This window comes from Amblyomma americanum, chromosome 1 (genome assembly GCF_052857255.1).
Source record: "Amblyomma americanum isolate KBUSLIRL-KWMA chromosome 1, ASM5285725v1, whole genome shotgun sequence".
NCBI classification, from domain to species: Eukaryota; Metazoa; Arthropoda; class Arachnida; order Ixodida; family Ixodidae; genus Amblyomma; species Amblyomma americanum.
Window position 1 is genome coordinate 31,317,836 of NC_135497.1, and position 288,358 is coordinate 31,606,193.

The 288,358-nt window shown below is 48.0% G+C and overlaps 2 protein-coding genes and 1 pseudogene across 3 annotated transcripts; 2 read left to right on the forward strand and 1 right to left on the reverse strand.

Annotated features, from left to right (window-relative positions):
* The first annotated feature begins 30,145 nt into the window (after positions 1-30,145).
* Positions 30,146-180,661, forward strand: LOC144112552 (atrial natriuretic peptide-converting enzyme-like). Of its 2 annotated transcripts, XM_077645362.1 has the most exons (16): positions 30,146-30,216; positions 90,023-90,146; positions 91,866-91,895; positions 149,381-149,493; positions 149,553-149,614; positions 151,048-151,211; positions 152,776-153,237; positions 156,824-156,916; positions 159,593-159,703; positions 159,768-159,915; positions 159,975-160,055; positions 160,218-160,279; positions 175,293-175,449; positions 176,231-176,466; positions 176,743-176,822; positions 177,900-180,661. In XM_077645362.1, exons 1-16 carry the CDS (start codon positions 30,175-30,177, stop codon positions 178,047-178,049), a joined length of 2,115 nt encoding a protein of 704 aa, XP_077501488.1. In that variant the 5' UTR covers positions 30,146-30,174; the 3' UTR covers positions 178,050-180,661. The 2 variants fall into 2 exon arrangements, with proteins under 2 accessions (XP_077501488.1, XP_077501495.1); XM_077645369.1 differs by lacking the exons at positions 175,293-175,449; positions 176,231-176,466; positions 176,743-176,822; positions 177,900-180,661 and adding an exon at positions 170,349-170,786.
* On the reverse strand, positions 109,956-115,201 carry LOC144114327 (uncharacterized). The gene is made up of 2 exons (XM_077647978.1): positions 114,736-115,201; positions 109,956-110,101 (listed from the first exon to the last, which is right to left on the reverse strand). Exons 1-2 carry the CDS (start codon positions 115,088-115,090, stop codon positions 109,956-109,958), a joined length of 501 nt encoding a protein of 166 aa, XP_077504104.1. The 5' UTR covers positions 115,091-115,201.
* Positions 137,969-140,994, forward strand: LOC144114404 (uncharacterized; annotated as a pseudogene).
* Positions 180,662-288,358: the final 107,697 nt, after the last annotated feature.

Here is a 288,358-nt window from a genome sequence, read left to right on the forward strand (position 1 = left end):
CGTGTGTCTCCACGAGAACGACAAGCCATCCGGGACCAAGTCGAGGAAATGCTTCGCGACGACGTCATCCAGCCCTCAAACAGCCCATGGGCGGCACCGGTTGTTCTAGTGAGAAAGAAAGACGGCGCACTTCGATTCTGCGTGGATTACCGCCGCTTGAACAACATAACAAAGAAGGACGTCTACCCCCTCCCCCGCATCGACGACACACTAGACCGCCTCTGCAACGCCAAATATTTCTCATCGATGGACCTCAAGAGCGGCTACTGGCAAATTGAGGTCGACGAAAGAGATCGCGAGAAGACAGCATTCATAACTCCGGATGGGCTGTTTGAGTTCAAGGTGATGCCATTTGGTCTCTGTTCCGCACCAGCGACGTTTCAGCGAGTAATGGATACAGTGCTGGCAGGCCTGAAGTGGCAGATTTGTCTGGTATATTTAGATGACGTCGTTGTCTTCGCCTCGAACTTTGAAGAGCACCTCAAAAGACTTCGAACAGTACTAGACGCAATCAAGTCGTCTGGCCTAACCTTGAAAGCAGAGAAATGCCACTTTGCCTACGAAGAGCTGCTGTTTCTAGGCCACATCGTTAGCAAGGAAGGAGTACGCCCAGACCCGCAGAAAACAGCTGCTATTGAACAGTTTCAACCGCCGGCCGATAAGAAAGCAGTGCGCAGATTTCTCGGACTATGCGCATATTACCGACGATTTGTGAAAAACTTTTCGCGCATCGCCGAGCCCCTGACCCAACTGACGAAGGCAGACGTGCCGTTTAAATGGGAAGCGCCGCAAGCAGAAGCCTTCAAGGAACTTCAGCGTCGTTTACAGTCCCCACCGATCCTTGCGCATTTTGATGAAAACGCCGATACTGAAGTTCATACCGACGCAAGCAGCGTGGGACTAGGCGCCGTTCTCGTTCAAAAAAGTGACGGGCTGGAGAAGGTCATCGCATACGCTAGCCGTTCCCTTTCCAAGGCCGAGGCTAACTATTCGACCACTGAGAAGGAGTGCCTTGCCATCATCTGGGCTACGTCGAAATTCCGCCCCTACCTCTACGGACGGCCGTTCAAGGTGGTCAGCGACCACCACGCGCTCTGCTGGCTTGCCAATTTGAAGGATCCCTCTGGCCGACTCGCTCGATGGAGTCTGCGTCTCCAGGAGTTTGACGTCACCGTCGTTTACAAGTCCGGACGCAAGCACACTGACGCCGATTGCCTCTCACGAGCCCCTGTAGATGCACCGCCGCTGGACGACGATGAGGACGCCTTCCTGGGACCCATCAGCGCAAGCTCTTTTGCTCAGCAGCAACGCTCGGACCCCAACCTAAAAGGCCTCATCGAGTACCTGGAAGGCAAGGTTTCTTCACCCCCCGCTTCATTCAAGCGAGGACTGTCTTCTTTCTGTGTGCAGAATGAGGTCCTTGTGAAGAAGAACTTTACAGCGAACAAAACAGCCTACCTCCTTGTTGTACCTACTTGTCTCCGCGAAGAAGTTCTACAGGCTTCACACGACGAGCCGACAGCTGGACATCTCGGGTTTACTCGCACCCTCCGCCGCATTCAAGACAAGTATTACTGGCCCCGACTGTCTGCCGATGTCGCACACTATGTGAAAACATGCCGAGATTGTCAGCGACGAAAGACTCCTCCCACACGACCAGCAGGATTTCTGAACCCCATTGAACCTCCCTCAAGACCCTTTCAGCAGATTGGCATGGACTTGCTTGGCCCTTTTCCAACGTCAACATCTGGAAATAAGTGGATCATCATAGCGACCGACTACCTGACCCGCTACGCCGAGGCGAAAGCCCTACCGAACGGAACAGCAGCAGAAGTGGCCAAATTTTTCGTGGAGTGCATTCTTCTTCGACACGGCGCCCCCGATGTGCTCATCACGGACAGAGGAACAGCATTTACGGCGGAACTCACGCAAGCCATCCTGCGCTACAGCCAAACCAGCCACCGGAGGACAACTGCATACCATCCGCAGACCAACGGACTGACCGAGCGCCTGAACAAAACCATCGCCGATATGCTCGCTATGTATGTCGATGCCGAACATAAAACCTGGGATGTCATCCTGCCTTACGTCGTCTTCGCCTACAACACCGCAGTGCAGGAGACCACCCAGATGACGCCTTTTAGGCTCGTCCATGGCAGGGAGGCCACGACCACGCTAGACGCCATGCTGCCCAACGTTACAGAAGAAGAGAACGTCGACGTTGCCGCCTACCTTCAACGCGCAGAAGAAGTTCGAAGGCTTGCCCGATTACGGATCAAAGATCAGCAGCGGTCCGACGCCAGACGCTACAACCTAAGAAGACGCAACGCGGAATACAAGCCAGGAGACCAAGTCTGGGTGTGGACGCCCATTCGCCGCCGTGGATTGAGTGAAAAGCTTTTGCGCCGCTATTTCGGCCCGTACAAGGTTCTTCGTTGGCTGGGTGAACTGGATTATGAGGTCATCCCTGACGCAATGACTGCATCCCAGCGACGCCGCGTACGACCAGAAGTCGTCCATGTAGTCCGTCTGAAGCCGTATTATGCCCGCTAAAGGCCGCTGCATTTCCATGCTCTATTTTCGCAAGATCTGTTTTTTTCCCTTACTAGTCGCATTATTTGTTTTAATGCATCGGGTCGATGCTTCTTTGAGAGGGGAGTAATGCCGCCAATATTTGCAGTTTGTTCGTTTTTCAAATCTGCCGCGACACCACCTTATCGCTTTGTTTGCGACGCAAGACGCGACTAGATTTATCTCGATTGATCGCAGCCAGGCAAAGCTGATTCTACGTTGTTCCGGAATGTTCTAGTAACTTTGCGGCCTTTATCTCGAATGTTCGCTATCAGCTTTAAATTGAGCACGGCCGACAGCGGCGGGCATTCTGTTCGACGACCGCCGAGCACGCTTGTCGCTTCGCCGCCACCGAGTGATTCAGTCCATTCTGGGTGCAAGTCAGCCCAATAAACAGTTCTTTTAGAAGACCCCTTTCGTCCGTCTTCATCGCTGCTTCGACTGCCGTCACCACTACGTGACATTATTGAACTCACAATTTCTTCTTGTCATTAGCTTCTTCTTTAGATTACAAGAAATATTTAACAGTGGTCTACTTTTTGTCACGGAGGAATTCTATTCGGCGGTCCTGAATGTGGGCGGAGCTTAAATGCAGAGATTGGGTTGTATCCGACTCTAACTGTTTCGGTAACTATAGCATGTAAATTTCACTGCCATGTTGTAAAATATGTTCATAAATGCCCATACGGGCTGTGTTCTTCAGAATAAGCTTAGAGTGGCTAGTTTACTTTATATTAAAATTAATTCAGCGAGATTTTAAACTTCCCACGTGACAATCCACGGCCGCGTTGCAATGTTAGCTTCCTCGAACGCGACTAGACTGAAAATGCGTTAGAACAAAGCCGCGCAATGACTACACAGGCCACCGATTACAGCCATGGTTCCTCAAAAAGCGCGGACGTTTCATTTTTCTGGAATTGTGACCCTGCAGCAGTAGCACGCCGTATAGCTAGCTCAATTTCTCGCCATCCAACGCGGTCGAGCCTATGCTGCAACATAACGGATTAGCAAACCGAAGTTCCCGTGTTTGCCGCGGAAACATCAGTAGACAGCAAGGCCTCAGTTTCATTAAAAATACTCCTTTATAAGACACTTGTACGATCCAAACTAGAATACGCCGCTTCCATATGGGACACTAACCAAGCTAACTTGTGTCAGTCCATTGAGCTTGTACAGAGCAATGCGGCTCGTTTCATTTTTTTTAAACGACATTTATTTCCCCCAGGGCCTCAATGATGGGTGAAGGTGTGATGAATGGTGTAGTAGAGGTTAAATGAATGGAAAAAGGTTAGCTGATTTATGAAGTCCAGTAGAGAGCGATGGTACGGTCCCTGCGTCCAGGCAATGTATGAAGCAGGGTTGCTTGGTGAAAGACCTGCTACCATCAGGTGCCGGATCCTTGTAGGCTTGAGAGCTGGGCAGTCACACAGTAAGTGATGAATGTCGGCCTCAATGTTCTCGTGTTTACATATCGGACACCGTGGCCGAGGAAACAATTCTCGGTACTGTGGCCTTTTCCGAGTGATGGCTGGTGTGAGGGCAACCCCGACCCGAATCCTCCTAAGCGCAACCTCCTCTGCACGGGTAAGACCGCGGGGGAGGGTTATCGCACACGGAGGGATGAGAGCACGTGTGCGGCGCCGGAGGAGTTTCTTTCTTGATGAAAGGAGGGTAAAATTGTCCAAATGAAGGAGCAGAGGCGGTGATGAGTTTGGATTCGCAAGGCGGGTCGCTAAATCTGCCTGGCTTTGATAGGACAGTAGATCCCGTGTGACCCACTCAATACCTACTGGCTGCGGGATGCGTGCCACGAGCCGGTGGATGTCCTGACACATCGTGGGACAGCGGCTAACACGTCGTAGCAACCGGACAACTTGAAGGGCGTCAGTGCGGATGACAACGCGGGCCGCAGGGAGCATAGGTATGTCGGCCACAGAGCAGAGTGGTTCTTGAACTGCAACGAGCTCAGCACAAAATGACGAAGGGGGTTCCGTAAGCTGAAACCAAGAGGTTTGATTCAGGGCAGGTCTGCACAAACAGTAGATAGCTGTTGTTGCTTTGCAGTCTTGTACGCTTGCGTCTACGTAGACAACAATGGATCCTTCAGACAGGCAAGCATCTTGTTGCTCAAATTTCTGGCGAAGCAACGATGCCGAATGAGCAGATGTTGGCCGGCGATTATCTGTTGACTTGTTGTCGCTGAGCTGTACAAACTTCCATGGGGGAAGAACTGGCGTTGGCGGCTGAAGAATGGAGTGTGACGTTGCATAAGTCCTCAGTGCATGCGTGGAGTGCGATAGACTGACCTTAAGGCTGCGGGCTTCACGGCGCTGCTGCACCAGCTCATCAATGGTATTGAGCTGCGCATTCTCTTGTAAAGCTATGACCGGCGTGATGCGTGGAAGGCACGTAATGGTCCTCATAGCCTCTCGGTTCACGGCTTCAAGGCGATCCCATTGGGCTCTTGTAAGACGTTGAAACTGAGCTTGATAAACAATACGTGGCTGCAGAACCGCCCTCACCAATTTCCGTGCAACGAACGAGCCTGCGTCACCAGTTTTTTGGGCAATTCTCCTAATCCAACCCAAAGTCTAAATAGTTTGCCTTTTTGCCTGAGAAAGCCATGCAGTCGCTGATCCTGATTGGTGAATCATTAAGCCAAGGATTTTTACACTAGGACTTTCCTGTAGTGGGGTGCCTGATAGACAAAGACGGATTGGACTTGCGGCAAGTTTACGGCGTCCCCAGCGGTTGGGGACTGACGTGTATGTTGTTTTATTCACGGATAGCTGAAGTCCATTGGATGATGCGTAATTACAGGTAACATCCAAGGCAGATTGAAGGGCAGCCTCCTGAGTACGGAGATCTTGGTGAGTACTCCACGCCATGATGTCGTCAGCGTACTGAAGAAATTTTATGTCATGGGTGTCATGTGAGCGCCAAGCCAGCGGGATGAAAGCAATATTAAATAACGTCGGCGACAATACTGATCCCTGGTGCACGCTGCAGAGTGGAACAAATGATCCGACCTCTTCGCCGCTGAGGCGTATTGCAAATTTTCTGCCTTCCAATAATGATTGGGCAAAACTGCGCACTTTCAGAGGGAGATGAAGCATGTCAATAGAGTTCAGAATGGCTGCATGACTGATGTTGTCATATGCCTTTTCAACGTCCATTGATAAAACAGTACGCACATTGCGGCTGCGGGTAGATGACAAAACTGCAGATGCTAGGACAGCCAACCCGTCCTCTGTACCAATATATCGACGAAAGCCGATTTGTGCTGGGTGATAAAAACCGTGCTGCTCTAGCCACCATGACAATCGTGTGGCTAGCATTTTCTCCGCCAGCTTGCACAGCGTAGGAGCTAAGGAGATAGTTCGCAAGTTGGCAAGGTCCGTCGGAGGCTTTCCTGGTTTCGGGATAGGAATCACGACAGCGGATTTCCTGCTCTCGGGCACTACGCCATCCAACCATACTTTGTTTATGGTGTCAAGTAGTTGAGGGAGTGCAGCGCTACTCAGGTTCTTGTACACCTCGTACTGAATATTGCCCGGGCCGGGCGCTGTTTTCCGTTTCGCATCATCTATTGCAGCCAGCAACTCAGGCATAGAGAATGGACACGCAATTCCATCTACGTCGACATTAGACGGCATTTGATATACATGCGCGGGGATGCCTGCCATATTTAAACTAGCGGATGAAGAAGGCACAGCATCGTATTTCGGGAAAAAATTTCGCGCTGCTTCTTTGGCGAAATCATCTAGCGACAAGTTAGGCGCGAAGCATGCGGTTGCCGCTGCTCAGTCGTAAGACGACCGCGTTACATTGTACGGAATGTTCGCCAGAGAGAGGCATTCGAGGATTTTGCAGAAAATTGTTCGCACCACGCATGCCACTGCCGCCGAGAGAGGTCACGTTCATATTTGCGTGCCTTAGCTGTAAGATAGTGCAACCGCATGCGTGCCTGCGACGAAGTAGGGTCTCTCGTAGCAGCCAGCTCGGCTTGACGGCGTGCCACCCACAAGTTAAGAAGGCCGAGGTCTGGTGTCGGTCGACCAACATCAGTCCAGGTGATCACAGAACATTTGTAGCGTAAAGGTCGGATATCTGAGATGTGAAGACCGATGATGATAGGGTGATGATCACTTCCCCAGCAGTCTGGCTCCATGTGCCAGGAGGGAGTACACGGACCCGACCACCACGTCAAGTCTGGAGCATAGGAAGCACTGCAAGTTTGACGCACTGGCCGTGTTGCTGTCCCAGGATGGTTGAGCAGCACAAATTGGGCATCCGTGAAGGCGTCCCGCACACGCCTGCCACGGGGGCTTGAAGTGGGGTACCCCCAATCCTGGTGAGGGGCGTTAAAGTCCCCTCCGACTAAAATCGGACACCCGGGATACTGCCGATGGACACTTGTTCACCAGCCAAGATTAATACGGGAGGAAGCACCACCGGCTGGTCTAACGTAAAATTAAACGACCACAACGGTTCCCTTCTTAAGTTTCGCAGCCACTGCCACTACCTCTTGATACGACGTGCACCAGTTTTCGAAAGCGAGGCGTACATGCGGAAAACGTGAGTCCACATACACCGCCGCCTTTCCCGGGGGAGCAGCAGTTTGTACACGACGGTCTATCATCGAAGGAGACATGTAGGCACTGAAGCCTGGAATCGATGGCAAGGCGTTTGTTTCCTGTAGCAGCATGGCCCATATCTGGAGCTTGTGATTTTGTAGTCGGGTCTTGAGCTATCCCACCTTCGTGGAAATGCCTCTGCAGTTCCACTGCAGCACACCAGCACGACTGCCATTTCTAGTTACCAGCCCAAGCGCTGTAGAATCATGGACGTCAGGTTGGACAACTGGTTGACCATAAACCGGAGCAAAGTCGCAGAGTTGTCCAGTGGCATTGCGGTAATCTGGGAAGAGGCGGCAGGAAATGACGCTGGCGGGCGACAGGAAGGCGATGTTGCTGCACCATTGATAGATGCGGCGGATGATTCCGCTGCCCGTCTACGTCGAGCGAGCAGTTCACGGTGTTGCCGGAGCTTGGTGACCTCCGCTAAAAGACGTGCGATTTGTTCGTTGACTGCGGCCATATCGTCCTGCGGTAGTTCAGGCACACTGTGCTGCTTTGCTGGCTGTTTTCGTATGCTTTATTTTCGCAGAGTATCGTTAGAAGTCTGCTGAGCTGAAGGATCATGCGAGGTGTGCTCAGGGAGCTCCGGCCACTCGTCGTCATCCCAATGGAGAGCTGCGAACCGATTGGATGCCGGCAATGAAGTTATACTGTCTTGTATTGGCCAATGCTTAGTCATTCGACGACGAGTCTGTTGTGTTGCCTTTTGTTTTGTCGGACAGCTTGGAGATGTTATCTTGTGGTCGTCGGATTTACAAAGGCCGCATCGATAAGCCACTTTCCCTTCCGATGTACTTTCACCGGCAGCAGTGAAGGGGCAGGATTTGCGCATATGTCCAGTACGGAAGCAGTTATAGCAATATACCGCACTCGGTTTATATGGCCGAGGCCGTAAAATACAGCCATAATAGTACAGATGGGCTGGTAGCGACAGAGGGCCTTGCAAAGTGACTATGCAAGAGCGCGCCTTCTCCATGCTCGTTTCAGTTTATCTAACTACCATCGCACATCAAGCGTAACAAGTATGAAGAACAGTCTTTCACTACCCTGTTTGTCTCTGCGTAGAAATTTCTTTCGTTTATGCCTCTTTTTCAAAGTATACCATCAGTCAACTTTAAGACAGCAGCTGATTCTAGAACCCGCTTATCGCTCATCACGAGTCGACCACAAACACAAGGTTGGATATATTCGTTGTAACACATACACATTTTCTTACTCATCTTTACCACGTATTTTCGGCGACTGGAACCACCTTCCGGCTGGTATCGCATGCATCAATGATTATTCCCTTTTCAGGAAAGCTTTATCCGCTTTTATGTTTGTTGATGACGTGGCCTAAGTGTAGCAACAATTTTTCATTTATAATGCTCAAATGAAGCCATGGCATTTTAAACTTCTTTGCAATCCTGTAACGTCATAAAAATTATATGCTTAAGTAGTCGGCTTTGAATTTTTTTCCTCTTTTTCCATAACTGTCTTTCCTTATGCCTTCGTACTCGTGAAAGAACCCATTTGAGCTTTGTGTTTTGTTATCTACCTTTTTTCATATTTAGTTGTTTGTTGCTAATATTATGTCGGGATTTCAATGGTTTGTTACTGTTTACTCTAATGTTTTTGCAGTTTGGTTACTAATACCGTTTTTTTTTCTAAAACCTGCTATATACAACTTGCTTCGTCTCAAATGTTCACTGCAAATGTTCACCCCACTCCCCTCTGCAATGCTTTGGCGATTGAGGGTATTAAATAAATGAATAAATAAACACCTGGTTTGCTTATTAACTGTGGCTTTGTGCAGCAGGGTTCCTCAGCCGGCGCGTGTTTCAGGTAGTAACATTGTGATTACGCATTTTCGCGTGACAGTTTTTAAATCTCGAGGGATTTATTTTAAGGTAAAGAAAAGGAGCAGCGCTAAATTTATTCTGAAAACAGCTTAACTGGGCATTTCTCGAGATGCCGTGCAACTTTTACACTCAAATTTCGCTCAAATTTAAGGATAATTGTTATGCATTTTAGCTTTGTCATTTAGCAACTGAGCCACATTTTAAGAATTTTTCGACCTGGTCAAGACAACTGTACAACTATGCGCTAGTAGAAGTTTAGTAGAACGCGTTAGGTTTTTAAAAGATTGCCACAGGTTAGCTGAAACATCCAATGTAAATGTGAACTACAATGAATAATTGGCATGAACAGCGAATAAACCTGCTAGCTCAGAAAGCAAGTGCACAAATTAGAGAGGATAATGATACAGCCCACTATAATACCAATGAAACTACGTACGCCACGTTATTCCAACATTCACAAAATTAACGTTGCTGCATTTAGCTAGCTAGTGTGGCACAGCACACAAGCACTGTTTGCCATGGTTTTTCAGAGCTTTTGTGCCTACACCGGGTGTTTAAAATTATTCACTACAGTCTTTTACTTGCAAAGCCATGAGAGAGACGGCGGTGCGGTTTGTCCAGGTGGATTCTTCAGCAAGGCGGACATTACGTACCTGGTAGAGCTCCATATTAAATGAATAATTAGGTAAATCTACTAATAAACTTTTTATTTTCATTTTAGTGGGCAAGATTATTCTGCGAAACTAAAGCCCGGCAACATCGTAGGCAACTATAATGGCGCAACATGGCCTCCGAGGTCATCTGCGGGTAATCGCGGAGGCCATTGTTCAAGAGGGTAACGGACGGACGGACGGACGGACGGACGCCGCATGATCCTTAAAGGCTTTCGCCTTAAAATGTACGGAGCTCATTGGGACCGATGTATTTTTGTCTCGGTAATATGGACGGAGATGAGAACAAAATCTCGACTGCCTCGACGAGGTGTTCCGATTTATGCATTTTTGAGCGTAGGACATCAAATGAATGCAATGAAAAAGTGCGAATGGCTGAGTGATGACCTTTTTCTTTGGTGGTTTCATACTTTACAGTGCAAAGTCGCCCACCTTACGCGCGTCAGTTTTTTTTCATATTGCACGAGTGACAGCGATGAAATCGCTCCAGCTTGTGCTACATAGAAACCTGCGTTCAGCAGTCGTCGGCCGACTGTGTACTGATATATATATATATATATATATATATATATATATATATATATATATATATATATATATATATATATATATATATATATATATATATATATATGACAGCCGTCGCCGTAGCTCAGCTGGTAAGAGCCCTGGACGCGATATTCGGAGGTCGTGGGTTCGGATCCCACCGGCGGCATGGTTGTTTTTTCTACTGGTTTATAAATAATTTTCTTTAAATGCAATTGATTGGCATTAGAAATTTTAAAAAATATAGAAAAAATTCCCCTATGCACCTGGGTTTTCGGTGACTGTTGGTTTCCTTAATATGTTTGTCAAACGAGCCCCTCATTTCATTTGTTTGTCTGCTAATAGCTTAACGGGGGTATCGGTTCTGGCAGTCTTGATGCCATAGGTAGCATAAGAGGGCTCTCGCACAGTTTCCGCCCTCGCCGTTAGATGACGTTCTACGTCACACTTGCGGTATTACAGGACGTGCTACGTCCACCACTATGGGCGAGGGTGGCGCTGGTGAACACTCTCAAGGTTCGCTTACACGCAAAAACATAAATACGCACGAAAGCAGCAGATTGGACAGCCGTCGCCGTAGCTCAGTTGGTAAGAGCACCGGACGCGATATTCGGAGGTCGTGGGTTCGGATCCCACCGGCGGCATGGTTGTTTTTTCTGCTGGTTTATAAATAATTCTCTTTAAAGGCAATTGATTGGCATTAGAAATAAAAAAATAGAAAAATTCCCCTATGCGCCTGGGTTTTCGGTGAGTGTTGGTTTCGGTAATATGTTTGTCAAACGAGCCCATCATTTCATTTGTTTGTCTGCTAATATATATATATATATATATATATATATATATATATATATATATATATATATATATATATATATATATATATATATATATATATATATATATATATATATATATATATATATATATATATATATATATATATATATATATATATGAGCAGTCGTAGTAGTGGTTAGGTCATTTAGCCATGAGACGCCTTCAAGCATATCATAAACCGTGGCGCGTGAAGCTGCACGACATTATTTCGTGAACAATGGCGACCAGGATAATGGCTCTGTTGCTCCGAAAATCATGTCTGAGTTCAACTTCACTGGACACCAGCATGCACAGAAGCGGACCTAAATGATAGCGCTTTTTTTTTCGATATTCGTTATTACGGACGTCTCGCTTTATAGACAGTTTTGCTCGGGAACCATAGTTTCCATATTAACGAGGCACGACTGTATTGAACGTAAAAATGCGCATTCGAAACAGTTAAGTTCGCTTTCCCGCTTTTGAATACTTATAAAATGGTCTCGCTGTACGTAGCAGCGGCGCAGAAATCACTTTAACTGCTTCTACGCCATGAAATACTCAAATGACGTTTGTGTTTTCTACATTAGGAAATTGAGCGACGCCATTTTATAAATGTGCAACACGGTAAAGCCAACTGAGCGGACCTTCAAATGTGCATTTTTGACGCGCGATATTTCAAACCACATTAATAATAATAATTGGTTTTTTTTTGTGGAAAGGAAATGGCGCAGTATCTGTCTCATATATCGTTGGACACCTGAACCGCGCCGTAAGGGAAGGGATGAAGGAGGGAGTGAAAGAAGAAAGAGAAATATGTACCGTAGTGGAGGGCTCCGGCATAATTTGGACCACCTGGGGATCTTTAACGTGCACTGACATCGCACAGCACACGGGCGCTTTAGCGTTTTTCCTCCATAAAAACGCAGCCGCAAACCACATTGCCGATAAGAAAATTTAGAAACTGGGCTCACCTTCGCAGTATAATCTCCCCCCCCCCCCACCAAAATCAAGATTAGAAAGTTGATTAGTTTTATTTAGTTAATTTATCGTTTAATTTAAGTATATTTGCGAATATTTAACCTGCCCTAGTCGTTTTGTGCGATCTCTCTGTTACAAACTAAGCGGTCCCAGCCTGTTTGAAAAAAAAAAATTCCTTAACGCGCAGAAAAAGCGAAAAAAAGGTTACAGGCACAAACTTTTGTAGCTGCTGTCTACGATGGCATGCTCAAAATGCCGAATTCATTCGTTTATATATCCGTAGGCGTGCGCAGGGTTCTCCACCAGGGGGAGCCAAGTTTCACAGCAGCTGCCCCCCCCCCCCCCCCCCCCCCCCTTCCCCTGCCCCTTCCCACGGAGACCCGAACCGTCAAAACAAGAGCACAGACCTTTGGACGACTTTGTGCATTGCAGTCACGTATAAGCGCAACGAACGTAGACAGAGAAAGAGTTGGACAACACGAGCGCTTACTTCCAACTTAGGTTTATTGACATACAAGCACATAAAATACACCTTGCTGCAGACGTCAACTGACAGCATTGCCCACATCAAGCGGCCGTTTCCTTGCTAGTCGGCGTAACCGATGGTGCGCTAACGCAGGATGAGCCCGCTTACCTAATCAAATCTGCCTCTATTATTTCTCTAAAGTCGATGCTTGGACACTATGCGCCGAAGAAAGGTTTACATGGCTTTTCTTTACAGCACAGTAAGGACAGCGTTCAGAAGGATTACCAACTCTGTAATTGCCTACCTTCCTCCTGCGCTCCAGCAATATTTCATTCAGACATCAGCCAGTTTGACCAATGTATTTAGAGCCGCATGATAGGGGAATTTCATGCACCATATACCAGACGCACGTGCTGCAAAGGGATCACGTTGCTTAATGCGGCATGGCTCTTTAGGCTTTTGGAAAGGGTTAGTCATTTTGACTAGTTATTCCAGCTTCTCGGGCGCCGAGAGCACTACTCCGACGTCACCGCGTTTCGCAATCTTCTTTAGGCGATGCGAAGGTGGTGGTTACAACTTTGGTGCCACAAAATGTAAGGGATTAGCTGGGGTCGGAGCGAGTCCAGGGTGGCCTCCAGTCGGAGGCGACCCCTCTTGAGCTCGTGTGATGAGTTCCAGCGATGCGAGGTGTTGTGCAAGTAAGGAATACTACCGTTCTGTTTCCATTTGCTTCGCTCTGGTTCTTATCCTTCTTCTTTGCCGTTTTCAAGATATCTTCGGATACGGATACAATGAGGCTGATCAGATAGCCAGCTGACTGGAGACGCGTCACTTGCTTTTGGAAACTATGGCTATGACACACGTGCTATGTGTGGTAAATCTATAGGAACCATTGAACACCTCATACACTGGTCGTACACTCTCCTCCCTTCGCATCAACATACCCGGAAACCAGTCAACTCTTATAGCCGTCCCTCGACACATCCATACACCTCTTGTTGTGAAAGCCCTTCCTCAAAACGTCCATCCTCAATATCATATTCCTCGCCGCGTAGCTCGCCCTAATGCCCTACTTAAGTATTACGGGCAAGCCCACGATGCAATTTTGGTAGACGCCGCATGTACAGCGCCTAAAGCGGTAGCAGTTGGCTACAATCAAACCCTACCCCACCGCTAACACACCGTCTTCCCTCGGGCTCTACGCCTGAGGAGGCAGAGGAGGCCGCCATCGCCCTAACCCTTGTGCATTCGTACGCTCAGTACATCTCTAGCGACTCCAAATCGCATAGAGTTTCTAAGTATTACCTAGACGGAAAGCTGGCGCCACCGTCTATGCGAGTTTCTGAAACGGCCATGAAAGAGCACTTCATTCACCGTGGGAATGCCGGGAAGACAGCGAGGCGCATTTGGCTTGGCCCTAAAACATGACGACGACTTCTTTAGGTTACAAGAAAGATTTAACAGTGGTCTACTTTTTGTCACGGAGGAATTCTGTTCGGCTGTCCTGAATGTGGGCGGAGCTTAAATACGGAGATTGGGTTGTATCCGACTCTAACTATTTCGCTAACTAAAGCATATAAATTTCCCTGCCATGTTGTAAAATATGTTCATAAATGCCCATATGAGCTGTTTTCTTCAGAATAAGCTTAGCGTGGCTAGTTTACTTTATATAAAATTAATTCAGCGGGATTTTAAACTTCCCACGTGACAATCCACAGCCGCGATGCAGTGTTAGCTTCCTCGAACGTGACTAGACTGAAAATGCGTTAGAACAAAGCCTCGCAATGACTACACAGGCCACCGATTACAGCCATGGTTCCTCAAAAAGCGCGGACGCTTCATTTTTTTGGAATTGTGACGCTGCAGCAGCAGCACGCCGTATAGCTAGCTCAATTTCTCGCCATCCAACGCGGTCGAGCCTATGCTGCAACATAACGGATTAGCAAACCGAAGTTCCCGTGTTTGCCGCGGAAACATTAGTAGAAATTACAGCAAGGCCTCAGTTTCTTTAAAATACTCCTTTATAAGACACTTGTACGATCCAAACTAGAATACGCCGCTTCCATATGGGACACTAACCAAGCTAACTTGTGTCAGTCCATTGAGCTTGTACAGAACAATGCGGCTCGTTTCATTTTTTTTAAACGACATTTATTTCCCCAGGGCATCAATGATGCGTGAAGGTGTGATGAATGATGTAGTAGAGATTAAATGAATGGAAAAAGGTTAGCTGATTTGATGAAGTCCAGTAGAGAACGATGGTATGGTCCCTGCGTCCAGGCAATGTATGAAGTAGGGTTGCTTGGTGAAAGACCTGCTACCATCAGGTGCCGGCTCCTTGTAGGCTTGAGAGCTGGGCAGTGCCACAGTAAGTGATGAATGTCGGCCTCAATGTCCTCGTGTTTACATATCGGACACCCTGGCCGAGGAAACAATTCTCGGTACTGAGGCCACTTCCGAGTGATGGCTGGTGTGAGGGCAACCCCGACCCGGATCCTCCTAAGCGTAACCTCTTCTGCACGGGTAAGACCGCGGGGGAGGGTTACCGCACACGGAGGGATGAGAGCACGTGTGCGGCGCCGGAGGAGTTCCTTTCTTGATGAAAGGAGGGTAAAATTGTCCATATGAAGAAGCCGAGACCCGACCGCGGCGGCTGCGTTTTTATGGAGGAAAAACGCTAAGGCGCCCGTGTGCTGTGCGATGTCAGTGCACGTTAAAGATTTCCAGGTGGTCGAAATTATTCCGGAGCCCTCCACTACGGCACCTCTTCTTCCTTTCTTCTTTCACTCCCTCCTTTATCCCTTCCCTTACGGCGCGGTTCAGGTGTCCAACGATATATGAGACAGATACTGCGCCATTTCCTTTCCCCCAAAACCAATTAAGAAGCCGAGGCGGTGATGAATTTGTATTCGCAAGGCGGGTCGCTAAATCTGCCTGGCTTTGATAGGACAGCAGATCCCGTGGGGCCCACTCAATACGTACTGGCTGCGGGATGCGTGCCGCGAGCCGGTGGATGTCCTGAAACATCGTGGGACCGCGGCTAACACGTCGTAGCAACCGGACAGCTTGAAGGGCGTCAGTGCGGATGACAACGCGGGCCGCAAGGAGCATAGGTATGTCGGCCACAGAGCAGAGTGGTTCTTGAACTGCAACGAGCTCAGCCCAAAATGATGAAGGGGGTTCCTTAAGCTGAAACTAAGAGGTTTGATTCAGGGCAGGTCTGCACGGACTGTAGATAGCTGTTGTTGTTTTGTAGTCTCTTATGCTTGCGTCTACGTAGACAACAATGGATCCTTCAGGCAGGCAATCATCTTGTTCCTCAAATTTCTGGCGAAGCAACGATGCCGAATGGGCAGATGTCGGCCGGCGATTATCTGTTGCCTTGTTGTCGCTGAGCTGTACAAACTTCCATGGGGGAAGAACTGGCGTTGGTGGCTGAAGAATGGAGTGTGACGTTGCATAAGTCCTCAGTGCATGCGTGGAGTGCGATAGACTGGCCTTAAGGCTGCGCGCTTCACGGCGCTGCTGCACCAGCTCATCAATGGTATTGAGCTGCGCATTCTCTTGTAAAGCTATGACCGGCGTGATGCGTGGAAGGCACGTAATGGTCCTCATAGCCTCTCGGTTCACGGCTTCAAGGCGATCCCATTGGGCTCTTGTAAGATGTTGAAACTGGGCTTGATAAACAATAAGTGGCTGCAGAACTGCCCTCACCAATTGCCGTGCAACGAACGAGCCTGTGCCACCAGTTTTTGGGGCAATTCTCTTAATCAAACCAAAAGTCTAAATAGCTTGCCTTTTTACCAGAGAAAGCCATGCAGTCGCTGATCCTGATTGGTGAATCATTAAGCCAAGGATTTTTACAGTAGGACTTTACTGTAGTGGGGTGCCTGATAGACAAAGACGGATTGGACTTGCGGCAAGTTTACGGCGTCCCCAGCGGTTGGGGACTGACGTGTATGTTGTTTTATTCACGGATAGCTGAAGTCCATTGGATGATGCGTAATTACAGGTAACATCCAAGGCAGATTGAAGGGCAGCCTCCTGAGTACGGAGATCTTGGTGAGTACTCCACGCCATGATGTCGTCAGCGTACTGAAGAAATTTTATGTCATGGATGTCATGTGAGCGCCAAGCCAGCGGGATGAAAGCAATATTAAATAACGTCGGCGACAATACTGATCCCTGGTGCACGCTGCAGAGTGGAACAAATGATCCGACCTCTTCGCCGCTGAGGCGTATTGCAAATTTTCTGCCTTCCAATAATGATTGGGCAAAACTGCGCACTTTCAGAGGGAGATGAAGCATGTCAATAGAGTTCAGAATGGCTGCATGACTGATGTTGTCATATGCCTTTTCAACGTCCATTGATAAAACAGTACGCACATTGCGGCTGCGGGTAGATGACAAAACTGCAGATGCTAGGACAGCCAACCCGTCCTCTGTACCAATATATCGACGAAAGCCGATTTGTGCTGGGTGATAAAAACCGTGCTGCTCTAGCCACCATGACAATCGTGTGGCTAGCATTTTCTCCGCCAGCTTGCACAGCGTAGGAGCTAAGGAGATAGTTCGCAAGTTGGCAAGGTCCGTCGGAGGCTTTCCTGGTTTCGGGATAGGAATCACGACAGCGGATTTCCTGCTCTCGGGCACTACGCCATCCAACCATACTTTGTTTATGGTGTCAAGTAGTTGAGGGAGTGCAGCGCTACTCAGGTTCTTGTACACCTCGTACTGAATATTGCCCGGGCCGGGCGCTGTTTTCCGTTTCGCATCATCTATTGCAGCCAGCAACTCAGGCATAGAGAATGGACACGCAATTCCATCTACGTCGACATTAGACGGCATTTGATATACATGCGCGGGGATGCCTGCCATGTTTAAACTAGCGGATGAAGAAGGCACAGCATCGTATTTCGGGAAAACATTTCGCGCTGCTTCTTTGGCGAAATCATCTAGCGACAAGTTAGCCGCGAAACATGCGGTTGCCGCTGCTCAGTCGAAAGACGACCGCGTTACATTGTACGGAATGTTCGCCAGAGAGAGGCATTCGAGAATTTTGCAGAAAATTGTTCGCGCCACGCATGCCACTGCCGCCGAGAGAGGTCACGTTCATATTTGCGTGCCTTAGCTGTAAGATAGTGCAACCGCATGCGTGCCTGCGACGAAGTAGGGTCTCTCGTAGCAGCCAGCTCGGCTTGACGGCGTGCCGCCCACAAGTTAAGAAGGCCGAGGTCTGGTGTCGGTCGACCAACATCAGTCCAGGTGATCACAGAACATTTGTAGCGTAAAGGTCGGATATCTGAGATGTGAAGACCGATGATGATAGGGTGATGATCACTTCCCCAGCAGTCTGGCTCCATGTGCCAGGAGGGAGTACACGGACCCGACCACCACGTCAAGTCTGGAGCATAGGAATCACTGCGAGTTTGACGCACTGGCCATGTTGCTGTCCCAGGATGGTTGAGCAGCACAAATTGGGCATCCGTGAAGGCGTCCCGCACACGCCTGCCACGGGGGCTTGAAGTGGGGTACCCCCAATCCTGGTGAGGGGCGTTAAAGTCACCTCCGACTAAAATCGGACACCCGGGATACTGCCGATGGACACTTGTTCACCAGCCAAGATTAATACGGGAGGAAGCATCACCGGCTGGTCTACCGTAAAATTAAACGACCACAACGGTTCCCTTCTTAAGTTTCGCAGCCACTGCCACTACCTCTTGATACGACGTGCACCAGTTTTCGAGAGCGAGGCGTACATGCGGAAAACGTGAGTCCACATACACCGCCGCCTTTCCCGGGGGAGCAGCAGTTTGAACACGACGGTCTATCATTGAAGGAGACATGTAGGCACTGAAGCCTGGAATCGATGGCAAGGCGTTTGTTCCTGTAGCAGCGTGGCCCATACCTGGAGCTTGTGAATTTGTAGTCGGGTCTTGAGCTCTCCCACCTTCGTGGAAATTCCTCTGCTGTTACACTGCAGCACACCAGCAAGACTGGAACTTGCCATTTCTAGTTACTAGCCCAAGCGCTGTAGAATCACGGACGCCAGGTTGGACAACTGGTTGACCACAAACCGGAGCAAAGAAGTCGCAGAGTTGTCCAGTGGCATTGCGGTAATCTGGGAAGAGGCGGCAGGAAATGACACTGGTGGGCGGCAGGAAGGCGATGTTGCTGCGCCATTGATAGATGCGGCGGATGATTCCGCTGCCCGTCTACGTCGAGCGAGCAGTTCACGGTGTTGCCGGAGCTTGGTGACCTCCGCTAAAAGACGTGCGATTTGTTCGTTGACTGCGGCCATATCGTCCTGCAGTAGTTCAGGCACACTGTGCTGCTTTGCTGGCTGTTTTCGTACGCTTTATTTTCGCAGAGTATCGTTAGAAGACTGCTGAGCTGAAGGATCATGCGAGGTGTGCTCACGGAGCTCCGGCCACTCGTCGTCATCCCACTGGAGAGCTGCGAACCGATTGGATGTCGGCAATGAAGTTATACTGTCTTGTATTGGCCAATGCTTAGTCATTCGACGACGAGTCTGTTGTGTTGCCTTTTGTTTTGTCGGACAGCTTGGAGATGTTATCTTGTGGTCGTCGGATTTACAAAGGCCGCATCGATAAGCCACTTTCCCTTCCGATGTACTTTCACCGGCAGCAGTGAAGGTGCAGGATTTGCGCATATGTCCAGTACGGAAGCAGTTATAGCAATATACCGCACTCGGTTTATATGGCCGAGGCCGTAAAATACAGCCATAATAGTACAGATGGGCTGGTAGCGACAGAGGGCCTTGCAAGGTGACTATGCAAGAGCGCCCCTTCTCCATGCTCGTTTCATTTTATCTAACTACCATCGCACATCAAGCGTAACAAGTATGAAGAACAGTCTTTCACTACCCTGTTTGTCTCTGCGTAGAAATTTTTTTGTTTATGCCTCTTTTTCAAAGTATACCATCATTCAACTTTAAGACAGCAGCTCATTCTAGAACCCGCTTATCGCTCGTCACGAGTCTACCACAAACACAAGGTTGGATATATTCGTTGTAAAACATACACATTTTCTTACTCATCTTTACCACGTACATGCGGCGACTGGAACCACCTTCCGGCTGGTATCGCATGCATCAATGATTATTCCCTTTTCAGGAAAGCTTTATCCGCTTTTATGTTTGTTGATGACGTGGCCTAAGTGTAGCAACAATTTTTCATTTATAATGCTCAAATGAAGCCATGGCATTTTAAACTTCTTTGCAATCCTGTAACGTCATAAAAATTATATGCTTAAGTAGTCGGCTTTGAATTTTTTTCCTCTTTTTCCATAACTGTCTTTCCTTATGCCTTCGTACTCGTGAAAGAACCCATTTGAGCTTTGTGTTTTGTTATCTACCTTTTTTCATATTTAGTTGTTTGTTGCTAATATTATGTCGGGATTTCAATGGTTTGTTACTGTTTACTCTAATGTTTTTGCAGTTTGGTTACTAATACCGTTTTTTTTTCTAAAACCTGCTATATACAACTTGCTTCGTCTCAAATGTTCACTGCAAATGTTCACCCCACTCCCCTCTGCAATGCTTTGGCGATTGAGGGTATTTTAAATAAATGAATAAATAAACACCTGGTTTGCTTATTAACTGTGGCTTTGTGCAGCAGGGTTCCTCAGCCGGCGCGTGTTTCAGGTAGTAACATTGTGATTACGCATTTTCGCGTGACAGTTTTTAAATCTCGAGGGATTTATTTTAAGGTAAAGAAAAGGAGCAGCGCTAAATTTATTCTGAAAACAGCTTAACTGGGCATTTCTCGAGATGCCGTGCAACTTTTACACTCAAATTTCGCTCAAATTTAAGGATAATTGTTATGCATTTTAGCTTTGTCATTTAGCAACTGAGCCACATTTTAAGAATTTTTCGACCTGGTCAAGACAACTGTACAACTATGCGCTAGTAGAAGTTTAGTAGAACGCGTTAGGTTTTTAAAAGATTGCCACAGGTTAGCTGAAACATCCAATGTAAATGTGAACTACAATGAATAATTGGCATGAACAGCGAATAAACCTGCTAGCTCAGAAAGCAAGTGCACAAATTAGAGAGGATAATGATACAGCCCACTATAATACCAATGGAACTACGTACGCCACGTTATTCCAACATTCACAAAATTAACGTTGCTGCATTTAGCTAGCTAGTGTGGCACAGCACACAAGCACTGTTTGCCATGGTTTTTCAGAGCTTTTGTACCTACACCGGGTGTTTAAAATTATTCACTACAGTCTTTTACTTGCAAAGCCATGAGAGAGACGGCGGTGCGGTTTGTCCAGGTGGATTCTTCAGCAAGGCGGACATTACGTACCTGGTAGAGCTCCATATTAAATGAATAATTAGGTAAATCTACTAATAAACTTTTTATTTTCATTTTAGTGGGCAAGATTATTCTGTGAAATTAAAGCCCGGCAACATCGTAGGCAACTACAATGGCGCAACATGGCCTCCGATATTATCTGCGTGTAATCGCGGAGGCCATTGTTCAAGAGGTTAACGGACGGATGGACGGACGCCGCATGATCCTTAAAGACTTTCGCCTTAAAATGTACGGAGCTCATTGGGACCGATGTATTTTTGTCTCGCTAATATGGACGGAGATGAGAACAAAATCTCGACTGCCTCGACGAGGTGTTTTGATTGATGCATTTTGAGCGTAGGACATAAAATAAATGCAATAAAAAAGTGCGAATGGCTGAGTGATGACCCTTTTCTTTGGTGGTTTCATACTTTACAGTGCAAAGTTGCCCACTTGACGCGGCTCATTTTTTATCCATATTGCAGGCGATGAAATCTCTCCAGCTTGTGCCACGTAGAAAGCTGCATTCAGCAGTCGTCGGCCGACTGCGTACTGATATATATATATATATATATATATATATATATATATATTAGCAGACAAACAAATGAAATGTATATATATATATAGTATGAAATATATAGTAGTGGTTTGTGAGATGTGAGTAGACGTAGTAGTAGTGGTTAGGTCATTTAGCCATGAGACGCCTTGAAGCATATCATAAACCATGGCGCATGAAGCTGCACGACATTATTTCATGAACAATGGCGTATGGTCTAAGGAAACAGCTGGCGCAGCCTGCACATTGCTGACGCATTGCACAGACCTAAGCGAGTCTGCAATTCGAGACAAGAGGTGCTCAGTAAACACAAATTGAGGGAGTTTGTAAAGCGGCCGATGTTTATCTAGAAACAAAGCTGGGTTAGTCAAAAAAATTGGAGGAGCCACTCCAGGCATAGGCTCAAGTCCCCGTAAGAAGGTGCGCATAGTGAGAAGCTGGAGGCGATAGTTCAAGTCCCGTATGCAAGCTTCCAGAAAGAGGACAAAATTTGCCACTGATTTTGGTAACCCCGGCAAAGCCGTAGCGCGCCTGTCCAAAAGAACCAGAGGTTGAATTTTGTATCTAGGACAGCCGGAGAACAGAACGCAACCGTACTCCGAAATTGGTCTTACGTAAATCTTATAGAGAAATAGGAGTGTCTCTGCACATACCGAAAATCTTATTGCTGATTTGCGTCAGGCGACCGAGAGCTCGCTCACCTTTGAGGGCTATACTTCTGATATTAGGTCGCCAGTCTAGGTGAGGGTCGTATATTACACTTAAGTACTTTAAGGACTCAACTTGCGGGAATTTAGGCGCCACATTACAGTAGACAGACACGAAGAGGGGACGCTGGAGGAAAAACGAGAACGGAAGATTTGTTCACGTTGAGAATTAAATGTAACTTGCCCAGCCATACTTCCAGGGCATTGAGGTAGGCCTGCAATAGCTGGTAAAGTGAATGAATGTCACTAGAAGAAGCAAAAAAGGCGACGTCGTCCACATACACATGCACTTTTATGTTACCCTCAATTGGTATGTGCCGCATAAGAATGTTAAAAAGTAAAGGAGACAGAACCGATCCCTGAGGCACACCTCTAGTCTGTGAAAAGGCTTCGGAAGTAAAGGAACCATCAGAAGAGAAGAAACGTCTATTTATTTAGGAATTCGTGCACCCATAAAAGAATGTAAAAAGGTGGCCGAATTTCGTCAAGCTTGTTCAATAGTATTGAATGCTCTACGCTGTCATATGATTTAGCGATATCCAAAGTGACTAAAGCCGCAACCTCTTTCTTGTCCATTGCAACCCTAATTCTGCTTTCCAAATCTAAATGTGCAGTCCAAATGGAGCACCCCCGACGAAACCCTATCGGAGAAGCACTGAAGGCTTGTATTGCAAGAACGTGATCTGAACAATTCGTTCAGTAAGTTTAACTAAATTGGACAAGAGGGAAATCGGCCGAATGTTATCAAATATAAAACCCTTCTTTGGATCTTTGAGGAGTAAGATCATCTTCGCAATTTTCCATTCAGGAGGACGCCAAGATGTCTCCAGGGGCACAATAACAATATTCAATACCTCAGAGGTTAATTCTTCCACTAGACACTTCAACGTACCGATAGAGACCTTATCGCATCCAGGAGCTGCAGGTTTGAGGCCAGTAACTATGGAAAATAATTAAGGGGGTGTAACCGCAATGAAGTCTGCGCGCGGAGGGGTAGGACGAATCGAACCGCCAACCGCACTTGAAAGAGCAGAGCAAGGCCTTGTGCTATCTGGTCATGTTGTTTTTTCGCGTCCTGGGGTGGTAACACCACTGACTGTGTAACATGAGAGGACGGCGTATTATGGTTGCGTTCCATGAATCGGTACAAACCTTTGCGGTTATTTGGACTTGATAGATAACTTTTCAAATTCGCATTGTACTCCTCCTTCGCCTTGCCAAATGGTCCTTTTAAATGAAGCCGCGAAAAAATTGTAATTTATCCAATTCCGCGGGCAGTTGTTATGAGACAGGCTTTTCCGGGCAGCATTTCTAAGTCGATATGCTCTCTCGCACTCATCATTCCACCACAGGGAGGGCTGTTTGATTTTGACCGTAGATTGCACCGTGAATACGGAACTCTCAGAGGCCCCTAACATGGAATAGAGAACTTTCGGAGCGCGATCCAAGTTATCAGATGATGCAATGGAGGAAAAAGATGATTGCACAAGTTTTTTGAAAAGTGTGTGGTGTACGAACGTTTGTGGAGAAGCTACTATGGTGAAAGTTATCGGAAAGTGATCCCTGGAAGTACCACAATCCACTGTAGACCACGAAGAAACCTGCACTCCGTTCACTGTCAATGTTCAGTCAATGACAGACCGAGAATCTGAACGCATGTAAGTAACTCCTGGACTGTTACAAAAACGTACGTTCCTTACCAACATCCATGACCAAAGAAGCTGCCCACATGCATCAGTACGAAAACCGCAAATTACGTGATGAGAATTGAAACCACCAGCAATCAGTACTCTATTGTTAGACCACAGAAGAACATTTAAATGATCTGTGCTGTGGCCACCTGAAGGAAAGTAAACATTTGCAACGGTAAGGAGCACACTGTGGAATTGCGATTTCAACAGCCAACAGTTCGCAGTCAGGTCTTTGAATTTGGTGTGATACATGCGCCCGATGAAAAAAATTGAGAATAAATTAATGTTAACAAGCCACCACCCCGGCCGCAATTGCGGTCGGCTCGGAATACCCGGAACTTTTTTAGAGAGAATGACCTATTAGAAATGAGTCAAGTTTCCTGAATTAAAATTATGTCTGGGTCGAATCGTGAGACAAGGTTCGGTAAATCGCAAAAAGACGATGCGACTGAACGGCAATTCCACTGTAGTACTTTTAACCCCGCCATTGTTACTGTAAAAGCAGAGAGGCTGTGACAGCCTCCTTTAACACATCAGTTTTATGTGGATTACTGGGGGACCCTTTCTTGCTTTTGTTGCTTGGGAGGGCAGACTTCGACGGAGAGGAAGAAGCTCGACGTTTCTGGGAAGGATTCGCCATCTCGACGTCCGTAGTGCAAACGGTAGAGAGGCTGGTATCCCCGGCACCATGTACTTGTAGGCACAGACGAGGAAGCTGCAGGAATAGGAGCCAGGGGAGAGACACCAGAGAGGCTATGATATGGACTAGTTCATGGAACGAGAAGACCAACGGTTGAATGAGCAACCTGACTAGAAATGACCTGGGATAGAAATTCACTTAAGGTAGTCAACATACGGTCCACAACACCTGCAAGCGCCTTCTCGCAGATGACACCACAGACTTTGTCAGCAACACCTCTGCCTCAAACCCATATGGCCTAGCAAGACCCGCATAAGAATGCCTCTTCCAGTCTAATTGCGCATAAGCATCAGCTCTAGAGCACCTTCTCTGCTGAATGATGTACAGAACATTCTGCTCATCTGAACGTTTGGGACAGCCAGCATCATCAGCCAGATGAACTCCGCCGCGACTGCAAATGGGACCCTCACATGTGCAGAGGTCTGCGGAATGGTTCTCCCCGCATTGTCGGCAACGCGTCGCAGATTTGCAAGCTTTGATGCTATGACCGAAGCGCCAGCAATTCCTGCATTGCAACGGACGAGTATGTAGCGGGTCGACTCGGTACACTATGGGCCAAACCTTTAGCTGAGACCGGCATGAAGATCCTGCAAATGTTGCAATCACACACTCTGTCGGCACACGTGAGCCATTAGCATCTCTGGTGCAGCGGTAAACTGTTAACACGCCAACACCGGCGTCCTGAAAGTCGTCAAGTAGTTCCTGAGGAGAAGCCGATGGGTCCACGCCGCGGATGATTCCGTTTGAACATGCAAGTTGCTCTGGAATAAAAAGCTTTACTGGAAATGACGCGAAGGATGTGCAGCGCAGCAACTCTGACACGCACTGCACATCCGAGAATCGGCACAGAATGCCCCTACGGCCGAAAGGGCGCACTTCAGATATTTCTAGGTGGTGGCTGGTAACAGCCTTCAGCTGCTCCTGGATAATTTTAGATTTTTTCAATTTTAGTGTCCCGTCTCCAAAGGGTACAAGCGCCACTGGGATGTCACTGACGCCATTTCGGCTGAAATAATCCAAGGGAAAACTTTGGGCCGGCAGGCTGGCGAACCAGAGAGCCGGACTCCCACCCGGCGAAACTAAAGACATTGCACTAGGCCTTAGGGGACATTGCCCCTAGCTATCGGTACAGCAATAAAAAAACACCTGGCCAAAACCCCAACACGTGGAACGGCCTCACCAAAGAGTAGACCTGAAGAGCCTTCACGCCCACACACACTTGAACGCCCTAGCTTCGGGTAGGTTCCTGCTGCTCCAACGTCCTGCTGACGGGGTCTCGTTCTGTCGCGCGCCTTTCGCTCCAGCCTTTGTAGGTCGTTGTCGTCTGCTTCGAGCCTCTGGCTGTGATTCCTCAAGGCCCTCGTCTGCGCGAGCAAAGTTAGGTTTCTGCTGTCGGCCTGGCCAAACGACTGCGTACATCTCTCAGGCTCTGTGATTTCAGTTCAGCACTTATCGCACGCTTCCCTCACTGGAAAGGTATGAGCGTGCTTTTAGGCAGCCTTGGTAACATAAGTTCGATTTCTGAGAACGTCAGCTAACAAGATGCTTTTGAGGCAGCTTGCAGGACCTCACTGCTAAATTTCAACTGCCTGTGCTGGCCAGCGCTCATGCTGTGCACCTCGGTTCACTTTTAATGTATTGTTATTCGCGGGGTCCTTGTATAGACGCACCGGAGACGGATGGAAGCATGCAGTGAGATAACCGTCAAAATGAAAAGACCTTGCCTCATATTGATGCATTCACGCACGATGCTAGTTTTCAAAAAATTGACAACAAATTTTTAGGGTACGGAAAATCATGCACAAGTACACCAAGCAACGTTCTGCTGCGAGATTTAGATTCTATCAATCTAACATCTCTCCACATGTCGGTATGCATAACGATACTTGTGTGCATCATGTTGCCTTTTTTTAAAGTATGTTTAAACATTTTATTAACGTTAGCACCCCCTTAAGTACACCTTATGTGGAAGGAAATTTGGGTTGAAAATGGCCTTCGTGTCGACGAGACAAGCTGCGGTGGAAGAGTGGCAGCCTTCGTATTATGGTGTTAGGTGTCAGCGCTTTGGTCGGCATGCTTGTACAACTGAGGTCACCGTGGAAAGTCCGCTATTATGGGAACGGGGTACCATTTCAGCAGAAGAGAGCGACTACTAAGGGGTGATGGTAAGCGCTATGCAAAACATAATAAAAATTTTGAATAATAGATGGCGCTCAGCGCCGGATCGTATTAAAGCCCCTTGATATACAAGTAGCGCCATTCTGTGAACTTTGCCGCCGCACCGCAAACCCTCCTCGCCCGCGCCTCCACTCGGCGCATTTCCGACCGATGATTGGCCCTTCCGCCGTCGCCTTGGAAACGCGCGCGAAAGCGTCGCTTTGCTTCTGTTGTTGTTTTTCTTCGGCGCCATGTGCAGGCCGCCTTCCTCTGTCGTGGGTCGAGCTTCATTCATTCGAACCGTGCTTTTAGCGCCGCGTTATGGCGGGTTGCTGCGCATTTCAGTACACAAGCCGGCGTGAAAATGGCTTCATGCTTTTCACGATTCCTCGAGGAAAGAACGGCATCAGTCGAAGAAAAAAGTGGATTCAGAACATCGGACGTAAGGACTTCACTCCGACGAACCACACCGTCCTATGCGAGGTACTCTGCTTTTTGAATAGGAAGCATGACTAAAATAGTGCTTCTAATAAAGATGCATCAGTATCCTTAATGCGTTTAAGATATTAATTTATCTTGCAGAAGCAAGTGGGAAATGCATTCACGCCGATCTGTTTACAGTGGATGTTATTTATTTACAGTCGCACCGCCACACCTCCCTACTCGCAGTGGGTACAGAGTGACGATCGCGGCGTCGGGGATGTACGAGCCGCGCTTAGTGCTCGAGGGTGCGGTCACGGCTCGCGCGCTCGTACCATCCGTAGTGGCTCGGGAAAGTGCTCGGAACATCGGACATTCTGCACAGTGTACACAAAGTGCTCCCGCCGGAGAATTTTGAGAATTCGCATCATCCCGCAATGGGGCAAGCGACGCTAGCCGACGCAGTGAACGATCCTCGCGCGCGGCACGGTCAAACGTATCGGCGTCGTACCACGCGACATTCGGTTGGGCGTACGGCGTAGTCTTCAAACAGGCGTTCTCCGCCATTAGTTCCTCGGTGCTTACAAAAATCCACGACGTAGGAAACCGAAAAAAAAAACGTTGAAGAGATCTAGAGAAACTTGACTAAGCAAGTGCTGCGATGAAAAAGCCTGCCAATCCAGGGAGGGAACAAAGCGCTAACTCGGGAGGCCCGTGCGACTTGGGCGAGAATGGGCGCGTTAAGTTAGCGTACTCCAAGCTCCAAGAGGGCGCGCTCGAGCGCATCACCTAAGAGCGGAGTCGGAGCGCAACTTAACGTCCATTTGATTCCCGTGCACATATGAGAGCGCTGCCTGACGCCTCTAGCATTTCCGTTTCCGGCGCGTTGTTAGGCGCGCATTTTGACTATGGCAGCAGACAAGCGCAGGTTGCTGCAGTTCTTGATGGACGACGATGAGCTGGAGGAACGTGATTCCCGGAGTCGCAGACAGCAGCAGCGGTTCACCTTCGTTCTGCAAGCTGCCCGTGTTGCCATGCAAGGTACCATTCCAATGTCTTGCTACCATGAGGGAATGTTGCCCGTACCTTTTGTATGCAGACGGCGGAGTCGCAGAGAGGAGGATTCGTGGTATTGAGGGCTACGTACTAAATGTGGTACCTCGGTACACTGATACCCAGTTCACGGAGCACTACCGGATCACCCGAAGCACCTTCGAGGTAAAATACAGACTTTTATTACTTCATTGGGGTAAATACGAGTGTGGCACGTTGAAAAAGATGAAATGGGCTGCGCGACTCTGGTTGTGCAAGCACGAAAACATGCATGGCATCGCACTTTTGATCGTTTATAGGGCAGTAGTTCACACTTACAGTCAGCCAGTATTTTCAAATCTAGTTATTTATTTTGTTGCTTCTGAAATTCACTCAATCGATGCTCTAAGCTCCCACCTTTCGACTGGAGAGCAGGAATTCCTGCTCTCCGCTAATCAACTTTTATATACTCTGCCTGATATGCAGGTGCTGCTGAGGATCACACAAGAGCGGCTTACCATGGAGAGGACACCTCGCGTACCTCTGCAAAGAAAAGTTCTGATGGCACTGTGGTTGCTGGGCGACCAGGAATCATTTCATGGAGTTGCTGATCGATTTGGTGTCAGTAAGGGGTTGTTGTTCTATCTAACTAATGGCATTATAGAGGTATGGGCATGTGCTGCAAAAGACGTCATTCGTTGAGCTGCAAACCTGCAAGAAGTTGCTCAGGAGTTTTACAGAAAATGGCACTTTCCTGCGGTTGTTGGGGCTGTGGACGGCTGACACATTGCAATCAAAGCCCCTGAAAAGGAGCAAGATGCGTACTACAACAGGAACGAATTATATTCAGTCATATTACAGGGTTGCTGCGGCAGCAACATGATATTCACTCACATACATGCATGATGCCAAAGTTTTTGCCAGCGCCCATCCAAAGCGCGTTTACCACGAAGCTTGCGGCTTGATGCCCGTTCTTTCGGCGCGGAAGCTATGCTGGCGTTTGTGGCATCGGGTTTGTCGAGAACAATGTGCCGACGAACTACGACTGCAACTTGAGTCTCGCGCGTTTTGGGCAAGGCGCCTGGCAGCGCTTCTACGTGATTTGCCGCTCCGCGCGTCCGCTTCACCGTAGGTAACAGAGCGATTTGTCTAACGGGCAAGGCGTCGGGCCGAACGGGCGATGGCGTTCCGTGGGCTCCCTGGCAGTGCTGCAACACGCTGTCGCGTTCCACTCTTGAAGGCGAAGCTTAAGCGTCCTCCAATTTTTACTTTTGTAATGTGCTAAACATTCTGCTGACATCTTAGTTTATATTTTTGTCGAACGTTAAAAATTGAATAACCTACTTCTGGCCTTGGTTTCGGCAGTCTCTTCCCGTGAAGATGTGAATCCATAACCGGTAGGAACTTTTAGCTCCAGACCTGAAACTTAACCGAGTAGGAATCATTTCTCGGAACCGGAGCAGACTGGCACGCGGATTTTGGTCCGGCATCCCACATTCATAGAGGAAGGGTACTGTGACAGAGTCGTCAGAGGATAAATGCTTAGAGTAGTGAATTGGCTCATATAAACCGCAGAATGTTGAGATGGAAGTTACTGAATTTCACAGCTATAGACATTTCGAAATATGCTCAACTCCTTCCCCGAAAAGAAAGGCAGAGAGGTTTGTAGCTTCGGCGACTCATTCCAGCACGGCGCAGTAATAATTGTTCGGCCTTTAAATTTGAGCCTGCTTTCGGTGGGTCAGCCTACACAGTATTGCTTGAGATGAGTGATTAGCGTGGACAACGCTTGTGAGAGACAGGTGAAATATCGCAGGGCATCAAGAAAGGAGTCTGCGCACAGGCACGCCGGTCGTGTAATAACGCGACAAATACACCGGAAATCGTGCGGGTTTGGAGCGAGCCGATCCGGCTAGCGGGAGGAACACGTCTGGTCAGCGGAGCGAGCGAGGACACGAGGAGAAGAGCAGGGGGGGGGGGGGGGGAGGAGGCGGCCGGCCTACTTCTCCCCCGCCCGAGGTCAGGACAGTCGTGCGCCGACCGTCTCCGGGAGCGATGCCGGCGCCAGCCCACTCGCCGTTCGCGCGCGTCACAAAGGTAAGCAGTCGAACCCGCGACCTCCGTGGGACTCTTGGGGGGGGGGGGGGGGGGCTCTTGTGAATTGGCGTTGCTCGTGCGGCACCTGTTGTGACAACGCTGGTCATGCGCGCGGAATTGGCGCATCCCGGTAGGCGTCCTTGGTCGTCCCGCGCATCGACGATGGAACGCGAGGTGCGGAGGATGCGCGTTCCTTGGCTCGCCGCTCACTGGGTTGCGTCCATGCATCGGAGGCTGGCCACTGACGCGGTCTCAGGGAAGCTGAGATGGCTGAGTACATGACCAAATCTAATTATGCTTCGTCCAGAGAGTAAAGCTTCAAAAAATTAAACCGAATGCAAATTCTTTTCGTGCGACTACGACCATTTTGTATGGTAGGAAACGCGACGGATCGCTAATGCTGTTCGGTAAAAAAAATGAACGTGAAAACGACATTTCAAACACAAAGACGGAGTAGTAAACGAAATACGCTGCCGGCTGTCAAACAAATATTATTGCTCGAGTTGTTCTGCGACGCATCGGCTGAATGATTTCATACGACTCTGTAACGAAAAGTGTACGCCCAATTTGTTCTTCTGCAGTATGAGTCTTCATTAAGTGGATTACCAATCAATGCATAAAAGTCCTTGTTCTGTAAGATTTTTGTTGCCGTATAGCGAAAAGCGCCCAAAACGACAGGGTCATGAAGCAGCTTGGAGGCAGCGCTGACAGGCCCTGAGAAAACCTACTTGAGTATTTTCCTCTTCGTTGCGTTACAGTAACGGCACGACCGCAATTCTTTGTGCGCTGTACTGGCACTACACACTGGTTTTCGTCGCAGTGTAGTGCGATCCGAAACTATCTACTAAGTCGGTTTTTTGTAACGCGCATGTGACCGTGTTAACGCCAGGCTAGTAGAAGATAACGTGGAAAAAGTACTCAAGATATCCTGGGCGCTCTTTCAGATATTTATGGGGCAGAGCAAATGCAGAGTTAGCATTAAAACCGAAAAGCCGATTTGTAGAGGTGTGCAAGCAGTACTTATTTCAAAACCGAAACCAATACGAATCGAATATTTATAAGAACATCCACTATTTGCGCGAATATTCGTATCATACGAATAATCGTTAAATAGAGCTGAGCGCTAGTGATGGCACTGTTGCGCGGTGCTACGACTTACGGAGTTATGGCTGTAACTGCCAAAAGCGCAACACTGATCTCCTCCAGGGGGCACGCGACACGAGGGCAGTTCTTTGATCGTCATGTTACGTATGTACATAAGGGAGATTACCCTTCGCTACCGATGACGACCGCGCCACATTTCAGTGGATGAGAGAGGTGGAGGCTGCACGTGCCACGGCCTCTGAGATCAGGCACAAGAGCAGGGTTTGCTGAGCCTACGTCAGCCCTGCTGCGCGCCCAATCTCGGGGGCCGTGTATGATCATGAACGCCGCGACCCGAATGGAAAGCTGAGCCCTTCATCTCGCGCAAACCGATTGGGACCGCATGTTGTGTGGTGTATGAGTGGGCCGTTTTTGAGAGTTTTTGAAACAGTCGTCTAAAAAAAACTACGCAGTGCCAATTATTCGGTTTGGTTGGATGATTTATAAGGTTTAACGCCCAAAGGCGACTCAAGCTATGAGGTACGCCGTAGTGGAGGGCTCCAAAATTTTCAGGCAGCTTGCACGTGCACTGGCCATGCAACGGACACGGAACTAAGCATTTCGCCTCCATCAGAAAATTGCACTCGCCGCTGCAGGAATCGAACCCACATCGTTCGGGTCACTAGCCGATCATCGTTCGCGGCGGCTCAGGGGTTATGACGCTCACCTGATGATCCGAAAGACGCGGGTTCGATCCCGGCCGCGGTGGTCGAATTTCGATGGAGGCGAAATTCTAGAGGCCCGTGTACTGTGCAATGTCAGTGCACGTTAAAGAACCCCAGGTGGCCGAGGCTTCCGGAGCTCTTCACTACGGCGTCCCTCATAGCCTGAGTCGCTTTGGGACGTTAAACCCCCTTAAACCTAAACCAAACCAATGAATCGAATAGAAGACTGTCCAAATCGTTATTGGAAACTTTCGAATGTTCACGCACCCCACGGATTTGAAAACACTGTCGCGTGGCTGTTACTTCCGAAATTCGTGGTTAAACAACGAGAAGTAAAGCGAAGGCTCCTGGAAACGAGAACTGGTAGCAGGCATCATCAGTTCATGCCTTTGTCAAACGACTATGCACCATGTCTCGCTGAAATCGGGCAGCGGTGCGCGCCTGAAAATCAGGTGTCCCATCGACTTTTTCGGCAGTGTTTCGGGATTGCTGCATGCTGTCGTATACGACTGCTATTGCGGCTGAGGATATCGCAAGAAATTTGTGAATTTGGCGATGAATCAGCTTCTGTAAAGCTGCACGATGGAACAGTGCGCTGAAACGGGTAAGAATATGACTGTTCTTTCTTTGCTGAGGATGATGAGGTTTGCACACGGGAAGAGGTAGATAGCAATGAGTGCAAAAACCTGCCGAGGGCGAGAAACACGACAACAACGTTCGAAACATTATTTATTCATTTCATTAACGCGTGCTCAATTTTACGCAACGGAGAGAGTTTTGCGCTGAGGAATGACGCACAGGTGCCTCCAACGAGTCGTGCAAATGCGACCGCTGCACAAAGCAACGCATCCGCATGTGAGGCACTAAAGCGGAGAGGACGCTTGCGAACGCTGAGTAGCAGAGCTGTTAAATGGGTTTAAGCTGGAAAGACGCTCCTGAATTCGCCCTTGAATGAATGCGGCCGAACAACTTTGCATGCCAGATAGCGGATGCAGCAGCCGAAGGGCATAGAGCTTGGCTGCTGCTATGCGGTGGACGTGCATGGGTCACTTGATGAGCCGAGCACTCCTGCTTCTTGGCATGGCGGACGTTCTGTTCACAGGCGCTAGGGATTCTCGTTTCTAGCGCAACACCGGAAAGTCGCGTTACGTTTTCATCTAGCTGCACGGAGTACGTGACGCTCACACATTTAAGCGTCGGCGCGACATAGCTCGAATAATCATCACAGCTTGCTGCAGCATTCCAGCTGACGAAAAGGGTGCTTTTGCACGCTACGTGAACAGAGCGCAAACGTAGGACAAGAAGCTAGTCCCCTCGCGATTGAGGAAACGGTTGTGGCTCGGAAGCAAGCTTCCTGTCGCTTCCGCCAGCCTTTCCAGCGCGCTCCTGGCATGCAAGTAGCAGTAAACTAACTCGCGTGAGTGCGGCTGTTACCTGCGTCACCTAGGCCGCAGTGCCCCGATCTAACGTCGATCAAGACGTGCTGTACTCTCTGCCGTCTCGTTACCTCTCTGGGAAATGAAAGATGCCCCCTCATTGAAACTGTTCTATCCTGCCAAGAGGCTATGTGTCTCAAGCTCCTGCGTCAGATCCGCATTGGCATGCGTAAGACAATCGCAATGAAACATTTGCAAACGAAAAGTGCGTTCATGACCCTTGGAAAAAGTTTTTCAGTAGCTCAAGTGGGCGCATGGTTTTGTAGTGTCTGAAAAACTCGCGTACACGAAACTGCTTTCTGCGCGCGTGAACTTGGCCTATCCGCAGTCCGAATCCCACATGCGTAAGCGACAGAGGTGCCCCAGCGAGATAAGCGTTCGAGTGAAAGGTAAAGCAGTGAACGAGTTTCCCGCTCGTGGATCGAGAAACCAGTTATCCGCGGATGCATTACGCATCGAGAAACAGCGCCAGGAGGCCGGCAGGGGAACGAGACGGGCCGCGACATCTCAGCTACGACTGCGCGGTCTTCCGCCAACCCTGACCGCCGACCCTGTGGATGAGCAAACAGCGCAGGCTTCCGGGCCACACTTGGCGATGCGTCGTGAAGCCGGCCTCGTTTCCAGCGCGCTTTTTGCGCGCCGCCTTTGCGTTCGCCGCGGGGGAGGAGGGGGCGGCCGGTTCAAGAACCGCTCGGGTCACGCTCACAATGGCGCGGCCTCCTTACCCACAATGACCTCCTGCCTCGACACTCGCCGCGGCTAAGGCGGGCTAGCCAAAGCCGCTGAAATGCGCCAAAAGCTGGACCAGTCTCGAGCAGCGCGGCGCTGCGACAAGTGAAAGGCGTCGTGTGTCCTTGCCACGTTTTTTTTTTTTTGTCCCATCCCAGGAAACACGAGAGAGTGCTGGTCGAAATCTAAGACCTATCTGCACCAAGACGTTTCGACGTCTAAATAAAGATACGCCAAGCATTTTTTATAGAAGTGTTTGCTAGCGGGCCGTCCGAAGTCTTGAAAATCTCCTGTAGTCCAGGCTAATGCGACCCTATCTGTCGACTACAAGAGGTTTACCATGACGTGTTGTGAATTTCTAGCTAATGCCTTCATTAGCTGTATAGAAGGGTTTTAGCTGTATTGCAGCTGTGGTAATGTAATGCTAGTATTCAGCGAAGGGAGGCTTTACCTAGCACCACCATGACTGCATGCATAGCCCCATTATTTTGTTAGACAACTTTGAGAAAACTTTGCCTGTTACTTCTTTGACAAGTAACAAGCTTGCTTGTTAAAAGCCTGCTACAAGCTTTGCTTGTTTTTGTTCGAGGTCTAGTTGTTTTGTATCTGTGGTAATGTAATCATACGAAGTTGCTTGTTACAAGCCTGCTACAAGCTTTGCTTGTTTTTGTTCGAGTTTTAGCAGTTTTGTATCACTGATAATGTAATCATACGAAGTGAAAGGCATTTTACGAAGAGCCTTTGCTAGATGTCTCACGAGGGATAAGAATTCAGCTTGAACAAAATACAAATGTCTTGCATGTTTGGGAGACAAAAATGTATGTCTTGAGTAGGTGTGAGAAAACTTATTGTTGTGCTGTCTCTTGCATCTCTATTGTCTGGCACTTGGCCTGTTGTCTGCAGATTAAAGACATGTTTGCTGTGAGCAAAGGCCGAGATATCAAGTAATGGTTCCATGAGATGACAGCGGCTTGTTTTCCACTCTTGATATGCAAAATTCTGTCGCAAAAAGAAACTGCTGTGCCATCTCATGCACCATTTGCCTGGAACCTAGACCTCTGCTCACAGCAAACATGTCTTCTACTCGGAGACAACAGGCGAAATGTGAAACAAGATGGGCAAGATGCAGCCCAACAACTAGTTTTCTCACCCACCCTTAATACACACAATTTTTTCTCCCAAACATGCAAACAATTTGTATTTTCTCCAAACTGAATTCTTAACGCTCATGAGACATCTGACATGGGCTCTTCGTAAAGTGCCTTCCAATTTGTCTGCTGCGTAACTGTAATTGAATTGTGCGAGCGTGACATTTTCCTGTAATGCCTTCTATGAGATGAAACCTTTGGGAGGGCAAACTGAGTCAGTTAAATGCAATCATTGTAGAACCTCAAGTCAAATTCTCAATAAAGAAATAAAAAAGAAACAACGTTGTTGGTTCTCAATGCAGGCATGCCCTCAGTGCAAAAGGAAAGTAATACATAACTTCAATTAAAAATTGAACACTTTATTGTCACAATAAAACATACTTCCTGCTTAAGATTCAAAATAGTGAAACGCTGAATCAAAACACGTGGCAAATGATTTCTGAATAACAAAAAGCGTCACTTAGAAGGGAAAGTTGTCTGGCAGCGGCTATACATGGTAGGCTGCAGGCCGACCACCCCCATGAAGACTCCAACACAAATGTTGCGTACCACAAAAGGCATGAAGAACGGCCATAGTCACTGGGCAAAAAAAAAAAAGGACTAATGTTAACTGCAGCCCTTACTATCTTGGTCTGACTGCATGCATGTAAACAAACGAAAAATGCACAGGACAGGCCGCAACTAGTCGCTCTTTATCATGCTCCATTCATGATTCTTATGCACTCTGCTATAAGCGGAGCGAAACAATAAAAAAACCGAAATCTTACTTCAGTTTTAAACTTAGGATGACATTAGTGCAATTTCCCTCTCTTTGTTAATCATTTCTGTTTCTGAAGTAATAACAAATTTGCATTCGCGTACTTGAGTCATTGCAAAGGCTTTGGCATTTTGCTTTCAGTTTTCTACTTATTACTGTCTTCAAAACTGGGCATGCACCGCCACCTTGAACAATGTGATGTTAAGTTTCGAGCGTTAGCAAGCTGCTGGCTGGAATGCCCGTGCTCGTGCAGTAATTCGTTCAGGCAGCTTCCTATTTACTCAATTCAATTTTTGGCAGAAAATCAGTACACTGAACTCTACATTATTTTTGAGTATCTTGAAATTTTTGTTCATGTGTCATGCCACAACTATCCCATTCACCAGATTGCTAAGTCTTGACGCGAAGAGTGCCAAGAAAGCCAGTACACAGCTTATTCGGCATCCATCCTTTTAAGCATGTGCGGCAAATAGCGAACATACAGGAAAACTATTCTTGCTGCTTCTTATTGTCTTGTATTACTGGTGCACCACGTGCTCTGAGCTCCGGCTAAAGTTTAGCCTTGTTTCCAGCAACTGTTCTGTTAACCATTAGCTTTAATTTTTCATCATATTCTAAACCATGCCGCCAGCCACTTTCAGGCACATCACTTCTTAGTAGGCTGGCTCATGTACAATATGCTGGCAACTCTATTTGTAAGCCATGCCAAGGAAACGCAAGCTTGAGTAATGCAGAAACCTGAAACTCAAATGTAAATTCAAGTCAAGGAAATGAACACTCGCATTCAGTCAGGATGGTGACTACTGCCGCTTTATCACTGACTCTTACATGTAAGCGCATTGCTTAGCAAATAAACGTCTGCCTATGTGAAGGAAGCCAAGAAGCTAATTTTCCAACAGAAGCCGATGGAGGAAAAACGCTAAGGCGCCCGTGTGCTGTGCGATGCCAGTACACGTTTAAGATCCCCAGATGGTCGAAATTATTCCGGAGCCCTCCACTACGGCACCGCTCACTTCCTTTCTTCTTTCACTCCCTCCTTTCTCCCTTCCCTTACGGCGCGGTTCAGGTGTCCGCCGACATATGAGACAGATACTGCGCCATTTCCTTTCCCTCAAAACCACTTATTATTATTATTAACAGAAGACGAAAACTGAGTTTCAAGATAACTCAAGCTTGCAATTTTTCTACGTCATTATTTTATTATAAAGCATACGCACTGGATGTACCAAACCAGGGGCTAAAAAGCAACGAAGAATTACAACTGCAGCTATTCCAAGACCTAAAAATAGTTATTCGGGTATAGCATATGAACCATGAAGGAGTCATGCCCTTATGGAGTGGCTGGAAGCACGGCTAAGGTGGAAATGAAATGATATAGCTAGTAGTTAAGGGAAATATTAACAGGAAAAAGCACAGATCAACTGTAACAGCAGGTCAAGAGCAGCGGCACGCTGGTAGGACAGAACAAGAAGCAAAAGCAGCTGTTCTACAGATACATTAGTGGGGCAGGCGAGGTCTTCTTCTATCGACCTCAACCTAAATAGTAAGCATGCTAATCTCCTGCACAGGCTAGAGAAGAGAGCTGCCTAATATGGCCTGAAGGTGGCTTTCTTGGCATTGCTAAAGTTGAAGAGACTAAGCTACGTAATGAATTAAATGTCTGACAGAGGAAATGGAGGCGTTGTGGCATGAAACATGCATAAAAATATGCTGATTAATTGCAAACAGCGTGTAGAGGTGCAGAACACCACAGCTGTAAAAAGCATACAGAGAGCAAACAGGGCACTGCCTGCGAAACAACTGCTTCGATGCGGGTACGCATGCGAGCAGATTACGAAGCATAGAAGCAGTGTCGCGTTTGAAGTGCCCACAAAAATTTAAAAACACAATCATTGGGAAAGTAAGCGAAAAAATTACTGAAGCTTTTATAGTACTTTACAAAAAAGAAAGCAACTGTGGGAGAGCACAATCAATCAACCTTTTAGAAAAGAACTGCAGTTTTTGAAGGCAGACCAATCTGGTCCTGCTTTCTAAAGTCACAATCTCGTTTCTGTTACTTTCTGGTGCTCCGTTCTATACTCTCCTCACTTCCACAACAGCGTGTACGGAATCTTCAATGGAATATAATAACCAATTTTAAGTTGCAGCCTGTCTTGTGTATTGCATGCTCATTTGTTCCGTCTTACTGGCACAGTAAAACAATCTTAAATTTAAAGGGCTGACAAGCCAAGCCTTTGCTCTTCTCGGCAACTGAAGCAGTAATAACAGAAGCACAATATCAGGTCGAAGCAGGCTTTGTGTAACAAATTATCTCAAATAGCTTGTACATTTACAGAAACCCATGAAGTGAAAAAAAAAATAAACTGTGCAAACAATCAACAAACTTACAAAAAAAAATCAAAATGTTCAGCTAGCCAGGGGGTCTCTTGAAAAACGCATCTTAACATCCTGCGTGCACAAAAAAAAGTGCAAAGTGATGCAAGAACAGTCCCAAATGATGTGTGCTTCCTAAACAAAATATCAAGAAGCCCATTAAGTTAGGAGGCTTTGAAGAAAACATTGAACAGGTGAGCATGTACAGAAAAGCACAAAATGAAGCAGCAAACAGTGCACGGGCGCATTGAAGATTCAGGAAGTTTAGTTGCCCAGGAGATCTCTATTGAAATTCGTTGAATTGTCCTGTGGGTTGAAAGAAGTGAAAAAAATTTTGAGACGAAGCTTACACCAGCAAGCTATAGCAGGTTTATTGCGAAATGAAAAAAAAAATGCGAAATGAAAAAATAAGACAAAGGTAGAGAACACACCCACAAAATTGTGAAATAATTTGTAAAAAGAAAAAAGTGGTTCTCGGACCACTTCGAAAGTTTCCCGCGTCTAATTAAAGCACATGAAAACGCCAGAAGGGAGCAGAAAGTAATGGGAAGCAGCCTGGGGAAGAAAGGAAGCACATTGAAAAAGTCCTTGAGTAGGCACAGACTAAATTAAGACTTATAAGAAAGAATAAAAAGCAAACTTCTTTACGTGAGAATCACATGCAGGGCAGAGCCTTTCCTTGCTGGCTGAGAGATATCCCTAACTAAACGATGCTACCAGAGAAAAAGATGAAAAAAAAGCAAGGGAAAATATTGCGCAAAAAATACTCAGCATTCACAACGACGTCAGGTTATTAGAAGAAATTTGGGTACCACGAGTAAAGGATTCGTCCAATATCATTCTGTAATTAGATGGAACAATAGAAAAGGGGCCTACAGATAGTAGACAACTATAAGAGGTGGGCAGAAGGAAGACTTGAAAGCAAAGGAAATTACCTCAACTTGACTTTTACGTAGGCAAGTAGATGTAGAGGAAAGCTCAATTTAGGCGAACTGAAAAAGAAAACAAGCGTGTCCAGTGAGTAGTGTAAATAATTGTGAAGTTGAAAAAAAAACAGTGCAACAGGAAAACGAAAAAGAAAGACAAGAAATAATGTCCACAACACCTGTGAACGTCGTCCCTTGCCTTTCTTTGTACTGGCCTTGATGCGCTAAGGTTTTTACTCATCAACTAACAAACCTTACTAAATAGAGAAGAAAATAGGAATATATTTGTAACACAGTTGAGACGTTTCATATCATTGTTACCTGTTTACCAATCCAATTCTCACGTTTTTAATGAAGTTTTTCTCTAAGAGGGAACAGATTAGAGCTAGAGAGTAAGTTGCAGTATCTCTGGTCAGCTGTACCAAACATGCCAGAGTGGCTTTGAACATGAAAAAGATGCACGATTTAAGTATGGAATGTCAGCCAACTTCTCGTCATGTGCATTATTCTAGCATTGGTTAATAAAGTTGCAAGTGCTTTGAGGAGAGACAAGCTGTCAGTATAAAAGTGAACAGGGACGTTTTTCTTTAGATGCTCCAGAAATGCAGATAAACAGTGTGGGCTCTAATAGGAAAACACAAAGTGAAGCAAGGACTCTGCCAGCTTCACACTTGACTTACCAATTACCACAAGCCCGCCCAGTCAGGCGACTTCCGGAACACTTCAAAGAGCCTGCACACACACACAGAGCAGCGCCACTAAGGCAAGGAAAATAAGCAGCATACGAAAAAGCTGACCTTGAATCAGATCCCTTTGTCGCTGGAACTTTCAATATTAATGGAGAAAAAGTTAGACAAATGGACCTTGCCTCAAGGCAGCCGCATTGCCGTATAATTCCCTCAGCTCATTTATTTATCCCTGATCAATAGCAGCAGACCTTAGGCAGTATACAAAACGTTCACGTAAGATTCAGAAACTGGGAGCGCAAATGGACAAACAGCAGACAAAATAGCCCAGAGCAGTCACATAGAAATGAGCTCCTTGACCACACCATGCAGGTATCTTGCTCTCATGTTTTCCTTCTGACCTGCTACAAAATAAGACATCAACGTTAAATGGCTTGGGGAATTGGTTTGCTGTTGCATGTGCTTTATGCTTGCTGTGTCATTTAATAACCATGCACAAGCTGCCGCAATTATCTGCATGAAGCCCAAGCCCTTGCTCTTCTGGCCAACTGTAGCAGATGTAACAAAACCAAATGGTCAATTCGAGTAAACATGATATGTGAAGTAAATTTTACAAAATAAGTGGAACATGTATGCACACACATACGGTGAAACAATGAGAGTTCCAGCTGTATATAGTACTTACCAAAAATTGAAGTAGTTCATCTAGCAACGCGATGCCCCGAAAGCACTGTTAAGCAGCCAGCGCATGACAAGAAAAGTACTAAGCGGAGCATGGCCAGTGCCAGCTATGCACGGTGCGTTCGCTTACCAAAATCAGTAAGCTCAGCTAACCGGAAAACAATGCCAAAACAGCCTACACATGCAGAGAGAAGCAGGAAGTGAAGAAATGATAAAACCAATACAGTATTCGCCGCATTATTCATCATAACCACTTCGTGATCAATACTGCATACTCCATTTTGCAGTGACCAAGAATACACGAAAGCCTGACTAATAGAACTATCACTAAATTCTTACCCACTGAACAGTTAATTGGGACACTGGCATGACATGAACACAGTTGCAGGGAAGAATGAAATAGAGCGCACACTTCAGGCAATGTGCAGAAACAAATGTGTGTCTTCTGTAGCAGTATTTAAACGAAACAGGCCGTTTCGAAACCAGGCCACATTGCCAGCACTTAAGTTGAAATTTTGTACATTGAATTTGTAATTCTTTCAGACCATTCAAGCAAAGGACGTCATGTCTAGAGGATGTTTAATATGCGAGAGAATCTGTAGCCGCTTAACGGAAGCAAACGCAGTGTTCAAACGCGTGAAGTGCAAAGCCAGCCACACTTTGGCATGTACGAGACTAGCTGACATTGACGTAATATGATATGACATTGGTTGACATGACTGACATACTAGACGGCCGCGTTTGTTCGCGGAGGAGGAAGAGGAAAAACATTAAGTATAGTGTGCTTGCCTTCCTGACTCCGCCGCGATTCTGCGTGCCCGCTAGAGCAGCTGTCGCTGGTCTTGCGGGTTCGTGCTGGTCAGAGTGGTCTCAAGAAGAAAGGCTCTCAGTCTATATGACCCCGTTGGCAACCGCTGTCTTCGCGGCACGCTCGATGAACCGGCGCTGGTCGGTCGGCTCTGTGCTTAACAGGGCATCTTTCAAGTAGGAAGGGTCACATGAGGAGGGACGCCACCGGGTGGTGTTGTGCAGGCTCAAACGGAATGATACAGTGTACATTGAAACGAACGCATCAGCGGCTGTTTCGCGCCTTTCATAACAAAAGAAAGGAGAATGACGTCTGCATTTCCGTGCATCATCGGTGGTGAAAGCTAGCACGCGAACACTGCTAACAGCAATGCTCAGAATCATTCTTTTTGCGGGCTAATGGGACACAGACAAGGAGCAACAACACAGAGATAATAAACAAAGTTCGTGGGCAGAACAATGGGTAGAAGCGGCTTTGAGGAGTCATATACAGCTAAGTCGGGCCACATAAGTAGCGGTCTGGATGGCTTCTCTACCCTAATTAATCAAGTTCTTGTAAGAAAACACGCTGTTTCGAAGTCTACTTTCTTCATCAAGGTGCGACTGCGGGTGAGTCGCAGCTTGACTTTCTAAGACCACGTATATTACCGTCACGGCCGCTTTGTGATTAGAGAGTGATAGCATAGCGCGATCCGCTACCGTGATCTGCTTCCGCGAGGCACCACTGCGCATGCGTAGATTGCCCTGGGGACGCCAGATGGCGCCACGTGTCCGTCAGCGGTGTGCGCGCCAGCCGCGTCGGGAATAATCAGCGTGTACCGAGCGGTGCCCCGCGGTAGCGGATCGCGCTATGCTTTAACTCTCTATTATTGCGGTGATTATCGCGATTTCAAGTTGCGCAGAACGAGCTCATGCAGTCACAATTCGAGTGAAAAGTTAGCTGTCTTTGCGCAGGCGTACCAAATCCTTGAATAGCGGGGCGCGAACATTCGAGTGCCGCTGAGCCAACTGATGAGTGGCTTGCCGTACTTAGCGGCGGTAAAATTTATGGCTGGAATATTCTTGTAGGTGTGTCAGTGCATGTTGAGTTTAGCGTCCGGATTTGCACGTGGGCAACGAGATTTGCATTTCGCTCCATTTAAAGGTGGCTGCTGCATTTGGGATTCGATCCTGCATCCTTAATTGTGCTCAGCAGTCGAACAGCAAAGCCGCTGGGGCAAACAGGCGGGTTGATAGTAGGAAAAAACATTTTGAAATCAGAAACGCTTGACGCGATTGGGTGATGTGTTTTCACCGAGGAGGTAACTCTGGATCGTTGCTGTTCTACCTAATGCTCATACTTAGAAGTGTGTCCTAACCATGGCCTTGAATGAGGTGTTTCTGATAAACTTCTTATTACGGGCACCTTTAAGACGTCCTGATTTAGTGCAAGACGTGTATAGTCATGTGTGGCTCTTCCAAGACATCTACAAGGCGCTCTGTGTTTCGAGGGGACGCGCCTGCGGTAACAGGGGAAAAGAAAAAGGCGTCGATATTTTTCGACATATTCTTGCAAATATAAGTGCTTGCACGCAACACTGGCGCATTTAAAAGCCATTCAGTGTCTGCTGATCGTGAGCGGTCACTGCACTGATGCGCTACTGGTTTACGAGCGCACGCCGATCCAGCAGGCAGTCTGTCACGATGGCTTAGGGCTCACTTGTGGCGTCAAAGCAGAAAGAAGAGAAATCGCTCTCGGTAGGGTAATAATTGTCTTAGCTCCTTATTCCGGTTTGTACTCTGCGTGGCTTACTTCATTCACGCGTATTTTCGACGTAAATTGCTACCAGGAGCAAAAATAAACCCGGGATTCCCATCGGCTTGAATTTCTTCGAAAGATTCTCCGACGAATTTATTGGCAGTTTCCACGATGCCCTTAATATTGCCTAGTTCTATCATCGATACATTGCACTCGAATACAGCCACAACTCCTTAAAATGAACTTTAGGCCAAAAGTACGCCGTCACACTGCGCTTGTATATGAGCGCTCAAAATTGCCGTGCTGACACGTGGTGTGACATGTTTAAAGGCAATCAAAAACTGCAGCCTGTCCCGCTGCTGCGATAGAAAATGTTCGAAATCTGTAGAAACGCAGTCATCATCTTAAAATGATCACTCGCCCACCAATTCGCAGATCCCCTCGCCGTCTTCTCCAAATAGATACCCGAAGATTTGCTTCTTCCGCTGACGCAGTGGTTGTGATATGGTGGTTCAGGGTGAACACTTGCACTGCGCCGAGAAGGAAAGGATGAAAGAGAGGTTAAAGGAGAGGTCAACAAAAGCATCATCATTACTTCCGAGCCAATGTTGACACTGCTGAGTTCCCTGCCTCATTTGATAGCGTGCCGGTACTCTAACCGGGAGGTCGTCGTTTCTATTTACATCTTTCGTTTCATGTCTTGTGACAGACCAAAGCTGAATGGAACTGCGTGAGAATCGGAGAGTTTGGCGCACTTCTGCGTTGCAAGCGTGATCTGAACCGAACAGTTTTTGAAGGCAAGATACACTTGGGGATATAGTACATTTATTTTTGCGCAAGGAAACAATTACTTAATTGGGGGATAAGAGTCAAACTGGTATCAGGTCTTTTATTTTACACTAAGATTTGGTTTGGTTTGATGAGGGTTTAACGTCCCAAAGCGACTCAAGCTATGAGGGACGCCGTATAGTGAAGACTCCGGAATAATTTCGACCACCTGGGTTCTTTAACGTGCACTGACACCGCACAGTACACGGGCCTCTAGAATTTCGCCTCCATCGAAAAGGTCTGCCGGGCTAGTTTGTCCATAGTGAAATAAAGGGGAACTATCACTAAAGTGGGAGATAAGCGTTCCACTGGTATCCGGTCTTTTCTCTTACAATAAGATTTGCCGTGCTAGTGGGTCCATTGTGAAATAAGGGGTTAACTGCGCGAAAGGGTAACAGAACAGGAAGAAACGCATACGGCATTCAGAAGCGCACTCTATAAATTTGATTTCTCAAGGAAACGCAAGGCGTATTTCAGCGTTCTCTGTGGCGCGCTGATAATTTGCCAAGCACGTTATACACATGATAATCTCTCGATTTTTGCACTCTTCGAGACGAACACTACAAATCATGGAGTCACAAGTGAAGATTTCACTGGGCTAGCTCTCACAATCATAGAGGTCAAATTGTTGGCAAGGCGACCAAGGGAAATATGGCTAAACCAGAAACAACAACAGACATCACTTGACGAAATTAACTTTCCAAAACAGCAAAGCATAAACCGTGCATTAGCACTTGAAGGCTCCGTCAATTTGAAACATCATGAAAAAACGCGCTAAGTTTTCAGACTATAGGCTGTTTCCTCTGCAGCTCTCTTTAATTATTTTTCGCAACTGTTATTTGTTGTTTGTTTTAGGTTTTGACCTGGTATTTTTCACTGTTTATTCCTAGCAAGCTTCTCGTGCTATTCTGCTGTTTGTATGGGGTAAGAATCTGTTTTGGTTGGGCTTGCTGCCCTGGTGCCTTTCCACCGTATTTAAACATGACGTGGTCATTCTGAGTTATTGCCCAGTTTGTGCGTTGTTTTTTAGTTACTTGATTTGGTGCCTTTTTCACTGTTTTTCACTTGACGTAGCCTTCTAGAGCTGATGCATGGTTTGGGTGTTGTTGTTTTGGAAAGTTCTTCTTTTAGTCAAATGATATCTTCTTGTTGTTTTTAAGTGGTTTAGCCAATTCTCTCTGTCACTACCGCCACGGAGCTCAAAGCACGATTGCGGGGTCCACAGACCCAGGAGCCAGTTAAGTGTGTTTTCTTTCTTAGCCTGACAGCCGCCGCGGTGGCTGAGTGGTTATGGCGCTCGGCTGCCGGCCCGAAAGACGCGGGTTCGATCCCGGCCGCGGTGGTCGAATTTCGATGGAGGAGAAATTCTAGAGGCCCGTGTACTGTGCGATGTCAGTGCACGTTAAAGAATCCCAGGTGGTCGAAATTTCCGGAGCCCTTCACGACGGCGTGCCTCATAGCCTGAGTTGCTTTGGGACGTTAAACCCTATAAAACCAATAAAACCAAACCTTTCCTAGCCTGACTTTTGCGCACAGATGAAAGTTGATGAAAACAGCGATGTGCAATGCACATCGCGAGAGTGTGTTGCAGTTCAACACGAGGCATGATCGGCTGCGGCGATATCATAGTGATATAACAAGGCAAGAGTGGGGGCCAGTTAGTTGGTGCCTCATAGTGGAGATATCAAGTGATTCAGAAAATACAGAAAACGTCGTCTGTTGCCGTTCTGTGTATGCGTTTTTTGTATCAGTTTGCGCGATATCTCCACTACGATAGCCTAGTGCTCTCGTGCAGCGGACAGCGAAGCTGATCTGTTCGCTCCGCCGCGGTTTCGAAACCCAGTCGCGGGAATATTTATTTCTGCAGGCACCTAAGAGGCAACAGACAGACATCGTCCTTTTCAGGATTGCTAGTGAAGCAGGGCTTTCGCACTAAAAACTACACGCCGATTCGCTCCTACCGAATCTGTCTGCATCTAAGGACTGCACTCCAACATGGCCCTCACCGATTCGCTCATTTTCTTGACCACTACCCATTGGAGGAACTCGAGCGCGGACTAAGTGCCGCCACCATCGGCCCGTAATACCCCAAACAAAAAAAAAAGCAGCCGTTCGGCGAGGAGGTTACGCTATCGGCCAGTGCGCCATATCGTTTCGCTGTTACCACCACGCCTTACTTTTCCTGTCCAAGGATAATAAGCGACTTACAAATTAGAGCATTACCAAGCTAAGATCGAGCTTCGCAGAAGGGTAGAGAGTTGGGCTAGTTGGTTTAAGATCATGGCAGAAACCGCGCTGACACACGGCGAAGCAAGCGCCTCCATGGGTTGTGTTCTTGCTTTGTCCTGTGGCAGCGCTGTTTCTACCATGAGCTTCGCAGCTGTACCTTTCTAGGTGCATTCTTTTCATACGTTTCGACGGTCACAAGCGCGGACATTTTTTTAAAATCCTTAAGATTGACAGCTTGTGTTGGATGGTAATTAATTTTTTTTATGGGGAGCAGAACGTAAGAAAAAAAGGACATGAGAGAGACGCCGTGGTGTGTATGTGAAGGGATGAATACCGTGAGAACTGTCCATTGCTCACATCGTTGGCATTCCAAGAACGTATTCTGCCGTCACGCGTTAGTTTGACATCGCACCTACCTTGCTAACTATATAGGCCCCGTCATGTCTGCGGAGCCACTGGTATGTCTTCTATGACACTAAGGGCTGCCCTCTCAGATGGCCATGCCTAGAGTGCCAGTTCGAGTAGCGTCCGATATCAGATTGCGACGGACGCTACAGGAGACGACGAGGCGCCAGTGTCAACGGGAACTCGAAACGACGAGCAACCCAGATGCGAAGTTGACGGCTCAAAGGAGTGAAGGAAACATCGACGGCTTCGCACGGGAATCGGCTCACGGTTGGCCGCTGTTTGAAGGAGCAAACGTACAAGCTGGAGACCTAAAAGCTGAAGTCCAACACGGTCTCCCGCAGCGCAGGAAGCCGTAGAAGCTGCATGCGAGTCAACGCGCTGCAGGACAGACACAGCCAGGTGCCTGCGCAAAGACCTCGCACATGGATTCAGCTTGCTGAACCACGCTGGACCAAGAACGCGCCCATCGAGCCAGTGGTAGGGGACAGCCGCAGCGGACCGACAGCAGCCAGTCGAGATGCGGGCCCTTACAAAAATGGTCTATAAAGAGTCTATAGACTTCTTATAGACTATATACTTCCTTTAGATATTTATTTTGTCTATTCGTAGTCTATAGACTGTCTATAGACAAAAGTCTAGTAAAAGTTATGGCCATAAACCTATAGATTGGCTCTAGACAGTATATAGAATTTGTATTGCCTATAGACTGTTCTCTAGGGTTTGCCTATAGAGACTCTATAGGTTTTATAGACCGAAGTTTATGGACAGTCTATAGACTGTCTAAATTTTTTTCTGTGAGAGAGGAGTGGGAAAGATTTCTCTACCAGCCAGTTGTGAGCGGACGTTCAGCGTACGTAGTCTTAAAAATAATGTTAGGCCAGGAAACCGTTTCGTTGACTCGTTCCTTCTCGCTTCAGCAGGACCGCTGGAGTGCAAACCATTTGGTTGCGTTGTGGCCAACCTCTGACAGGCGGGAACGTCACATGGGATGATGATGATGATGATGTCATCAGGCTTAATGGCGCACACCCACGGTGGGGGATTGGTCAGGATGCAATCCCCCCCCCCCCCCCCCCCCCCCTTGGGTATGCGCATGTGCCTCTCTGGTGTCCTTGTCTTCGTTTGCGCTGTTGTCTCTCCTTAAATTCACGATTGCAAGCGCAGCAAAAGGCGCACACGCCACACAAAGTCACAGGACAAACGCTCTCTGTGCCACGTCTGCGTCTTTTTTTCCGTCCATCGATCTGTTAAAACAACACCCGAAAATGTTGGTCTTCCATTCTCCCTGGTGACACTTCATCCACTTCGTTTAAAATAGGAAATGACGTCGCTACCGACACGGCAACACTCTCAAACGATTTCAATATGTATTTTCAGCCCGCATTTGTTTCCGATAACAACCTCATCCCGCCACTTATCGATATAGTTTCTTCTGAAGCGATTAGTGACATCGAGATGAGTAGTGATGGCATTTAAACATTATTCTAAGCTTGGATACAAAGAAATGCACCGGTACAGATGGTATTCATAACACGTTACTCCTTCGTTATATGGTGTGGTCTATTGAAATATTTGTCAGCCATAGTCAAAAAGCTTTTAACATCTGCTACAGTTCCCTCCTCATGGAAGTTAGCCAAAGTGCCTTCTCTTCATAAATATGGCGATAAACAGTTTTTGTCGAATTACAGGGCGATTTAATTGACATCACAGTCATGAGAAATGCTGGAACATATCATTCATAAGCATATCATACTTTCCTTGAAATCTGATAATTTACTGCCTAACATTCAACACCGGTTTAGTGCGGTTTTAGTACAGTAACACAGCTGGCTGAATTAACAAATGGCAATTGATAAACAGGTTGATGCCATTTTCAGACTTCTCGAAGCCATTTGACAGTACTGCAGTCTAAACTTCTTGCTAAAGTGAATGGTAAACTAAATAATCCTCACCTCGTTAACTGCATTATCAGCTTCTTATTACAGCACTCCCATTTCGTCTCTTACACCTCTACTGACTTTTGCTTCAATTAATGTCTTCTCAGGGGTTCCCCAACGCTCTGCCCTCGGCCATTAGTGTTTTTAACGTTCATAAACGATTTAACTAACAACATTTCTTCTAACATTTGTCTTTACACTGATTACTGCGTTTTATTCGAAGTCATTAATTGCTCTAATGACCATCTTCGCCTACAAGAGTCGTGTACTAGGTTTTGTACTTTGTGCCATAATACATGGGAGATCAACATTAACTTCGGCAAAACTGTCCTGATGTCATTCTCTAATAAATCCCAGGTGGTCGAAATTTCTGGAGCCCTTCACTACGGCGTCTCTCATAGCCTGAGCCGCTTTGGGACGTTAAACCCCCATAACCCAAACCGTCATCTCCTTCGATTTTTACTAATTCAATGGCCGCACCTTAATCACTGTGTGCGACTATAAACATATTGGTGTCATATTCACGCATAACTTTTTATGGACTGAACACATGCGCTACATCTGTAATAACGCTGTTTAAAAGTGAAGCACACAAGTGAAGGTAAAAGAGGCGCTCGATATAACACACATGACGGAAGCCAACAGCCGAAAAGCTGTGCTTAATTCCTGTCTTGGATAAAGGACTCGAATTTTAGGGACGCAAACTGCAGTCTATGATCCAAGGCCAATTCAACAGTGTAGCCTTCCCGTGAGAATATTGACAGGAGGAAGTCCACCACTTTACGGGAAGACACATCACTGCAGAAAGCAACATCTGGCCATTTGGAGAAGTAATCAACTAGCAATATAACAAACCGACCGTCTGTTGATTTAGGAGGGTAGATGTGTAGTCTGTTGATGCACGCTCAAATTGGCCAACAATATCAACAGCTATCTTGCTTCATTGGCTACAGCGGAGTGGAATAGCTCTTAGCGCTTTCGTCTGAGTATTGGCAGATTGTGCAGCTGCGGGCAGCAGTCAGTAGCTGTTTGTCCAGGCCTGGTCACCAGTACCTTTCCCGAAGACGTTGCTTGGTCTTCACAATTCCCGGGTGTGATTCATGGGCAAGCTGAACAAAGGTAGCCTTGATCTTGGCTTGGACCACAGCACGTTCCGAGCGCATAAGCAGGCCAACCGCTTCTGACAGTTTCTTCTGAACTTCATAGTAAGGAGTCAGTTCAGCAGTTAAACTTTTATTGGCCGGTCATTATGTCTGAACAAAATGAGCAACCTCCTGGACCTTGCAATCCTCGGCTGGAGCAAGTCGAACGTCACTGATGTGAACTGAAGATGTTACCAGAGACGCTATTTTCTCTTCAGTTTGAAGGACATCTTCTGTGTCTGGGACAAATAGGCGGGACAAGGCGTCTGCTACTTTGTCCACATATCTTTTGGACTGTGAAGCTGTAACGTAGCAGACTACCACTTTAACTTCTGATGCGAAGTAGTGGCTGTCCTGTGCTTTTTTCAGAAAGCAAAAATACTAGTTCTTGGTGATCCGTTTCTAAAAAGAATGGCCGTCCCCAGAGATAAATATGCCATTTCTCATACGCCCACAGGTACGCCAGGGCTTCTCGTTCTCCCGCTGAGTACTCCTACTCTGTTTCTGCCAGAGTTCGAGATGCGAATGCACTAGTCCTAATGTGTGGCCCGTCAGCCTGTTGCAGTACTGCAACCAGGTCATACGCAGACGCATCTGTGGCCCTAATATCAGGGAGTGCCGGATCGAACATTCATAGTACCTTGTGCGATGCTAAGATCTTTTTTTCAGCAGGGACATCGACTTAAAAATGTACAGTCTTTGTCAAAAATATACAGCCCAAGCGACTTGCTTTCAAGCCATGTAGCGGGGCCCTTAAGCACATTTGACAGTCTTAAGCTTGGTAAGGTTGAGGACTGAAGTCTTCGTGAGATTAGGGTCCCTGAGTATGCAATAGGAGCCGCACTGCAGGGCTCAGAAGCAGACCCCTTGCTCTGTATACTTTTGATAAAGACTGTACATCATTACGAAGTAGCCTACGCATATAGGTTCAGCTCTTCAGCCAGGTGAGGGATAACCTTAGCATAGTACTCAACTACGCCCAAAAATGAACGCGGCATGCTTGCGTCTGTGGGGTGGCAGCGTGAACAAATCGACATTAGCTTGAAGGGAAGCTGTTCCGTCTGAACTGACACGATGCCCAAGAAATGATAGCTCCGATGCATTATAGATGCACCTGCCATTGAGTTTAGGCCCAGCCTCTAAGATGTGCGTGTCCGTGTAGTCGTCTCGTCTTCGTTTTTTGCGTTAAATGACACACCAACATGCCTAAGCTTCCACCTTGTGTGCTGAAGAACTTGCTCCAGTTTTCTCAAATGTTCTCTATCAGTCCTGGAAAAGAATGATATCACCTAGGTAGCAGAGGAGCCCTTTGCAACCTTGCAAGACCGTTGCCATGAGTTGTTCAAACGCAGCTGCAGCTGATGCACACCCTTTTAAAACGAAATAGGCCATCGTGCGTATAATGAAAGCAATGATGTTTCTGCTATCCGAGTGAAACAGGACCTGGTAATAGGCAGAGGCGAAATCGAGCTTTGAGAACCCTTATCAAAGCTTCTTTCTTTCTCTGCACCCTCGTCTTTTGCGCTGCTTTACAACGAACTTATATAAACTAGCCTCACTCAACGTTTTGCGAGCTTTGAGAAGTAGCGTGCTCCATTCAGGGAGTGTAGTAGCTCTTCCTTATTAGGCAGCGGAAAGCTGTCGACTACAACTGCTTTGTTAGGCTCTCTGAGGTCAACGCAGAATCTGATGCTGTCGTCTTTTTTGCGGACTACAACAATTGGAGAGGCCCACTCAGCAGAGTTAACCCTTTCAATGACATCGTCAGAAAGAAGGCGCTCAAGCTGGTAGCTAACAGGCTTGCTCAGAGAAAGTGGCAAACGTCTGAGCTTCTGCACAACTGGAGGGGCTGACGACATTACTTTGACTTTGCGCTGAATGCCCTTGGCCAGTCCAAGGCCTGGTGAGAACAAATGGCAAAACATTTCATAACTCAGCTGGCATACCGAAGTTTGGCAGGCTTACAGGACTGTGCTCTTGCTGTGCAGTTGTAGCTCTACTTTGGCGTATGGCTTCTGAACCTTCTTCGGCAGCCGTGTGCAGGCAACGTGGCTGTGTACCGGTAATATGTAGTCTAAAGCTTGCACAGCGTGCAGACCAAGAAGGCCCTCCGTATGCGACGTCAATTGCTATCACGGCCTCTTCTTCTTTGTATGAGATGCTGGCTTTAACCTGCCCTAGTGCAGGATACTTCCGGCGTTGAAAGTCCAACAATATAAGTTTAGAGCTGGTCAATTGTATTAACACACTTCGGTATTTTTCCTCCAAAATTTACACAGCTGATCCAGTATCGACGAAGAACTGCACAGGAATGTAATATGTAATGTAATACCCCTGAATAGGGGTCTTCAAGGAAAAGAAAACTGAACTGAACGCGCGGTTGTGAAGTGGAAATGATTTGCGCAACTGCCACGTCAATGTCGGCACCTGTGGGCTTGTCTCCGTGAACAGTAAGAATGATGTTGACAAGAGGTGTATCTTGTCCAGGAACTACTTCACGGACGTGAGCCGGGCGTCGTCCTTGTGCGCTGCGGGAGCTACGGCTGTCTTGCATGAAGTGGCCACGGCAGCCGAATGCGAAGCAGGTTTTACCGCGAGCGGGGCATACGGAAGGCTCGCGACTTCCAATGCCGCAATTACTGCAGGCCTTCGGATTCCCGCTGTACGGAACAACGGAGGAGGCCGTGTCTGAAGTTGGCGGGCGATCATGACGAGCGAGTGATAGGTTGGACCGACTCGGTCTGCAGAAGGCGTGACTAGGGGAGCGTGTGACGCTGTTGCTGCAACGGCGGCTATCTCGCGTGCTCCCTCCGAAATCGTTACGTCGGCGTGGCTGTTGCTGTACGATGCGCTCCACGGGGTTAGGAAAAGCGTCAGACTCAGGCGGAGCTCGCTCACGAAGTAGCACAATTTCAACGGCACGGTCGAAAATCAGCGTGTCGCCTTCCAACAGCGACCTTGATTGTAACTGCGGAGATGCAGCGCCAGTGTCGAACTACTTGCACATGTTTTCGTTTGCTTAAATTCAAGAGGCTGGCAGTTCTCGAAGCGCGAGGGTGAAGTCGAGGGTGGACTCGCCATGCAGCTGACGGAGCTCGTGGAAGTAGTGCCGTTCTAGCCGAACGTTGCGCGTGTTGGCGAAATGTCGAGCCAGAGTCTCGCGGGCGGCGTCGCATTCGTCTGGGGGACGCGGCACTACGGTTTCTTGCTTGGAGGCCGTGGCTTCCCGTTTAGCGGCTGAAGCAGGTTCGCAAGTGGATGGCTTGGTCGGTGGCTAAGGCGTCGTTGGCGATGGGAGCGCATCGAAATTGCGTTGTCCTTCCGGGGCGCAGGCAGGTCCAGACGCGAGGACGTTCTCGAAGAGGCGTAGCTAGCGGGTCCATGGTATGGCTGGAGCGCCCGAACTGGCGAGCAGAGGTGGCGGCTGCTAAACTGCGGCGGAAGCCACCCTTGCGTAGTCCTCGTCGCCAGATTGTCGTGTTGGCCAGCAGTGCGACCAAGGGAAGAGACGACAATCGCGTCAGCCCATGCCGCGCAAGACTCGTTTATTCAAGCGTCCACTCGTATATATATCTATAGTCAATAGTGGCGCCCTCTCTTTATGGCTTTGTTACACACATAAACTAAGGGCACCTATAGTGTCGCCCTTCGATGCTACATTGGGCAAGAAGTTTTGTCGCTCCAGAGCCTTCCACAGAACAGAAAATTTCTGCAAAAAACTGTGATGGCCAGTGAATTACGAATCACCAAAGCAATGATGAAAACAATATTAGATCAATACCATTTCTGGAGGGGGCCGCCGTGGTGGCTCAGCGATTATGGTGCTCGGCTGCTGACCCAAAATGCGCGGTTTTGATTCCGACCGCGGCGGTTGCATTTCGGTGGAGGCGAAATGCTAGAGGCCTGTGTACATACTGTGCGATGTCAATGCACCCCAGGTAATTGAAATCGCCAGAGTCCTCCACTATGGCGCCCCTCATAGCCTGAGTCGCTTTGGGACTTTAATCCTCATAAAGCCAAACCATTTCTGGAGGGATTTGCAGGTGGTGGTGGTGGTGGTCAACATTTATTATTTACAAGGAGGTGTTTGGGCCCAGGCCCTTTGGCCCAGGTCCTCACAAATCTAGGTGGAGCTCCTATTCCATAGCCCCAACGGCGTCTAGCGCCGCTCGCGCCCTGGCGACCAAGGTCCGTTGGGACTGCAGGTCATGGCAGCTGAGCAGCGCCGCCTCCGATGCCTCCCTAGAAGGGTGGGAAATGAAGGATTGGGAAGGGTGGGGATTGAAGGGCAGGCCCAGATCATATGGAAAACGTCCGAGAATGGTGCTCCGCACAGCCTGCAGCCACCATCAAATTCTGAATTGAAGTGTTTCAATACTGCCGGGCACAGCATTGTATTTGTAAAAATTTTGAGAAGAAGCCGTTCGTCTGCTCTCCGGAGACCCTTACAGGGTTCCGGAAAGCGACGATGACTGTCCTTATAATATGTAGTGATGTCGTTGAGTGTAATTAGATATTGGGTAGGCTCGTAGTAGGCTTCCTGAGCAAGTGTGAGTGCCCGGGGAGAGAGCGCGCGGGCCGCCTGATCGGATAACTTATTGCCCTGGAGTCCCTGGTGCCGGGAGCCCAGGTGAGGTCACAGTTTGGAGGGTCGTTGGACCGACAGCAATTTTGTAGGATGCGCCAGGCGAGAGGAGGTATCCAACCCAGCTAATATTTCTGACAGTCCCCCTTCGAGTCGGTAATGATGTGTTTCACTTGTGTGAGGGAGAGTGCGAGCGCAATCGCGATTTCCTCCGCGTGTGTTGCGCTGTAGGCGCGGAAAGTGAGTCCTGCCACTGTGGTGTTGTCGTGGACCACTGCTGCGGTGAACCACCCCTCACGGTGGGGACCATCAATGTCCACGTAGTACACGTGTTGTTGTCGACCATAATGTCGCTCCAGTGCTTCCGCACGCGCCTGGCGACGGCCATTGTGGTCAGAGTGTGACATGTTGCGGGGAATGGGTCGGACCATGAGGGCGCGTCTCCAGGGTTCTGGCGCTCGTACCCGTTCCTCAAAGGTGATGGTGTGTTGGATGTGGAGTCGGTCAAGAATGCGGCGACCGGATGGCGTTTGTGATAGGCGCGTTTATTGGTTGACGAGATGGGCGTCTCGGAGTTCCCGATAGGTGTTGACCACCCCCAGGTCCAACAAACGCTGGTTGGATGTGGTAATGGGAAGGTCAAGAGCCCGTTTGATGACTTTGCGGTGCATGACCTCGAGTTGGTCCTCGTCGTGTTTGCGCATGTGAAGGTAGGGGGTTGAGTAGAGAATTCTACTCGTTACAAAGGCATATGCCAGCCGCAAGGCATCTTTGCTTCGTAACCCCCCCCCCCCCCCCCGCTTGTTGAAGACTCGGCGTACCATATGGCCCGCCTGATCACCATACATGCGGAGTTTTGCGAGTGTTGTGTGTGGTCTGCGTTGTTGGTGAATAAAGAGATCGAGGATGCGGATCTCCTCGGCCTCTCTAATCGAACCCGAAGAGAGTGTGAGGTGAATTGAAGTGTCGTCCCGAGGAGAGGATCGAATATGGACAAATTCTGATTTGGTGGGAGCACACTGGAGACCACTGTATGCAGCGTAAGTGTCCACTGCCTCCACTGCCTGTTGTAGGCAGGTCTCCATGTGCCCGAGATTGCCTTCTGTTGCCCAGATAGAGATATCATCCGCATATAGGGCATATCGGATGCCGGGCATAGAGTTTAATTTTGCGGGAAGGTCTTTCATTGCGAGGTTGAAGAGGAGGGGAGATAAAACCGCACCCTGTGGTGTACCCCGGGATCCGATGGTATAGGGCCCGTGTTCCTTGTCTTGAATTCGAATGTAGGCCTGTCGATTCGTGATAACTTGCCAGATGTATCGGTATGTATTCTGACCACAGTTGGTATCTTGGAGGTGGTTAAGTATTACTTCATGTTTTACATCATCAAAGGCTCCTTTCAAATCCAAGGCCAGGACTACCTTGTCATTGTGAGGGAGTTCTTTGGGCTCTAATATGTCATGATGGAGTTCTAGAAGGATGTCTTGTGCGGATTTCTGTGGTCGGAAACCAAACATAGTGTCTGAAAAAGTGTGATGTGTTTCGAGGTAAGTGGACAACCTGTCTCGCACCATAGTCTCCGTCAGTTTGCCGACAAAAGATGTGAGGGAGATAGGGCGCAGGTGCTCCCTCGCCACCGACTGAAGAGGATTTGCAGAGCAGTTTGCACACGCTGCCCCTGCTGTTTCTAAACGCGAGTCTTGTTCAAAGTACCTCCAGAAGTGGAAAATGCCCCCTCCCCAATTCTACTCCGATAACAAGCGAGAAAGAAAGTGACTCGCGATTTCATTTTCCTTCCAGCGCGTGCGACAGCAAATTTTCGTGATCTGAGGTGCGGAGCACGCAGCACACATTTTATTATAGCACACAAACTGCGAACGGCCTTGATCTGAGCGTAAAAAAAGTTTTGCCTAACCCTTCTGAGGTGCCTGGTCCAGAAAGGAACTCGACGTCGCCATCCAGTGGTGGCAAGGCCTTTGTGGCACCAATCCTCTGGCACCAGTTGCCTCCCATCACGAGGTATAACTAATTTTTTAAGCTTTCCACACAATCGATTTTTTCACATTTCTATCCAATTCTCTAGCAAACTTTTCCTATACCTTGAGCTCGGCGCGTGACGGTCTTAGTTGCCAATGTGCCATAAAACCTGCAGCAACAACAACAACCAGTTGCTTCCCGCCTCCTGGTGTCCACACCAAGAGCAGGGATATGCTTAAAGGGGCCATGACGTGGCCGCTCTTCATATTGCAGTTTTGTGCTTCAGCAACCTATACAAGAGCTTATCATTCAATTTTCGAAATTTGGCTGCCCTGAACGTGCTGTATATTCCAAAAAAGTGCGATCTAAATTGAGAACGGGAAACCCCACCGGCAGCGACAGCCATATTGAATGCTCTTGTGACGTCACTAGGGAATGCACGGAGCAACGTCATCTGCTCTCGTTGCTGAATGTGCTCTGCGAGGTCTCTTGTCCCCTGTACTTTCGCGGGCGATCGAAGTAGCAGTCGTCCCCATATATGAGTGACTGGTGCCGCAAAAGCGTTAATAAGAGTAACGCAGTTATTCTTCGGTATAGGTATAGGGTCCGGTTACACTAGGCCGACGGGACGGTGATCGCCGGTCGGTTGGCTGGTCGGTATGCAAATCCCATCGCTGACGCACTGGTCTCTCAAGCTAGGCCGACGACGATGCCAGCACGACCAACGACCCCGTATCGCAGTAGTGTAAAGAGTGAACTTACTGGGAACTGACAGAATGTGGTGGGGGACTGGTTGGTATATGACTATTCTATAAGCTGAAGAATTTTAGAACTTATTGGACCACATGCTAGCCACGGCGACATACGCGATGTGCGTGCACCAGCGAAGAAGTGCTTTCAGTCGGTGCCTGCGCACAGAACCGAATGGCGAGGGAAGCCACACCGGCAGAAAACGCCGCACAACGGTGCCGCTCGTCGCTCGTCGCCGTCGCCTGGACTTATGCGGCCGAGCGAAAGCTTCACGCCCGGTGAAGCGACGGCCGGAAAAACTACGCATGTGTACCTTATCGAATGAAGCGAAACGAGCTCCTGCATTTCATGTCTTCAGACTTCCATACGTGTCAGCGCGGAACTTTTACCAAATACTTGAATTTCGGCCGACGGTGGACCGCCGGCCCCTTTCGTGACGAGGCCTAACGAGCAAGCAGGATTCGTGTGTGCGATTTCGGCGATTGCGGAGAGCGAATTCGCAAGTTTTAGCGCCGGAAAATAGCTCTCGAGCGTAGTTTTGACTACAGTGCCCTCAAAGCGACTACTGCTTACATCGCAGGACGCGAGTACAATAAGGGGGAAGTGCCGATACATGTGGCCCGGTCTGCATAGCATGTGCAGAAGGCAGCCGGCAGCAGCTGTCGGCGTCGACTGTGGACAACAAATCTGGCTGTTTTCATTAATTAAAGTAACGTTCGAACGTATTTTTTGCTAAAGCGATTTAAAATCAAATATTGGTGCCATAAGAGAAAGCAGATACAATTGGAGGGAAGCGCCAGTCCTACGCGAATTTGCGTTTTCAAACAGGCGATATGGTATCATCGGTGCTCATTGCAGTGTTATCATCGTGTGTAAATGAGTAGAACTACAATTTTTCAGCAAGAGTACGCAATATTTAAGATAAGGAGAGCCCACCTTGCGTTTTGTGCTAAGAAAACAAGCAGTACTGTTTGGTAAACAAGCCAAGCGTGCGGCTGCAGTTGTCGTAATCGCCGCATTCCTGGGGCATGATTGCGCACGCACAGTAAATAATAAATGATTAAATGATGTACTATTATTTTGAAGAACTCATTTAGACGGCGGCGACTATACATCGGTGTGGGCAGTGAAAGCATTCGAGTCGCGTTGGGTTTTGCAAGCGGCTTGGTTACTGCATGCAAAAGGGTAAACTACGAGTCGAAGGGAATGTATGTTCGACTTACACACGCGCACATGCAGCGGGGAAGCCGTCGCACTCGGTACTTTTCTCTGCTATTTTCATGCTTCAAGGTTATTCTAGTGCCACCTTGTGATAATTTGAGTTTAATTATCGAGCCGATTAATAGTGGACAAGAATTGGTAGCCAGCGACAAAAAGCCGCGGCTTTCACGGCGCACATCGGCGAAGGCATGCACGGCACGTGCCGCTTTTCACATACGGGAGCACTTGACTGCTCAAAAGAGGCCACACTCATAACATACGAAGAACATGTTTCTAAGCGTAAATAATAAAGCAGGGGCTCATAGATTTCTGCTTCCTCAACAATCAGAAAACGGGCGCCACGACCAAGTCCGCTTTCCCAAGGATCACTCAGCTCTCGTACTAAGTTGAAGGCTTGCCAAAAGAGAAAACAGAAAATACACTTTATTTTGCTAAGCTAAAAGAAAAAAAAAAGCGTTTCGAGCGATCGCCGTCCACGGTGTGCATGCCAGCACCTCTACAGCGCATAACAGACAACGCGGGTCGGGTATGCCCTTGTGACGTCAGCGGTCAGAGGTTGCCTGACGAGCAAGCAGTTCGCAGAAGAAACGAAGAAAATTCGTTTAAAAAATATTTACCGCACAGAATCAATTGAAACTTTGGGGAATTTTAATTTAGCGCGTTAAGAATTAAATGCGATAAGCAGGGTATGCGTGAAAATAGAGCTCAAGAACTGTAGTTTGAGGACGGAAAGGACTCCAGTAGCAATTTGGAGCAATGAATTAATGCGTGAACATTAGAGCCGACATGTCGCAGAGGAAGTACTGCGAAGGTAAACGGAGTGAAGCCCTAAACCTAGGCGGGCGACCTAGGCCACGGTGGCCTCGTGGAGTCATCGCAACCTGCCCACTGTACTGTGAGGAAACTGCCCACCGTGGCAGGTGGCAGTTATGGAATGGTCGCGAGAGGTTGCTCGGGAAAAGCAACCTGGGCCGCACAACCACCACCGGTGGCAGCAGCTTCCATCGCAGGTCAGTGGCGCATCGCTTAAATGCGGCATACTGCGCCAGGAGTGTTAAGGGGACTCCCGGGGATCTATGAGTGTAAAGTGTAGAATGATAGATGCCGCGGCGTTAAAAGAAGATGACGAGAACGAAAGCGAACAGACGTCAAGAATAAAAAAAAGCAATTAAAAAGAAATTCGTATCTGGCCAATGGGTGTATAGTTCGTAACGGTGACCTCTCGCGCATTTCCGTTGTGTCGTCCAAGCGAGCGCCATTGAGTTTTTTTTTTTAAAGCAGGAATGTATTTGACGGCTACATTTTCACCTCCCTTGTCCGCAAATTCTTGTCCGTCCGGTTTGCGTCCGTGCGTACCACTCTAAAACTCCCGACAATAAATAGAGAGAATAAATTTTGGTTGCAACGAGGTTCCAAGCTGTGCTTCTTGGGTGCTAGGTAGATTCCGTACCGCTCGGCCACTGCCGCACGGTTTGCACAAGTTCCTAAATGGGAATTCTGCCTACCTAATAAGAAACTGGTGACACGAATGTTTTACAACTGGTCCTTTGTCCTAATTAAAGGAGGAAAAAAAGTCGACGCGGAAAACAGATAATTAAAAAAATAGTGCTGAAGGTTATTAGAAAACTTAATAGCACGACAGAACATGCGGCAGTGGGCATAAAAGGTGGGACACCACGAGAAAGGATACGCTCGAGCGTGCCCGCCCTCTGCAGGGCGTTCTCAGCCGGGGCTTAGATAACACTTTTGCCGCATGTGCAGCAACAGGCCGCAAGCCCAGCTGTGACTCCTGCTCCTACGACGCACTCATGCGCTTCGACGGTCGGCTGTATACGCTGTGAGCAAGGTGACATTGGAACTTGCTTCGTTCGCACACTCTAATATTGTGCGTTTCGTTACACGAAGAAAACACTTTAGGGACGTGTCCTCTGTATTCTTTAGCGTTTCATCACGCGTTTGCGGCTTTCCTGGTACGTGCTTGTTCTCGCCGTGTTTGTGTTTCTTGCGTGTTTGGTCGTCTCGTTGAGTGCACCAAAATACGTGTGCTTAATTGTGCCAACGCTGGCATCCTCGATCCTTCATTCGCCCTGACCAGCCTCTCCCGGAATAACATTTTTAACGTAAGGAACAAATTGCTCCGCCCAGCCAGACGCCGGGAACAGGAAATGACTGAAAGCAGACATGACGTCAGTGCTCCAAAATCGCTGTTGCCACGTGAGTGCTGACTACTCACGTAATAAAACGAGAGTACAAACGTTTGTTCAGTCGCCATCTTGATTGCAGTATACTCGCTATATACACCTGGCAAAATACGGCTCAGCACGCATGCATTCTGCAATAGGTTGATCAGGGGTAGCACGGATTATACCGCAACTTCAGTGCTTTTGTACTCCGAGCCCGTTCTAGTCAGTTCTCCCCCTTGTGGACTCTCTTTTCATGTTTTCTCTTTTACTGAATTTTTGCCTGCAGTTCAGTTGATTGAATTATTTTTCTTGGATCAACCTTGTTGCATGGAACGAATGCCTTAACAAGAAAGTGTTCAATGAAAGTCTCGAAAAGGAATATCATGCTTTCTACCCTGGGTTATGGCACAAGTTTTTTGGCATTGATTGACATGAGAGATTTGGCGATAATTGTTTCCCACTCGTGACAATATTTTCCGCGAAGTAATGCACGTAAGAGCAGAAAGTTGGTTTAGCGTGCGTCCTGTCTTTCTTTTTTTCTTGTCCTCAGGATTGTAACTGCTGCTGTCAATAGCAATTTTTGTTTCTAATATTACCTTGCTCGAGCCAGCGGCATGTCAACCAACAACAAAGAAAGAAATGAGAGCTATATTGTAGCCCATGCCAGAATGAAGTTCCAGCTTTTTTCTCTTTAGTGAGGAGGTAAATTTGATTTATGCACAAATAAGCGGTAGACGGCGGGGGCTCCGTTTTTCAGGTTTCCCGCAGCTGCTGTAAAAATTTCTTCTCAAATGTTGCCATGTACACTTACATTCTCACGTGTAAAACAGGACAGTGAAAAACAGTAGAGTGCAGCAGTGCTCATGGTGTTTGGATCCCGCTCGCAACGAACGCAGTGCAAAAGAGGCAATACAAGAATACAGCACACCAGCATACTAAAATGTCTCAGTAATTTTAGTACCTTTTATAACCCAGTGTCATGGCTAAATCCCTAATTGCAATTGTGCAACAAACATTAAATGTAGAAGTGCACGCTGTGACCTATTCTTTGTTTCTTTTCACGCTGGCCGTGTATCAATATTTTATTGTTGAGCACATAATTTTTTCAAGATTTCTGCTAGTCGGCACCAGACAGTGCCTTTTTTTCCGTTTTCCATGCCTTCGAAAAAAAAAGGTAAAACTTCTTTTTCCCCAAAATTCCCTCGCACCTCTAGGCATAAGTAATGAAGCTTTCCTAGGCCAGTTTCCAGAAATAATAATAATAATAATAATAATAATAATAATAATAATAATAATAATAATAATAATAATAATAATAATAATAATAATAATAATAATAATAATAATAATAATAATAATAATAATAATAATAATAATAATAATAATAATAATAATAATAATAATAAATCTATTTTTCGGTGCCCAGGAACAACCCAAAGGTCTTGGTGCTGGTACACCATTCACACGCACAAAAATGTAAAATTATTTCACCACAAAGGAAGACACTCAGGGAGGTAATGCAGCAGTCAAGGCGATAGAAAAAAAAAGACACATAAACTAGGCGTGACAGCAAGCATGAAACAAAAAAGCGAAAACAAGGAAACAGCGAGAACAGCAGTAAATGAAAACAGCTAGAACAGGCAACAGACATATAAATAACTAATGAAACAATAAACAAAGAGAATGAACGCAAGAACGACCGATAACAGCCAAGTACAGCATATAGCAAAATACAAACAAGAATAAAGCCAATACTAATATGAACGAATAAGAAACCTCTGAAATACAAGCTAGAAATACAATCATACACAATAAGAAATGTAATTAGTGAACGCGTTACAGACAATCAGGCGTGAGTGCACAGTATTAAAGAAATAACATTAATGAAAACAAGTAGACGTGATGAACAATTAAGGAGAGAAAAGCAATATAATACCAGTGCAAATGCACAAGTGTAGTAAAGTCAAAATGCATGAAAGGGGAAGTTATGTATGAGAAAAAGAGTGCTCAAAGTGGAACGTCACGGACATCCAATATAAAAGAAGGGAGATAATTTTCGAATATATCAAGGTGAGGACAAAGAGAATTGAACAACTTTTGCATTCTGTCCAGAGGGGAGAGGGAGTGCAGGAGCGCAGAAACTTGGAATGGTCTGAATTCCCTTATGCTCTTTCGCGGTACACGCAAAAGGATACGCGCTAGGAGCTGAGGGCATAGAATGTGACCATGAAGAAGTTTATACAAGAAAATTATATCTGCCCTCACGCGACGGCATCTAAGAGAAGGAAGCTGCAGTGAGTTACTCCGTCTGGGACGAGAGCTGGAAGTTTTGCAAAAAAACCGATGTTGAAATATGCGTAAAAACTTGAGCTGAACTCTGCAATAATAATAATAATAATAATAATAATAATAATAATAATAATAATAATAATAATAATAATAATAATAATAATAATAATAATAATAATAATAATAATAATAATAATAATAATAATAATAATAATAATAATAATAATAATAATAATAGGTTTTTGGGGAATGGAAATGGCGCAGTATCTGTCTCATATATCGTTGGACACCTGAGCCACGCCGTAAGGGAAGGAATAAAAGGCAGTGAAAGAAGAAAATGAGAAAGAGGTGTCGTAGTGGAGGGCTCCGGAATAATTTCGACCACCTCGAAATCTTTAACGTGCAGTGACATCGCACAGCACACGGGCGCCTTAGCGTTTTTCCTCCATAAAAACGCAGCCGCCGCGGTCGGATGCGTTTTTATGGAGGCGAAACGCTAAGGCGCCCGTGTGCTGTGCGATATTAGTGCACGTTAAAGATCCGCAGGTGGTCAAAATTATTCCGGAGAAATTTGCAGAGTGCATGTTTGATGCAGCTTATCACATGAAGTCACACTTTGAGGCGAAAGGATTGCCGCCGATATGAGTGGCAAGTTAGGATATATATACTAAAAACGCGAACAGTCATTGATACCAAGGAGGTATACTTCAGTACTATCCATTATTTTGTTTAAAGAGATGAATAATTTAGTAATCATTTAGATAGGAAATAATGTCACAGAAAGTAAAAATAAAATAAGGGGCTAACTGTAATCTCACAGGACGTGAAAGCAAAATAAGAGGTTAGCTGCGCGAAAAGGTAAGACAACAGGAAGAAATACATGCGACACTTAGAAGCGCAGACTGTGAACTTTATTTTTCAAGGAACCGCAAGGCGTATTTAAGCGTTCTCTGTGGCGCGCCGATAATTTGCCAAACATGTTATACACGCGATAATCTCTGGAGTTTTGCAATCTTCGAGAACAATATACAAACATGAAGAGTCACAAGTGAAGCTATCATGAGCTGACTCATACAATCACAGAGGCCAAATTTGTCTCCAAGGGAATAATGGGAAGTAGCTGCTTGCGTTTTCGTTGACAACGTTTTGACAGAAACGCGGCACTGGAGCAATAGTTCCCGGGTTTGAACCGGACCGCGGCGGCTGCGTTTTTATGGAGGAAAAACGATAAGGCGCCCGTGTGCTGTGCGATGTCAGTGCACGTTAAAGATCCCGAGGTGGTCGAAATTATTCCGGAGCCCTCCACTACGGCACCTCTTTCTTCCTTTCTTCTTTCACTCCCTCCTTTATTCCTTCCCTTACGGTGCGGTTCAGGTGTCTAACGATATATGAGACAGATACTGCGCCATTTCCTTTCCCCCCAAACCAATTACTACTACTACTGCAATAGGCCGCTGGAGTTCTATGGGTTAATCGGCGTTGGCTTTGACAACGTTGTGGAATGCGTTGATATTGAGGAAAGGAAAAGCGCATAACTGGCTCCCTGGATCAGTGGACACCTCAATCGCGCTTTCAGGTACGTGGCGGCGGTGTCTTGCCTGCTCGTCGGAGCCTGCTTTGGATATCTCATTTACCCCGAAAAGTATGTGGCTTCATCACTGCCTAGCTGCGCCCATAAAGAATCGCCCCTAAGCTATGATCATTCATTCCATTAGCATAGCAGGAAGACAGGCGCTGTTTTCAAGCTTTTAATGTGAGCTTGCGATGTCCAGCGTAGCTTAGATGAAAAGAGAAGGGCTGTTGCGGATGCAGGAAATGTTTGCATAAGCGTTCTGCCTGAAAGGAAGAATCCAGAAAAGAAGGCAGCACCGTAATTTTCAACGGATTTTACAAGGTGCAAGCACAATGCATCATGATCCCGTAACATATAATCCTCATTCCTGATACGGAGGATGTAGTTATGAAAGAAAATAGTATTACTCTAAAATATCTGCGCAGGTTGTCATGGCGAAAGGAAGCACTGCCTAATCACACAAAAATATCAGTGAGGTATAGTGGGAGAGAAATAGCCGTTTTACGCTGCCGCAAAGTAGAGTATTTCTTCACTCGAATTTGTAACTCTCGAGGAGCTCTACAATACAACCTGCGGCGTGGAATTTCCACGACATGAACAGGATGTACACACACAATGAGCAAACCGGCTTCTTGTAAAGGATCGCTGCGACGGCCGGGTTTCGTTGTGCGCCAAACCCAAATTGCTGTGATCCCCCCCCCCCCCCCCCCCTCTTTGCCTGGGAAGGCTGCTTTATCGCCCCGTTCCGTATCGGAGCAACATCTCAATTTTTTAAAAATATGAGCGCCTATTTTCGTGGTTTGATTAAGTATAAATTCCCCTAATTGGTGCTCTTCCACAATACCTTATTAATGAGCCTCGTTTAGATCACAGTGCCTTGGTGCTGACCTTCTCAGCCCCAGGCGCCTATGCTTCGCATCGCGGCTTAGTCTGGAGCTTTAATCGTGACGTATCCTCCGGGTTTGCTCTCAAGGCCACTCCTGCAGAAGCCCGCAACAAAAGGTGACGCTCCGTTTTTCGGTCTTCATCTCTGCAGGCCTCGGCATTCCTCTATTTTGCCGCCGCTCCTCCCTTTCACTCCATGCGCGCCTTGGGAGGTGTACACGTGTTCATATACTACTGTCCTCCGATACCAATGTGCGGCTAAGCACAGCGCGTACACACACTCAAACACACAGCAGCACTTTCGAAAACTCCTCGCGCTTGTTTGCATGCGTTGAATGAGCGCTATATCCGACCACAACTGGGGTCCCTCTGCGGAGCGGCTTCCGCAACCACAGCTGCGCACCAGAGCGGCCTGGCCACTCCGGTCACGGCTGCTGCGACGCGACGCCAAAGGCACCCAGCGGCGCGCTCATGACCCTCACGCGACGACAGCAGCGAAAACGAGGCCGCGATGCGTCTCAGCGGAGCGAGTGCGATGGCACACGCGATTTGCTAAGGGCGCCGTTCATGACCTTGATATTAGGGCGAAACCGAGACGCCAGGACTGAGGGCTTCCGCGGGTTTCGAGAAGGCGCTTGATTTCGCTTTGTTTTTTCGCTGCGTTGCGTGGGTTGGGTGCACGACGATGTGGCTGCTCCTGAAAGCACGACAGCTTGAAGCTAAAGGCACGGAGGCGCCGCCGAATCGGGTATGTCGCTCTGCAGCGACATTTTTCATTTCTAGCAGCAGTGTGGCTTCATCACACACCAGACGAACAGAAGCTTCCTATGAGAATGACACATAGGTGATATACAAGCCACACGCTTTGCTCAGTTGTTGGCTTTGTTATAACAATGCGTGCGTATACAATACTAGGCTAATGCAAGATGTATGACCAGAATTCGACAGAGTCAGTGTCTAAGCGATAAAAATTGCCCATTTAAAGGCTTTGAGCCACTTTTTTGCTTACAAATGTTACAGAAATTGTTCAAAAGCGAATATCAAGAAGCAACCGACTTTTTCCACATATTTAGAAGCTACGCCAATGAACACTACGCTTATACTGTCACAACTCTCTGGGCGTGTGGGTCTGAAACACCTTTACAGTACTGGGAACGTCGTCAGCACGTATGCCGGACTTGTTCGAACATTCAACTTCTCGAGATGAGGAAATAATGACTGCATATCCTACAACAGTGTTCTTAAACTTGTCGCTCATCTTTTCACAGCAGCTAACACAACATAGGTACACTTAAAGGTAAGGTGAAATGGCTTTTTGAGGATTCGAAAATATTCAAGAATTCGAATCTAGGACGCTTCTACTGCGAGGATATTCAGGCTTCTCATCATTGCGTTGGAGGAGTGCGGAGAAACTTTTGGGGACGTCATTGTTGCCAAAATTCCAGATATCCGCTGCCTTCGTCTACATGCTCCCGTGCGTCTTCCGATGCCGCCAAACAATGCTTCGTAAGCTTCACATTCGACGGCACTTGTTTTCTTCCTTGAAACAACCGCTTCTTCGCTGGGAACTTTGCGGCGCCGTACGTGACGTCATCATTGCGGCCTCTGTCTGTCGCTGTGGCCGGCAGAGAAGCCTGAACGCCGATGCCGGTTTAGTCGGCGATTACGTCACTGTTTCAAATGCTACCGCAAAAAAGATTTCGAATGTGTTACCTGCAAGTTTCACACTTTCGGCTCGTCTAAACTGATCAAATTCTAAATTGCCCAGTTGCCCTTTAATGAGAAACGAAGTCAGAAGTATCCACTAGTTCTTAAGTGTTTTGCAGAGAAACAAATACACAGATAATGGAGAGGCCTATACTTGGCTCATAAAACTTTGCTTCTCAGCAAGGTATCAACTTAATTATGTCTCACAAGCTTTCGCATAAGATAGCTTAAGAATTGAACACTGACAGCATCACTCCAGCAAGCAAGAGGAAATAAAATGCAAACATGCATAATAGACAGTGCACAAGCCAACGCGGAATCCCAAAAGCTTACACCCAAGCGAACACTACGACCACAGAACCGGTTCGGAAGAAAGACTGCAATCGTGCATCCGTTAACATAGCAAAGAGCCTCGAACCTTTTCCTCGGAACACGGGCATCATGACACAGCAAAACTGAGCAGCAGGTCTATCATATTCAACTGTAGCGCAACAAATGTGACCCATGCCAGCAGTTAAAGCCCCCGAGTTGGTTCAGCGATTTACGTGCGCCAAAGACGAGTGAGACTCCTGAGCAACCCACCCCGCGTAGTCGAATGTTCACGAAACCTTCAACGCTTCCGGCACTACCCAAGTGTTCATGCACGATAGGACGGTCTGGCTGGATTAAAGTAGCACAGAATTTAACAGAGAAAAAGAAAACGTCCTCGTTGACGCCCCTAAGAGCCCCCATCCACGAGCCCAGTGCCACTGCCCGCCGCCTTGACGTGAAAGCGGCCGGGGAAATGATACAGCCTGCGCGTTGAGCCCTGGGGGTGATCTTCGATTGGTGCTCGTTGTGAGTGCATTTTCCTCAGTGGGTACATTTTGACGTGTTTGGGACTCTGGTAAATGGTGTACGAAGTGGCCCGTCTAAGGTGCTGTTGCTTGTGCTCAGCTAATGATGGCGGATCAGGGGCTTCTGAAGAATGCAGCGTTGAGGATGTGAACCAGGCAACCTTTGCGTGATCTTGTCTGAAATCACCGAGTACACGAAAGCCGTTTCTGCACGTAGGTTCTGTAACCAGGCGGTCAAAAATGAGAGGGTAATTGTCACCGCCAATCTTCTAATTAGCTACAATCAATTGACAAACATAGGCACTGCAGTTGGGGGCGCCCCACCCCAGCTGTTGTGTGCAAAGTGTTGTGCTTGTGTGCTTCTCTTTACTTTATTGACTCTGCACCTGCGCGACTCGTACAAATGTATTATGTAAATAATGTATTTATCATCTCTCCCTCTATCCTTTCTTACTGTCCCCTGACCTCTTTGATTTTACTTCTTCAAACTGCCTGCTATCCTTTATTTCCGCTTCCCCAGCTCAGGTGCCGCACCCGTAGGGATGGCAGATGCCGGGCTTAGAAAAAATCTTGTACCTTCCTTTTTGTTTTTATTTTGCATTAAACACTGACTACTATTTCTACTGCCACTACTAACGTGTTTCTTTCTATTCAAAATTTAGGGGCGGTTCTTTTCAAAAACTTTTCAGTTTGTTAGAATTCTCGTAGCTTTCCCGTTTACAAAGATAGTCACCTTCGGATTTGAAAAGAACTCTGTGTACTTACGTGCGCAAGGCGGGGACGATCGGCTCAAGACTGCCCCTGTTGTCCACGGCTTCCAGATGACTCATTGGCAGTCCTTTGAGTACAATTAAGCTTCTATTTACATGGTGCTCGGGGTTCAAATGCTTGGAGAATGGGTCTTGATTATAGTGCGATATGCCTTCTACCGTGGCGCTACCATTAGGCCATTAAAATTTCAGCCATCATTATTGTACTCCTTTAGCAGCTCGCTTCTATGCTGCTCCGTGTGTAGGGGGTCAGGGCTCCTCAAGCTGTTCTCACAGCTTTTACTTGTCCTCCTCGCAACTTTTGTTACGGAATAAATTTGATTTGATTAGGTCTTCAAGTAAACAAAAAATTATAGGCTCACTAGGCAGCCCAGTGGCATCCACACCTATATTTGTTCTTTTCTGTTTGAACAAACGCCCTACATCTCATATTCTGACATACAAGTCGCCGAACAAAACTGCGAATGAACGGCAGCTTTGGGGGGCGGGGCTCTATAACTATGACTATGAGACATGAACTGAGTGGTTAGTAGGGCCAAATGACCTTGGTTATCATGTTTAGTTGGTCCGAGATAGATGTCAGGTTTGCGAAGCAGGTGAAACGAAAGCAGCACCGGTGAGGCATTCAATACATTTAGGGCCCTCGATGCTCCGATGTCCGGTGCTCTTACCAACGGTTGGTAAGAGCACCGGACGCGATATTCGGAGGTCGTGGGTTCTGATCCCACCGGCGGCATGGTTGTTTTTTCTGCTGCTTTATAAGTACTTTTCTTTAAGCGAATTATTAATCTAAGTAATATTATCCCACTAATATGCAAAACACATAAAAAATAATAACGTTCCCCTATGCACCTTGGATTTTTTATTTATTTATTTATTTATTTATTTATTTATTTATTTATTTATTTCCTCAAAGGTCTCGGTTGAGACATTACATGAGGGAGTGGACGGTATCTGGCAAACAATGGTAAAAAATGTCAAGATGAAAGGTTGGCGACGCTCCGCTTGAATTTTAGTGGGTTGATGATAATGGCAACTTCGGTGGGCAGGTCATTCCAGTCTCGTGCAGTACGCTGAAAAAATGACTGCTGAAATGTCACAGTATGGGCTTGTAGGGGATACACTGCGTTACTGTGGCTGAACCGGGCGATGCGGTGGGCTCTTTTTATGTAGGGGTTATCAAGAGGCAAAGAATGGAAAAATTTATGAAAAAGGTTAAGACGTGCTATCTTACGGCGCGAGGCTAGGGGGGGCAAGTTGATTTGAGCTTTTAGTGCTGAGATGCTTGAGTGGTAGGAATAATTTGATAGAATGAATCGTGTTGCGCGGTTCTGAACCGATTCGAGGGCGTTAGTAAGATTAACGTGGTGCGGATCAAAAATAGCGTTAGCATACTCAAGCTTGGGACGCACAAAGGTTTGAAAAGCAAGCTGTTTAATAGGGGGAGGAGCGAGTGAAAGGTTACGGCGTAAATAACCTAGAGCACAATTAGCAGAATTTATTATGTGATTAATATGACAGGTCCAAGTTAGGTCACGCGAGATATGCACACCAAGATATTTTAATGATTCGGATGTTCCAATCTGCAGGTTATTAATATTATAATTAGGCGCTACGTAATTACGACGACGGTGAATGGACATTAACACGGTTTTAGAAATATTTAATGACATGAGCCATGTTTTACACCAGTCCTGTATGCGAATAAGGTCAGTTTGTAATGCGAGATGGGCGGTGGAGTTAGTAATGCTTCAGTAAACGACACAGTCATCGGCAAAGAGTCGGATATGAGAAGAAATGTTACACGGTAGGTCATTAATATATATCAAAAAAAGGAGGGGCCCGAGTACCGTTCCTTGAGGTACCCCTGAGAGCACAGGTGTTAAGGATGAAGAGTGTGAATTGGCATATACGAACTGCTGACGGTTAGATAAAAACCCTCGAATCCAGTTCAGAACACATGGATGAATATTAAGGCGCGATAACTTTAGTAAGAGACGACCATGGGGAACCTTATCGAACGCTTTTTCGAAGTCTAAAAACACTGCATCAGTCGGGATATTACGATCAAGGTTTAAATGTAAGTCGTGCAGGAAGTGTGCCAGTTGGGTGTCACAGGAATGATTCTTGCGAAAACCATGCTGGATTGAGTGAAAAAAATGAACGGACGATAGGAAGGTAGCAATACGCGAGTATAAAACATGCTCCATTATTTTACAAGAAACGCTTGTTATGGAAATCGGGCGGTAGTTACTCGGCGATGATCGGCTTCCTTTCTTGAAGACTGGGATGACCTTGCCCACCTGCCAGTCACGTGGAATCGAACCGGTGTTCAGGGATTCCTGGAATATGAGCGATAAGAACAGGCTACACGTATGTTTAGTATTTTTTAGCACTTTGGCGTTGATACCGTCCACTCCAGTAGATGACGAGTTCTTCAGTGACTCAATTACCTTGACTATGCCGACGGGATGAAATGTGATATTTTGCATGAGCGGGTGCGTAAAATATGGTGGATCTGGAAGATTGTCAAGGGATTCATTAGTAAAGACCGAACTGAATACTGTGTTAAGAACATCTGCAACCTCAGTGTCGGGAATAGGAGATCCAGAGCTACTGTTAAGTGAAATCTCATTACATTAATTTCATGTATATATATATATATATATATATATATATATATATATATATATATATATATATATATATATATATATATATATATATATATATATATATATATATATATATATATATATTGTTTGTTTGTTTGTTCGCCCTTCGTATGTCAAGTTGCATCGATCATGGATATGAATTCGCCACTACTGCACGGAATACGAATACCTTTCCAGCTTCATTTATCCCGCGTGAGTCATGTGACTGGAACCATTTTCCTCTTTGGTTGGTAACAACTTTATTCAAAAGTCCTGCAGAGCTTTCGCCGACGGGTCCTTAGGTCTCCCACGTGGGGACGTCGAGGTGTTGCCTCGCCGTCGCCTCGCGGGCCTGCTGGACGGCCCAGATTTGGTCACCGAGACTGGGGCTGCGCAAGGCAGCGGCCCACCGCGGCGGGAGGGTTCCGGAGTTAGCACCGTCAGGGTTTTTGCTACAGTCCCAGAGCATTTGGGGTAAAGTTGCTATAGCAGTGTGGCAGACCTTGCATATATTTGTCGGGTATGTTCCGGGGTAGAGTCTGTGGTATTGTGCTGGGTTGGGGTACGTGAGCGTCTGCAATTGTCTGAGGGCCACCGCGTGCGCCCTGTCCAGCTTGTCGTTGGGCGGAGGGAAGGTTCGGCGGGCCAGGCAGAGAACCTTGGTAATTTCGTTGTATGTGGTCAAACAGTCTTTGGTGCTGTCCCATGGACGACGGTCGCCGGCGCGGTTCGCGAGCTCACGCGCCTTGGCGTGTGCCGTCTCGTTTCGGTTGCGATATGTGTTCGATACTGTTCCCATGTGCGCCGGGAACCACTGGATTCTGGTTTGAAAAGCTTCCTCCCACTGGACTTTTCGATTGCTCAGGATTCGGGCCGCTGTCTGTGAGATCCACCCTTTGGCGAAGTTTTTGACCGCTTGTCGCGAATCGCAGAGAACTGTGGTGCATGTCGGATCCGTGAGGGCGAGGGCCACCGCCGCTTCCTCCGCTTCTTCTGCGCGCTCGCACGCTACACTTGTCGTCATGCGCGTTTCGCCACCATTTTCCTCTTTGCTGAAACATGTTGTGATGTGTCATTCCAACCTGCTGTTTCTACGTGAATAGCCTAAAGTAGACGGACCTCTCTGATCTTCCATATTCTTTTCATTGTGCTGCGAATACAGTGTTCCCTGCTTGTGCGGTACAACTTCCTGATACTGTTTTTTTATCATTGCCGCGCTGCCCTCCTTAATGCTCTGCCCTGAAAAGTAAAAAGAACAAGTAAATACGCCCCGTTCGTGCCTTACAGAGGCACCATTGTAGGGCCCCTCATGACCGCTTTGAAAACTACTTCCTGGAACGCCGGAGCCACGACCGGAGCCGCGTCCCGCCGGGAGTTCGTAAAGGCAGTAGGCGGTGACATCGGCCAAAAATAGGCTGCAATCTATTTCTGACCGGTCTTTGGACAGACCAAATGGGAGCCGAGTCTCCTAACGACACGTTCGTGTGCTGTGCGTACCATCTGACCTGCACCGCGCACCGGTTGGCTCAGTAATACGCTCAATAATACGAATTTTCTAAGCGGCTTATTCGCGGGGGACTTTTGAGCAGCACGCTATAGGCTCGACATCGGTACGAACCGCCAGCAGATTTTATAGTTCAACTCTAGCCGCATGGTGAGCGGTGGAAAATCTTTCCCCATCATTATCATCATCATCATCATCATTTATTGATCCCTTAAGAACCCCTCACAGGGTATTATATAAGGGGGGCGACACGTACGTAGGACAATACAAAAACAAAGTCAAAGAGGTTGAAAAAAAAAGAACAAATCTAGTGAAACATATATATATATATATATATATATATATATATATATATATATATATATATATATATATATATATATATATATATATATATATATATATATATATATATATATATATATATATATATATATATAAACACACAATGAGGGCAATTAGGACAACGAATACAATCAGTAACATCAAATGAGAACACAATTAAAACAGTTACAAAAAAAGCAATCGAGTAGAGAAGGGGATTTACAAACGAGTTGCTCAAGCACATCAAACTATGGGCGAGAAAAGAAATATAGACAAATTTAATGTTCAAAGACAGACAGTAACCGGTCTTTGAATTTGACAGGGTCTCTTTTTCGATGACAGTAGAATCTGGAAAAGACGAAGACCTAGTGGGTGGATACGTGTCTGCTTCTAGGTCTGTGTTTTCGCTTTTCGCTGTCTTCTCGTGTGTGGCGTGGGTCGGACAGTGCCCTCCGTGCGACCGAATGCTGACGACGCCCCTACGGAGAAATTCCCGGCACGGCGGGCGCATTCTCAAGTGAGAAAACCCAACCGGAACCCTCAGGGGCAAGCTAGGCTTAGCTCGGCGCTGCCGAGCGAGGCCGCGCTACGCGTCTGCATGGATTCTGCGTTGTCGACGACGGCTACGCGGATGCCCGCTGTGTTGCCACCTGACGCAGCATCCACGTCCACGCAATCGTCAGCGCCTCTAGGCCTCCAGCCTGCGCCGTCTTCCGATGCTACGACTTTGGCCTGTGACATGGACTGCTCTACCGCCTCCGTGCCCGTGGCACTCCCTCAAGAAACTGTGCCCGTCGCGCCAGTTCAGTATTCCCACCAAGGGCCGTCACCAGCGTCTGAGCCTCCTCCACAGATGCCTCCCGTGAGTCAAGGCTCTCTTCCGCCTGCTGCGAACTCGTTCCGCGTTACCATCAAGCCTACATTGCGCTTTGATATGACTGCCATCCCTGCCCGGAATGTTCAAGCCACAATTGACCATGCCCTTGGCTCTTCGAACTACTGCGGGTTTGTCGTCCATCGCCCATCGAACACCATCACGGTAAACTTGTCATCCTTGATGGACGCCCAGAAACTTTGCGCAGTTACGCGGATCCCCCTGGATGACAGCAAGCATGTCCCGGTGCAAATATATTTTGCATCTGGTCCTGACACACTCCGCTGCATGGTTTATCATGTCGACAGCACGAGCCCTCCCGAGGAGGTGCGCGCAAATATTCGCTGCTCAACTCATGTTGTACTGCAAGCACGGCCTATGGGTCGCCGGGGCTCATACCTGCTCATCCTGCAAGGCCCGTTGACTCTCCCGAAGTACCTTACCTACTACGGTGCGATCGTCAAACCACAGCCCTTCCGACCTCGTCGTATTTTTTGCTATCACTGCCACAAAGAAGGTCATATGCAAAATACCTGCCCTAATCCAGCAGCTGTGGCCGACATGAATGAACCAACAGCTCATTGTGCCCTGTGCAAATCGCCGGACCATGACATTCGCTCCCCCGCTTGTCCAAAGAAGAAGCAAGCGAAGAAGTTTCACAAGTCGCCTGCAAAAATGGATGTCCCTACAAGTAATCGCTTTGCAGCTCTCGCATGTGACGACAACGACTTCCCTGAACTTCCTTTATCTGAGCCTGCTGCTCACCATATGTCTCCTCGCCAGCGTACATATGCACAAGCGGCTCACCTTCCCGGATCAAATGGTACGCCCAAACGTCCAGTGCATCCATCACATGTGGATACTACAGATGAAGACACAGCTTTAGACAATGCAATCGCGGAGGCTCGCCGCCGACTAGACGAACTCACCCAGCGCCGGGAACAGCGTCGTTCTCAATCCTCTCGAAGAATTCTCATAACTCGGGAGCAATCATCAGAGGAATCACCTAGGGTAAGCACTGGCCCACAATCAGGTGCCGACCACCTGTTAGCCGTGACTACCCCGACAGTGGACAAGATATTAGCGCTGATGAAGCAGGTGACATCCCTCATCGTGGAAGCTCTTCGGCCTCGTCATGGATAGCGCATCATCATCGGTGGTGGTGCAGTGGAACTGTCGAGGTTTCGCTAATAAGGCCTCTGAAGTGAACATCCGCCTTCGCGACGGAAAGCTGAGGGCATGGGCGTTCCTACTGCAAGAGCATAATGCACTCCCACGCCTTTCAGGTTTCTGCGCATACCATTCACCATCTATCCCTGATCGCCGTTGCACCGCCTCCTCCCTCAGCCCAGGTAAATCTGCAATTTATATTCACAGTTCAGTTCCGCACACACCGCTCGACCTTTCACGGTGGTGCAACACACGTCAAGAGGTTGTCGCCCTTCTCGTAAAACCTGCACGCACACCCCTTATTCTAGTTTCTTTTTATAGTCGTCCTGGCTCCGCATCTCCCAATCTGGGATGGGTTCGTTTTCTACGTTCTACCAACTCGGGTATCCCTATTCTAGTTGGCGGTGACTTCAACGGCGCACACACTGCGTGGGGTTACCCATCGGATTCCTCAAGGGGTTCACACATCCAAGGGAGCTTTTCGGATCATTCCTTTCAACTTTTAAACCACCCGAATACTTCTACCCGCCCACGAGGTGGCCCGTATTCACCTGATTTGACTTGGTGGTTAGGCCCCGGTAACCCTCGTTGGGCTGTTGATTCTGATACTTGGGGTAGCGATCACAGCCCTATTTTTATCTCCCTCACGCCTACGCGTCTACGGAAAATACGCCGCACTGTACGAATAACATCATGGGATTCTGTACGCGCAGACAATCATTTATCTACATTAAACCCCTCTTCAGCATTGTCTACTCTATCTGATGTTCTCGCTACTCACACTATTACCACTACTGTAAATGAAGATGACCCAAACCCGGACATACATCTCTTGAATCTGTGGGCTCTTCGTCGCCAGGCGGATCTTTACGCTACTCGTCACCCCGATGACCCTTCGGCTCTTCCTACTCTTCACCGCGCTACCGCACGGGCGCGGCGCTATGCAAAGCGGCTAGGCAGGCAACGCTGGGCTGCATGGTGTGCCCGCCTGTCCTCTACGCAGGGCAATCGACATCTTTGGAGAGTGTTTCACGCCATGGAGCGCCCTTCTCAGGTTGCAGATTACACAGAGAGCATTCGCCTCGCGCTAAATGTGGATGAGGACACATTTGCACAACAAGCGGCCCGTCAATTTTTTCCAAACCATGACTGCACCGCTACGTCTCCACCTGACTTATCGGTAACAGAGCCCCCCGATGGGATTACTTCTGACCTCACCATGGCAGAGTTGCTGGCCTCCATTGACCGTTTAAAAACTACTACTACTCCCGGGCACGACGGCATACCTAACTCCTTATTCCGTAACTTGGAAGGGAGGGCTTTGGAAACCCTACTTGATACTTTTAACGAAGTGTGGCTTTCTGGCGTCATGCCGGGAGACTGGAAGCATTCTATTGTGGTTCCAATCCCCAAGTCAGGTCAGCCTCCAGTATCTCTCTCGGCCCTTCGTCCAATTTCCCTTACCCCTACCATCTGCAAGCTTTATGAAAACATTCTAGCCGCACGCTTATCATGGTGGCTGGAATCCCATGATTGTTACCCAGATTCCCAAATTGGTTTCCGCCCACATATTGGAACGGAGGACGGCCTTGCTACTTTGGCTGCTGACGTGCTTGACCACTCTCCACAGAGTCGCCTTGTACGAACCGTAATCGCTACAGACATAACAAAGGCATATGATAACATCCTTCACTCTGCCATTCTTGCCTCCCTTCAAACTCTTGGTCTCCCTCACCGGTTCCTCCTCTCCATTCACGCCTTTTTAGCAAATCGAACCTTCAGCGTGCGTGTCCACGGAAAGCCCTTTGGTAATTTCACTTCCAATAGAGGAGTGCCGCAAGGCTCCGTTCTCGCCCCCACATTATTTAATGTGGCTTTAATTCCTCTGGTTCGAGCCCTAGAGACCATCCCTTCTATCCGCGTGCTTGCATATGCCGATGATATCACCTTGTGGTGCTGTCATCCAGATGCGTCTATTCATCAGTCGGTCCTTCAACACGCGCTGGATGTATTGACATCTCGCCTCCCACCTTTGGGTCTAACACTCTCTCCTACTAAATCATGTTTCATTCGAATTGGAAATAAAGCCGCCTTACGGAAAGCTCCCCCTTTAAATTTTACGGTACATAATTCTCTGATTCCTCAGGTAGAAACTGTTCGTATTCTTGGTCTTCTCCTCCATACATCTGGGACTGGCACCCCGTGGCTGACAGCCACCCGTAAATCGGCTCACGCTACTCTAGGTCTGATTCGTCGCATAGCTATGCGCTCTGGTGGCGCACGTGCTCATACGGCCCGCCAGCTTGTGCGCTCTATCCTTCAGCCACGGATAGTATATCAGGCTCAATTTCAACGTCTCACCCGCAGACAGTGGGACTCCCTTGAAGCTATCAATCGTGAGGCTATGCGCGTCATAACATATCTGCCTCGTTTAACACCCATACCTGTGCTACAGGAGTTCGCCCAACTTAATACACTCAGTGAGATCATCGACCAACGGGTGGCAAATAGAGCTCGAAAACAGTCTCTCAAACTTCATCGTTTAAAGACACTTCCACCGTGGTCCTATTGCCAGCTCACTGACAATCGCCCCACTGTTTCCCCGTCGGTATCAGCAGCGTATCTGCCTGAAGGGTGCATATTATACACGGATGCATCTCATTCTGCAGAGAGGGGAGTTACTGCTGTGTATAGTCCATCTCATCCGCATCTCAACTCTCGCGCGACGTATACTGCGGATACGTGCACTCCATTGGCATTGGAACTTCAAGCCATTTACAATGCCATTGCTTCCCTTCCGCTCGTTCCAACATTCAATACAGTTCACATTTACACCGACTCCCTCGCCGCCCTTAAACAGCTGAAGGCTGTTCGACGAACGTTCCAGATTTCACAATCTATTCATGTGCTCTGCGCAAAGTATCCATGTCCTGTGCGCATACACTGGATTCGCGGCCATGCCTAGGATCCACATAACATTCAAGCGGATGCTATGACTCATCTTCATACATTAGACGATCCGCCACCTTCCCCTCTTCCCCCAGATCCGTTCCTGTCCCACGTTTCCGATTCCGAAGTTCTGCGCCAGCGAACACGCGCTCTAATTCCTCCGTGTTCGCACCCTCTCCCCCGTAGTCTTACTCGGCAGGAGGAGGTATCCGTGCGCCGGATTCGGGCAGGGGCGGCTCTGACACCATCTGTCCGTCAACGGTGGCGTGCCAAAGATCTGCCACTACCTGACAGGTGCCATCACTGTGGCGCTGCACCGGACATATGTGATGTGCGGCACTTGTTGTGGACGTGCCCAGCGACGGCTGCTATCAGAAAACGGCTCCTCAGGGAGGTTGGCCTGCGGTGGAACCGCGAAAGTGACTTCGTGAAGTGGACAATGGACAACCGTTTCATTAACAACCTCTGCGACTACCTCAGCGCAACGGTTCTTCACTCCTTCTTTTAACTTTCAATCCCGTGCATTCCTTCCCCCTTTCCTTTTTCAACTTATGCCTCATGGCACACTTCTCGAATAAAAAAAAAAAAAAAAGAATCTGGAAATTCATTCCATTCCTGTATTGCGATTGGTAGAAATGATTTATTAAAAGCAGATGTTGATCCATGCAGGCGGTGTATACTTAAGCTCTTGAATAAGCGTCGAGATGAACGTGCTCTTAGGGGCTTCGGCTTGTGTCAGAATAATAGGGTGCGTTGAGCAAACGCTGCCATTCAGAACTATTGCATGCATTCAGAAAAACGTGCACTTCCTCGCAGCGTCCCACCGCGAAAATATATACAAGTTTTGACTTTTGCAGAGCACCTTGAAACGATTACTGTTGCTTTCACGATGGACATTACGTTAAAACGCAGCGTTACACTCACCGGAATTAAGTGCAACCACATTTGTGTAGCCTGCGAACGCATTTGCGCACACTCGCAAACTAATTAAGGCTCCTGATTACAACGAAAAAAAAAACTCAGGTTTTTTTTCTTGTGTCTGAACAAGAACAGCTGTTTTTTTTACCACATTACGACCCATGTGTGATATTCACTGAGGTATATAAGAGTAATATTAGAATGCCTATGTAGATCTGGCCCCTTGGAACCTCTTGTTTAGACTTTAAGAAATAATGTTTCTTTAGCCTTAGCAAGAGATCTCGGCGTAGTCAGGGTCCTAAGTACATCAGCAAGGCTGGCGAGTGGGTGAGTTGGTACTGATTCAGCTCCTGAGTACCTCACCTGAATACCTACTTCTTGGCACGAACAAACTGCAAAAGAGGAACCACAATGGGCTGTTTGTAATCAGTTGGCATGACGCTGGAGCGTCGCACTTCAAGGCGCTAACCTGAACATGCTGGTGAAAGAGTTGGTCGACGTTTCACAGAGGTTAGCTCGTCGCACCGTGCTTTCCTGAGGCTTCTCGGCTCTTTGAAAGATTCAGTACTGACGCAGCATTTGTGGAGCTACTCGGCATGATCTATCAAAAAAATTACACACAGAGATTAAGCTTCGTTGCTGCTAGAGTGGATACAATATGTTATAGAATCTGCATGTCGACGAAAAATAAAAAGTAGCCACGCTCAATGCAGCGGTTGAATGATGTAAACGGTAAACGGAAGGGTCTTAGCCAGAATCTCGTGAATCCATAGCCACTTGCAGATCACTGTGCCGCCCAACTCTTACTGCGATGTTTCTTCTCTTTCTGCTTTCTGGCGGAGTGCAGACGCTTATGACTTGAATGCGTCCGCTTGAGCGTAGCGCGCAGGCGCGAACTGGCACAGCAGGACTTGGAAGCGTTGCGTCTCTGTCAGACAGTGGCCCGCTCTAGTCGGCTGCGTCAAAGAAAGCACGATAACATGGCGTGAGCCGGCGAAGCACGCTCGTGACGGCGCGGGAGGGAGTTTGACGCGTCTCGACGTTCTAAGATAGAAGCCAAATTGATCGATTACCAAAAGCATTGCTTGCACAACCAAGGTAGGGGCGCGTCCCGCGTAGATCTATATTCGAGTGCGTCGGCTAAGTGCCTTCAAACGTTTTTTGCAAGCAACCTCACTAATCTTCAAAGAGCGCCGGTCAGATACAGATGTTCCTTGAAGCCACCGCATCGCTTAACGTAAGCGCCGACATATCTGTCGACGCTGTGTGAGTGCAGGCACCAACCGCACCCGCGAAATATCTCCGCACCAAAAGCAGTGTCATTAGCATCCAAGTCACAGAGATATTGGCGCAACCTGCAGTCGCGAGACCGTTGCTGAACCCAACCAAATCCGGAAATCGCATGCGGAAAAGTTTTCAGCTGACGATTTCCTTTAACCTCTTCGTGACGCGCAGCATCTCGGTGAAGGAAAGGAGCGAAGCAATTTACCTTGACGGTGGGACGGAACATTGCACCGGAGAAATATAGTGCGGCGTCGGCGGCCATATACAGACCACGCAGGCGGCTGAGAGCTTTTTCGGACCGGCGTGATGCGGTAATTACCGAAGCCACACATCGTTCCCGCCTCTATTTATTCACTCCTACTCTCAGTCACATCCAAGCACAAAAAACCTTTTTGCGATAGTGACACAAGCGTGCACTCTTCGCTGGCGACCACAGCACTGGTACTTGGCTTATAACGGCTTCAGGTGCCGTGCCACCGAACCCCATAATGCTACTACCAACGACTGCACTCGTCCATTCGCGTGCGGTGTCCATCATGCACTTCTTCTCTGCTCCGCTGATGGGCCAATAGCTGGCTATCACATTTTTTCTAGGCGTGGAGGCTTAGGTTGCGCGACGCCCAGCAGACTCTAGATGGAGCCTTTCCTGCCCTGACCTGTTGTTTCGAATTTCTTCTTGTCCGCAACTCTCGAATGGGGGTGAGCTCACCACCGATGCCCGCGAGAGGGCGTTCGTTGTGACGACCCGCAACATGCACAACAGTCAGGTTGATGTTGAGGTGTTGAATGCTACAGGTGGGGTTAGCCTTGCTTTGTCTGCCGGCAATTGGTCCACCGCAGCGTCCCTTCGATATTAACAATGCCGCATCTACCCCGCTAAGCGCACAGTCTCTTATAATAGCACACATTATCTCCCGCAGTCACCATCTATGCACACAATCAATTCACACAGTTCACATCACAGTCCACTCCAGAAGTTACCATCTATGCACATATTCTGTCACAGTAGAACATAGGCCATTGTAGTGCCACACTCCATACACACATTCACTCACAGTATAAAGTAGTCCACTCCGGAATACACCACCTACGCACACATTTAATCACAGTAGGCCATAGCCCGTTCCTGCTGTCACCATTTAAAAACAAGACCCATGTTCTCCAGAAATGTTAAAAGAAGGCGTGCAGCCTCCCTTCTGCATGTCTTGTTTCCACTCGGATAGACAATATCCTGCACTGTGCTGTGACGGGTTCCTGTCTTCTTGAAGGAAGCGAATATCACATGCCTTTCGCGTTGTCCTCTGGGCAGTACATAATATAATGTTCGATATCCCCGCACACACCACATAAAGAGCAGAGCGGAGACGATGCTATGCCGGTCTTATGCATCCATGCTGGAGTGCGAGCAGAGGCCGTGCGAATTCGATGTAGAAGGGTCGCCTCAGATCTTCTCAGTCCCTTGGTCACACATGGCTTGTGGGACGCACTCCACAGGGTACTAAAGTGATCGAGCACCGTTTTCCTGCAGAGACTTTTCCCATCTTGAGGTACTTTTTTTGATGGAATCCTTGAGAGCTTTATGGGCGAGACTGTCTGCCACCTCATTACCGTTGACTCCTATGTGAGAGGGCACCCACTGGAAATGTAGAGTAAAGCCTCTGCTGTGCAGATTCTGCACCAAGCGCAGAGAGCTTAGAGACAAGGCGTCCGTAGGGAATCCGCGCTCTAACCTCTGAAGGGCAGATTTTGAATCAGGATGACAACAGGCTGAGCCGGACAAGACCCTAACTTCCGTAAAGCCGCCTCAATAGCAACAATTTCAGCCGTTGTGTAGGTTACGACAGCAGTACAGCGTACGGACCACTTACAGTCCAAAGAAGGAATGTAAAAAGCCGCTGCGCTAGCTTGTTTGACCTTGTCCACAGAACCATCCGTGAAAATTTGAAGATGGCAGGCATACTCTGTTTCCAAGCATTCCAGTACAAGCGAACGCGTTGCTGCCAAAGGAGAGCTGCGCTTTGCACTCACTTGGGGAATTGTGACCTTACAGTCGAGGGTCGGAAAAGACCAGGGGGGTTTCAACCGTTTCCTTTGCCTTCGGACATTAATGCCTAAAGAACTAAGAGTATTGAGTGCCAAGTAAGCCTTCGACTCATATCTCTTGCAGAGCCGCTGGAGAAGGGATCGCCCAGCTACCGTCTCTCCTAAGCGGTCAAGATGCATTAATAGTCTCTGAAAAGCGATAAGGCTAAGAGGTTTCGATAGGGACTCATGAAGTACTGCCTTATTCGCAGTCGCCTGGGGAACTCCAATGGCTCTTCTTAGGCCCTTTCTGTGGACAACTTCGAGACGCTCAAGTTGTGATGCCGAGGGGGAAATTAAAGGTAATTGATACATTATCCGGCTGACCACCAGCGCTTCATAAAGTTTGACCATTGAAGAAGGATGGTTTCCCTATTGCTCACGTGCAATTCTACGGATCACATTGAGACGAGAAGATATAGATGAAACAATCGCGTCTACAGCTTTTCGCCACTGTAGACGGGAGTCAGTAATGACGCCCAGGAAACGCGCGTGGTTGAATTGACGGATGCATGAGTGACCGAGGTCTATCTTCAACCGCGCTTGACGTCTTTCTACACCTGGAAACAGAATAAAGCCGGATTTGTCCACTGAGAGAGACAACCTCACACCTTGAAGGTAAGCTTGTGCCGAAAGTATAGCCTGTCGAGCTATCAGGGCTAATCGCTTGTGTTGGTAGCCAGTAATCCAAATACAGATGTCGTCAGCGTAAAGTGACATACGCACTTGGCTACAACTTTTTTTTCAACGAATCGGGTAGGCCAGCCATTACGGCGTTAAAGAGCGTGGGGGAAAGAACACTTCCTTGAGGCACACCTCGTGATAGAACCCTTTCGGTGCTTAACGTACTCCCTAACCGTACACGAACCACGCGATCACTGATAAACTTGTAAATGAATCTTAACATATGGCCCTGTATGCCCATGCCTTGCAAACTGTTTAGAATTGAGCTCTGAAGCACGCTGTCGTAAGCTTTCGCAACATCAAGAAAAATGGCTAAGGCGGAAAGGCCGAAAGCTCTCTGGTGTTCAATGTGACTGATCAAGTCTAAGACGCTATCTTGGGCACTAAGACCTCGGCGGAATCCTGTCATACAGGATGGCAGTGCCTTGCTGTCCTCAAGCCACCATGATAAGCGTTCATTTACCAGCTTCTCCATCAACTTAGCTAAACAAGAGGTCAATGACACTGGGTGATACGAGGCAAGGTCTTTCATGTCTTTGCCAGGCTTCAGTACCGGAACTACATGTGCCACCTTCCATGACGGAGGAACATCGCCACTCTCCCAAACTCGATTGATGAAGTTGAGGAACTCCTTTCTGAGTTGCAAGGGCAGATTATTCAGCATTTGATTGGTGATGCCGTCGGGACCTGGTGAATACCGGCGCCGCAGGCCACTGAGCGCAGTCTGAAGCTCACGAAGCGTGAACGGGACGTCCATGATAGACCTGGACGAAGCAGGTGGTGAATATATATCTATTCCAGAATCAGCGCGTACGAGTGCGTCTGCAAATTCCTCTGCCAAGCACGCAATAGGTTTTTCCTTGCGTATTGCAAGAGCTTCAAAAGGCTTCGAAGGGCGAGATTCTCCAGCAAGGCTGCCAATAACTCGCCATATTCTCGTTATCGGTGAGAACACAGTCAAACTAGCACAGAATGAGGCCCATTGCGACCTGTACAGCTTGTTCGTGTGCCGTCTAATAGCAGAATTCAGCCTATTGAAGGTCGTCTTCAGTTTCCTGTCGTCCTTCTTCCGCACGAGTTGGCGCTCCGCCCTTTTTCTCGCTGCACAAAGGTTCCTGAGTTTTAAATCCGGGGCAGGAAAATGATCAGGTAACTTGACCGCCGTAGTTGCTGCTAGCTTACTAGAAATCATTTTGTCAACAACATCACCAGAAACCCGTTCTAGGTGCTTTCTGTACTTGTCCCAGATGACCACGTTGCTAATTTTAGGACCATGCATACGGATCGAAGTCGGCAGCAAACACAAAAATCGGATAGTGATCACTCCCCATGCGGTCGGGCGCTATTGACCAACTCACGCGGACGTCAGGTGAATGCAGTGTCAGGTCTATAGCTGTCGTTGAAGCTGGAGGCCGGAAAAAGTGGGGCTTTCGTCATTGGCAACACACAGGTCCAAACTGTCAATAACCTCTACAAGTTTGCGTCCACGGAAATCCGTGTTCCTGTCACCCCAAACGGCATGATGGGCATTGAAATCACCGCAGATGATTCTAGGTGCTGGGCAGCGGTCGCAGAGCTGCTGTAGAAACAAATCTAATGCTACCTTCTTCCGCGGAGACACGTACACGGATGCAATAGAAAGGGTTCGAGAGCCGAGCTGTATTCTCACAGCCGCTACCTCAATGTCATCCGTGCAAAGATCGGCAACGCTTAGAGAACCATGTGGAATTTCTCTTCTTATGTAAAGCGCAGCACTTCCTGCAGGAAATGACTTTATGCTGCAGTTTTTATGGGTGACATATCCAGTCAGTCATCTCCCGCTTGGCAGGCCAGCTTCTGACAGGGCCAATACTGGAACAAAAGTCTCTTTCAAGAATAGTTTGAGTTCAGCTAACCGACTTAAAATCCCAGCGCAGTTCCACTGCAATATAAACGGCACTTTTCGGTGCATATGAGAGCCACGAGGTTTAGCCCCATCCATTTTAGTTCGCAAGGAAGTTTGCTGCGAAGGTGGAAATTAGGGACTCAAAAGAAAGCACCAGCTGTAGGAAGTTCTTCAGGTTACCAGGCGCCATCGCCGGAACATGTGAACGCAGGGCCCCAAACAAAACATGAAGAAGGTCAGACATACCTTGATTTTTGAGCTCCTTATTTTGCGCAACGCACTCACAACATCGACAAAAGATGCCGACGGGGACACACTCTTGGCCGCAGTAGCTGGTTTTTTTGTCACTTGTGCATATGAGGGTTCCCCTTGCCGTGGAGTCTGGCTGTGATCCGGCCGCTCAGGAACATGGACACTTTTTGCTGGAGGTCGAACAGTCGACTCGCGCGCACTGGGCCTTGGCGTCTTGCTGGACTCAGGTCTCTTAGGGACATTGTTAGGCAACGCAACAACATCAGACTCCAATACTGGGAACTCGTCTATTCCAGGGACAGGCGTCTCAGTCGGTGGGGTTTTTGGACCAGCAATAAAGGACATCCGACGGTGCAGAGCGCTTACACGGAAGGGGCAGCCTCCGACACTCGCTGGATGATCGCCACCGCAATTGGCGCAAGCAAAATCTGCCCTGCAGGTTTTAAAGTCGGGGTCGCCTCCGCACCGCTTACAGCGTCGATCCTTTGTGCAAACTTTGGCCGCGTTCCCAAACCGTTGGCATCTAAAACACCGTGGAGGAGCTTCAGTGAAATCTGCAACTGCGTGTTTTGTGAATCCCAGGTCAATTTTTTCGGGGCGCTCTGAGTTGGGAGCGAATGTCAACACGATAGAGTTGGTAGGTTTCGCAGCCCATTCTTTTCCTGGAGACTCCACACGACGAACAAGTCGTTTCACGTGCAGCACACCTTGTGGTTTCAGATAATCAAGTAGGTCGCGTTCTGAATACCACTTTGGTACACCCTTAATAACACAGGTGTTCTTCATGTAGGAATGGGGCAACCGCACGTTAACTTTGATGCCAAAAATCTGAGAGCTCTGCAGGAGCTTGTCAACCTGCTCTTCCGTCGAGACATCCAGCTGAAGAGCCCCGTGCATGGTGAACCGACTTCGAATCGGAGCTGATCTCAGCAGTGATTGAATGGCCGCGGAAAGTAAGATGGGATTCTCTCTTAAATCAACCCCCTTTTCTGTGGGCGCAACCACTACCGGGATCCCTACCGTTCGTTGCTTGCGATGACTCACCAACTTGAAGCCCTCGTTGTCCACGTCAGCCATATCGGCCACTGACACGTCACCGTCCACGATCGTTGACTCAGCCCCACCAAGCGATGAGGTCTCGCTGGGCGGGTGGTCGAGTCTATGTTCTGGTCGCTCCACAGCCTGGGAAGCCATGGCCGCCTCTTCCGAGCCAGCCTCCTTTGAATGGCGTGGTCCCTTTAGGCTTGCCGGCGCCGGAGCAGCCGTACACTTCCCGTAGGGACAGTACCCGCCTTGAAGATGCTGCCGTCCTCGAATATTCAAATAAAACTAGGTAAATTAGGAAAAATTAGCTAAATAAACAGAGCTGAGGCGACAGGCGATCGAACAACGTCTTCGTTTTCCTCTTCCTCCTGCACAAATCAAGCAATGAGGCCGAATTAAAAGTCAAATGAAACGCCAATTTTCAATGTAGTGAATGACCAATCCGAGGATTTCGAAAGTGCTTGTGGTGGCCACTAGCGCGTAGTGGCCTTTGTAAGTGACCGACAAGCTGACACCATGGGTGCTGCTCTTGAAATAGAACGCATTCTGATATTGAGAGAGCCGGGCGAAGCATTGCACTTTCCGAAGCAGGTTATTGCCTACAGGTTTACCGGCTGCGTTCTTAACCTCCCCCCCCCCCCCCCCACGAGTCCATTCAGTGTCCCGTGTGCTGCTTTCCCATCCCTGCTAAATGTGGCTAAAATCGTCGGACGCGATGGCCAGACAACCGCCCTACTCGACTTTTTGACAGCACTTTCTCTGCTTTGGTCTGATCCTGTGCGACCTCAAAACTAGCGAGAAATTTGACTTTTGTAGCGATAGCCACATTACGCTAGCATTTCGAGCCTTCAGCGTGGCGGTGGCGTGGCTGGTCACGTGATGCGGAGCAGCTCCCGGCTGCGCAGCGCGCAGGCGAAACCGAGTGGGGGAGGGGAGAGTGGAGAGGAGGAGAGAGCGAATCCACGTCCACGGACGAAGATGAAGAAGGAACGCCCAGAGAAACAAAGCGGCGAAAGACTGACTTTGCAATTCGACTGAGCATGTTCCACTCGGCCAGCTGTAGCTATCTCCTCACTACAGGTTTAACCAGAGCTAAACCACAGCCATTTTTATCGCGCCCTGTTTAGCGCGATATTATTCCACGCTAGCCTTGCGAAGGCTGTTGTTAGCCATGAGTCTTGCTGTTGCTTGTTAAACTGCCAGACGCCATGATGCCGCCTAGGTGGTTTACGACACCCGGAAGACCATCCGACACTGCCTTTTGGAGGCTTAGAGTAATCCGTAGGCGACGTAACGAATAAGGGCAGTCATAAGTACGTGCGGTTGATTGCAACCGAAAGAGGGAGGACAAAGCGTGTTTAGTCATATGCTATTTATTGCAACTCGCAAATAATGAACAGAGCGGGCCAGGTAGGTAGAAAATACCAACGTGGCATTCCTCAGATGTAGAAGGGTGTACGTAAGAAAACTTACCGGCTGGGGCGAGAGTTCGGCGGTACAGGAGGCGAACGTTTGAGCGCACCGAGAATGGCGGCGGGGTCTTCCTCTGCGCGCTGCGTTCGTGGGGAGAGCCATATTTGCGCGAAGAAGAGGAAAGAGCGCGCGTTTCTGCGTTCGCTTCGCTGGCCACACAATTTTATGCAGAATGAATTTGTTTTGAGTACTGGGAACAGAGTTTAACAGAGAGGCCAGAAAAGGTTTTTAATGACAGGTCTCGCTTGTGGCAGTGCTACATAATTTTGGGAGTTACCTTTTCGCAGCGTGGGTAGTTAAGTAGTAGAGCTTGGATTTTTTCACGGATCCTCGTTTCTGGTGAACATTGTAGAAATCTGAAAATATCATTTCGCAACAATTTCTTGCAACGCTGACCAATGCTCGTGCTTTTCACATGACCTTGATGTGAGAAAACAGTATTTCCTACTTATTTGGCAAATGGTTAAAAGAGCGATTATGCCACGGTGAGTTGAGATGAGCGGTGACTATTTTTTAGGAATGTAACAGTCAAGAGAACGCCAGGCTTGTCTGATCAGTTGCGAAATGATATTTTCAGATTGTTCGTCAAACTTCGTCAGAAACTCATCGAAGGAGTGTTCTTGCATTACTGACTAGAATAATTGCGCTTAACTTATTTATACTAATTTTGTGTTGTTAGTTGGTGTTGTTGCAGGTAAGATCAACACAGCACGTTATAAGGAATGGTTGCTTGTGCCTGATAAGTAGTTAATATTTTACAAGTTCTCAGGGGCGGCGGATAAAAAGTCTGGCGTATTGGATGTCGAGCATGTTATGTTAGTTGGGCTGAGTACAAGAATAGTTTAACCAACCAGTTAAGAAATCCAACCCTTCAGAAGCACTCTTTGTTATGGTAAAGTGAACACTATAGGACAGGCATTATGTGAAAAATGAAAGCCACCACACCGAATAATAGGAAGATTAGGGAGCTTAATACAAAAAGCGTTTAGGGGCTTCTCGCAGTTCCCCGAATACTTGAAGACACGTAAAACGCTTTTTGTATCGTTGTAATAAAACCGAATCGGTGGCATAGTGGTTCGAGCATCCGTCTCGTATGCCGGATGTGCAGCCCCGGTGCCATCGGTTGCCCATCGGCTTTGCCATGCGTACAAGCTGTAATCGGCCTGGTACGTGATTGGGGAAATAAGTGTTAAACCCTGCAGACGAAACGTACTAGCCATGCATGGCGTCCTATGTCCAGGCTGCTCTTGCGCGATTAAAGCCAAATCACAATGAACACCGCGGACGAACGTGAAAAATCGGACACGTACAGACGGACCACAGACAGGAATGGGGATTTACACGTCTCATACCCCTGTTACACGGGCACCGCAAAGGCCTTTGAGAATCAGCTCCTTATATCCAAAGGCGTAAGGAGTGCAGCTACACGGCACAAATGTTGCGCCTTTGCGGCTAAGGGCCTTGGAGGCGAAGGCGCCTGTCAGAAACCTTTGGAGCCTAAAGGCGCGGCCTTCGAGAACCTGCGATCGCGGTGCCACCCAGCGTCAAAAAGTAAAAGCGATAAAAGAATAGATACAGCCAACAATGTTTGAAAACATCGTTTTTTAAATATGAAAGGTGTGTCTGGCTTTGCTTTTTCTACGGGTTTTTATAATTTATGCCCAGATTTGAAGACCACATAATTATTGCAGCAACACCGAGTGCCCCGTGTGGCCAAGGCAATACACACAACCTGCTGCTGCTGATGAGAGCAGCTGTTGCAGTTCTTTTAAGGAAGCAGATAGAATGAAAAAAAAATTGTCTGAGCTCAACGAATGAACAGAATTCCCCACTTTTAACCTCGACCGCGGCGGCTGCGTTTTTATGGAGGAAAAACGCTAAGGCGCCCGTGTGCGGCGCGATGTCAGTGCACGTTAAAGATCCCCAGGTGGTCGAAATTATTCCGGAGCCCTCCACTACGGCACCTCCTTCTTCGTTTCTTCTTTCACTCCCTCCCTTATCCCTTCGCTTACGGCGCCGTTCAGGTGTCCAACGATATATGAGACAGATACTGCGCCATTTCCTTCCCCCCCCCCCAAAAAAAAAACAATTATTAAGCACTGACTTCAGCCGCCTCGAGCACAGCAGCAGGTGCTAAGCCTCAACGATAGTTTCACCTGTGTGCTGCACCGTGTAGCTGCGTCGCTGCTCCTTTAAGCTTTCGCTCCTTTGGTGAAAAATGGTGCCTTTGCTGAAAAGGCCTTCGAGGAATTCCGTGTGACAGTGGTGTCAGTCGTCATGCCCAGCCTCGTCCTTTGCAGCGCGGCGGCCACCGGATCACGTTCACCCAGCGTCGAGCCGGCTGCACGTTGGCCGGTTGCCTGTGCGCCTCGCTGGCCGCCCTCTGCCTCACCCTGGGAGCCGCGGCAGGAGTCTACTACGGCGGTGAGCTGCTGGGCTACTCCGCCCTGAAGCCCGTGCCGGGGCCACAGTGTACTGCACAGGGGCACCGCGGGCGCCTCCTGTGCTATGTATGTGATAGGTTTGTAGCGAGAGGGAAAGCTCCACCATGGAGAGGCGGCGCAGGAATGCCGGGAAGAGGAGGTTTCCTACTTGACTCGGCTATTGTTGGGCGTAAAACGTGGATTCGGCCGCCAGAATACGACCCTTCTCGATGCAAACCTCGAAGAAATGTCGTGAAAGTTGCCATACCAGCGCAACACCTAACTTTCACTTGCGTTAACTATACTGAAGAATTGAAAAACGCAGTATCGAAATATCTTAAACTGCGCACAGAACAGACCGTCGAGGCGCAGCTACCAATTTCGAGATATGTACAATATACGCATTCACCCTAACAGTAGGGAAGTCAAATAAGAAACCTCGTCTTCCCTGCATTTTCGCGGTGGAAGAAGTGTTTTTTTTAAAAAAAAACTCGCATACACGGTGGCGCCAGCTTTCCCTCTGGGTAATACCTGGAAACTCTGTGCTTTAGTACGTATACGAGAGTCGCGGTTCCGGGAAGCGCATGTCGTGCTAAAGCGGCTTCCCTCGTGTAGTGGCGGGAACACACGCAGTTCGTCGTTGCTTTTCAAAGCGGACACAACCCACCAGATCTGCGAACTATATTTCTTTAAAATTTGGCGGCCCGACACCCACGTGACCAGGAAAAGAATATTAAAATTTCTCTCGAAGGATTGGAGAATTGAACCGAGGTCTTTGATTGCGAGACGCGCACGCAATCCATTAGGCCGCGTTGGTTCTTGGCGAATAACAGAAATGACCCTAGCATATGCGCCATCTTACGACTATATGCTAATAAATAGGTGTGTCTTTAAAAAGGAAGGAAAAACAAAAATAAGAATTAAAATTACAAGGAAATAAAAAGTAAAAAATAACGCTTTCGCATTTACAGCACGTAAGTAGTTTTGAGCGGCCACCGTGATTTTTCAAGATTGGCCATAGGTTACGTTTTATATTTCTGGCGACTTAATAATCCCGCCTGGTTAGCAGCAAGGAAGCTTGTTATCTTGTAGGTTCAAGTAGTGTCGAGTACGGGCTAAAAGCAAGCGCAGCCGTCTGTCGAGCAGCACATATCGAACGCGTTCATCGCACCAGCCATGCTACATACGATCGCGGACGATGGCACACCGAAAGACATATAGAAGGGGCACCGAACGATATTAAATTCTCACTGTGTACTGCAAAACAGGTTCCACAAGGCGCACTTTTGGCTGAACTCCAGTTTTTATTAGCTAGATGAAATAAACAGCACGGGTATGATGCCCGAAAAGGAAGGAACGCTGCTCTCAAGAAATACAACTGAGCTCAAGCGCCGCATCCACGTTCTTCTGATGTGATGTATAACTTGCTGGTGCCATTATCCGGTGTTGCGGGTAGAGAATGTGTCAGAAACCTACAACTGCCATCATGGCTGTCCCGTGCTTGCGCCACCATCTGGCGCAAATCATGCTTTGCGTGCAGTTTTGTACCCGTGTGCTGTTCCTCGTCCTGAGGCTTTCTCGTCACGTATACGCCGTAGTTTCTGACTCTTCCCGTTCGCACCAAAGCATTAATGTTCGGCATCACTGCTTACATATCATGCGCATGTTTCCCCTTCGAGGTCTGCTCGGGTCCTCATGACACGATATCTTCCTCTTACAGTTCGCTTCCTGGAAGGACAGCGGACAGCAGGTACGTAGATCCCTCTTACACCATAAGTATAGCGCGGCGCCTCATCTGGCGGTCTCCACTGATTTCTGCTCAGCGTCAGAAAGCAGCCAAGGTAAATGCCGCCACTCAGTGGCAGCAACGACGGTGTCCGCTTGAGCGCGAAGTGCCTATAGCAATGCGCGCATAAATAAAAGCGGGACAACTGTTGAGTGGCGTGTCGAAGAACCATTTTTTCCACTTGTCAAGCAGAACATGCTAGTTGGTGCATTCTTTGAGAAATGGAAATGTTGCGCGAGACGCACAAGACAAGACATAGGACGATAGTGAATAACAACTGAGCATACTGCAGGGTGCCTACCACATATTTCCGGAAAAAAAGGTGCATGCGGAACAAAGACCACGGGGAAAAAACCGTAACACTAGCAAGAAAATGGGCATTATCTTAGAGCAACTTAAAACGTGAACTCACACTTCCTCTTCGTGAGTTGTCACGAAATGGAGATGCAGTCACCGTCCGACTCAAAAAGGGAATTTGTCCCCCGGACAAAATCTGTTTGAATGGGAAACAAGTGGCGAGTTCACTACGCGCAGGTTCTTGTTCCACACCTTCACGGGTGTACCCTGTCTTAGTGGTGTACCTATCGGGTTTCTCCACTTTTTCCTCGGCACTCTCCCAGCCGATGTGTTTTGTTTATTCATCGTGGCATTACTTCAATTTGCACAGGACATAGTGTAAACAACGCCAGGGAGCTTCAGCGCCCTCTTTGCATCCAGGAACTGGAATGAAATGGGGCAGAGTACATATTATTCTAAGTGCTTTTCGCTTTAACCTTTTTTATTGTAAATATAACCAGTGTACAATTTCTGTTGGGAAAATTTTATTCTAATGTGACTTCATTTTAAATTAATGTTATTCTAAGGGCATTTTATTTACACCTTTTTTATTATTTATATGTAACTATTGTAAAATTTCTGTTGGAAGAAATGCATTCCGAGTCTTTCCCGCTTTTTTTTTTCCTGTACTTATTGCATGGACCCCAGTCTAAACAAGAAGGCTAAGGGCCCAGACGTTTAACATGTATTTTTTTACTGACCGCATCCAGCGAAATAAAAACTGAATCGAAAAAATTGAAAGAAAAACCATAATCGAGCGTGCCCACAGGTGGCCAAATGCCCTCACTTTTACTTTTCCTCCCTCACCCTCAATTTTGAATCCATGGCTCTCCCTCACCCTTGCCCTCATTTCGAAAAGCTATACGGCCCTCCCTCACCCTCACTTCGAAAAATTTGCTGGCCCTTCCTCATCCTCATGAACAGTCGTTTTAATTAAAGTTATAGGTGTAACATTAAGAGACCGGAAGCGGGCAGAGTGGGTGAGGGAACAAACGCGTGTAATGCCATCCTAATCGAAATGAAGAGGAAGAAATGGGCTTGGGCAGGGCACGTAAAGCGCAGGCAAGACAACAGCCGGTCCTTAAGGGTAACGGAGTGGATTCGAAGAGAAGGCAAGCGTAGCAGGGGGCGGCAGATGGTTAGGTGGTTAGTGCATATAGATAAAAATGAAATGGTATAAGTGCAGGGCGCATGTATGTGGGGCGCAGCTGGCAAAATACAGGGTTAATTGGAGAGACATGGGACAGGCCTTTGACCCGCAGTTGGTGTGGTCAGCCTGATGATGATGATGATGAACTTCTGGCGATATTACTGAGGAATAAACATATAAGACAAGCCTTCAAGTCACTACAGGACGAGTGGCTAGATCCCTAAATTGTGTGTGTCCGTGTACATGTGTGTGTATTACTTGAGCTAATACGTGAGATAAAACCGAGACAGTTACGAGTTGAGCACCAAAATATCACTCTGCCTTTACTTCTGGCACGCACTGCGTGCTTACATGCGCCCTGCACTTATAGCATTTCATTTTTATCTATATGCACAGCTAAAATAAATCAGCGCGTTGTTGTGTGTGTGTATACAAAAACTAATGTACGGCAAGAATATTTAGAAAACAATGCAGTAGTATTTACCACGACAATTACAATAAGCGCTAAGCACAGAATAGACTCAGAACGAGGAAAGTTCGTAGGTCGCTTAATTACCATTACCCGATGACATTGCGACAGCACAGGGTCTTCTGAATTTCACTGCTTCTAATCTTCCGCCATTTCGTGCGGTTTGCTGCATGCTCGTTTGATGATGCTTTCACGCACACAGATGAAAGATCGCGAAGACCACGCTTTTAACTACAGCGTTAGAGACTGGCAGTTTTAATTTTTTAATGGAATCAAGACGGCTGCCTTAATTTTTTTTCAATATTATTTTTATTCTTACAATTATCACTATCTTTTAACTACTCGGCTTTAAACATCAGTCTCGATCTCCTGCATACGTTATGCATTTTCCGTTTCATTTCTTTGTCCTTTTTGTTTAGTTCTTCCGTCCTTACTATTCATTTTAATTTCGTCCAGGAATTATTCACCTCAAAAACTCTTTCTGGCCTCCAATTCTTGGCCAATTCCCCTATGTGGGCATGTGCCATAGTATGTGGACAACAACAACAACTACTACTGGCACTTTAACACACGTGAACACGGGTACGTGACAAAGACGACGACACTGCAAGCACAGCTTGAGCGCTTGGCAGTTCGTTCTGGCAGAATGTTAAAATTTTTCCCAACTGACTGTTCATCTGAGGGAAGTGTATGAACCCACCGACTATAAACCGAAGTGGCACTCCCTCTTGATGATGTGCTCAGCCTTACCTAGCGTCTACTATTCTGCTGCTTCGTGTTTTTGCGATGTGTTTCGTGGCATTTCCTAAAAGTTTTGTAAATAATTTAGTTAATGCAAATAGAATATATTTCCAATGTAATAAATAGATGAGGAAAAATGCTGTGGCGATGGCGTAGTAGTATAAAGCAGCGGCCAGCGGAACTGATTTTTTGCGCCGCCGCTGGTTCGGATCCCGCCCCCGTGCTATGAAATTTTTTTTATTTCTTTAGTGTCTTCCCCCATTGCAATACCGGATTTCCGCTGCAGTGAGGCTCTTATGCTGTCGCTTAAAATAAAACATTATTCATGCCACTTGAAAATCAAACGGGTCGCTCAAATACAGCATTTGGGCTCAATAACAGTAATTACTGAAATTATGCAATATCAGGCAAACTTGCACAATGGTGACCATCAAATATGGCTCAAGTCATTTCCAAAATTTGGAACAGGGCGACTCCAGAAATATGACCTCGGCCGATTTGGACCGAAATCGGTGTCCAACCAAAGTCGACCGCGCCCGACACGATGGCGACCTCCAAATTTGGCTCGAGTCATTTCCAATGTTTGGCACGGGCGACTCACGAAATATGACCTTGGCCGATTTGGACCAAAATTAATGGCCAACCATGACTGACCGCTCCCGGCACAATGACGACCTCCAAATTTGGAACAGGCCATTTCTTAAAATTTGGCACTCGCGACCCCGAAGATGTAGTTCACAGCTTTGAGGCTTGCATCATATCGTTGCTATGGTGTCGCTTGTGGCGTCACCAATTACGTCACTGCGCTTTCGCATGTCACACATCGCTTTAAGCGGACTTAATCCCAGGCTAATTTTTTTTTACTTTCATGAGCAAGATTGGCAGAGGAAGGCAGTCCCTGTGCTGCTTAGACATGAATGTAACAACGCGCTCCCGAAGGAATTTCCATTCTCTCTAAATCGTTGAAAATATCACACATCTGTCTTTTGTTAACTGCAAAAAAAAGAATCTGAAAAGACTGCCTCAAAGTGACCCAGCAAGTAGACCGTTCTTGGAAAGTAAAATCATGGGTCTACCTTAACCGCGCCGTAAGGGAAGGGATAAAGTAGGGAGTGAAAGAGGTGTCGTAGTGCAGGGCTCCGGAATAATTTGGGCCACCTGGAATCTTTAACGTACACTGACATCGGATAGCACACGGGCGCCTTAGCGCTTTTACTCCATCGAAACGCAGCCGCCGCGGTTGGGTTCGAACCCGGGAAATCCGGATCAGTAGACGAGCGCCCTAACCACTGAGCCACCGCGGCGGGTGCCGACAGGATCAGAAAACCTAAATGACTCGACTGGAAGGCTCGCACTTAGACACGGAGCGAACAGTAAGAGTGTCAAAAGCATTAAATCTAGCGAGTTTAAGCCCGCACGGGATCAAAACAGGTTCTGATGAGGCATTCACTGTCCACCGTTGAGCGCAACCGTCAACTACGGCGACAATAGGCCACGGCACGAGAACATTCTGTTTCGCAGCGTTGGGCACATCTGGCTCAACAAGCAGGTGGCAGGTGCCCGTGAACAGGAACGAACATTGCTGCCATGGCTAGTAAGATCACTTCTTACGTGACCCTGAAGGCACCGTTTCCTTATTGACAGGAACATACGAACAAACTAAACAGGCACAGAAATTGCACCTTGTGCGCCTGCAGAGCTGCAGGTAAGCAACTGGAAGAAATGAAAAATAAAAAACAGTATATGAAGCTTTTGCACCAGGCACAGCTCGAAATAAATACTGAACAAAATATGAAAACGTGGTACATGTAGCTTCTGCACTTGCCAGAGCTCAGAATAAATACACCACAAAAAATTAAAAATAGCTAGCGCACGAAGCCTTTTGAACCTGCCAGAGACGTACATAACAAAAAATGAAAAATAGTACCTGGAGCTTCTGCATCTGGCAGAGCTTAAAATAAACAAAAAATGAACAAAAATGGCACATGAAGCTTCTGCACCTGGCAGAGCTTAAAATACCTAATAGTAAAAAATAAACAGTATATAACACTGCTGCACTTGCAAAGCTTAAAACGAATTAAAAAAAAAACAAATGACGCTTGTGCACCTGACTGATATTAACTAAATACAAAAACACAAACTAAATATGGTATAACGTCTCTGCACCAGGCAGAGAAGCAAATAATGTAAATAAAAATAAATACATGCAAAAAAAAAATTCAAAGTGGTGCTGGCGGCTCCAGCGGGTTTCTTAGGATGTTTCCCAGCATGCCGACCGTCTGGACGAGCAGCTATTGATGCGCATTTTGACTCCGCACAGCAGTTGCCACCTCCCGCATTGCCTGCACATAAAAAAACTACAGTTACAAATTTTTACTGCCCAACACTACTGAGAGCTTGCTTAACTTTTGTGAAAAAGGTTAGGTACTGAGATATTTTGGACAAAATATGGTTTTAGAAGACTCGTGGCAGTTTAATAGACGGAGCTGTCCCAACCACCTCCCACAAGAGATGCCAAACAGAAGTAGATGTGTTCAAAAGTGAGCATGGGTATTTATGCTGAAGGTGACGGTTCCTGCTTAGTAAATTCTGCTGAAAGGCAGCGTCCTGGCGGTTCCGGGCCTCAGTAAGGTCCGCCAAACGCCGTGTTTCATGTAGAGTCTGCCGCAGCAACTCATCCGCCTCATCATCTCGTCGTTGTCTTCTTTGGCCAGCTTGGTGTGGGATGCGGTGAGAGCTGCAGTGGGGCTCCGGTGCGGGCTGCTGTGGGGGCTGCGATGTAGCTACCAGCAAAGAAAATGTACTCATATCACGCAGTTGGCATGCGGTGGAGTAAGGAAAGCGTTTCGTGCAATGTCTTAGTGGACTTGACGTGAATACGCTGACAGCAATAACAGAAGGCACAGTGGTGCGGCACGGGCAGCATTGTTGTAGCATATTTCATGTGCACATTCGTAAGACTACTAGGAGACATCCCAACCTGACTGCAAGAGAAATAAACATTCTGCACAAAGTGGCGAGGCCACAGACACAGTTTTGTGGATAGTGTAAAATTACTGGAGTTATATGTCTACTGCTTCAAATGCTATTACTTTAAAGCAGCTGCAAGAATGGGTAATGTCGCCTGTGCCGACTGGCGACGTGCTGCTGAAAGAGTCTGGCGAGGTGCTGCTGAAGACGATCGGCGACGGGCTGCTGGTCCTCCTGTTTCAAGAAGCCATAGCGCCGCACGTTCTTACACGAGTGGACAAACGTTCTTCCCCGCAGAAAATGTCTCAATTGCCCATAACGTCATCGCGGTTTACAAGCGACGGTACACACCCACCTGAATTGACTGATCCTCGAAGAACAACGGCCCGCGGCGCTGGCCGTGCCTATAAAGCCCGGAATACATGGAGCGTTTTTGAGGCGATTTTCGCCCGACGGCGCAGATTTGACGCCCGGCATCAAGAAAAACGCCCGCCGCCGCCGATCAGGAACGGCTAGATTTTGACGCGGCGTGCGCGCGTCAGACGCTACCGGAAGTGCCTGCCGGACTCACTTCCGTCTGTATTCGGCGGCAGCGGCCAGCCGTCTCAGCGTCCCTTGAGCACTTCGCGCGCGTTATTCACCCTCCTCCTTTCTTAATTGCCAGTTGGGGTGCACCTAGAATTTCCTCTTTATTTTCTGCTTGTCTTTTATGTCCCTCATCTTCATGAGCAATAATCTTTTCTTCAACAACAGAAGACGCCGATGTGCCCCCATGGACACTGGCCTTGGTCACAAGAATAGAAGCGGCGTGTTCTCCCTCGCAGTAATCTCCCTGCTTGCCGTCCGCTCGAAGTAAATGAAAACTCTTTTCAAAACTGGTTTTCAGCAACGAGAGCCACAAGCAATGCACAGAACGAAGCTCACATGTAGTGTCTGCCCAATCCGCACCGCCGTTTCAGTCGCACAGGGTCGCCAGACGAAACAGTTCTGGCCAACTCTCTTCGCTGAACATCCACAAAAATATCGAGACAATACTAAACATACCTGAAAATGTGTATAGACATATCTGTAGGATATTTATTGCCTAATTTAATAATTATAACACAAGCAAACAACATATAAGCATTGATCGTTCATTTAGTGGTGGCCAAAACATTTTAGCCTTGTCTGGCCACACTGCGGCGGCGTTCGCCGCTTGTACGCCTCATGTAACCTGGCCAGCGTCCCTCCGGCGCGTTTTTTTGTCTACGCGCGATAATCGCAGGAGAAAAACGCCCCATGTAGCCCCCGCTTAAAGCCCGGGATACATGGAGCGTTTTTTGGGCGATTTTCGCCCGACGGCACGCATTTGACGCCCGGCCTCGAAAAAAACGCCCGCCGCCGCCGATCTGGCCCCGCCAGATATTGACGCGCGGCGTTCGGAGAGACCGGAAGCGGGAGCCGGAGCAAGCCAATAGCAGCGCAGGAAGCCCGCTGTTCCGGTTTGGCCGCCTCCGCCGCCGCCGCCGCCAACATGGCCGCCATGGCCGACGAGCTCTGCTGTGTTTATTGCACGAAAATGTTGTTATCGTGAAAATAAACGCTTCACGAGACATGAAATGTCACTTTTTTTTGGAGAACAGGACCGAATGTTGGATCAAAATGCCCGCTTTTCCTCCCTGAAGCGAAGGTGCCGAAGAAAACCGCAGCCGATGGTAGCCACGGCTGAGCGGGCATCGAAAGGTACGCAACCGCATGCATTCGAGCACGCAAAACCACGTATATATCTATGCACGCGTGCTGCAAAAAGTACAGTGGTGTCTAAATGAACAATTTCGTTATTCTGAATAAGGAGTCAGCGTCGCTGCTCTCAAACAGCTCCTCGCTCAATGATATTTGCCACTTGTTGATCATATTGCTTTCACGCTGAGAGATACGCGGCGGCGGGCTGCCGCTTTTTCGCTCCATGTATCTCCAGCCGGGCGTCGCGCCGCCGCGGCGTTTTCTGCCGCGCGAACATCGTCGGAAAAAACGTCGCATGTATCCCGGGCTTAAGAGCGATAATACAGCCCCCCCCCCCCCCCCCCCCCGGCAAGCACACTCCGGTGTGCCTGCGGTAGGATGCGACAAGGCATGTTCAAGCGGCATTTGACATAATGGTGCTGATAGACTCACCTGTCCTCTTGCTTTAAACGGGCCAATTCTGCCCTCTTCCTGCAGCACAGAACGTGCCAAGACTAGGATTCCCGCGCGGAGACTCGCCGCAGCGAAGAGCGGGTAAAGCAGGCAAAAGTTTCTGCTTTGTTTTTCGAAAACAGCGAATAGCAAGGAAGAATCATTGCCTGCATCTTGGGTTGGGGCTGGTAGGTTTACAGGGACATATGCGTGCGCTGCGTTGTAGGAACACAAATTAAGAACGAACGAAAACTAGCAAGGTTGTTAGTGGGCGCCCAACCGCTTTGCTTGTTTGTTGCTCGTGCCCAACTGAATCATTTGCGTGCCAGACGTTTTTGCGGCCAAACAAAGTTAAATCTGAACAACAGTGTATCGTGGTCGTCTTGTAATTCCTGAAACAAAAGGAACAGTACCCCAATCACATACATGGCATTTGTCACCTTTAAACCCCTTTTGTCAAGCGCCGATCGATAACACAGACTTACCTCGGCAAGATGACTTCGTCGATTTTCAGGCCCGGCATTCTTTGCAAGTTTCTTTCTGGAGATCCGTGGCCTTCACTGGCTTCTATCAAATTGTTCCGTGCACTTGGTACAAGCGCACAGTACCTTGGTTTTAGACGACGAGTAAAAAAGCAGACACTAGCCGCGGGATCAGCTGTTTTACCGAAAGCCGCCATGTTCACTGTTTACCTCTGCCAGCGCGCCCTCATGACGACAAAAGTTACCCATGAAAGAATTCAATTGCAAAACTTTAAGGACTTCTTGTTTTGCTTCATGCTGCTGAAAGTGAAATACAGTTTCTTCAAAAATAAAGCATTATTAATTTTATTGACTGCGTGTTTTCATGAAAAGTTAACATACGGCCCATCGACGTGTAAATAAGTTGCTTGACGTGCAAATAAATGCTTCCGGGGTGGCACCTTGCTAGTCATTGTTTCATTCGGCGTTTCGTCACGCGTTGACGTCTGGCCACGATATCGTGATTATGACGTCACGCTCTATAACTTTAGAGCGGGTTCCGTAATACGGGCCCAGGTTCTTTGCGTGCATGGGTCCAACGCAATAAAACAATAAAAAAATACGGTCAGAGCAGAACTCTACAATGGACACACCATGGCAGAGGAAAAACCTAAGCGTCCACTGCAGTATTCGAGATCCCACTTTACGCTTGCCGAGAAGCGGACAGTCGTTGTTTCTGCAGCGAGCATTGGAACGCTGCGTATACCTATGAGCTCGAACCGTATAGGAATGGCGACAAGAGACACCTAACTTTCTGGCAGTGGCAATGCGAAATTCGATCGAAGCGTCTGATACAACTCGTAGCGAACTCGTAGCGAAGGGCCTGCGCCCACGCCAACGGTGAACTAGTAAGGAGAGCAGCAATGAAGGATTGCCGTTCCCGCGCCAGCGTAATCCTCTGCTTCGTTTTTTGGGGTTGACTTGGGGAGATAAGTATGTTCTCTCCACTCAATCGCGGCTGACACGGTTCAAAGCCGCCCGGACCCCACCCCGTGATCGCGTACGCTACCGAGCGCACGCCAAGCACGACAGACCTTGCTCTGAGGGAACAAAGGAACGACACACTGGCTGACACAAACAGGCATTTATTGCTACGGCAACAATAACGCCAGCTAGCTACAAGATACACTAATGAATCGAGGTCGTCCGACTCACCAGCAAGGTTCCGAGCGAATGTTCGCTCGCGCCAGGGCAAGGGATGTATACTCTGAAGGCCGGACGGAACGATATACGGGAGCGGGTCTCCCCGTTGATTCCTCGCCCCGCCGGCTAGGAGCGGAGCCGCGAGCAACACGTCCGCTCGCGCCGGCGATCCAGCCGAAGAACCTCATCTCCCGCGCGCAGGCTTCAGCAGTCTCCCGCGCAGCGACGCTGGCGCCCTCTCTTGTCAGTTAATGTAACTGACAAAGGAATGCGTTCATCCCCGGGATGAGACAGCTGCTGCACGGTGCCTCGCGGGAAAGCAAACACAGGGGGCTGCAGGGCAGGTCCCCAAATCCCCCCAACCTTGAATAGACCCACGCGCCTGAGAGTACCTGCTATGGAGGAGTCTCCTGGTCTTCATGTCCTTGAGGCACGTCTGGCAGCGGAGGTCACGCCGACAGCGTCCACGCAGTTTTCCGCGGTGATCTGAAGGCGGCATGAAGGTCTCCGCTGGAACGACTCGCATGGCCCGCGGACTAGTGTCCGGAGGCCCGCGAATAGAAGGCCGGTGGGAAAACTGCAGGCCAGGATTCTGCAGTAGTCGCCAGGGCAGCAGCAGCCGGAGGTGACTGCTGACTGGTCTCGCCAAAGGTGCCCCGGATGGATGCGGCGAACAGGATACAGGCCGCTCCGTCGCAGCAGGTGGCAGCGAGACGATGTGCACCGGACAGCAAGCCTGGGTGGCTCCAACGGATCTGCAAAATTTTCGAAACGCTCTCGGCGTGCCTTTAGCGTAGGTCACGGGAGGGGAAACGGCATCTGCAAGGGCCTCGTGGCACAAAGCCTACCTCGCTAGCAAAACGTGTCCCGCGGGCGTGCAAACGCGAAGTTCGAGTGAACAAAGCCCTTTCTTGAGTTGAACGAGACTGCTCAGTTCGTGCGAGGTTACAAACAAAAAACGGGCGGGCAGCAAAATGCGCCCCCTCTCAACGACACGGTCCGGTGGTCATGTCTCTTCTAACGTGGTTCAGGCAGCTCCGAAAAGCCTCAGGCCTAACTGCCACTCCGACAACGACCATGACCACAACAAAGACCCGAAACGGGTTATGTGCGATCAGCCGCGAGGAGACGTAAGCTTTGTGGGGTGGCCCTACCCCGCTCACTGCACAGAGCAGCTTCTGAGTGGTCGGCGCCCACCGTACCGGACGGTGTCGGAGCGCCCGGAGCCGAGCTGCAATACCAACGTGCTCGTAGCGCAACCCGTGGCCCCAGACCACCCGGCTCCCGGAGCCGCGGCTCCCAGAGTCGAAAAAGAGACAGTAGGGAAAATATATACAGAAACTCGGACCACCCACGCGGCTTCCGTACTCACTCGTTTCGGGCTCGGCAACTCCGCGGGTGCTAGGCCTCGCGCTCCCTCGATGCGGACCAAGTGATTCTCATGAAGAAACTCCAGAGAAATCTTAATTAAAAATGTGCTGAGCATGTCGAAAAGTTCAAACATGCTGCAGCGCAATACACCTCGCACTCAAGAAAGCATGCCGCAGGTCCTAGCGATCAAAATTCACTCTAGGCCTAGCACTTGTCAAGTCCGGTCAAAGAGCGTTCCTCGAACCGAACCAACAGTCGTCCAATGTTCCAAGAGCAGGCCCCACGTTTGGCTGCCACATGTGGTGTTTGATGTGGGGAGATAAGTACGTTCTCTCCACTCAATCGCGGCTGACACGGTTCAAAGCCGCCCGGACCCCACCCCGTGGTCACGTACACTACCGAGCGCACGCCAACCACGGCGGGCCTTGCTCTGAGGGAACAAAGGAACGACACACTGGCTGACACAAACAGGCATTTATTGCTACGGCAACAATAACGGCAGCTAGCAACAAGGTACACTAATGAATCGAGGTCGTCCGACTCACCAGCAAGGTTCCGAGCGAATGTTCGCCCGCGCTAGGGCAAGGGATATATACTCTGAAGGCCGGACGGGACGACATACGGGAGCGGGTCTCCCCGTTGATTTCTCGCCCCGCCGGCTAGGAGCGGAGCCGCGAGCAACACGTCCGCTCACACCGGCGATCCGAGCCGAAGAACTCCATCTCCCGCGCGCGGACTTCAGCAGTCTCCCGCGCAGCGACGCTGGCGCCCTCTCTTGCCAGTTAATGTAACTGAGAAGAAAATGCGTTCATCCCCGGGGTGAGACTGCTGCTGCACGGTGCCTCGCGGGAAAGCAAACACAGGGGCTGCAGGGCAGGTACCCAAAGGTTGTAAAAAAAAAACAACAACACCGGCATGATGTTTTATGCTGCCTCGAGCACCCTCGGCAGTGACTATTTGCTTCCCTCAACTGTCAGCAACATGAAAATAGCTAAGCAGACGCGACAAACTTCGCTGCCACGTCTACGCACAACTCACGTCCACTCACGTCCGCTCACGTCCGCTCACAACCACTCTCCTCGACTTAGCACTCACGTCCGCTCACGACTCGTCTCTATTCACGCTCACATCCGCTCCATGATGCTCATTTCCACTCACATCCACTCACATTCATGGCCACTCACACTCACATCCACTCACTCGTACTCAAACTCATGACCACCCACACTCACAGACATTAACTCGCCCTCACACTAACGTCCACTCACACTCACATTCTCAACCACTCACCCACGCTCAAAGACGTGAGTGTAAGTGAGGCGATAGGAGTGCACTCATGAGTGGGTGTGCCGACATTTGCCCTAAAAATTGCATGATGAACTTCCTGGAATATTGGTTTTGGGGCAAGGGAAAGTTGATTGTTAGTAGCAGCCGATACAGCGCAGCTTCCGATCTCTACAGTTCGCGGTAAGGCAGACGGGCGCATGCGGCGGCTCTCAGGGCGCCCGCAGAAATGCCCTGCGTAGGAGGAATGCCCAACTGGCTTCTCGTAAAAAGATGAAACCCAAAACAGACAGCATACAAGGAAGAGGGGACTCCATGCGCTTCGTCGTTTTACGAAACCCTGCAGTAACTAGACCCCCCGCCCCCCACCGTGCCCAAATGACATAAGCCTCAGGGAAAACGTTTTGTAGATACCAAATCCACCGGATTTTTGTCTAAAGTCCATCATCAAATGGATTCTCGCGTATGTGCCGCCGATTTTACGGCTCTTGCCGCCAATACACATCCTTTTTGCTGTCTAATGTAACTTACAGTGGGTGAAGTGAAAACTCCTCGCAGCCAAAGAAAATATCTATGATAATTGTAGAGGAAGCTCTTTGTTGTTTGAGGCCAGGACGGGAGTTTTGCGCACTAAGACATATAGAGTCATGTACCACCAGATAGACACGTTGTGCGTTGCGTGCGGAGAGGAGGAGGAAACGGCTGAACACTTGATACTTCTCTGTAAAGGGCTTCACCCTAAAGTGGAAAGCAGCGGGGTTGTTTATCCAAGGCATTGTGGTTTTAAGTTGAAGATATTAAGCGGGTAGAAGTAACCAAGCGAATGGTATTGGATTGGTGGCTAAAATGTAAAATTTCATAAGTCATGGCTAGGTGGCTTGAGCCACCGCCAGATTTAAAGGGTTCAGCCGTATCTATCCATTCATCCATCCATCCATCCATCCATCCATCCATCCATCCATCCATCCATCCATCCATCCATCCATCCATCCATCCATCCATCCATCCATCCATCCATCCATCCATCCATCCATCCATCCATCCATCCATCCATCCATCCATCCACCCACCCACCCACCCACCCATCTACCCATCTACCCATCCGTCCGTCCGTCCGTCCGTCCGCCCATCCATCCATCCATCCATCCATCCGTCCGTCCGTCCGTCCGTCCGTCCAATGTAGGGTGCTTCGATGGGCGGGCATCCAGGCATCCTACTTAGAAGGTATGTTTCTTGAAAACAAACATCCACGAATGATTCTATTTGTTCTCCACGTTTGCTGAGCACGCCGCTGTAAACAATTCAAGCTCCCGTATTTAACGAACTCAAGTCGAACACTGAGGCTGTGTTGGCGAAATGAAAAATTTGTTTTCGAGGAACGTAATCACACAGTAACTGACTCACATATCTCGGTGGACACCTAAACCGAGCCTTAAGGGAAGGCATAAAGGAGGGAGTGAAAGAAGAAAGGAAGAAAGAGCTGCCGTTGTGGATGTAGTAGTAGTAAGTTGTTATTATTAAAATAATAACAAAAAGGAAGGAAAAGATTTTCGCTAGCCCCCATCTGCCATCGGTACTGGAGCAACTGAGCTGGGGCAGAGGAAATAAAGGATAGCAGGCAGAATGGAGAAATGATAGAGGTGAGAGGACAGGAAGAGAGGATAGAGGGAGAGGTAATATACACAAACTATTTACACAATAAGAAAGGTGTCCAGGTTGTGCGCGTAATTAGTTCATGATGGAGCAATAAAAACACACGCGCACAGCAATATGTTGACTACAACTGGAGTGGGGCGTCCAGTTGTTAATCGTCCAAGGTAGAACTTGCGGAGCGTTCGTTCACTGCGTGTAACTACCTGGCGGAGAACAGACGGGACGTAAAGCCCGTCTGTTCGAGGAACGCACAGAGACTCACCAAGGCTCGCTCACGGGTGCGCGCATTGCCCTGCGGCCACAATAGCGTCTTGAGGGAGTTTGGTAGTATGCCCAGCACCCTATAACCATATCGCGACGAGCATTGGCGTACGCGGCACAGTGAAGGAGCAGGTGGTCTAGTGTTTCCACTGCACCGCACCCGTCACATGCATTAATTGTGGCGATTCCGTGACGCTACCGTCGTTCCCCGGGCCACACGCAGCCAATGCGCACGCGGAGGAGCATTGCACGTTGCGACCGCGTAAGTGCGCGACAGCCGTTGATGCTGTCGATGCGCTCACCTCCTGCGATGCATGGGTCGGGGTGGTGCTTTCGACGACCGCACGCACGTCCTCCAGCGCGAGGGGCAGATCATTGGGAGGTAGTTGATGTGCGGCGGTCGCCAGGACGTCAGCTTCTTCGTTGCCGGCGATGGCGCAGTGACCGGGCACCCACTGTGCACGCACGGCGCATCCTCTCTGCGCAAGACGCTCGACGCGCGAGCGAATATCCCGCACTAGTGGGGTACCGCGGCCGGTGGGTTGCAGCCGGCTGAGGGCGGCAATAGCAGCTTTGAAGCGAAAAGCTTCACTACGCTAGTCAACACCGCGCTTCGCGCGCGCCGGCGTATGTCAGAGCACGAGTGACGTCACGCACAGCGCAGGTGGCGGCCGCCGACTCCGTCGGCTGACCTTTCGCCGCTGCCGCGTTTCTCTCTCTCTCTCGCTCCCTAGTTACTACTGCGCATGCGCCACTAGTAGCACCGAGCCACAGGTGCTGCGCAGCGCCGCGCCTTTCCTCAAAATCCTACTTTCAATTATCAGTTTTCTCTTTCTTCTTTCCCTCCCTCCTTTGTCCCTTCCCTTACGACGCAGTTCGGGCGTCCAGCGAGATATGTGAGGCGGTTACTGCGCCTTTTCCTTTCCTCAAAAACCAAACAAGTGAGCCGACGGCGTTCATAGAGTTCATTGGCGTTGACAACTTTGCAAACGCCGTTCATTTCTATGAAAGGAAAGGCGCACAATCGGCTCCGCGGGTAAGTGGAGACCTCAATCTCGTGTTCACGTGTACGTGGCGTTCGTGTCCAACTGCAAAAGCCTGCCTTGATTGCGCTCCGCACATTCTATAAGCAGCGCGCCCTCCCTGCCGTCCTGGGAGGTGGCAGGCAGTTAATGGTTGATCGCGAGTGATTGATCATCAAATGAACACTGCGGCATAGCTGTAGCTGCAGCGCAGCATGCCAGCCACAACGCTGTCAGCGCTAATGAATTCAGGCGACATCTCTCTTATCACCGCCACATGTATCGAAGCACGAATCAGGCGTCCGCATACCCAGGGAGCCAGTTATGCGGCCTTCCTTTGCTCAAATCCATCGCCATCTAGAAAATTGTCAACGCCAACGCCAATGAACACAGTGAACGCCGACGTCTTTCGCTTTGTATATCCTGGATTAGCTGAACACATAACTTTTTTTCACAAATATTTACTATTTTCCTGCTTTAAAGGCAAGACGCTAAGGCGCCCTTGTGCTGTGCGATGTCAGTGCACGTTAAAGATCCCCAGGTTGTCGAAATTATTCCGGAGCCCTCCAATTACGGAACTTCGCTCTTCCTTTCTTCTTTCACTCCCTCCTTTATCCCTTCCCTTACGGCGCGGTTCACGTGTCCAAGGAGACAGATACTGCGCCACCTACTTTCCCCCAAAACCAATGATTATTATTATTATTAGTATTTTTATTATCATTATTATTATTATGCTTTAGAAATCCGTGGCTGGTCTCTCAATTACGACGTAGGAATGAGATGCTGTAAGCTCTCCTTGCAATGTTGGCTCTTTTCCGATAAAGGTCAATTATATATGCAAATATTAATTTGAAGATTAAAGCAGTATGTGAGATACAGAGACATTTCTTGCAGCTTACGCTCAAGCGTTCACGACAAAGAGCAAAAAGTGCTGCATTTATTTAGAATATTGCTGCACTGATGAGCGTTCTGTGTAGTAAAGAGAACCGCATAGTCGGTAGGATTGTTTGGCTCCCTTGGGCGGTTTAGATTTTGAGCGCAGGTGTATAGAAACGGAGTGCTTACTGCACGTACGGCTTTGATGGTCGCACCCTAGCCGTGGATTTTAACCTTCATTGAAGGCGAGTGAGAGCGCTTGTAGTGTACGCTCCAGCCCAACGTTCTTTTACATCTGAGTAGCTTGATTCTCTCGATTCTTTCATGCTAGCTAGTTATCCAACTTTTATATTAGGGGATTTTAACTGCGTCGAGGGTTCCTACAGGGATGTAAGCGGTCGCAGACAAGGCCGGCCGTATACCTTATAGGCCGTTTAATCCATGGGTTGAACTACATGGTAACGAGTTTGCTGCCACATGGGAAAGCGGCTCGAACATGAACAGGCTCGATTGTTTCTACTTTCCGCCAATTCCCGCTACTCATGTCACTAGTTGCGAAGTCCTGGCTTTTCGGCTAGATGTTCCGCGCATAACGGACCATTTTCAGGTATCTGTGAGGCTGCACTTTCGTCAGCCCGCCCCATCTAAGAATTTTTTGGAAAATGGACATGGCCCTAGTGCACGACCCCGAAACTGTGGCCATCCTACGCGAAGCTCTCGCAGGAACGTGCAGTCATCCCGGACAACCACTCAGTTGGGACGATTTAAAAGCTAGTTGGCGTGACAAGCTGACCAAAGCTTTCAGAGATAGAAAGTTACGTTTAACTCCAGAAATTAACGATACCCTTCGATCGACGGGCACGCATTGTGCAGCGTGGTGCGCCCCTCACTTTTACAATGCAGGATTACTTCCATCAGCTACAAGCGCGCTATGAACTTCTGCTCCGCCTCAGCTCCCGAAGTGCAGCACGAACTTATATTAGAGGTAGACCAGTCGCGGACCCCGCTGTACTCCGCAGCGTTCGCTACGGTTCCGTAGAGGGTCGAGCAACCATCCCTTTGTCGAACTTCTTCATGGTGAAGAGTCAGATAGCGCTGAGGACATCAAGGCTGTCTTTAGTGAACATTTTACTCGCCTCTTTACAACTGAGAGCACAGGCATAAGCGATCTAAAAGCAGCTGTTCGTGAAATTTGCTCAAGGATAGCCTGCATACCTGGAGAGCACCGCGACAGCCTATGTAATCCAGTCACGATGGAAGAGCTTCGCCTGGTTTTCCAGGGAATGAACGCCTTCGCTGCAGCCGGACCAGACGGGCTGCCACATGTTTTTTGACAAACCTTTCTTCAAGGAGATACATGTGCATCTTTTGTCCATGCCCGATGGTCTTCTTGGCGACGGGTTTCGGCCGGAATCTTTTCGCGAAAGTCGTATAATGGTCCTTCTGAAGAGTGGCGGTGTGCCGTCCGACCCAAAAGCATGGAGGCTTATCTCCCTCCTGAACTCCGATTATAAGATACTAGTTGCAATATTAGCACACCGCATAACGTCAGCTCTTCTTGACGTAATAAGCGACGCTCAGACATGTTGTGTACCCGGACGCACAGTTTTTTCGTCACTAGCTTTAACCCGCGATTTGTTCACTGTTGCTACGCGCACGCAGATTTCTGGAGCTTTTGTTTCCCTAGATCAAGAAAAAGCATTTGACCACGTTATGCGTGACTACCTATTCACGGTTCAAGACTGCTTTGGCTTCCCAGGACGTCTGATAGACGTCTTGAGATTGTTGTACACAGACTTAGCAGCAAGCCTCGCAGTGAACGATCAGATAACAGACCCCATTCCAGTGAGCCGCTGAATACGCCAGGGCTGCCCACTGTCAGCAATTCTTTTCGTCCTTTGCGTAGAACCGCTATTGCAACAAATTCCTAGTTGCAAGTCGATACGGGACTTTCCTCTACCAGGCTTGGGCTAGGTTAAAGTACCAGCTTATGCCGATGATATTTCTCTGTTTATTAGAAACACTGACAGCTATAGAGCATTTCTGAGGCTCTTTCACACTTACAGCTGCCTGTCAGGTGCACGTCTCAACCGAGCTAAAAGCCAGGCGCCACGCTTTGGATCTTTTAATGATCAAATTCCCGAAGGTGTCCAATGGGTAGTTGGCGTAAAAGTCCTTGGTGTCACGTTCCTCGCCTCCGGTGACGTAGCCCGAGCCACCTGGAATGAAATAAAACGCAAAGCTGATCAGCGCATCGAAGTCGCAAAATTCTTCGACCTACCTTTTTCCAAACGAGCTTACCTTATCAGAAAAAGCATAACAGGTTCCTTAATCTACGTCGCAAAAATAGCGCGCCCTCCTTGCCGCGTCCTCCAGAGGCTGGCCACAGCGTGTGGATCTTTCTTCTGGGGTGGACACGCAGAGAGCGTTGCAACAGTTTTTGTCCGCCTGCGCACCGACATGGGTGGCTTCAGCATCCCGAATCTTGAAGTTATGTGTCGCGTATTGGCCTTAAGGGCCATGTGGGACCTTATCTCAGACACAGCGTACCGAGGAAGAGCACTCACCGCATATTTGATGGGAACATCGCGTCGCTTCTTTGAGTTATCAAATTGGAAAGGCCCTTCGGCTGAGAAGTCGCCAGCTTTCTATGCATATGTCGTGAGATCCTTACAATTTCATTGAAGGTACACTTCCTGATTGTGATTTGAAAGAATTGTCGGCTAGTGAAACTTGCGAATATGTTGCGTTTCGCACCCTGAATGTAGACCAGCGCAGGAAATTGCGCAAAAGGCGGAAGCAAAGAATATTTGCCTCTCTCCCTGCTGATGTATCAAATTTTACCTGGCTTCGTGAATGGGAAGCGTCACCCACAGCTGACCGCCTTGCGGCGTGGGGCGTGGCGCCCTCTGCCTCATGTCCGCAATGCGGTCGAACTCTGAACCATGCCGTTTTTGAATGCCCAGTCGCGCGCACTTTCTGGCGCTTGGCAGCGCGCATGTTTCAGGTGCGCATGCGGTGGCAGAGTCGCAATCGCAATTTCTTTGTTCAATTAATAATGTGTATGGGTGCTTATGTACTCTGGAAAAGGAGGGGACTTGTTGCCTTGCGGGGACACCGGAGAAAGCAATGTTTCCTTTACTGTACCGCCTTAGAACTTTGATGCTGAAACACTTGAATGAAGAACTCGTCGTGTTGGGTAAGGAGGCCTTCCTCCTCCGCTGGTCAACAAGGTTCATTGTTGTTAGCGATAGAGGTGTGTCAACGCCCATGCTTCCGTATTAGGAAGTTTGGCGAGTGTTGCTCATCTTGTCCTTCCTTGTATTCCACTTAAATTCTCAATGAAGCTGCTTTAAGCCAGCTCGTGTAGAAACCACGAATTGTCCACTGAAATGTCATTTGCATATATGTGATACCTGTACAATGTGACCATTGCGATGTTCTTGAAAACAAGACCACTTGTGTAAAGAGTCCTTACACTGTAGATATTTTCGGAAAATTAATTCTCTTAAAAAGTGTATAGAAACGCACGTGTGCCTATTTTGTATAGAAACATTGGTGGCGAGGTTGCAGAAAAATATTCTGCGTTTTAATTACTGCTCAACCTGGTTCGAGCTCGACTCACGTGACCCACGGCTCGCTTGTTGCTAGCGAGAGATGGCGCTGGCGAGCGTCACAGCTTCCATATCGCGGCTTTGGCGGCGGCGATGCGCCGGTGAGTGGGTGCGCGGGCTTTTTGTCTCGCTTGTCCTTTTTTTTCACGCGCCAACTTCTTCAGTCTGTTGCTATGAGATCGCCAAGTGCGAAGGTCACTTCAATGTCATATACGCACACCGGACTGAAACTCAAGTTTTGCTTTGAATAGATACTGCAGAGCAGGCCACACGACCCTCAGCAGTACTGAACCCATTTTACGCGCCCAGGACACTCCTTCAACTGTTAAAAACGTCGTTATATTTAGCTAGACACCTGTTCTCATCATCATCATCATCATCATCAGCCTTACTACACCCACTGCAGGCCAAAGGCCTCTCCCATGTCTCTCCAATTAACCCTATCCTTTGCCAGCTGCATCCACCCTTTGCCTGCAAACTTCTTAATCTCATCCGCCCATCTAACCTTCTGCCGCCCCCTGCTACGCTTACTTTCTCTTGGAACCCACTCCGTTACCCTTAAAGACCAGCGGTTATCTTGCCTTCGGATCACATGCCCTGCCCAAGCCCATTTCTTTCTCTTGATTTCGACTAGGATGTCATTAACCCGTGTTTGTTCCCTCACCCACTCTGCCCGCTTCCGATCTCTTAACGTTACACCTATCATTTTTCTTTCCATGGCTCGCTGGCAAGGAGACAAGGAGACACGATATCGCCAATGCTGTTCACCGCATGTTTGCAGGAGGTATTTTGAGGCCTGAATTGGGAACAGTTGGGAATAAGAATAAATGGAGAATACCTAAATAATCTGAGATTTGCTGATGACATTGCCTTGCTGAGTCACTCAGGAGGTGAACTGCAAATCATGATCAACGAGTTAGACAGGCAGAGCAGATCGATGGGTCTAAAAATTAACATGCAGAAAACCAAGGTAATGTTCAACAGTCTAGCAAGGGAACAACAGTTCACAATTGGCAGCGAGAGCCTAGAAATTGTGCCGGAATACGTCTACTTAGGGCAGGTAGTGACAGCTGATCCGGATCATGAGAGGGAGATAACTAGAAGGATAAGAATGGGGTGGAGCGCATATGGCAAATTCTCGCAGATCATGAGTGGCAGTTTACCAATTTCCCTCAAGAGGAAAGTGTACAACAGCATAATCTTACCGGTACTCACCTACGGGGCAGAAACGTGGAGGCTAACGAAAAGCGTTCAGCTTAAGTTAAGGACAACACCTGTTCTATTTACATGGAAATAGAGAGAGAAACGTTGGGCAAAAATTCAATCCTTTACTCAACCAAACATTGGGTAAGTTGAGCACATACGGTAAATACACAACTGTAAAATAGAAGCATTTGCGATATACATGGTTGTACACAAAGATGCATGTCAGAATAAAATGCATTAAAACCGACAGGAATGTCAGCAAAACGATCCGGTATAGAATGTTACTAGCATGACGGATTTATCTCTTTCAGACACTCATCGAGTTCTGCTATCGAGAAATATCTGAAAATGTGCATGTGTATTAGCCGATACTGGTAAAATATTCTCCAAACTGTTTTGCTAGCCTAATTCTCGAACGTTGGTATAAAGATCAATCTTGCAAGCACCGGAAAACCATTCCTGTATTGATAACAGAGTTAATTACCCTCTACATATGTTCGATTTCATTCATACTGGCCAGAATAATGTGACCGCAGTGCGCGCAGCGCTTTAATAGTAGCTTGCTATATTCGTATAAAGATGTTTTGGTGCTGTACGGGTGGGGTTTCGCTGTAAAAACTGTGGAGTTGCTCAAAGTTATTCAACTAACTTCAAACCTTTTTCGCAGCGTGAGAGATCGCATTGTTTTTTCTGCGATAATAGTCAGGCAAAGAAGCGCAAGCAGACGACAGACGACTTTCACCGCACCTTCGGCATCTCCTTCGGACCCCGCCGCCGCTGTTTTTTTTTCCACGCGGCAGAAAAAAAGGCACTGGCGCAGAGTCACTTGTGAGAAGCGAGCGTCCGCCACAACTGATTTGGCGGTGTCCGGCGCCCCGTGTTGGCGGTAACGCGTTACAATTAACCGCTTTACCGGTAACGCGTTCCTTTTTTCGGTAACTTAGTAACGTACTTATTACCCTTCGGAAACTGTAACGGGCAACGTACTTATGTTAACATTTTTCGGTAACGTGAGGTGACACTTTACTATAGTTAATTTTTGTTTCAGTTGTCCCCCACTCCGCTGCTTTTTTTAGAAAAAAAAAAAGCGCAGAGCACCTAAATCGATGTTGCAAATAAACAAACAGGCGCTCTAGACGACCTCTCTTGCGGCTCACATGCATGCCAGAAAACGCCTGCTCTTGACGACACAGCCAAATAAAAAAAAAGGACAGAACAGCCGTAAAGCGCACGAAACACGTGCACGAACGCGCATTCAGACACTTGCTTTCACCTACCTCCCCTTCCCGAACCGCTCACACCACAACCGCGGAAGAATGCCGAGCATTTTTGAACATCACATTTTGCAGAATTATTGTAAATTTTTAAATGTTCTGCGATGTTTTCTTTGTGAAGTTACAATTGGTGATGAAGTGTCATTTTGTGTTTAATGTCACATTCGGAAAATGGCTTCACTACGTGCCACAGTTAGAATCCATCACATGTAACTCTACAGGCTACTTTAGGCCACTATAACATTGCCAAGCTCCTGCACATTTGTGCAAAGTATTCCCGTTAAATCAGGATTTCGCGTAAAATCGTTGTTTGGGCTAGGAGTTTTATGTGAAATATGAGCTTAATGAAATTGTTATCGTGAGTTCTTAACGCGAAGACGCACTAATTATAACTGATGGCCATGAAGTAACGACAAAGTAACGTGCGGTACTTTTTTTCGGTAACGGTAACGCGTTACTATTTTTGTAGGTAACGTAGGGCGGTAACGCGTTCCTTTTTTCTTAGCGTAACGAGTAACGTATTTCGTTACTTTTTTTCGGTAACGTCTACAACACTGCCGGCGCCTCTTTCGATTAGAACACCGCGCCGCTCCGTTGCTGCCGCGGTTTTCGGCCCCGTCGCCGCCGCGCAGTAGAGGCCGGCTGTGAGAATGTGGCTCGATTCCCCGGCCCACACGCAGCCAATGCGCGCGCGGAGGATCATTGCACGTTGCGACCGCGTAAGTGCGCGACAGCCGTTGATGCTGTCGATGCGCTCACCTCCTGCGATGTGTGGGTCGGGGTGCTGCTTTCGGAGATGGTCGTGGATGACCGCACGCACATCCTCCAGCGCGAGGGACAGATCAGTGGGAGGTAGTTGATGTGCGGCGGTCGCGAGGTCGTCAGCTTCTTCGTTGCCGGCGATGCCGCAGTGACCGGGCACCCACTGTGCACGCACGGCGCATCCTCTTTGCGCGAGGCGCTCTATGCTCGAGCGAATGTCCCGCACTAGTGGGGTACCGCGGCCGTTGGATTGCAGGCGGCTGAGGGCGGCGCGGGAGTCGCACAGCAGAGCACTCCTGGGCGGCGAAGGGCAGAGGGTCAGCAGCAGGTCCAGCCCGAGCCGGATCCCCATCAACTCCGCCGTGGTGGAGGAGCCCAGGAAGGTTGCGTGTTGCCGGCTGTGCAGTCGCAAAGCAGGGATGGTAGCCGCCGCTGCAAGGGAGCAGCTGTCGCGCCCGGGCCACTGAGCCGTCGGTGTACATGAGAAGGTGGTCCTGGAGCTTCTCGTGTATGACGGCTGTGGTCAGCTGCTGCACAGCACAGAGGGGTGTGATCCATTTCCCGAGATGCCGACGATCTCTCGTTGTACGTCCGAGGCCGCAGGCGAGGGCGCGCAGGAACCGTATAGGGGGGTGGGCCTTGAGTCAATTTCTCATACTCGAGCAGCGCCGCCCCATTCGTGAGCGCGGGTGCGAGCGCATACGCTGCAGCAGCTAGCAGCCGTCCGGTGCGCGGTGGAGCCGGTCGATGTGATTCAGTGCCCTGCGCGCTGCTTGGAGCTCAAGTGGCCACGTTCCTGCCGCTGCCAATGTTGCGGCGCACTGCGAATTTTTGGGCAGGCCTAGGCACACGCGCAGGGACTTGCGGTGCTGGAGCTCGAGCTTATTTCAGCACGGCTTGCACCATGACGCACCGTGACGAGCGGCAACGCATAGAGCACCGCCCCCAAAGCTGCGGCATTGTATAGCCGCAGCGCAGCTTGCTGGAAGATTCCCTGGCCTCGAGCGGTGAGCTTGTGCACGGCAGCGGTGGTCCTCTCCATCTGCAGACTGGCCTTGGTCGCCGTGGGGCGGAAGGAAAGGCGCTTGTCGATGTCCAGGCCAAGGTACCGCACCGATTTACGCCAAGGAATCGGAGTCCCGTCCAGTGACCGCGGCGCAAGGTGCGCGCGCGAGCGCGAAACGCAGGCCATGGCCACCGATTTGTCCGCGCTCAGCGACAGACCAAGGCTGCGCAAGCTAGCGTCGATTGCGGTCATTGCTCCCTGAAGGTACCCTGCACGCCGAGCGCCTCGCCCGGTGGTCCCCGGCACCACAGAGCTATGTCGTCTGCATATATGGACATGTACACATCCCAACAAACACAAAACCTTCTCAAAATCTCCCAGAAACATCCCATCAGGACATTTGGAATGTCACTAATAGGTCCTCATTTTTCCCGAAGACATCCAAAAAAAAAACGTCCCCACAACTAGCCGTGTCCAAAAAGTTTGCGTTCCAGGGACGACCCCAAAAGGTTAATGCTAGATTACTCGGCTCTGGCTCAATAAAATGATTTCTTATTTTTCATGCAGACTTCAGGCATCGAAGCCCACATATGTGCCAAATTTCAAGACATGCTTACGTTATAGGTGGTGTAATACATCTGTCCACTAGCGTGAATGCTTGCTGGCTAGGCCATTCAGACTCACCTGTTTACATGAAATGTACTTTAACAAGGTGAAAATATGGGCTGGTTGGTGCATGATCTTGTGACGGGAGCAGCACAGCACGAAACAAAAAAGAGAGAGGCGGGACACAACGCTGAATAACAACCATATTTTTAATGCACGTTCGTCGAATATATACATCTCGCTCGTATAAGAAGGAATAGAAAAAAAGCATGAAAAACGCACAAGATGTACACGTGGTGAAATATTAAGACATCGCACGCAGATAATCAATTTCTCTGTCACGAAGCGCAATTGAAGGTATGCAGACACAAACGTCGCTCGTTGATCGTATGTTGAAGGCTTCTTCAATCTCCCCGATTCGTTGATGAAAATATTACGGGATGACCATTGTGTTGATAAGCTGCGGAGCGCATTCATGCTCTCTGCAATGTTTTGCTAATTCACTGCTGATGGCGCCCTTTAGGGATCTTTTGTGCTCTCGAAGCCGTTTATTCAAACAGCGCCCTGTTTGACCAATGTAGATGCGTCCGCACGAGAGAGGTATTCCATAAACCCCGCTTTTCACACATTTCACATGTTTTTTCCGGTGTTTTTTCTTGCATTGATTTTTTCCTTTGCTCGCTGTTGACTTTGGCGCACAGGCTTCTTAACTTGTTGGGTGCTGACATGAGCACTTTTACACCAGCTCCTGCTCCTACCCTTTTGAGCCCGTGGGAAATGCCACTAATGCAAGCAATGACCGCGTATGGCTTCCTTTATTCTGATGTGGTTGTGACATATTTTCTGCCTCTAAGTGCTTGCAGAATCCTTCCTGCAACATCGAATAGCAGTCTCGTCGGGCAACCTGCTGCATTCAGACGACGGTTCAGGGTGCCAAAACTGCCTTGAACTTCATGATGACAGGATCTCTTCAATGCGGTTCTCATTGCTGTTTTTTCTACCCCCGCTTGATGATCTTGGAGTGCGCAGATGTGTTGGGGAGCACTCCCTTCTAGCTTCGTGGTCCGTACCGCCAGCATATGTGAGCGCCTGGAAAGGCTGGCGTCAAGTCAAGAAATCGCATGACGTTGTTTTCTGGGCGTTCACTTGTTATTTTTAGTCCTAGTTCATCTAGTCATTAGCAAAAATAGCAATGAGAGCCGCATTGACGAGATCCTCTAATCATGTAGTCCAAGGCAGTTTTGACGCCCAGAACAGTCGGCTGAAAACAGCAGGTTACCTGAAGAGACTGCTATTCATTGTCGCAGAAGAGATTCTGCAAACACTTAGAGGCAGAAAATATGTCACAACCACATCAGAAGAAAGGAAGACGTACGCGGTCATTCCTTACATTAATGACATTTCCCTCAGTCTCAAAAAGGTAGGCGGAAGAGCTGGTGTAAAAGTGCTTATGTCAGCACCCAACCAATTAAGAAGGCATGTGCGCCTAGGTCAACAGCTAGCAAAGAAAAATCAATGAAAGAAAAAGCACCGGAAGAAAATCATGTGAAATGTGGGAAAAGAGGGTTTGTAAAATACCTCTGTCATGCGGACGTACCTACATTAGTCAAACACGGCGCTGTTTGAATGAACGGCTTCGAGAGAACAAAAGATCCCTAAAGGGCGCCATCAGCAGTGAAGTAGCAAAACATTGCAGAGAGCATGAATGTGACCTGCAGCTTAGCAACACAATAGCCATCACGTCATATTTTGATCAACTGACCAGGGGGATTGAAGAAGCCTTCAACAATCGACAAAAGAGCGACGTATATGCGTCAGCGTACTTTCGATAGCGTTTCGTGACAGCGAAAATGATTTTTCTGCGTGCGTTGTCCTAATCTTTTACCACGTGTACATCTTATGCATTTGTCATGCTTCTGTTCTGTCCTTATTGCACGAGCAAGATGTATATATTCGATCGAACGTGGATTAAAAATCTTGTTGTTAGTCAGCGTTGATTCCCGCCTCTCTAATCTTTGTTTCGTGCTGCGCTGCTCCCGCCACAAGAACATGAAATGTGCCAAAATTTTACACACACAGGAAATATGAATTCAAAAAGTCGCCCGATCCCGCCCATATAACAGGAAATAGCAGCGCAAAACAGATGTAATTTCAGTTTATTAGATGTGCTCTTTGCATTTAAATGAATACAAAGAGTAGACGCATATGTATGCACCATTTAACACACGATGTACGGAGCACTACGGGACCAGCATATAATAATGGTCAAATTTTTCTCTAGCTCTGAGCAATCTGAAAAAATAAAGCAATAAAAACCTAATACAGGCTGAAAGTTGATGCACCTCAAGCAAACATTCTAAAAGGTACAAAAGCATATATCCACACGCAAAAGCAAACGCATGTAAAGAGCAGCCTGGGTGCCAAAAGAAAAGACGATATGGGCGTACGATACAGATACGCGGTTTCAGGTCAGGGATATTCTGCAGGGTGAAACCTCTCTCTGGCTTTGCCTCTCGCACGAGCCACGGAGTAAACTTGAGCGTGTTATCAAAACGGGAAAAAAAAATTCATTTTATGAGGCGAAAATAATAAAAAAACGAGCATAAACCAACATGCCTTGACGACGTTGCCAACGGAAACCCGGGGATGAACTAAAATGCTGCAACTATATATATATATATGAATTCCACGCAGCCTTCTGTCCGGACCTTCTCATGGCACAGCGAACGCTCAAACGTACGCCTTACATCCTCGTTACACCACTGTTTTATTTTCTTGTGACTAAGTGTGGAGATAAGACTGCTTGGAGCTGGATGGAAAGAGAAGACGACTTGAGGTAGGAGCCCTGGCGCGCCGCACCCATGGTATAGCAGACCGCGCGTGCGGCACAATACGGCGTGGGAGGCGAGATCAAGTTGATCAAGGCACAAGCAATCCGGTGGGGGTGGGTTGAAAGTCAGCAACGCGAACACAACACAAACTATACCGCTGCGACAGGACGGCAATGTAGGTAGAGCAGGTTAATCCATGGGCACTCGCAGCAAGAGTCTGGTGGACTTCCGAAGATCTCCCACGCCTATGACCGCAGTGGACGGCCACACTGCCATCAACACGCCAGTCGTTGGAGGCGCTGAGGGATGCAGAGTGCGCTCTAGGAGCCGCCCTTTGCCTAGAAATCCGCTGCCGCAAACGACGCCTGTAAGAGCGCCATTATGGTGTAGGGCAGTGAAGCTGCGCAAAAGACTTGCGATGCGCCGCGCGCCGCTGCATCAGTTCCAAAAGGAATTATGTGGGCACGCCGAGGTGCGCGGTAAAGCTGCTATGAATCCGTAGCTACGAAGTTCCCGACAGCGCAGTGATGAGAGCAAGAGCTGCAGCGCTCTGGGGCTTGCGCGCGAGCGGCTAGGGGATGCGCGAATACGTGTGCGCAAGATGGCTTCCGTCCAGCGAGGAAGCGGGGCGAGCGACGGGAGGCAATTACTGCGCCTCTGCTAGACAGCGGCGCAACGAGGACTGCTGGTAGTTGGAGATGCCTGCAGGGACCTCCGCACCGTGCTGAAGTTGGAAACACTATGGAAGACTGGCACGTTGGTGACCGCCGCTCCAGGCGGTGCGATGAAAAGGCAGACCGCCGTCGCCTGCCTGCCTGCAGCATGGAGCCGACGGCCCACGAGAGAGATGCGGGGTGAACTGCGCTTCCTTCGGCTGTTCGAATAAATCTGTTTGATCTCTCAAAACGGCGAGTGCGAGAGCAAAACATTCTCTACCCGTAGCTTTTGGCTTGAGGGAGAGGGAAAAGGGAGCGAGGAGTTAATTTGTATTTTTTGTTGAAAAGAATTGGTCCTAAAAACGTGCTCCCAGTTACCTTTCTCGGACCAAAATGCTATGATTTGTTTTTTGTTTCTGCTTAACACCCTCGAAAAAACGTTTCTAGGCCATTAGTGGGCGCACTTCCCTTTTACTTGTGTTTCTGTGTCCTGTGTCTACGTCCTGGAAATATTCGGTAAATGTTTTACTGGGACTGGGACATTCCATCCTTTCTGGGCGCGCCTGGGGAGGTACGTTGTTTTCTGGGATGGTGTCGGCCGCTCGTGCGGAGGGAGTCCGACACCACCGACATGGCCACATTAAACAGAAATGGTAATAAGACAGAGCCCTGCGGCACGCCAAAGTCCACCGGACGAGGCTCGGAGAATTTACCCCCCACTCGTACGCGCATGGTGCGCCCGCTCAGGAAGCCGTGAAAATATCGCAAAAGGCGCCCGCTCACACCGGCCCCCTCAAGCACCTCGAGAATTGGTGCGCGGTGACCGTTTTCAAAAGCGCCCGAGACGTCCAGTAGCAGCAGCAGCGCAACCTGGCCTGCCGCCCTGGCGCGCTCCAGCGCTGTAACAACGTCCGATATAGAATCAGCCGTGCACCACATCCCACGCAAACACGTCTGCCGCTCGTCAAACAAATCAGCCTCCGCAGCCCGCTCGTTCAGACGCTGCAACTCCATATGCTCCATGAGCTTACCTGCCGCCGATGTTAATGCCACTGGCCGGTATCCGCTCAGCTCCGCAGGTGGGCGGCCTGCCTTACGTATGGAGCAAACGTCTGAGGGTCGCCAATCATCCGGTAGCTCCCCGCGCTCCCACACCAGGTTTATCTACTGCAGAAAGATTTGTTGCTCCGCATCCAGGTTTCGAAGCATCTGGTATGTCACCTCGTCCGGTCCGCGCGCCGAGCGGCGGCAGCGCCGCAGCGCATTGTTCAGTTCCGCCGCGGTGAACGGCGACAGGCGACAGGAGAATGACTTCCGAGGCGACAGGAGAATGACTGGCGTCATTTCTGGGGCTCTCAGGGGCAGCTATGTTAGCTCTGTTCGCGGGGCTCGGCGGCGCGGACCGGTCGGGAAACCGCTCTGCCAGCTCTTCAATGCTGATCCCTTGGAGATTGCGAGAACGGTCAGCGGTTGACGGTTTGCCTGTGGTTCGGTGATGCGCCGCAGGGTATCAAAAAGCCTCCGCGACCTGACTTCTTCCTCGATCCTTTGGCATAGTGAGGCCCACTGCCGGCGGTATAGCTTGTTGGTTTGGCGGCGCGCTGCCGCGTCCAGGGGGTTGTAGACAGCCCAGACGGCGGCTCTGTCAGTCTGATGTCTCTGGAAAAAATTTCGACCACCTGGGGATCTTTCACGGGAAATGAAAATAAAAATCGCTTTTTGAGGAAAGGAAATGGCGCAGTCATTGTCTCATACATCGGTACACACCGAAGCCGCGCCGCAAGGGAAGGGAGGAAGTTGGGAGTGAAAGAAGAAAGGTGCCGTATTGGAAGGCTCTGGAATAATTTCGACCCCCACATATCTCGGTGGACACCTAAACCTCGCCTTAAACGAACACATAAAGGAGGGAGCGAAAGAAGAAAGGAAGAAAAAGCTGTCATTGTGGAGGTCTCTGACAAAAATATCTTTCACATATAGGCATCTTTCACGTGAAATTAAAATAAAAACCGCTTTTAGAGAGCAGGGAATGGAGCAGTAATTGCCTCATCGGTTCACACGGGAGCCGCGCCGCAAGGGAAGGGAGGAAGGTGGGAGTGTCAGTAGAAAGGTGCCTTATTGGAGGGCTCAGGAATAATTTCGACCACCGCATAACATATCTCGGTGGACACCAATACCGCGTTTTAAGGGAAGGCATAAAGGAGGGAGTGAACGAAGAATGGAAGAAAGAGCTGCCGTAGTGGAGCTTTTCAGCAAAAATTTCTATCACGTGAAATGAAAAAAATCACTTTTTCCGGAAAAGAAACGGAGTAGTAATTGTCTCATACATCGGTGGACACAGAAACCGCGCCGCAAGGGAAGGGAGGAAGGTGGGATTGAAAGAATAACGGTGCCGTATTGGAGGGCTCCAGAATTATTTCGAACACCACATATCTCAGTGGACACCTAAACCGCGCCTTAAGAGAAGACATAAAAGAGGGAGTGAACGAAAGGAAGAATGAAGTGCCGTAGTGGAGGTCTCCGGCAAAAATTTCGAACACCTGGGGATCTTTCACGCGAAATCGAAATAAAAATTGCTTTTTGAGGAAAGGAAGTGCAGCAGTAATTGTCTGATACATTCGGTGGACACTGGAACCGCGAAACAAGAGAAAGGAGGAAGGATCTATAACGTGCACTGACATCACACAGCACACGTTCCGCCTCCGTCGAAACGCGGACGCCGCTTTCGGGTTCGAACCCGGGTACTCCGGCTCAGCAGACGAGCGCCTCAACTACTGAGCCGCCCGCAGCAGGTATCTTTGAAGTGCACTGACGCTGCACAGCACACTATTTTTAAAGCGAAAGCTTTACTGGCCGCGAACTTGCGATTTCTCCGTGGCGATGCTCCGAGGAGGCACATGACGTTACAACGCGCGCCTCGACATGGATATTTCTCTCCCACGCTCTCGAGTCACTACTGAGCATGCGCCAATAGTAGCACCGAGCCACAGGTGTTCCGGTGCTGCACAGCGCCGCGCCTTTCCTCAGTAATAATAATAATAATAATAATAATAATAATAATAATAATAATAATAATAATAATAATAATAATAATAATAATAATAATAATAATAATAATAATAATTGGGAAAAGGAAATGGCGCAGTATCTGTCTCATATATCGTTGGACACTTGAACCGCGCTTGAAGGGAAGGGATAAAGGAGGGATTGAAACAGGAAAGAAAGAGGTGCCGTAGTGGAGCAAGGCGGAAATTTGGGCGAGTTGGTAAGTGTTCATTTTCGCTCTCAGCGCAACACGAGCGGGACACAAGACGAAGGACTAGCACAAACAGGCGCTGACTATCAACTGGTTTTTTATTCGCATCCTGCCTGCAATCAGCTCTCAGGAAATCTTGCTATGAAAGGACTCGAGAGAGCATTTTGGCGCAAACAGGCAGGTTACGTGTGAACGGGTACCCAGATCAACTCATTTCCAGGGCAGCGGAGAAACTTCTTAGGCAGCTCAAGAATGGGGCTCAGCCGAAAGAAGCCAAAAAGAAGGAAAAGCCGGCTGTGGTCCCGTATGCACACTGTTTGTCACATGGGCTGAAAAAAGTTGGGGGCAGATACGACGTTCATGTCGTCTTTTTTGCACCTAGAAAACTTCGCGCAATGTGCAAACAGGTCAGTCAGAGGCACTACGGCAAGAGCAAGAGGGATGCTTGTCAGGTGCGTCATGTGTCGCCATCTATACCTTGCGAGGTAGGGGTGGTATACCAGGTACCCTTCTCCTGCGGTGCCATGTACGTTGACCAGACTGGCAGGTGCGTTAACAAACGCTTGATGGAGCATGAAAACACCAGGAAAAATGACCCCCTGTCTCACACCGGCTCCCACAGCAGGTTTTAACCTAAACGCGGCGGCTGCGTTTTTATGGAAGAAAGACGCTAAGGCGCCCGTGTGCTGCGCGATGTCAGTGCACGTTAAAGATCCCCAGGTGGTCGAAATTATTCCGGAGCCCTCCACTACGACACCTCTTCTTCCTTTCTTCTTTCACTCCCTCCTTATCCCTTCCCTTACGGCGCGGTTCAGGTGTCCAACGATATATGAGACAGATACTGCGCCATTTCTTTCCCCCCAAAAAACCAACCAACCAACCACAGCAGGCAATGCCAATGCAGGCATGAAAAGGATCATGCAGAAAGGAGAGCTAAAGGAGACCCCCTTGCCCAGGCGTCTTTCCAGTGCAAAAAGTGCCAATGTGTTCCCGATTACAAGAACACGCGCATCCTGTTCAGACATAACAATAAATTAGCACGCGAGGTAATGGAAGCTTTCTATATTTACCACAACGGCGGAAAATGTATCAGCAGCCCTTCCATAACGTTATCCGAGAGGGAATTGAGCTATCTGACCTCCCACGTGCCTTCCATATAACATTTGTTGATTGATAAGTAGTTCACTGTTTGTATTTATACGCTTGCCGTAGTGGAGGGCTCCAGAATAATTTCGACCACATGGGCATCTTTAACGTGCACTGACCGCCCGTATGATGTGCGAAACCAGTGCACTTTCTAGATGCGCCCGTGTGCTGTGCGATGTCAGTGCACGTTAAAGATCCCCAGGTGGTCGTAATTATTCCGGAGCCCACCACTACGGCACCTCTTCCTTCCTTTCTTCTTTCACTTCAATTTTTCAGTTTTCTAATTCCTCTTTTCCTCCCTTCTTTATTCCCTCCTTTACAGCGCGGTTCGGGTGTCCACCGAGATATGTGAGACGGTTACTGCGCAAATTCCTTTCCTAAAAAACCCAACAAAACAAGGGAACCGATGGCGTTCATACAGTTCATTGGCGTTGACTACTTTGCAAAGACCGTTTATTTTCACGAAAGGAAAGGCGCACAACAAGCTCCGTGGGTGAGTGGAGACCTCAATCTCGCTTTCATGTACGTGGCGTTGGTGACCAACTGCAAAAGCCAGCTTTGATTGCGTTCTGCACACTGGATAGGCAGCGCGCCCTCCTTTCCAGCCTGGAAGGGGGCAAGCAGTTAACTGTTGATCGCAAGAGATTGATCACTAAATGAACGCTTCGGCCTAGCTGCAGCTGCAGTGCCGCATGTCAGCCACAACGCTGTCAGCGCTAATGAATTCAGGCCACATCTTTCTCACCACCGCCACATGTACCAAAGCACGAATAAGGTGTCCGCATATCCAGGGAGCCAGTTATGCGCCCTTCCTTTGCTCAAATCCATCGCCGTCTAGAACATCGTCAACCCCAACGCCAATGAACACAGTGACCGCTGATATCTTTCGCTTTGTATATCCTGGATTAGCTGAGCTTATCTACATAACTTTCTTTTTTTCACAAATATTTACTATTTTCTTGCTTTACAGGCAAAACGCCAAGGAGCCCGTGTGCTGTGTGATGTCAGTGCACGTTAAAGATCCCCAGGTGGTCGAAATTATTCCGGAGCCCTCCACTGCGGCACCTCTCTCTTCCTTTCTTCTTTCACTCCCTCCTTTATCCTTTTCCTTACGGCGCGGTTCAGGTGCCCAACGAGACAGATACTGCGCCATTTCCTTTCCCCAAAAACCAAGTATTAATATTATTATTATTATGCTTTAGTAATCCGCGGCTGCTCTCTCAATTAGAACGTAGGAATGGGATGCTGTAGGCTCTCCTTGCAATGTTGGCTCTTTTCCGACGAAGGTCAATTATATATGCAAATATTAATTTGAAGGTAAAAGAAGCATGTGAGATACCGAGGCATTTCTCGCAGCTTACGCTCAAGCGTTCCCCACAACGAGCAAAAAGTGCTGCATTTCTTTAGAATATTACTGCACTTATGAGCGTTCTGTGTAGTAAAGAGATCCGCATAGTCGACAGGATTGTTTGGCTCCATTGGGCGGTTTAGATCTTGAAGCGCAGGTGTATAGAAACGGAGTGCTTACTGCACGTACGGCTTTGATGGTCGCACCCTAGCCGTGGATTTTAACCTTCATTGAAGGCGAGTGAGAGCGCTTGTAGTGTACGCTCCAGCCCAACGTTCTTTTACATCTGAGTAGCTTGATTCTCTCGATTCATTCATGCTAGCTAGTTATCCAACTTTTATATCAGGGGATTTTAACTGCGTCGAGGGTTCCTACAGGGATGTAAGCGGTCGCAGACAAGGCCGGCCGTATACCTTATAGGCCGTTTAACCTTATAGACCTATGGGTTTAACTACATGGTAACAAGTTTGCTGCCACATGGCAACGCGGCTCGAACATGAACAGGCTCGATCGTTTCTACTTTCCGCCAATTCCCGCTACCGATGTCACTAGTTGCGAAGTCCTGGCTTTTTCGCCAGATGTTCCGCGCATAACGGACCATTTTCCGGTATCTGTGAGGCTGCACTTTTGTCAGCCCGCCCCATCCGAGAATTTTCGGAAAATGAACATGGCACTAGTGCGTGACCCCGAAAGTGTGGCCATCCTACGCGAAGCTCTCGCAGAAACGTGCAGTCATCCTGCACAACCACGCAGCTGGGACGATTTAAAAGCTAGTTGGCGTGACAAGCTGACCAAAGCTTTCAGAGATAGAAAGTTACGTTTAACTCCAGAAATTAACGATACCCTTCGATCGAAGGGCACGCATGGTGCAGCGTGGTGCGCCCCTCACTTTTACAATGCTGGATTACTTCAATCAGCTACAAGCGCGCTATGAACTTCTGCTCCGGCTCAGCTCCCGAACTGCAGCACGAACTTATATTAGAGGTAGACCAGTCGCGGACCCCGCTGTACTCCGCAGCGTTCGCTACGGTTCCGTAGAGGGTCGAGCAACCATCCCTTTGTCGAACTTCTTCATGGTGAAGAGTCAGATAGCGCTGAGGACATCAAGGCTGTCTTTAGTGAACATTTTACTCGCCTCTTTACAACTGAGAGCACAGGCATAAGCGATCTAAAAGCAGCTCTTCGTGAATTTTGCTCAAGGATAGCCTGCATACCTGGAGAGCGCCGCGACAGCCTATGTAATCCAGTCACGCTGGAGGAGCTTTGCCTGGTTTTCCAGGGAATGAACGCCTTCGCTGCAGCCGGACCAGACGGGCTGCCACATGTTTTTTGACAAACCTTTCTTCAAAGAGATACATGTGCATCTTTTGTCCATGCCCGATGGTCTTCTTGGCGACGGGTTTCGACCGGAATCTTTTCGCGAGAGTCGTATAATGGTCCTTCTAAAGAGTGGCGGTGTGCCGTCCGATCCAAAAGCATGGAGGCCTACCTCCCTCCTGAACTCCGATTATAAGATACTAGCTGCAATATTAGCACACCGCATATCGTCAGCTCTTCTTGACATAATAAGCAACGCTCAGACATGTTCTGTGCCCGGACGCACAATTTTTTCGCCACTAGCTTTAACCCGCGATTTGTTCACTTTTGCTACGTGCACGCAGATTGCGGGAGCATTTGATTCCCTAGATCAAGAAAAAGCCTTTGACCGCGTTGAGCGTGACTACCTTTTCACGGTTCTAGACTGTTTTGGCTTCCCGGGGCGTCTGATAGACGTCTTGAGATTGTTGTACACAGACTTAGCAGCAAGCCTCGCAGTGAACGATCAGATAACCGACCCCATTCCATTGAGCCGCTGAATACGCCAGGGCTGCCCACTGTCAGCAATTCTTTTCGACCTTTGCGTAGAACCGCTATTGCAACAAATTCAAAGTTGGAAGTCGATACGGGACTTTTCTCTCCCAGGCTTGGGCGAGGTTAAAGTAGCAGCTTATGCCGATGATATTTCTGTTTATTAGAAACATTGAAAGCTATAGAGCATTTCTGAGGCTCTTTCACATTTACAGCTGCCTGTCAGGTGCACGTTTCAATCCAGCTAAAAGCGAGGCGTTACGCTTTGGATCTTTTAATGATCAATTTCCCGATGGTGTCCAATGGGTAGGTGGCGTAAAAGTCCTTGGCGTCACGTTCCTCGCCTCCGGTGACGTAGCCCGAGCCACCTGGAATGAAATAAAACGCAAAGCTGATCAGCGCATCGAAGTCACAAAATTCTTCGACCTACCTTTTTCCAAACGAGCTTACCTTATCAGAAGAAGCATAACAGGTTCCTTAATCTACGTCGCAAAAATAGCGCGCCCTCCTCGCCGCGTCCCTCAGAGGCTGGCCACAGCGTGTGGATCTTTCTTCTGGGGTGGACACCCAGAGAGCGTTGCAAGAGTCTTTACCCGCCTGCCCACCGATATGGGTGGCTTCAGCATCCCGATCTTGAAGTTATGTGTCGCGTATTGGCCTTAAGGGCCATGTGGGACCTTATCTCAGACACAGCGCACCGAGGAAGAGCACGAACAGCATATTTGATGGGAACATCGCGTCGCTTTTTATTTATTTATTTTTTATTTAAGCATACTGTAAGCCTAGTTAGGCTCTTACAGAAGTGGGCAAAATAATGGGACAATTATACTAAACAATAGCATATCCAGTATAACATACGCGAGATACAAAACATGCGCCTGCAGTAGAAAAGACCATAGCAAGTAGGCTGAGACCATCAACGGTCAAAGGACATGCGCATTGCTATACACGTTCATTTTCGTGCGTTTAAAACACTGGAAAGGAGAACGACGAAACCACGAATCGATACAATCAGGTCAACACGATAGTCAAAAAGGCACAACTAAGAGAAAGAAAAAATATATAAAACGGAACACTCGCGGTGAATACCGCAAGATATCGTAGGAGGTTTCTTTTTTTTTCCTCCTTTTGCTCTTTTTATTGTAAATTCTGTTTTTCAAAAAACGACTCTACGTTTTTCAAAATGATATCAAGAGAGACATCGTCCATGAATTCGTGAGGCAGATTATTCCATTCTTCAATGGCTAACGGAAAAAAATGAGAATTTATATGTGCTACATCGCGTTCGGATGGGTCTGATGCACTTCTCACTGTTTAATCGCTTCGAACGATGATAAGGTGCCTTGATGTACTGATTTTTATCAAGTCTTATGCGATCATTGTAAAGAATAAAAAGAAACTTCATCGAAACAACGCGTCGCCGACAAGCAAGGGTAGGGATACGCGCTTTAGCTCGCAGGGAAGATACGCTGTCATGACGTGAGGAATAAATAAACCGGAGGGCCTTATTTTGAATTTTTTCGAGTGTTTCGCTGAGGTAAGACTGATGGGGGCTCCAAATGATGGTGCCGTATTCAAGGATGGGCCTTATGAGGGTATTATAGGCTGTTAATTTTACATGACGAGGAGCTGCTGACAGTTTTCTACGGAGGAACCCGAGCTGTTTGAATGCTTTTGCACACGTGTTGGATATATGCGTGTTCCAGCTTAGCTTATGGGTAAATGTAACGCCTAAATAGTTCACCGTATCCACCCTCATTATGTTAGATCCTGATAAATTGTAAGAATATACAAGAGGTACTTTTTTACGGGTAAATGAGATGCAAGACGTTTTGTTGATATTAATTTCCATTCCCCATGTTTCGCACCACCTGGCAATGTTATTTACAGAAGAATTTAATTTTAACTGGTCGTCCGGTCTACGTACCGTAGTGTACAGAACGCAGTCGTCAGCGAAAAGCCTTATTGTTATTCCAGGATCAGCGCAGGCATGGATATCGTTGATATATATTAGGAAAAGGATCGGTCCCAAGACGGATCCTTGTGGGACCCCGGAGAAAACGTTCAGTCGTTCGGATTGTGCATTATTCATTTCAACATATTGCGTGCGACCTGTGGTTAAGATTTTGTCCAGGTTATTACGTTTGAGTTAATGCCAATAGTACGGAGCTTGTAGATTAATTTAGAATGTAGAACACGATCAAATGCCTTCCTAAAGTCGATCAGAATGGCATCTGCTTGAAGCTGGGAATCGATCACGTGTGCAAAATCATTTGTTATTTTTAATAGCTGAGTGATTGTTGACAGTCCTTTTCTGAAGCCGTGTTGTATGCTGTAAATTAAGTTATTTTCTTCCAAAAACGTTGTTATGGATTTGTTGATTATATGCTCTAATAGCTTGCAGCTGCAGCCAGTTAATGAAATTGGTCTATACATATCTAGAGATAGTCTGCTGCCGCTTTTGTGAATTGCAATAACCTTTGCACATAGCCAGTCGGACGGAAGTGCGCCCGTTTCTAGGGAAAGTGTGAAATTTTTGTGCAAAAACGGGGCCAGTTGTTCCGCGTATCGCTTCAGAAATGTATTTGATATGTTGTCTGGACCAGGACACTTTTTGACATCAATCTGCAAAAGCAAGTTCACTATACCTGTCTCGGTAATCACGATATCCGGCATCAGTGATTGTGGCTCACTTATGTTAGCGCTTGTAGCAAACTCATGAGTAAATACAGACTGGAAATGTTGATTAAAAGAAGTTGCGATAATATGGGGGCCTGTAACCACTCTACCGTCTATTTCCATTTGTGATACACGGGGCTCAGGGCTCGATAAATACCGCCAGAACTTTCCTGGATCTCAAGTAATAAAATTAGATAAAGTTGTTGAGAAGAACATTTCCCGCGCGTTCTTAATTTCCAGTTTTAGTTTGTGCGCAAGTTCACTTATCTGAAAACTATTTCCTTTTCTTCTGCGCATACGGTGTAGTCTTCGTTTCAGATGAATGATGTTACGTGTAATCCACGGGGTTTTCCTTTTTGTTCGTTTTATCCTTGTAGGTACAAATTTTCCCTCACACTGTGTTATCGCTGCTTTTACTTGTAGCCATAGGCTATTTAAACAGCGGGAATCTGCAGAAGAAAAACTGTCGAGGATTGATTCTAGATGATCTATAATGCCTACATCATCTGCCCTGCTGTAGTCTTTAATAGTGACGAAAGAGTTACTGTGATTACGATCAGCGTGGTGGCGCAGGTGAGGAAAAGTGAGAAAGAGCAATTTACGGTCCGAAATCCCGTTTTCCAAACTAATTTCAGAACAGAGAAAAATAGACACAAATGCTAGATCTAGTACGGAAATTGCGGTTCCTTGGAAACGCGTTGGCTCATTTACCACATGAGATGGCTAAAAACTGAACATTATATCCAAAAGGTTTTCGCAGTTATTTATTTCGTTTTTTTTCCAATTACTAAGTTCGTCCAGTCGATATCTGGCAAATTGAAATCGTCTGTGACAATGAATTTTGCGCGAGCGTTGAATTTGCTATTAAGGAAGTCGTGCATTTGAAGAAGGTAATCAATTGGTGCATTCGGTCGTCTGTATATACCGCCCACTAGTACCAAGTTGCCCTTAAAGTTGACAGTGCACTAGACGCTTTCATGGTTTGGTATGCCACATTCTTACTGGAAAACGAGGTTCTCTTTTATTGCAATGGCTACGCCGCCTCCTCGCCCATCGCGGTCTGAGCGGATCAAGGCGTAGGAGCTGGGAACTATTTCTGAGTCGTGTATATCGAAATGTAGCCAGGTTCTGTTATTACAACTACATCCGGCGAGTACAGCAACAACAGTTCTTCAAATTTATCGGTTTTTAAACGCTACTTCTGGCATTGAAACATAGTAGTGTATATGGTGCTGAAGCCTGTGGTCAGTCGCTGCTACCTGCGGCACTTTTGGCTGGTGCACGCTCGGCATGCTTTAGCAGCACTCGCTTGTTTTCGCTTTTGTCCCACATGTCCAGGTCGTCCTTTATGTTTAGTTTATTAAATATCGGAGCCACCTTATCACCGTTGTCTCGATTTATCTTGGGTGAGTGCCATAGCCTCTTGTGTACTTCACGAACCGGTACGGAATAGTCCTCGGTGATTGACCAGTCGCTACCTTTCAGTTTGAAGCAGTTTTGAAGGATTTTTAGTTTTTCGGAGAAGTCGTATAATCTGAGTATGACAGGCCGTGCCCGATCTGCGTTACTTTTTCCTAGCCGGTGGATACGCTCGATAGATCTAACATCAATGCCTTGAGTGCCTTTGAATATGTCATTCTTGACCCGTTTTCCAAGTTCCGCAGTATTCTCGCCTTCGTGTTCTTCTATGCCAAAAATGATTATATTGTTCCTGCGACTTCTGCTTTCAAAATCATCAAGTTTGCTGGTCATTTGTTATAACTGTTTGCCCATTGCACTCAAGGCTTCCTCGCATTTTTGTACCTTTTCATTGTACAGCTGAAGGGAGGCAAGACTAGTTTCTATTTCGGAAAGCTGGCTTTGCACACTTTGCAGACCTGTTTTTAAGAGATTCTGGGAAGCCTTTATGGATGTGACAGTAAGAAGAATTTGTTCTATTTTATCGGCATTTGGACCAGGGTTTTCCTCAACGTCGCCGCTGAGCTTTAACAGCAAACAAATAACGCACAACGATTCTGTCACGCATTGACAAACAAGGCCAGGGCTCGGCAGCACCACCAGAAAAACACAATTGCTTCCGAGAGAATCATGAGAAGGTCGTTTTTCACCAACCTGTACGAAGCAAAGCACGAAGTTTAGCATCGTGCTCCGGGCGATGCTGCAAGCCCACTGGAAGGCGCCGAGGAACGGACCGGGATTTTATAGGGCTCAGATGATGTCACTGGGGTCACTGTAGTGCCGAACGGACGCTCCAATGTGCACGTCACAGCGCAGTTCTCCACGTGAGGTAGTCTTGTCAGATGCAGCGCGTCTGTCGAGCAGTCAGGCAGGTGCTGCAGCGGTATTGCTGATGTCACCCTGCAGGCATAACCGTCGATGGGTGAAGGATTGCCGCCTGTGTTTCCGAGCAGTCCCAGCAAAACCTGTACGAAGCAAAGCACGAAGTTTAGCATCGTGCTCCGGGCGATGCTGCCAAGCCCACTGAGTTATCAAATTGGAAAGGCCCTGCGGCAGAAAAGTCGCCAGCTTTCTATGCATATGTCGTGAGATCCTTACAATTTCTTGAAGGTACACTTCCTGATTGTGATTTGAAAGAATTGACCGCGAGTAAAACTTGCGAATATGTTGCGTTTTGCACCCTGAATGTAGACCAGCGCAGGAAATTGCGCAAAAGGCGGAAGCAAAGAATTTTTGCCTCTCTCCCCGCTGATGTATCAAATTTTACTTGGCTTCGCGAACGGGAAGCGTCACCCACAGCTGACCGTCTTGCGGCGTGGGGCGGGGCGCCCTCTGCTTCATGTTCGCAATGTGGTAGAACTGAAACTCTGAACCATGCCGTTTTTGAATGCCCAGTCGTGCGCACTCTCTGGCGCTTTGCAACGCGAATGTTCCAGGAGCGCATGCAGTGGCAGAGTGGCAATCGCAATTTCTTTGTTGAATTAATATTGTGTGCGGGCGCTTATGTACTCTGGAAAACGGGGGACTTGCTGTCTTGCGGGTACACCCGTAGAAAGCAATGTTTCCTTTACTGTACCGCCTTAGAACTTTGATGCTGTAACACTTGAATCAAGAACTCGTCGTGTTGGGTAAGGAGGCCTTCCTCCTCCGCTGGTCAACAAGGTTCATTGTTGTTAGCGATAGAGGTGTGTCCACGCCCATGCTTCCGTATAAGGAAGTTTGGCGAGTGTTGCTCATCTTTTCCTTGCTTGTATTCCACTTATATTCACAATAAAGCTGCTTTAAGCCAGCTCGTGTAGAAACCATGAATTGTGCACTGAAATGTCATTTGCATATATGTGATACCTGTACAATGATGACTTATTGCGATGTCCTTGAAAACCAGACCACTTGTGTAAAGAGTCCTTACACTGTAGATATTTTCGAAAAATAATTCTCTTAAAAAGTGTATAGAAACACACGTGCGCCTATTTTGAATAGAAACATTGGTGGCGAGGCTGCAGAAAAATATTCTGCGGTTTAACTACTGCTCAACCTGGTTCGAGCCAGACTCACGTGACCCCCGGCTTGCTTGTGCCGAGGGACAGATGGCGCTGGCGAGCGTCGCAGCTTCCATATCGGGGCTTCGGCGGCGGAGATGCGCCGGTGCGTGGGTGCGCGGGAACAAAAAAAGGACCCCCCCCCCCCCCCCCCATTTCTTTCTTTTCTCCGTCGGGAGATGCACGCGTCGTGCGCCCCGAAAAGCGCCCGCTGCCAAGGAACAGAGAGCGGATGGCGTTTTATTTTATTTGGCAATACACGTGGCGTTCCAGGTAAACGAGTCTCCGATGAGTTTTGTGTTTGCACTGGGCGCGGGATATACGATAAGTGAATATGCATCTGTTGCGCTCAAGTAGCACCACTGTTGTGTATTTGGATTTCTCGCGCTATCTTTTAGAGCTTGAAGAAAAAAATTACTCGGACGGTACCTTGCTTCGAACAAGAAGTTAATATTTAAAGAGTTAGCTGGTCATCATAAACGAATTAATCGAGTGCGCAGTGCGAAAAAGAAATTTAGGCAGGGTTTAATCGTGGTTATACCAAAGGCCGAGTGAAAGCATCCTGGCAATGGCCCGGACCAGATTTGGAGGTCGTCATCGTGTCGGTCACGCTCACTTATGGTTGCAAGCTCACTAAGGTTGGACGCTCAGTTATGGTTGGTCCAAATTGGCCAAGGTCAAATTTCGGGGCCTGCCCGGGTCACATTTAGAGACTGCCATCGTATCGAGCACATTGAAATTAGCCTGAAAATAGATTTTGGTACAAATCAATGAAGGACAAATTTCGGGAGTGGGATGGGCAACATTTCGGAAACGACCTGGGTCTAATTTGGAGACACCATCGCATTGGCCATAGTCAAAATATGCTTGTCATCTGACTTAAAGCTTTTGCTATGAGAGCAGAAAGTTCGGCTAGTTGCTTGATGTTGATACTGAAGTAGTGGGCGCGGAAAAACAAGGAGAAGCGAGACAAGTGCTCGTGTTTTTTGTCTCGCTCGTCCTTTTTTTTCACGCGCCAACTTCTTCAGTCTCTTGCTATGTGATCGCCAAGTGCGAAGGTCACTTCAATGTCATATACGCACACCGGACTGAAACTCAAGTTTTGCTTTGAATAGATACTGCAGAGTAGGTCACACGACGCTCAGCAGTACTGAACACATTTTACGCGCCTAGGACACTCCTTCAATTGTTAAAAACGTCGTTACATTTAGCTAGACACCTGTTCTATTTACATGGAAATAGACAGAGAAACGTTGGGCAAAAATTCAATCCTTTACTCAACCAAACATTGGCTAAGTTTCAGCACATACAGTAAATACACAACTGTAAAATACAAGCATTTGCAATAGACATGGTTGTGCACAAAGAAGCATATAAGAATAAAATGCATTCAAACAGACAGGAATGTCAGCAAAACGATATGGTATGGAATGTTACTAGCATGACGGACTTATCTCTTTCAGACACTCATCGAGTTCTGCTATCGAGAAAAATCTGAAAATTTGCTTGTGTATTAGCCGATACTGGTAAAATATTTTCCAAACGGTTTTGATAGCCTAATTTTTGAACGTTGGTAGAAACACCAATCTTGCAAGCCCCGGAAAACTATTCCTAAATTGATAACAGAGTTCATTACCCCCTACATATGTCGATTTCGTTCATATTGGCCAGAATAATGTGACCGCAGTGCGCAGCGCTTTAATAGTAGCTTGCTATATCCGTATAAACATCTTTTGGTGCTGTACGGGTGGTGTTTCGCTGTAAAAACTGTGGAGTTGCGCAAAGTTATTCAGCTAACTTCAAACTTTTTTCACCGCTTGAGTGATCGCATTGTTTTTTTCTGCAATAATAGTCAGGCAAAGTAGCGCCAGCAGACGACAGACGACTTTCACCGCACCTTTGGCATGTCCTTCGGACAGCGCCGCCGCCGCTGTTTTTTTCTCCACGCGGCAGAAAAAAAGGCACTGGCGCAGAGTCACTTGTGAGAAGCGAGCGCCCGCCACAAATGGTTTGGCGGAGTCCGGCGCCTCTTTCGATTAGAACACCGCGCCGGCGGTTGCTGCTGCGGTTTTCGGCCCCGTCGCCGCCGCGCCATACAAGGGTAATAATAATAATAATAATAATAATAATAATAATAATAATAATAATAATAATAATAATAATAATAATAATAATAATAATAATAATAATAATAATAATAATAATAATAATAATAATAATAATAATGATGATGATGATAATGATAATAATAATAATAATAATAATAATAATAATAAATTGTTTTTAGGGAACGGAAATTGCGCAGTATCTGTCTCATATATCGTTGGACACCTGAACCGCGCCGTTAGGGAAGGGATAAAGGAGGGAGTGAAAAAAGAAATGAAGAAAGAGGTGCCGTAGTGGAGGGCTCCGGAATAATTTCGACTACCTGGGGATCTTTAACGTACACTGGCATCGCACAGCACACGGGCGCCTTAGCGTTTTGCCTTCATAAAAACGCAGCCGCCGCGGTCGGCTCCGGCTGTGAGAATGTGGCGCGATTCCGTGACGTTCCCGTCGTTCCCCGGGGCGACACGCAGCCAATGCGCGCGCGGAGGATCATTGCTCGTTGCGACCGCGTAAGTGCGCGACAGCCGTTGATGCTGTCGAGGCGCTCACCTCCTGCGATGCGTGGGTCGGGGTGCTGCTTTCGGAGATGGTCGTGGATGACCGCACGCACGTCCTCCAGCGCGAGGGGCAGATCACTGGGAGGTAGTAGATGTGCGGCGGTCGCGAGGTCGTCAGCTTCTTCGTTGCCGGCGATGCCGCAGTGACCGGGCACCCACTGTGCACGCTCGGCGCATTCTCTCTGAGCAAGACGCTCGATGCGCGAGCGAATGTCCCGCACTAGTGGGGTACCGCGGCCGTTAGATTGCAGGCGGCAGATGGCAGCGCTGGATTCGCACTGCAAAGCACACCTGGCGGCGGAGGCCAGAGGGTCAGCAGCAGGTCCAGCCCGAGCCGGATCCCCATCAACTCCGCCGTGGTGGAGGAGCCCAGGAAGGTTGCGTGTTTCTGGCTGTGCAGTCGCAGGGCGGGGATGGTAGCCGCCGCTGCAAGGGAGCGGCGTTCGCGGGCCACTGAGCCGTCGGTTTGCACGAGGAGATGGTCCTGGAGCTCCTCGTGTATGACGGCTCTGGCCAGCTGCTGCAAAGCGCAGACGGGTGTGCACCGCTTTCCCGACATGCCGATGATCTCTCGCTGTACCTCCGAGGCAGCAGGCGAGGGCGGGCAGGAGCCGTAGGGGGCGGGCCTTGAGTCAAAGGCTCATTCTCGAGCAGCGCCGCGCCCACACACACTTGCGTGTTCCTTTACTTTTTTCTTGTGTCCCGTACCACCAGCCTATAGGCGTCGATCGTGCTAAGTGTTATACATTTTTAAAGTGTCCGGTAAGGAGTTGACTGCGTGAAGTATTGAATTATCGCGCTGTTGGCTGATCCTGAAGCTACTCATAGTGTTATGCAAGAAATTTTGGCGGTGGAACATAGTGCGTAGTAAGCCTTGCGAGCGTTGGGATAGCAGGCCCGCCAGCTGGCGCCGTAGAAGTCATAACTGAAGAGGGGGCGGTTATTGCACTACCTTTAAAAATTTGGAATGTCGAGGGAATTCCTAGGAAGCCTGAAAGAAGCTACAATATATGCTTCGCGACAAACGTCTAACTTCAGGTAGAAATCCTGAACTTTATGAAAACAGCCCAACAGCGAACAACTCGAGAAGTAGTTTTCATGCCCATGAAGTGGCTGGTTGAGCTGCGACACAGATCAACACCCTCTATACTAGCTAAGGCCTTTCCATATCCTCCTCTCTTTTGTGGATACGTCATCACACTACGACGGACCAGCGCTCGCGAGGAGCGCCCGTCGTGCCCTCACTTCCTCGAACCGGTCTCCTTGATCGTGGTGCAACAACGCGTGCGCGGAGCAGTACCAGCCGAAGTATTGAATTTAAGAAAACATATTAATGATTTTATTATTAATTTCCTGCAAAAATAAAAATGTTATTTCGTAAAAATTTATACTTTCTGTTGAACCGCTTATTTTGGAAGGAAATATTGTTTTTTGAACGTGGTTTTCTTATACTTTTTCATTTTCGTACAGAGTGCTCGACTGGAAAATGCGTTTGCACAGCGGTAAACAACAGTTCCTTTATTTTATGAACGTAGTGGCACGTGTTCGCATTTCTGTGTTTCTTTTTTGTTCGTGCAGCGTGTCACGAAACTCAACGCTGTTTCAGGGTTAGCACCGTTACGGTAACGATGTCGGTAACGACGAGGAAGTACTTCGGGTCCGGGAGGTGTGCGTCTAATGTGCAGGCTGGGATAATGCCTGGGCATTGCTGCGTACCGCGGTGCCGCGGGAACTACGATGGTGGTGAGCGTGTGCGAGTCCTCACCTTCCCTTCGAATCAAGCAAGGAGAGCTCAATGGATTAGAGCTATCCACCGTGCGCGGTCGGTGGTAAGGAAACATTCCTTTAACTGTCGTTGTTACTCCTCCCTCAGTTGCATTGAAAACACTGCGGGCAGCATGTTGCGAGAAAATTCCGTAGAGCTGCCTCTTTTGGACCGGATAAACCTGTAAAGCCGTAGCTGATTATTATTGCTGGCATTCAGTTCATACGACATTTATAGAAATTTTTCTCGTACTGTCATGGACCTGTCTGATTTTTAAGCTACAGGTTCTAGAGCTGTTACTGTCTTTGTTTTTTCTTATCCAAGGTCTGCGAGCACCACTTTAATCCGCCCGACATGATAAATAGCACAAGCTGCACGGATACAAAAACCAGAAAAGTAGTAGAGGTTGCGGCGAAGCTCGTACGGTTACGACCTGATGGTGTTCCAAGCATACTTCCAGACTGCCCGGCATATCTTTCTGCCCCAAATGCAAGCACGTCTCGAGAGGCCCCAGATGAAAAGAGGACGCGCCGAGAGGCAGCTGCGTTACAAGATGCCATCAACTTTTCTATTGAAGCACATCAGGCGGAAGAGGACAGAAACAAAATTGACAACTTTCTGGCGCTGTTGAAATGCATACCATGAATCTGGACGGTGGTTTCCCAGCATGACTTTATACTCTTCCTCAATCTGACTGTCGATGGTGCCCCAGCAATAAAAAAGTCGGCTAAAGTCACCGAGGACCTCTCTCTAAAGCTGTATTTTCATGATGTCGAGGTCACCAAACTTGATGGCGTGGAGATCATTCCAAAATCTGTGAATGATATTCGGTGCTTGGCAGGTCTGTTGGATGCCATTGAGAGCTCTGATAAGGCTCCTGCCTTCCGCAAACATTAAGACAAGACAGGTGGCATATTGAATCTCGTGCTATCTCTTCTTGAAAACGCGACAAATCAGGGAATGCAAGACGAAGATCGGCAAGATGCTTGAACATTTTTAAAGGAACAAGTCCTTCTCCGTTTAAGCGAGTCACCCCGCTACTCTTCAGAGCTGTTGGTATTTTCCAGCCTTCTATTTACCATCTCTCCTAATGCTTATAGGTACTTGCATGACTACGGAGGTCTCAAATTGCCACATGAGTCCACGATCAGACGTGTATTCAAAGCATATGTTATAAATCCAGCAGCTGAGCAGCAGGATACTTCTTTGCTGCTTTATGCGAAGAAGATCGCAAGTGCAATGAAGGATCATGAGAAGTCACTGGTTCTCATGATGGATGAGATCCATCTACAGGCGTATTTTGATTATAAGGGCTGCACGATTGTCGGTACTGCCAGCAACAGTTCAAATTCGGCAAAGACAGCTCATGTCTTTATGATTCAAAGCCCCCTGTCATCACAAAAAAGTGTTGTTCACATTTGGCAGTTGAACAAATCAATCCCAAACAGCTGAACACTGAGCTCCGCAGCATCATAAATGAGCTTGAAAAGGTTGAGCTTCGCATCATTGAAGTCATCACGGATAACAACTCTATAAATCACACAACAATGTCTCTCTTTGGTTTGTCATCAAAAGTCAGCAGCTCCTACCCTCACCCATCAGATTCTACTCGTCCTCTTTTTTCGTTATTGACCCTGTTCACTTGTTGAAATGTATTCGGAACAATTGGATCAACCAAAAGAACCACGGAACATGCATGTTTTTTCCTTCACTTATGAATTTGAACTCCCACCCAAAATTTATCAGTGCTTCGTTCAAGACCCTCCGTGATCTTCACTTAAAAGAAGAAGACCACCTTTTCAAGGCTGCTCCAACACTGTCAGTAAAACCACTCATTCCATCTAATACGGAAAGGCAAAATGTGAAGCTTGCAATGAGAATGTTCAACCTATCAACCATAGCTGCTCTAGAAACATGCGGTTAACGCTATGCACTGCAGCATGCAGCTGGAACAGCGGAATTTTTAAAGGTTGCCGAAACCTGGTGGAGGATTGTTAATGTGAAGTCGTCCAGCAAAGGAAGCCGGCTTCGTGATGACCTGTACACTGCCATTGCAGAAAAGCTGTGTCCACAAGCTGAATTCCTTCAAACCATCATGCAGCGCCTTTATCTCTGGAAGAGTTTGAAGTTTAATAATGAAGTTCCCACTCGGGAGACCCACAGTGCCTTGCGTCTCACTACGGAAGCCTTTTTCAAGATTATAAACTATTGCCTTGAAGAACTTGGATTTGACTACGTTCTTCTGAGGAAGTTCCAGACAGACTGCTTGGACGAATGATTTGGCAAGTATAGGCAGCTTTCCGGGTCGCAGTACCATGTGTCCATCAGACAAGTGTTCGAATCCTAACGCGACATTCGCCTACAAAAAGCCCTGGCACTTCCAGCCATAGATTCAGGGGCACCTGCTGTCAGCATTGATGAGGCGATTCTACAGAGGTTCAACATTGAAGTAAATGACAAGGACTTCGAAATGAAGGCACAAAATCTGCCAGCTATAACGTACGTGGCCGGATACTGCGCCCATGCAGCACTTAAAAAGCTTGCATGCACTGCTTGCCGAGCAAATGTGGTAGAGGATGAAGACATCATAATTGAGAATGCTGAAATTATAGCAAACATGAATCCTTAAGGGCTCAGGTTCCCCAACTTCCCGTTGTTCATGCTGTAATGACTGCTGAGATCGTCCTGGACAAGCTGCGAAGTGAAAAGTATGCAGTGCATTCCCATTCTCTAGCGAACCAAAGGAATGCCCTTTTCCCACTGTCTACCAACCTGATAGAAGTCGGAGACAGTTTCGACGAATGTGAAAGTGGTAATATTCCTCACTTGGGCATGCATCACATTCTTAGCGCTGCAACAATCATTCTGCTGAAAAACTATTGTAAAAATAGGAACGACAGTCTGGTGCAAGCAAAATTTGCTCAAAAACGGAAGCTTAACACTTTGAAATCTTGACTGTTCTGACTCCTTGTGTTGCACGCCTCTACAAGTTTTGTGAATGCTTGCACTCTGTAATAAACATATCCGTGAAAGACATGAGAGCGCAAAATGGCAACACGGACGAGCAAGAGAACAGGACGAGCGCTGCACTTTTAACAGGATTTATTCAAGGAAGAGCGTTTATATAGCCTCTGCCCATATCCATGCTCTTAATAGCAGTCAAAAAACATTGTAAACTGCGATTGTCTTTCACGAATACGCACCAACAAGCCCAGCTGCAAGTACTTCTTGATAAACAAATCATTTTTATGTAACAGAGCTTGATTCAATTTTTATCAAATCGAAAGGCATCTGCTCAGTCCCTCAGTTCAGATGCCTTGCAAGGAGCTGTAAGCTGTTCTGAGAGCCATACCTTATGGCAATGTTTTTTTTTTTTGGGTGTGTTTGTGGAGGGAGGGTAAGCGTTTCTTTGGAAGAAAAAGTTTACAAATAGTCAGATTCCTGGAAAACAGTCGGCGCGAGGTGATATACCACACGATTCAATTTTTCCCGAAAATAATTTCCAAGTCCGCGTCACGCAACGAGCTATTAACAAAAATAAAGATATATGTGAACGCACAGCGGAATATCAATGCCCCGCAGAAAAAAATGTGCGGACTTTCAGGCAATATTAAGCGATAGCAAAACATACTGATTAGCCAACATATATTCATAATCCGGAAACAACTAACTTTAAGTGCTTAAACCTATTCACCGCGGGCTGTGTACCGGAAATGACATCAAACATATATGCCAGCATTAAATTATGGGGCCAAAATCTTCAAATGACGATTTCACGTAGCGCTGCAGTTACACAAGAACGAGCGAGCGCGCAGCACCGTCCCTTCATGAAGAACACGAACTCCAGCGCCCGTCGTAGTGTGATGGTTTCACGGAGGAGCAGATAGGCCTTTCCTAGTCTAGAGGGCATTGCCCGGATGCACTGCTTGCTTGCATGTATTGTTGGGGGTTGTTAAGGCAAAAAAAAGCTGATCATGTTCCTAACTGGATCTCAAGGGTTGAGGTTTTCTGGCGCTAAAGGGATTTTAAATATCCAGAAGCCACTCTTGCTGGCCAATTATGTTATCGCCGTTAGTTCTTTTCATGTAAAGCCTCTTTTAGTATTTTGTCATGCTAGGTGAAAGTCTAGCAATACACAAAAAATAGACTCCGAAGTTCGTAACGTGACGGGCTAGGAGTCAAAAGCTTCCACTAGTTCGAATCCTTAAGATAGTGTGTTGCTTCTTTTTGTTTATTTTTATTATTTTATAGTTTATTTCATAAACTGATCGTTATGCCGCTTTGTTTCTTGTAATTTTTAGCCCACATTTCTGTGAGGATATTTGGGGAAGGAACCGAAATTTCAAAGAAAGGACACTAAGATTGAATGCACAGGCAGTGGCCAATTTTCTGTTCACAGGACACTAGGAGAAAGTTCAAGGAAAGGACATTCAGATTTTATTGATGACCAGGGGTCAATTTTTTGCTCACAGGAAGTTCGAAGGCTGCGGTCTTGTTCTGCCTCTGGAGAGTTCACTTTTAATTTAAAGGAGATTAGCATTTTCATAAAAGGCGTTGAGGCTGTCTGTTGGCTGCCGCGCAGGGGAACAAAAACTGAAACTCACAAGAAATAGTTCCTTCGGCACAGTTATGCAGAATACGAGTTATCTGGTGAGCTGCTCTACAAGCGTTGCGCAGAACGCAGCACACTAAAATGAACCACAATCTTGCTGTGTCTGATCTCGGAAGCGAACTGCCCGGAATTGCGTGAAAAATGCGAAGAGGCTCCAAGCGCGTCGACAGAGATGCGGGTGCTTCATAGCACTGCGGGAAGGTGGCCAATCGAAGAAGCATTGGAGCCTGCCTGTGGGTTTCTCGCGTGCTGGTGAGGGAGCGGCATCAGCCAGGTCAGTCCAGACTCAAACAAATGCACAAATGTGCCTTATGCTTTGTGGTGGTTCTTACTAGGCCATTGAAACTCCTATGAGGCCTAGACCGCGAACTCCGAGCTCCCGGTAAAGCCCACCAGGGGCGGCCGTTCTTACGGCGACCCCGCGGCTATGCGATAAGGACACAACATAGAACAGGGCGCTTTGCCCGGTGCCAGAAGCCCATTGGGCTTTCCCAGAAGTACCTGTTCTGGCTCGGTTATGGTGGCTAGAGGGGGCAGGCATAGCTTAGTCTGTCGGCTGACGGAGGGCAAGATGGTGGCAACAAAGGAATGAGGTATTCACCTACACCCGTACGGGGGGAAAAGGGTGCCTCTGGAGCGAAGGCGAGCGGGCACCCAGGCACCCAATAGATTGTGGAAAGGGACGAATGCGTCCGCTTCCTTCATTTCCAGAGCCGATGGAGAGAAAAGAAACACGAAGACATCTCCCGACACTATATAGTCTGCAGTTAAGCTCCGCCCAACATAATTTCGCCGTTACTTAAACAAGAAGCTAATCACGAGACGAAATTATACGCTCAAGAATTTTGATGCCACTGGGTTGTTTGATAGAGTCAAACTCAAAAAGCTGGTTTTGTTTACCTTTGTGATTGGTCAGCGGAGTAACACAAGACGCCGCGGACTGTTGCCAACTGCTGCATTTCTATTTTGCGTTGTATCCTACTCCACATTTTCTTGACGCTCAAGTCAGTAACTTTCTTTAAGTGTCTCCTCGTCCCTCGTTCGCATCGAATCAACACTCATTTATGTCACGTGCACTACCATGATAAAGCAGTTTTGTGGAAAACGTGTGAAACGCTCAACTTATATCACCGGCGGTTTAATATGGTTACGTGGTGGATATTAAAAGGTTGATGCGTAGTTCGGGGTGGTACAAGATCAAGTGCAGTCACGCGATGTCAAGAAAATCTCTGGAATAGATATCCACGCCAAACTTACATTGCCTGGCTGAAAGCTATGACGCCTTAAAGCCATCAATTCGACTAGCGCTTCTGGCAGACTGCGTATCAGTCCGGTAGGCTCGTGGCGGGCACGAAATAAGGCGCACTATCCTGCGGCAAAAATACTTCCAGCGAGTTTGCCTCCAGGAAAAAGGAAAATGTCAGAGCTTCCAAGCTCAGATTCACTGCTCCTAGTAGGGAAAATTTAACTCCTACTGCGAAATACAGTTTCCAAAAGAAGCACCGCCGTTGACATGCGTTGTCTCTTTTGTGGCTAGTGAAAAAAAGGTGCCCGATGTTAAATGCCACCCCCCTAGCAGGACATTTTCTCCTCAATGCACTAGCGTCCGGAACAGGCATGACACATGGAGGTCTGTGAAGAATTATGATGCAATAACGGGTGAATTGTGTGGTCTAAACACGCTACTCGTTTTCAGTGCGAAAGCACGGTCGAACACGGTGAAACCCAACCAACAATGTTGTGGCTTGCATCACCCTGAGGACAATCTTGGTCAACCTGCAGACATGGAATTAATATTGCCGCCACTGGCATTCGAACCCGAGACGGTGCGAACAAATCAGCTTCGCTGGCCAGTGCGTGATAGCACTGCACTATTGCCGCAGCCGATCACATCTCGTGTTAAACTGCAACTCAATCTCGCGCTGTCCATAACACGTCGTCTCCGTCAACTTCGATTTGTACGCAGAAGCTTTCACACGTGCTATTATATTTAACTACAATGAAACCTTGCCTTTTTTTTATTCGAATGTATAGCACGTCAAGCAAGCCTTGACTCATTCGCATCCCACTGCACGTTAGCCCAGCGTTTTCTATATGTATCATGCTTTCAGAGAAATATGCGTGCGGAGTTGTGCAAGCGGACAGTTAAGTTGGCGGGCTGCATCTGCAATACTTCATTTCGTCCTGTCAAATATATCGATTTCAAGACCGTTGCATTAGCCACGGGCAGAGCGTATGTCGCAGGGCAGTACGTGCGGCAGTTGTGACAAACCTTCTTTCCGAATTCTTAGCGCATGTTTGTATTTATTTTTTTACAGATGCGAGAAAAGCTGTTGAAAGGTTGAGTTTACGCCAATCAAAAACCACGCCGTAGCATAATTTACCATGGCTTACGTTTCGACGTTGCAGTGTTATCGTTGGTCCCTACTCACAAGTGACAATAGGGGCCATTTGCTGCTTAAGAAAGAATGAGTGCAATTCATAGGCTAATTTCGCATTCCAAAGCAACGCATAGGATAAACCGTCGGTACAGATCATTTCCGGCCGCCCACAGGTTTCTTTAAATGCCCCAAATCTCAATACACGAGCGGCTTTGCATTTCACCTCCGTGAGTATGGACGCAGATAACCACATACAGCCTTTAGACATCTCAAATACGGCACTTGCTGGACATTCTGTATGTCCAGTTGATATCCAGATTTATCCACATAACACTGAGGGGATATATAGTGGATTATCAGAACAGCATCCATACCTCTAAATCAGGATGTTGTACAGATGTCACGGCAGAACATTTGTACATCTAGTAGATGGGCCCAGAGGGACAGTTTGACGTCTAAAGTACTTCCTATGCATTGCTATCGATGTATCTGCAAAAAACCTGCTTAAAACTTTGCTCGAAGCTTGTCTGCAGTAATGAGAGCAATGAGCCCAAATTACGTTAGGATATTGGGGCCGTGCATTCCGAGGACCTTTGGACGGACGTTATCACCGAACCGTTTGTCGCGGGGGTCCACGATGGTGGCAAACGGTTCGTCGTGTTGTGATGAACACGTTTATGAAATTAATTAGCTGATATAATGAGGAAATATACTGTATGTAGCGAAGGGGGCTGTAAGTCGCAAGAGGAGTGCAAAATACATGAGGTAGATGGCGCTGCTTGTGTCTTAGAATGGCAATACACCAAATCAGGGGGTACAGGGTGATATGGGATGGGCGTCGCTCGAAAGCAGAGATGCTAGCAGTAAGATACCATATGAGGAGTGATGGAGAAAAATGGTGGAAAAGCAGTGGGCTAGGAAAGTTTTCGGATACCTGTATAAAAGGAATGTGGACATGAAATGGAGAAACCGAACTAAAAAATAGACAAGCAAACATCTGGACAGCAGTAAGGGGGCAAATCAGCAGTTATCGTTTATGAAAAAGGTTAAAGAAACAGAGAGAACTCTGTGGAAAACAGGGATGCTGAAGAAATCAGCACTGGGAAAATACAGGATTTTTAGCAGGAGATTGCCAAAGAAAATATCTATGATAATTGTAGGGGAAGCTCTTTGTTGTTTGAGGCCAGGACGGGAGTTTTGCGGACTAAGACGTATAAAGTCAGGTACCACGAGATAGACGCGTTGTGCGTTGCGTGCGGAGAGGAGGAGGAAACGGCTTAACACTTGATACTTCTCTGTAAAGGGTTTCACCCTACAGTGGGAAGCAGCGGGGCTGATTTATCAAAGGCATTGGTGTTTATAAGTTTTGATTTTAAGCGGGTAGAAGTAATTAAGCGAAGGTTATTTGATTGGTGGCTAATATCAAGACAAGAGTAAAATTTCATAAGTCAGGGCTAGGGGGCTCGAGCCACAGCCCGAATTAAAGGTTCAGCCGTATCCATCCATCCATCCATCCATCCATCCATCCATCCATCCATCCATCCATCCATCCATCCATCCATCCATCCATCCATCCATCCATCCATCCATCCATCCATCCATCCATCCATCCATCCATCCATCCGTCCGTCCGTCCGTCCGTCCGTCCGTCCGTCCTTCCGTCGAAGTAGGGTGCCTCGATGGGCGGGCATCCGGGCACGCTACTTAGAAGGGATGTTTCCGGATAACAAACATCCACGGATGTTTCCATTTTGTCTTCTCCCCGTTGCTGAGCACGCCGATGTAAACAATTGAAGCTCCCGCATTTAACGCACTTAAGTCGAACACTGAGGCTGTGTTCACCTCCTGCGATGCGTGGGTCGGGGTGCTGCTTTCGGAAATGGTCGTGGATGACCGTACGCACGTCCTCCAGCGCAAGGGGCAGATCGCTGGCAAATAGTTGACGTGCGGCGGTCGCGAGGTCGTCAGCTTCTTCGTTGCCGGCGATGCCGCAGTGACCGGGCACCCACTGTGCACGCACGGCGCATCCTCTCTGCGCGAGACGCTCGATGCGCGAGCGAATGTCCCGCACTAGTGGGTACCGCGGCCGTTGGATTGCAGGCGACTGAGGGCGGCAATAGCAGTTTTTGCAGAAATATTTACTATTTATTCTGCTTTATAGGCAAAACGCTGAGGTGGCTGTGGGCTGTGCGATGTCAGTGCACGTTACAGATCCCCAGGGGGTTGAAATTATTCCGGAGACCTCCCCTAGGGCACCTCTCTCTTCCTTTCTTCTTTCACTTCCTCCTTTATCTTTTCCCTTACGGCGTGGTTAAGGTGTCCAACGAGACACCTAACCAACAATATTGCGCCATTTCCTTTCACCAAAAACCACCACCACCACCACCACCACCACCACCACCAACAACAACAATAATAATAATAATAATAATAATAATAATAATAATAATAATAATAATAATAATAATAATAATAATAATAATAATAATAATAATAATAATAATAATAATAATAATAATAATAATAATAATAATAATAATAATAATAATAATAATTATTATTATTATTATTATTATGCTTTAGTAACCACCGGCTGCCCTCTGAATTTGCAACGTAGGAATGGGATGTTGTAATCTCTCCTTGCAATGTTGGCTCTTTTCCGATAACAGTCAATTATATGCAAATATTAATTTGAAGATAAAAGAAGCATGTGAGATACAGATATATTTCTCGCAACTTACACTCAAGCGTTCACGAAGTAGAGCAAAAAGTGTTCCATTTGTTTCGAATATTGGTGTACTTCTGAGCGTTCTGTGTAGTAAAGAAAACCGCATAGTCGCCAGGAATGTTTGGCTCCATTGCGCGGTGCGCATTTCGCAACCAACGTACGTACGTACGTACGTACGTACGTACGTCTATTTTGCATAGAAACAACTGCCTGCGGTTTAACTACTGCTCAACCTGGTTTGAAAGCGAAAGCTGTAGTGTATTGGGCAACTAGAAGCGCCGACGGCCTATATATAGAAAGAGGCGAGCGCTCGGTTTCGGCGGTAGCGGTGGCTTAGTGACGTCATAGCTGTCACGCGGTTTCGCCTCTGTTCAAGATCAATCTCGCGCACACGGCGAAGAAGGTACCGAGGGGAGTAGTAAAAAGAATCTGGGTGCACGGAAGGCGAAGGAGTTAAAGCTGTGACTCTGCCACGGAGCAAGACTATATACAGGTGAAACTCCCGTCAGGTCGAGCGAGCGCAGGCGACCAGATAAAGTCACATTTGTATGCGCCGACGGGGTCGCATGCAGTGACGGCGCCATGCGGCGCCTCGTAGAAGCAGCAGGGGAAAAAAAATGCAGCGCTGCGCCCGGGCAGGCGGCTCAGGCGCGCGCTCAAAGCAGACGACAAGCAGACGACATGGGTGTTTGCTTCAGCGCGCACGCCTTGACGTTGTATTTCACTAGTTTCTTTCCAGGCCGCAAGGCGCCGCTAGCAGAATAGTGGCGCCGCGGTCTTGTGACCTTTTCTGGTAGCCGCAGACGGGGGAGTTGCCACTCCTATATAGTCTTCCTCCGTGCTCTTTGCTTGCTATGATAGGTATGGTGCGCTGTGTGGCGAGTTGTGCCGGCCACTGGTAGCCGGATATTTCACGTCCCATGCGCATGGTTCATGGATGTGCGGAAAATGTTCAACATCAGTGCACGTGCGGCGTACTATGGTTTGTACTTATCTAGTACGTCGCAGCAGGGACTGAACTCGTGCTTAGCAGCCGAATGCCATATCCACTGACTCATCGCGGCAGGTAAAAATGAAATAAAAAAGAGCGGGGACGAAACGCATGGAAGAACATAAAGGACTGGAAAGGTCAACGCAAAAAGAGATCAGTAGAAGTATAATTCCTTCAGCGCCAGAGTGCACTTGACGCTTGTAAAGCCATTGCTGGCAAGTGACCCGCGTTTTGAGCCATTGCCATTACCGTATATGTCGAAAGCAGGTTTCAGTGCCAGTCACTCAAGGTCTATGTCCCCACAAAAGCTCTGGGTGGCAGAGGAAGGCATAATTGGCGTCACGCAGCTAACGTCCGCAGGCGCGCACCACACGCATGCACGGACAAAGGTGCTGATGCCTGAATCGCTGTCATAGCGAAACGTGTCGATGGTGCGTTCCTCGTTGCTGCTAGGGTACGGATGAAATAACGGTGGGCCTTGCGTCGTTTGCTGCGAGGTTTGTTCCTACTACAAATCACTCGTGTTGTCACTTCGGCATCATCCTGTCCAGGCCTTTTCTGGGTGTTCCTCTGTGTTTTTCGCTTGTTCCCTTCCGGTCGTGCATCACCTCTGCTGCGCCTGTTCGCAGAGCGTGTCTACCGGGGCGCCTTCACGGTGCTGGAGGGAGACAAGTTCAGCGAGAGCCTGTCCAACAGCTTGGCCGACGACTTCGTGAGAAAGGCGGACGCGTACCGCGCAAAGGTGAGACGCGCTGTTGCGACCGCAACCGCGCTCTCTGCTCATCGTCTCCGTTGCCGCAGCTGGACAGGCTGTTCAACAGCAGCGCCGCCTTCCGCGGGACGGAGGTGATCGCCTTCCAGAGGTGTGTATCGGCCGGCCACTCCACGGCTCGGCGGCATTCTCCACGTTTCGCAGATGACACGAAGCTCCCTTCAAGTGCGGCCATAGGGCAACAAAGGAAAGCTACACAGCTTTCATAGAAACTGCGTAGCTGACGAAAAATTCGTCCTGGGCGGGGGTTCGCACCGGGACCACCACCAGTTCGGTGCAGTTGCTCTACCAAATATACGGCTAGCAGAGAGTAGAGCTATACAAATAACCAACAACTTCAAATGGGAACATTGCAATTAATTCGCAATTGCAAATCTTCTACCAAAACAGTTCCCACGTCGAGTTGCTGATCAGTTCGCTCTCGTCTTACCAAATGCTAGCCGTCCAGATCAGCTCAGTTGATAGAGCGACCGTCGCGGACAGGCGGTAATCCCGGTGCCAACTACGAAGTTTCTGTGAAATCTCCTTCACTTGGCTCCGCTTGAGTGGATGCTCATGAGTAATTACTCCCTCCTTGCAAATCTGCCAACGCCTTTCCCGAGTCAAGTTGCTGATCAGTTACCACTCGCATTACCACATACTGGCCGTCCCGGTTAGCTCAGTTGGTAGAGCGACTGTCCCGGACAGGTGGTGGCCCCGGTGCCAACTACGAAGTTTCTGTGAAATCTTTCCTTGGCTTGACTCCGCTTGAGTGGATGCTCATGAGTAATTACTCCCCACTTGCAAATCTGCCAGCGCCTTTCCCGAGTCGAGTTGCTGATCAGTTACCACTCGCATTACCACATACTGGCCGTCCCGGTTAGCTCAGTTGGTAGAGCGACTGTCCCGGACAGGTGGTGGCCTCGGTACCAACTAGGAAGTTTCTGTGAAATTTTTCCTTCATTTGGCTCCGCTTGAGTGGATGCTCATGAGTAATTACTCCCCTCTTGCAAATCTGCCAACGCCTTTCCCGAGTCGAGTTGTTGATCAATTACCACTCCCATTACCATATACTGGCCGTCCTGGTTAGCTCAGTTGGTAGAGCGACTGTCCCGGACAGGCGGTGGCCTCGGTGCCAACTACAAAGTTTCTGTGAAATCTTTCCTTCACTTGGCTCCGCTTGAGTGGATGCTCATGAGTAATTACTCCCCACTTGCAAATCTGCCAATACCTTTCCCGAGTCGAGTTGTGGATCAGTTACCACTCGCATTTCCATATACTGGCCGTCCTGGTTAGCTCAATTGGTAGAGCGACTGTCCCGGACAGGCGGTGGCCCCGGTGCCAACTACCACGTTTCTGTGAAAGCTTTCCTTCGCTGCTGCATGACTCCGCTTGAGTGGATGCTGATGAGTAACTACTCCCTTATTTCAAATCTTGTACCAAAACCGTTCCCGCCTCGAGTTGTTGATCAGTTTGGCGCACCATATCAAATATGGTGTGGCGCTCGCTGCCGTGTATCGGTCAGGGCATGAAACAACGGCGCAGGCGAGAAGACCGAGAGCTGACGGTGCATTTCAACGTGCACTTCTCGCCATACGGGCCGGTGGACGCTGGAGAGCTGTACCTGGCCATGGCCGACGAGCTGCTACGAGGACGGCTGGGTGTATTCCAAGGCCTCAAGGTGGACCCCGAGTCTCTCAGCCTGCAAGGTACGGACAAGTGAGCCTTTTGCATGCAGACTGCCCGAAGCTCTAAAAGGTTGTAGATAGGTTGGTTTCTTCCTGCGTACCAGATAGTGCGTGCCACATCGAATAAATCGAATCAATGGCGGTGGATTGCCATAAACACACCCCTGCGAACTGAAGAGAGGGACAGCAGTGTCTTGCGTCAGATGCCACTTGCAGGCTATGCAGCCACCAAAGGAAGTCAGTGAAAGGATCACGACCTTCGCAGTGCGACGGACCCTATAGGCGCCAGTGGCGGGCCTGAGGTAATTCATAAATAATTGGAATTGCAACTCTCGAAGTGCGCAACTTTGAACGCATCAGTCGGGAAACGCAGCAACTTGAACGCCCGGCCTCTTTGAGTGTCATTGCCTTCGCGCTCACTAGTTGTTTTGAACCCTTGTATGCGCCGGAGTGGCGAGGGACTAATATGCAAATCGGAGCGCTTGGTGATGACGTGGAGCGTATTAGAAACTAGCTTCTGTCAGCGAACATTGGCTCATCTACCAGGAATACCCCGTTGAACCTGACTACCCCAGCAAGAGCTAACAAGCACATGCATGCTGTGGTAACCATCTTCGACAACTGTTGTAACGCACCGCCTTGTAAACGATTGAATCGAGTTGCAAGCAGCTTCAGGCGAACAGCACTACTCTGTTCTTCGATACACATTTCGGCAGACCATGGGATTTCAGACATGCCCGATGTAAAGTGGGCAGATTCATGAGTTCATGCTTGTGGGCTAAGTCAGTGCATTCGCACATTATGACTCCGTTACTTTTGTTGAACATTTTACGACCTGAATAGTGTGTCGGGTGAGGAGCGAGTTTCTTTGTTTCCAAAGAACGGTTTTCACTGAGTGTCCCTCAAGCACATTTCCTCACTTCCTTGAGAGAACACAGTATACCAGCCAACGACGCTTTCTTAGGACCGTTGATCGAGCGGGTGTCATTGAACAATACCCGCGTCGAATTAACAGTCGCAGTCCACGCAGTTGAGCTCGTACGCGCTGTTGCGAAGGGGCACTCGAACCTGTCGACAGAAAGGCACATCCCAAGGATTGCAAATTGGGCTTTGCGTCTTGTGCGCTACAGGCGGGCAGTCGTTTGTTGAAATTATAAATGTCCACACAAATCTCACCGAAGTATCATCGAGAATTTTTAGACGCTGCCCTGCATGCGCTCTTGCGCAGGCCAACTCCTTCGCTGACCAGTTTCGAAGAACCGCGCAAGTACCAATATCTAGTGCATATTTTTTTTGCGTGGCTGAGCGTCCCGTACGAAAGTTGTTTTCTCTGAGACATGAACACGCCCTTGTTCGAGCAAAATGTAATTTCCAGCTGGTGCTCGTTTTTTAGGAGTGGCGTACTGCATGTCTTTTTTGTTGAGGGTACTAGATGCCGACAGGAAGCGTACTTAATTAGCCGTGTTGATAGCGCCGGAATTTGGGCAGGCTTCGCGACGAGTGAACAATGGCAGCCGCGCTGAGGACCGACGGAGGCATTTCTCGCTAGAGGTGCAAGTCGCGTTTACTGTTGCTTCGTGTGCAGAGCGCCGAGCGACGGCCTCGCTGCCGGAGTCATGGACGCCCCGCCGGCGCTACCCGGGTTATCTGGCCGGCCTAAGCACCAGCCGGCCGGCCGTCGGCCGCCAAGCAGAGCTGCTCTGCGAGCCACTCACCCTGGACCACTGCCGGGCCAGCCTGCCCTACAACAGCACCGCCTACCCAAACGCCGTGGGACACGCCACGGCCAGGGATGTGTACCGCGACCTGGTCGCCTACCGGCAGTTAGCCGACTCCGAGTGCCACCCGCTGGCCGCCGAGCTCGTGTGCCGCCTGTTGCAGCCGCAGTGCGACGACGCCGAGCGCCGGGTCGTGCTACCCTGCAGGGAGTTCTGCCAGGAGTTCTGGTCTTCGTGCCAGCAGCAGATGCCGCTGGCCATTGCCGGCCACATCGACTGCGGACGCCTGCCCGAGTACAGCGCCGCAGGCAGCTGCCACACGAAGCCCGGTGATTGTCGCCCCTCGGTGGAAAGACGCTGCTGCTGAGTGGTCGCGTTGCGCAAGACCTGAGTATCACTGAAGGCCGTTTGTTTTCATTGTACTCCAGCGGCTCTAGAAAAACTTGACTACGGATTTCACTGCACGCCCGCCAGGTCCTAACGCTTCTCTTATCCCCACTTTATACTGGCGCCGATCTTCCTTGCTTCCTTCCCGTGTGTCACCACAGGACTTAGCTCTTTTTCGGTGCGTTCAATTAAGTCATCACAAGTTAGGCCCGTCTCCGTTTTCGCTGCTTCTTGCTCTGTGAGGCAGAAGAGCGTTAAGTAGAAAAAAGGAGCCTCGAGATATCTGCCTTTAGGCTAGAAACAAATATTAAAACAGAAATAACATCAGCTTGCAAGGATGGTTGAATACCGGCGCTCATTCAGCCATTGAGGACGTAGGGCTCCGGATTAACCGAATTAACCAGCACCGCAAGTCTATGGATGAGATGGACTAGGCCTTCATACGGGCCATGGCCTCCAAGACAGGTCATGAAGGCAAGGTTTCTTAAGCCATCCAAAGGCCTGCCGCGTCACCCAGTTTTGAAGGCCTCTAACGAACGCTCCCGCATGAATGGGCCACATCGCGATGCTGAATCCTCCGTCCCCCGAAGGCAGATCACGGTGCCATCATGCTGTGCAGCGTTGGATTGGACCGTGATTTAAGAGCGTTCGCTCTTACTATTCGAACTCAAGCGTTTAATATCCTTCCCAGATTTCAAGATGGCGGCCGGTCATGTGATCAAATTGCTGCAGCGTTGTGCAAAATGTGACCCCTCACCACGTGACCGCACGCGCGCAGTCGTCGGGGATGGCACGGCGGCTGGTTTAGCCCCTGTGCAGCACAATTTTGAACGATTTCTAGATGCATTCTAACACTAGTCACAAGCTAGCCCGTCTTTCTCCGTTGTATATGCAACGTCTGATCGGGTGCTGAGACTGGTGCCACTTGGTGTCTCCATTGGTGACAATATTGTAGGTCATACATTTGGTGCAGAGGGTTTGGAGGGATGTCAAGCAAACTGACGCAATTCGCGCACAAAGTTGTTAGTCGGGTTTAACCCTGGCTTGTGTGAGGGATTCGTACCGACGACCTTTGGTCCTCAAAACCGTAATGAGGGGGACCTTCGGAGGGGCGTGGCGGGCTAACCGGTGGTCGCAGAGAGATGCCGATGGTACCAAAAAAAATCGTCCATTCGTGATGTACACGTTGGTGGCCGAATTTTAGACGTGGGAGTGAAATTCGGATATAACGAATTTGAGACTCGTATATAACGAAGGTGCTCGTTTATAATCATCGTTAATAATAATATAAGGCATAGTCGAAAGCATCGGCAAAAACAACTAAGCTAACGCTCTTCATTTGACTTCGCATTCGCGAATCACTCTTTAATTTCATTTTAGAGTGGCCCAAGAAAACTATGGCGTGCCAATTATTCTAAAACTTGAGTACCAATTCGATTAATTTCGAATAATTATGAATATGTAATATTTCATTGGTTCGAAAAGGGAGTGTATTCTATTCGTCATTCAACTATTAACATACCCTTAGTAAATAGCGACGGCAGGTGGCTTATGTTGTGTGCTTCATAAAACTGGTCGCTGAAAGAGTTTATTGTGCTGGATGTGCGGAATCGCATGGCGCCGTGGCACTCGTGGGTTTTGTCAATGCTGGCACTAGACAGAGGTGCAGCCTTTTTTATAGATATTCGATAGAACCCAGCTGTAACCGGGCCCTGCTTTGAGACTTCAGCGGCGCCCGTTTCAGAAGCCCGTCAGTGAGGTCCGGAAACGACTCAGCAGACTTGCGAAATAGCCCTTACATTTTTGAGGAATGTTGCGTTTTCATGAAAGTGTTCTAGAAGCTGCTATCTTCATCTGGACTATCCTTGTAGCTACCGAACTAGTTCAATTGTGCTGACATTGCGAGTTTTTTACAGCAAACCATTGAATGTGCTACAATATTTTTTTTTGCCCTAGTGCCAAGTCCATGCTGACGGCTGTGTTTTTTTGGTTTGCAAAGCTCTTTGTTGCATAACTCCTACCCTAGAATCATGGAGAAATTAGAACCTTTCCTTGCACCTAATACTAAAAGGACGGTCATGAACCACTCTGAGGTGAATTAAGTCAAATCCTTCCCTTAGGATCCGGTATGGAGTGCGCGGTGAGGACAAGGAAAAAGTGTTAGTGCCCACTGATTAAACTAGGCATTCCGGTATGGCAAAGGTATGAATGGCACGTGTGCCTCATGAAGGTGAATCGTTAGTCAAATTGCTGTAGGAAAGCGCAGTCAATAGAAAGTGCAAGCACCAAATAAATCCACTACGTCACCAAGGATAAGTACGTACACCCTTATTTTCAAAAGAAACTTCTTGGAAAATTGCGCCATGGTTACGAACAATCTCTGGGACAGAATAACAAGGCTAGCTGCTGGGCAAGCAACAGATATTATGTCACGAATTCTTTGGAGAGACAGAAAGAGGGAATAAAAAAGGCAGGACTGGCATAATTTAGCAAGGTGGAAAGTTGGGCTGGTTGGTGCATAATCTTGTGGCAGGAACAGCGCAGCACGAGACAAAGAAGGGGCAGGCTGGACACGACACTGGCTAACAACCAGATTTTTAATACACGTTCGTCGAATATATGCGTCTCGCTCGTTCAAGAAGCAAAGGACCGAATAAAAAACCCATAAGATGTGCACGTGGTAATAGATTAGGACTATGCACGCAGATAATCAATTTCTCTGTCACGATGCGCTATCGAAGGTATGCTAACGCATACGTCGGTCTTTTGTCGGATGTCAACGCACCAGGGAGATTGAAGAAGCCTTAAACATCAGAAAAAAGAGCGACGTATGCGTCAGCATACCCTCGATAGCGCTCCGTGACAGCGAAATCGATTATCGGTGTATATAGTCCTAATCTATTATCACGTGCACTTCTTATGGGTTTTTTATTCTGTCCTTTGCTTCTTGAACGAGCGAGAGGCATATATTAGAGGAAAGAGCATTAAAAATCTGGTTGTTAGCCAGCGTCTGCCCCGCCGCGGTGGCTCAGTGGTTAGGGCGCTCGACTACTGATCCGGAGTTCCCGAGTTCGAACCCGACCGCGGCGGCTGCGTTTTTATGGAGGAAAAACGCTAAGGCGCCCGTGTGCTGTGCGATGTCAGTGCACGTTAAAGATCCCCAGGTGGTCGAAATTATTCCGGAGCCCTCCACTACGGCACCTCTTCTTCCTTTCTTCTTTCACTCCCTCCTTTATCCCTTCCATTACGGCGTGGTTCAGGTGTCCAACGATATATGAGACAGATACTGCGCCATTTCCTTTCCCCCCCAAAACCAATTATTATTATTAGCGTCATGTCCCGCCTGTCCCTTCTTTGTCTCGTGCTGCGCTGTTCCTGCCACAAGATCTGGCATAATTTGCTGCCTTTTTTCCCCATATTTCGCCTGCAACACAAATAGCGGCTGGGCTAAGATTAGCAGAGGCAGAACACATTGTAACAGCAGTTGCCACGGTCGGGTAACGACATCTAAAACACTTCCGAACGCAGGCTGCGCGAACGAGCTCAAGGCGAGGGGCAAGGAGAGCCACATATGCGACGGTGTCGTCGACTGCCCGGATTTTTCGGACGAAACCTCCTGCGGTGAGTGTCTTATTGCGCGACGCATGAGCTGAGCCGATGCCGCGAACTAGGCCCAACGGTCTCAGTGTGCGTTGACATCGCACTACTCTCTGTAAGGTGAGGATTCTCACTTTCTCACTTTGCCAACTCTAAAACCAGGAGCTGCAGCACACACGCTCACAAAAACCAGAAATAAAAAAAAAGAATGTGAAAACAGAAACAGCAAACTTTTGAATGTATGCAAAAATTGGCAACAACAGCTGACACTACAATCATGTAATAGGACACAAATGAGTACAAATAACTACAAGAAAGAAGAAAGAACTAAATTTGGACTAAGTGATTTTTTAATAAAAGAAAAGCTATTACACAAAACGAACGGAGAAAAAACGTATATGACAGCACAATTTGGAATACAACGCAGAACAGGCTTAGCAGAAGATTCGCGCCGCCTTTGACCAAACTTCTCAGCGCTACTTGGACCGAGCGCTCCTATTTTAGAATGCTAACGCAAAATTCTCAAGTTCCGCTCTTTTTCGGCTTCATTGGCCCGGTAATTATAGTATGCGTCGCCATTTGTTCCTGCATGCGACGGATTAACATACGTTCACATTTATTACTTTTAATTTCTATTGTGGCTGCGAGGAGCGCCATTTATGGCGCGTTTTCAGGTTGCGCCTTTACAACCGTTACTGCTCATCCCAAATGGCGGCTGCACTTCTAAGCATCTTTTTACCAGCAGCCAATACGGCACGCTTTGATTCGTAGACGCTACTGCGATCTTAAATCAAGGCATCAATTTGGCCACATGTTAATCTTTTCAAGCGTATATTTACGTTTGCCATCCCGGCTACTACCATAAAAAATATCTAGCAAGATACCGCAATCCCATGGATGCTAGAGGTTAAACAAAATTGGAAGTTGGAGTTCAGGCGAGTTCGGATGGCTAGAGCTGCATATATATCACGTGGTTGCAACCACTGGTAACCCATTTCTTCTGAAGGATTTGAATCTTAAGCTTCATCTCGTTCGAAGACGCTCATTTTCAACGGCTTAATCGATATGTAACAGGCAGCTTTCGTGCATATCAAGAAAAACTGCACAGAGAGCTCACAAGTCTGTTTTAAGTTGGCGCATGTCTCGTGCATTTTTCCGCCTCTGTGTGTCCTCGTCCCCTGTTGGGCCGTGCTCCCTTTAAACGTGAACCAAGCCAATGTATCAGCCGCCGCAGTGGCTTTGGCGTTCAGCGGCTGCTGATCCCAAGGTCGTAGGATTGAATGAATGAATGAAAAACTTTATTGAATTCTTTTGGTCAGTTCCGGAGAGTCTCCTTGCAGCTGCGTCTTGGCGCTTGCCGCAGCCGACGCCGCCGTCGGGGGCTCCTTAGCAAGGGTGGTCCCTCATTCCAGGGCTCCACTGGTCCTGGCCACCTCGCACGCGTGCTGCACCAATGCCCTTTGGGCGGTGAGCTCGCTGCTGGTGAGCAGGCCCTCCCATTGCTCCGCACTCGGGTTAGTCTGTTTGTGGACGGTGTAATTGTGTTTACACTCCCATGTGACGTGGTAAAGTGTCGGGACGTCCCCGCACCAGGGGCAGCTGTCGCTGTACTGGGTGGGGAACATTTTTCTTAGGACGTGTAAGTTAAAGAAGGTCCCAGTCTGCAGCCTCCTCCAGCTGACCGCTTCTTGCTGTGTGAGGAGTTTGTGGGGCGGGGGATACTTGAACCTGCAGCCTCTGTAGTGATTTAGGATGTCTGCGTACGTCCGGTCCACCATCGAGGGGTTCTCGAGGTCCTCCGTCAGCAAGGCTCGGTGCGTGATCTCGCGAACCTGGCTGTCAGCCCTCGAGTTGCCCTCGACTCCGGTGTGTGCCGGTACCCAGAAGACCTTTTGCTTCGCTTTGAATCCCGAGGCTCTCGCGCCTAGGAGGATGCGTAGGGCCTCCCTGCTGATCCTTCCTTGCTGATATCGTCTGCAGGCCGTTTTGGAGTCCGTTATTATAATCTGTGGCTTGTTTCTGCGGTAGCCTTCGACCGCGGCAAGCGCCACAGCGATCTCCTCCCCTTCTGCCACCGTACGTCCTCTCGCGGATGCCCAGCTGATCATGTCGCCCGTGTGGTCTATGACCGCCATCGCCACTCTCGTGATGTTGTTGCGTCTATCCCTCGGATATAGTCCTGCGTCCGTGTACACCGTGTTTTCCTGCGTGGCTAGGTGTCTCTCCACGTATTCTGCTCTTGCTTGTCTTCTGGCCGCGTGTAGGTTGCGGTCCATGTTGCGCGGCAGTGAGCAGATTCTGAGGGTTTGCCGGATTTCGTCCGGAATGTTCTCGTCCGGATCTGCTGTGGTTTCCACTCTGTGGCCAAGTCTTCTCAGGAGTTGCCTGCCTGTTTCTGTAAGTTCTAGTCTTTCTAGCTGTGCGTTCAGCTGGGCCGCCGCCAACTCCTCGAAAGTGTTGTGGACTCCCAGCTGTAGTAGCTTGTCGTTCGGGGTGTTTCTCGGTAGGTTTAGTGCGGTCTTAAAGGCTTTCCTTATTAATGCCTCGATCTGTTCTTTTTCCCCTGCCGCAGCGGCCACATATTCATGCAGGCAAAATGCAAATACGCACTGTGCCATGTCAACCCCAGGCGGTCTAAGCTAATGCGCAACACACGTGTCGATTCGGGAATACGACTAAAACAAAGGATCACTTATGCAGACAACTGCGGTCCGGGACTTCTCCACTGCGGCGACCGCCAGTGCGTCGACATCGCGCAGAGGTGCGATGCACGGCTGGACTGTGACAACGGCGCTGACGAGCAGAACTGCTGTGAGTAGTCTTTCGCGGTGGGCTGTGGGCGGCGAGAGGACCAACGCGGCTGCCGTGCGCGCAGTGAGCCTGCCCGAGCTGGGCGGCTACTTGCGCGCCTACCAGCGCGGCCACTTCCGAAAGGTATGCGTGGACGGGTTACCCGAGGGACGCCGGCGTGACTCCCTGCTCAAGCAGCTGGCCGACACCGCGTGCGCAGCGCTCAACCTTGGGTGAGTCGGTCGCCAAGCGCGCTCGTGCGGCAGATGCTGACCTCAGCCCCCTCTGGTAGGCCACCCTCCCGGGTGGAGCTGCACCACGATGGCAACAGCAGCGATTCGTATCTGCAGCTGCTGGATCCGCCGGGCCTCAGGTGGGTTCTTTTAAGCGCGCATAACAGGTAACGAGCGACTCTAGCGTCGGGATGCTGATTGCTCACTCCAACGCTTGGCGGCATGTGAATGCCATCATGTTCTGCGAGAGCATTCTTGGCGCGTGACACTCCGTGCTTTCAAGAATGTGAACGACGGCGCAGGTTCTCCTCTCCGGGAGCGTGCCGAAGTGACCTGGTGGTGTACCTGCTGTGCAGTCCCCCAGGTGCGTGGCGAGCCACTGGCTGGGGAAGCGCACCTCTGCTTGGCTCACATAAAGCGCACCTGTGCCGTGTGCTTTAGGCCAGCAGGTGTGGGTGTAGCAGTGCCACTTGAAAATAGTAAATAATAGGATATACAGTGAGTGGCATTACTTTGAATTTCCTGTTCTAGAAGTTGTTACGCTTCTGTCCAGAGTGCAATGCTATGCCCGTCGTACATGGCCTGCTGCAGCCGTGGAACGACTGAATACACTTCCAGGTGTTCTATTTGTGGCAACACAACATAGCGTAACTTTTTGGCACGGACAAAGAGAAGGCGGACACCACCACTGCGCTAACTTGAACTGGTTGCTTATTTCGGGAAGGAATAGCGTATATATAGACAGAAGGGTAAACTCAAAGGAGATGGCATGACCAAAATACTCAAATGACGTGTGACTCAGATAATTTACAAGGTAGATGTAGTGATAACGTAGCTAGAATAGAAGTCCATACGGTAAAAACATGGCGGCTTATGGTGGGGAGCCAGCGCCCTCTTCCAAGTGTGCGGACAACTAAATAATAACGTCATAATTAAAAAACCAGAAAGTGAAGTCATATCACACGATTTTTGGAGGGAGAAATAAATCCTCGAACGCCTCCAGGTTCAGCGCGACCCACGAGACAAAGGCGAAGAAAGATTACACGAAGAGCGCAGACTACCGACGCTATCTTTAGCGCTCGTTGTGTCTTCTTCCTTCGTCTATGCCTCGTGTGCCGCGCCGAAGGTCGAAGCGTTAACGAACCAATAACAGGCCCAACTATTTGTATTTATGCCCAAGAGGTACCACTATAGGTACAGCGACATATTTGACAGCCTTTCTTGATCATCCGAGTTTGCGAGCAATTGGTCGTGACAGAATTGTGCCGATTGAGTTTAGCTCACGTGAAAAGAGACAATAGTGCAAACTTTTAACCGAAGTCATAACTTATTACTTTAAAACCACAACACACGCGACTCGGAATAGTGATACAATAGGTTGTTGAACTAACCCATGAGACAAGTTTAAACTTTCAGAAGGAGCTAGTTGCCTGCTGTGCATAAATGGCTCAAAATTGCTGTAAATTGCGCTGTGATTTCCCGGTGCAATTAGCGCTGCTTTTTAGAACACATACAGACACACATATTCGGCAATACAATGAAAGGCTACGCAGACCAAATGAAACAAAATCAAGCGCTCACAAAACGAAAAAGGCACGGGATAATTAAAAAATACGAACCGTGATCTTGCAGTAACAGGAAACTTTCAAGCAAACACTTCTTTCAGAAGATTGCCCAAGATTTAAGTAAAACAACGGACCTCATTTTAGAGAGCTATGTGCCTAACACACAAGTCAAAATAGCATCTGGGCATGCGATAGGACACTTTGGAAAGACCATCGCATATGACATACAGCAGTCTCTTCTCCATGGCATCTATGATAATAAGAGGGCAGTATCGCGTCACCATCACATCTACAAAACTCAGTGCGCACAAAACCCTTTTCAGTCGCAGTTTTTTAGTACTCAGTAACATGTAAATAGCGTAAACGTTCCAGGCAGCATTTACTTCCTATTTGCAAGATCTCGAGCTACAGATTTCTCCATTATGAAAGCAGCGCCAAAAGTTTACAGCAATATTAAGCATGTGCATAGTTTAAATCACTGGAGTGTGCACTCTGGTCATAGCGTTGATTCACCACGAACGCAAATAATTTTCATGCAGTATTTCACGCAGTACAGTCAACACAAAGCACAACCATTCATTGTTAGAGCAGGTGCCAGGAATTAACAGAATTCACTATGGAACATAAGCTTTCATACAAACTACCAAGCTATCATCCGAAAGTCACATCTGAAACCTCCGACGTGTTATGACACCATTTTGGCTGGCATCCCGAGCGACACAGGCCGACTGTCGACCATCGGCCATTTAGTGGCTTCTGGTCGGCAGCCGATAGATCGGCAACTGATCGGGCAGTGAGCTCATGCCAGGCTGCTCAGCTCAAGCCTGGACTCAAAGGTAGGGCCAGGCTACAGCCCTGAAGTAAAGCCAGCCGTCCCTCAAAAAGCTTGGCATATGCAGATGGCCCGATGTGGGGCCTACATGCAACCCCGGGCTACATTTACCACGGACCCTGCTTTGGTTTAATTCGTGACGGCCGGTGATACTTGAAGCTCTTTTAATGGTTTAGTATCTGAGACAAAAAAAAACGTCTTTTTATCAGCGTTATTATCAAGATTTTTTCCTCGAAACAACGACGGCAGAGTTCTGCTTTTTACGGCGCAAGTTCGGAAGCACGGATCAATCATGCGCCCTACCGGCGGCGAAGAGCGCATGCGCACGCTTCAGTGACATGTGCTGCTTTCGCGCGTTCTCCATCCCGTGTGCAGCTTTCTGTTGAGAATTCGGCGCGACCGTGCTGCAAGGTGAGTCTGTACGCGAAAATCAATTGCATTACGGGTGCCTGAGCGGTAATTTAGCTTGCGAAATATATTATGGATGCTTATACTGTTCTCAGCAGTTTCAGCCCCGCGCTCTGGTATGATGCAACAGCGGACGATCGCTCGTGGGCACCTGAGTGCCTCTTGCTTTATTAAGGCGCGCTACCAGATATCTTTTCGGACGGGAGCAGCGGTGACATGTTACACGTCGCCGCATTAAGGCGGCTGTGTACTCAGATTTAGCAGCCGCGCCAGTACGGTGTGGGTGCAGAGTACATTACTTTTTATGACTGTGCCGTTGGCCACTTTCGACTATCGTTCTACTGTTGCGGGGCAGTGTGTATACACAAAGATTTGGGGCCAAGCTTTGGGGCTTTGTGTGCCGTGCAGTGGCATTGCACGACACACGAGCATTTTTCCGACGCTTCCGCCTCTGCCGGGATCCAATTCCGCTACTTTGGACTCACCACGTCTGAGTGAATAGCCCTTTGTGCGTAACTTGCACTGCGCCGTGATTTAAAACGTGGGTGACACTTCAGCACTTCCTTAATTAGCGAGTATTAAAGTTAGACAACGTTTCCTCGAGGCGATCGCCCAGAACTGGTTGAGGCATACAGATTGCTGTCGCTGTCTATGTGCCGTTCAACCTGATGTGCTCGCGGAGTGGCAAATCTACCTGACTGAAGGCACTGCATTGAGCTATGGTATTCTGTACGGAGGCAAAATGCTTAGGGAAATTTGCGCTTGCTAGGGTCATAAAAAACTGCTTTATTACGCTTTCGTGCGTTTCACGGAAACCGTGCAGTCTTATGGAAGTGTAAACCGGCCTGAGTTAGTTGCTGACTACATACAACAGGCCATTAGCACATGGAAACTATTTCCGTCTGGCTTGAGCCTTTGCTGTCATGTTGTTGGCTGCCAGCTCAAAGTCACCGGCTAATGTAGGACTCGTTACTACTCTAAGCATTGTTTCACATTTGAGTACTTAGCTGCTACCGTTTTTAGTTCCCGCCACGTTGCATGGGCTTAGAAGGAAAAATTCTAATTTATGCTTCAAACATGCGCTTATGCAGCTCCGCTAAGTATGTCTAGACCACTTGAATTTACAGCCATTGTGTCCTTACGTAGGCAACTATGCAAATTTGTCATGAAAGCAGTTTATTGGCATCATTCGTCACAAACGTGACTGTCGAAGTGTTGGTGTGATTCTCAGCTGCGCTCGCCACTTGCATTGTTCGCAATATGATCTGCTAAAAACGTGTGGGGGAAAGCAGTGCAATTCTAGTTCTTGAATGAGCTCAACAGATGTATTAAAAAAAATCTGACACCTAAGCCAGTGCTGCTTACAAAACCATGTTCATATGGTTATATTAATGGAGGGCCGGTAAAAAGGATATAATTTATTTTACGGGACGTTTTGGTATTGCAAACTGAAAACTGCTGATTCTTTATTGCCACTGCATTTAACTTAGGGCAGTGTCTAGAGTATGACATGCAGTGATAGCGTATTCAGCATTGAAGTGTTATTCTACAGTGCAAAAAGAGCACCTACCAGCAACATTCGACGCTTCTCAACAGCAGTCTGTGTCGCTTTCTAAGATCAGGTTGGAACAGCGTAGTCATCTTTTGTCATGCCACGGTATAGCTGCGACTTGTGAGCAAAATGAAAACAAATCGAGAGCAAGCTTCTATTCAAGCTTACAGGGCCTATTCGTTCGCCCTGCACTTGCAGCTTACGTCGTTTATGAATTATCCACCCATAGGACGCCTGGTCTAATGGTAATCTCCAAGAGAAGTGAGCTTACTACCCCTTATGCTTGGAATGCGACCAGTGTTAATGTGACCTCGAGTGCTGGTACACTGTCATGCGTAAGCAGCAACATTATGCTGTCTCGCACAAGTATTTTTTTATTACTTTCATGAGCATCAGTGGCCGCAACAAAGTGTTGGTTCCCTCGTACTCTCAGGCAAAAAATCTTGTTTAACCCGTCAAGAAGTTGAGCAGTCTATACAAGGCTCATGCAATATGAAAGTAAAGTGCATGGGATTCAAGTTCTGAACCGAAGAGCTGAAATTTTATCACCTTAAAATAGTTTCTTTTGATGATTTTGTTAGCCTAATCCGAAAGCAATGTTCTTTTAGCGCTGCATGTGGTCCCAGCTGCCACTAAAACCTGGATTTTATTTTTAGTAGTGTGGTCATCTTTTCCATGACCAATGGTCGACTGGCCGCAACAAAAGTAGTCATTGCACGTTGCCTATCTAGGTGAATAAGAGGCTTGGCCGTGCGGCCTGCTTCATGCCTCAGGATTCAGAAATTACCAGAACCTTACCATTTTCTTCATGCCCGGATATCTAAGAGCTCATATTTCTTTTCAAGCATCTAAATGCACTATTACACAATAACTGAATTTAAATGAGTATAGACACTAATTTTAGTTACATGTTTCCTTCTGTGTAATATCACCACAGTTGTTTTATGTTGCCTACGGCCGCTAAATAATTGATAATTAAAATTCTTCTCTCGTACTGTTTCCGTTTTATTAACCGAACAATGGCTGTTAGGGCAAAGGTGACCTCTTGTCATATGAGGCACGAAAAAAACTGCAATATTCAATATAATCGCTGGTTCCTTTGTTACTATTCTGGCTCTTGAAGCGGGCTGGTTTCAGCGTTGTAGTGAATTAAATCTATACCAATGAGTGTTGAGTAATCTTTATTAAAAGGAGCTTGCACAAATGCCGATTCATGGGAGAGAAAGAGTAGGGAAAGGGAGACCACATTAGGAGGCCAATTCCTGCCTCAGGATTTTATTGCAGTAATCGTTTGGTATTGTATTGAATCGATTGCAGTTTTTTATCCGTTTCAGGTGGCCTAAACCCATCTTTCACGGCACAGGTATTGTTCGGCTGTTGGAAACAAAACAACATCGAGAAAAACTTCAATTATAAACAATTTAGCGGTCGCACAGGAATATCAGGGAGTGCTCCCAGCATACTAATGTCTAACGCATCATTTCAAAGCAGAAAACACACAAGCATAACCGCGGTTAGCTGTGTCATTCAGCTTTAAGTTAACTGTGTCAGCGTGTACTAAAGGGGCGTCTTTAATAATTTAGTCAGGAAGATCATAGAAAAAAATTATTATCATGGCCTTTCATCTCTCCAAGAATGCATATAAGAAAGTTCCTTCAAGTATGTTAAGCTTCCTCCCCAACGCGCTTTACAGTCTGTGGTACCCATTTTGTAGCAGTGTGCACTAATTACTAAAAACTGAAATTACACAGCATCTGATGGTTTTCTAGTTAGGTGATCATTACAACTTGCTTGGTTGGTCTAGGCCACTTTACTTCCGCGCCCTCTGCAATCCAACAGCTGCAGTAAGGTGTCCCTTTGCTTGCAGGGCCAAGTGCTTGATCCTTGTACTCAAGGGAGATGCAGATTGTACGTATTGCTGTCACTCAGGTGAATAAATTTGATAGGGGTCTAGTTTTGCGACTTCTTTTACGTGCTGCTGCTTCACTTACATATATCAGTTATTTCTCTTTGACCCTGGCAGTAAGACGGCTTTATACAACCTTTCGCAGTGACCTTCTTCAGGCGTCCTGCTACACCAAGAAAATCTGGATACTCAACTCAACATTCTTACAGTCCAAAAGGTTGCGCACCCTGCACCTGAGAACCAACCCCACGACCTCCGGTTCGGTTCCCACCGGTGGCATATGGTTGTTTTTTCTTCTGCTTTATTGGTCAATTATATTTAACCGAAAAAAAAAATCCCCTATGCTCCTTGATTTCTGTGGCTGTGGCTTCTTTCATATGTGTGAAGAGCCCTCATTTTCCTTCCTATATATATATATATATATATATATATATATACATATATATATATATATATATATATATATATATATATATATATATATATATATATTAAAAAAATAGAAACATCCCCAATGCTCCTTGGTTCCGATGACTGTTGGCTTCTTTATATATATATATATATATATATATATATATATATATATATATATATATATATATATATATATATATATATATATATATATGTTGCGAACGTAGGTTGCGTTGGCTCCGCAGAATAAAGATTTAAGAGAAGTGGGCACTTCTACAAAGACACTTTTATTTATCAACGTTTCGACCGCGGTGCGGTCTTCTTCAGGACCGTAGTATTCTCGCGTCAGATGGACGTTTTAAGTTTGTGAGCTCAAGAGGAGGGAGAAAGGAGTGTAACACGCAAATAGCAACAACGGTTCAAAAAATTGAAAAAAAAAGAATAAAAATAAAGATAGGGGTGCGGGGAGCAGACAGGGACAATATTGGGGGAGGAAGCAAAAAAATAGAAATAAAAGAAAAAAAGGGGGGAAAACTAGTATAATAAGGAAGGGTGGGCTACAAAAGGAGATGGCTAAACGAGAGAAAGGGAGAGGAAGACGGTGCGGGGGACATGGGCAGCACGGCGTACGAAAGCAAAACGTGCAAACAAAACACACAAACAAAATGCACAAACACAAAGGGCGCCGCTGCAGATGCGTGGCCAAAGAGGAGCCGCTGCGCAAATGACACTGGCAGTGACGAACAGGCCAAACCAGGCGCCTTTTGGGGTGTCTCACTAATTTCCGGTGAGCCGAGGGCTAGAACGTTAAGGAAGGAGTGGGCTACGTTAACGAGCACATGTCTAAGAACTTACTCACGGGGTCTGGGTTTCACTGAACGGTGCACCCCTCTCCGTGGGTGGGTCGTTGAACCGACCTCGCCGGGAATACTTGTTTGTAGGGGAGGAGGGCTGGGCTAGCTGTGTGCAAAGATTTCAAATTGTCGGAAAATGTAAGGAAAGAACGTCAAAAGCTTATCAATACTGCACGAGGCAGGATAGTGTAAGTAAGGAGGGTTATGATTGCCTGGGATATACACTAGGAGTTATAAAAGGTATATCTTAGTTAGCCAAGTAACGAGAAATGTAGTATTATTTTGTTTTGAGGTCCTGAATAAAAGAAAGGGTACACTAGCCAAAATTGTGTTAGAATATAATAGCTTCGAATTTGATCTTCAATATTATCTGCAAGTAAGTGGCACCGCTATGGGGACAAGAATGGCCCCAAATTATGCCAATATCTTCATGCATCATATAGAGTCAAAGTTTCTTTCTTCTTGTCCAATTCAGCCGTACTTTTACAAGCGCTATTTGGATGATATTTTTATAATATGGACAAACACAGAACAACAACTTATCCATTTCATTGACAGTTTCAACTCCGTGCACCCAAACATAAAGTTTACGCACACCTACTCAGCCAGTCAAATCAATTTTCTTGATGTTGACATTCTGGTGGACAAGGGGTCAGTTAGTACAACCGTTTATAGAAAACCAACCGACTCACAAAAATATCTACATTTTCAAAGCGCCCATCCCCGTCACTGAAAAACCAGCATCCCTTATTCGCAGGCCCATCGTTTTCGAAGAATCTGCTCTAACGACCTAGACTTTCATGAAAACTCCGAACACATGCGCAACGTGCTCTTAGCACAGCGCTATCCACGTTCCCTTATTGATGACGCCATAAGCAGAGCTTCAAATCTTAACCGTAGTCAAATACTCCAGGGGCACCAAATAGATAACCGAAATGATTACACTACAAACCTTATCCTCACATTTAACAGTAACGCACCGAACATAAACAGAATTCTTAATAAGCACTTTAACATTCTCCAGCAAAGTCAACGACTATCGAAAATATTTACATGCGCACCCCGCGTGATTTACAGGCGCGCCAAAAACATTCAGAACCACCTAGTACACTCCAAGGAACACAAAACCCCAAAATATGGATGCCAGCCCTGTGGTAAGGGTCGCTGCAAAGTTTCCAGGCACATGCAGACTACGTGTTCCGCAACTAGTACGAGGTCAGTTTTCCAGCATTAAATCAACGGTAACTTTGACTGCGACTCATCAAACATTATTTACCTTCTTGAATGCACTTTGTGTAACCAGCAATACATAGGACAGACAAACACTGCATTCCGCATTCGATTTAACAATCACCGGGCACACGCCAAGTCTCTTCCAAACCTTCCCCTATCCAAGCATGTAAACGCAGAAGGACACCCTTTTGACCAACTAAAAGTAACAATTATTCAAGGGGGCTTCAAAAACAGGCGAGAACGTGAACAGCGTGAATCCTATTTTATCCACAAGTTTAATACTATTCAAGAAGGTCTTAACGAAAAGCCTGGTACCCTTTCTTTTATTCACGACCTCAAAACAAAATAATACTACATTTCTCGTTACTTGGCTAACTCAGATATACCTTTTATAACTCCTAGTGTATATCCCAGGCAATCATAACCCTCCTTACTTACACTATCCTGCCTCGTGCAGTATTGATAAGCTTTTGACGTTCTTTCCTTACATTTTCCGACAATTTGAAATCTTTGCACACAGCTAGCCCAGCCCTCCTCCCCTACAAACAAGTATTCCCGGCGAGGTCGGTTCAACGACCCACCCACGGAGAGGGGTGCACCGTTCAGTGAAACCCAGACCCCGTGAGTAAGTTCTTAGACATGTGCTCGTTAACGTAGCCCACTACTTCCTTAACGTTCTAGCCCTCGGCTCACCGGAAATCAGTGAGACACCCCAAAAGGCGCCTGGTTTGGCCTGTTCGTCACTGCCAGTGTCATTTGCGCAGCGGCTCCTCTTTGGCCACGCATCTGCAGCGGCGCCCTTTGTGTTTGTGCATTTTGTTTGTGTGTTTTGTTTGCACGTTTTGCTTTCGTACGCCGTGCTGCCCATGTCCCCCGCACCGTCTTCCTCTCCCTTTCTCTCGTTTAGCCATCTCCTTTTGTAGCCCACCCTTCCTTATTATACTAGTTTTCCCCCCTTTTTTTCTTTTATTTCTATTTTTTTGCTTCCTCCCCCAATATTGTCCCTGTCTGCTCCCCGCACCCCCATCTTTATTTTTTTATTCTTTTTTTTCAATTTTTTGAACCGTTGTTGCTATTTGCGTGTTACACTCCTTTCTCCCTCCTCTTGAGCTCACAAACTTAAAACGTCCATCTGACGCGAGACCACTACAGTCCTGAAGAAGACCGCACCGCGGTCGAAACGTTGATAAATAAAAGTGTTTTTGTAGAAGTGCCCACTTCTCTTAAATCTATATATATATATATATATATATATATATATATATATATATATATATATATATATATATATATATATATATATATATATATATATATATATATATATATAAAGAGAGAGCGAAGTATACGCCTCGTTTAAGGAAACGTTTTCTATTCCTCGACGTGTTGATCGGAGGACCGATCTTTTTCATGGGTGATTTGCTTCATTGGTGTCTGCCATTTATTTATAGGGGTTAGACCTAGAGCAGGGGGGAGAAAAGACAATACAGAGTAAGTAAAAAATATAAAAAGCAGGAAACGGCAGCTGGAGCTGTACGAGATGGGTCTGGGGGAGAAGGGAATAAAGAAAGGGAGAGAGAGAGTGCGTGGAGTATGTAGGTAGTAGGGCAGTACAATGCCCAGATGCGACCCCTGTTTTGTTAACTGTTGCGTGGTTGCCTGTTGACAGGTGTGCCGAACTGGGCTGAGGCGGACGACAGTGCGCGTGGACGCACGGCCACCCTCCTGGAAGGATGCGTGGTGTTGTCGCTCATCCTGGCCGGAAGGTCAGGGGGCAAAAGACATAACCACGGAGGAAGGAGCCAGACAGCCATCAAGCAGTATTTTTTTCTCGGGCAATACTGCGCCACTTGGTGGTATAGCCGCCGCAGCTGGACATCGCAGCCGTACCTGGGTGTGTGTGTACACACACACACACGCACGCACGCACGCACGCGCACGCACACACACAAGCCAACAGTCACCGAAACCAAGGTGCACAGAGGAACGTTTTTTTGTTCTTTTTATGTGCAGTGCCAGTCAATTGAAGAACACTACTTCGATTAATCTGTCTCTAAAAGAAAATTACTTATAAAGAAGCAGAAAAAACAACCATGCCGCCGGTGGGATCCGAACCCACGACCTCCGAATATCGCGTCCGGTGCTCTTACCAACTGAGCTACGGCGACGGCAGTCCAGTCTGCTGCTTTCGTGGGTATATATGTTTTGCGTGTAAGCGAACCTTGAGAGTGTTCACCAGCGCCACCCTCGTCCATAGCGGTGGACGTAGCACGTCCTGTAATACCGCGAGTGTGACGTGGCACGTCATCTAACGGCGAGGGCGGAAACTGTGCGAGAGCCCTCATGCTACCTATGGCATCAACACTGCCGGAACCGAGACCCCCGTTAAGCTATTAGCAGACAAGGCAAATGAAATGAGGGGCTCATTTGACAAATATATTAAGGAAGCCAACACGCGATATTCGCAGGTCGTGGGTTCGGATCCAACCGGCGGCATGGTTGTCTTTTCTGCTGCTTTATTAGTAATTTTCTTTAAACCAACTGATTGGCACTACAAATGAAAAAAATTACAAACATTCCCCTATGCACCTTGGTTTCGGTGACTGTTGGCTCCCTTCATAAGTTTGTCAAACGGGCCTCTCATTTACTTTAGCTTGTCTCTCTCTCTCTCTCTCTCTCTCTCTCTCTATATATATATATATATATATATATATATATATATATATATATATATATATATATATATATATATATATATATATATATATATATATATATATATATATATATATGTATGTATATATATATATATATATATATATATATATATATATATATATATATATATATATATATATATATATATATATATATATATATATATATATATATATATACCGGAAGTGACTTCTTTGCAGCTGATTGATCAATATATTACAAATTCACCAAAAATTGAAAAACGTAGCAGGATTTAATTCACGCCGTTTCGGCTGGAGGACCAGCCTTTTTTTCGAGTGCCCTCTGGCCGGTCGAGGCTGGTCCTCGAGCCGAAACATCGTGAATTTAAACCTGTTATGTTTTTCAGTTTTTGGTGATTTTATGATATACATATATAATCAATTTCCCTCTCAGCTAAATTGCTTATTAGGGTGCGTTCATAGAAAACAGTAACATTATTTTCCATTTTGGATTGCTTTAGTTGTGATCTTTTGATTTGGGCAAAAATTTTCCCATGTTGCTTTAGATGAAAGCTGTTGCCTTCTTTGCGCTGACCCTTTTAGATTTCACTGTTACAAACGTCTCTTGAGTATCTTCAGAGTGAAATGGCTGTTCATATTTTTGTCGATTTCAGTGTTTTATTAGTGTGTTTGATATTTCGACACATCCATTTCTAGTGCCAAAATTCTATCTGAAAAAAAGTGAAGGAGCAGACAGACACTTTGGCCCACTGTTAATGCAATGTTGATCTCTTTTCTGTGAGAAATATGCGATTGGCAGCGAAGTCTTCAGAAAGAAGACCAATGATATCATGAAAAGCGAAATTATCTTGTACGTTGACACAAATCAAACTATTTCGCATAAGTAGGACACTTCCTTTGTCAACAAAGGACTGAAGGAATTTCTCGAACACGTGTAACCTCATTTTTTCTCTAATTCCTCAAAAATTTCGAAAGTTTGTTGCCCACCAATGAGCAAATTTTTTTCAAACCGTTGTTACAACCGCAGTTCTTGAAATAAAGGCCTGTACGTGAGGGATGTGGCACAAGTGCTCTTTTTAGTTTGCCTGTTAATTTGCCCGAATTCGCCACGCCACAGATAAATGAACTGCACGAGAGCCCTTTCTGGACATCTAACAAAGCAACAGTGCTGTTGCTTACCAGAAATATCTTGATATTTAGCATTCACTAGGCTGCATACTCTAGCAAGCCGTTTCGGGGAAGAAAATGGCACGTTACTTGCTGAAGTAGCTCAGTGCCTTTGGCCACTGAACCCAAGGTCAAGAGATCAAATCCTGGCTGGTGCAGCCCTATTTTGATGGCGGTGAAATACATAAACGCTCGTGTACTGTGCAAGTCATAGAGTACTTTAAACAACCACAGGTGATCCAAACTAACCTGGAGCCCTCCCCTGTGGCGTCGCACAAAGCCGACATGAAGAATGAGAGTTTGCGCAAACTAATCCGAAGTCTTCCGCTGCACCAGGACGCACAGCCCCCATGCAGCTTCTTACTTTTCATCTTTGACTCACAGAATGCGACTAAGATAACCAGATCTATCCAGAGGCCGGGTATATCCGTGCTTTTGCTTTTTTTTTGCAGCAGAACAAGTGCTCACGGATCTCAGTGAACCAAAAAGACGAGTTTTCAGAAACAAACACATGCAGGAAACAAGGGAGTAATTCCGTACGTTGATGCCACCTCACTGTACTTGGAAAAGAAAAGGGGCTAATGCTCCATAGTTGAATCACCATTTTACATTCCACAAGGGCTTGCCAAGAACGTGTAGGCCAGTGACGGTTACTATCAAGCAATCTCTCTGACGAGCAGCACCTTTACTGGTTTTTAAAATATGCTGAGATCTCGGCTGTTTAGTTATCCTGTGGCCTGGCAGGTGTTGCGCAAAGGGCAGGCATTAAAATTGTAGATTAAAAAGCAGTGTTACAAAAAAAAAAGAGAATTGTCACCTCTGGCCTCCACTCGGAAAATCCACAAAGCTGCTGCACAAGTGACACGAAAACTTTCACATGCGTTAGTGATTAAAAATGCTGGCACTCCTGTGTCAGCTTTCCGCTGTTTTTCGATTGATTGAAGACTATTCTCACCTTGGGCCGCAACAGCGTGCAATGGGTAAAGTAACTCTGCAGCGCCATTTTGGTGATTTAGCTGGGTTTCTCTATGTATGTAACATAACTGCGCCAATTATTCTGCTGCAGACGAGATATACAATAGGTTGGCGCGTTCGCGTGTGTGCTTGCTCCTTTCCTTTGTTCTGTCTGGCTTTAGATGCTCGCGTGCAAAGAAGGTCGAATTGTTATCGTGCGGTGCGAAAAATCACACTTGCAACGTATGCAGAGTGAACGAAGTAATGAAGTGGAAGAATATTACCATTATGAGTTTATTGCCTGCATAAATAAATGCAGTGCACAACAGTGATGTATTCTTCATGCAATAAAACGTTTTATGGTTGTGTAGATGTTGGCCCTGCGTGGTTATTTTCGTTTTTCTTGCATCTCTTGTGCACTGACGCAATTGGCATGAGCCCGCTGCAGGTCATTGGACGCGGGTGTGCAGCAAGAGCTTAATATTCCCCGCGAAGCTCTTTAGTATACAAAAATAAGAGACGAGGATACAATAAGAGACCCAATACAAAACTGCATCAACATAGCTGGCTATCAGTTATCAGGGCGGTGACGGGGAGTGGTTGGACAGAGACCTGAAAGGGATCGGTTTTTACTTGGGCTGGCATTGGCACATATTCTCGGGCCACTTACCAGCCAATTATAGAATTCGGTCTCGGTTGTGCATAGGCTCTTGCTCGGCCCTGCCTCGGTGTCGGCGAAACGCGTCGGGCCGACGAAGTCGACCTCTGGAAGGCCAATGCCAATCCCCAATCTCGGCTCAGGATATTTCAGCAAGGTCGGCCTCGGCAGTTTCGATCGGCTTGCCTACGTAAGGACGACATCACGCCGAGCTCGTTTTGCGCCTTGCTCAGTACCACATTTCTCAGTGGCAATGCAGAGCAGTACGACTGGAATTGTCGCTGGTATGGCAGAAAACAAGCGCGTACACGTAGCCAACAAAAATATAGCACGAGGACAAAAAGTAACCAAGCTCTTGAAATGAACGCTGTTAAAAGGCAAGCAGCCGCATCCAACGATGTCACGAGATGACGAGCTGATGAGAGAGATAAGAGCCGCTACGCGCTGCCCAGAGAGAGCGCGAACGTAAATATTTTTCTTAATAAAAGTGTTTTCTTTCCAGACAAATGCACACGAAGCATTCTAAAACCAAAACTCAACATTGTTTTAAACGTTTATAAACCAGAAATATGTAACCCATTATTATTCTCTTATTTGCGTTTGTCCTCACACTTCATTTTGGCGCTACAGTCCGCAGCCTTACTAATGTCGCTAGCGTTTCGTTCAAGACCGCATTCGAGCTGCGCCTACGCGACCTATGTAAATTGACCTTGTATTCTATTGCATGGTTTGTTAGAGCTATCAAGGAAGTGCTGACAGTCTTTTCGTAGTCTGAAAATGTGGGTGCCTTCTGTGATTTCACGAGTCATTCGATGCATATTATTCGCACGAACAGTGCATTCGACAAACAGTCTTGCAGGAACACGTGGGACACATTAAGCAACGAACTGCCAGTGGGCGGGAGTGTATCCCGCCATCTTTCTCGTTCAGATATGCGCACCATTGGTCCGCTTCTGGCCTCTGTGTGGTCGGCCTCCTTCATGCTGGAGGCGTGCCTGTGGGCGTGGCCTCACCCCTGTTAATATAAGACAAGACGTACGGCGCTAGCTAGCAGAGCAGCAGCTCAGGTGCGCGCGCGGTACACAGCCGCGTAAGATGCCTCGAGGAGGCGCATGATGTCTGCCGTCTCGCGCAGAGTGCGGCCAGTCCTCAGCGCTGCCAACGACCCAGGAGGTGCGACACGGAGACTGGCCCTGGCATGTGATGCTCCTGCAAGCCGGCAGGCACGTCTGCGACGGCACGCTGGTCGCCGACCGATGGGTGCTCACCGCCGGAGCCTGCCTGCCGCAGGGGTGCGCCTGCTTGAATGCTCGTCTTCGCTAGGAACGGCGCTCCAATTCGTTCTCCTTGAATGTGTGCTGCAGAATGCGTTTTGGTTCGGGCAGAATTATAGGCAAACTCTCAGATAATGTACCCTTTGCAAGGTGCATACCTGAAGCTCGACTTAAGCAATCGCTTCGCCAAGCGATTAGATATGGAGAGGAGGATGCAGTCCTTGTGGTTCGCAAGACGCACTGAGAAGAGCAGCGTTATGGCAGTGTTCTTGGCCAGATGCAAGGGTTTGTGACGATGGATGGGTGGTCTAAATCGGCTGAAGGTGCGCGATTTTCCTATTGCCAACCCATCTTAGATAGGCTGGCTAATTAGAACCTTACGAATTACACCTCAAGATGGCGATAACATCTTAGAAAATAGTTACTGGTTACCACCAAGGTGCATTGCTTCCATTTATTGTGACGGTCCAAAATACGGACCCTTTCTTGGATTTTTCAGATTTCCGCTCAAAATCTGCCGTCAGGAAACCTGGTGCAGCAGCCCTTGAAGCGTATTCTACATTAAAAAAGGAAACAGACTCAAGTGGTTGGTCCGGTTATGTCTTTCTCAGTCAGAAAAGACTGGAGGTCAAGAAAACTGCACGCGGCCGTTTTGTAATCAGTGAACCCGCGCCTAGCGGGGGCGCCTTCCCTCATCCTCTTTGTCACGTGGACGTGGCGCTGCTTATCCACAGTCTCTGCTCCATGCTCGAGAAGGCTCGTTTTATTCGGCTCAACAGATACGGGACATTGCTCGCAGGCGTGACCCCAGCGGCGAGTGGCAGGCCCGACTGGGCTCCGTGCGCAAAGAGTCCGCGTCGCCCTTCGACGTCAGGGCGGCCATCGCGGCGGTGCTGCGCTCGGCCGACGGTGTCCTGGCGCTACTGCGGCTCGACGCGGCCGTGCCCCAGAGCCGTGCCGTGCGGCCGGCCTGCCTCCCCCGGACGCCGCCCCCACAAGCGGGCCGCTGCGCCACGCTCGCCTACGGTGTCAAGGGTGAGTGAGCAGATGCGGTGCGGCGGCAAGGCAATGAGAGCCTGTCGTTGATGCGAGGAAGTCGCTGCTCCGTAGTGCGTTTCGCGAGGCGGGTTGCACGTGGGCGATTGGTGAAGAACATATAATATCGCGACTTTGCAGCTCTTTCATGCCGCGGCATTAAAAATTGCTTACTGGTGAACAAGAATGGAGTTCACTAAGTGCGGTCGATGTGTCAAGCTATAAGCAGCCGAGTGGAGTAATTTCTCGAGTTATGATGGACGTCGCTTTGCGCAGGAGACCAGTTGGAGCAAGTGAACCTGGAAGCGTCCGAGTGCGGCCCGGCTGTCTTTTGTGGTCGGCAAGCTTCCTGTGTGGTGAGTCCAGAGTGGATCATGGCCACCTTGACGAAATGGAATCCTGCGGCACATGAATTTGCCGTAGAAGATGCGCTCAAATGTCATGCTTAAAAACGAGACCCAGATAAGTGTTCTTCAGATTTAGACTTTTTTTATAACGTGCCAAAGAAACGGATGTGCACGATACTCGCGTAGCAAATGTTCTGACAGGGCAAGCACTGCGTGCAACGTTTATTAGGATGCGCGAAACTAAAACCCAAAACAGTGCAGCTCGTGGAGTGCAGTGCAGCAGTATATATATATATATATATATATATATATATATATATGAAGAAAGACAACAATCACCGAAACCGAAGTGCATGTTTCTTTTGATTTTTTTAATTGGTAGTGCCAATCAATGGGAGAATAATACTTCGCTTAATCTGTCGCTAAAAGAAAGTTACTTACCAAGCATAAGAAAAACAACCATGCCACCGGTGGGATCCGAACCCACGACCTCCGAATATCACGTCCGGTGCTCTACCAACTGTGCTACGGCGACGGGTGTTCAATCTGCTGGTTTCGTGGGTATTTATGTTTATTAAGTGTAAGCGAACCTTGAGAGTGTTCACCAGCGCCACCCTCGTCCATAGCGGCGGACGTAGCACGTCCTGTAATACCGCGAGTGTGACGTGGAACGTCATCTAACGGCGGGGGCAGAAACTGTGCGAGAACCCTGTTATGCTACCTATGCATCAAGACTGCCAGAATCAAGACCATATATATATATATATATATATATATATATATATATATATATATATATATATATATATATATATATATATATATATATATATCTTATGCTACCTATGGCGCTCATGACTGCCAGAATCGAGACCCTATATATCTTGGTTCTGGCAGTCTTGATGCCATAGGTAGCATAAGAGGGTTCTCGCACAGCTTCCGCCCTCGCCGTTATTTATATATAGTAAAAATATTTGTTGTGTGCAAAAAATAAAGTTTTCTCATCTGGCCCCTCATATAGTCCGACGCTGGGACGCAGCGGCAAACGGCAGAAATTCATTGCAAGAGTCTTTGCACACTTTGCAGCACGAATCCCTGGCCGGCCGCCAACTCATGTGCTGGCACGGAGACCGCTGGCAGCTGGCGGGCGTGGCAGCCGAGCCTTGCAGCGGAGGTGCGCAGCGCTTCCATGGGCTTGGGCCCCACCTGGCGTGGGCAGAGGCGGCGCTCTCCTAGCGGCCGACTGCGACACTGCTGTGCGCTGCTTCGACTCCGGCTGTGCTTCGGCGTGGTGGTGCCATGCAGGAGTGAACATGGAGCGGCATGCATTTGAACAAAGCCACCCGGGACATCAGCCACCACGTGTCATTTCATCACTACGCATGTGGAAGAAACTTCATAAAAACTGCACGGATTACGGCACGGCGCTGCAGTCGAGGCAGCTTCCACGCGCACTGGCGGAGTAACCCATACGGCTCCCTGACAGCAGCAACGCCGGGAAGCGTATGCGATGTCAGCAGAAAATGTTACTGCTCTGCTAAGCTATGTCCCTCAGCCTGAAGCGGCGAATTAGCGCTCTCGTTGACTTAGCTCGCTGGCATCCCACTTCGTCAGCTGTGCTCCACCGAAAGCTGCACTGTGCACCATACACTACTGTTGGGCTTCCGGGGGCAGAAGCGGTGCATACCACGCGGCTCAGTTCTTTAGACGCCTTTTCGCCAAGCGAATGAGCTGACATCTGTCGTGACTAAAGAATGGACAGCAGAAAGTGACGCGGCAATGGAGTCTCACCGAAGCACCTTTGCTCCCGACGAAAAATGCGCCACATGTTGGCCGTCATCAAAAGAAGCCTGGCTCGCCATCAGCGCTCCTGGCAGAGTGTGGCGGAAGAAGAAACGACCTTTACAGGGACACTGAAATGAAATTCGATTATGACAGCAGAGTGAATAAAGTATACAGGGTGTTTCACGTAACTTGCACCATGGATTTACAAAAAGTGGCGCACGGGAGCTGGGTTAAACCAACGACATTGTTTCGCGTCGTGTGGCGCTCCTCAGAATATTTTTTTTTAATTCTGAGTAATTGGGTAATTAGCTAATTATGTAATATCAATGATGCAAAATTTGTAATATTTATTTTATGGTCACACGTGTTTCGTAAAGTCGTTGAGGGGGTTACGAAAGACGCGATCCAGTATTTTACGGCCGCCGCGGTCGCTGAGTGGTTATGGCGCTCGGCTGCTGGCCCGAAAGACGCGGGTTCGATCCCGGCCGCGGCGGTCCAATTTCAATGAAGGTGAAATTCTAGAGGCCCGTGTACTGTGCGATGTCAGTGCAAGTTAAAGAACCCCAGGTGGTCGAAATTTCCGGAGCCCTTCACTACTGCGTCTCACATAGCCTGAGTCGCTTTGGGACGTTACACCCCCATAAACCATAAACCAAACCAGTATTTTAGTTACGTGTTCGTTCTTTCTAGCATTTCGAGAAAGCCCGCGAAATATGAAAAGAAAAAAATAACCGTGGTCGCGCATTTGCGCTACAGTATTTTAGTGCTGCCGAGCGCGTACTGAGTAAACAAGGATCGCGCGCTCACCATCTCGAAGTGGGTGGCCGCTCTCGGCGTTGTCTTGAAAGTGCATCCACCCATTCTCCCCGAATGTGGAAAGCGCGCGCCGTGATCTGCGATTAGTGATAAGCAGGCCATCGACAGACATCGCAGAGACGGAAGAAATAAAGGAAGGGAAATCAGTGAAGCCGCGTATTTCAAGGTAGACTCTGTTGTTTTTATTATTTTCGTTTTGCAGTCCGTCCAATCATGCAGCGGCAGCTCACTTGGGCACGGCCGTTTCCTTCTTCCAGAACACTGTTGGTAGCACCGGAACACGGTAGCGCATGAGAGCAGTCACGTGGCTTTTTTTTCTCCATATTTTGCGAGATTTCTTTAATTGCCGGCAAAAAGGACCGCGTAGGAGGCACGTTGCTACAGAAAAACTGGATCGGCTCTTAGTGAACCCCTTCTACAGCTTAAAGGAACGCACGTGACCCTAAAGTGAATAATAAAAGATTTGCATAATTTTAGCTAATTGAATAAATAAGCGGAATTAAAAAATTAGCTGTGGCTTAACTACTGTTGAACCTGCTTAGATAACGTAAGCTCTGGTTTATCAGGCAACTAGACGCGGCTTGGTGTCTGCAATGTTGAATGCGCTTCGGACATCCGCCAACACCGGAGCTCGGCGAAGCGACTGCGTCCTTATTTCGGTCCTCGGTACGCGCCTTTTCAACGCGGCGATTGACGAAGCGACTTTCATTGCGTTATACTGTATATGACGTCGTCCGTTCAACCGTCGTCCTTGTTACATTTCGCAAAGCTTTTTTTAAAGGTTAAGCTGAAGGTCACGTCACGTGTTAATGTTATAGACAAGTATGCTAAGCAGGGTGAGTTGGAGCATTTGCATTTTTCTAAACGTAGTGCGAAAAAAGTAGGACACATGAGGAGGCACAGCGCTCGTTTTGTGTCGATGCCTTCTTCTGTGCCCTCGTTTTTTTTTCGCGCTACATTAGGAAAAAAAATTGCTAGTATGGGCTAAGCTTCCTCTTTCCAATTATATACTACATGTGGACAGTACGCTTACTAATAATTATGCTCATTACTATACTATGACGTAATCATGTTTAACCACACTAACTAGTACACGCCTATATACTATCTAAGTCTAGCGATCGAGCGGAGCTGCGCCGCGGCAAAGCGACTACCTGTTTACAAGTATAGACGTAGATCCGGTTGCTATAGGGGCGCCGATGCAATCACCGGCAGCACGCAGCGAAACTTCGGTTCGGACTGGCGTAGTAGAGCTTTTGCTCTCATACTCTGAGGAGCGCCACACGGCGTGAAACAATATGTCGTTGCTTGCAAACAGCTCCGGCGAGCCACTTTAATCCTAGATTCAAGTTACGTGAAACACCCTGCATAAGACACTAGTAGAGCATCCAGCCGTATTCCAGGCGCCTCATTTGTTTTTTAAAACCAAGGAGTAGAGAAAATTTTTGTGACCACCTTCACGCCCAGGTGAATCGAATGAAAGTGACCATTATTACACTAAATAACCCCAGAACATGCCTATCAGAGTTCCTGCTGCAACGTCATCGGGGACGCCATAACGGAGTCGAGATCGTGGGAAATACAAGTGTGGCGCCCCTCGAGGCGCGTTTTTCGAGGGGAAATAATTGCTCCTCCGAACTCCACTCTCTGCGGGCCGGGGTCTCAAATTTACCTCGCTGTGTTTTTGTCTCCCACGAGCAGAATAGAGAAAGGAGGAAGACGGAGGTCTGCAGAGGAAATAAGTTAGTTAGAAGCTGGCCACCAGTGAGCTAAATGTTGCTTTTTCAGTTTTTCTTCGCTGTTGCGTTCAATGTTTGTACGCCTGCCTCACGGAAAGCTTACCGAGGTACGCAGGTATGACCGAACGTAAACGAGTAGCTATTTCTGGCTACAGATCATCACGGGGTGAAGTTTTTCCGGAGCAATTAGGATCAACTGTTCAGTGCCAGCGGGTACTCACAGATATGCTCTGCAGGCCGCATGTTTGAGACCCCTGAGAGAGACGATGTGTGAAATGTTTTTCGTGCTCGTTTAAGCAAACCACATTTCAGAAATCATCTAGGTGAGAAAGCCTTATGGCGAAAATGTCCTTGTCTCTCCCCTTTGCTATGCGACGGGGCCAGGATTTTTTTTTATTATTGCGAAAGCGTTATATTGCCCATTAGCAACGAAAACCGGCCGCGTCGGCATCCTGGAAAAGTGGTCCATAAAACCCCAAATGGCGTATTCAGCAAAGAGAAAAAAAACTTGGCAAGCACGCAAAAGGCGAGCAAAAAAAAAAGGGGGTGAGCACGCAACCAATAGCCCACAAAGTCGCCTTTCTTTTTTTCCCGGTTTCGCAAGTTTACAATAGGTCACAAACAACATATGTTCTGCACTGCACTTTCAAATATCAGGAGCGGACATGCGTTTCACTCACATGAAAAATCTGAACTGTTTCAAGGAACACAGCTGTCCCATCAAACTCATAACTTCATCTCCAAAACATAGCTCCTTGTACACTTCAAGCAGTTTAAATATGTTTTCTTTGAAGTAATATCGGACAGACCGCGCATCTTCATCGCAGTGTCGTACAGCCATCCTGCTTCGACAGATGCTGTGCAGGCCAAGAAGGAAAATTACATCGTATTTATAAATATCCGGCTCAACTCCCCGGAATCGTATCCCATACGGCGGCAATGGTATGTCTTTCTTTATCGTCTCTTCGCGGTTTTTCTTTGGCGGTCCTCATGGCAGCGGACTAAACGTGATAATCTATTTCTGCTTTTGAGAAAAGGGGGTCTTTCTCCTTGCCCCACTTGTACCTGAGGCAGGTGGTGTCAAGATTTATGTTTCTTCGGGATCAACGCGAAGCTTTCCTGCGGGCTTTATTCAAGTGAGGCTTTCTTCGTCTTTGCAAAACTTTGTTATTTCCAGTGTCGATGGGATGCGTTAAAGTGGAAGTCTATTTTCGAAAGATCTCATCTTTGCTCTCCGGTTTCTGAATGCTCGCTTTAGTTTGGAACACCTTTCCAATGTCATGCATAAAAAAATTGATACAAGATTTGCTTGACTGTGTCTTCCCAGAGCCAATATATCGAACTCTGTATAGTGGAGGCCAAGGAGGAAACGTTTTAAAAAGTGTAAGGAAAATGGTGGTGCCAGCGGGTGGGAAGACACTTTCTTCAAGTTGCACACTGGTACGTTTCCTGCTAAAACATGGATAGAGGAGAAAGATTGTTTTTAACATGGGGTGCTGACTGCTTGTTGTGTCACAAATCAGACTCAATAAAACACGTCTTTGTTGATTGTTGGGATGCGCTCCTCTTTTGGAACGTGCTCCAGCGGACAATAGCCCACAAAACCGCGTTGTTTTTCGGCGAAGAAAGGTGAACCTAGTGTATGCGTTGCCTTACAATTGTATGCTAATATGTAGGTGTGCCATCAGAAAGGGAAGAAAAGTGCCCTGCGTAATTTTATGAACCTGTTTCGTTTCTGGTCATGTGGCTACAGAAACGTGGATCGTATTTCATCAAAAAGGGCGCTTTCGTGACGCATGCGAGTGCATTCACTAGGTTTGTGATAATATTCGAAAAATTTCGAGCAGCGAATCGAATATCCACCCATACTTTTCGCCCAACGAATCAAACAGTGCACGTTGACAATTATGCGAGAGGAATCGAATCTCGAGATTTAAAATAATGGGCAATGAAAAGAATTTGACAAAAAAAAAGTGTTCACTCCGACTCCGCAACCTGGTGCGTATTTAACGTGGGGCCGTTCACACATGGCCTCCAAAAGTGGGTGCAGCCTTGATGCCGCTCTCGCTCCTCTCATATCCTGAGTTTTCTCTTGGAAGTTTTGTAGATGGCGTTTTCTTACTGCTACAGCATAGCAGCATTAATCACAGCACGGTACGAGAGGGCCGCCGCTACCGCCTCACTCTTTAGCACGGCTATTCGTTGTACGCGTATTCAACACCTAAGCGCCTATTTGTAAAAATACGGGACTCCTATTCCATTCGGTGGCAAAGCCCAACTGTTCGCATTCGATTCGGTTTTTAAAAAGTAGCTCTGGTCTAGCTGGCATCGGCTATACTGCTAGCCGACGCCCGACAGATTTAAGCCACGCAGCGACTCTGAATGAAAACCGTGCCTTCGCAGAAGCCGATTAGATCTGACGCCGCTTTGGCAACGTTTTCTCCAGAGGCGATCGCAAAGACCGATCGGTATTTGAAAATCACCTCACCCGTCAATGCATGACCATCTGCGCGAAAAAAAACTCGAACGTCACGCTCGCACCAAAAGGAATAGATCACGCCAATATGCGCAGATGACAGATGCAAGGTATTGTGATCGTTCCTCATTAGCAGGAACATGCAAATGGTGTTAATTATCGCAGTAATGCATGCGTGTTCTCCACTTTTGGCCTTTTCTAAACACCGGCACATGATGGACCACGGGTGCACGTGAACGTGAACGACCGGGCTCAGAGGGAACGAGGTCGCCCCTTCAGCTTGGATCGAAGCGCCCCCGCATCTCGTTTTGTTGACAGACTGGCATGGACGGGCGCGCTCAGCGTACAAGTTTGCGTAATTTTTTTTTCCGGAGTACAATAATGCGCAGCGCTCAGTGGCGGATGGTGACCCAGACGGCGAAGACCACCGACAGCGTCTTGAGAAAAATGAGGAAACCGAAGAGGTTGTAGCTCATAGTGCTGTTCTCGTATATGATGCACGTGCCACGCTGGCCGCCGCACAGGCCCTGCCACGTCAGGCAGCTGCGGTGGATGATGGAGCCGAACAAGATGGGCGCCAAGATGGCGCCTGCGTGCCGCTCGCCACTCTGCAGTCTCCGCAAAGGACCAATGGCAAGACTTACCGAAGAGCCGCACCGAGACCCACTGCGGGCCCGACGCCACCGGCTTGGTCGGCTCCCCGACGGTCCTGCGCGACACGCGACGGTTGGTGCGCGCGGGGGCGCAAAGGGGCGTACGCACCGGATGGTGCCGCTCATGCCGGGGGCGCTGTTGAGGAAGGTCTCGAAGAGCGCCAAGAAGAGGCCCATCGAGAAGGGCGCCAGCGCCTTGCACGTCGACTGGCAGCGTGTCAGCTCGGCCTGCACCGACAGGACGTCCTTCTCGCGCACGGTGGCGATGCAGCTACAGTCAGAATACACCTGCGGCCCAAGGCCCGGATGGAAGGCGAGCTCTCTCAAGGGCTTGACATCGCGCTAAAGAAGCCGCCGCCGCCCCGTACAGAGGCGCACAAATCAATGCGATGAATGGCAGCCACACCCATTTTACCCGCTGGAACAAAACACGCACCAACACTATGCACTGCGAAAGTTCGCTAATTTGAACTCGCTTTAATCGAACTTACGGTTTATTCGTACTGATGCTTTGGCACAATCTTCACCACTACAGTTCACCTCCACATAATTCGGGTTAATTTTCGATCCACTTCGAGTTCAATTTACCGATAATCGGCTTTATTTTGCTAGATTAAGTGGTTAGGTGATAATTCATTTATTACCAATAACTGGTGGTTTTATTTTATCACCGCGATGGCAGTGAGGCGAGAGGCGACAAGACTGTGGTATGTGGCATCTGTAAAGAAAAGTGCTGTTATCTGTTAAAGTGGTGGTGCTCTACGACTGCTGGCAAATCTGCAACGTGCACAACTGGTAAGAAGTAGGTGGGCGTATATTCAGTCTGACTATCCGACGATCATTGCGGTGCTAGGCCTACTTGCGGTATTACATTCAATGTCCACGTTCCGCCTCCGCTGCTTTGGTTCGGGGTGGTGCTGGTGAGTACTTGAAGGTTAAGCTATACCCAACACAAATACAGCCATTTCTTTTTCCATTTTGGCCGCACCAACTACGGAAATCGGATGCTACGGTTTAGAATGCCACATGTGCTAAACTACCTGCTATCTTCAAATATAGATATTGGAAAGAACAGTTTGCGAGAAATTCGTGCAGCCTTGACGAGAGAGGAAACATCGGTGTATTATTGTTTAAATGTATTTTCTGTCCATATACAACAGTTCTGTATGTATATGCTATATGGAGCGTTTCACCTAAGACTTTACACAATTTTAAAAAAACAGGCTTTTTGAGTTACAAGAGCGCTTTTTTCAGCATAACGTAGTCAGCAGTGCAGTACATTAGAATAGAGCTAAGACGTGCTAATTGGCAGGTAGGTTCACTAACTATGAATAGTTAACTTTTAACTAGTCCTGTTAGGCACCTTAATTGTTAATGGTTGAGAGAGTTGGTCAGATGGTTCTTGATAATCACAAAGTGAACAAGAGAAGGAAAACCTCAGGGTGCTTGCCAACGTTTCGACAAGAGGACTTGCGGACAAGTGGACTTGCCCAGACGGAGACAAGTTCACTTGTCGAAACGTCGGCAAACACCCTGAGGTTTTCCCTCCCTTGATCACTTTGAGATCCTTAATTATTTCGAGGCGTGCAGTACACCTTAAGTAATATGTTGATCAGTGTTTAGAAATTTCAAAATGCGGTTACCCTCGTCGCTGTGGCCCAACAAATTTTGGCTATTTCGGCGAGTTGCGTGCACTGGAGAGGTTGCTTTGCCTGCAACCTTCTCAAAAGCGCATGCATTTTGGCGCGATGCGGCCAAAATTTGTTGGGTTACAGCGGCGAGAGTAACCGCATTTTCAAAACTCTAAAAACTGATATGGATATTACTTATGGCGGGATACAGGCCTCTCAATAATCAGGGAGCCTAACAGTTAGTAGTTAAAAAGTTAACCATTTAATATTAGTTGACCTGCCTGTTAAGTAGCCCGCCTTAGCTGTATCATAATGCACTACACCACTGACAGTGCTATGCTGAAAAAAGCGCTATTCTAGCTCAAAAAGCCTGTTTTAAAAAATTGTGTAATACCCTACAGGTGAATCACCCGGTATGTGTCTTAAAAGTGCTATACAAGGAATGGTGTAACCTTTTAATATCTGCGATTGAACCACTGTACTGTATACATTTATTTCCTGCTGTACGCCTTTTAAATGGCGGGCTCGGGGTGCGTCATGTGATCTGAGATCACTCTTTACCTGGACTATAACGCACACCTATGATGGGAATAAATGACTTGAAGGTAGAATACTAGGCACTCTTTCCCTGGACTATAACGCACACCTATGATGGGAATAAACGACTTGAAGGTAGAATACTAGGACAACCGCCGCAGTAGCTCAGTTGGTGCAGCACCGTACGCGAAATCCAGATTGCGTAGGTTCGGATCCCACCGGTGACAAGCGATTGTTTCTTGTCTAGTTTCTAATGAACTGGTTTATGGTTTATGGGGGTTTAACGTCTCAAAGCGACTCAGGCTGTGAGGGACGCCGTAGTGGAGGGCTCCGGAAATTTCGACCACCTGGAGGTCTTTAACGTGCACCGACATCGCAAAGTAGACGGGCCTCTAGAATTTCACCTCCATCTAAATTCGACTGGCACGGCCTGGATCGAACCCGCGTCTTTCGGGTCAGCAGCCGAGCGCCATAAGCACTGACACCGCGGCGACCCTTTTTAATCAACTGTCTTTGAGGTACAAAATTATTACACTACTAATTTTTCGTTGATCAACACTCAAAGAAATATAAACATTACCTTATGCGTTCCACGGTTTCACTGACTGATGGCTTCCTTCATATGCATGTCCTAACGAGCCCTTGATTTCTCTTCCTTCCTTTGCTAAATAGCTGAACGAGAGCCTCCGTTCTTGCAGACTTGATGCCGTGGGTAGCACAAGAGGGTTCTCGCACAGCTGGTGCCCTCAGCGCTCGATCATTTTCCAGATAGCACTTGCGTTATGACAGGACATTGCACATTCGCCGCTAAGGTTGGCGGTGGCGATAGTGGACACTGCGACGGTTACAGGTTACACGCACCAAAAATTAGACAGGAGTCGCAGCTCAGTTCATAGAGCCAGGTTTCGTATTTCCGTTTGCTAGCCGTTGAGACAAGCCCAATGTTGCCCATGCCCGTTCCCGACAAGTGCAATGTTGCCAAAACAGACGCTGCAGCCAAGTGCAGTGTTGCCCACGTCCGTTCCCGACAAATGCAAGCGTCTGCCAGGCCCAAGTTGTATTGTAGAAACGCTAGCCTGGCCTGCATTTGTGCGAATAGGTGAGTGTCACAGGCAGTGTGTAAAATTCCTGGCCTTTCAAAATAAGAAAGCCAACATTCCTTCTGGCACTTTTGTTTCGTTGTCGGTGATTTTTCTGCGTAACCGTCGCTATGTTGAGTCTTTTCTCTTAGCGGGGCTGCTATAATGTCCCTGCCGGAGTGGTTTTTGTATGATGTAGGTTTTCAGCGTATATTTTCGTGGTTTAGTGCAAAAATTGTCACGACAGTTCATACTCATTTTGCCCATTCTTCGTCTTGGGTTGTGGCACTTTTTTTTTCAAATTGCTGAATCGTCAAACGTTCATATCTATCTCACACCTCTCATGAAAGCTGCGCGCGGTTACGGGTGACGTTGTCGCATGACTGGTTAGGCGAAACTGAAATAAAGGAACTTGTGTCAATTGTGTCAGGTAACCTAGAACAGTGTATTGGGCTGTAAGATCATTTCCTTAATTTAGACACTATTGCAAACAGTTTCATGATGGCATATACTTGTTGTCTTATCTTAACATTGGGCACAGGAAGGAAAAAATCCCACTAAGCACAACCTCCCCTAAATAAACTGTGCAAACAGTAGTCATTATTAATATTGCATCCACTGCTCTGTGTCTAATCTGAGCTCGATGTGGCATCCACATATCTTCTGCAATCTGTGATCTGGTAGGTCCTAAACATAAGTGATATTGCTTCTGAAAGTGCAAGCTTCTCTCACTTAGAGACCTGCTTTCCATGCGTGGTTTATGTGCTTGCTCCTTTTATCCAATGCATAATGACTCTTTTGATGTTGTGTAGTGAGCCCCCCTTTGATGGCTTGGAGCTTATCTAGTGTCCTCAGAATAAGAAAAAAGGTGGCTACTTCTCGGAACATCAATATATATTTTAACAGTTACTTGCACCACCCCATAGCATCCAAGGAGTTAAAAATATTGAAAAAGAAAAGTCTACTCATTGAAATCATGGAAGAAAGTACCATTGGATAATATGTGAACAGTACTTGACACCAAGCTGTTCTACTCTTGGATAGGTAAAAAACAGAAGAATGGAAAACATCACCCTTTAAGGAAAGCTTTTACCTTGAAATGCTTGATTATGTAATTAAGTTGTTGGTTGAGTATATTTCTCACAGTTTACAGCAGTTTTAGCTAGTATATATTGTAGAAAGGTTTTAATCAAAGATTTTTCCCGTGGTCGTCCTGCTGCTGTTTCTATTTCAGTTTGCATTTGCTCTGTCATTCTGAGTTGCTGTCTTTAATTTCCCGGTGGAATTCAAACAGCACAGTTGTGAATTTTTTGAATTTACTTATAAGTGGCCATGTGTGCACGCCCCAACAAACACAGCCATACTCAAGTATAGGTCAGACTTGACTATCAGCTGTATTCTGAAATTACTTTGCAAATGACCGAATCTATACTGTAATAAACCAGGAGCTGATGGCTGCCTCGTTCCAAATGTAATTCACATGCTTAATCCAAGGCCTGAGATAAAAAGCATTCCTAAACATAAATTTCTTGCTTGTTCTTAAAGTAATATGATTAACTGTACGTATCGAAGTGATTACAACACTTTCTTGTAAAGGTGCTGTGAACAGTTTGCAAAGCTTTTAGCAAAGCAGGTGAATCATACACAATTTGTGAATTACACTGGAGGAATATCATCAGGACCAAATACCTTGGCCTATTTAACATCTTGGAATAATATACCCATCCCGTTAACTCAAAATCTGACCTTCAGCATGCGGTCTAGCTTAGCAGGCGGTGTGAATCTAACAGTATGTGAGCAAGGCGGCATGCAGATGACGAATAACCACTGCAAAGTTTTGTTTGACATACATTATTGTTTATTCAAAAACTACTGCAGGCATGAGGTAAATAAATTAGTAGAGGAGGAGGCCCCGAGTAGAAACTGTCAGGGGGACCTCCTGTTATTAATTGTATATATGACACATATTAAACATATGGCAGATATCAACTACATATCGGAAAAGAGGTACAGCAGGAATTAACAATCACAACAAAAAATTAGATTCAGCATGCTCAATTTTACAAACTCATTAAGGAACATGGCAAAAAGAGAACACAATACTATACAAAAGCACTCAAGCAATAAAAGCCATACATAATAAATACAGGGTTCATTGGCATGGCAAATGAAGGTAATTAAAAAGTACACACTTTTTCAACCTTTTATGTAATGATGCTTCTGTAGTAGATGATGTGATGATTGTTAGTAGAGAGTTGCAGACAGTGATTGCTGAGAATAATGAATAAAACCGAAACTCTAGAATATCATCGCTTTTCAAGCCAGGTATAGAGCTGTTGTCCGCACCAAAAAAAAAAAATTCCGGGCGTAGTGTACAGTATACCGTGCAGAGACTGTAAAACCATGTGCATGTGGGTGAAAGTGGAAACTTCGTTGAAAGGTTGAAACAACACCAGTATGATGTTGCAAACAAGAAAGCTTCGTCAAATGCACTCTTCGAAAATTCTGAAAGCAAGCAGCATCATATAGATTAAGCAACGCGTGCATTTTGAAAACAGAAAAGAATCTCCAGAGCTGTCTATATCTAGAATCCTTAATGATCCAGCCAACCAAACACACTCTTAATCGCACTGACGGGGCACTTCCTAGTGCATACGCCCGCTGCCTAGGGGACATTTTCAAGCTTAAATAGCCAGCCTTACACGTCTGCACCTGTTTGTGAACAAGGCTCCCGTGTGGGAGCTGAAACGTCATTTAGGAGTTCATTTTATTTTGCTCGGTGTTCTGCCTTCTCCACGTACAGCCCCGACCAGACAGGTTTCCGTCCAACCCTCGACTTCATGCAGCAAGCATATAGTTTCTAGAAAGCCCAACAGGGAACCTAAACTGAAACGTCAGCATGTGTTAGTTCATGCTCTAGGTCATCCTGCTAGGATTGCAGCCACGGCAAAAAAATGTGAAGTTGCTTCCATGCATGTTGCACAAAGCATTATCTAACATTGTCTCTAATTTTATGTTTCAGTGTACTCCAAAAATGCAGAAAGATGACCCTGAGAAACTGCCAGAAAGCACACGTTAGGTCCAACAGGTTTGCAGCATAAGAATCCAGTTGTCTAAAAGCTTCCTGCTACATTTTATTTCATTGCAAGCAAAGTAACTTCAAACACTCTGTGGACTGCAGCTACTAGCCTGCTAAATATACCTATTAACTGAAACAGGTGCAATCAGACTCCACAGTCTTGGCAAAAGAAGAATAGGAAATTGGAAAGGGGTAGGTAATGGAGGCAGCACTGCAGCAGAAACCTTCTTATAACCAAAGAGTAGACATGGAGGTTCATCATGAGAGGCACTGAATGGAATTGTAAAGTGAGAGTGAAATTGATGTGTGTCGTAAGTCTGTGCACACAATGCTGTATCAAAAATATCGCTACAATAGGATGCATATATTCTTAAATACTGAATAGAAAATTCCTGTTGACAGTGTCAGCATGTAGCCTCTTGTTTTGTTTTGAGTTTCAGATTGCTAACTGTTTTAGGGCAAGGATAATATTGGGGAATGGAAGATGCTCTTAGAATGCACATTCAGAATGTAGTCCAAAGTGTTTAAGGGAAACACTAGATGTGAAGTGCATTTCAATTAGGCTGTAATTACTCACGAGTTTCTACTTGATCGCAGTTATACGGCTGCAGAGCAAAGCTAGACAGCTTCCTCAGATGCTTTGCAGCTGAAGAAAAATTCGTCTTAGTCTGGGGATAAAACCAGGGACCACTGCTTGCCTGGGCAGTCACTCTACATTTAAGCTAACCAGGATGCCTAGCAGATGTCATGGTGAGGTCAAATTGATCAACAACCTGAAGCAAGAACGGTGCTAGTCTCGCTCTGAGCTGTTGATCAATTAGCTCTCTTTACCTAAATGGTTTGAAGCTTCTGACACCATGAGACACTACGCAGGAAATAGTTCGGGATAGCCCTTGGCCTTTTGCTTCTGACAGCCTATGCAAAAGTTCTCGAGGCAGCATGGTCACATTAAGTGTATGTCTCTTCAGTCTTCTTTACGTGCTTGAAATTAATCCGGAGCCCTCCACTAAGGCGACCCTTGTAGCCGCCGGGTTGTTTTTGGATGTTAAACCCTACAATTTACAAATTTTCCACGTGCGGTACGCTGGTGCCGTAGATGGGGCAGAGAGAAAGTCAAGAAGAGAGGCAATCCAGTGATCTTTACGCTGCTCAGAAGTCATGTCGCAGGTGTTGAGCAAAGGCGCAGCGGATTCGAGGGCAGAGAGGCTGGCAAGCTCGGCCAGTAGCGGGGAGCGGGACAAGGCATCAGCATCATGGTGCTTGCGGCCCGACCGATATACGACACGTATGCTATATTCTTGTAGATGGAGAGTCCATCGTGCCATGGCCGGCGACCGGAGGGATCATTTAGCGAAGAAAGCCAGCATAGGGCATGGTGGTTGGTGACCACGTCAAAAGGACGGCCATTATGATAGTCAAAACTTGCCAAGGGCCCAGACAATGGCCAAGCTAGGCCAAATTAGCCAAGCACTCTTTAGTATACTTCAATGTAGTATACTTTAGTATACTACTTTAGTATACTTTAGTATACTTTAGTATACTTCATTGGTCGTTTGTATCTGTGGCTGGATTGGTGCTATTCTTGCGTTTGTTGTAACACTTAGTGCATCTTTAAGCGCAAGCAAAAAAGTTATGCTGCAGTGTTCAAGTATGACACGTTGGAGCCAGTTCAGGTGAGCTTTCCGTGCTGCGCGGCTACCTACACGGCCTTCGTTAGTACTGTACTCATTTTTTGGGAGAAGAGCAGTTGTACCTTATGGTCACTTTTCTCTTCGGAGGCTTTTACTGCTGCGTAATCCTATCGGACAGAGTCGAGTTCATACTGCGTAAATGTATGTACAACCAGCAGCAAAAGTTATTGGGGTGCGTGTTCTCGGGGAAGAAAAGTTATTGTGGGGCTTCCTCGTGACCTAGTGCTTTAAAAATGCTACCAGCGTGTGGCGAATGCAAGTCCCCTCGTTCAGACACTTCGAGCGATTGACTTACGTGGCGATTGGCTACTGTGCCGGATTTCCCGGGTTAGAACCCGACTGCGGCGGCCGCGTTATCGATGGAGGCCAAACGCAAAGACGCCCGTGTGCTGTGCGATGTGAGTGTACGTTAAACATCCCTATGTGGTCGAAATTATTCCGGAGCCATACACTACGGCACATCTTTCTTCTCTCAGTCCCTCCTTTACCCCTTCCCTTAAGGCACGGTTCAGTTGTCCGCCAAGATGCGAGACAGATACTGCGCCATTTCTTTTCCCCCAAAACCAATCTTCTTCTTCTTCCCCGTACACTTCCTCTTAAATTTTGCCTGCCGATAGTACCTCTGTGTGACGCGATTCGAAATTGATCACTTCAGGCCTGACCTGATCAATTAAGCGAGTTCACACAGTTAATTTTCCTAGAAATACTGAGCGCAGTGCGCGAGCTCAGCCACTGTGACCCTGTATAGTAAACGGGTACCGCACAAAGGGGGGGGGGGGGGGGGGGGGGGGGGAGAATGGTAGGGTTTTAACGTAGTTAAACCGAGTTTATGTGTGAAAGCACGTGTTTAGCCTGGTTGTCTTATGGTTTTGCTTTGCTAGGTCGTCGGCACATCTGGCGACGTGATTAGTTATAGAGTAGTTTTAGTTGATGGAAGACGACGACATGCAATGCACAGCGCGAGCGCGTGTTGCAATTTAACGCGAGCCGGGGTCGTCTGCGGCAGCAGCATAGTTCTCTCGTGCACAGGCCAGCGAAATTGATCTGCTCGCGCCGCCGCGGGTTGGAATCCCAGTTGCGGCAATATTTCTTTTATTATGTTTGCCAAAGTCATCCTCAAGGTCAAGCTTCACACCAACTCTGTGAGCCAGTTAGAAATTGTGAAGTAGTACTTTCACACTAAAATATTAGCCCTCCTGAGCCAAAATGACAGTGACACCGTTTACAATTGCTGCACAGTTGATGCCTTCATAACCGTATAAAGACACTCCATAAGCACATTTCTGACCAGTCCAGCTCGATTCAGCACCTCAAATGAGTGTGAACGCGGCTACCAGTTCAGTTTGACATAAATAGTGTTAACAGAGGTCATCAACATGCTTCAGCAAAGCATCTGCATTTGATAGCCTCTTCTCTCTCTTTTTCTTACTGTGTGTTTTTCACCACCACTGCCTGCTCATATTGACAAATGCTACAACTGGTTAACATGTCTTGTATTTGGCGACAGCATGGCAAGACAGCCTAATACATTTGTAGCGAAGTCTGCCAAACAAGTTGTGGTACTATGTACTGCTGAACTTGGCATCACCGTATGCTGATATTGTGAAATAACATTGAGTGGCTGTTAAGTCTTCTTGAGTTTTTCTCCGATCTGTCTGCTGTAGGTCAAAGTTTGGGCACATGAGCGGAAAACAGATTTGTTGAAAATACTTTTCATGAAAACAGCTACTTATGGCACTGAGTACTGTGTAACAAGAAAGTATCTGCTGAGACTATGTTCAATGGTAAAAAATGTCTGAACAGTGAAAAGTAAATAATTCATAGTGTTGTGGCGCAGGGGTTCACTCGAACCCGGGCTCCGTTGGGTAACGTGTCCGAGACTTCGGGTTGAAGAAATATGAAACTTCAAGCTTGGGAAAACGAAAAACAAACGGGTTTACTGGCACTTTTCATGAAACTTGATTACATAATTTAAAAGGAAACAGAAAGAGCAAACAGTCAAGAATTAAAAGTTCATAGCGTCGAGCAACTGGATGAGCCTTGTCGTCAGGGCCCAGAGCGATCGTTCGTACTCAGGACACTCGTTAAATACACTGAGGCTCCGCCGCTTTCACCACACGATTCACAGATCGGAAGAGTCGCCGCACATAGCACGCTGAGCCCTGTGGGAATGGGCGAGGAGGATACGGAGGTCCGCTGCTACTTCGTCCACGGGAATGCGCTTCTGCCCGCTTCCTTTCGTCATCTTGTCCATCGTCGGTCGCGTCTCACGGTGCGACACAAGGGGAGCGTGCGTGGGAGATTCCACGGGTAGTTTCCCCGAGACATCTTTTTTTCTTTTTCGTAAGGTCAACGAGGGGTCAAACAACGTGTCCCTAGCAGGGTTGTAACAATAGTTAACAGCAAATTGAGAATAAGGAAAGGAGCATTACAAAAAAACCTGTGTTTACTTATAACAACAGATAACACAGTGTCCCCCAAAATACCTGGGAGGAATGTATGCAAAAGGACATAGCAAAAATGTTTGAAGTTTTCTGCCAGCATCTCGTTCCCCCCCCCCACCCCCTTCCCAGAAAAAAAATATCTTGAAGCATGTTAAGAGTAATTCAAGAATGGGTACAAGTGTTTAAGTTCGTTCTAAATATAGATTTTTTAAAAAAGTATTTGCAAGATACCAAGTTGTCATGAGAAGTACTGAATATAGAATATTCAATCTGTGGTAGAAGAAGCACCAAAAGATATTGACAGAAGAACTAGGGGGCTGTGCTGATCCTGTGCCATTGTCTAGTGGTGCTGCTGTTGCCATGGTACACCAACAACTCACTAATGTACGGTTATCCTCTGTTGTATGTTAGCTATGTGCATGTTTGACAGAGTTTTCCATGGTCACTTTTGTTAAATCCTATCATCCAGAAATATTGAGTCAGTCATGACCTTGTGCTGCACTGCTATCTTCTGTTTTGTCAGCCTCAAAGGTTTGCAAAATGTGGCTGTGTAGGAAAATCTTCATTGGTGCGTGGTGCCTTGTGTACCAGTTGCCTGGCATTATGCCAGTGAATGGAGCGTGCATGTTCCCTCATGATTGCCTTGGAAATGTTGCTATGGGTTATGGCGCGTGTATATGAGTTTTCCTGCGCACCCAAATTTCGTTGAGTTTTGTCAGGATCATACATGTCAGAAGGGCTGGTAGTTATTATATCAGACCAGTGTGAATGTGAAAAAACACACTGCAGTGGGTAAATGAAAACTAAAAAGACTAGTACGATGTAAAGCTGTTGGAACCGCTCACCAGTTCTTGAAAAAGTGAACATATCACCACTAAATTAAAGCTTCTTTTTGGGCGAGTTGGTAATGATCCATTTGCTTCAGTGGTTGTGTTGCTTGTCTTCCTTTCATGTGTCCCGTCTTCCTGCACTCTTTAACAATGACATCACTACTACGTTTCACAATTTTTTACCTAATGTGTTTGTCTTGGGTGGCTTGCGAAAATGGCTCAAGCTTGCAGATCTGCAATGTCAACAGGCCGGCATATCAAGGTCCACAGAATGTTAAATTACGGAATAACTTAGACGGTGATCTGCGTGCATTGCGAAGTAATCAATTTCAAAAAGAACTCCCTAACTATGTTTTTGACATTGTGGTAAACAAATGCTGTGTAGCCCACCCCTGTTATGCCTCTAAGTGAAGAGACAGTAGTATGTGTAAATAAATAAAAAATACTTGAATGCTTCCTTCCCAAAAAATTGATGCCATGCAATGACACCATTTTTTAGACATCAATTGATAATCCTTATCGCATGCTTTGTAGCATTTCAAGCCTTTGTAGCGTTTCCAGCAGTCAGCCTGTCATTAAAGGCGTTTTTTGTTATTGTTTCAGCGATGTAGGTGCCGATTAAACCAAAGCGCAGTGTTAGTGCATGAATCTCTTAATAAGAAGAGCATGTTTATTACTTTTTATCAACGTGTACTGTACGCGTTAAGTGGCATATGAACCAAGTCACTCACACATGGATAATCTAGTCCGCAGAAAATGTGTCTCATTTCGCACGAAACGCCACCACAGAATGGAAAAAGCCAATTCAGCAGCGAGAAGAGGTAATCGATGTGTTGCGGGTGTGAAAAATGAGATCTGTGCATGGGGACAGAATGCCGAAAAAAACTCCGGACCATAATCAGCTTGGCATTCTTTCCGGCTTTCCTCAGCAGCGCCTCGCGGAAAGTCAACTTCATGCGACCGCATGTTTTCTTTAACAGTGTACCATACTGTACAGAAAATTAACATCCACATCAGTGTGACGCTGCATGTGACCGAAGGTGTGGTTTGACTGCCAATTTATGAGGACTGGAAGGAATACATCACTCGTCTGACATCCTCACTGTGCAGAAAGTTGGGTAAACTCTGGTGTGCAGCTCCTTAACTTATGTTTCGAACAGAAACCTCGCAGTGCCTTAGCGCGAAGTACATTGTAGGAAATGGCTTGTTTGATGAGAAGGGGCCTGGTCTTGCAGCGTCAGTAATCGTAATTTTTATTTTTGGTTAATTACACAGACAATGAGTACAGGGGAAAGGATGATGCACTGCTGCTGCTGCTTGCCATTTACTGTTCGCACTCTTGCACAGACTTATGCAGTAAAGAGTGCTGTCACTGTGAATGAATAAGAATCATCATTATGACGGCAGGTGTCTGCAGTAAAATGTCGGCCGGAGTAGATGTGCAGTTTTCTCTTTTCAGACTATGGATTATTTATGTTCAGACAATTCCTCAGGTTACCAGATATGCTTCTTCCCGTTACAATATGTCAAAGATATGTTGGCATCTGCATACTCTGCAATGAAAGCTGAGGAAACCACCATTCTCTGACTTTTACATTTTTGCAATGTTCGTGAAAACAATCATTTAAATGTAACCCAGTCTGCTGTTAAAGAAACCGTACCTAAGACAGTGGGATCCAATGTACAATGAATCCTGTGCACTAGAAATTCGGCCGCCACAGCCGAGATTGAACCCGCGTCTTTCGGGCCATCAGCCGAGCGCCATAACCACTGAGCCACCGCGGCGGGTGTTGAGGTATAGTCTCCAGAGCATTTCAGCTCTTGCATAGCTTGAAATTCGGCAGCAAACTAATGTCAGTGTTTTTTTTCTGCACAGCACTAGCTGCATTACTTTGTAGGATGAGGGCAACCACTTCTGGGAAAAAAGTGTACAAAGAAATATGTGAGGAAAAAATTCTACTATTCTGCTGCTTCGTGTTTTTGCGATGTGTTTCGTGGCATTTCCTAAAAGATTTGTAAATAATTTAGTTAATGTAAATAGAATGTATTTCCAATGTAATAAATAGATGATTAAAGATGCTGTGGCGATGGCGTAGTAGTATAAAGCAGCGGCCAGCGGAACTGATTTTTTTTGCGCCGCCGCGGGTTCGGATCCCGCCCCCTGCTATGAAGTTTTTTTTTATTTCTTTAGTGTCTTCCCCCAGTGCAATACCGGCTTTCCGCTGCAGTGAGGCTCTTATGCTGTCGCTTAAAATAAAACATTATTCATGCCACTTGAAAATCAGATGGCTCGCTCAAATACAGCATTTGGGCTCAATAACAGTAATCACTGAAATGATGCACTATCACGCAAACTTACACAAGGGCGACCTTCAATTTTGGCTCGAGTCATTTCCAATGTTTGGCCGGGCGACTCACGAAATATGACCTTGGCCGATTTGGACCAAAATCAATGGCCAACCATGATTGACCGCGCCCGGCACAATGACGACCTCCAAATTTGGAACAGGCCATTTCTTAAAATTTGGCACTCGCGACCCCCGAAAAAGTGAGGACCTGAGGAGGACCGTTCTAGGTGCATAGTGGAATGTGTAGATGCGATGAAAAGATATGGGGGTGGGAAAAAGAGCAACCGTTGCCTGAAGCCTATGGTAGATTTTTTGACATCCAGTGAGCAGCGGGTAGTTGTGTCCGACAAAGAGGGGTACTTCGTTGTGTTACCCGAACACTTATTTAAGAAAAAGGCTTGTTCGGCAATGGAAGCACATTTTAGACCTGTTAAAGTCGAAGCTACAAAGGTCAAGGAACATGCTCTGAAACTCTTGTCGCGTTTAAACCTAGAGAATTTGCGCTCTAGCGTTAAAAAGGCTGATGGCCTAAGGCTCGAAGTCTTCTTTTCAGCCAAAACGCATAAGGACGACATACCCTTCCATGCTATTGTCACTGAGCGGTCGACTTGGCAACATGCAGTTTCATGCTTCCTGCAAAAGCACGTAAAAGGCCTTACCTTAGCGGACCCATATCAGACGCCAAATTCTTTGGCTGTTGTCGACTACCTTAAGAATCATAATCCTAAAGGAGCGTCTGCATTTAGTATTGATGTTAAGGACCTCTTCTACTCGCTGCCACATGACACACTGATGAAATTTGTTAGTGATTGCATTACCGAGGATAATGATGAACAATGCTTTGTCAATGCCTGTGGTATTTCCGTTCCTTCGTTTTTAGAAGTGCTGTCGTTTTATCTGGCTTCTACTTTTGTGGACTGGAATGGGCATTTGGTTATTCAAAAGACAGGTGTTTGTATCGGATCCAAAGTAGCGCCCGTCCTCAGTGATATCTTCCTGTCTCGAGTTGACTCTTATATTGAAAAGAATCAGAGTGGCCTTACAAAAAAAGATTTTCAGGTATGTCGATGATTATCTGGTGTTTGTTGACCGACATGAATTTACAAGGAGGGCGGTGGACATTATTAAGATTTTTAAAGAATATGGGCGTGGATTACAGTTCACCTTTGAAACTCCTACAAACGATTGCCTGCAGTTCCTTGACACAAAACTTCATTTCGTGCAGGATCATGTGTGCTGGAGGTATTCTCCGAGGTCTGATAAACCACTCTTAAATTATCAATCAAATCACTCAAAAATTGTGAAGTGCGGCATTGCTGCCTCCTGCCTAGGATCGTCTTTGCTCAAGTCGTGCCCCCACGAAATGAAGGAAAGTTTCTGCGAGCAAGTGAACAGACTAAGATTGGCTGGATTTCCAGAGGACGTGCTGTTTCTAGCTTCTAGCAAGGTGCTGAAAAAAGTAAAAGAGTTCAATAGGTCACTTTTGAAGGGTTCTGAGGAGAAAAAGAAAAATATTGCAGTCATACCTTATGTTCATCGGTTTTCTCATCAACTAAAAAACGTGGGTAACAGATATGGTGTTAATGTTCTCTTCTCTGCCCCTCAGAAAGTTAGTAGTGTTTGTGCGAAGGTTGCTGCGCGCTCTAGCAGCGGTGTATGTGATAAACGAAAGCGGTGCTGCACTGTGAATCACAAGAACCGCTATGTCAGATGTTCAAAAGGAGTGGTGTATCACATTCCCTTTTCTTGTGGCCGGACCTATATCGGTCAAACGGGCCGCTGCCTCAATGTGCGCTTGCAAGAGCATTTTTTGTCATTGAATAAGTCGCCTTCATCTAATCTCGCTAAGCACTGTTCAAAATGCAGCGGCTGCAAGCCTTTGCTTGACCAAACTAAAATCTTGTTCCGACACCCTAATCAGCTAACCAGAGAGATTTCAGAGGCCTATCACATCCGTAAGAATCAGCACACGTGTGTTGCCGACCCTATGGTGGTTTTGCATGAAAGAGAGTTTTGTTATCTTGACGCACCTGTATGAGCACTTTTCCTGTCACGCCTGCGCGATGGCTTTTGTTTTGTTTGTGATTGTTCTTCCTTTTGTGTGTTTCTCGAATAAACGCGCAGTTGCGAGTAAGCGCTTGTGTGGTTTGGTCTCTCTTGTCTGTTGTCCTAAGTGCGCTTTATAATTTTTGAAAACTTAAATGTTCGCCTGAAAAATCAGAAATCTTCGTGTATAATGACAAGGCACTCAGGAACAAACCTCCCTCTGACCCACAGGTGTACGTGGAAGGAAGGGAAATACCAAAGGTAGAGACAATACGAATATTGGGCCTCCACTTACAAACACACGGGAGGAACACGATCACAATTAACAAATTAGGAAACCACGCGACCCAGACATTAAACCTCATCAGGAGGGTCTCACGTAAGGGAGGCGGCCTCAAAGGAAAAAAACCTCCTAAGATTGGTACAGGCCTTCATCATTAGTAGAGTGGGATACGCCACGCCATATCTGAACCTAAAGGCAGATGAGAGGAGCAAGATAGACGCGCTCATCAGGAAATGCGTCAAAAAGGCCCTAGGGCTCCCAATCTGTACATCGACGGAGAAGCTACTGGCCCTAGGACTGCATAATACGATTGCAGAAATCGCGGAAGCGGTTAAAACCTCGCAACTTGAAACACTCAGCACGACGCGAGTGGGAAGAGCTACGCTAAGTAATCTTGGAATGGCCACAGACAGGGGGCAAAAGGAAAGGGTCGACATGGACAGGGAAATCAGGGCGCACCTAAGAATCCCTCCCCTACCCAAGAATATGCACCCTGAGTTTAATAAGGAAAGGAGACAGAAAAGGGCGGAAGCGATAGAAAGAATATATCGGGGTAAACCCCGAAATGAAGTCGCCTACGTAGATGCGGCAGGGGACAGACACAGTCGATACATGACCATAGTGGCGGTAGATGGGGAGGGCACCCTCATCACGGCGGCCACCATACTAGGGAAAGAAACCGAGATAGCGGAGGAAGCCGCGATAGCGATCACTTGCGCTGGCACCAAAGCTAGATATATTATTAGCGACAGTAAGACTGCAATCCAAAATTTCAGCAGAGGGAGGATAAACCCCCTCACCACCAAAATTTTAACACAAGGAGTGATTGATAGGACGATCAACATCATCTGGACCCCGGCGCACGAATCTGTCAGCGGTAACGAGGCGGCCCCCAGTGCAGCTCGAGATCTCTACCTCCGTGCTGTACAGGATGGGTCGGCTCAGGCCGAACATGATAGAGAAGGGCGATTAATCTCGTATCAAGAGATTACAGAACACTACAAGCAATGCCGGAGGTGTTTTCCCCCACCAAACACGGCGTTAAATAGGAGTCAGGCGATGGCGTGGAGACGCCTGCAGACTGGAGTATACCCAAACCCAGTACTAAACAAACATATCCGATCGGACTGCGAGGGCGATAAATGTAAAAAGTTTGGGGCGAGAGGAACCCTCGACCATATAATTTGGGAGTGCGCTTACTCCCCAGGCAGGGCGCAAAACATTAGCAGTGGGGAAGCCTGGGAAACCTTGTTGCTGAGCTCGGACTCTGAGCTTCAAATCACCGCCGCCCAACTGGCAGAAGAGGCCGCCGGCGAAACCAACCCGGCCAGCATCGAATGCGACCATCCCGTGCGGCTGGGCCGCTCCTAAGTCCTCTCCCCTGTAAAGGGGGGGGGGGGGGGGTGAGACAGAGCGTTCCAGGCGGTGTGGCATTTCTCTGTTGGACAATAAAAGTTTTCAACAACAACAACAATCCAGCGAATGAGAGCGTGTGGTGGCATGGCGACGTCATGGTACAGTGACGTCTTTGTTCCACGATTTTAGTTCCAAAATCGGTCACTACTAGCACACCAATCGGCCCGCGAATTTTGAAAAGCACGGTTTTTAAAAGTTCATAATAAATTGCCGGCTCAGTTCTGAAGAGTCATACTTGGTGTGAATGCACCTTAGCATCATTTCTAAACATTGAAAACATATACAAGTGACTTTTTATTTGTTGCATAGTCCCTTTAACGGTCTAAAACTTCATCCTTGAGCGCAATTCGGACCGCCGCCGGTCCGAATTCGGCCATCGCTGGAACTTGTCAGGCTGCGTGCATGTGCACGAAAGATTCATTTTTAAACATCAGTTCTCCTGTCACTAGTATTTTAAACTGAAACCAGCTGTAGTTTTCTACCCCTGATAGAGCACCGAAAGTTAAATGCGGAGGTCGTGGATTCGGATCCCACCGGTGCCATGAGGTCTAGTAAAAAATTATTACACTAATTTCCCGTTGACCAACATCACACACACACAAAGAGAGAAACATTCCCCCGCCTCAGTTACGATGACTGTTGGTTTCCTTCGTATATATTGGCAGGCATAATCGTTCATTTTCGCCGCATATGGCGACAACAGTCGCCTTGCATGGTTTGTTTGTGAGAGCAAGGTTCTGCTTCTACAGCGCGCACTTTGCAGTGTCGATGCCAAAGGCGCTACCCTGCGCAGCAGTCCTGGGGATCCTAGAGCGAACCCGAAGGCGAGGAGAAAACCTGAAGCGTCCCAACGGCGGCTCTCGCACACGCGGTCGGCGATGCTAGCACTCACCACTGTGCCTTGAACGATGTTCTCCTTTCGGCAGCCCGCGAAGCAGGGAGAATAGTACGGGACGTTGTCCGCGCCGCAGGCTGGACTGTAGAGTATTTAGCTGCATTTGCAATGAGCGTTGCAGGCTGCGTTGGGGTCGAAGTGATACCCTTTGCTGCAAACAAGGATCCCACGCGCTCCCTCTGAAGAAGCGGACGACGGCACTGCGCCCGCTGCCGCGACTTTCCAATGTGGCGACACCTGCGTCTCAATTTAGCAACGCTGACATACATTTGCGGAAAGCAGTATTTTCCCGTCTTTGAGGCATGGAAGTGTTCAATAATTCCGCCAGGCACTGAATTCTTGCTTCTGGTCCCAATTTAGAAACTCTCCTTCCAGTGCCCGTCCAACGCTTTTGCCCAGGCTGGGCGCAATTCTTTGTGTCCCGAAATGGCTTAGTCTGATTGAACAATGGGCGGGGGGGGGGGGGGGGACTAGCCTGGTAAAGGGACATTTGCATCGAGGCCGCGAGAGGTGCGCATTTCAGTCAGTTCACGAGGGCTTACAGCATGACGTTTGCCGTCGTGCAGCCAAGAGCTCCAGAGGTTCTTCGAATTTCACCCATTTTAACGACGAGTTCACTATAGGTTTTTTCCCCTCCTCACCATTTCTGCTAATAATGTGCCGTGCGGAGCTCTGTTTGTGCACGAGTAAATTTTAAATATACCAACCCACAGCCAAGCTCTCCGAAGAAAGTGAGTATCATTCCGACAGAAGCGCCGTATTTCCATGCGGCGACCGTGGAAAGCAGCACTAGTTTTGCTTTCCCTTTATTGCGCGAAGCATGCCTAATATTAACTCGTCTGCGATATCTTCGCTGCTAACATCGCTCTAGGTCTCAGTGGGTTTCGTCGGAAGCGCCCTGCAATCACTGCGTCTTGTTAGGGGAGGCGGCTGCAACAAAGCGCACTACCGTACGAAGTCCGTGCGGTGCAAATGTGACCTATGTTTTGGAAGTGCAGCTTTGTTAAAGTACCTGCCTCGACTTCTGCGAGCGCAACTGCTTGTCGTTCTTTTGCATGCGCAGCATTTGATAACCGTTAGCAAACGATGCTGTTTTTGCGCGTGTAATTATGAAAGCAATCTTCTCGTCTGTCGCAAGTACGGCCCTCGCATCGTGTCAGCAGGTCTTAGTGCCAGCCCGAATAAAATGCTAGAACAATATGCTAATATCAGGTTTAGCACTCTTTCTAAAAGCAGTGTTTAAAAATCTTCACTTTCAATTTCGTTTTCTTTCTTCGCCATGAGTCGATCGCTCTTTCTTCAAGAACAGAAGACATCACACGTCGCAAGGTAAGCGCTCTCAAGAATCCGAATAAGCGGCGCAAATGAGCTCGCTGAAAGAGCTCACTTGTTTTACAGCATCAGTGCCCCGTTAATGAATACCAGGCAGTACTAAGTCCACGCTGAAGAAGGAGAGAACTTCCATGGATGCAGTCACACTGGAACATGTTTTCATTTAAAACGGCTCTAATCCTCTTAGACTGCCCTGCGTACATCGCTTTAATAAATGTAAATGTTAAATTTGGACACATGGCCCATGGCAGACACCGTAGTGGAGGGATCCGGGTTATTTTAGACCACCAGGGGTTCATTAAAGTGCGCTGCCATCGCACAACACATAAGCGTATTATGTGCTTCGCCCCCCTTCCCTGAAATCCGGTCAGGATTCGACCCCTCGACGTCAGAATCGGTAGCTGAACGCTAAGGCTACTGAGCCACCACGGCGGATAAAATCCTTATTAAACGGTAGCTGTCTGTTCTTTTTAAATCCCGCAGAAATCGGCGAGCTGCAGAAATATTGTAGTTAGGCTCCGTATTAATGTCTTAAGACTGGGGAGGGTCTCTGCGACCCTCCATCAGTAATGTGGAGCGAACAGAAAGGAAAAGAGGGAAGAATCCCGGGAAAGAAGGTCGCTGAGACATCAGAAATTTAAGGCGCCGATGCGGGAGAATTCAGCCTATCTGAGATGAAAGGAATAAACTCCTAACAATAGGACGACAACAAATGAGTTTAACGAAGTTTAAAATTATCTCATTCTCTCAATCCTTTCACTACCGTGGCGGTATAAAAAAGTGGGCGGTCGTTAGTGTTAGAATTACTCCTTCACAATTCACTATAAAAAGACATCGCTAGCCCATCTTTTGCTCGAACTTTAATCAGGCGCAGGGACAGGCACGTAGCCACGGGGGGGGGGGGGGGGGGGGGCGCATAGGTTACCTCCTCCACCCATCAGTCCCCGCACTAGCCTTATAGTAATGTGGAGTGGAGCAGAAAAGTAAAGAGCAAGAAATCCCGGGAAAGAGGGTCGCAGAGACATAAGAAATTTGAGGCGCCGATGCGGGAGAATTCAGCCCCTCTGTGATAAAAGGAATAAACTCACAATAACAAGACGAAAACAAATGAGTGTAATGAAGTTTAGCATACCTCCTTCCCTCACTCATTCCACTCCACTACCACGCTGGTGCACGCACACTTATTCCTCGACGCTCGCACGCTCGCTCTTCGATGCCTCTGTCGTGACGCAGACGCTCCGTGGAATATAAACCTTAAGCTCGCTTGGACACTCGTTGTGGTCGAAGCGGAGGCAGTCCGAAATGGCAAGGCGCAGACCACCGCAGAGGGCATCGAATTATAGGGTTTTCGCTGCACTGCCCACCGAAGTGGTGGACACTGCACTACCTAGAAATCGCAGTGTCTTAGGGGTTGCCTCCTTGGCACTGCTGAAGAGAGAGCGATAGCAATTTGAGGTACAGAAACAAGTCTATAGATTGCCGGAAACGGGCCATGAGTTCTTTTTTTGGCAACTGCCCAGCGCTTGTGACAGTGCTGCTTGAGTAGGGTGCTTCTTTTTTCTCTTTATTGTGTACCTAAGTAACCCACAAACTTAAGACAGGCGGCGGAATAGACTGGCCACAAGCTTGGCGGGGGTATTGTGGTCTTCAGAGGACAAAGCCCCTCCTGTTACCTAGCGGGAAGATCTTACTGAGCGGAGTGGTGAGCACCAGCCATTCAATGACCGCCGAGTAGAGGGGTGCTTTTGCCAATAAGAAAAAAATTAGGGCTGATGAATTTGATCAATACGGAGGAATTGAGATAGCAGGCTTCTTTCACTCGGCAATAAATTGCAGCTCTGATCCTCCTTCCAATTCTGAGTTCATTGTCTTTCACTCCCCGATATATTCGTTTTCTAATTATCTTTCAATTTCGGCGACTCAACCGGGCAAAATGCGTCACACTCATAGATCGTGGCGAGTCCTCATAACGCTAACAGCGCAGTGGGGCAGCGGTTAAGCGATGTACAACTGAACTGGCAGGTGGATGTTTCAAACACAGTCACCGGTAGAACTTGAGACAAAGCTTGCTCCTGTCGGTCAAAGCTCGAAGCAGTAGCTCCCGCAGGCTTCATGTTTGCACATTCGGGGAGCTGTATATTTTGCACGTAGACCTGTTGCAGTCCGGGTCATTTTTTTCTTAGTCATTTTCATAATTGCTGAGTTATTCTTCGTGCAGCGTCTCCATCTTCTCCCCTACAGATGTAGACGCAGATGGGCAAGAGGTCAGGGGGACGGTTGACAGGTGGCGCGAGGCACACCTTCCTAAACTCCACCCAGCAGGCGGAGGCTTCACACCGACGCCGAAGCCACCGAACAGTTTTCGCCTTTATGACCCTCCTAATGCTATCGCATACAGACGGGCTACTCGGACATTAAACCATGGGAGTGTGCTTCCAGGTGTGCAGCGATCCAAAGCAGGCCGAGTGGTAGAGGTGCGAACACCCGACACGCGATAGCTAATCTCGCTTCGAAGTCCAGGAGACCAGAGATTACCACCACACTGACCACCGGCCTTCGCTGATCTGCCTTTGGGCACCGATTCGGTTCTCCTATGTTTCGGGAAGGACCGGGAGGGAAGTTGACAGAACATATGTGGGCGACAGGGAATGTGCGCGGATCAGCAAGGTTGGTCGTGTCGTGGATTTAGGAGAGATTGAACGTTTACTTGGAATTTATCGAAGTAGCACGAGTGTTGAAGTTAAGGCAGCAAGTTTTCAAGCGAGGCCAAAGAGACGCTTTGAATGTAAACTAATTTTGTATATGGCATAATCAACACTTGTAAGAAAACGCTTTGCAGTGAATCACCCGCGGAAGACCTCAGTCGCAAATCACGCCATCACGCTCTATGCTGTTCGCTTTAATATGAGCGAAATTGTTGTGGGAGAGGAAATAACATTCTCACAATCAAATTCATATCGTGACTTCTGCAGCCGACAGTATCGAACTGTGGAAAATCTCTACTCTGCAACAGATTTGAAGATGAGGCGACAACGGCTACGGAAGTGAACTTCGCCGAGCGACTGAACTGGCATGAAACAGTTGTAACAAGAAAATTCAAACAGCGATAGACAACAGGATTTTCTTGTTACCATGGAACACTAACTCGCCCAGTCTTCCGTCCTTCTACGAGACAGTTGCGCTGGCGGCGAAGAGAAGAGGAGCGAACACCGGGAAGAAGAAGATGCAATCGGGAGAAACCGGTGGAGACTGAAGGACAGAAAGATCAGCAGTACCGAGAGTTAAAGAAGGATCATCAAGGATATTATTCTTGTAAACCAGCGCAACGGCTCAAAACCGAGCAAAGAAGGGACAAAACACAGCGCTGAACTAATAACAGAATGGTTTTACTCAGGACACGAGTGCTTAAGTACACGCTGCTATATCAGAAAAACAGAAAAATACAGAGAAAACATCAAGTTCCACAGGCTAACCATTCTGAGCGTGCGAAAGCTTTGCCGATGCACGTAATCTAGGACATCAAGCATTCGTGCTCTTTCTTCTAGATAGCAACAGAAGGGGTGCTTGTGCATTCCGTACCTAGCCTGATAATCTCTGATGCCTCAATTACCTCTCTAGTGAGCTGGTCTTTACTTTTTGCTCTGTTTACTCTTTTTGCAGAGATTATGAGGCCTGGAGCGGAATGTATAAGCACCCTTTCTGCCGCTATCTCTAAGACAGAGCAGGAATACTTGATGTCCTAGATTGCGTGCATCGGCAAAGCTTTCGCACGCTCAGAATGATTGGCCTGTGGAACTTGATGTTTTCTCTGTATTTTTCTGTTTTTCTGCGATACATGTATTTACTTAAGCATTTCTGTCCTGAATACAACCATTCTGTTGTTAGTTCAGCGCTGTGTTTTGTCCCTTCCTTGTTTGGCTTCGAGCCGTTGCGCTGGTGCACAAGAACCATGTCTGACCAACCCGCCCAGCAGTTCACGTTGTAAAGGATATGACGGCCTTACTGGACGGAGACGGCACTGGTCCCCTACAAGCACCGCAGCTTCGAGGGGACAACGACGCAGCGAGGAGAAGGCTGCTTACAGTGGAAAATCAAGTTGATCGCGGGGTAGACTTCAGTCACAGGATTCCGTAGCGGAGTTGAAACTCTGGCCAACTTGTATTTTGGACGCAGTGGCATGTCAGAACTTCCATGTCAGAAACTTCCCGCGAAAATTTGAAAACACTGGATTGCCTAACTTTGCATGGCGGATAAACTTAGGCTTGGACGCAAGCGGCGATAACATAGTGAGCGAATACTGTTGCTCTCTGGTTCCATTGTTTCATTCAAACGAGTGCAAAGGGGATGTACCTTGGGTCAAAAATGGAGTAAATATCCTTATTAGAGAACTGGAATGCTCAGCACTCTGAAAATACGACGCGAATGGCAATGTGGCAAAAACTGAAGTGGAGACGCACAGGTTGCGTGCACCAAGCACGAATAGGCCCCCCTCCCCCTCCCTGAAAAAAATGCTGGCTACATGCCTGCACAGGGCCTAACTCGGCTGTACAGTACGGCAGTGACTTTATTGCGGTGGGAGCATGACCGAGTCTGCTGATGGTCGCGCAATGCGCACATGTCACTTGCGGAGCAGCGCGCGAAATACCAACAGCCCAGCTTGCATTCGTGCTGAACGAGACTGAAGCCGACCCACCTGCGGTGCACTTAAAGGGCTAGCACAGGATACCTTCGCAGAGGTCAGCACTCAGCGCTTAATTGGCGTACATGCTCAGTTTACTCACGTGAAGGACATCCCCGCAAAGGACGAATTCGGACAGTGGAAAAGGACGAAGCCCATCACGAGCCAGGTGAACATGCTGGCGAAGACAGACATACGAATGATGTTGGCGCAGGTCAGGTCAAGCTTGTCAATGAGGTAGCCCCCCAGGAGGGTCCCACCACAGGCGCTCGGAATGGCGATCATTCCTGCGTGCCCAACCGCGCTCTGGGGCTACTTCCTTCTCAGAATACTGTCGCCGCGCAAAAATATTCGTCGTGGCCCATAAAAGAGAAGGCCACCATCGCGAAACGAGGTACGGCTGGTGTCGACCTCTCCTCTCACTGTGCGAAGAGGCAGGGCACCACCCCGTACCTCATCGCATGGTGCACTGGCGTTCTACTTCGCACCGGTTGCACGTAGGCTAGAGTTGTGCCAAAGAAAATTGACACGCGATCATAGAGCGTGATGCGGCATTTCTGTGTCAGCGTAACGGTTTCTTGTTTCGTCATTTAAAATTCGCTTTTAAGGGAGCCCTGTAACACCTTTTAAGCACAGTATACGTACAAACTCGCTCATTCGCTAGATAGCATTGTAATAAACATATGAGCCAAATAAAAAGCAGCAGAGAGCCCACAGTCGCGCTAGAAAGTTGTCGAGCCTTTTCTGGCGACTTTTCAAACTTGGTCGCTCCTCCACGTTACGCGTGCACATATCTAGGTATAGAAATGACGCTTGGTCAGGTCCTTTCAGGCGTCGACACATGCCGTGACCGCGGCCAGTCAGCTGCGTCGTCTGTCCCGGGGAATTCCTGCGCGCCCGCCGGAAGCCAGGTGGGGTAGGTGGGTCCAGCGCAGGGGCGCCAAGACACTGAAGTTCAAATTTTGACTGCCACATAACTCCGCTGCTACCTAATACATTAAAAAAATTGTTGGTGTAGGATATTCGTGAAGCGGTGTCGGCTAACATCGCAGGCATACCAGCTAAATTGTTTTGCAGGGTACCTTTAATAGTCGGCTTTTAATTCCGTCTTTCTATTCTTTCGCCCCTTAACAGGGCACTATTTCCGAGGTCGATCAACTAACATCGAAAGTCCCATAGGGCACCAGCATGACGACAGAGGGAGGCACGATTTTCGTGGCGCCAGCCGGTAGTGGAAATGAATCAACAAATTAAGAAAAAAGCTTTGACATCGTGACGACGTTTCTGGCAGGCATTTTGCGCTTTTTTTCCCCTATTTATAAACGACAGAAGACAAGGTCAGGGGCGATGAAGATGCAACGGTGCTTGCGCGAGTCTGCAGGTAAACGCCACCGTTACTCTCAAAGCGACTGAACAGAAGTTTTCACTGTTAAGTCGACTAAAAGTAGCGGCTGTGAACTATGGTCTCAGCCGATTCATTAGAGCACCGTTCTACCTCCGTTGCCCTTGACCTCGTCTTTCGTCGCGAGCGTCATGTAAAGGCAGAATGCGGTTATTTTCTGGAAGCCATTTTCTTAAATGAAAGGGGCCCAAAAGTGAATGCCACAGCCCGAAAAAAAGTGAATCGCATTGATTGAGCGATTTCACCAGACACAAATGAGTGCTCAAATGGAAGTTGTCTTACATCCAAAGCCGTGTTTTATTTACTGACGACTACACCATGAGGCACGTCACGGAATTAATAGAAACAAAATCTTGAACGGTAGGAAGGTTACCCCTCATTCAGGTGAAGTGGTGTCTTCAAACGTATACCCTGGAGATAGTAAAACGATCTTAGCGCAGCGTATGCAAACGAAACGTGGGGAGACTGTAAAAGTGTCACTCTCGGAAATGTACCATCAACGCCATAAGAAACGCGAGCAAGAAAATGCGAGCGCGAGAACGCTGACACAGTTCAGTTTCGAGCTGTGGTGGTCGCGCATCCCGCCGCCGCCTGTTATTATTTTGTTCCCTTGGGTAACCACCGCGGTTACCATGGTAACCACTGGGTTACGATTTGTTTTATAACGCATAACGCTGCGATCAGAAACGCCAGAAATAGAGCTTAACGCTCTAATAGGATGGAGGCCGCCATCTTGGATCCATCCGTGGCATCAGCCTGACCCGGAGGCTCGAAACGCGACCAGTAGAGCTGACGCTCGCAAATATTTCCGCGTGTACCTTGTTTCATACAGGCGCTGCTCATGCGCTCAGCGGGCTGGCGAGTCAACAAGGCCGAGACAGGGAGCTAAAAACAAGCTAGAATATTAGTACTAAAAAAAATTTCACGCATTCTTTTTTATAAGAAAGAAAAAACAATTATACTTACTTATGCATGCGATAATTTTTTTAAATTTAATATAGTTTTCAGTGCCACTCCAGTTAACTATAATTTTTCCTCCATTCCCATGGGTCCTTCCAGTCGCACTTTCACAGTTGATGTCGCTGGCAATAGGTTCTGGCACGCGTTCGGCCCCTTCTTGCGCGACCATTTGATGGACCTTGCCCAGCGCCTCCTCTATTTTTACAAAATAAAAAATGTAAAATAAAAATGTAAAAATAGAGGAGGCGTTGCCTTGCCATTTCTGCGCGCCTCCTTCTCTTCTTTTCTCGCGCTCCTTCGCTCGCTATGACGACCAGAGCGCTAGTTCCTCGCGATCTCACTAGGCGCGCTATTGCAGCGGATTTATTCCTTTATCACTAGAGATTCTAAAGATAATGAGAATTTCAATGACATGTGGGGTAGTGCGAAATGATGATGCCACGAGTGTTTAGTAACTCTAGGCAGGGATGTAGGGTAGGCGTGATGAGTGATGCGCGATCATCTGTCACGCTCATCTATCAATGGCAGGCGTCCAGCGTCACCATATAGTTTCCGACTGCACACTACAGGAAAAGCTGGCGGCGTTTCGCTTCATCCACCATGGTCGCCCGAGGCATGCCGGGAAGACAGCACACCGGATTGACATCTAGTGGCTTGTTGACTGTGCTACGCATTGCATTTTTTGTTGTTCAGTTTCGCTTTCACCATTGTAGTTTTTACTCATGTTTTGTGCGCTTTGTGGTTGTGTACTGCAACGACGCACGCAGTTCATTTGAGATCCTAAGCATCTGAAGGCGCTTGGCTTGAAGTGAGCAGAGCACAGTGTCTGGTGCCTGCTGGGCCTAAAGTCCGTTTGCCCCCTCAATGGGAGCATTTACGCAGCAAGCTGGGTTTTGCTCTGCGGGAACCTGTGCTACCTGTGCACTGAGATGTGAAAAAAAGGAAAAAAAGTTTCTTGTGAACTGAGAACTGCGTGGCCACTCCGCACATTTCTCGTAGGAGTCTCGGAGACACTTGTCTTTTACAAGCGTAGAGTACTTCGACAAGCGCAGCTTATGTTAACCGCGTACTAGCCGAGGATTGCGTTTGGTTCACTTCGAAGCTGGCGGTGGCCGCGCATTGCATGCAGGAACGACTTCCATTTCACCAATTAATTCACGCAAATACCCTCATGTTGCACTAGTCAGCATGAACACGGCTGTAACTTATTTCTGGTAGGAGAGGCTTCGCTTCCTAATTCATGTTTTTCTTGGCAAAGTCTGTAAGCGCAGCGCCAGGACACGCCCAGAGCCGGCACTAAGTGCGCGCAAACTAGTTTCTCATAGAAAAGCGGGGGCTCGGGCAAGTTTCTCACGTCACGAACATAGCCTATGCACGGAACTTCGGCGCGTTCATGTGCTGTGCGTACCATCTGACCACCCCGCGCACCGGTTGGCTCAGTAATACGCTAAATAATACGAATTTTCTAAACGGTTTATTCGCGGGAGACTTTTGAGCAGCACGCTATAGGCTCGACATCGGTACCAACCGCCAGCAGATTTTATAGTTCAACTCTAGCAGCGTTGGTGAACGGTGGAAAGTCTTTCTTTCTCTTTGCGGCTTCGGCTTGTGTCAGAATAATAAGGTGCGTTGAGCAAACGCTTCCATTCAAAACTAATGCATGCATTCAGAAAAACGTGCACTTCCTCACAGCGTCCCACCGCGAAAATGTATCCAAGTTTTCACTTTTGCAGAACACCTTGAAACAATTACTGCTGTTTTCACGTTAGGCATTACGTTAAAACGCAGCGTTATACTCACCGGCATTAAGTGCAACCACCTTCGTGTAGCCTGCGAACGTATTTGCGCACACTCGCAAACTAATTAAGGCTCCTGATTACAACAAAAAACAAAACTCAGATTTTTTTGTGTGTGTGTTCGAATTTTTTTTTTTAAAAACAGCTGTTTTTTTTCTGACCAAATTACGGCCCATGTGTGATATTCACTGAGGTACATAACTGTAATATTGGAATGCCTATGTCGATCTGCCCCCTGGAGCCTCTTGCTTAGACTTTTAGAGTTAATGTTTGTTTCGCCTTAGTAATTAAGAGATTTCGGCGTAGTCAGGGTCCAAGTATACATCAGCAAGGCTGGCGAGTGGGTGAGTTGGTACTGATTCAGCTCCTGAGTACCTCACCTGAATACCTACTTCTTGGCACGAACAAACTGCAAGAGAGGAACCACAATGGGCTGTTGTAATCAGTTGGCATGACGCCAGAGCGTCGCACTTCAAGGCGCTAACCTGAACATGCTGGTTAAAGAGTTGGTCGACGTTTCACAGAGATTAGCTCGTCGCACCGTCCTTTCCTGAGGCCTTCCGGCTCTTTGAAAGATTCAGTACTGACGCAGCATTTGTGGAGCTACTCGGCATGATCTATCAAAAAAATTACACACAGAGATTAAGCTTCATTGCTGCTAGAGTGGATACAATCTGTTATAGAATCTGGATGTCGACGAACAATAAAAAGTAGCCACGCTCAATGCAGCGGTTGAATGATGTAAACGGTAAACGCAAGGATCTTAGCCAGAATCTCGTGAATCCATAGCCACTTGCAGATCACTGTGCCGCCCAACTCTTACTGCGATGTTTCTTCGCTTTCTGCTTTCTGGCGGAGTGCAGACGCTTATGATTTGAATGAGTCCGCTTGAGCGTAGCGCGCAGGCGCGAACTGGCACAGCAGGACGTGGGAAGCGTTCAGCCTTTGTCAGACAGTGGCCCGCTCCAGTCGGCTGCGCCGAAGAAACCACGATAACATGGCATGAGCCGGCGAAACACGCTGGTGACGGCGCGGGAGTTAGTTTGACGCGTCTCGCCGTTCTTAGATAAAAGATAAATTGATCGATTACCATGAGCGTTGCTTGCACAACCAAGGCAGGGGCGCGTCCCGGGTAGATTTATAGTCGAGTGCGTCGGCTAAGTGCCTTCAAAACGTTTTTTTGCAAGCAACCTCACTAATCTCCAAAGAGCGCCGGTCTGATACAGACGTTCCTTGAAGCCACCGCATCGCTTAGCGTAAGCGCCGACATATCTGTCGACGCTGTGTGAGTGCAGGGACCAACAGCACTCGCGAAATATCTCCGCACCAAAGGCTACATACCAGTAAGCAGTGTCATTAGCAGCCAAGTCACAGAGATATTGGCGCAACCTGCAGTCGCGAGACCGTTGCTGAACCCAACCAAGTCCGGAAATCGCATGCGGAAAAGTTTTGAGCTGACGATTTCCTTTAACCTTCTCGTGACGCGCAGCATCTCGGTGATGGAAAGGCTCGAAGCAAATTACCTTGACGGCGGGGTGGAACATTGCACCGGAGAAATATAGTGCGGCATCGGCGGCCATATATAGACCACGCATGCGGCTGAGAGTTTTTTCGGACCGGCGTGATGCGGTAATCACCAAAGCCACACATCGTTCTCACCTCTATTTATTCACTCCAACTCTCAGTCACATCCAAGCACAAACAACCATTTTTCGATACTGACACAAGCCTGCACACTCCGCTGGCGACCACAGCACAAGTGCTTGGCTTATAACGGCTTCATATGCCGTGCCACCGAACCCCATAATGCTACTACCAACGACGGCACTCGTTCATTCGCGTGCGGTGTCCATCATGCACTTCTTCTCTACGCCGCTGACGGGCCAATAGCTGGCCATCACATTTTTTCTAGGCGTGGAGGTTTAGGTTGCGCGACGCCCAACAGACGCTAGATGGAGCCTTTTCTACCCTGACCTATTGTTTTCGAATTTCTTCTTCTTGTCCGCAACTCTCGGATGGGGGTGAGCTCACCACCGATGCCCTCGAGAGGGCGTTCGTTGTGAGGACCCGAAACATGCACAACAGTCAAGCAATGACGCCGAATTAAGAGTCAAGTGCAACGGCAATTTTCAATGCAGTGAATGACCAATCTGAGGATTCCGAAAGGGCTTGTGGTGGCCACTCGCGCGTAGTGGCCTTTGTATGTGACCGACAAGCTGACACGTGGGTGCTGCTCTTGAAATAGAACGCATTCTGGTATTGAGAGTGCCGTGCGAAGCAGTGCACTTTCCGAAGCAGGTTATTGCCTACAGGTTTACCGGCTGCGTTCTTAACGACCCCCCTTGAGTACATTCAGTATCCCGTGTGCTGCTTTCCGTGCTAAATGTGGCTAGAATCGTAGGACGCGATGCCCAGACAACCGCGCTAATCGACTTTTTGGCAGCACTTTCTCTGCTCTGGTCTGATCCTGTGCGACCTCAAAACTAGCGGGAAATTTGACTTTTTTAGCGATAGCTACATTACGCTATCATTTCGAGCCTTCAGCGTGGCGGCGCCGTGGCTGGTCGCGTATTGCAGAGCAGCTGCCGGCTGCGCATCATGCCGGCGAAACCAAGTGGGGGGGGGGGGGGGGGGGGAGTGGAGATGGGGAGAGAGCGAATCCACGTCCAGGGACGAAGATGAAGAAGGAACGCACAGAGAAACGGCGCGGCGAAAGACTGACTTTGCAATTCAAGTGAGCAAGCTCCGCTCGGCCAGCTGTAGCTATCTCGTCACTCCAGGTTTAACCAGAGCTAAACCACCGCCATTTTTATCGCACCCTGTTTAGTGCGATAGTAACCCACGCTAGCCTTGCGAAGACTGTTGTTAGCCTTGAGTCATGCTGTTGCTTGTTAAACTGCCAGACGCCATGATGCCGCCTAGGTGGTTTACGACACCCGGAAGACCATCCGACACTGCCTTTTGGAGGCTTAGAGTAATTCGCAGGCGACGTAACGAATAAGGGCAGTCATAAGTACGTGCGGTGGATTGCAACAGAAGGAGGGAGGACAAAGCGTGTTTAGTCATATGATATTTATTGCACCTTGCACATAATGAGCAGAGCGGGCCAGCTAGGTAGAAAATACCAACGTGGCATTCCTCAGATGTAGAAGGCTATACGTAAAAAGGCTTAACGGCTGGGGCGAGTCTTCGGCGGTACAGGAGGCTAATGTTTGCGCGCACCGAGAATGACGGCGGGGTCTTCCTGTACTCGCCGCATTCGTGGGGCAGAGCCATATTTGCGCGAAGAAGGGGAAAGAGCGCGCGTTTGCTGCGCTCGCTTCGCTGACCCCACAATTTTATGCAGAATGAATTTGTTTTGAGCACTGGGAACAGTCTAACAGAGAGCCCAGGAAAGGTTTTTAATGACAGGTCTCGCTTGTGGCAGTGCTACAAAATTTGAGGAGTTACCTTTTCGCAGCGTGGGTAGTTAAGTAGTAGAGCTTGGATTTTTTCACGGATCCTCGTTTCTGGTGAACATTGTAGAAATCTGAAAATATTATTCCGCAACAATTTCTTGCAACTCTGACCAATGCTCATGCTTTTCACATGACCTTGATGTGAGAAAATAGTATTTTCTACTTATTTGACAGATGGTTAAAAGAGCGATTATGCCACGGTGAGTTGAGATGAGCGGTGACTATTTCTTAGTAATGTAACAGTCAAGAGAACGCCAGCCTGGTTCTCTGATCAGATGCGAAATGATATTTTCAGATAGTTCGTCAAACTTCGCCAGAAACTCCTCGAAGCAGTTTTCTTGCATTACTGACTAGAGTAATTGCGCTTAACTTATTTATACTAATTTTGTGTTGTTGGTGTTGTTGCAGGTAAGATCAACACAGCACATTATAAGGAATGGTTGCTTGTGTCTGATAAGTAGTTAATATTTTACAAGTTCTCAGGGGCGGCAGATAAAAAGTCTGGCGTATTGGATGTCCACCATGTTATTTTATCTGGGCTGAGTACAAGAATTGTTTAACCAAGCAGTTAAGAAATCAGACACATCAGAAGCACTCTTTGTTGCGATAAAGGGAACACTATAGGCCAGACATTATGTGAAAAATTAAAGCCACCACACTGAATAATAGGAAGATTAGGGAGCTTAATACAAAAAGCGTTTAGGGGATTTTCGCAGTTCCCCGAAAACTTCAAGACACGTAAAACGCTCTTTGTATCGTTGTAATAAAACCGAAGCGGTGGCATAGTGGTTCGAGCATCCGTCTCGTATGCCGGATGTGCAGCCCCCGGTGCCATCGGTTGCCCATCAGCTTTGCTGCAGGTGTACAAGCTGTAATCGGCCTGGTAAGTGTTTGGGGAAATAAGTGTTAAACCGTGCAGACGAAACGTTTAGCCATGCGTCACATCCTATGTCCTGGCAGCTCTGGCGCGATTAAAGCCAAATCACAATTAACACCTCGGACGAACGCGAAAAATCGGACACGTACAGACGGACCACAGACAGGAATAGGGATTTACACGTCTCATACCCCTGTCACACGGGCACTGCAAAGGCCTTTGAGAATCAGGTCCTTATATCCAAAGGCGTAAGGAGTGCAGCTACATGGCACAAATGTTGCGCCTTTGCCGCTTAGGGCCTTGGAGGCGAAGGCGCCCGTCAGAGACCTTTGGAGCCCAAAGGCGCGGCCTTCGAGAACCGGCGATCGCAGTGCCTCCCAACGTCAAAAAGTAAAAGCAATAAAAAAATAGATACAGCCAACAATGTTTGAAAACATCGTTTTTTAAATATGAAAGGTGTGTCTGGCTTTGCTTTTTCTACGGGTTTTTATAATTTATGCCCAGATTTGAAGACCACATAATTATTGCAGCAACACCGAGTGCCCCGTGTGGCCAAGGCAATACACACAACCTGCTGCTGCTGATGAGAGAGCAGCTGTTGCAGTTCTTTTAAGGAAGCAGTTAGAATGAAAAAAATTGTCTGAGCTCAACGAATGAACAGAATTCCCCACTTTTAACTTTAAAGCACTCACTTCAGCCGCCTCGAGCATAACAGCCGGTGCTAAGCCTCAACGACTGTTTCACCTGTATGCTGCACCGTGTAGCTGCGTCGCTGCTCCTTTAAGCTTTCGCTCCTTTAGTGAAAAATGGTGCCTTTACTGCAAAGGCCTTCGAGGAATGCCGTGTGACAGTGGTGTCAGTCGTGATGCCCAGCCTCGTCCTTTGCAGCGCGGCGGCCACCGGATCACGTTCACCCAGCGTCGAGCCGGCTGCACGTTGGCCGGTTGCCTTCGCGCCTCGCTGGCCGCCCTCTGCCTCACCCTGGGAGCCGCGGCGGGAATCTACTACGGCGGTGAGCTGCTGGGCTACTCCGCCCTGAAGCCCGTGCCGGGGCCACAGTGTACTGCACAGAGCACTGCGGGCGCCTGCTGTGCTATGTATGTCATAGGGTTGTAGCCAGAGGGAAAGCTCCACCATGGAGAGGCGGCGCAGGAATGCCGGGAAGAGGAGGTTTACTACTTGACTCGGCTATTGTTGGGCATAAAACGTGGATTCGGCCGCAAGAATACGACCCTTCTTGAAAGTTGCCATACCAGCGCAACACCTAACTTTCTGTGACGTAGTGCAAGTCATGCACACGCGCCTAGCCGGACAGAAGCAGCCCCCATTTCTGTTATCTAACCGCTTGCCTATATAACCGCTCGCCTTCTTCAATAAAGCGTCATTCATGCACCATGCTTCGTCGTGTCCACATGGTGTCAGAAGTGGCCGGTTAGCGATCGCGCAACGCAACCGGGCAACGTAACCGACGGCAGAAGCACGGCAATCCAGGAGGCCCGGGTAATTTCATCGGACCAGAGCCATGACAGACGCCGAGCAGCACCGCGCCCAGCCTGCCGCCCCCGTCACTTCGCTGCTGCCACCACCGAAGGCCCTGGATACAACGGGAGATGTCTGGCATAGCTGGGAAGCATGGAAGCAAGAGTTCGAGCTCTTCTCAACTGCAACCTACCTGGACCAACAACCGAAAGAGGTACAGGCAGCCACTTTTCTCATCAGTATTGGAGAAGACGCACGCAAAACGTACAACACTTTCGTATTTGATGCTGGAGAGGATAAAAGCGACATTGCTGTACTGAAGCGAAAGTTTGAAGCGTTCTACAAACCAGCACTAAACCTAGCTTATCACGAGTTTCGATTTGGAAAGCGTGACCAGAAGGAAGACGAACATTTTAACGATTGGTTAACGGAGCTGCGTGTACTAGCAAAAAGCTGTGAATTCGGTGAGCTGGAAGAACGCATGCTAAGAAGCAGAATCATTCTGGGAATGAGAGACAAGAAGCTTCAAGAAACGCTTCTTTCTGAAAATGCTTCCTTGGCCAAAACTGTTGAAATGTGTCGAGCTCGGGAACACGGCAAAGAGCAAAGTGAAGAAATACACTCCAGCAAGAACTGTCAAGTGGACGTCAATGCGGTCCTCCAAATGAAAAGTCGCTGTAACAAATGTGCTCGTGTTCACAACAGTGAAACATGCCCTGCAAAGGGACGCACGTGCTTAAAATGTGGCAAAAGAAATCATTTTGCAGCTGCGTGCAAAACGAAGAGCGCTAACCTCTGCGTGAAAGAGCAAAAAGTGGCGTCACTGGAAGCGAATTCAGACGGACAGGCAGATAATTTCTGGTTGCAAACTTCATCGCCAAGCAGCAAGAAAGACGACCGCTGGACTGCAATCGTGAAAATAGAAGAAACGCCCGTTGCCTGCAAGCTTGATACAGGAGCCAATTGCTCGGTCATATCACGCAGCCAGCTGCAGAAGATAACTCAAAAGCAACCCGAAAACTGCGCTGTCGTGCTGAACACATTTTTTGGCTTTCAGAAAAAAGCAACGAAACGTAGTCGCCTTCATGTGACCGGACCCGAGGGAACATTTGAAACGACATTCTTCGTAATGGAAGACGACATACCCGGGACTCTTAGCGGCTCAGTTGCCGAGAAGCTAGGCTTGATTCGCCGAATTGCTTCACTGGAGCACCAAGAGCTGTAAGACGTAGTCAAGCCGTATGAAGACGTCTTCTCCGGATTAGGCGAGCTCAAGGGTGTCGTCTACCACTTCAAGCTCAAGCCAGGTTCCCAAGGAGTGGTCAAAGCAGCACGCCGGATTCCGTTCGCACTCGAGGACAGAGTAAAAGCGGAACTGGACCGCATGGAAGCAGCCGGAGTAGTTTCCAAGGTGACCGAGCCAACCGAGTGGTCCAGCCACATGGTTACCGTCATAAAGAACGACAAGGTACGCATATGTCTCGATCCATCTGATTTGAACAAAGCGCTGCTGAGGGAACATTATCCTATGTCAACGCTAGAAGACATTGCACCGTCTCTGTGTGGAGCACAATACTTTTCGACTTTGGATGCCGCTACGGGATTTTGGCAGATAAAACTGGATGAGGAAAGCTCCAGAATTTGCACAATGAGCACTCCGTACGGTCGTTACAGGTTCCTACGTATGCCTTTCGGCATTTCTTCGGCTCCCGAAATATTTCAGCGCGCCATGCACAAAGTATTAGAAGGTCTCACTGGCACAGCAGTCGTAGTGGACGACATTCTAGTCTGGGGTCGCACTAAAGAAGAGCATGACGCAAATCTTGTCAATGTGCTGACAAGATGTCAGGAGCACAACTTGAAATTGAACAAAACAAAGTGTAACTTCTTGCAGGAATCCGTCAAGTACCTAGGCCACGTGTTGACGCGCGACGGGTTGAGCCTAGATCCAGGGAGACTGGAAGATATTTTCCACGTGCAGGCCCCTTGCAACCGGAAAGAGCTACAGACATTCTTGGGTATGGTGAACTTCGTTTCCCGCTTCATCCCTAATATGTCAACGCTCACAGCATCGCTCCGAGAACTTTTAAAAAAGAATGCTGCATGGGTTTGGGAAGACAGACATCAAAAAAGCTTTGAAGCACTGCGCGAAGCACTAGCAACGGCTCCCATATTGGCATATTACCAGAAGGGCAAACCAATCACCCTATCTGTAGACGCCAGCCAAAACGGAATTGGCGTTGTGATAATGCAGGATGGACACCCCTTAGCTTACTCATCTCGCTCGCTGACAGAAGCACAGCAAAGGTACGCGCAGATAGAGAAAGAGATGCTAGCAATCGTCCACGGCTGTGAAAAATTCAAGGACTACATTTTCGGGCAGCCAGAAGTCATTGTGGAATCTGATCACAAGCCGCTCGAAATGATTTTCAAGAAGCCATTATGCCAGTGCCCTCTCCGCCTGCAGCGTATGCGTCTAAACCTACAAAAATACCATATAAACGTCAAGTATACTCCGGGAAAACAACTGTTCATCGCTGACGCGTTATCACGTTTTCCTAATAAAGCACAGCTCGTAGAACATTGCGCGCATTTCCACGTTAACACTATCACTTGTCTTCAAGCTTCAGACAGGCGCCTGGAGCAAGTTCTGCGGGAGACGGACCGTGACCCAAGCATGGTGAAACTTCGCCAGTATGCAAGCACAGCGTGGCCCATTGACAAGGCTGACGTCCCTACCGAGCTACGCAGCTACTGGAGCTTCCGCGACGAGCTGCATACTGATTCCGGCCTTGTGTTCCGGAGCAATCGCCTTATCATTCCTGCCAGACTGCGCAGTGAGGTGCTGGCTTCTCTTCATGCCGCGCACACAGGAGCAGAAAAAATGAAGGCACGCGCCCGAACCGTTGTCTTCTGGCCAAGTATAAACAGCGATATTGAGGAAGTCGCTCAACGCTGTCAAACATGCCAAAAGTACAAATCAAGAAATGCGCGACTACCGCTGTTAAGTCACGAGATACCAACTCTGCCCTGGGAGTCAGTAGGAGCTGATATTTGTCATCACAACGGTGCCGAGTACTTAGTCGTTGTTGACTTCTACTCTTTCTTTTTTGAAATCAGGCTTGTGCAAGCGCCGTCAGCCAACAAGGTTATTGCAGCATGCAATGACATCTTCGCAACACATGGCTTCCCAAGGCGACTTTGCACAGACAACGGACCACCCTTCAGTAGCCAACAGTTCAAGGATTACGCCGATAAGATTGGCCTGCAACACGTCCGGTCTAGTCCGTACTATCCCCGCTCGAATGGAATGGCAGAAAGAGCAGTACAGGAAGCTAAGAAGCTGTTAAGGCGGTTCCGTTTCGGTAGCACTGAGTTTTGTGCCGCATTGCTTGAGTGTCGAAATTCACCTCGGGACTCTTCTCTGAAGTCCCCTGTGCAGAGGCTCATGGGCCGACAGACAAGAACGCTGCTTCCTGTACCAACTAGCCACCTACAGCCACAAACAGTGCCACCCAAGACCGTGCGACGAAGGCTAGAAGACATCAGGAGCAAGCAACGCTGCTTCTACAACAGAGGTACACGGCCTCTTCCAGAGCTTCGCACTGGCTCGACCGCAACTATGTACAATGTGCCCTCAAGATCATGGTCCCCTGTCACGGTCGTACAGCGGGCTGAGACTCCTCGTGCCTACATCGTCAAAACGGAAGAGGGTCAACAGTTTCAGCGCACAAGAGAACACCTCAATCCGGCTCCTCCTCCCTCGTCTCCAGACCACAAGACTCCCGCGCCGCTGCCAGCTGTGGGAGTCCCAGACACTACAGGGACATCCGAATCTACACAACTCCGCAGGAGTGAACGGAAGCGCCAACCACCACGAAGATACCCGGCGCCTGAGTTCTGAAACTCTACTTGATTCGACGATTAAAAAAAAAGAGAGAGAGGGGAGATGTGACGTAGTGCAAGTCATGCACACGCGCCTAGCCGGACAGAAGCAGCCCCCATTTCTGTTATCTAACCGCTTGCCTATATAACCGCTCGCCTTCTTCAATAAAGCGTCATTCATGCACCATGCTTCGTCGTGTCCACACTTTTGCTTGCGTTAACTATACTGAAGAATTGAAAAACGCAGTATCGAAATATCTTAAACTGTGCACAGAACAGACCGTCGAGGCGCAGCTACCAATTTCGAGATATGTACAATATACGCATTCACCCTAACAGTAGGGAAGCCAAATAAGAAACCTCGTCTTCCCTGCATTTTCGCGGTGGAAGAAGTGCTTTTTAAAAAAAGCTCGCATACACGGTGGCGCCAGCTTTCCCTCTGGGTAATACTCGGAAGCTCTGTGCTGTAGTGCGTATACGAGAGTCGCGGTTCCGGGAAGCGCATGTCGTGCTAAAGCGGCTTCCCTCGTGTAGTCGCGGGAACACTCGCAGTTCGTCGTTGCTTTTCAATGGGGACACAACCCACCAGAGCTGCGCGGCGAGCCTCCAGCTTTTGATGCAAGAGCATCGTACGGCTCACCGTCAACGAAACCCGATTTCCGTAAAATTTGGCGGCCCAACGCCCACGTGACCAGGAAAAGAGGATTAAAATTTCTCCCGAAGGTTTGGAGAATTGAAGCGAGGTCTTTGATTTCGAGACGCGCCCGCAATCCATTAGGCCGAGTTGCTTCTTGGCGAATAACAGAAATGAACCTAGCATATGCGCCCTCTTACGACTGTATGCTAATAAATAGGTGTGTCATTTCAATGGAAGGAAAAAGTAAAAAAAATAACGCTTTCGCATTCACAGCACGTAAGTAGTTTTGAGCGGCCACCGTGATTTCTCAAGAATGGCCATAGGTTACGTTTTATGTTTCTGGCGACTTTATTATGCCGACTGGTTAGCAGCAAGGAAGCTTGTTATCTTGTAGGGTCAAGTAGTGTCGACTATGTGCTAAAAGCTAGCGCAGCCGTCTGTCATGCAGCACATATCGGACGCGTTCATCGCACCAGTCATGCTAAATACGATCGCTGACGATGGCTCACCGAAAGACATGTAGAAGGGGCACCGAACTATATTAAATTCTCACTGTGTGCTGCAAAACAGGTTCCACAAGGCGCACTTTTGGCTGAACTCCAGTTTTTATTAGCTACATGAAACAAATAGCACGGGTCTGATGTCCGAAAAGGAAGGAACGCTGCTCTCAAGAAATACAACTGAGCTCAAGCGCCGCATCCACGTTCTTCTGATGTGATTTATAACTTGCTGGTGCCATTATCCGGTGTTGCGGGTAGAGAATGTGTCAGAAACCTACAACTGCCATCATGGCTGTCCCGTGCTTGCGCCACCATCTGGCGCAAATCATGCTTTGCGTGCAGTTTTGTACCCGTGTGCTGTTCCTCATCCTGAGGCTTTCTCGTCACGTATACGCCGTAGCTTCTGACTTTTCCCATTCGCACCAAAGCATTAATGTTCGGCATCACTGCTTACATATCATGCGCATGTTTCCCCTTCGAGGTCTACTCGGGTCCTCATGACACGATATCTTCCTCTTACAGTTCGCTTCCTGGAAAGACAGCGGACAACAGGTACGTAGATCCCTCTTGCACCACAAGTATAGCGCGGCGCCTCATCTGGCGGTCTCTACCGATTGCCGCTCAGCGTAAGAAAGCTGCCCCGGTAAATGCCGCCACTCAGTGGCAGCAACGACGGTGTCCGCTTGAGCCCAAAGGGCCTATAGCCATGCGCGAATAAATAAAAGCGGGACAACTGTTGAGTGGCGTGTCGAAGAAGCAGTTTTTCCACTTGTCAAGCAGAACATGCTAGTTGGTGCATTCTTTGAGACATGGAAAGGTTGCGCGAGACGCACAAGACAAGACATGGGACGAGCGTGAATTACAACTGAGCTTATTGCAGGGTGCCTACCGCATATTTCTGAAAAAAAAAACGTGCATGCGGAACAAAGACCACGGGGGGAGAAACCGTAACACTAGCAAGAAAAGGGGCATTATCTTAGAGCAACTTAAAACGTTAACTCGCACTTCCTCTTCGTGAGTTGTCACGGAATGGAGATGCAGTCGCCGGCCGAGTCAAAAAATGAATTTGTCCCCCAAGTCTGTTTGAATGGGAAACTAGTGGCGAGTTGACTACGCGCAGGTTCTTGTTCCACACCTTCGCGGGTGTACCCTCTCTTAGTGGCGTACCTATCTGGTCTCTCCACTTTGCCGCGGCACTCTCCCAGACGATGTGTTTTGTTTATTCATCGTGGCATTACTTCAATTTGCACAGGACATAGTGTAAACAACGTCAGGGAGCTTCAGCGCCCTCTTTGCATCAAGGAACTGGAAGAATTGGGGCAGAGTACATATTATTCTAAGTGCTTTTTGCTTTAACCTTTTTTTATTGTACATGTAACCACTGACCAATTTCTGTTGGGAAATTTTTATTCTGATGTGACTTAATTTTAATCAATGTTATTCTAAGGACATTTTATTTTCACCTTTTTTATTGTTTATATGTAACTATTGTAAAATTTCTGTTGGAAGAAATGCATTCCGAGTCTGTCCCGCTTTTTTTTTCCAGTACTTATGGCATGAACCCCAGTTTAACCAAGAAGGCTAAGGGCCCAGACGTTTAACATGTATTTTTTTACTCACCGCATCCAGCGAAATAAAAACTGAATTGAAAAAATTGAAAGAAAATTCATAATCGAGCGTTCCCACAGGTGGCCAAATGCCCTCACTTTCGCATTTCCTCCCTCACCCTCAATTTTGAATCCATGGCCCTCCGTCACCCTTGACCTCATTTTGAAAACCTATACGGTCCTCCCTCACCATCATCCTCACTTCGAAAAATCTGCTGGCCCTCCCTCAACCTCACCCTCATGAACATTCGTTTTAAGTTAAAGGTGTAACATTAAGAGACAGGAAGCGGGCAGAGTGGGTGAGGGGACAAACGCGTGTAATGTCATGCTAATCGAAATGAACAGGATGAAATGAAGATGGGCAGGGCACGTAAAGCGTAGGCAAGACAACAGCCGGTCCTTAAGGGTAACGGAGTGGATTCCAAGAGAAGGCAAGCGTAGCAGGGGGCGGCAGATGATTAGGTGGGCGGATGAGATTAAGAAGTTTGCAGGCAGAGGGTGGGCGCAGCTGGCAAAATACAGGGTTAATTGGAGAGAGATTGGAGAGGCCTTTGCGCCGCAGTGGGTGTAGTCAGCCTGATGATGATGATGATGAACTTCTGGCGATATTACTGAGGAATAAACATATAAGACAAGCCTTCAAGTCACTACAGGACGAGAGGCTAGATCCCTAAATTGTGTGTGTCCGTGTACATGTGTGTGTATTGTTTGAGCTAATACGTGAGATAAAACCGAGACAGTTAGGAGTTGAGCACCAAAATATCACTCTGCCTTTACTTCTGGCACGCACTGCGTGCATACATGCGCCCTGCACTTATAGCATTTCATTTTTATCTATATGCACTTCCATAATGAGTCACTGCATTGTTGTGTGTGTGTATATAAAAATAGTGTACTGCAAGAATATTTGGAAAACAATGCAGTAGTGTTTACCACGACAACTACAATAAGCGCCAAGCACAGAATAGACTCAGAACAAGGAAAGTTCATAGGTCGCTTAATTACCATTACCCGATGACATTGCGATAGCACAGGGTCTTCTGAATTTCACTGCTTCTAATCTCCCGCCATTTCGTGCGGTTTGCTGCATGCTCGTTTGATGACGCTTCCACGCGCACAGATGAAAGATCGCGAAGACCACGCTTTCAACTACAGCGTTACAGACTGGCAGTTTTGATTTTTTAATGGAATCAAGACGGCTACCTTGTGACTTTTTTTTTCAGTGTTATTTTTATTCTTACAATTATCACTATCATTTAACTGCTCGGCTTTAATCATCAGTCTCGATCTCCTGCGTGCGTTATGCATTTGCCGTTTAATTTCTTTGTTCCTTTTTGTTTAGTTCTTCCGTCCTTACCATTCATTTCAATTTCGTCCAGGAATTATTCACCTCAAAAACTCTTTCTGGCCTCCAATTCTTGGCCAATCCCCCTATGTGGGCATGTGCCATAGTATGTGGACAACAACAAGAACAACAACTACTGGCAGTTTAACACGCGTGAACACGGGTACGTGACAAAGGCGACGACACTGCAAGCACAGCTTGAGCGCTTGGCAGTTCGTTCTGGCAGAATGTTAAGATTTTTCCCAACTGACTGTTCATCTGAGGGAAGTGTATGAACCCACTGACTATAAACCGAAGTGGCACTCCCTCTTGATGATGTGCTCAGCCTTACCTGGCGTCTACTATTCTGCTGCTTCGTGTTTTGCGATGTGTTTCGTGGCATTTCCTAAAAGATTTGTAAATAATTTAGTTTATGTAAATAGAATATATTTCCAATGTAAAAAAAAGGTGATTAAAAATGCTGTGGCGATGGCGTGGTAGTATAAAGCTGCGGCCAGCGGAACTGTTTTTTTTTTGCGCCGCCGCGGGTTCGGATCCCGCCCCCTGCTATGAAGTTTTTTTTATTTCTTTAGTGTCTTCCCCCAGTGCAATGCCGGCTTTCCGCTGCAGTGAGGCTCTTATGCTGTCGCTTATAATAAAACATTATTCATGCCACTTGAAAATCAGATGGGTCGCTCAAATACAGCATTTGGGCTCAATAACAGTAATTACAGAAATGATGCAATTTCACGCAAACTTACACAATGGGGACCTTCAAATATGGCTCAAGTTATTTCCAAAATTTTGGCACAGGGCGACTCTAGAAATATGACCTCGGCTGATTTGGAGCGAAATCGGTGTCCAACCAAAATTGACCGCGCCCGACACGACGACAACCTCTAAATTTGGCTCGAGTCATTTCCAATGTTTGGCCCGGGCGACTCACGAAATATGACCTTGGCCGATTTGGACCAAAATCAATGGCCAACCATGATTGACCGCGCCCGGCACAATGACGACGTCCAAATTTGGAACAGGCCATTTCTTAAAATTTGGCACTTGCGATCCCCGAAAAAGCAGTTCACAGCTTTGAGGCTTGCATCATATCGTTGCTATGGTGTCGCTTGTGGCACCAATTACGTCAGCGCGCTATCGCATATCACACATCGGTTTAAGCGGAGTTAATCCAAGGCTATTTTTTTTAAACTTTCATTATCAAGTTTGGCAGAGGAAGGCAGTCCCTGCGCTGCTGAGACATGGATGTAACAACGCGCTCCCGAAGGAATTTACATTCTCTCTAAATCGTTGAAAATATGACACATCTGTCTTTTGTTAATTGCAAAACAAAAAACAAGAATCTGAAAAGATTTCCTCAAAGTGACCCAGCAAGTAGACCGTTCTTGGAAAGCAATATCATGGTTTACCTGAACTGCGCCGTAAGGGAAATGATACAGGAGGGAGTGAAAGAAGAAAGAGGTGTCGTAGTGGAGGGCTCCGGAATAATTTCGACCACCTGGGGATCTTTAGCGTGCACTGACATAGGATAACACACGGGCGCCTTAGCGTTTTTACTACATCAAAACGCAGCCGCCGCGGTTGGGTTCGAATCCGGGAAAACCGGATCAGTAGCCGAGCACCTTAACCACTGAGCTCCGCCGCGGTGGCTCAGTGGTCAGGGCGCTCGATCCAAGAAGTAGATAGAACGGAACAAACGCCGGAGGTGGACAAGCGCCTCCTCAAGCTATGGGAGGCGAGACCCGGGTTCACCAAGCGGTGGACAAAAACTCAACAGGAAGCTAAAGAAGAAAATCGCCGATATAACCAAGCAAACGGAGCAGTACGCGACGCAGCTGGCCAGCAGGGGTGGCAGCAATTGAGAAACTCGCTGAACGGCACCCTCAACACGGTCAGAACGTGGCAGATCCTCAAGGCCCTCATGGACCCGAGCATACACAAATCCGAAGGCAGCAAGTCGATAGAGAGGCTTGTGCACCAATACTAAGGCACGGACGAACAACTACTCGAAGAGGTCCGGATCAAGTGCTACGGGAAAGATCAGGTCGACAGCTACCGGGAAGAATACCGTGGCGAGGAGAACTCGGCCACGGACCGACCCATCACGAGAGAGGAGGTCGTCGAGGCGATAAGATCGGCCACGAAGAACACGGCGGCGGGGGCGAACAATATTCGGAACTCGCTAATAAGGAACCTCAGTGACGAGGCGATAGATCAGCTTACGACCTACCTCAACAAGCTCTGGCAAGAGGGAAGAGTGCCGGCGGAGTGGAAACACGCCGTCGTCGTGATGATTCCGAAGCCGTGCAAGAAGCTCCAGATCGAGAACCTCAGGCCGATATCTCTAACGTCGTGTCTGGACAAGCTGTACGAGAAATTGATCACGAAGAGAATCCAGTCGCACCTGGAGAACGAACAATGGTACCCGGACAGCATGTACGGGTTCAGAGCCAACCTCTCTACGCAAGACGTGCTGCTCCAACTCAAGGAGGAAGTGCTCGAGACGATGCGGAAGGCGGGTGAAAACGTCGTCATGGCCCTCAACATAAAGGGGGCTTTCGACAACGTAAGCTAAACGGCCATCATGGAAGGCATCAACACCAACTGAGGGAGGAGAACGCACGATTACGTCAGAGCCTTCCTGAGCGACAGAACGGCGACCGTGGGGCTGGGCGAGCTGAGAAACGACGTCTTCCCCACGCCGTGCAAAGGCACAACCCAAGGATCCGTCATATCGCCCGTCCTCTTCAACGTGGCAATGATTGGGCTCGCAAGATTGCTCAAGGAGATCCAGGGCATCCAAAACGCGATGTACGCCGACGACGTCATGATATGGGTCACGCAAGGATCACTCGGGGAGAAGCAAGAAAAACTACAGGAAGCGGCAACTTGCGTAGAAAATTACACCTGAGAGAGGGGCCTAAGATGCTCGACGGAGAAGTCGAAACTCCTAACCGTCGGCAAGCATTCCACCCAAGCGACACTGGAGGTCGTTCTCGAGGGACAGAACATCCCGGAAAAGAACATGATAAGGATCCCGGGCATGTGGTTTCAAGGAAGCCGGAAATGCTGCCACACCATCAGCTTGCTGAGCTCCCAACAGAGTCTCCCAAAAGAGATACGGAATGAAGGAAGACACTCTCAAGCTAGTCAACAGCCTAATTGTCAGCCGAGTCACGTACTCCCTGCCGTACCACGCGACGACCAAGGCGGAAAGAGAGCAAGCCGACACCATTCTCAGGAAGGCGTACAAGACTGCTCTGCACCTACCCAAGAACACGTCGAACGAAAAGTTTCTCCAGCTAGGCATCAGCAACACCTTCAGCGAGCTCGCCGAAGCTCTGCTAGGAACGCAAACCACGAGACTCAGAGGCACCCCTACGGGACGAGCGCTCCTAAGAACGTTGGGTCGGGAAACGAGCGGACTAGTAGACAGATACGCGGACGTACCGGACCACCTTAGGAAAACCATCAACGTGGGACCATTGCCGAAAAACATGGACACCAATCTACACGAAAACAGACGAAAAGCGAGGGCCGAGTACGTAGAAAGAACGCTAGGCCAGTTAGACAACACTGTATACACGGACGCTGCCGTATATCCGCGCGAGAGAGAACGCTTTGCCGCGACGGTAGTGGTAAACAAGGAAGGAAACATGATCACGTGTGCCACGGCAAAGGTCGCCGGCACAGCGGAGGCCGAAGAGATTGCCGTTGCGCTGGCGGCAGCAGAAGGCTACAGAACGGGCCGATCTCTCAACATACTGACGGACTCGAAGGAGACGTGCAGGAACTACACGAGGGGCAGGATCAGCAGAACAGCCCTTAGAATACTCAGCGGGGTAACCTCCGCCGAGAAGAAACCCAGGCATAATCTAATCTGGATCCCGGGCCACGCGGGCATAGGGGGGAACGAAAGGGCAGACAGCCTAGCTCGAGGTAACGCATTCCGAGCAGGGCAGTCAAATGCTCCGGAACTCCGCCTACAGGCTTGCGAGGGGGGATACGCAGAGAGCTTGTACTTTCATAGGGGAGCTAGAATTAGATATCCACCACCACACAAAGCCCTAACAAAGGAGGAAGCGACCGGCTGGCGCAGATTACAGACCAAGTCTTTTCCTAACCTAAACATACTTAATAAGATGTTCCCGACACAATACAGAGCCACCTGCCCTTGGTGCGATGCCACACCTACACTTTGCCACATTATGTGGGAGTGCGAACGCAACAAAGCATTCCACCAACACGAGCACACGAGTGCGGAGCAATGGGAGAGTCGGCTCACCAGCGGCGAGCTCACGACCCAAAGGGCCTTAGGGCAGCACGCGAATGATGCAGCATTACTCAGCGGAGCCTTGGAATAGGGGCCCACCCTTGCTGACGAGAAGCCTCAAGTCGTCAGCGCCAGAGATGACGACAGAGACTTCATAACAGCGAAACCCTTGAAAGATCCAATAAAGTTTTCACTCACTCACTGGACCACCTGGGGATCTTTCACGCGAAATGGAAATAAAAATCGCTCTTTGAGGAAAGGAAATGGCGCAGTAATTGTCTCAAACATCGCTACACACCGAAGCCGCGCCGCAAGGGAAGGGAGGAAGTTGAGAGTGAAAGAAGAAAGGTGCCGTATTGGAGGGCTCTGGAATAATTTCGACCACCACATATCTCGGTGGACACCTAAACCTCGCCTTAAACGAACGCATATAGGAGGGAGCGAAAGAAGAAAGTAAGAAAAAGCTGCTGTAGTGGAGGTCTCTGGCAAAATTTTCTTCCACATATAGGCATCTTTCACGTGAAATGAAAATGAAAGCCGCTTTTAGAGGGAAGGGAATGGAGCAGTAATTGTCTCATACATCTGTGGGCACGGGAGGCGCTCCGCAAGGGAAGGGAGGAAGGTGGAAGTGAAAGAAGAAAGGTGCCGTATTGAAGGGCTCAGGAATAATTTCGACCACCACATAACATATCTCGGTGGACACCTAAACTGTGTTTTAAGGGAAGGCATAAAGGAGGGAGTGAACGAAGAAAGGAAGAGCTGCCGTAGTGGAGGTTTCCGGCTAAAAATTTCTTTCACTTGAAATGAAAAAAAAAATCACTTTTTCCGGAAAGGAAACGGAGTAGTAATTGTCTCATACATCGGTGGACACAGGAACCGCGCCGCAAGGGAAGGGAGGAAGGTGGGAGTGAAAGAATAACGGTGCCGTATTGGAGAGCTTCAGAATTATTTCGAACACCACATATCTCAGTGGACACCTAAACCGCGCTTTTAGGGAAGGCATAAAGGAGGGAGTGAACGAAAGGAAGAAAGAAGTGCCGTAGTGGAGGTCTCCGGCAAAAATTTCGACCACCTGGGGATCTTTCACGCGAAATTGAAAGAAAAATTGCTTTTTGAGGAAAGAAAGTGTAGCAGTAATTGTCTGATACATCGGTGGAAACTGGAACCGCACCACAAGGGAGGGGAGGAAGGATCTATAAAGTGCGCTGACATCACACAGCACACGTTCCGCCTCCATCGAAACGCGGACGCCGCTTTCGGGTTCGAACCCGGGTACTCCGGCTCAGCAGATGAGCGCCATAACTACTGAGCCACACGCAGCAGGCATCTTTCAAGTGCACTGACGCTGCACAGCACACCGTTTTTAAAGTGAAAGCTTTACTGGCCGCGAACTTGCGATTTCGCCGTGGCGATGCTCCGAGGAGGCACATGACGTTAAAACGCGTGCTCGCCAAGGATATTTCGCACGCTCCCTAGTCACTACTGCGCATGCGCCACTAGTAGCACCGAGCCACAGATGTTCCGCCGGAGCGCCGCGCCTTTCCTCAATAATAATAATAATAATAATAATAATAATAATAATAATAATAATAATAATAATAATAATAATAATAATAATAATAATAATAATAATAATAATAATAATAATTGGTTTTTGGGAAAAGGAAAATTCGCAATATCTGTCTCATATGCTATTGGACACTTGAACCGCGCTGTAAGGGAAGGGATAAAGGAGGTAGTGAAACAAGAAAGAAAGAGGTGCCGTAGTGGAGGGCTCCAGAATAATTTCGACCACCTGGGGATCTTTAACGTGCACTGACCGCCCGTATGCTGTACGAAGTCAGTGCACTTTCAAGATGCGCCCGTCTGTTGTGCGATGTCAGGCACGTTAAAGATCCCCTGGTGGCCGAAATTATTCCGGAGCCCTCCACTACGGCACCTCTTTCTTCCTTTCTTCTTTCACTTCAATTTTTCAGTTCTCTTATTCTTCTTTCCCTCCATTCTTTATTCCCTCATTTACAACTTGTTTCCTGTGTCCACCGAGATATGTGAGACGGTTACTGCGTCTTTTCCTTTCCTAAAAAACAAAACAAAACAAGTGAACTGACGGCGTTCATAGAGTTCATTGGCGTTCACTGCTTTGCGAAGACCGTTTATTTTCACGAAAGGAAAGCCACACGACCAGCTCCGTGGGTCAGTGCAGACCTCAATCTCGCGTTCATGTACGTGGCGTTGGTGTCCAAATGCAAAAGCCAGCTTTGATTGCGTTCCGCACACTGGATAGGCAGCGCGCCCTCCTGCTGCCCTGGGAGGTGGCATGCAGTTAACGGTTGATCGCAAGAGATTGATCAATAAATGAATGCTGCGGCCTAGCTAATGCTGCAGTGCCGCATGTCAGTCACAACGCTGTCAGCGCTAATGAATTCAGGCCACATCTCTCTCACCACCGCCACATGTATCAAAGCACGAATAAGGTGTCCGCATATCCAGGGAGCCAGTTATGCGCGCTTCCTTTGCTCAAATCTATCGCCGTCTAGAAATTGTCAACGCCAACGCCAATGAAGACTGTGAACGCCGACATCTTTCGTTTTGAATATCCTGGATTAGCTGAGCTAATCCACATAACTTTCTTTTTTTCACAAATATTTATTATTTTCCTGCTTTAGAGGCAAAACGCTAAGGCGCCCATGTGCTGTGCGACGTCAGTGCACGTTAAAGATCCCCAGGTGGTCGAAATTATTCCGGAGCCCTCCACTGCGGCACCTCTCCCATTCTTCTTTCACTCCCTCCTTTATCTCTTCTCTTACGGCGCGGTTCAAGTGTCGAACGAGACAGATACTGCGCCATTTCCTTTCCCCCAAAACCAATTATTATTATTATTATGCTCTAGAAATCCGCGGCTGCTCTCTTAATTGCGAAGTAGGATTGGGATGCTGTAAGGTCTCCTTGCAATGTTGGCTCTTTTCCAATGAAGGTCAATTATATATGCAAATATTAATTTGAAGATAAAAGAAGCATGTGAGATACCGAGATATTTCTCGCAGCTTACGCTCAAGCGTTCACCACAACGAGCAAAAAGTGCTGCATTTCTTTAGAATATTACTGCACTTATGAGCGTTCTGTGTAATAAAGAGAACCGCATAGTCGGTAGGATTGTTTGGCTCCATTGGGCGGTGTACATTGAAGGCGCAGGTGTATAGAAACGGAGTGCTTACTGCACGTACGGCTTTGATGGTCGCACCCTAGCCGTGGATTTTAACCTTCATTGAAGGCGAGCGAGAGCGCTTGTAGTGTGCGGTCCAACCCAACGTTCTTTTACATCTGAGTTCTTTGATTCTCTCGATTCTTTCATGCTAGCTAGTTATCCAACTTTTATAGCAGGGGATTTTAACTGCGTCGATGTTTCTTACAGGGATGTAAGCGGTCGCAGACAAGGCCGGCCGTATACCTTATAGGCCGTTTAACCTTATAGACCCATGGGTTGAACTACATGGTAACGAGTTCGCTGCCACATGGCATTGCGGCTCGAACATGAACAGGATCGATCGTTTCTACTTTCCGCCAACTCTCGCTACTCATGTCACTAGTGGCGAAGTCCTGGCTTTTTCGCGCATAACGGACTATTTTCCGGTATCTGTGAGGCTGCACTTTCGTGAGCCCGCTCCATACAAGAATTTTTGGAAAATGGTCATGGCACTAGTGCATGACCCCGAAACTATGGCCATCCTACGCGAAGCTCTCGGAGAAACGTGCAGTCATCCCACACATCCACTCAGTTGGGACGATTTAAAAGCTAGTTGGCGTGGCAAGCTGACCAAAGCTGGAAGAGATAGAAAGTTACGTTTAACTGCAGAAATTAACAATAAACTTGGATCGAAGGGCACGCATTGTGCAGCGTGGTGCGCCCCTCACTTTTACAATGCTGGATTACCACAATCAGCTACAAGCGCGCTATGAACTTCTGCTCCGCCTCAGCTCCCGAACTGCAGCACGAACTTATATTAGAGGTAGACCAGTCGCGGACCCCGCTGTACTCCGCAGCGTTCGCTACGGTTCCGTAGAGGGTCGAGCAACCATCCCGTTTGTCGAACTTCTGCATGGTGAAGAGTCAGATAGCGCTGAGAACATCAAGGCTGTCTTTAGTCAACATTTTACTCGCCTCTTTACAACTGAGAGCACAGGCATAAGCGATCTAAAAGCAGCTGTTCGTGAATTTTGCTCAGGGATAGCCTGCATACCTGGAGAGCGCCGCGACAGCCTATGTAATCCAGTCACGCTGGAAGAGCTTCGCCTGGTTTTCCATGGAATGAACGCCGTCGCTGCAGCCGCTCCAGACGGGCTGCCACATGTTTTTTGACAAACCTTTCTTCAAGGAGATACATGTGCATCTTTTGTCCATGCCCGATGGTCTTCTTGGCGACGGGTTTCGGGCGGAATCTTTTCGCGAGGGTCGTATAGTGGTCCTTCTAAAGAGTGGTGATGTGCGGTCCGACCCAAAAGCATGGCGGCCCATCTCCCTCCTGAACTCCGATTATAAAATACTAGCTGCAATATTAGCACACCGCATAACGCCAGCTCTTCTTGACATAATAAGCAACGCTCAGATTTGTTGTGTGCACGGTCGCACAGTTTTTTCGTCACTAGCTTTAACCCGCGATTTGTTCACCTTTGCTACGCGCGCGCAGATTTCAAGAGATTTTGTTTCCCTAGATCAAGAAAAAGCCTTTGACCGCGTTATGCGTGACTACCTTTTCACGGTTCAAGACTGTTTTGGCTTCCCAGGGCGTCTGATAGACGTCTTGAGATTGTTGTACACAGACTTAGCAGCAAGCCTCGCAGTGAAAGATCAGGTAACCGACCCCATTCCAGTGAGCCGCTGAATACGCCAGGGCTGCCCACTGCCATCAATTCTTTTCGTCCTTTGCATTGAACCGCTATTGCAACAAATTCAAATTTGCAAGACTCTCCCAGGCTTGGTCGACGCTAAAGTAGCAGCTTATGCCGATGATATTTCTCTGTTTATTAGAAACATTGACAGCTATAGAGCATTTCTGAGGCTCTTTCACGCTTACAGCTGCCTGTCAGGTGCACGTCTCAACCCAGCTAAAAGCCAGGCTTTGCGCTTTGGACCTTTTAATGATCAATTTCCGGATGGTGTCCAATGGGTTGGTGGCATAAAAGTCCTTGGTGTCCCGTTTCTCGCCTCCGGTGGCGTAGCCCGAGCCACCTGTAATGAAATAAAACGCAAAGCTGATCAGCGCATCCAAGTATCCAAGTCGCAAAATCCTTCGACCTACCTTTCTCCGAGCGAGCTTACCTTATCAGAACAAGCATAATAGCTTCCTTAATCTACGTCGCAAAAATAGCGCGCCCTCCTCGCCGCGTCCTCCAGAGGCTGGCCACAGCATACAGATCTTTCTTCTGGGGTGGACACCCAGAGAGCGTTGCAAGAGTTTTTGTCCGCCTGCCCAGTAATATGGGTGGCTTCAGCATCTCAGGTCTTGAATTTATGTGTCGTGTATTGGCTTTAAGGGCCATGTGGGACCTTATCTCAGACACAACGCACCGAGGAAGAGCACTCACCGCATATTTGATGGGAACATCACGTCGCTTCATTGAGTTATCAAATTGGAAAGGTCCCGCGGCTGAAAAGACGCGAGCTTTCTATGTATATGTCGTGAGATCCTTACAATTTCTTGAAGGTACACTTCCTGATTGTCATTTGAAAGAATTATCCGCGAGTGAAATTTGCGAATATGTTGCGTTTCGCACCCTGAATGTAGACCAGCGCAGGAAATTGCGCAAAAGGCTGAAGCAAAGAATCTTTGCCTCTCTCCCCCCTCATGTATCCCATTTTACCTGGCTTCGCGAATGGGAAGCGTTACTAACAGCTGACCGCCTTGCGGTGTGGGGCGTGGCGCCCTCCGCCTGATGTCCGCAATGCGGTCGAACTGAAACTCTGAACCATGCTGTTTTTGAATGCCCAGTCGTGCGCACTTTCTGGCGATTGGCAGCTCGCATGTTCCAGGTGCGCACGCGGTGGCGGAGTCGCAATCGCTGTTTCTTTGTTGAATTAATAATGTGTGTGTGCGCTTATGTACTCTGGAAAAGGAGGGGACTTGATGTCTTGCGGGGAGGCCCGCAGAAAGGAATGTTTCCTTTACTGTACCGCCTTAGAACTTTGATGCTGAAACACTTGAATGAAGAACTCGTCGTGTTGGGTAAGGAGGTCTTCCTCTTCCGCTGGTCAACAAGGTTCATTGTTGTTAGAGATAAAGGTGTGTCCACGCCCATCCTTCCGTATTAGGAAGTTTGGCGAGTGTTGCTCATCGTTTCCTTTCTTGTATTCCACTTAAATTCACATTTAAGCTCCTTTAAGACATCTCGTGTAGAAACCACGAATTGTCCACTGAAATGTCGTTTGCATATATGTGATACCTGTACAATGTGACTCATTGTGATGTCCATGAAAACCAGACCACTTGTGTAAAGAGTCCTTATCACTGTAGATATTTTAGAAAAATAAAATTCTCTTAAAAAGTGTATAGAAACGCACGTGTGCCTATTTTGAATAGAAACATTGGTGGCGAGGCTGCATAAAAATTGTCTGCGGTTTAACTACTGCTGAACCTGGTTCGAGCTCGATCCACGTCTCGCTTGTTGCCAGCGAGAGATGGCGCTGGCGAGCGTCACAGCTTCCATATCGCGGCTTCGGCGGCGGCGATGCGCCGGTGAGTGGGTGCGCGGGCGCGAAAAAGTACCCCCCCCCCCTATTTTTTAAAATTTTCTCCGTCGGTAGATGCACGCGTCGTGCGCCCTGAAAAGCGCCGCTGCCAAGGAACAGAGAGCGGATGGCGTTTTATTTTATTTGGCAATATACGTGGCGTTCCAGGTAAACCAGTCTCCGATGAGTTTTGTATATGCACTGGGCGCGGGATATACTTTAAGTGAATATGCATCTGTTGCGCTCAAGTAGCACCACTGTTGTGTATTTGGATTTCTCGCGCTGTCCTTTAGAGCTTGGAGAAAAAATGACTCGGACGGTACCTTGCTGCGATCAAGAAGTTAATATTTAAAAAGCTAGCTAGTCATTATGAACTAATTAATCGACTGTGCAGTGAGAAAAAGAAGGTTAGGCAAGGTTTAATCATGGTTATACCAAAGGTCAAGCGAAAGTATTTTGCAATGGCCCGGACAAAATTTGGAGGTCGCCATCGTGTCGGTCACGCTCACTTATGGTTGCACGCTCACTGAGGTTGGACGTTCGTTATGGTTGGTCCAAATCGGCCGAGGTCAAATTTCGGGGCCTGCCCGGGTAACATTTAGAGACTGCCATCGTATAGAGAACATTGAAATTAGCCTGAAAATAGATTTTGGTACAAATCAGTGAAGGTCAAATTTCGGGAGTGGAATGGGCAACATTTCGGAAACGACCCGGGTCTAATTTGGAGACACCATCCCATTGGCCATAGCCAAAATATGCTTGTCATCTGACTCAAAGCTGTTGCTATTAGAGCAGAGAGTTGGGCTAGTTGCTTGATGTTGTTACTGAAGAAGTGGGCGCGGAAAAACAAGGACAAGCGAGACAGTCGCTCTTCTTTGTTTGTCTCGCTTGTCCTCGTTTTTCCCGCGCCAACTTCTTCAGTCTGTTGCTTTGAGATCGCCAAGTGCGAAGGTCACTTCAATGTCATATACGCACACCGGACTCAAACTCAAGTTTTGCCTTGAATAGATACTGCAGAGTAGGTCACACGACCCTCAGCAGTACCGAACCCATTTTACGCGCCTAGGACACTCCTTCAATTGTTAAAAACGTCGTTAAATTTAGCTGGACACCTGTTCTATTTACATGGAAAGAGGGAGAGAGAAACGTAGGGCCAAAATTCATCCCTTTAGTCAACAAAACATTGGCTAAGTTCGAGCACATGCGGTAAATACACAACTGTAAAATACAAGCATTTGCGATAGACATGGTTGTACACAAAGATGCATATATGAATTGAGTGCATTAAAACCGACAGGAATGTCAGCGAAACGATCCGGTATGGAATATTACTAGCATGGCGGATTTATTTCTTTCAGACACTCATAGAGTCCTGCTATCGAGAAAAGTCTGAAAATTTGCATGTGTATTAGCCGTTACTGGCAAAATATTCTCCAAACTGTTTTGCTAGCCTAATTCTCGAACGTTGGTATAAAGACCCATCTAGCAAGCCCCGGCAAACCATTCCTGTATTGATAACAGAATTCATTAATCCCTACATATGTTCGATTTCGATCATATAGGCCACAATAATGTGACTGCAGTGCGCGCAGAGCTTTAATAGTAGCTTGCTATATTCGTGTAAATATGTTTTGGTGCTGTACGAGTGGTGTTTCGCTGTAAAAACTGTGGAGTTGCGTAAAGTTATTTAACTAACTTCAAATGTTTTTCACCGCTTGCGAGATCGCATTGTTTTCTCTCCGATAATACTCAAGCAAAGCAACGCAAGCAGACGACAGACGACTTTCACCGCACCTTCTGTATCTCCTTCGGACCCAGCCGACGCAGCTGTTACTTTTTCCACGCGGGGAAAAAAAAAGGCACTGGCGTAGAGTCACGTGGGAGAAGCGAGCGCACGTCACAACTGGTTTGGCGGTGTCCGGCGCATCTTTCGACTAGAACACCGCGCCGCTCCTTTGCTGCAGCGGTTTTCGGCCCCGTCGCCGCTGCAGGTCCAGCAGGGTCAGGAGCAGGTCCAGCCCGAGCAGGATCACCATCCACTCCGCCGTGGTGGAGGAGCCCAGGAACGTTGCGTGTTGTTGGCTGTGCATTCGCAGGGCGGGGATGGTAGCCGCCGGTGCAAGGGAGCAGCTGTCACGGGCCACAGAGCCGTCTGTTTGCACGAGGAGATGGTCCTGGAGCTCCTCGTGTATAACGGCTCTGGCCAGCTGCTGCACAGCGCAGACGGGTGTGCACCGCTTTCCCGACATGCCGATGATCTCTCGCTGTACCTCCGAGGCAACAGGCGAGGGCGCGCAGGAGGCGTAGGGGATGGGCCTTGACTCAAATGCTCATCCTCGAGCAGCGCCGCCCCCACACACATTTCCGTGTTCCTTAACTTTATTCTTGCGTCCAGTACCACCAGCCTATAGGCGTCGATCGTGCTAAGCGTTCCATACATTTTGTGGAAATACGGGGGGACAAACCTTTCGCCCCGCCCGCACTCCCACTCCGCGGATGCAGCGTTCCCGCTCGCGAACCGCGGAGGGGTTCGTGCTCGAGGGACAAAGGGAAGGGACGACACAGCGTGAACACTCATATGCTATTTATTAAAGTTGCAATCAATACACAGAGTGGGCCAGCTAGCTACAAAACATCAACGAGGCATTCCACGGAAATAGAATGCTACGTAAGAAGGACTTCCGACTTACCGGCTGGGGCAGGGGCGCGACTTCGGAGGTATCGGCGGCGAACGTTTGTATGCGCCGTTAATGGCGGCCGGGTTCTCCCGTGCGCTCCGCATTCTTGAGGCAAAGCCTTTCCCTAGCATTTGCAGGGGAAGGCGACCAGAGCGCTCGTCTGCTGCGCTCGCTTCGCTGCCTGGAACCAGAAGTCCACCGGCAAGGCACAACGGATCCCCGTGCGCCTGCCGCGGAAGGTGACGGGAGCGTCCGGCTCCAACCGCTCACGACGCTGGCCGGATCCCGAAGGGCCTCTCTCCGGTTCCGCAGAATTCCGCGTAACCTACGAGGTGGCGCTCCCGTCGCCGTTCTCTTTCCCCCACGAGGGAGACTTCCCTCCTCGCCCAGCTGGGAGCTGTCCGTCCCGACGGCCGACCATGAAGATGGGCCGCATGGAAATGGAGGGGGGAAACAGGTTCTCCACAATTTTTAAAGTGTCCAGTAAGGAGTTGACTGCCTGAAGTATTGAATTATCGCGCTGTTGGCTGATCCTGAAGCTACTCGTAGTGTTATGCAAGAAATTGTCGGTGGAACTTAGTGCGTAGCAAGCGTTGCGAGCGCTGGGATAGCAGGCCCGAGAGCTGGCGCCGTGGAAGTTATAACAGAAGAGGGGGCGGTTATTGCACTAGTTTTAAAAAATTGGAATTTCGAGGGAATTCCATGGAAGCCTGAAAGAAGCTACAATATATGCTTCGCGACAAACGCCTAACTTCAGGCAGAAATCCTGAACATTATGAGAACAGCCCAACAGCGAACAACTCGAGAAGTAGTTTTCATGCCCATGAAGTGGCTGGTTAAGCTGCGACACAGATCAACACCCTCTATACTAACTAAGGCCTCTCCATATTCTCCTCTCTTTTGTGGCTACGTCATCACACTACGACGGACCAGCTCTCGGCGCTCGCGAGGAGCGCCCGTCGTGGCCCCACTTTCTCGATGCGGTCTCCGTGACCTTGGTGCAACAACGCGTGCGCGGAGCAGTACCAGCCGAAGTATCGAATTTAAGAAAACATTTTGATGGTTTTATTACTGATTTCCTGCAAAAATAAAAATGTTATTTCGTAAAAATTTATACTTTTTGTTGAACTACTTATTTTGGAAGGTAATATTGGTTTTTGAACGTGGTTTTCCTATACTTTTTCATTTTCGTACAGAATGCTCGACTGGAAAATGCGTTTACACTGCGGTAAACGTCAGTGGTTCCTTCATTTCGTGAACGTAGTTGCACGTGTTCGCATTTCTGCGTTTCTTTTTTGTTCGTGCAGCGTGTCACGAAGCTCAACGCTGTTTCAAGGTTAGCACCGTTACGGTAACGACGTCGGTAACGACGAGGAAGTACGTCGGTGCCGGGAGGTGTGCGTCCAGTGTGCAGGCTGTGATAATGCCTGGGCATTGCTGCGTACCGCGGTGCCGCGGGAACTATGATGGTGGTGAGCGTGTGCGAATCCTCACCTTGCTTTCCAACCAAGCAAGGAGAGCTCAACGGATTAGAGCTATCCACCGTCCGGACTTCACTCCAGGAAAGCGGTTGGTGGAAAGGAAACATTCCTTTAATTGTCGTTGTTACTCCTCCCTCAGTTGCACTGAAAACGCTGCGGGCAGCATGTTGCCTCAGCATGTTGCGGGCAGCGAAATAATTCCGTAGTGCTGCCTCTTTTGGACCGGATAAACCTGTAAAGTCGTAGCGGAATATTATTGCTGGCATTCAGTTCACACGACATTTATAGAAATTTCTCTCGTACTGTCATGCACCTGTCTGATTTTTAAACTTCAGGTTCTAGAGCTTTTACTGTCTTTGTTTTTTCTTATCGTAGGTCTGCAAGCGCCACTTTAAACCGTCCTACATGATAAATAGCCCAAGCTGCACGGATACAAAAACCAGAAGAGTAGTAGAAGTTGCGGTGAAGGTCGAACGGTTACGACCTGATGCTGTTCTAAGCGTACTTCCAGACTGCCCGGCGTATCTTTCTGTCCCAAATGCATGCACGTATCGAGAGGCCCCAGATGAAAAGAGGACGCGCCGAGAGGCAGCTGCGTTACAAGATGCCATCAACTTGCCTATTGAAGCACACCAGACGGAAGAGGACAGAAACAAAATTGACAACTTTCTGGCGCTGTTGAAATGCATACCATGTATCTGGACGGTGATTTCCAAGCATGACTTTATACCCTTCCTCAATCTGACTGTCCATAGTGCCCCAGCAATAAAAAAGTCAGTTAAAGTCACCGTAGACCTCTCTCTAAAGCTGTATTTTCATGATGTCGAGGTCACCAAACTTGATGGCGTGGAGATCATTCCAAAATATGTGAATGATATTCGGTGCTTGGCAGGTCTGTTGCATGCCGTTGAGAGCTCTGATAAGGCTCCTGCCTTCCGCAAACATGAAGACAAGACAGGTGGCATATTGAATCTCGTGGTATCTCTTCTTGAAGATGCGACAAATCAAGAAATGCCAAACGAAGATCGGCAAGATGCTTTAACATTTTTAAAGGAACAAGTCTTTCTCCGTTTAAGCAAGTCACCCCTCTACTCTTCAGAGCTGTAGGTATTTTCCAGCCTTCTATTTACCATCTCTCCTCATGCTTTTAGGTACTTGCGTAACTAAGGAGGTCTCACATTGCCGCATGAGTCCACGATCAGATGTTTATGCAATGCATATGTTATAAATCCAGCAGCTGAGGAGCAGGATGCTTCTTTGCTGCTTTATGCGAAGAAGATCGCGAGTGCAATGAAGGATCATGAGAAGTCACTGGTTCTCATGATAGATGAGATCCATCTACTGGCGTATATTGATTATATGTGTGGCACGATTGTCGGTTCTGCCAGCAACAGTTCAAATGCAGCAAAGACAGCTCATCTCTTTATGATTCAAAGCCTCCTGTCATCACAAAAAAGTGTTGTTCACATTTTGCCCGTTGAACAAATCAATGCTCAACAGTTGAACACTGTGCTCCGCAGCATCCTAAAAGAGCTTGAAAAGGTTCAGCTTCGCATCATTGCAGTCATCACAGATAACAGTTCTATCAATCGCAAAACAATCTCTCTTTGGTTTGTCATCAAAAGTCAGCAGCTCCTAACCTCACCCATCAGATTCTACTCGTCCTCTTTTTTCGTTATTGACCCTGTTCACTTGTTGAAATGTATTCGGAACAATTGGATCAACAAAAAGAACCATGGAACATGCATGTTTTTTCCTTCACTTATGAATTTGAACTCCAACCCAAAAATTATCACTGCTTCGTTCAAGACCCTCCGTGACCTTCACCTAAAAGAAGAAGACCACCTTATCAAGGCTGCTCTAACACTGTCGGTAAAGGCCATCATTCCATCTAATATGGAAAGGCAAAATGTGAAGCTTGCACTGAGAGTGTTCAACGTATCAACCATACCTGCTCTAGAAACATGCGGTCAACGCTATGCACTGCAGCATGCAGCTGGAACAGCGGAATTTTTAAAGGTTGTTAAAACCTGGTGTAGGATTGTTAATGTGAAGTCGCCCAGCAATGGACGCCGGCTTCGTGATGACCTGCTTACTCCCATTGCAGAAAAGCTTTGTCCACAAGTTGAATTCCTTCAAAACATCATGCAGTGGCTTGACCTGTGGGAGAGTTTGAAGTTTGACAATGAAATTCTCACTCGGCAGACCCACAGTGTCTTGCGTCTCACTACAGAAGCCTTTTTCAAGATAACAAAATATTGCCTTGAAGACCGTGGATTTGACTACGTACTTCTGGGGAAGTTCCAGACAGACTGCTAGGAGGAAATATTTGGCAAGTATAGGCAGCTTTCCAGGTCGCAGAACCATGTGTCCATCAGACAAATGCTTGAATCCGAACGCAAGCTTCGCCTACAAAGAGCCCTGGCGCTTCCAGACTGATTCAGGGGCACCTACTGTCAGCATTGATGAGGCGATTCTACAGAGGTTGAACATTGAGGTAAATAACAAGGACTTAAAAAGCTTGCATGTACTGCTTTCCGAGCAAATTTTGAAGAGGATGAAGACATCATAATTGAGAATGCTGAAATTACAGCAAACATGAATCCTGGAGGGCCCAGGTTCCAACAAACTCCCGTAGTTAATGCTGTGATGACTGCTGAAATTGTCCTGGACAAGGTGCGAAGTGAAAAGTATGCAGTGCATTTCCATTCTCTAGAGATCCAAAGTAATGCCCTTTTCATACTGTCTACCAACCTGATAGAAGACGGGAACAGTTTCGACGAATGTGAAAGCGGTCATATTCCTCACTTGGGCATGCATCATATTATTAGCGCTGCAACAAAGATTCTGCTGAAAAACTATTGTAAAAATAGGAACGACAGTCTTGTGCAAGCAAAAGTGGCTCAAAAACGGAAGCTTAACACTTTGAAATCTTCACTGTTCTGACTCCTTGTGCTGCACGCCTTTGAAAGTTTTCTGAATGCTTGTACTCTGTAAGAAACATATCCGTGAAAGACATGAGAGCGCAAAATGGCAACACAGACGAGTAAGAGAACAGGACGAGCGCTGCACTTTTTACAGGATTTATTCAAGGAAGAGCGTTTATATAGCCTCTGCCTATATCCATGCTCTTAATCGAAGTTGACAAACATTGTCAACTGCGATTGCCTTTCACGAATACGCACCAACAAGCCCAGCTGCAAGTACTTCTTAATAAACATGTCATTTATATGTAACAGAGCTTGATCCAATGTTATCAACTCGAAAGGCATCTGCTCAGTCCCTCAGTTCAGATGCCTTGCATCGAGCTGTAAGCTTTTCTGAGACCCATACCTTATAGCAATGTTTTTTAGTGTGTTTGTGGAGGGAGGGTGAGCGGTTGTTTGGAAGAAAAAGTTTACAAATAGTAGTCAGATTCCTGGAAAACAGTCGCCGCTTGGTGATATACCAGACGGCTTAATTTTTGCCCGAAAATAATTCCCAAGTCCACGTCATGCAACGAGCTATTAACAAAAATAAGGATATATGTGCACGCACAGCGGAATATCAATGCCCGCAGAAAAAAAAATGTCCGGACTTTCAGGCAATATTAGGCAATAGTAAAAGATACTGATTAGCCAACATATATTCATAATCCGGAAACAACTAACTTTAAGTTCTTAAAACTATTCACCGCGGTCTGTGTACCGGAAATGACATCATACACATATGCCAGCATTAAATCATGGGGCCAAAATCTTCAAAGGACGATTTCACGTAGCGCTGCAGTTACACAAGAACGAACGAGCGCGCAGCACCGTCCCTTCATGAAGAACACGAACTCCGGCGCCCGTCGTAGTGTGATGACTTCACGGAGGAGCAGGGAGGCCTTTTCTAGTCTAGAGGGCGTTGCCCGGATGAAAAAAAAGCTCATCATGTTCCTGACTGGCTCCAAGGGTTGAGCTTTTCTGGCGCTAAAGGGATTTTAAATATCCAGAAGCCAGCATTGCTGAGCAATTATGTTATCTCCGTAAGTTCTTTTCATGTAAAGCCTTTTTTAGTATTTTGTCATGCTAGGTGAAAGTCTAGCAATACAGAAAAAATAAAGACTCCGAAGTTGGTAACGTGACGGGCTAGGAGTCAAAAGCTTCCACTAGTTCGAATCCTTAAGATAGTTTGTTGCTTCTTTTTGTTTACTTTTTGATTTGATTTTATTTTTATTTCATTACCTGATAGTTATGCCGCTTTGTTTCTTGTAATTTATAGCCCACATTTCTGGGAGGATATTTGGGGGAAGGAACCGGAAGTTCAACGAAAGGACACTAAGATTGTATGCATAGGCAGTGGCCAATTTTCTTTTACAGGACACTGGGAAAAAGTTCAAGGAAAGGACATTAAGATTGAATTGATGGCCAGGGGTCAATTGTTTTCTCACAGGACGTTCAAAGGCTGCGGTCTTGTTCTGCCTTTGGGGGGTTCACTTTTAATTTAAAGGAGATCAGGATTTTCATAAAAGGCGTTGAGGCTGTCTGTTGGCTGCCGCGAAGGTGAACAAAAACTCAAACTCACAAGAATTATTTCCTTCGGCACAGTTATGCAGAATACGAGTTATCTGGTGAGCTGCTCTACAAGCATTGCGCTGAACGCAGCACACTAAAATGAACCACAATCTTGCTGTGTCTGATCTCGGAAGCGATCTGCCGGGAATTGCGTGAAAAATACGAGGAGGCTCCAAGCCCATCGACAGAGATACGGGTGCTTTAGAGCACTGCGGGAAGGTGGCCAATCGTAGAAGCATTGGAGCCTGTCTATGGGTTTCTCGCGTGCTGGTGAGGGAGTTGCATCATCTAGGTAAGTCCACACTCCAACAAGTGCAGAAATATGCCTTATGCTTTGTGTTGGTTCTTACTAGGCCATTGAAACTCCTATGAGGCTTAGACAGCGAAGTCCGAGCTCCCGGTAAAGCCCACCAGGGGTAGCCGTTCTGACGACGACACAGCGGCTATGCGATAAGGACACAACATAGAACAGGGCGCTTTGTCCGATGCCAGAAGCCAATTGGGCTTTCCCAAAAGTACCTGTTTTGGCTCGGTTATAGTGGCTAGAGGGGTCAGGTATAGCTTAGTCTGGCGGCTGACGGAGGGCAAGATGGTGACAACAAAGGAATGAGGTATTCACCTACACCCGTTTTGAGATAAAAGGGGCCTCTGGAGCGAAGCCGAGCTGGCACCCAGGCACCCAATAGATTGTGGAAAGGGACGAAAGCGTCCGCTTCCTTCATTTCCAGAGCCTATGGAGAGAAAACATGCAGACTTCCCCCGACACTATATAGTCTGCAGTTAAGCTCCGCCCAACATAATTTCGCCGTTACTTAAACAAGAAGCTAATCAGGAGACGAAATTATGCGCTCAAGAATTTTGATGCCACTGGCTTGTTTGATAGAGTCAAACTCAAAAAGCTGATTTTGTTCACCTTTGTGATTGGTCAGCGGAGTAACACAAGACGCCGCGGCCTGTTGCCAACTGCTGCTTTTCTATATTGCGTTATATCCTACTCCACATGTTCTTGACGCTCAAGCCTGTAACTTTCGTTGTCTCCTTGTGCCGGGTTCGCATGGAATCAACACTCATTTATGTCAAGTGCATTACGAGGATAAAGCAGTTTCGTGGCAAACTTGTGAAACGCTTAACTTTTATCACCGGTGGTTTAATATGGTTACGTGGTGGATATTAAAAGGTTGATGCGTAGTTTGGGGTGGTACAAGATGAAGTGCAGTCACGCGATGTCAAGAAAATCTCTGGAATAGATATCCACGCCCAAATTACATTGCCTGGCTGAAAGCTATGGGGCCTTAAAGCCAGCAATTTTACGAGCGCTTCTGGGAGACTGCGTATCAGTCCGGCAAATTCATGGGTGGCACGAAATAAGGCGCACTCTACTGCGGTAAAAAATACTTCCAGCGAGTTTGCCTCCAGGAAAAAGGAAAATGCCAGAGTTTCCAAGCGCAGATTCACTGCTCCTAGTAGGGAAAAGTTACCTCCGACCGCAAAACCCCATTTCAAAAAGAAGCACCGCGTTTAGCATGCGTTGTCTCTTTTGTGGCTGGTGAAAAAAAAGGTGCCCGATGTTAAATGCCGCCCTCGTAGCAGGATATTTTCTCCTCAACGCACTAGCGTCCGGGACAGGCACTACACTTGGAGGTCTGTAAAGAATTAGGATGCAGTAACGGGTGAATTGTGTGGTCTAAACACGCGACTTGATTTCCGTGCGAAAGCACGACTGAGCACGGTCAAACCCAACAAACAATCTTGTGGCTTGCATCACCTTGAGGACAATCTTGGCCAACATGCAAACATGGAATTAATATTGCCGCCAGTGGCATTCGAACGCAAGACGTTGCGAGCAAATCAGCTTCGCTGGTCAGTGCCTGATAGCACTGCACTATTGCAGCAGCCTATCACGCCTCGTGTTATACTGCAACTCAATCTCGCGCTGTCCATAACACGAAGTCTCCGTCAACTTCCATTTGTGCGCAGAAGCTTTCAAACGTGCTATTATATTTAACTACTTTGAAACCTTGCCCTTTTTTTTTGCTTCGAATGTATAGCACGTCATGCAAGCCTTGACTCATTCGCATCCCACTGCACGTTAGCCCAGCGTTTTCTATATGTATCATGCTTTCAGAGAAATATGCTTACGGAGTTGTGCAAGCGGACAGTTAAGTTGGCGGGCTGCATCCGCAATACTTCATTTCGCCCTGTCGAATATATCGATTTCAAGCCCGTTGCATTAGCCACGGGCAGAGCGTATGTCGCAGGGCAGGACGTGCGGCATTTGTGACAAACCTTCTTTCCGAATTCTTAGCGTTTGTTTGTATTGATTTTTTTTTACAGATGCGACAAAAGGTGTTGAAAGTTTGAGTTGACGCCGATCAAATTGCACGCCGTAGCAGACTTTACCATGGCTTACGTTTCGACGTTGCAGTGTTATCGTTGGTCACAACGCACAAATGACAACAGGGGCCATTTGCTGTTTAAGATGGAATGAATGCAATTAATAGGCTAATTTCGCATTTCAAAGCAACACATAGGATAAACCGTCGGGGCAGATCAATTCAGGCCGCCCACAGGGTTCTTTACATGCCCGAAATCTCAATACGCGAGGAGGCTTTGCATTTCACCTCCGTCAGTATGGACCCAGATAACCACATACAGCCTTTAGAAATCACAAATACGGCATTTGCTGGACATTCTGTATGTCGAGTAGATATCCAGATTTATCCACATAACACTGAGGGGACATATAGTGGATTATCAGAAATGCATCCGTACCTCTAAAATAGGATGTTGTACAGATGTCACGGCAGAACGTTTGTACATCTAGTAGATGTGCACAGAGGGACAGTTTGACGTCTAAAGAACTTCCTATGCATTACTATCGATGTCTCTGCAAAAAATCTGCTTAAAACTTTGCTCGAAGTCTGTCTGCAGTAATGAGAACAATGAGCCCAAATTACGTTAGGTAATTGAGGCCGTGCATTCCGAGGACCTTCAGACGGACGTTACCACCGAACTGTTTGTCGCGGGGGTCTACGATGGTGGCAAACGATTCGTCGTGTTGTGACGCACACGTTTATGAAATTTATTAGCTTATATAATAAGGAAATATACCGGATGTAGTGAAGGGGGCTGTAAGTCGCAAGAGGAGTGCAAAATCCATGAGGTAGATGGCGCTGCTTGTGTCTTAGAATGGCAATACACCAAATCAGGGGACACAGGGTGATATGGGATGGGCGTCGTTCGAAAGCAAAGAAGCTAGCAGTAAGATAGCATATGAGGAGCGAAGGAAAAAAATTTGGGAAAAGCAGTGGGCTAAGAATGTTTTCAGATACCTGTATATAAGGAATGTTGACTCGAAATGGAGAAAGCGAACTAGCCAATTGACAAGCAAATATCTGTACAGCAGTAAGGGGGCAAATCAGCAATTATCGTTTAAGAAAAAGGTTAAAGAAACAGGGAGAACTCAGTGGAAAACAGCGATGCTGAAGAAATCAGCGCTGGGAAAACAAAGGATGTTAAAGCTGGAAATTGCAAAAGAAAATATCTATGATAATTGTAGGGGAAGCTCTTTGTTGTTTGAGGCCAGGACGAGCGTTTTGCGGACTAAGACATATAGAGTCAGGTGCCACGAGATAGACACGTTGTGCGTTGTGTGCGAAGAGGAGGAGGAAGCGGCTGAACACTTGATACTTCTTTTTAAAGGGCTTCACCCAAGAGTGGAAAGCAGCGGGGCTGATTTATCCAAGGCATTGGGGTTTTAAGTTTTGGTTTTAAGAGGGTAGAAGTTATTAAACGAAGGTTATTTGATTGGTGGCTAATATCAAGACAAGAGTAAAATTTCATAAGCCAGGGCTAGGGGGCTTGAGCCACCAACCGAATTAAAGGGTTCTGCCGTATCCATCCATCCATCCATCCATCCATCCATCCATCCATCCATCCATCCATCCATCCATCCATCCATCCATCCATCCATCCATCCATCCATCCATCCATCCATCCATCCATCCATCCATCCATCCATCCATCCATCCATCCATCCATCCATCCATCCATCCATCCATCCATCCATCCATCCATCCATCCGTCCGTCCGTCCGTCCGTCCGTCCGTCCGTCCGTCCGTCCGTCCGTCCGTCCGTCCGTCCGTCCGTCCGTCCGTCCGTCCGTCCGTACGTCCGTCCGTCCGTCCGTCCATCCATCCATCCATCCATCCATCGATCCATCCATCCATCCATCCATCCATCCATCCATCCATCCATCCATCCATCCATCCATCCATCCATCCATCCACCCACCCACCCACCCACCCATCCATCCATCCATCCATCCATCCATCCATCCATCCATCCATCCATCCATCCATCCATCCATCCATCCATCCATCCATCCATCCATCCATCCATCCATGCGCCCGTCTGTCTGTCCAAGTAGGGTGCCTCGATGGGCGGGCATCAGGCATCTTCTTAGAAGGGATGTTTCCGGATAACAAACATCCACGGATGTTTCCAATTTGTCTTCTCCACGTTGCTGAGCACACCGATGTAAACAATTGAAGCTCCCGCATTTAACGCACTTAAGTCGAACACTGAGGCTGTGTCGGCGAAATGAAAAATTTGTTTTCAAGGAAGGTAATCACACAATAACTGACTCACATATCTCGGTGGACACATAAACCGAGCCTTAAGGGAAGGCATAAAGGAGCGAGTGAAAGATCAAAGGAAGAAAGAGCTACCGTAGTGGATGTAGAAGTAGTAAGTGGTTTTATTGAAATAATAATAAAAAGTAAGGAAAAGTTTTTTGCTAGGGCCGGCATCTGCCATCGATACTGAAGCACTTGAGCTGGGGCAGCGGAAATGAAGGATAGCAGGCAGGATGGAGAAATGAAGGATGTGAGGTGACAGGAAAATAGGATAGTGGGAGAGGTAATATACACAAACTATTTACACAATAAGAAATGCGTCCAGGTTGTGCGCGTGATTAGTTCATGATGGAGCAATACAAACACACGCGCACAGCAATAAGTTGACTACAACTGGAGTGGGGCGTCCAGTTGTTAATCGTCCAAGGTAGAACTCGCAGAGCGTTTGTTCACTGCGTGTAACTACCTGGCGGAGAGCAGACGGGACGTAAAGCCCTTCTGTTCGAGGAACGCACAGATGCTCACCAAGGTTCGCTCACGGGTGCGCGAACTGCCCTGCGGCCACAATAACGTCTTGAGGCAGTCTGGTAGTATGCCCAGCACCCTATAGGCCGCAAGCATATCGCGACGAGCATCGGCGTACGCGGCACAGTGAAGGAGCAGGTAGTCTAGTGTGTCCACTGCACCGCATCCGACACACGCATTAATCGTCGCGATTCCGTGACGCTCCCGTCGTTCCCCGGGCCACACGCAGCCAATGCGCACGTGGAGGATGATTGCACGTTGCGACCGCGTAAGTGCGCGACAGCCGTTGATGCTGTCGATGCGCTCACCTCCTGCGATGCGTGGGTCGGGGTGCTGCTTTCGGAAATGGTCGTGGATGACCGCACGCACGTCCTCCAGCGCAAGGGGCAGATCGCTGGCAAATAGTTGGCGTGCGGTGGTCGCGAGGTCGTCAGCTACTTCGTTGCCGGCGATGCCGCAGTCACCGGGCACCCAGTGTGCACGCACGGCGCATCCTCTCTGAGCAAGGCGCTCGAAGCGCGAACGAATGTTCCGCACTAGTGGGGTACCGTGGCCGGTGGATTGCAGCCGGCTGAGGACGGCAATAGCAGTTTTGAAGCGAAAAGCTTCACTACGCTAGTCAACACCACGCATCGCGCGAGCCGGCGTATGTCGGAGCACGAGTGACGTCACGCACGGCGCAGGTGGCCGCCGCCGACACCGTCGCCTGAAGTTTCGCCGCTGCCACGTTTCTCTCTCTCTCTCTCGCTCCCTAGTTACTACTGCGCATGCGCCACTAGTAGCACCGAGCCACAGGTGCTCCGCCGCCGCGCAGCGCCGTGCCTTTCCTCAAAATCCTACTTTCAGTGATCAGTTTTCTCTTTCTTCTTTCACTCCCTCCTTTATCCCTTCCTTTACGACGCTATTCGGGCGTCCAGCGAGATATGTGAGACGGTTACTGCGCCATTTCCTTTCCTCAAAAACCAAACAAGTGAGTGACGGCGTTCATAGAGTTCATTGGCGTTGACAACGTCGCAAATGCCGCTCATTTTCACGAAAGGAAAGGCTCACAATCGGCTTCGCGGGTAAGTGGAGACCTCAACCACGCGTTCACGTTTACGTGGCGTTCGTCTCCAACTGCAAAAGAAAGCCTGCTTTGATTGCGCTCCGCATATTCTATGAGCAGCGCGCCTTCCCTGCCGCTCTGGGAGGTGGCATGCAGTTAATGGTTTATCGCGAGAGATTGATCACCAAATGAATACTGCGGCCTAGCTAAAGCTGCAGTGCACCATGCCAGCCACAACGCTATCAGCGCTAATGAATTCAGGCGACATCTCTCTCATCACCGCCACATGTCTCGAAGCAAGAATGAGGCGTCCGCACACTGAGGGAGCCACTTATGAGCCCTTCTTTGCTCAAATCCATCGCCATCAAGAAAGTTGTCAACGCCAACGCCAATGAACAAAGTGAACGGCATCTTTCGCTTTGTATATCCTGGATTAGCGTAGCACATCTTTTTTTTACAAATATTTACTATTTTCCGGCTTTAGAGGCAAAACACTAAGGCGCCCGTGTGCTGTGGGATGTCAGTGCACGTTAAAGATCCCCAGGAGGTCGAAATTATTCCAGATCCCTCCAATTGCGGCACCTCGCTCTTCCTTTCTTCTTTCACTCCCTCCTTAATGCCTTCCCTTACGGAGCAGTTCAGGTGTCCAACGAGACAGATACTGCGCCACTTACATTCCTCAAAAAACCAATTTTTATTATTATTATTAAATCCGCGGCTGCTCTTTCAATTACGATGTAGGAATGGAATGCTGCAAGCTCTCCTTGCATTGTTGGCTCTCTTCCGATGAAGGTCAATTATATATGCAAATATTAATTTGAAGTTTAAAGAAGCATGTGAGGTACAGAGATATTTCTCGCAATTTACGCTCAAGCGTTCACGAAGTAGAGCAAAAAGTGTTCGATTTCTTAAGAATATTGGTGTACTTATGAGCGTTCTGGGTAGTAAAGAGTACCGCATAGTCATCAGGAATGTTTGGCTCCATTGGGCGGTGCGCATTTCGCAACCAACGTGCATACGTGCGTACGTCTATTTTGCATAGAAACATTTGCCTGCGGTTGGATCCGGGGATGTCTTTCTCAGCCAGAAAACACTGAGGGCCAAGAAAACTGCACGCGCCTAGCGGGGGGGGGGCCTTCCCTAAACTTCTTTGTCACGAGGAAGTGGCGCTGCCTATCCGCAGTCTCTGCTTCATGCTAGAGAAGGCTCGTTTTATTCGGCTCAACAGATACGGGACATGGCTCGCAGGCGTGACCCGGCGGCGAGTGGCAGGCCCGACTGGGCTCCGTGCGCAAGGAGTCCGCGTCGCTCTTCGACTTCAGGGCGGCCATCGCAGCGGTGCTGCGCTCGGCCGACGGCGTCCTGGCGCTACTGCGGCTCGAGGCGGCCGTGCCCCGGAGCCGTGGCGTGCGGCCGGCCTGCCTGCCCCGCACGCCGCCCCCACAAGCGGGCTGCTGCGCCACGCTCGCCTACGGTGTCAATAATAATAATTGGTTTTTGGGGAAAGGAAATGGCGCAGTATCTGTCTCATATATCGTTGGACACCTGAACAGCGCCGTAAGGGAAGGGATAAAGGAGGGAGTGAAAGAAGAAGAAAGGAAGAATAGGTGCCGTAGTGGAGGGCTCCGGAATAATTTCGACCACCTGGGGATCTTTAACGTGCACTGACATCGAACAGCACACGGTGTCAAGGGTGAGTGAGCTGATGGGATGCGGCGGTTGTTGATGCAAGGAAGTCGCTGCTCCGTAGTACGTTTTGCGAGGTGGGTTGCACGTGGTCGATAGGTGGAGAACATATAATTTTGCGACTTTGCAGCTCTTCAATGCTGCGGCACTAAAAAGGGCTTACTGGTGAACAAGAATGGAGGTCACTAAGTGCGGTCGATGTGTCAAGCTATAAGCAGCCGAGTGGAGTAATTTCTCGAGTTATGATGGACGTCCCTTTGCGCAGGAGACCAGTTGGAGCAAGTGAACCTGGAAGCGTCCGAGTGCGGCCCGGCTGTCTTGTGTGGTCGGCAAGCTTCCTGTGTGGTGAGTCCAGAGTGGATCATGGCCACCTTGACGAAATGGAATCCTGCGGCACGTGAATTTGCCGTTGAAGATGCGCTCAAATGTCACGCTTAATAACGAGACCCACATAAGTGTTCTTCAGGGTTAGCCTTTTTTTATAACGTGGCAAAGAAACGTATGTGCACGATATTCGCGTAGCAAATGTTCTGACAGGGCAAGCACTGCGTTAAGTTTTATTAGAATGCGCGAGACTAAAACCTAAAACAGTACAGTACGCAGGCATACGTAAGCAGAAAACAAAAACGGGGCGTACGCTAGTCACGTGTTGTCGAGAAAGGTAACTACTTAGAAAGTAGTGCCCGCTACTACATATATATATATATATATATATATATATATATATATATATATATATATATATATATATATATATATATATATATATATATATATATATATATATATATATATATATATACGAATGTATGAAGGAAGCCAACAATCCCCGAAACCAAGGTGCAGGGGGACTGTTTCTATTTTTGGTTTAAATTGTAGTGCCAATCAATGGGAGAATAATAGCTCGCTTAATCTGTCGCCTTAAGAAAATTACTTATCAAGCAGCAGAAAAAACAACCATGCCACCGGTAGGATCCGATCCAACGACCTCCGAATATCGCGTCGGGTGTTCTACCAACTAAGCTCAGGCGGCGGCTGCCCAATCTGCTGCTTTAGATAATATTGTCGCCGACAAACGTAGGGCGGCACGAAAAAAAGGGCTTTTGTTAATCCGAAGGCCAGAAACCCAGCAGCGCGCGTTCGAACGGGAACGTCCTCTTCTTCGCTCCCACACGAGCCCAGTCATGCCGCTCGGCCGCATGGCGGCGCTCGCAGTGTGGCATTGCCCCCCTCCTTTCAAGAGGCATCGCCTCGATGCCTCCGGCAAGGGGGATAAAGAGTGTGGAGACACCGAAAGTGCGATGGCGTGTGGCGGCAGCACTGAATGTGAACTCCGGGAGGGGCTAACGGGCGTAATACGGTTTCATGCGGCACACGTGGACGACTTCAGACTTGGGCGGGCGAGAAGACCGGACAACTCCTTGCGGGTACACTTCATAGTTCACATCGCTGAGTTGACGTAGCACCTCGTAGGGACCGAAGTAGCGCCGCAGAAGCTTTTCAGAGCGACCGCGCACACGTATAGGGCTCCATACCCAGACGTGCTCGCCGGGTTGGTAAATCACCTCCCTGTGGCGGAGGTTGTAACGCCGGGCGTCAGTTGTCTGCTGGTGGCGAATGCGTTGTCGAGCAAGGTGGCGAGCGGCTTCCGCATCGCGAACGAATTGGTCAGCGCCTGGGGCAGACGAGGGGGTACAATCCGGGAGCAGCATGGCGTCAAGCATGGTCAGGGCATCTCGGCCATACACCAAACGGAAGGTGGTGAAGCGCGTCGTTTCTTGGAGGGCGGTGTTGTACGCAAGCGTGATGTAGGGAAGTATTTCGTCCCAGTTGCGATGGTCAGCGTCGACATACATAGACATCATATCTGTGATGGTCTTGTTCAGCCTCTCAGTAAGTCCATTCGTTTGAGGATGGTAAGCAGTAGTTTTTCTATGACTGGTGCCACTAAGACGGAGGACCTCGTGTGCAAGAGCCGACGTAAACGCGGTTCCCCGGTCAGTTAATACAACCACGGGGGCGCCGTGGCGAAGCACGATGTGGTGAACAAAGAACTGTGCAATTTCAACCGCGGTGCCACGGGGAAGAGCCTTGGTTTCACAATAGCGGCTTAGGTAGTCCGTGGCAACAACAATATACCGGTTTCCCATGGAGGACACCGGGAATGGGCCCAGTAAGTCCATGCCGACTTGTTGGAATGGGATTTGCGGTGGATCAATTGGCTTCAGAAGGCCGGCCGGTTTTGTCGGTGGTACCTTCCGTCGTTGACACTCACGGCAGGTTCGAACGTAGCGTTGGACGACCGCAGCAAGCCGTGGCCAGTAGTACTTGTGGCGGAGGCGTCCCAATGTTCTGGAAAAACCGAGGTGGCCAGAAGAAATGTCGTCGTGGCATGCAGCGAGAACTTCCTGACGAAGTGCGGTTGGGACAACGAGGAGATACGCAGTTTCGGTCGGGCCGTAGTTTTTCTTGTAGAGGACTCCATCTATTAAGCAATACGACGAAAGTCCGCGAGAGAAGAGTCTGGGCGGAGACGGAGCGGTTCCTTCGAGGTACTCGATTAGAGGCAGCAGTTCGCAGTCGGCCCTCTGGCGGTGGGCAAGGTCGGATGTGGTGACAGCGCCGAGGAAAGCAGAATCGTCGTCGGACTCATCTGGTTGGCACGGAAGAGGAGCTCGGGAGAGACAGTCTGCATCGATATGTTGCCGACCCGACTTATACACGATGGTGACGTCGAACTCTTGCAACCGAAGGCTCCACCGTGCAAGTCGCCCCGATGGATCTTTGAGGTTCGCAAGCCAGCACAAGGAGTGATGATCGCTGACGACTCGAAACGGGCGGCCGTACAGGTATGGGCGAAATTTTGTGATTGCGCACACAACAGCGAGACACTCCTTTTCCGTTGTGGAATAATTCACTTCGGAACGGGACAAAGTGCGACTTGCGTATGCGATCACGCGTTCCACACCGTCTTGCCACTGCACAATCACCGCACCGAGGCCCACATTGCTGGCATCTGTGTGCAGTTCCGTGTCGGCCTGCTCGTCGAAGTGGGCAAGGATAGGCGTAGATTGGAGGCGGGCCTTAAGCTCTATGAAAGCTTTTTCCTGATCTTGGCCCCAGAAAAAGGGTTCAGAGTCTTTTGTCAGGCGAGTCAGCGGCTCTGCGAGCTTGGAGAAGTTTTGAACGAACCTCCGATAATAGGCGCAAAGCCCCAGGAAACGCCGCAAGCTTCGTTTATCTGTTGGCTGGGGAAATGCAGCAACGGCGGCGGTCTTTTCTGGGTCGGGGCTAACGCCCTGAGCGCTCACAATGTGGCCAAGAAACTTGAGCTCCCGAAATGCGAAGTGGCACTTTTCAGGCTTGAGAGACAGACCTGCAGAACGAATTGCTTCGAAGACGGCACGCAAACGTTTCAGGTGCTCCTCGAACGTGCCGGAGAAAATCACGACGTCGTCGAGATAGACAAGGCAGGACTGCCACTTCAGGTCAGTTAATACGGTGTCCATCATACGTTGGAACGTCGCAGGGGCTGAACACAAGCCGAAAGGAAGCACCTTAAATTCGTACAGTCCGTCAGGAGTAACGAAGGCGGTCTTTTCTCGGTCACGTTCGTCGACCTCGATTTGTCAATAACCGCTACGAAGGTCGAGTGACGAAAAGTAGGTAGCATGGCGGAGGCGGTCTAATGAGTCATCAATGCGCGGCAGTGGATAGACATCTTTTTTGGTAACGTTATTGAGGCGTCTATAATCTACACAGAACCGTAGGCTGCCGTCCTTCTTTGCGACGAGGACAACAGGTGACGCCCAGGGGCTCGTCGATGGTTGTATGACGTCGTCGAGGAGCATTTCGGCAACTTGGCGGCGGATAGCATCGCGCTCCTTCGACGAAACACGATAAGGACGCTGACATAGCGGTCTCTGGTCACTGTCGACGATAATACGGTGCTTAGTTATTGGCGTCTGGCGAACCTTGGATGTTGATGCAAAACAGTCGCGGAAAGAGTCAATAAGGCTTTCCACGCGGCGTTTCTGATTGGTCAGAAGGTCAGGGTTCACGTCGGTCCTAATGGCTGTTGCAGTGTCCTGTTCGGCTATTTCGGAAGCCGTTGTTGATAAGGCACATTGGCCGGCATGTTCGCCAAGTTCTTCAAAATGGGCAATCACCGTGTTTTTCGTCAAATGTTGGGGTTCACAACTAAAGTTTGTCAATAAGAGCGTGGTACGCGCGTGAACAAGGTCGACAAGGGCGCGAGCAACGCAAACTTGCCGAGACAGTAGCAGCGACATATTCGCTTCGGCAATGCCCCGAGTACCGGAGCTGGTATCACACTGGACTGTGACAAACTTGCTTGCTCTCGACGGTATCGTTGTGTGGTCATCAGAGATGCGTAATGGTGCTCTGTGCGGCTCGGGGTCGGTATCAACGGCTCGCTGTGTCGAAAACGATACCAATTGCTCATGCAGGTTGATGACCGCCCCATACTCTTTAAGGAATTCCATGCCGAGAATCAGTTCTTTAGAGCACTCTCGTAGCACGGCGAAGGAGCCTGTGAAAGATGCACCGCGGATCTTTATACGGCTGGTGCAGACGCCAACCGGCGTTACCACATGGCAACCAGCTGTGCGTATCTGCGGCCCATGCCAAGGTGTTAGAACCTTTCTGAGGGTTGCGGCTAGGTTACTACTCATGACAGAAAAGTCGGCTCCGGTATCGACGAGTGCAGGTACGTCATAGCCATCGGCGGCAACAAGAATTTCGGCGGCGGAAACAATTGTTTGACAATTTGTCGGCGAGGTTTTTGGTGCCGTCGTCGATGGGGTCGTCGCTGAGGTTGTCGGTGAGGTCGGCGGTGGGATCGTCTTTAAGGTCGGCGGGTGGGGTCGTCGCATAAAATCGTCGGATGGAGGCTGTTCACTGTCTGCGGCAGCGGCGGTCCTACCCCCAGAGGACGCCGTCTTCAGTTTTCCCGGCGTGGGGACGTACCTCTGAACTGGCCAGAGGATGACGGGCGGCCGGGCGAAGAGAACCGCCTTGGGGATGGCGATCGGGACTGGCGTCGCTGCGAGGTCGAAGATTGCACGTTTTCAGCCAAGTACTGTTCGATATCCCGTGGTCTTTCACCGTAGCGTGGTCGAGGTGAGTCAGGTGAAAACCCCCTTAAACCCATCCTGCGGTAGGGGCAGTGGCGGAGGATAAGGCCAGGCTCTCCGCAGTGGTAACAGAGCGGCCGATTGTTTGGCGTACGCCAAACGTGCGCTTTGCTCACGGGGGGCCTGAACTCCTGCCGCACGGAGGGTGCTGTTGCGATTGGCTCCTGCAGGTATTGCACAGGAGCGATGGGGGAAAAGGCTCGCATCGCTGGCCCGGGACTTCGTAGCGCCTCGCTGTACGTCACAACGGAGGGCGCCGGGTGTGGAGCTGGGGGTGGCTGCACAACTCGTCGGATTTCTTCGCGGACCACGTCCGTAATGGCAGCGACGCTGACCTGTGGAGCTTCAAAGCGAAGTTTCGCCAGTTCCTCGCGCACCAGGCTTCTTACAAGTTCCCGAAGGTCCTCGGCGGGCAGCGACGTAGGCGTGTACTGGGACTGGGAAGAGGCTGCTACAGTAGCCTGACGTCCGAAGTGAGCGCCCCGTTCCTGTAACGAGCGCTCGATACCCATTGCCTCCTTGCTGAAGTCGGACACTGTTCGTGGCGGGTCACGGACCAGTCCGGCAAACAGCTGCTCTTTTACGCCACGCATTAAGTGTCGTACCTTCTGGGCTTCGGGCATAGCAGGGTCGGCCCGGTTGAACAGTTGCGTCATGTCCTCGATGAACATCGCGACGCCCTCGTTAGGCTGCTGTGATCTCGAGCGCAGGGCGATTTCCGCTTTCTCTTTTCTTTCGCTGCTGGTAAATGTCGCTAGCAGCTCTCGACGAAAAGCCTCCCAGGTGGTAAAGGAAGCTTCGTGGTTCTCAAACCACGTTTTGGCCGAGTCCTGCAGCGCAAAGTAGACGTTGCGCAGCTTGCGCTCGCCGTCCCACTCATTGAAACTCGCCACTCGGTCAAAGCTGGCCAACCAGTCTTCGACGTCCTCGAACCTGTCCCCGTGGAACGGTGGCGGCGATCGAGGTGCGTGAAAGACAAATGGCGGGGCACTCCCGGAGTGCTGACTTGTCTGGCTAGCCGCGGTGGATGTCATGGCCCTTACCGGCGCTGTCAGTTGGCCGAACTCGGGTTGTAGGCCTCGCAGGCGGCGGCTCGCTTTGTGGACGGGTGTTGTGTCCAAGCGTCGCTGATCAGCGTCAGAGTTGCCCTCGGGGTGAGCGTTCATGGAACGATACCCAGCGGCTCCACCAAAATGTCGCCGACAAACGTAGGGCGGCACGAAAAAAAGGGCTTTTGTTAATCCGAAGGCCAGAAACCCAGCAGCGCGCGTTCGAACGGGAACGTCCTCTTCTTCGCTCCCACACGAGCCCAGTCATGCCGCTCGGCCGCATGGCAGCGCTCGCAGTGTGGCAATATTTATGTTTTGCGTGCAAGCGAACGTTTAGAGTGTTCACCAGCGCCACCCTCGTCCATAGCGGTGAACGTAGCACGTCCTGTAATACCGCAAGGGTGACGTAGAATGTCATCTAACAGCGACGGCGGAAACTGTGCGAGAACCCTCTTATGCTACCTATGGCATCAAGACTGCCAGAACCGAGACCCCCGTTAAGCTATTAGCAGACAAGGCGAATTAAATGAAGGGCTCGTTTGACAAACATATTAAGGAAACCAACAGTCACCGAAACCAAGGTGCACAGAGGATTTGTTTCTATTTTTTCTCTATTTCTAGTGCCAATCAATTAGTTTAAAGAAAATTACTTATAAAGCAGCAGAAAAAACAACCATGCCGCAGGTGGGATCCGAACCCACGACCTCCGAATATCGCGTCCGGTCAGCGCTGGTGGAGTAACCCATACGGCTGCCTGACAGCAGCAACGCCGGGAAGCGTATGCGATGTCAGCAGAAAAGGTTACTGCTCTGCTAAGCTATGTCCCGCAGCCTGAAGCGGCGAATTAGCGCTCTCGTTGACTTAGCTCGCTGGCATCCCACTTCGTCAGCTGTGCTCTACCGAAAGCTGCACTGTGCGCCATATACTACTGTGGGGCTTCCGGGGGCAGAAGCGGTGCATACCACGCGGCTCGGTTCTTTAGACGCCTTTTCGCCAAGCGAATCAGCTGACATCTGTCGTGACTAAAGAATGGACAGCAGACATTGGCGCGGCAGTGGAGGCTCTCCGAAGCACCTTTGCTCCCGACGAAAAATGCGCAACATGTTCGCCGTCATCAAAAGAAGCCTGGCTCGCTATCAGCGCTCGTGGCAGAGTGTGGCGGAAGAAGAAACCACGTTTACAGGGACACTGAAATGAAATTCGATTATGACAGCAGAGTGAAGTTTCACGTAACTTGCACCAAGGATTTACAAAAAGTGGCGCACCGGAGCAGGGCGAAACCAAAGACATTGTTTCCCGTCGTGTGGCGCTCCTCAGATTATATATAAAATTCTGAATAATTGGGTAGTTAGCTAATTAGCTAATATCAATGATGCAAAATCTGTAATATTTATTTTATGGTCACACGTGTTTCATTAAGTCGTGGATAGGGTTACGGAAGACCCGATCCAGTATTTTAGTTACGTGTTCGCTCTTTCTAGCATTTCGAGAAAGCCCTTGAAATATTAAAAGAAAAAAATAAACGTGGTCGCACATTTGCGCTACCGTATTTTAGTGCTGTCGAGCGCGTACTGAGTAAACAAGGATCGCGCGCTCACCATCTCGAAGTGGGTGGCCGCTCTCCGCGTTGTCTTGAAAGTGCATCCACCCATTCTCCCCGAATGTGGAAAGCGCGCGCCGTGATATGCGAGAAGTGATAAGCAGGCCATCAACAGGCATCGCAGAGATGGAAGAAAAAAAGGAAGGGAAATCAGTGAAGCCGCGTATTTCAAGGTAAACTCCGTTATTTTTATTATTTTCGTTTTGCAGTCCGTCCAATCATGCAGCGGCAGCTCACTTGGGCACGGCCGTTTTCTCCTCTCTCAGAACACTGTTGGGAGCACCGGAATACGGTAGCGCACGAGAGCAGTCACGTGGCTTTTTTTTTCCTCATATTTTGCGAAATTTCTTTAATGGCCGGCAAAAAGGACCGCGTAGGAGGCACGTTGCTACAAAAAAACTGGATCGGCTCTTAGTGAACCCCTTCTACAACTTAAAGGAAGGCACGTGACCCTGAAGTGAATAATAAAAGATTTGCATAATTTTAGCTAATTTAATAAATAAGCGGAATTAAAAAAATACTCGTGGTTTAACTACTGTTGAACCTGGTTAGAGAGCGAAAGCTCTGGTGTATTAGGCAACTAGACTCGGCTTGGCGTCTGCAATGTTGAATGCGCGTCGGACAACCACCAACACCGGAGCTCGGCGAAGCGACTGCGTCCTTATTTCCGCCCATGTCGCCGCCGACCGTGGCTAGAGAAGCCTCGGCACGCGAATTTTCAACGCGCCAAATGACGTCATGCTAAGTCTAGCGATTTTCATTGCGTTATACCGTATATGACGTCGTATGTTCAACCATCGTGATTGTTACATTTCGCAAAGCTTTTTTATTAAAGGTCAAGCCGAAGGTGACGTCACGTGTTAGTGTTATACACAAGTATGCTAAGCTGGGTGAGTTGGAGCATTTGCATTTTTAGAAACGTAGCGCGAAAAAACTAGGACGCAGAAGGAGGCACAGCGCTCGTGTCGTGTCGATGCCTTCTTCTGTGCCCTGGTTTTTTTCGGGCTACATTTCGAAAAAAATTGCTAGTGTAGGCTATACTTCGTTTTTCCAATTATATATTACATGTGAACATTACACTTAGTACTAATTACGGTCATTACTATACTATGACGTCATCATTGTTAACCACACTAACTAGTACAAGCCTATATACTATCTTAGTCTTGCGATCGAGCGGAGCTGCGCCGCGGCAAAGCGACTGCCTGTTTACAAGTATAGACGTAGATCCGGTGGCTATAGGTGCGCCGTTGCAACCACGGGCAGCACGCAGCGAAACTCCGGTTCGGACTGGCGTAGTAGAGCTTTTGCTCTCATACTCTGAGGAGCGCCACACGGCGTGCAACAATCTGTGGTTGGTTGCAAACAGCTCCTGCGAGCCACTTTAATCCTAGATTCAAGATACGTGAAACACCCTGCATAAGACATTAGTAGAGCATCCAGTCGTATTCCAGGCGCCTCATTTGTTTTTTGAAACCAAGGAGTAGAGACAATTTTTGTGACCACCTTCACGCCCAGGTGAATCGAATGAAAGTGACCATTATTACACTAAATAACCCCAGAACATGCCTATCAGAGTTCCTGCAGCAACGTCATCGGGGACGCCATAACGGAGTCGAGATCGTGGGAAATACAAGTGTGGCGCCCCTCGAGGCGCGTTTTTCGAGGGGAAATAATTGCTCCTCCGAACTCCACTCTCTGCGGGCCGGGGTCTCAAATTTACCTCGCTGTGTTTTTGTCTCCCACGAGCAGAATAGAGAAAGGAGGAAGACGGAGGTCTGCAGAGGAAATAAGTTAGTTAGAAGCTGGCCACCAGTGAGCTAAATGTTGCTTTTTCAGTTTTTCTTCGCTGTTGCGTTCAATGTTTGTACGCCTGCCTCACGGAAAGCTTACCGAGGTACGCAGGTATGACCGAACGTAAACGAGTAGCTATTTCTGGCTACAGATCATCACGGGGTGAAGTTTTTCCGGAGCAATTAGGATCAACTGTTCAGTGCCAGCGGGTACTCACAGATATGCTCTGCAGGCCGCATGTTTGAGACCCCTGAGAGAGGCGATGTGTGAAATGTTGTTTGTGCTCGTTTAAGCAAATCAACTCGCAGAAATCATCTAGGTGAGAAAGCCTTATGCGGAAAATGTCCTTGTCTCTCGTCTTTGCTATGAGACGGGGCCAGGATTTTTTTTTATTAATGCGGAAGCGTTATATTGCCGATTAGCAACGAAAACCGGCCGCGTCGGCATCCAGGAAAAGTAGTCCACAAAACCCCAAATGGCATAATCATCAAAGAGAAAAAAAAGCTTCTCCCGAAAGCGCGTGGAATCGATCCAAGGACCTCCGCACTGCGAGGCGAGCACGCAACCAATAGCCAACAAAACCGCCTTTCTATCTTTCCCGGTTTCGCAAGTTTACAATAGGTCACAAACAACATATGTTCTGCACTGCAATCTCAAATATCAGGAGCGGACATGCGTTTCACTCACATGAGAAAATCTGAACTGTTTCAGGGAACACAGCTGTCCCATCAAACTCATAACTTCATCTCCAAAACATAGCTCCTTGTACACTTCAAGCACCTTAAATATGTTTTCTTTAAAGTAGTATCGGACAGACAGCGCATCTCTTCATCGCAGAGTCGTACAGCCGTCCTGCTTCCGCAAATACTGTGCAGGCCAAGAAAGAATACATCGTATGTACAAAGATCCGGCCCAACGTTCACGAATCGTATCCCAAATGGCGGCACTGGTAAGTCTTTCTTTATCGTCTCTTCGCGGTTTTTGTTTGGCAGTCCTCATAGCAGCGGACTAAACGTGACAATCTATTTCTGCTGTTGAGAAAAGGGGGTCTTTCTCCTTGCCACACTTGTACCTGAGGCAGGTGGTGTCAAGATTTATGTTTCTTCGGGATCAACGCGAACCTTTCCTGCGGACCTTTATTCAAGTGAGGCTTACTTCGGCTTTGCCAAACTTTGTTATTTCCACTGTCGACGGGATGCGATGAAGTGGAAGTCGATTTTCGAAAGAGCTCATCTTTGCTCTCCGGTTTCTGAATGCTCGCTTCAGTTTGGATTACCTTTCCAATGTCATGCATAACAAATTGATAAAAGATTTGCTTGACTGTGTCTTCGCCGAGCCAATATATCGATCTCTGTATAGTGCAGGCCAAGGAGGAAATGTTTTGAAAAGTGTAAGGAAAATGGTGGTGCCAGAGGGGGGGAAGACACTTTCTTCAAGTTGCACACTGGTACGTTGCCGGCTAAAACATGGATAGAGGAGAAAGATTGTTTGTAACATGGGGTGCTGACTGCTTGTTGTGTCACAAATCAGAGTCAATAAAACACGTCTTTATTGACTGTTGGGATGCGATCCTCTTTTGGGACGTGCTTCAGCGGACAATAGCCCACAAACCGCGTTGTGTTTCTCCGAAGAAATGTGAACTTAGGGTACGCGTTGCCTTACGATCGTATGCTAATGAGTAGGTGTGCCATCAGAATGGCAACAAAAGTGTCCTGCGTAATTTGATGCACCTGTTTCGTTTCTGGTCTTGTGGCCACAGAAACGTGGACCGTATGTCATCAAAAAGAACGCTTTCGTGACGCATGCGAGTGCATTCACTAGGTTTGTGAGAAGATTCGAAAATTTCGAGCGGAGAATCGAATATCCACCCATACTTTTCGGCCAACGAATCAAACAGTCCACGTTGACAATTATACGAGAAGAATCGAATATCGAGTTTTAAAATAATGGGCAACGAAGAGAATTTGACAAATAAAAAGTGTTCACTCCGACTCCGCAAAGTGGTGCGCACTTAGCGTGGCGGCGTTCACACATCGCCTCCATTAGTGGGTGCAGCCTTGATGCCGCTCTCGCTCCTCTCATGTCCTGAGTTTTCTCTTGGAAGTTTTGCTTCGCGTGTGACGGACGTGTAGCCCCTGGTGTAGATGGCGTTTTCTTACTGCTACAGCACAGCAGCATTAATCACAGCATGGTACGAGAGAGCCGCCGCTACCGCTTCACTCTTTAGCACGGCTATTCGTTGTACGCGGATTGAACACCTAAGCGCATATTTCTAAAAACACGGGATTCCTGTTCCATTCGGTAGCAAAGCCCAACTATTCGCATTCGATTCGGTTTTTAAAGAGTAGCTCTGGGCTAGCTGGCATCGGCTACACTGCTAGCCCGCGCCCGACAGATTTAGGGAACGAAGCGACTCTGAATGAAAACCGTGGCTTCGCAGAGCCCGATGAGAACTGACGCCGCTTCGGCAACGTTTTCTCCAGAGACGATCGCATACACCGATCGGCATTTGAAAATCACCTCACCCGTCAATGCATGACCATCCGCGCAAAAAAAAAAAAACCTCGCCACGTCACGCTCGCACCAAAAGGAATGGATCACGCCAATATGCGCAGATGATAGATAGATGCAAGGTATTCTGATCGTTCCTCATTAGCAGGAACATGCAAAGGGTGTTAATTATCGCAGTAATGCATGCGTGTTCTCCACTTTTGGCCTTTTCTAAACACCGGCACGAGATGGACCACGGGTGCACGTGATCATGAACGAGCGGGCTCAGACGGAACGAGGTCGCCCCTTCAGCTTGGATCGCAGCGCCCCCGCATCTCGTTTTGTTGACAGCGTACAAGTTTGCGTATTTTTTTTCCGGCGTACAATAATGCGCAGCGCTCAGTGGCGGATGGTGACCCAGGCGCCGAAGAAGACCACCGACAGCGTCTTGAGAAAAATGAGGAAGCCAAAGAGGTTGTAGCCCATGCTGCTGTTCTCGTATACGATGCACGTGCCACGCTGGCCGCCGCACAGGCCCTGCTACGTAAGGCAGCTGCGGTGGATGATGGAGCACAACACGATGGGCGCCAAGATGGCGCCTGCGTGCCACTCGCCACTCTGCAGTCTCCGCAAAGGACCAATGGCAAGACTTACCGAAGAGCCGCACCGAGACCCACTGCAGACCCAACGCCACCGGCTTGGTCGGCTCTCCGACGGTCCTGCGCGACACGCAACGGTTGGTGCGCGCGGGGGCGCAAAAGGGCGTACGCACCGAATGGTGGCGCTCATGCCGGGGGCGCTGTTGAGGAAGGTGCCGAAGAGCGCCAAGAAGAGGCCCATCGAGAAGGGTGCGAGCGCCTTGCACGTCGTCTGGCGGCGCGTCAGCTCGGCCTGCACCGACAGGACGTCCTTCTCGCGCACGGTGGCGATGCAGCTACAGTCGGAATACACCTGCGGCCCAAGGCCCGGATGGAAGGCGAGCTCTCTCAAGGGCTTGGCATCGCGCTAAAGAAGCCGCCGCCGCCCCGTACAGAGGCGCACAAATCAATGCGGCGAATGGCAGACACACCCATTCTACCCGCAGGAATAAAACACGCACCAACGCCATGCACTGTGAAAGCTCGCTAATTTGAACTCGCTTAAATCGAACTTCTGGTTTATTCGTACTGATGCTTAGTAAAATCTTCACCACTAGCGTTCACCTCCACATAATTCGGGTTAATTTTCGGCCCACTTCGAGTTCAATTTACCGATAATCGGCTTTATTTTCCTAGATGCAGTGGTTAGGTGATAATTCTCTTATTACCAATAACTGGTAGTTTTCTTTTATCAGCGCGATGGCACTGAGGCGAGAGGTGACAAGACTGTGGTATGTGGCATCTGTAAAAAAAATTGCTGTTATCTGCTAAAGTGGTGATACTGTACGACTGCTGGCAAATCTGCAACATGCAGAACTGGTAAGAAGTAGGTGGGCATATATTCAGTCTGACTATCCGACGAGCATTGTGGTGCTAGTCCTATTTGCGATATTACATTTAATGTCCACGTTCCGCCTCCGCTGCTTTGGTTCGAGGTGGTGCTAGTGAGTGCTTGAAGGTTAAGCTACACCCAAGGCAAACACAGCCAATTCTTTTTACCCTTTTGGCGCACCAACTACGGAAATTGGATGCTACAGTTTAGAATGCCACATTTGCTGAACTATACCCGCTATCTTCAAATGTAGATATTGGAAAGAACAGTTTGCGAGAAATTCGTGCAGCCTTGACGAGAGAGGAAACATCGGTGTATTATTGTTTAAATTTATTTTCAGTCCATATACAACAGTTCTTTATGTATATGTTATACGGGGTGTTTCACCTAAGACTTTACACAATTTTAAAAAACAGGCTTTTTGAGTTACAAGAGCGCTTTTTTCAGCATAGCGTAGTTAGCGGTGCAGTACATTAGAATACAGCTAAGACGTGCCAATTGGCAAGTTGGTTTACTAACAATAAATAGCTAACTTTTTAACTAGTACTGTTAGGCTCCTTCATTATTAATGGTAGATAGAGGTTGGTCAGATGGTTCTTGATGATCACAAAGTCAACAAGAGAAGGAAAGCCTCAGGGTGCTTGCCAACGTTTCGACAAGAGGACTTGCGGACAAGTGGAGTTGCCCAGACGAAGACAAGTTCCCTTCTCGAAACGTCGGCAAACACCCTGAGGTTTCCCTCTCTTGTTAACTTTGTGATCCTTTATTATTTAGAGGCGTGCAGCACACCGTAAGTAGTATGTTGATCAGTGTTTAGAATTTTGAAAGTGCGGTTACCCTCGTCGCTGTGGCCCAACAAATTTGGCCAATTTCAACGAGTTACGTGCACTGGAGAGGTTGCTTTGCCTGCAAGCTTCTCGAAAGCGCATTCATTTTTGCGCGACGTGGCCAAAATTTGTTGGGCCACAGCGCCGAGGGTAGCCGCAAACTTTGGAAACTCTAAAGACTGATATGGATATTACTTACGGCGGGCTACAGGCCTCTCAATAATCAAGGAGCCCAACAGTTAGTAGTTAAAATGTTAACTATTCAGTATTCGTTAACCTGCCTGCTATTTAACCCGTCTTAGCTGTATCCTGATGTACTACACCGCTGACAGTGCTATGCTGAAAAAAACGCTATTCTAGCTGAAAAAGCCTGTTTTTAAAAATTGTTTAAAGCCCTATAGGTGAATCACCCGGTACATGTTTTAAAAATGCAATACAAGCAATGTGTAACCTTTTGATACCTGGGATTGAATCACTATACTGTATATATTTATTTCCTGCTGTACGCCTTTTAAATTGCGGGCTCGGGGTGCGTCATGTGATCTCAGATTCACTGTTTACCTGGACTATAATCCACATCTATGATGGGAAGAAGCTACTTGAAGGTAGACTACTAGGACAACCGCCGCAGTAGCTCACTTGGTACAGCACCGTACGCGAAATGCAGATGACGTGGGTTCGGATCCCACCGGCAACAAGTGATTGTTTCTAATGAACTGGTTTATTGTTTGGGGGGGGGGGGGGGGGTTTAAACGTCTTAAAGCGACTGAGACTGTGAGGGACGCCGTATTGAAGGGCTCCAGAAATTTCTACCCCCTGGAGTTCTTTAACGCGCACCGACATCGCAAAGTAGACGGCCCCTCTAGAATTTTACCTCCATCGAAATTCGACTGGGACGGCCTGGATCCAACACGCATCTTTCGGGCCAGCAGCCGAGCGCCACAAGCACTGACACCACGGCGACCCTTTTTAATCAACAGTCCTAGAGGTACAATATTATTACACTACTAATTTCCCGGTGATAAACACTCAAATAAAAATAAACTTTCCCTTATGCTTTCCATGGTTTCATCGACTGTTGGCTTCCTTCATATGCATGTCCTAAAGAGCCCTTCATTTCTCTTCCTTCCTGCGCTCAATAGCTTAACGAGGGCCTCGGTTCTGGCAGACTTGATGTCATGGGTAGCACAAGAGGGTTCTCGCACAGGTGGTGCCCTCAGTGCTCGATCATTTTCCAGATAGCACTTGCGCTATGACAGGACACTCCACATTCGCCGCTAAGGTTGGCGGTGGTGATAGTGGACACTGCCAAGGTTACAGGCTACACGCAACAAAAATGGGACAGGAGCCGCAGCTCAGTTCAGAGAGCCAGGGTACGGGAAACTTCCTATATATACCATTGTTCAGCGAAAACAGGTGGCAGCGCCAATTCTTCCCCATAGAAGTTGGAGGAAGGCCAACGGAGCGTCGTATCGTTGTTATGGCAACGGTATTCAGATGAAAAAAATGAGCCGACGCTGAGGCAGCGATCGAATATTTGGCGTTAGCGCACCTAACATAGGTCACCGGTTCGAATCCCTGCCGCCAGCTAGAGTCGAACTTAAATAGGAAGCTTATGCTGCAAGTAACGCGAAATCGTATGACTCCCCACCCCCGAACACTGCGAGAAATGGTTGAGCCGCAATGTTCATATGAATATTCGTAAAGACGTGGAATAGAGGGTACATAGGTCGCCGGTTCGAATCCCTGTCGCGAGATAGGCTGCAAGTTAACTAGTACGTTTATCTTGCACGAAAGGCTGAATAGTATATGGCACCATCCGGAACATTCTGCGGCAAACGGTTGGCCCACAAATTTTACACGAATGTCGGGGCTAAGTGGCCCGACATTGATACCTGTCCGACAGGGATATATATACACGATCGACATATTTAAGCTTCTAGTTGTGGTGCTCGGCATCAGGCTGGCCCCTGTTGTTATTTTATTAAATTATATAACTACTTCGGTTACCATGGCAACTACTGGGTTACTGTTTGTGTTATAACGCATAACGCTGGGAGCCGAAACGCGAGTAGAGCTTAAAGGGACACTGAGGAGAAATACCAAGAATACCAGCTCCTGATCACAAAAACGCCGCTCTTACTGAAAACAAAGCTCTTGTAAGGTAGAAAATAGCTAGAACCAAAATACAGGTATCGCCACCGCAGGCCAATCTCGTGAAGTACAAGCGTGGTGACGCCATAGGACAAGAGACGCCACCTTGTAGGAATTTTCCATCCTACTTGGGTTTGCGAATCTCTGAGGCCGACAAAGGTAGGTTGCGCAGATCAATATTGAAGTAAGTTTTGTTTTAAAACCAATAGTGCAATTTAACAAACAAGGAAGGCAGGCAAAAGAAAGCCTGAATGTTGGAAGCAAAGAAAACGGATGCTTGGCGGCGCCACAGGGGGCCAGGAGAGTTTCGATTTTTTATGCCGCTTCGCGTCTATGAGCTTTGCGTGCCCCGTGGTTTTGTTTTTGACGCGCTTCGATTTACAAGTGCCGAACAGCAGAGGAACTCCAATTGCCGCTTCAAGTGCTAGTTAACCTGTGAAGGAGCCTGTTAAGGCTTGTCAGATAATCGTCACGGTCGATGAAAAGCTGTGATGGCACGATGGTCAGTGATCGTACAAGGCAGCACTTGTGTATTCGCACGCTTGCCCGATGAAACATTCCCTGCTGTGCCAGTCAACTTCAAACTACTTAACGGTAATCGTTTATTAGGGACGGGAGACAAGGTACAATGCAGTTAAGAAAAATTGCTGATGGCCTAGCTCTGTTAGGCCAGGATATACCTAGCGAAAGCGCGCAGATTTCTGTATCAGAAGAATGCATTCACTAGATGCGCCTTTATTGACGGCTGTAACTTGAGCCGTCGTAGCGGAGCGGTAGCGTTTCCGCCTCAAACGCCCTGGTTCGATTCCGAACCTCGGCACCGGACTTCTTTTATTTAGTGAGTGGGCGGGGGTTTCAGTGGCTCCCATGGATGCCGCCGCTGAATACGTTGGTTAGCGGTAAAGCGCAGGCTCTGTTAAGGCAGCGTTTATGCTGCGGCGAGGCGCGCGCGCACCCTGCATGGCGAAGATACGTCGGTCAAAGCGAGACCCTCTATACTCCAACTGCACTTGACCGCCGACGCGTTCGGCAGCTTCGGCGCACTCTGACCGCATTGGCGGGGAGATTGGAGTATGTATCTATTTCGCGCCGGGTGCGCCAGCCGCCGCCGGCCCGGCCAGACTGATTTGGCTCCGCGGCGAGGTGCGCGTTATATTCAATAGCTGCGGCAGTTCGGCGGAGCTGTTCTTTTCGAGCTCGGCTATTTTAATCCATTCACAGTACATATCTGAAGGTACATGCAAGTTGGCGAGAGAGCCAGATCCAGTGGACCCGTTGGATCAAGCGGAAGCCGTTGAAGGGTCGTGCGCCGGCTTTGGTTTCAAGCCGCCGACTTTAAACGCGACCGCCCTCGAGCACCCATTTGTTTTTTGAGGCAAAAGAAAATTAAATAACTTGGCCCAAGCAACCGTGGGCGACCTAGACGCTGCCTGCTGCGCCGCGCAACCGCTCCGTTCAAGGAATCACAATCCGTTGGCCCCAAAGCCCTGGCCAGCGTCCGATGGGCGCAACGCACCCCTCGCGACTCCCCGCACTGGGGTTATGATATTTAGTTTGCAACGGCTGCTCTCTGAGGAAGGGGGAAACCACCCGCCGGCGCCTAACCTAACCGTGCTCCCTCAAAAGCATCGCACGCTCTGTGGGGCTGAGGTCGCTGAAATGCAGGCCAGAGTTTTTGCGAGAACTACGTCGTCTGGTTCGGGAACGGGATCCATCGTAATGCTGGCAAGACGCCGGTGCAAACGTAAACGAAGCGACGGTGGCGACCCCCGATAGATGCCGTACGTGCGGCGGCGGTAGCTTTCATTTCGGCAGCTGCTAGATCGCACCGCTAGCCGCCAGAAATTATGGAGTCTCCGTTTACGTCACGTTCACGCCACTCTGTTCTGTGTCGTCATAAGAGTTCTCCGTGTCGTCATAAGAGTTCTTGAGTTTGAATCAGAGCGGCGGGAAAAAAAGTTTTCAACTTCGAATCCAAATTTCTTTCAAATAAATGCATCTTTCTCTCCCGGACAAGCGTCAACAAAGCCATGAAATTGCAAGCAAAAAAATTTTTATAGGCTTCTCCTCAGTGTCCCTTTAACGGTCTTCAAACTTCATCCTTGAGCGCAATTCGGACCGCCGCCGGCAAAAACAAAGCAGCTTCATTTCCCAGTGCATAAGCGAATTCGACCATCGCTGGAACTTGTCAGGCTGCGTGCATGTGCAGTATAATAACAACAACAACAATAAATAATAATAACAATAATAATAATAATAATTGATGTTGTTGGGGGAAAGGAAATGGCGCAGTATCTGTCAGATATATCATTGGACACCTGAACCGCGCCCTAAGGGAAAGGATGAAGGAGGGAGTGAAAGAAGAAAGGAAGAAACGGGTGCCATAGTGGAGGGCTCCGGAATAATTTCGACCACGTGGGGATCTTTAACGTGTACTGACATCGATAAGCACACCGGCACCTTAGCGTTTTTCCTCGATAAAAACGCAGCCGCCGCGGTCGGGTTCAAACCCTTAATTTTTAAACATCAGTTCTCCTCCTGTCACTAGTGGCTGAAACTACCCTGGTAATGGGACATTGGCATCGAGGCCGCGAGAGGTGCTCATTTCAGTCAATTCACGAGGGGGCTTACGGCATGGCTTTTGCCGTCGTGCAGCCAAGAGCTCCAGAGGTTCTTCGAATTTCCCCTATTTTAACGATGAGTTCACTATAGGTGTTTTTCCCCTCCTCATCATTTCTGCTAATAATGCAGCCGTGCGGAGCTCTGTTTGTGCGCGAGTAAATTTTAAATATACCGACGCACAGTCAACCTCTGCGAAGAAAGTGAGTATCATACCGACAGAAGCGCCGTATTTCCATTCGGCGACCGTGGAAAGCAGCATTAGTTTTGCTTTCCCTTTCCTGCGCGAAGCATGCCTCATATTAGCTCGTCTGCGATATCTTCGCTGCTAACATCGCTCTAGGTCTCAGTGTTCTTCGCCGGAAGCGCCCTGCAGTCACAGCGTCTTGTTAGGGCAGGCGGCTGCAACAAAGCGCACTACCGTACGAAGTCCGTGCGGTGCAAATGTCACCCACGTTTTGGAAGTGCAGCTTTGTTAAGGTACCTGCCTCGACTTCTGCGAGCGCGACTGCTTGTCGTTCTTTTGCATGCGCAGCATTTGATAACCGTTAGCAAACTATGCTGTTTTTGCGAGTGTAATTATGAAAGCAATCTTCTCTTCTGTCGTAAGTAGGGCCCTCGTATCGTGTCAGTCGGTCTTAGTGCCAGCCCGAACAAAATGCTAGAACAACATGCTAATATGAGGTTTACCACTTTTGCTAAAAAGCAGTGTGCAAATTTTTCATCTTAAATTTCGTTTTCTTTCTTCGCCATGAGTCGATCGCTCTTTCTTCAAGAACAGAAGACATCACAAGTCGCCGAGGTAAGCGCTCTCAAGAATCCAAATAAGCGGCGCAAATGAGCTCGGTGAAAGAGCTCACTTGTTTTACAGCGTCAGTGCCCCGTTAATGAATACCAGGCAGTATTAATCCACGCTGAAAAAGGAGAGAACTTCCATGCATGCAGTCACACTGGAACATGTTTATTTCATTTAAAACGGACCTAATAGTCTAAGACCGCGCTGCAAACATGGCTTTAATAAATGTAAATGGTAAGTTGTGAACACATGGCCAATGGCAGACACCATAGTGGAGGGTTCCGGGTTATTTTAGGCCACCAGGGGTTCTTTAACGTGCGCTGCCATCGCACAACACAAAGGCGTATTATGAGTTCGGGGCTCTTTTGCCAAGAAGAAAAAAATTAGGGCTGATGAATTGGATCAATACGGAGGAATTGAGGTAGCAGGCTTCTTTCGCTCGGCAATAAATTGCAGCTCTGATCCTCTTCCAATTCTTAGTTCATTGTCTTTCACTTCCCGATATATTCCTTTTCTAGTTATCTTCCAATTTCGACGACTCAACCGGGCAAAATGCGTCACACTCATAGATCGCGGCGAGTCCTCATACCGCTAACAGCGCAGTGGTGCAGCGGTTAAGCGATACACAACTGAACTGGCAGGTGAATGTTTGAAACACAGCCACCGGTAGAGCTTCAGACAAAGAATGCTCCTGCCGGTCAAAGCTTGAAGGAGTAGCTCCCGCAGGCTTCATTTTCGCCCATTCGGGAGGCTATATATTTTGCACGTAGACCTGTTGCAGTCAGAGTCCTTTTCTTAATCATTTTTATATTTTCTGAGTCATTCTTAGTGCAGCGTCTAAATCTTCTCCGCTACAGATGTAGAGGGCAGAGGGGCAAGAGGTCAGGGGGACGGTTGACAGGTGAAGAGAGGCATATCTCCCTAAACACCACTCAGCAGGCGGAGGCTTCACACCGACGCCGAAGCCACCGAACAGTTTCCGCCTTCATGACGCTCCTAATGCTATCGCATGGAGACAGGCTACTCAGACATTAAACCATGGGAGTGTGCTTCCAGGTGTGCAGTGATCCAAAGCAGGCCGAGTGGTAGAGGTGCGAACACCCAACACGCGATAGCTAATCTCGCTTTGAAGTCCAGGAGACCAGACATTACCACCACACTGACCACCGGCCTTCGCTAATCTGCCTTTGGGCACCGATTCGGCTCTCCTGTTTCGGGAAGGACCGGGAGGGAAGGTGACAGAACATATGCGCGCGACTGGCAGCTTGCGCCGGTCAGCACGGTTGGTCGTGTCGTGGATTTAGGAGAGATTGAACGTTTACATGAAATCTATCGATGTAGCACGAGTGTTGAAGTTAAGGCAGCATGTTTTCAAGGGAGGACAGAGAGTACGCTTTGAATGTAAACTAATTTTGTATATGGCATAATCAACACTTGTCAGAAAACGCTTAGCAGTGCATCACCCGCGGAAGTCCTCAGTCACAAATCACGTCCTCACACTCTAACCTGTTAGCTTTAACATGAGCGAAATTGTTGTGAGAGAGGAAATAACATTCTCACAATCAAACTTATATCGTCACTTCTGCAGCCGACAGTATCGAACTGTGGAAAATCTCTGCTCTGCCACAGATTTGAAGAGGAGGCGGCAACGGCTACGCAAGTGAACTTTGCCGAGCGACTGAACTGGCATGAAAGAGTTGTAACAAGAAAATTCAAACAGCGCTAGACAACAGGATTTCCTTGTTACCATGGGACACCACCTCGCCCAGCCTTCAGTCCTTCTACGAGACAGTTGCGCTGGTGGCGAAGAGAAGACGAGCGAACACCGGGAAGAAGAAGATGCAATCGGGAGAAACCGGTGGAGACTGAAGGACAGAAAGAATATCAGCAGTACCGAGAGTTAAAGACGGAGCAGCAAAGATATGATCCTTGTAAACCTAGCCTTATCATCTTGTAAACCAGCCTAGCCTCATAATCTCTGATGCCTCAATTATCTCTCTAGTAAGCTGGTCTTTGCGTTTTGCTCTATTTGTTCAGTTTGCAGAGATTATGAGGCCAGGTACGGAATGTATAAGCACTCTTTCTGTTGCTATCTCGAAGAAAGAGCACGAATCCTTGATGTCCTAGATTACGCGCACCGGCAAAGCTTTCGCACGCTCTGAATGATTAGCCTGTGGAACTTGATGTTTTCTCTGTATTTTTCTGCATTTTTGCGATGCAAGCATGTACATAAGCACTGGTGTCCTGAATAAAACCATTCTGTTGTTAGTTCAGCGCCGTGTTTTGTCCCTTCCTGGTGTGGGTTCGAACCGTTGCGCTGGTCTACTAGAACCACGTCTGACCAACCCGCCCAGCAGTTCATGTTGTAAAGGATATGATGGCGTTACTGGACGGAGACGGCACTGGTCGCCTACAATAAGCGCAGGTTCGAGGGGACAACGGCGCAGCGAGGAGAAGGCTGCTTACAGTGGAAAGTCAAGTTGACCGCGAGGTAGACTTCATTCTCAGGATTCCGTACCGGAGTTGAAAATCTGGCAAACTTGTATTTTGGACGCGGTGGCTTGTCAGAATAGGCTCCAAACTTCGCGAGAAAATTTGAAAACACTGGATTGCTAACTTTTCATGGCGGATAAACTTAGGCTTGGACGCAAGCGGTACGAACGTAGTGAGCGAACACTGTTGCTCTCTGGTTCCATTGTTTCATCTTAACGAGTGCAAAGGGAAGGCACCTTGGGTCAAAATGAAGTAAATATCCTGATTAGAGAACTGGAATGCGGAGCACTCTGAAAGCACGATGCTAGTGGCAATGCGGCAAAACTGAAGTGGAGACGCACAGGATGCGTGCACAAACACGAATAGCCCCCCCCCCCCCCCCTCCGTCCTAAAAAAAAATCTGGCTACGTGCCTGCACAGGGGCCTAACTCGGCTGTACAATACGGCAGTGACTTAATTGCGGTGGGAGCATGACCGAGTCTGCTGATGGTTGCACAATGCGCACATGTCATTTGCGGAGCAGCGCGCGAAGTACCAACAGCCCAGCTTGCAATCGTACTGAACAAGACTCAAGACGACCCACCTGCGGTACAATTAAAGTGCTGACACAGGACACCTTCGCAGAGGTCAGCACTCAGCGCTCAAGTGGCGTACATGCTCAGTTTACTCACGTGAAGGACATCCCCGCAAAGGACGAATTCGGACAGTTGAAAAGCACGAAGCCCATCACGAGCCAGGTGAGCATGCTGGCGAAGACAGACATGCGAATGATGTTGGCGCAGGTCAGGTCAAGCTTGTCAATGAGGTAGCCCCCCAGGAGGGTCTCACCACAGGCGCTCGGTATGGCGATCATTCCTGCGTGCCCAACCGCACTCTGGGGCTACTTCCTTCTCACGATACTGTCGCCCCGCAAAAGTATGCGTCGCGGCCCATAAAAGAGAAGGCCACCCTCGCGAAACGAGGTACGGCTGGTATCGCCCTCTCCTCTCACTGTGCGAAGAGGCAGGACACCTCCCCGTACCTCATCGCATGAAGAATTTGCCACAGTGCCCTGGCGTTCTACTTGGGCCCGGTTGCACGTAGGCTAGAGTTGTGACAAAGAAAATTGACACGCGATCATTGAGCGTGATGCGGAATTTCTGTCAGCGTAACGGTTTTTTGTTTCGTCATTTCAAATTCGCTTTTAAAGGGGCCCTGCAACACTTTGAGCACAGTATACGTCCAAAATCGCTCATTCGATAGATTGGATCGTAATAAACATCTGAGCCAAATAAAGAGCAGCAGAGAGCCCACAGTCGTGCTCGAAAGTTGGCGAGCCTTTTCTGGCGACTTCTCAAACTTGCACCCTCCTCCACGTAACGCGTGCGCATATATAGGTGCTCTTCATGTCCTTGCCAATGTTCTTCCATTGCCTATTTATCTGAACCATTTATGTGCATAGTTTATGCCTTTTGCATTACGGCAACCCGTTGTCCACACACAGCAAGACATTTTATAACCCGTTTGAAATTCAGCCAGTACTTAATATCTTGTCTGACCATCCCTCACTGAAATATAAATTTTCTTTTGCTCAACTTAGTTATCACGAAGCCTCGGCTTTTTCGTGCGAACGTGCGCTGCATATTTACACAGACGGGTCATTCACTCATCACAGTGCTGCTGCTGGTTTTGTTGTTCTTAGCTCCACACAAAATATTTTATACGTTCATCGCATATCCTTAGAACCACCTTCAAGTGCCTATGCCGCCGAGCTTGTAGCATTCTATTCTGCTGTTGCGTTCGCTAGTAATAACCCTCCTTTTATGGCCGTTCATTTCTACACTGATTGTCTATCTCTGCTTTCTGCCCTGTCTTCAGTTACTTCGTTTAACCCGACAATTATTTAAATTAAGAAAGATCTCTATCGTTTGTCTTCTCTTGCCTAATTTCTTTAATCTCATATCCGGGGTCACTCCCGAATTTTTGGAAATAAGTTAGCCGACCAGGCTGCTGGTAGTGCTGGGCAATATGGCCATTTACACACTTCTACTCTTTCACGCCGTGGCGTGCGTTCCCGTTTACAGCATTCTTCACTTCTTTTATGGCTAGCTTATTGGCAAGAAAATAATGGCGGCACAGAATTATTTAACTGGATCCCCGATACGCTCAATATTCCTTCCATCCGTGTATTTTGGAGTCCTCTTATTACTTTACTCACTGGGCATGGGTCGATTCCCTTTCCATTATAAAAAAAAATTGGCTTATCTCCTGCTTCAATTTGCTCGTGCGGTGTTTTGTGCGAAGATGTTAGTCATTACTTCCGAAATTGTTCCTTTACTGCTCCTTTAGTTTCCCGTTTAAAGTATCTCTGCGAATCTGACGTTACACTGTCTACTTACCCCACTCTTTTGAATAACCTGCTGCTTGTGCTGTTTTGATGCAAATGGTTCTTCTCATCAGCAGTACAATTCCTACACATTCCCGATGAGTACCTTCGTCACTATCATTTTCCTGCATAACCTCTGTACCGAGAAGTGCTCTGTGTTCCTTGCTGGACAATGATGTATATCTCTGTGATCTGACACTGTGTTTGAATCAACTGTGACTGTGACTTTGTCTGTGGTGATATTTTCTGTGACTTAATCTGTGCTTCTGACTGTCTGTGGTGTCTGGACCAACTGTGCCTCTGACTTTATCTGTGTTGACATTATCTGTGACTTTATCGGTGCTTCTGACTGTCTGTGGTGTCTGGACCAACTGTGCCTGTGACTTCATCTGTGCTGACATTCTCTGTGACGTTATCTGTGCTTCTGTCTGTTCTGCGCCTTTGGGGTTTTATGTTTCTTTTCTTTGTTTGTTGTTTCTATTTTCCTGCTTTTCTCTTTAAATTAAGTTTTCTTTTTTGAGCATTTAGCTCCTTTTCGTTTTTTTATTGGCTATAATCCCGGCAAAGCGTTGCTGGTCCGGGCTCCCTCTCTTTCATTTATGCTTTTTTTTTCTGAGAGGACCAATAAAAGGGTGAAAGGGTCCTTTCAGGCGTCGACACATGCCGTGACCGCGGCCAGTCAGCCCCGTCGTCTGTCCCCGGGAATTCCTGCGCGCCCGCCGGAAGCCAGGCGGGGTAGGTGGGTCCAGCGCAGGGGCGCCAAGACACTGAAGTTCAAATTTTGACCGCCACATAACTCCGCTTCTACCTAGTGAATTAAAAAAAATTATTGGTGTAGGATATTTGTGAAGCGGCGTCGGCTAACATCGTAGGCATACCATCTAAATTGTGTTGCAGGGTACCTTTAATATTCGGCTTTTAATTCCGTCTTTCCATTCTTTCGCCGCATAACAGGGCACTATTTCCGAGGTCGATCAACTAACATCGAAAGTCCCATAGGGCACCAGCATGACGACAGAGGGAGGCACGATTTCGTGGCGCCAGCTGGTAGTGGAAGTGAATTAACAAATAAAGAAAAAAAAAGCTTTGACATCGTGACGACGTTTCAGGGAGGCATTTTGCGCTTTTTTTCCCCTATTTATAAACGACAGAAGACAAGGTCAGGGGCGATGAAGATGCAACGGTGCTTGCGCGAGTCTGCAGGTAAACGCCACCGTTACTCTCAAAGCGACTCAACAGAAGTTTTCACTGCTAAGTCGACTTAAAGTAGCGGCTGTGAACTGTGCTCTCAGCCGACTCATTAGAGCACCGTTCTACCTCGGTTGCCCTTGACCTCGTCTTTCGTCGTGTGCGTCATGTAAAGGCAGAGTGTGGCTATTTTCTGGATGCAATTTCTTAAATGAAAAGGGCCCAAAAGTGAATGCGACAGCCCGAGAAAAGTGAATCGCATTGATTGAGCGATTTTACCAGAGACACAAATGAGTGCTCAAATGGAAGTTGTCTTACATCCAAAGCGATGTTTATTTACTTACGACTACACCATGAGGCACGTCACGAAATTAAAAGAAATAAAATCTTGAACGGTAGGAAGGTTACCCCTCATTCAGGTGCCGTATTGTCTTCAAACGTATACCCTGGAGATAGTAAAACGATCTTAGCGCAGCGTATGCAAACGAAACGTGGGGAGACTGTAAAAGTGTCACACTCGGAAATGTACCAGCAACGCCATAAGAAACGCGAGCAAACGCGAGAACGCTGACAAAGTTTAGTTTCGAGCTGTGGTGCTCGTGCATCCCGCCGCCGCCTGTTATTATTTTGTTCCCTTGGGTAACCACCTCGGTTACCATGGTATCCACTGGGTTACGATTTGCTTTATAACGCATTACACTGCGATCAGAAACGCGAGAAATAGAGCTTAGCGCTCTAATAGGATGGAGGCCGCCATCTTCGATCCATCCGTGATATCAGCCTGATTCGGAGGCTCGAAACGCGACCAGTTGAGCTGACGCTCGCAAATATTTCCGCGTGTACGTACCTTGTTTCATACAGGCGCTGCTCATGCGCTCAGCGGGCTGGCGAGTCAACAAGGCCGTGGCAGGGAGCTAAAAACAAGCTACAACATTAGAACTACAAAAAATTTCACGCACTCGTTTTTATAAGAAAGAAAAAAACAATTATATTTACTTATGCAAGCGATGTTTATTTTAAATTTAATATAGTTTTCAGCGCCACTCCAGTTAACTATAATTTCGCCTCCAATCCCACGGGTCCTTTCAGTCACACTTTCACAGTTGATGTCGCTGGCAATAGCTTCTGGCACGCGTTTGGCCCCTTCTTGCGCGACCATTTGATGGACCTTGCCCAGCGCCTCCTCGATTTCTACAAAAAAAAATGTAAAATAAAAATGTAAAAATAGAGGAGGCGTTGCCTTGCCAATTCTGCGCGCCTCCTTCTCTTCTTTTCTCGCGCTCCTTCGCTCGCTCTGACGACCAGAGCGCTAGTTCCTCGCGATCTCACTAGGCGCGCTATTGCAGCGGATTTATTCCTTTATCACTAGAGATTCTAAAGATAATGCGAATTTCAATGATATGTAGGGTAGTGCGAAGTGCTGATGCAAGGATTGTTTAGTAACTCTAGGCAGGGATGTAGGGTAGGCGTGATGAGTGATGCGCGATCATCTGTCACGCTCATCTATCTAGTGGGAAGCGTCCAGCGTGACCGTATAGTTTTATGCTGTACACTAGAGGGAAAGCTGGCTGCTTTTCACTTCATCCACCATGGACGCCCGAGGCATGCCGGGAAGACAGCACACCGGATTGACATCTAATGGCTTGTTTACTGTGCTACTGATTGCATTTTTTGGTTGTTCAGTTTCGCTTTCACCATTGTAGTTTTTACTGATATTTTGTGCGCTTTGTGGTTGTGTACTGCAACGACGCACGCAGTTCATTTGAGATCCTAAGCATCTGAAGGCGCTTGGCTTGAAGTGAGCTGAGCACAGTGTCTGGTGCCTGGTAGTTCTAAAGTCCGTTTGCCCCCTCACTGGGAGCATGTACGCAGCAAGCTGGGTTTTGCTCTGCGGGAATCTGTGCTACCTGTGCATTGAAATGTGAAAGAAGGGAAAAAAAGTTTCTTGTGAACTGAGAACGTGTGGCCACTCTGCACATTTCTCGTAGGAGACTCGGAGACACTTGTCTTTTACAAGCGTAGAGTACTTCGACAAGCGCAGCTTATGTTAACCGCGTACTAGCCGAGGATTGCGTTTGGTTCACTTCGAAACTGGCGGTGGCCGCGCATTGCATGCAGGAACGCCTTCCATTTCACGAATTAATTCACGCAAATACCCGCATGTTGCACTTGTCAGCATGAATACGGCTGTAACTCACTTCTGGTAGGAGAGGTTTCGCTTCCTAATTCATAATTTTCTTGGCAAAATCTGTAAGCGCAGCGCCAGGACACGACCGAGCCGGCACTAAGTGCGCGCAAACTATTTTCTCATAGAAAAGCAGGAGCAAGTTTCTCCCAGCGCGAACACAGCCTATGCACGGACCTTGGGCGCGTTTGTGTGCTGTGCGTACCATCTGACCTGCGCCGCGCACCGGTTGGCTTAGTAATACACTCAATAATACGAATTTTCTAAACGGCTTATTTGCGGGTGACTTTTGAGGAGCACGCTATAGGCTCGACATCGGTACCAACCGCCAGCAGATTTTATAGTTCAACTCTAGCCGCATCGTGAGCGGTGGAAAGTCTTTCTTGCTCTTTGCGGCTTCGGCTTGTGTCAGAATAATAAGCTGCGTTGAACAAACGCTGCCATTCGGAACTAATGCATGCATTCAGAAAAACGTGCACTTCCTCGCAGCGGCCCACCGCGAAAACATATCCTAGTTTTTACTTTTGCAGAGCACCTTGAAAAATGACTGCTGTTTTCACGTTTGGCATTACGTTAAAACGCAGCGTTATACTCACCGGCATTAAGTGCAACCACCTTCGTGTAGCGTGCGAACGTATTTGCGCACACTCGCAAACTAATTAAGGCTCCTGATTACAACGAAAAAAAAAGCTCAGGTTTTTTTTGTGTCCTAACTTTTTAAAAACACCTGTTTTTTTCTGACCACATTACGACCCATGCGTGATATTCACTGAGGTACTATCGCGCTAAGGATGAGCTACACCGCGCGAGCGCATGACCGAGCGCTCGGCACGGTTGTACAGTGTCGTCGATCGCGCCGTTTTTCCAACTATCTGGAGAGGGTGTAGCTGTTCCAGCAAGCGCGCTGTAACCTCTTGGCCCCGTTTATCTGAAGGGCACATCATTTTTTTCTTAATCACTTTATTTTCACTGGGGAAGAAACTGCAAGTTTATGCAGCGCCTTTTCCATCGACGAGGCACTGCGTGCGGAAGTTGGTTATCACAGACTGAGTGCTTCCATCATCCGCGAATGGCTGTGCGTTTAGACATGATATCAGCACTGACAGAGCACATTAGCGTCCAGCGTAAGGGCGGAAGCAGCCGCGACGTGGGCAACGCAGTGTTTTCAACAGAGCGTTTGCATGGTCCGGGTACTAATGCAACAAAGCGTTGCCGTTGCTACCACCGCCATTCTCTGTTGTAGCAACATTTCGCATTTGGCCATAGCAGCCTACTTTGTTCACTTGCGGCAACTCCTGGAACCCCGCGTCGGGTCGCCTTCACAAACTTCCCTCATGTGTAATTGCTCCAGAACACACCGCTCCTTCTTAAGGTGTGTTGAATGATATCGAAATTTTACAGTGCTCTATAACTAAGGCCCCAAACCACGATTTTGCCGTTCATTACACACATTACGAGAATACATTATTCCACAGTCAGGTCATGCAAAAGTAGGACCAGGAAAGACGTTTCCAAGAAACGTGATCGCAAGATCTTGTGCATGGAATTTTTTAATATGGTACTTAATTGGCGTTCCGAAGGGTCGTGTGTTCCCTGAGAGATATATTCAGTCTGAATGAAAAACTTTTGGATGGCACTAGGACAGCTTGCTTGCCGTGAATACGAAAGCCTGAGATGAATTAAGAAGTCGATTATTGTGAGAATAGGAGGTGTATCAGGAGGTTAAATTGGATCAGTAGTAATCACGTGTATATACTGCCTTGTATACCTTATGACCAATAACCGTTGACATCACGGCAATTTTCGGGGAGCAGTTTTCCTGGACAACCCCACCGATGCTGACAGCTTCGGTGGAAATAAGGCTTTCTCATTAAAATAGATTTTTGGTATTTGAGTGAACTCCGAAGCTGCGTCACTTTTTGTTTCTTTTATTTTTGTGCGACTAAGAATTTAAGCTACAGTCAGAGATGGGGTAGTTAAAGAAGTTATCAAATAACATTGACAACTGTAATATTTCTTCATTGAAATAGAAAGCAAACTACCATAAAATAAAAATTCTCCCTAAAGTAAATGTATTATACAATACGAATACTGCCTACCATTCCTTTAATATCACAATAGAATTAGGAAGAAACGCACGAGTTGTGCACCAAAATAAAAGCTAACAAATTGTGAATAAATATTTGATTAGAAGGAAGTAGACGAGAACTGCAACGCACACGTAAAGGGATGTAGCAAATTCAATACAGCTAGCTGTTGGCGCAGAGAACTGCACTTTGAAAATGGAATCTGAAACTACAAAACCACGAACATGCAGAAAGGAAAAAAAAAGTGGTCGTCACTATTTAGTATCGTGTCATCGCCCCTTGAACGGCGACCACTTCCTGCATCCTCGACGGAAGCGACGCGTACAGATTCTCGATAAAATCTGCTTCATTTTTTATGCGCATCCATTCCTCTTCTACCGCGTTCCATAGCTCATCAGCGGACGATCGGTGCAGTCCTCTTTTGCAGAGCCCGACTTTCATCCTTCCCCACACATTTTCAATGATGTTGAGGTCGGCTGCTTTGGGCGCCCACTGTAGACATCGCACTCCTCGCTCGTTAAGGAGTTCCTCGACAATTTTTGCGGTGTGCACAGGTGAGAGATCATGCTGGAAGAGGAAATCTCCTTCAGGAAAAGGGCCATCCAACGCGTAGGGAATAATGACATAATCAATTATGTCACAATAGCTTGCCGATGTCAGGTGTCCGTCAATACGATATAGGACACCAAGTTCATCTCGGGACACAGCTCCCCACACATTGACCGTAGTGCGGCCACTTGATGCCACTTCCTGGACGTAACGGGGTTCGTGGCAGGTATAGACAGGGCGCCAAACTCTTTGTTTTTGGTCGCAGCGTGTTGTGAATGTTGATTCGTCGGAAAATATTACCGTTTTCCAGTTGTCGGTGGTCCAGTATGTGTTCACTTGCGAATTTAAGTCGCGCCGTCTTGTTCACATCTGTCAGGAGCGGCTTCTGAGCTGCCGGGTGGCTCCTCAGACCTCCTTCTGCCAGCCTGCGTTTGACTGTAGACACGCTGGCCGACACACCAGCAGCAGCACATATCTCCTTGGCGGTGCTGAAGGGGCTCGCCCGCGCGGCCTCGAGAATGCTCTTGTCCTGAGCTGCAGTCGTTGCTCGAGGGTGCCGTTTATGTGGAGCGTCGCCGATGCGGTCTTTATCCCTATAAGCCTGGATGATGCGGTTCACAGTCTTATTTGACCTTCCAGTAATATCCGCTATTTGACGTTGGGTATACTGCTTTAAGGACAGTTCAAATATCCGCAATTGCTCACTGTTGGGCACCCGGGACATCTTGCGAGCTGACAAACGTATTGCTGTTTATTCTCGGCTCTACAAACAGCCACTTTCCAGCGTATTAGTCTGCGGCGCTTCTGTCCACATTTCCTTGTTCAGTAAAATGATGAAACGAAAAGCAGCCAACCAGATAAGAGCGAATGGGCGGACCGAGAGGGCCCCGATCACGAAGTTTGGGCGTCGACGGACGGCTACAGTTATCATTTTCGAAACTGATGTCAAAACAAGAATAAACAAGGGGGAAGGGGGAAGTGAGCAAGTGGAGGTGATGCGAGATGGCTGGAACAGCTACACCCTCTCGAGATAGTTCGAAAAAGCGGCGCGATCGACGCCACTGTACAACCGTGCCGAGCGCATGGCCATGCGCTCGCGCGGTGTAGCTCATACTGAGCGCGATAGTACATAACAGTAATATTGGAATGCCTATGTCGATCTGCCCCTTGGAGCCTCTTGTTTAGACTTTTAGAGATAATGTTTGTTTCGCCTTAGTAATTAAGAGATCTCGGCGTAGTCAGGGTCCAAGTATACATCAGCAAGGCTGGCGAATGGATGAGTTGGTACTGATTCAGCTCCTGAGTACCTCACCTGAATACCAACTTCTTGGCACGAACAAACTGCAAGAGAGGAACCACAATGGGCTGTTGTAATCAGTTGGCATGATGCCGGAGCGTCGCACTTCAAGGCGCTTACCTGAACATGCTGGTGAAAGAGTTGGTCGACGTTTCAGAGAGATTAGCTCGTCACACCGTCCTTTCCTGAGGCTTTCCGGCTCTTTGAAAGATTCAGTACTGACGCAGCATTTGTGGAGCTACTCGGCATGATCTATCAAAAAAAATTACACACAGAGATTAAGCTTCATTTCTGCTAGAGTGGATACAATCTGCTATAGAATCTGCATGTCTACGAACAATAAAATGTAGCCACGCTCAATGCAGCGGGTGAATGATGTAAACGGTAAACGGAAGAATCTTAGCCAGAATCTCGTGAATCCATAGCCACTTGCAGATCAGTGTGCCACCCTTACTGCGATGTTTCTTCGCTTTCTGCTTTCTGGCGGAGTGCAGACGCTTATGATTTGAATGCGTCCGCTTGAGCGTAGCGCGCAGGCGCGAACTGGCACAGCATGGGGCGATTACGGATCGGTCTCAAAAAACTGTCTCAATTTTGAGATTGTGACGTCAAAATGACGACACCGAGTAATGCCGACCGCCGAATCGGCCAATGCGGAGCAAGGTTGCGGTGGGCTCCGCCCCGAAACCACTATTCGCACGACAAGGGACCGTAGACTAATGTTTTGCACTAAAGATGCAGTGAATAAAAACGAGTAATGTTTTATTTTGCTAAGAAACTGTATTTCAAACCCAACAGCACCAAGCAAAAGAAGCAGTGTTTTCATTTTTGCAATTAAGTTTGCTGTTCAGTCACTTTTTTTGCCGCGAAGGTGTGCTGTCAGCGGTATAGCGTGAACATGTTAGTCTGAAAATGAACAAAAACGCAATGAAGAAAACAAGTAATGTTTTATTTTGGTACTAAACTGTGTTGCAATCTCAACAACACGAGGGAAAATTAGAAGCATTCTCAGTTTTGCAATTAAATTTGCTGTAGGTTAACTTCTCTTGCCATGAGGACGCGCTGGCAGTGGCATAACGGGAACATGGCGGCCTGCAAGAAAACAGCTGATTCCTTGGCTAGTTCCTGTTTTTTCGCGTGTCGTCTAAAATCAAGGTACTTTGCGGATGTCTTAAGTGCGCAGAAAAATCTGATTGAAGGCAGTGAATGCTACGGGCCTGTCGAGATCAACTTACAAGCAGCGCTCGGCTCGAAAATCGATGAAGACAACTTTAGTCTATGTTCTCGGTCGGCGCCTATCGAGCACCGAGTGACGTGTGGTTCTGTTTATTTTCTTTAGAAAGTACCAGAAAACCATGAATCATCACATAGAAGCAACTGCCGACAGACGGGAGCAGACAGGTGCAGCTGCCGATAGCTTGCAATCTCGGTGCGGGAAATGAGCCGACACGGCCTGCCTCTGTGGCAGCAATCACTCTTCTGCCTTGTAACCAAGTGTTGCCGCCCACATCGGGCTAAGCACTTGATGTGCCGTTTGTATTTTTGTAGCTCCGTTCGGTTTATGTTCAGTTGTTGCCGTAGTTTTTTTTTTCCTGTGCAAGATGCAGAAATTGTGATGTTTACGCTCCACATTGTTTAGAGAGAAAGGAAGCACTTGACTTGATAACTTTGCTATTGTCACCGAGGACAGAACGAGCTTGTTCCACTAACGTTATTTGCTGTGCTTGTAGTAGATCCAGGGTCAACCAGGAAAGAAGTAGTTTGCTTTTATTGAGGTTAATTGCAACTGGGCAGAAAGTTGAGCAAGTTTGTTCATGTTTGCTGGTACACAGCGCTTGAATTGCATATGATCCAGGGCAGTGAGGTAGGTAGGACAGGGCAGTGATGTGTAATATTGTATTTTGCTCAGCAGGCGGGGTGATGTTGGTATAACTGGGTTTGGTGAGGGCAGTGTTTGAAGGGCTTTAAATACTTTGCATAGCTTCTAACATGCACTTCCTTTCAGGTCGGAAGACCACTTGTTTTTTTTTAAAATTATGGTCCATCATATATATCTGAGACACCCTGTATACAGGCCACTCCAGTTTGAAAGGGAACAGCCAGTTGAAAATGACTAGGACATTAAATACCTAGGCGGAAAG

Bases quoted from the DNA above. Each gene is read 5' to 3' on its own strand.
- LOC144114327 (XM_077647978.1), bottom strand. From the start codon at position 115,090: ATGGGGATCCGGCTCGGGCTGGACCTGCTGCTGACCCTCTGCCCTTCG. The intron at 110,102-114,735 runs GTGAGCGCATCG...ATTTCATTCCAG, and splicing joins CGACCCACACATCGCAGGAG to GTGGCTCGGGCTACGTCACC.
- LOC144112552 (XM_077645362.1), top strand. From the start codon at position 30,175: ATGCCGGCGCCAGCCCACTCGCCGTTCGCGCGCGTCACAAAG. The intron at 156,917-159,592 runs GTGAGTGTCTTA...TCACTTATGCAG, and splicing joins TTCGGACGAAACCTCCTGCG to ACAACTGCGGTCCGGGACTT. The intron at 160,280-175,292 runs GTGCGTGGCGAG...CGTCTCGCGCAG, and splicing joins CCTGCTGTGCAGTCCCCCAG to AGTGCGGCCAGTCCTCAGCG.